This window comes from Drosophila novamexicana, unplaced genomic scaffold, assembly GCF_003285875.2.
Source record: "Drosophila novamexicana strain 15010-1031.04,08,12 unplaced genomic scaffold, DnovRS2.1 tig00000485-arrow-pilon, whole genome shotgun sequence".
Lineage (NCBI taxonomy): Eukaryota > Metazoa > Arthropoda > Insecta > Diptera > Drosophilidae > Drosophila > Drosophila novamexicana.
Window position 1 is genome coordinate 235321 of NW_020824808.1, and position 287347 is coordinate 522667.

A 287347-nucleotide genomic window follows, 5' to 3' on the forward strand; every position below is an offset into this window, starting at 1 on the left:
TACAAAATGCCACTGGCCTTGGCGCATGCTGAGAATGTTGCTGACGGGTAGCAGCAACAGCAACAGCAACAACAGCAACAGCTACAAGAGCAACAGCAACTGCTGCGGCTGCATCTTTCGAAAGCTGCCAAATCCGTTTGGCTCTCAATGTTTGTTACAGTTTTGTTTTTTCTAGTTTTTTATGTGAAAAATCACATCGGGTATTGGCCAATAGTCAGCAATGAAAATGTGTTGGCGTAATTAATTAAACAAATTATGTGCATTGCGCAGACGCATTGACGTTTTTGGTGCAGCATCGTTCAACTTGATTGCAATTTTTATTAATTTCACTTAGCGCTGCCAGCGATGTGAATGCAGCGCAGATATAAAAACAACTGGCAGCAACAATTAAGCGTGCTATACACGCCTTCGAGATACCCTGTATCCGACACCGAGCTGATGCTGGTCAGTAGGAAGCACAGCGCGACAGCCTCTCCTATCCAAGCGTGGCGAGCTGCTTTCATGGTTGTTCACTCTTCTATTTACACGTAGTGGAAAGCTATGCCGATTGGTTACTTTGCTGATACATGGTGGTGCATCGACCGACCAATTGACGAGTTTCGGAGGTTATAATCCGATCTTCTTCAGAGTATGATACTCAAATGTGTGCTTATAAGTCTCTTTAGGCGTGCATAACGGGGAAAAGTAGCCAAAAAGTAAAATGTTCTGAATCTCTGTTTACATAATAAATCTAAGCTCCAGTCTGATAATCGATTTGTATCGATTTCGTAGCAACAGACTGAGCTATCGACGATAAAATTTATCGGCGTGGAAGTCTCTTGGGGTTAATATTATATAGATGAGCGGGCGGACAGATAGATGGATGGACTCAGCATGGGCTGCAAGATCGTTCCTTCTGCCTGTTAGGCACACTTGCACCACGCCATAATACCCATTTGCCCATTACCAATGGGTACAGGGTATTTAGCAACCACATCGACTGCACTTATGGTCAATAATGATTACAATTGCGGCAGCCAGGCGCATTTTGCAATGCGACTGGCGTCCATATAAGCCAGTATGTATGGGCACACCTGGCTCCTTGTACTTTGTGCCATTTTAGGCTCCCAAATTCTTCAATTCTTGCTGCAGCTGCCCTGTTCGATGGCAACTGGCAACAGCTATGCCAGCTGATTGGTTGTCTGATTCAAAGTGCAATCAATTATTAATTATACGCCTTGTTGTTGCCATTGTTGCGGCAATTGCACTTAAGTGTCCATCAACAAACAATAGTGCAACATCTTCATTGAACAAAATACTATTTTTTTTTTGTTTTTATTTTTTTCCAGCCAGCTCATTTTTCTCTTGAAATGTTTGGAAATATTTAACAACCGCATCAAAATTAGTTTCGTTGTTGTGTTAGCCTTCGGCTTAGCTGACTTCAAATCTCAAAACTGAGACTAGACGAGGTTCGTCTCTTAAACTGAATTGATTTTTTACGTGCGTGCGGTTTGCGTTTGGCTGCGTGTGGGAAATATCTGAATTTTGTGGCCAGCCAAAGCAATTTGGTGGCATGTTATTTGATACAATCGGCCCCGGAAATGCAGACGGCCCTTTGCAATTGTGCAGGCGTGTCTTGGACTAGACTCAACTTTTTGTACACTGAACCCATTGAAAATGGCTATAAAAGGGTATGATGCTTTTGTGCGAATGTATGTAACAGGCAGAAGGAAGCATATACGAACCTTTAAAGATGTATAGGTTCTTGATAAGGGCTGTTTGATATCGGGGACTAAATGGACTAGAGAATGAAATTTCAAATATAAATTCTACTATACCCATACGGAGATCAATTTATTTGTTCTTTGTCGATGATGAGACTTGGTTTTAAGCTCGAGGAATCTAACAATATTTGCAGTCAGTATGTAGATTCTCGCATAGTTTTTTAGAATACCTCCCCTAATTCTCCATAAAATATTAAAAAAAAACATTAATTTTGAAAGATAGAGACTTGCGCTTTGGTATATATGTACATACAATGCAATGCAAAGAGGGAGGCTAGAAGGTTTACAGCAGCTGCGCCAACGTGGGCTGAGGGTATCTCCTTATCGGGCACTCCCGTCTAGAGCACACTTACTTGCTTTGCTTAACCATATGTATGATGGCCGTCTGTTATAGGTACACCGGTACAGGGACACAACCTGAAAGTCTTTAGACGCCGTGACACAAAGCCACTTGGCAAGCTGACGGCATTTGGCGTTGGTTAAAAGTCACATTGTTGACCTTTTTGGCGAACGTACATTGGAGAAAAGGTTTTTTTTCTGTTCAAGTAGTCGCTGGCAGCATCGTCTCAGACAAGCGAGCTCAGCTCATTAAAATAATATTTAACCTTTGAATGGGAGAGACAAATACTTGCTGACTACACCACTCGCACACATTCATTTGGCGCTGCTTTTGTTTCTGGCCCCGTCTGCGCAGAGCCAACGAGCCATGCGCAATTAAAAATTAACTATTTAGTTTTTTAATGCCCATAGTCGCCACCCCCTCCCGATCGGCGCCTATAACCAAAGCCAATTCAATGTTTAACGAGTTTTGACAGCTGCGCGTTTTTTTTTTATTTTTTATTTCTTTTATTTATTTGCATTAGCATGCAATTTGAATGCCCTCACCAAACAGGAAACGCTCCTATTTTCATACTATTTGTGTGGCTTGGTTAATAGAGAAATGCTTTAGCCATGCGTGTTAATCCAGAGAGAGAGAGAGAGAGAGAGAGATGTGGGGAGATCACGTATGCTGTTCATTTCTTAGGACAGCTGTGGCTCCTAGCAATATATTAAAATCGTTTTGTTCCGGACTTCTCTAAGTAAATCATATGGCTGATACAAACAAATATATAATAATAAATTAAATTAACAAATATAGTAATCGATATTTGTTGCTGGACTTGAACCAACAACCAGTCGCTTCCTAGTTCGACGCTCAGCCATTTTTCTACAGGCGCATGACGTCAAACTTTGTTTCTTCAACGTGGAGATCAAACATTTCAAAACATCGACTTTGTGCTTACTTTCGACCTAAGGTTTGGGCTTTGCTTTGATCCCCAATCAGTCAGTCAATCAATCTTCTATATATGTATATAGATATTCAGCCGCATTAACAATTATATATATTATTATTATTGTTAAGTATTATCAACCTCCTTTAAAGCACTAGATATATATTGAAAAAGACAAACCCAAAAATAAAACCCGATTCCTTGTTGTTCAGTTGATTCAAATATCACGTGATTCAAATAAAATACTTTGGAAACACGACTTCAGCACCTTGATCATAAATATTTAAAAGCCCTGCTTGAGAGTCGCATAGAAAGGCGATGTTTAAAAAAAAAGAGTTTACGTATGTTAAGTAACAGAGGAAGGCAAGAAAAGAAATTAGACACAGATAAAGGAACCCAGCGAGGAAGTGAAAAGAGAGTTTAGAGTGACAGCAGCAGAACTGATAAAAAGAGACATGTGGGAAATAGAGGCGATAAACGACTGAGAGGAGAGACAGACAGAGGAAATGGGGAGGGATGGGTTGAGCAGGAAAATTATAATAACATTAATTATAATATTAATTAAATTACCTACATACAATTGGGATATTCTCACAAGACGTTTGACAAGATGTTGGCTAAGTTAAACTCCATGAATACTCGTAAGTCTGTCAAGGTATTAAGTCTTCGACTACCCGAACATGGCTGCTCTTTGTTTTCAGTTAACTGTCTGCAAGAGTACATACAATGTTTATCATGCCAAAAAACCAAAAAAAAAAAAAACGTAAAATTGGCAAAGCTTTTGTTATTTGTTTTGACACTCATCATGAGGCGGCATCCCGCTTCTGACCTATGCGCCATGTTCACACGAAGAAGGCAATTGGCGATTGGCCCGGAGGGTCTGTGTGCGTGGCATCTTTCAGCCCTGACATCAAAAATTTCTGCACTGATATCGCACCTAAACAACAATAAGTCATCAAAAAAAAAGGTGCTATAAAGTGCAATTTGCTCTAGGGTTGGGCATCGCCAACGCTTTGATTTAGTAATCAAAATTTAGTTATACAGACAAGTAATACTTGTAGCAGCACTAGCAGCAATTTTTGGGTAAAAGCCAAAAGATACCCTAACAAATATGTGGCTACGCATATTAGTCGCTTATATCGTCTGCGCAGGCGCCTACAGTTTATGCTCGACAGAAAATTACACAACAAAGAGAACATACAAGAAAATGGCGTGAGGCAAATTGAAAGTACCAAAAAAAATAAACACTAGACCTTAAAAACACTTAAAGAATCTGTTTAATTGTTTAATTTTAAATTTGTTATCATTTGGTTGACCAGCGCCATTTCGTTGCGGTTCGTTTACTGCTGTTTTTCTTTCCGCTTGCGCTGTAGCAATTTACGCAGCATATTGAAAGAGCTGAGCACCGGCACCATGACGGGCAGAAAGAGTGGTATGTATATGGCATATTTCTGCTCATCGGGAAAGTATAGCTGCGCCAGTAAGCTGGCATCAAAGAAGCCGCGCTCCGAGGCCACAAAGGCGCGCTTGGCCAGCGCCGAAGCATCCAGTAAACGATGCTCGAGCAGGGCGGCCTTGGCGGCCAGAATGTCAACATAGGAATTGGTTATGGCGGTGGCCACCTTGTCGTCAATCACAATGTAGCTGATTTGATCTGCAAACAGGAAGTGTATTAAATATATATAAATTATGAGCCATTTAATTAGATAAAATGCCTTACCTAGCAGCTTGACGAGACTCTGCAGCGTATTGCTGGCCGTGGCAATGTGCCGTATGGCGCTGCGACGCATATAGGATTCGTATTCCCAGCGCCTGGGGGCCAGCTGTTCGATGTCTACCGTTTTAACGCCCGCCATTTGCACCTCATTGCTAATGTCCAAGAGCTTGTGCAGCTGATCCAGCATCACCTGCATATTATCATTTGTGTTCACATAAAAGGCCAGCGGCGGTTCATTATTCACATGAGCCAGACATACGCGCTCGGGCGGATTGGCTATTATAAAACCGCCCCAGGGTGGCGATATGAAGGCATCGACACCGTCACGCGTCAGCATCTCGTTCTTGCTGTTGTATATGTGCAACGGTGCGGTGCTGCAGGGCGCTATGTACACAACTAGATTGATGACAGGTTTGTCTGTAATGCTAGCGCTCAGATTTTGCGCAATGGACGTGAGCAGGTGCGGCAACGCCGACTCCTGAAGTGCATAATGACGCCCCAATTTGCTTTGGTCTCGCACCTGTTTGACTTCAGCCTCAATTGCAACACGATATTTCCACTGCGTGCGCACCGTGTAGCTGGATATGTCCGATATCTGCGCCAAGAAGGGCTCTATATATGCTGTAAATCAAATTGATTAGCGCGGAGTCAACAAATTCTGGACGTGCACTTACTCTGCGCAGCCAAGGCCACATTCCACTGAGCATGTGTTAGTCTAGGTTTGGGATTTAGCACGGATATAACAACATCATAGGCGGGCTGTGGTGCCTCTGACTTGGCGCCCAAGCGCTCATCAGTGCTGAGTATCTGGTTGATGCGATAGGTTTGCAGTATTTTTGAGTGCAGCAGCTGTGCCAGCTTATTTGAAGCTAAACAAGAACAGAAGGAAATTAATCTCTAAATGTTGCTGGCTAGTATATACCCTGTACAAAGCGACAAGCTTTACAAGGTCGCAGGTGCCTTGTTCATACATACTTCGAAATGAGTACAGACAATTACATCCCAACAAGCTACTTACTGACATCGCTACGCATTAGCGCCGATCGCTCCGTAGTAAGCAGCAATTCATCTTCCAGCCTGGGCCACTCGATGAATATAAAATCGCCCACGCTCTGCGGATGTGCCTGCAGCAGCAACTTTTCTAGAGCAGCCGGCGTATGCGCTTCGGCAGCCTTGGCAAATGGCGACAGCTGCTTGAACTTCACGTTCCAGATATCTAAATGGAAATGGTCAGTGATTGCTCAACTGTGTGTGTGTGTGGGTTGATGTGTAATGTGCTTTTACCGCTGTCGCTGAATGCGTTTTGCAGCTCCGTAATGAGCAGCTGGGCGCGACTTGGCTGCTGTGTGTAGATGGCCACTTCTACAGCTGTTTTGATGGGCTGGTCACTGAGGCGCTGAATCGCCGAGGAAGGCAAATTGACTCTGTGGAAGAGAACATGAATTTAAATAATCTTCATTTAAATATAGTCAAGGCTTGGCTAATGAAACGAACAACTCCTTTGGGCTGACTTCAGCGAACAACTCTAAAAAGACTCAAAGAGCGGATGTGTTCTCCAAAGCGAGCCTTCACTGTAGCATGCTGGGATGACTCACCTGTAAACAGTAGTTGTTTTCCACCACATGGGCACGCCAATCCCGACGATGACCACAATGAACGCAATCGTGGCGGCGATGCGGTATTTGTCTGCAAATGGAAAACATAAAAATTAAAGCATTTTAATTGAATTGTTTTATAAATTGTGCGCATATCGAAAGGTGTGCATTTAATAGATAATTGTTGCATTTTTGTGTTTCTTTATACAATCACTTTATTGGGCATTTCTCTTAGTGCTTTTCTCACTTGAATACAAACAACATTCACGCAAGTCTTTAGTAAACTTAAGCAGAAAAAACATTTGTGCATTGCCAGTCTAAACAACAAATTGTGGCTTGTACATGCGGCGGCATATTGAGAAAATTTGCTTGTAATTATTCCCTATAGCTGCAGGATATTACAAACACTGGGCCCTTGTCTAGCGGGGTGTTGCGCGAGACGTATTTGGTGAACTTGGTGGTGCCTTCGCAGCGATAGACAATATTTAAGGCATTGTCCACAGGCGTTATTGTCAGCAGCACTGAATCATCGTGGCACTCCTCGTCCTCCTCCTGCTCATCCTGCTCAATGCTATGGTCGCCATCGGCAACCGGATCTAAGCCATTCTCATGAGCAGCGCGCTGTTCTACCTCAGGTGAGAGATATGTAATGACCGCCGCGCCCTCCGCTGCATTTACATAGTAGACCAAATCGAGTGTGTTCTCATCGCTGACCAGGCCATCGCCCAGGACCGTGTAGTTGCCGTGCGACCAGCGCTGCAGTTCCACGCTGCAAGTGGGCGTTATGGCATCGACGCCATACAAGTCCAGATCGGTGAAATCACGCAATAGCTGGAACATGGCATTGCTGCGAAACAGCTGTAGCAGCTCCTGCACTGTGCCCTTCGCGCTGCTTAGATCCATCAGCTCGTAGTTGTGGGCATTGGCGGGTCCTTGTCGTCGCCATGTGAGCGAATCATCGTTCAGGAGTTGCGCGCGTGCTAATTCAAATTTTTCGCGCTTGAAGAATTCATACAAGCAAATCTCTGAGTTCTCCTCGATGCGTTTCTGTATGCTGCGACGCGTGGCGTCCTTCAAGTAGACATCGTTCAGCAGCAATCCCAATTTGGGCTTGTTATTGATATCTGGCTGCAGGTAGCTGAGGCGGGGAAAGGCGCGCGAGGAGTCCGCGGCGAAAGCTTCGTTGGTGGCGCCATGAAACCAGCCATTGATGGTGAGACGTGGATAATCGTAGGTGGTCACCTCGCCCACCTGGTGAAAGGAACGTGAGCCGACTTTAAAGAATGCAAACTGATTGTTTTTGGGTGCAATCTTGCGCTGCACCGGAAATTGTGGATAGCACTGATCATCGCTGGAAAAGATTTCCAAGCAGCCACCCTGCTCCTCGTTCCACTCCTCAACGTCCTGCCAAGGCGACATATAATAGATAAAGGCTATTTGCCTATCCTTAAGCAGATCATCGTGCACCAGCAAGTAGTCGCCACAGCTGTACATGCTGCACGAGGCGGATACGTAGTCCAGCTTTAGATTTGTTATCTCCTCCAGCCAGGGTCGCACTTGTTTGCGCAGCAACTGCAGGAAATTGGCAAGCAGCCTGCACTCGAGCATATTGGATAGATCGGTGCTCTGATAGAACTCGTACAGATCCATTTGCTTGCGTGACCAGTGCACTTTGTTGATCATTTCGTGCACCAGAGCCGGGGGGTTATTCCTCTCTAGCAGATCAGGCAGTAGGCATATTTGAAACGGTTCTCCACAGATCTGTGCACCAGTTGTCTCTTCCTTTGTGCTTGGCACTTGCTTTGCCCATGCGGACTGCAGCCATTGCGTCACATCTTTTTGTAGATAAGCTTTATTCAGAGTTAACTCCACGTCCGCGTCGCCTGCACCAGCAGCTGCTTCCACAGATTCGCCAAGCCGCGCCAATTTCTTTTGTGGACCTTCTTCGCGGTGCGTCGATTCTGTGTCCACGAGTTTGTCTGCAAGGGCAACACAATGAATGACATTGCATTAAGCATTTAAATAGAGGGGAGGCATACCTTAAATTTTAATGTATGGCCGCGCACACCTAAACACACGCACACACACGGGCGAGCGGTCTCTTTGGACTCGTTGTGCCGGCACATTTTTACATTTACACGCTGTTCTTGGCTACTTAAATGCAGATACGTATGCTTCCACTCACCTTCGGTTTTATCTTTGCGCTTGGGCTTCACAGGACTAGTTTGTTCCATGTTGCGTATATTTTAGAATTAAATTTTAACAAAATTAACCAAATGTAACATGTACATAAAGCGTCTGTAGCAAAAACATCGATGCATATTGCTACAAAAAAGAAAGAATCGATTAGCATCGATAACAAATGCATGACGCAAAAGTGAGGCAACGTACGCAAAAATGAGCTAACATCAGCTTAACAGTGCCTGTTAACGATCATTCCACTTGCCACTTTGTTTCATTTTGTTAATTGTGTAGACTGTTGTATGCAGTGCTTCTTACTTCCACGTCCAAATGATTTAATTAATCATTCTACAATAAGCAGCAGGCACAATAATGTTTGATTGAATTCATGTGCGTGTACTTTAGACATTAGCAATTATAGAGTGTAAAGTGATTAATTTCTAAAAAGCTGTATTAAATGTTAGAACATCGGTCGGTAAGTGTATATGAATGAGAAGTTGAACTATTTTTGGTGAAAATTGGGTGGCAATGCCGTGCGATGACCTTGGAAGAATAGGCCCTAAATACAACACGTTTATAAAAACAAACATACATTATATATGCATGTGTGTGTGTGTGTGTGCACCATCGGAATGTGCGCGATCTGGAACGTGCGCTGCTGCGTTTACAGTGGGCCAAACAGCTGACTGCCACCTGATGAGGCGGCGAGGAAGACCTGTTTACACTGAAAGGGTGTGGGCGGTGTGGGGAGTTGCTATGATCTCATTCTAATTCATTTTGTATTTTTGTTAATTTTCTTAAAATAGCTTTCGAAGAACTCCAATGGGCAAGGATCAGCATTTACTCGAAGCAGCTCGCAATGGGGATATAAAAATCGTTGGCAAATTATTGGAGCTGACGACCAAGCGGCATGGCCCACTGTCCAGGTGAGTGCGAATTGTTGTCAGGCACAGTGAAAACTCTCATAACGAACAGCTCACTCAACGTGAGAACTCTCAAACCCTTTTTCTAATTTTGTTCATATAAAAGGCATTTTCATTGTTCGGCTGCGATAATCAATGAAAAATAAAGAGTTTATTTTTGGAACAAATCCATGTTGAGGCAGTCCTCTATAAATACATATGTTAGACCACAGTAGACTGATTATCCACTTACTTAAATATCATGAGGCATATGTGCATATGATTGGGACCGCGAAGTACAGTATATGGAAATACGATATGTACACAATGTTCATAATTCGCAGTAAAATATAACACTCACATATGCCTAACTTTGTTTTCAATGCGAAATAGAATACACAAGCAATCGGAATAGTATATATATCTCTTCTTTCAATAATACTATTTACAGCTATAATTAAATAAATATAAATTCTACTTGCTTCATAAGAGACTGTCGCGACGTCTCATGTCCTATTATGGGAGTTTTCACTGTATTTATATAGAGAAATTCGAAATTTGATTGTTGCTCTTCCTTTAGCTTCCGTCGCAGCCCCAATATCAACTGCCAGGATGTCAACGGCTACACCTCGCTGCATCACGCCTGCCTCAATGGTCACAGCGCCATTGTGCGCCTGCTGCTGGCCCACAATGCCCAGGTGGATGTGCCCGATGTGCGCGGTTCGACGCCGCTTTTCTTGGCCTCCTGGGCTGGCCATCAGGATATTGTGAAAATGTTGCTGTTTCACAGCCCCATGCCGGCCAATCCCAACGCACAAACAATTGAGAACGAGACGCCGCTGCATTCGGGCGCCCAGCATGGACACAATGCTGTTGTGGCCATACTCCTGTCATATGGCGCCGATCCCACCATACGCAACAATAGCTTTCAGACGGCTCTGGACTTGGCTGCCCAGTTCGGACGGCTGCAGGCGGTGCAAACGCTGCTGCGCGTAGATCCCGATCTGATAGCACCTTATCGGCGTTATGTTGAGGATGACAACCTGTCCGAGCTGCTTGGCTATTCCAATCAGTATAGCGCCACGCCCACCAAGCACATCTTCACGCACACTTGCCTGCATCTGGCCAGCCGCAATGGGCACAAAAAAGTGGTTGAAACGCTGCTCGCGGCCGGCGTTGACGTCAACATACTCACCCACGCGGGCAGCGCGTTGCATGAGGCAGCGCTCTGCGGCAAGAAGTCGGTGGTGGTTACGCTACTCAAAGCTGGCATCGATGTGCATGCCACAGATGGCAATGGACGCACTGCACTAGAAATACTCGCCGACTATCCGCCACACGTCACCTACGAGATTGTGGCCGTCATCAACGGTTTGTGTTTCGATTAATTATGGTCTTGCACACTATATTCTTGAGTAACGCATAGTAGGGGATATCTGCGATCCCATCCAAGCATATATATTCTTAACAGCCATGTCCATCTGTTTGTAGGCAAAGTATTCGTGAAACTCGCCGCCCAATATTGGGCTATTTTTCGTTTTGAATATCTCGCTATACTCCCAAATTGTAAAATCAACCAGCATATAACTTCTATAGCTACTTTAATTCTACTGTATACAGTAAGAACTCTCTTGGGCAGACAGCGACCTTTGTGTAATTATTGTCCGGAATGCCCGCCTGATAAAGGGCGAATGGGTGTGGTTGAATTTATGATGGTTTGAGAGAGAATGAGGGCGGTGTCCGCTAGCAGAGAAATTGGGTTTTTGTATCTCTAATTTGTACTTTTTAGCTACGCCATCTTTTATGTCTCCAAGGGTATTCAATCTTCGGCAGCTTGAAGCTAGATTTTCTTCAAATTCTAACGAAATGCTAACGCCTACGCATTTGCTTTCAGAATTTACAAATTTGGCTGAGGCGCAGCTGTTGCGCAGAAACCAGACGCAGCTGGTCAACAATCTGGTTATGGAGAATGGAAGCGAATCTGCGCTGCCCAAGCGTCTCTATGAAAAGAACATACAGCGGCCGAATCAAGCCAAGCTAAGCGATCAATCGAAGCTGAGGAAGTAAGCCAACGCACTAACTGACTATGTGACACGCCCCCCATGTTACTGTTGTTGTTCTAATTGCGAACTCAATTAACCATCAAACGCAAGCGCCACTAATTTGTATGTGTGCTCAGATCAGATCAGCTCAACTCAGCTCCAGATCCAGAATTCATGCTCATGGCTCGGAATACATAGAACTCATACCGAACTCACGCACCCGCACTCGCACACCCACCATTCACACACCCACACACACTCAAGCACACACACGCACGCACGCACTAGCACACATCAGTTCAGAATTGGTTGGTAATTTCATTTTTTATCGAAACGCCTTCATATAACGGTTTTGGTCTTCTTTTTTTATCTCTCTTCCAACTACTTTCAACTACCACCCCACCTCAAAAAACCCCTAACTTAACCACAGTAGAAAGCAAGACCATCCACCAAATGGACTTTCGCACTCTTTAAGCTCTTTGGACAATTACACCAAACGGCCAGCAAACTATTTGGACATGAAACCCATACGGCCACAAAAGTCGGTGAACGATGTGCACAACTTGGAGCCGCGCCAGGAGCTGTGGATCAGCTATAAGCCCGTCTATCAGCAGCCATACCAAAGCGCTCTACTTCAGTCGAGCAATAGTTTTTCAAATGCTTCCATACCCTCTCGTTCCTATGAGTACATTAATCTGCTCAAGCCCAGCTCCAGCAGCGAGGAGCAGAGCCTCAACAGCACCAGCTGTAAGTTTACCCATAAACTGCGGTCATGTTTGAGTTAATCCAGTTGCTTGCCTTCACAGCTGCAGCGCCCCAACGAGCTGCGCCTCAGTATGTGGAAATGAAGCTGCAATCTCCAGTGCCCATGCCACGCACTCACATAAATGTTGACTATGAAAACCTAAAGCCCAGGATCAGCGAGCGTCTGGTGTCCAGCTCTCATATAGATAGCAATAATAATAACAACAAGATTGTTTGTCATTCGCCCACGCCCGACTGTCCGCCACCCACTGTCGTTGAGGCCGAGACGACAATTTTTAATTTCATGCAGCCGCCACGCATGGACGACTCCACAGGCACAACGAACTCATATTGCTCGGATCATGTGGAGGAATTCGTGGGTGATATGCCCTTTGCGGGACTCTTCAAAGGTTCTACTTTGAATTTGGCACAGGACGTTCTGGATGGACGCGGCTTGCGTTCGCCCAGCATGGTGAGATCCGTGAATGCGCTGAATCCACGACGCAGTCTGTCCAAGCAGCGCTTCTCCACAACTGGCGAGGATTTTAGCGCCTCACGCGTCTGGGCTGAGATTGATACTATCTTTGAGCATATCGGTAATGAAGTATCCACGGTGGAAAAGGAACAGGAGCATGAGCATGAGCAGGAACCGGATGCGAATGAGGTGGACATGGAGCAGCAGTCGGATCCGCAAAGTGAGCTACTACAGCCAAACTCTCTGGAAGATCACAGACAATCGCTACACATACGCAATCCAGCGGAGCTGCTGCTGGGTCAAACACCGAGTCCGGCTTCCCATTGGTGCCATTCGCCCTATACGCTCGTCTACGGCGAAATACGCTACTCCGTTTATGTGTGTAACTTTCTTATGTATATTATGACAGCTGCTAAAGCATCTATTCCTGCAGTACCTGGGCTCAACTGTCATAAGGGAGCTGCAGGGCACCATTTCGACGCGCAAGTCCATTCAGAAGCTTAAGATCGATGAAAAACTGAAATCAGCGTCAAGTGTGAGTGACATTAGTCTGCTGGAAAACTGCACCACTTCGACAAAGTATCTCAAGGCAGCCAATCTGCAAACGCGTCTCAAGGTGGATATTGCCGCCTCCTGCCTTGGTGTCAAGTTTATAGATCATGAGTCAAAGGTTGCGCATCTCAGTTTTCATAAGTCAGCTCTAAATGGTAATCAATAATCTCCTTTACAGACTGCCATCTGCTCGCATAATATTGAGAACATCAATTGTGTTTGCCAGGATGCGGAGGACATGCGTTACTTCGCCTATATAACCAAAGAGCAGGATCTGCATTATTGTCATGTCTTTATGGTTGACAATTTGGTTTGTTTCTTGCATATTCTGATAGAGCGAGTGTATGCTTTAATTTCTGCATTATTACAGGAGCTGGCCAACGAAATAATCCTGACTCTGGGCCAGGCTTTTGAGGTTGCCTATCAATTGGCCCTGAGCAGGCAGAGCACACCTTTAATACAGAGCGATGAGTGCTAAAACGTGTGCCACAAGCATTATGCATTATGAAATCATATTTAATCTTCACGCCATTTGTTTTGTATTTTTTTATTTGACTTGCTAGTCGTTGATGCCATCATAAAACTGTCATTATTATTTTAAATGGACACGCAGTTTAATAGTATTTTTTAAATAAATAACTGGTTTCAAAGCCAACTGCCAATTGCCGTTTTTTTTTTTTGTCGATAAGCGTGTACTCAACATGATCGATGCTCATAAAACCAAGCATCGATACTTTTACTGTTTATTGCGCGCATAATGCATGTTAATTAACATTCGCTTTACATTAGAACATTTTGAACGCAACGAAGAAAAAGACGCTTGAATTGTGTAAAATAATTTGTGGAAAAAAACTATGGAAATAAACACAGGTAAATGCATATAGCGTTTTATTGTTGTCTTATTGTGTTAGAAATAACCACATTCTGTTGCAACCAACACACAGCAACTCAAATTAATGGCGTCCTGCTACCGCAGGAATCAGCGCCTGCAGGCGCCACCAATACGCCTGTGGCGAAAAAAACACGACGCGCCGTGCAACAGAAGCGAAATGAAGAGATACTAAATAGTGACAGTGTGCTCGAGGATGATGTGTCTATGGCGGCACCGAAAACACCCACTGCTACCATCCGCCTGGCCAGTGAGACGCCGCGTCGCAGCGCGCGCAAGAGCGTGCGTCCACCTATGGACTATGGAGATATTGTGGAAAGGAGTCTGATGTGCTCGGCCAGCAAGGACAAAAAGGACACGGCCGCTGTCGAGCCGGAGAAGCAGGAAGATCAGCCGGCACAGAAATGGACGGCTGCCGAAGTGGGTCGCCATTCGCGCAAGCGCAATCGTAAATCCAAGCGCGCGGGCAACAAAAAGGCAAAAACAGAAGAGGAGAGCGGCGATAGGGAGGAGATTAAAGAAAGGGCGGAGCAGCTGGAAGTAACACTGACTGCCACTGCACAGCTTGCCAAAGCAGACTCTGACACAGAAGAAGCAGCCACAGCAGATGCAGGCGCTGCCGCAGCAGAAGCTGTCACAGTGCCGCCGCAGCCCGAGGACAATGATGAGGATGCAACACAATCCCTTGTTGGAAAAAATCATAAGTCTCTTAAGGCAACTGCAGCCGAGATTGAGCTGGCAATGTGCCCGGAGATAATTGGAAATGCTGTTGCAGCTGCAACTGCTCCTATCCAGGAGCCAGATGCTGCAGTCAAGACACACCAAGCAGTTAGAGTAAGAGCAGTAGATATGGATGAACTGGGCCTGTGCCCGCTGGACGCCGAGGAGCCCCTCACCGAGGACGATGAAATGCCCACACTAGCTGTGGACGATGATGATGGCGAGCCCGAAAGCGTCCTAAACAGAACCTTTGATGCTGACGAACAGTCAAATGTGGATGAAGATATGCCCACATTAAGTATTTTTGAAGGAAAATCGGACGATGAAGAACCAAAACAACCAGACGTACACATGAAGAGCCCCTCGTCCAGCAAAGCCTATCGCTTCCCCACACCCTTCAAATGCAAATCCAAGCCGAAATTCCAATTCACAACCAGCCCAACTGCATTCCCATTGACTGCGCAAAGCAACAACAACAACTTGGAAGTGCCTCACGCTTCACGACGCAAGCGTTCCAAATCAGCATCCGGACTGAACGAAACCAAGGCCAAGACTGTCTCCTTCTTCAGTCCCATCGAAGTGACCGTAGTCAGTGAAATCGATAAACGCTGGGATGCACTCAACAACAGCCGTAAGTACTGGAAACGGCAATTTATATATATATATATACAGCTTTTTATTCCAATTGACTAATTGATTGGGGCTCAGGCCAAACCGTAAGAGCTGGGTGGAATTTCCTACTTTAGCTACTTGTGTGATCCAAGTGCACGCTAAGGCGGGCTCTTTTTGAAAATTCCGACAGCATGTGGGGAAAAATTGCAAAAAACATTTAAAACTTTTTTCTTTACCATCCGATCGGCCTTAAATTCACTTTCTAAAATCTTTGTGCGACCTTGATTGCGATTTTAATCTAAAAAACCAAACCAATCGTAGATCAATTTAACTGTTTTAAGTGCTATTTTTGCGCCTTTATTCCACTTGGACGGGTGAATTTGTCAAAAGATGAAATCCTTAAATTCGAGCTTGGGGTCCACTTAATTAAAAGAAAGAAAGGTTGTATTCAACTTACAAACTACAATTTTGCAACCTTCGTAAAAGGTAGTTAATCATCAATCAGTCAGTCAATCAATCAATATATCGGTACAAATAGTTTAATATATCCGTATATATCTGAATTTCTATAATACCATATGATCTGTTTCAGACGTCACACAGCGTCGCAAGCGTTCAAAATCCTTGGATGAGAGTCGACATCAAGTCAGCCGAATTCCTAAGCCGAGTAAGTGCATCTTCAGCTAATTTCTATAAGATTCTATAAGCTTCTAATCTTGCTCCGCTGCCAGAACAATATCCACCTGTAAAGGCCGCAGTCACGCCCAACAAGCTGAAGGCCCGCACCAAGCTACCCAATTTCGCGGCCATACATCAGAAGCACTTCGAAAAAATGGAGAATCTGGTGGAGCATATAGAGCGCAAGGCGGTGCGCGCCAAGGTGCTGACCAACTCAGCCGTGAAGCAGCAACAGCAAACAATTGCCTCGGCGCAAAAGTCTGTAGTCAAGAAGCTGGCCCCAGCTGCAGAGCGTTCGCGTGCTTTCAAGAAAATCGATGTGCCCAGCTATACTCTAACGCCCTTGAAGCCGGAGGAGCTGAAGCGACAGAAGCAGCTGCCGACGCCGCGTAAAATTGTGGGCGTGGCACAGCCGAAGTCCGTAATACCGATACGCTCTGGCCTGGCGGGCAACAATGCAAAGCCGACATTCAATTTGTCCACTGCGGTGGCGCCCAAGTTGTTCATTCCGGCTGCAAGCGCGACGTCCGGCCAAAACTTAAAAACCGGAGAATCGAAGCTGAATAAACTGGAGTCACGTCGCCAGCGGCACATGGAGATGTTTAAGGGGCGCAACGTGGTGGAGAAGAGGTGTGAATTTGTACGCGGGGTGCGCTCTAATCGACGCTTCGAGCTGCAAATGCAACATCGTCGCCAGTTGGACGAGAACACGGGTTGATTATTGTCCAAATTTCATTTATTCATATTTTATAGTCGTTTATTAATAACTGTATTCGCTTGTATCCTGTTCAATTGAATAAAATAATCCATTTAATCAGGGCTAGGCGTAAAGCATTGACGACCAAAACCCAATGACTAAAAATATAGGTCTTGAATATTTTCAAGTGCAGTTCATAGTAATAAACTAGTTTGGAATGAATCTGTTCAAAAATTAACGTATTTACAGTCCAATTCAAACAATGTAGACAAAGAGCATGAAATTCACCACACTTATCGATAAATTTGAAAGCAGCCCAACCTTATAATCGTTTGTTAGCTGCGCAAAATCGAGCACACATGTAAACATGTTGCCAAGCGACGCGCTGTGCGTCAACGCCACATTGTTGTGCAACATTTGGTTTGTTATTGTGAAGATCGTTGTCGTAGCGTGCGGTCGGTGAATCGGAATTGCGCGCAGTTTTGTTGTTTTAGCATTACCGTTATTAAATCGCAAAATTGAGGGAGAAAAAAAAACAGCTCAACGCGCGTTATTTATTGTTCTTTTGTGTGTGTGCCAAATCGAAATTGGAGTTTTATCAAAATAATCTAATTTATTGCTGCAAAGAAGGTACGCAGCGCGAATAAACAATAATACAAACAACACAATAATAATAAACAAATGCAGCAATTTTGCCGCTTGTTTTGTTGTTCTTCCTGCCGGATATTAAAAACGCTTCTTAGCTTTAGGCGTTTGTGTGTGTGTGTGTGTGTTTGCATTGTTAATGGACTTTTTGTTGGTGTAATGCATAAATATTTGGAAAAACTCGTTTCGTGTGGGAATACAGCACACACACGAATGCATATTGCTGGCCTTTGTCGCTTTTTTTTCGCATAAAATACGCTTCCAGTCGCATCTTTCGCATGTTCCAAAAAAAAAAGACTCTTCATAGTGAAAGTGAGAGCGAGATAGGGCGATCGCACCATATGTACAGGGAGCAGCAGCAGCAGCAACATTTTGCATTGACATTTATGAGCGGCGCTAACGGCGCTTTACACATGCTTGTATATCCGCGTGTGTGTGTGGACATTCATATGCGCACGCATCATTCACAGTTTGAATGCGCGTCTTCAATTTGTGCATGTGTGTGTATGCGCGTGTGTCGCCCTTGGGCGTTTCGCCGGGCGTTTTGTGGGCTCGCGCAGGTAGCGGCAATTGGTTTACCGTTTATGCGTTTATTGTTCATTGTGGGCTCTGCTTTAACGCGCTTTTCATTGTGGAAATTTGTGCGTATTTCAGCGCATGCCCAACAGCCTATGGGAATTTGTAATGGAAATAAACGCGCAAGCACACACACACACACACACATACATACGCCTTTTCACATGTTGCATTTTTAATTGATTTGCTGACGCGCCCGCGCGTAAGTCTGAGCAGCCACAGCAGCAGCTGTTGGAAATGTGTGGAAGAATTTCCGTTAATCCATTTACTTCCAATGCTCAATTTTGAATAATTTAAATGTATGCATATTTGATTATTTTTTTCTGAATTGTGATTTTATAATTCCTTAAAAAGTAGTGCAGTAATACCTCGATAATGTAAACTTACCTTTGTATATTTAAAGGAAACATAATTTAAAATATACTTAAAATTATTTTATAGGCATTTAACAGTTTGAGCATTGTATGTGAAGGATTCCTATTTCCGGAAAGATTTAATTTTCTTTTCCAAGTAACTTGTAATATGAGACAGGGGAGGCCCGAAAATGTTAATTTTCGAAATAGAATCGGAGTTTTTAATAAATGGGGTTTTCCTAGAACCAGAAATGTTTTTTTTTTTTCAAGATATTGTTTCTCTCTTAGATCTTTTGGATATACAAATGTACAAATAGTTCATTACAGGTAGAACTTTTTTGATACTCTAAATATATCTACCTGCATATAAATTTGGACCATGTAGATGTACTTAGTACGCAATACTCTTAGGGGTTTGAGAAACATACAAATTCTGAAATATATGAAAAAAGCCTACTAAACCCTGCGCTTTCCCTTTCTTATCTTTGCAGTGTCAAAAAGTAAAACGAAAACCCGTAAAAAAAAAACAGCAAAAACAACACGTAAATCGAGTCTCGCTAATTGGTGACATAATTTTTCATTTTCAAAAGAAATATAAAAAAAAAGCCGACACATAATTGAATTTTAGCTCTGGTCAAGTCCGGAGCGCGACTTGAACTAATTTGATGTGACGAGGTTTAATTTTTGTGTTATTTTTTTGCGCGCTTTGTGCCGTTAATTGAGGCCACTTCACTAAATAATTCAAATAGCAATTTATGCCTAGCCGTGTGTCCCCTGTACTTGTCTCTCACGATGTGGACCAGAAAAGCCGCTGAATGTGAAATGTGCCGCTACGTTTGCTGGCAAATGTGCGTCTTGTTGTTGTTCATGTTGCTGGGGGCGGCACTGGGTGCCACGCCCTTTGCCAAGGAATATCGGAGCGCGGGACTGTTCAAAGGCAACACGCTTATCGATATGGAATTGGATGCAGCCACCACACTGGACATGGGCGCCGAGAAGCTATCGAGCAGCAGCGGAGTAGTTGGAGAAGCATCGAACTCCGGTGCGGATAATATCCTGGGCTTCAAGGCGGAATCTTCGGTGGTGTTGCCGGGCGTGCAGCTAAATGCAGGTGAGTTTCGCTAATCCAAAGGCAAAGCAGAAGAAAAACTAAGAAAAAGTGAATGTGGTTAATGTTAAAGTTAAGCATAATGCTTATGTTAGAGTCAATGCTCAGGGCTATGTTCATAGTAATGTTTATCTAAATAGCAAGACTAGGAAGATGCTGTTCTCATCAATGTTAATGTTAAAGTAAAGCATATCGTTAAGGTTTAGGCGAATGCTAATGGCTACTTTAATGTTGATGCAAATATTTATGTTAATGCGCATGTTATTGGTAATGTTCATGTTATGTTAAAGTAAAGCATGCCGTTAATGTTAAGGTGCATGCTAAAGGCTACTTTAATGTTAATGCAAACATTTATGTTATTGGTAATGTTCATGTTATGTAAAAGTAAAGGATAATGTTAATGCAAACATTTATGTTAACGCGCACGTTGTTATTAATGTTAATGTTAATACTTATGGTAGTATTAGTAGCTTGCGGTGTTGTTGCTTACATATTTTGCTTGACATGAGATTAATTATGATAATCGCTCAACGAGAATCGCAAAGTGTTGAAAGCAAGTTAAGCTGTTAATAACAGCGCGCCATCTTAGCTTAAAAAACCAGGCCTTAACATATTTTCTCCAATTTATTTAAATTGAGTTGACTCAACAAGATCTTAAGCAGGATCTGTTATAAAGTTACTTTATATATATCATAACATCTAAAACAATGGGTACGAAATATCAACTCTAAATGTCGCTTACTCATCAGATAATCAGCTGTCAAGGAAAAAAAGTTAACATTTAATCGTGGCACAATTCCGAAAGCCCAAAATTTACGTCCGTAAGCGTCAAAGTGCTGCACAGCTATAATTTTGTACAAAAATATTAACAGACATATAGAGGTTGAGAGTGAAAGAGAGGGAGGGAGCGAGAGAGAGGGCGTAAATTAGTGAGTGAGGCAGCAGATGACGAAAGTACTTTCATTTTCACGCTCATAAATGGGGCCTCGCGCATAAAGCCCGAAAATGTTGTCATAAAAAGCGACGTAAGTTAAGCGGCTTAAATGACATTTAAATAAACAAGAGACGTGCGGCGGGGCGGACGGTAAAGAATAGGCCAAAGACACATGTAGAAAGGTAAAAACAAAAACAAACCTAGGCACCCTTTCACTGAACAGGAGCGCTGAAGCGTTTGCTTTGTCTGCGGCCACAGGAAGTTGGCACTTTAGTTCCGAGTTCCAAAAAGACAAAAAAAAAAAACCAAATAAATCCCGAGAGAGACGACTCTGGCAGAGCCAACAGTCGGGACCAGCACACGTCTGGCTGTGATTACACTTTAATCTCGTTATAATGAGGCAACAGAATTTCAAGCAGCGGATGTGCCGAGCGTGCCGCAGTCTCGAAAGCGTTAAGCTGCGGTTGACATCCTGGATGCCCCAGCTGGGCACCAGCCCAGCCCAGGCCAGGCCAGCCCAAGCCAGCGAACCATCGCTCAAGTGGAGGCCCAGAGCTATTGAATTACCAGAAGAGAGTCCACGTTGAGGGAGAATGGAAACAAAAGACAAAGATAAAAAAAAATGAAATAAAATAAAAAAAAAAACACACGGAAAACTGAAAAAGAGCAGACAACAAATGCACTTGTTGGGGGCAATTTTTTGAAATATGATGCCACGCCAAGGCGCAGGTCATAAACAACCGAAAGACAGCCAAACAACCCGAACGAGACGGCAAAGTGTTGTAAGATAAGGTTAGATAAGCGCCGGCCCCGTATACCTGAGACACACAAATCTTGAATGGCCCAAGATCTGAGCTGGAGTTGGACTTGGAAGCGCTTCCTCGGGCATATTCGAGAGCGGCACAGCTCAAAGCGTACAAAAAACGAGCTGAAATTGATAAGAAGCCCATGAATGGAAGTGCTATTTGAAGAATAGAGTGTGGAAAATTTGTTGCAGTGTATCGGGTATATTCATAAATATTTTCACATTTATAAGAGAAGAGTTAAGTGGAGTGGCAAATATTTTTCCTTATAAATTAGAGAAACATAATTCGAATTTAGTTTGGAACAAGACAGAAAAGTCATTCAGGTTAGTTTATGTGAGTACGCCTCACTTAGAGACCAAAGGAGGAATAGAAGGGGATGAAGTTAAACAACGGTCTTTGCTTGGAGAGATCTAATAGATCCACAAGAAAATAGGTTTAAAGGAAACTTAGTCTAGATTTCCATACAGAGACATGTCTCTGTTCTAAAACTAATTTTGAAAGATCTTTGTTCAAATTCATTTGTGGGGTATTTCCATTCCTCCTTGGTCGAAATGGGGGCCAAAGATTTGGTGGGTGACGTTTAGCCCTCGAATTAATTTCCAAAGATCTATCGCAGAAGTCAAGCTTGTTTTGAAAATTCCACCCACAACAGTGGCAAATTGGCGAATAACAGTTGTATGAAAGTTTTTGTTTTTCATCCGAACGGTTTAAAACTCATTTTTAATGATCATTGAAAGAATTTGCCACAGGCAAGGCCGGGCAATGCCCGCTAGTATCAACTAATTCCTCAAATATGATCTTGGCATACCCCTGCAAAAGTACAAATAGTTGAATGGACTTAACATTACAGTAACATGAGCTGCAAATTAAACATTAGGATTAAGCTCAGTTGACAAATTATGAAAGCCAGATTTATCTTAACAAAATTACAAATAATTCTGTGGATTTGGCAATAAACATAAACCAGCAACATTAACATCACCTTTAACATTAGAAATACCATGAGCTTTAAATTTACCATTAATGTTAATATTACAAATTCAAAGAGTGTCCATTTATAATAGTAGAGTGTTAAATATTATCATAAAATAGTTTAGTCAGACTGGTTAACTTTAATTAAGTTTGGGCACAGGAGATAATCTCAGTTACCACAGGAATGTTGCTCGAGGAATTTCCGTTTTGGCATTAAAGGCTATTCGCTATAAAATCCAATCGTTGAAATAGTTTTGCAAAAAAAGAAACCAATATTCAATGCTTCTGAAGTCAGCATTTGGCCGAATGCAGAGTTAAATTTTGGTCTCTACCTGAGCCCCCATAAATGCTCTCTTTGGTAATTTTCTCGTTTTTTTTTTTGGGGCAGATCCGGCAGCAGGCAGCAGAAACCATAAAAATGTCTGCAAGGCACGCAAACTTTGGCCCTGGCGGGGACCTGTTTTTGGGATGGCATTCGCTCGGGCTGGGGTACAGTACGCAGGAGTCGCCAACAGATCTTAGCAGGAGGCTGTTGTCTGAGCTCTGAGCTGTGAGCTGTGAGCCCTGGTCTCTGGCACTTCAACTCTTCAGAGGCAGCGGCATTTACTTGTATATGCATTTAGATACGTTGAAAGATACTTGGAACTTGTATCTCAGGATGGTTGTGTGTGTGTGTGTGTGCGAATATATATATATATGTGTGTGTGTGCGTCTATGGCAAACAAAGACAGCCGACAATCGTAAAAACTAAACGACGGGAGTATTTATGACGCTCAGTCTAAACAGTTTATACGGCAGTCTCCCAGTGAGTCTTGCATATGTGTGTGCGACTGTGTGTGTGTGTGTTGTCTGTGTGTGACTGTGTGTGGATCAAGTGCTAAAGTCAGCGACGAGCGTTCTTTACGTTAGATAAGAACCAAGGCTTCCAGCACTTGCACAGGGCATGCAAATGCAAATTCAGATAAAAACAAGTGCAAGAGTATGCACGACTAGGAGATACCCTGTGTACAGCTCTTGTGCTGGCGTAGAGTACATCATAGAAAAAAAAAGATTCTTGAATAACTTTAATGCTAACTGTCCGATTGATCAGAGCTTAAAGATGACATACTTTTGTAAGCATCTACCAAGAATTATAGCTATATTTCGCATAGCTCTGTGCAATTTTGGGAGATGTGCGTAAAGGTTTCTAACTGGGGAGATATACTTTATCTGTTTATGCTTTGTGAAAATATATGAAACTTAGACATACCGATATCTATAGATTCGGAGAAAACGGCGAGATTTCTAGAAGAACAAACTTTAGCTATGTATGCTTTACGAGAAACTATCATAATATCAATATTCATCGAGGTCGTGTGGTAGACGAGAGCTTTGACAATGTTTCTTGCTGCCTGTGACATACATTTGCACAAGTTAATTATACCTTTCAACCATTCTATGCGTACAGGGTGTATGGAAATATCACATCACATAGCTACAAAAGGCCGTTCAAATAAATCAAGTCTGTCAGTTAGTGCGTCAAAGAGTCAGTCAGTCGCTCAGGTAGCGAATCGAGAACATCATTGAACTGCCAGCCTAAAGTGCGAAATATCCCACAGTGCAGCACACACACACACACACACACACTCGCACTCGTTAACGCTGGCACGCTAATTTGACGAAAGCCCATTTCATGGAGTTTTTCCACATTTCATGCCTGGCGATTCGGCACGCCATGACCACATGCAGCATGCAGCCAGCATCCATCGTGCAACATGCAGCGTGCACCTTGCTGCATGCATGTACATATAGCTAGGCATTCACGTATCTGCGTATCTTACAGGTAGTTTTTAACACTCTGCCTCGTCACAACTCATGCTGCTTGCATGATGTGTTCCTAGCATTTTGTTTACACCTTTGCGAAAAAGTCAAAAAAAGCAAAAAAGAAAGAAAACACAAAATACGGTTTTCCGTTTCTTTAGCCCATTTCCAAGAGGACTCCTTCGGCCAGTTTAATGCAGAAGTTATGCTTGCCGTGTTTATTTTAGCAGCCATTTGTTGTGGCAAGTTATTTGTTTTCAATTTTACATACGGGCTGGAAATTGGGCAAGACCATTCTTTATATACATTGAATACTATATATGTATATATATGTAAACACATTGATTTGTATACATATTTGTGCCCTTTTGCGCCCTGTTCCATTGTTTATATTTGTTGAGTTTTTATGAACTTTGCCGCTTTGTTGTTTACGGCAGAGTTCAGATCTAATGTCAGCTGTTCGCCGCCAGCCAAAAGCCAAAAGCTGCTCACAAAATTCCATAACATTCTCAAAATCAAAGCGATTTATGTGTAAAGATTAAAAGCGATCCTTCTAAACTTCAAGTTCTGGAAACTTGGTTTTGGATTAATTCTGCTCTACAATTTAATTCATATTAAAAGTTATAGAACATAAGGCTCTAACCTCCCCTAGTTAATTTTCCTAGAAACTCAAAATTGTATTTTTCATCGACTACCAATTTGAAAATAAGTTTTGTATTCAATTATCATGTAAGAAATTCCAAAAAGTTTTACTTCATTAAGTTTCGAACTTCCTTAGTTAACTCATTTTCTAAACTTTCAACTGTAAATCTAGACCGATTGAGTTTTTAGAAATGCATGTTACCCTTTTTGGCTTACAATATTCCACTTTATCTGAAATATGGTAATTGGAAATTGTAGTTATTACTGCGCACTTCATGTCTGGTTTGAGCACCACTGTGCATCATCATCCATCGTTTTATTGAATTCAAATTGAACTTTCTATCCAGCTAAGCAAATGGGCAAATTTACAGATTTTATCAAGCCAACAACGGTGCATTGAGCATTGTTTGGTTAGCTGCGGCACAAGACAAGCTACAAACTAACTACATGCCAGATATGCCACAGACAATGGCAAGTGCAACAATTTGAGGCTACAAGCGAGCCACCTACGTCGCCAGGCGCTCCCCTCGGGCTCCATCGAAGTCCGAGTTTGAGTCCGAGTTGGGGAGACGCGCTTTAATGTAAACCCCATAAACAGGTGTCTGCCAATGTATTTACATTTTGAAAAGCAAGTAACGGCTGTTTATTTTTTTTTTCTTTGCGGCTTGTTGCGGTTAACGCATGCCCCCGAATCCCCTCCTCGCGGCTGCCACAACGCCTCATGTCACCCACACACACATACAGCACAAAGCGATTCGTTAAGACAAAAAACAAACTTTCAGCTAGAAAGTGACAAATAAAAACAAAAAATAGTGAATGTTAAACAAGAAAAATACGCTAAAGATAAAAGATGTAACCACGCATTGTATGCAACTAACAAACCCCCAAAAAAGTAACAACTTAGAGTGCGCTAGTGCTGGTAGCTCGACTAGCAGATACTCTGCAACTAGATACATTCCAGTTTTCTTTTATACGTGTGCACAGACACACATACACAAGCATTACAAGCTGTGCTCTTTTCGCGAAGAACGTACTGCTTCTCTTCATAACTTGATGTTATACACAATTCATTCTTGTGTAACTCCAGTGTTTACACTGCGATTATTGTAAAATTTTTAGGACTGAAAGATAGTTTTAAAATGTGCGTATATACCAAAAATCAAGCCTATAACTCTTATATTGCTCGACGGATTGGTGGAGGTAGCCAATAAGTAATATATTTGTTATCTGAGCATACTTTAAGCTATCTCCTTAAATCTCCAAAAGATGCTTAGAAAAAACGTTGCTTAAAGTTTATATTTATTAATGTAGAAGAAATGGAATGAGTTAAGGATAATTTTATCATGGATTGTAAAAACATATATCCAAATTGAAAGTTTTGGCTATCTTTCGCATGCGCTTCTTAAAATTTAGGGAATTTAAGCTCCTCCTGAAATGTACATTTTCAGAAAACCATCATACCCTTTCAATGATAACAGGGTATAAAAATCAATTTTCGTTGTAGCCCTGTCAGCAGAATTTCTGCGTGGGCGAATGCTGAGAATATGAGAAATGTAAAATTCTCCATAAAATTTGACTATGCTGTGTGTTTCTTTTCGTAACCAAAACATAAATTAAAGAGCTGGCAATAAATTCTGAAATGCGGCGAAGTTTTGAGATACATTTGAAACTTGTTCGGGATGCGGGCGCTGCAAATGCAGATGCAGATGCAGATGTCGAAGTCGATGTAGATAAAGCTCATGTGCATCGGCTGCATAATAAATAACAAGAGGAGGAAAAAAATTAAGAGCATTATTGTTAGCTCATTATAGTTCTGACTGACGGATTGACGAACTGACAAACTGACGCACTGACTGCCGTCCCACATGCAGCGCCTAATTGAAATAGAAATCACAGCCGAGCTGCAACGGCCATAAACACACGCGCAGATGTTTCATTTCATGATTTGACTTATGTTCTTGCCGTCCCACTCGCTCACTCGTTTCCTGTCTCACTCTTGTGTTTGGGGAGCTGACATTTGAACTTGTGGCGCGCAACCGCAACATGCGGCTTAGGTAGGAGGCTTCTTCGACCATTTGTTATTCCAGCGAATAACAACAGATTTTTCTTCTCCATTTTATGCAATGACCCAGAAATTGGACTTTCTTTTTTAGCTCTTTCGGCATCTGCTTTGCTTCTTGGTAGCATAAATATACTCCTAACCATATTGGAATATTGAATCAATCATTAAATATTACAGTAGTCACTCGCAAATTAGAACGTTGTCTTGGCAATCGCAAAGCGAAACCTAAGTAGTACTATTGGAAATGGGTAAGGTAAGGGCGTGATGGTCTTGTGTATGTAACAGGGAGTAGGAAGCATCTCCTACACCTTAAGTTTGTATATTCTTGATCAGCATCAATAGCCGAGTCTGTCTGGCCATGTTCATCTGCTCGTCCGTACGTCTGCCCGTCCGTCCGTATATATGAACGCAAAAATGTCAGAAGAAATAAGAGCTAGAGACTCGAAATTTTGAACTTAGGTCCTCCAAGTGCCCGCGCAGTGCGATTTTGTTTATTAGTCGATAAAAATCAATATCGAAATTCTGTCTTTAGAGGAAATCCCATGGATCTTAAGGGCTACAGCCACCAAATTTGAACTATAGCTTCTTGAATAGTGACAACTGATCCCCTTTTACTTGTTTCTTGTTTCAAAGATTAAAAGAAGAGAAACAATGTGTAATAACATTATATATATATATAAAACGCTTAAAAGATAAAAATTAAATATATTTACAAATATTTTAAAATAGAAATTTTGAATTTAGCTTGTCTAGTGCATTTAAAGTTTTTATTTCTGAATAATTTTAAGTCCGATTTGAAGATCTAGAGTGTGAAGTCTTTTTAATCTGCGAGTTTCCCAACTGTTGTCCGGAAGATTTATCGCCAGCTGGTTTTTGCATTCCTGCGTGGATTAAGTGCAAAACAAAACTTATAAAATACAAAGAAAAATAAAAAATATAAAAACTCGTATTCTAGATTTTTAGGCAATGACAAAAGTGTTTGTAAATGTTAGAAAATTGTAATTAACAGAAAATAAAAATTTCTGAAAAAATTGCAAATACCAGATGTTGCGATTATTATATAAACAAAATTATAACTTACTGTTAGGTTTTTATCGCAGCATATTCAACAGCAACTGCATTTCGTTTAGGCCACATTCTCTCTTTCCCACCTGCCGCACAGCCGGGGGCACTCCTTGATATTTGCATGTCAGCTCTTTGGGCGCCATCACTTAGCGCCCATGCGGAAATCAAAGTCAAAGCCGCAATTACCCGACATCAAAAAAATATAGAAATAAGAAAAACACAAAAAAATCAAAATTCAAAAAAGCATTTTGTAGCAGTTGAAATGTTTATTTCGAAAATTGCTTCCGCGCTGCACAATTTGTCACGGCAACACCTTTGGGGCGCGATCAAACGGTACGAACTACACCTCCAACTCAAACGGCTGCAGCTGCTGCCGCCCTGAGCCCTCCCTGCCGACGCTCCTCGCATAAATGCGCAGCGGTGCGAAATATTAACCTGACTGTGGACCCCGATAAATGATCAAAAAGCTAAAGCCGACGACGACATAGCCAATAAACAGTCAATTATAGCACACACACTCACACACACATTCGCACACACACAGGAAAAGACAGACACAAGTGCATAAAATTAAATGCTACTTGGGCTTGCGGCGCTCCATCAGTCAATCAATCAATCATTCAGTCAATTCTACAGCTTCGAGCAGCTCAGCAGCTGAGCAGCTGAGCTAAGCAGCATTACAAATTACGCAAATGTTGCCAGCAGCAAGTTTACAACAATAACAACAAATTTGCATTTCCATTGCGTTTCCATACTATTATTATTGTTGTTGTTGTTGTTGTTGTTGCTATCTCACCTTGTTGTCTAATGCTCGGGCTGTGGCGCGAGGGTCGGCCTGTTAATTTATGGCAATTTAATGAAAATTGCCCGTTTCGCTGCGGCCTCAGCCTGCCTGCCAGGAGGTGTTCCCAGGCGCCTTTGCTGCTATTTGCTCATCAACTGTCCATATATTCTCTGTACGCAAGTGATTTAGCGGGTATATTCACTGCCTGCCATTTAAAATAGCGTGAAATGATCTTTGAAATGAAGTTCGGACGTTCGCTTTAAATCATTTTCTTAGTTTTACAAGACTTCATGCGTTTCTTTAATTCTGCTTGACTAAAACGTGATTTTGCTAAACTTTTTTATAAAAAACCTCAACATCGTTAGCATATAAATGTGAATTACAAACTTGGCTTAGGAGTTTCAGCGTCGGACTAACAAGCAGTATTTAATTATTAATTATATAATAAAAAAGAATGAAAATAAAAGGAAAATGAATTTCTTCTTTTAAAAATTAATCAAAGCTTGCGGCAATTTTCAATGTGAGCAACAAAGGGCAAATATAAACGATTCATTCGCCGCTTTAAATTTACCGCCAATTTTAAATTTGTACAATTTTGTTAAAATTTGTTGGTTTTATTCACAAAGAAAAAATCAATAAAATTGGGTTTCTTTCAACAAATAAAGTTCTCATGGCATATGTAAAGCATAGTTTTTTAATAGCTCTCCTTCACACAGCTTACAGGGTATGCAGTTAGTCACGTAAGCTTTACACATTATGCGACTCTGCTGCTCAGCATCATTAGACATCATCAGGAAACGCAGGGGAGACGTGCAGCAGACGGCTGCACATCAGACTTTTGTCCAACTCATTGGCTACCGGAATTTCAACAATAACTTTGGCAGCCGTTTTATCTATTTATGCAATATATATGTATAATATATATAAGATGGAAACATTGTTAATATGTGAACTGAGCCGCTTACAAGGCAAAAGCATCGCCGCTTTTCTTGCATTCCACAAGCGCTTGTCGCAATATTTTGATGGGCTTTATTTATTTATTTAATAGCGCAACATTATAAATTCCCCAAATATTTGACTATAAAACTTGGCCAGGCTTAACAACAAATGTTTCTTTCAATTAAATGGTAGACGCTTACAAAATGTTTCCCAATATTTTTACGATTTTTTTTTATTTTGTTAATTTAAGTGTATGTTGGCGCCTTGAATAAAAAAATCTTCAACTTTGTCGCGACATTTGGTTTTTTCTTGACTGCTTTGAGGGATTAAAATTTACATGTGGGTCCATGCGGTTAATAGGGCATCCATGCTGACATCGGCATTAAAAATTAGTTAACTTTTTAGTTGAGGGCGTGTGTGTGTGTGTGTGTGTGTGTGTGTGGATCATCAAATTGTCAAGTCATCAAGTGCTGCTATAAAATGGTTATTTTTATGGCCAGCAAATCGTTGGAAAAATGTCTATGTAATTGAATGTTGCGGAGATTTATCGAAATGTCAACGCATTTCGGTTTTCCACAAATGAAAATGTCTGTCCATGTTACAGGAAATTAATGCATTTTATTATTTACCTATTTCACTTCTTTATTAGTAGCGAAACATATTCTTTCTATCAACAGACTGGCTCCACAGCCTCTTCTTCCTATCGATTCTATAATTATCATAGACATAGCGTAGATAGAGCTGCCAATGATGGCCCTTTCCTATTACTATATATATAACATACAATGTCCCTTCGTCTATCTGTAAGAACTCGTCAATTCCACAGACTAAAGAAGCCACAACTTGTAATTTTGATTATATCTATACCAGCTCAAGTTGATTACAAATGATCGATAACTCCTGAATATTGATAAATTCTTCTACGAAAAACAAGAGCTATATACCCTTTATTTGATATGTGATACCACAAGAGAGAGCTTCCAAGGGATCTATTAATTTCATAGCAATTGGACAATAAATGCAAATTATATTTATGAATCAATTTTTCAGAGGGTAAAGCAGAGAAAACTCAATAAAAATGTTTCTAAGTGGGAGCAATTTCGAAAAATAATAAAACTATTCATGTGCAAATTTCTGCATATATTGTATTGGATTTGGAATTGGGTATCTGTTAGTCGGGCTTAAATTGTGTGTCTACCTGTTTGCAGGTATGGGATGTTGCGGCATCTGCTAGGCGGGCACACTTAAATGCTTACTTTATTTAACGACATCAAATAAACCTATTAGTCAGCTTTTTCATGCCACTTAACAGTTGAGGAAATCTTGTTCTTTTCTTAACGCGAGCTTATCAACCTGCATCGAATCGGATATTATCACCTGCGACTAGCAGATGATATCAAAATTGATTTCAAGCTGGGCAGATAGAACAGCTATGGTATATGAGTTGGCAGGGGGTTGCTTGTTATATATCGTTTATGGCTGGGGTCTAATTTATTCCACTTTTTTCACAACACAAACACGGTACCGTTATCACGTTTCTAACGGCACTCGAGAAGACCTTCATGTCTGCCCCCACCAAAACTGTCTTTGCATATGCTTAAACCTCGGAACAGGTGAACGAACCGTACAACGTCTTCGATGACTATTCGAAATGACCATTTTTTTTTATCATTTTATATCTGTTGTTGTTGGTTTTGGCCACTTGTCTTTGGACAGGCCACAATCAAATGTTATTTATGAAATATTATTTAATTTATGCACAAGCTCTTGTCTTTGTGGCCTCTGATTTTCGATCGCCGATCAATTAGCTAATGATGCGGCAAAAACAAGTGGACGCAAATTATATATACTATATATACACAATAGTATCTGCCAAAAGGCTTGAATATGGAGATGGCAACTGGCAGTCAGGCAGACAGACAGTCGCTTTCATAATTAACAACACACTTTGCGAGGCCAAACAGCCATTCGATTCCCTTTGAAATTCTATTGCGCACATTTTAATAAAGAAAGGAAAAAAAAAACTAATAGCCGCACAACTTTCACCCAAAACACACACAATTAAGACACCAAATGTTGACTTGACGTTTCCATCCCACGAGAATTTATAAGCGTGCCGTTCTGCTGATCTCTCGATCTGCCCCTACTGCCCACTGCCCCGCCTTAATCCGCTGCCACAAAAAAGAACAAAAGTGTTAAAATGAACATTTCATTTTCGACAAAATGTGTTCACATTCAACTTACAAGCTAATTAGCCACAGTCACACAAATATATACACACGCACAACATACACGAGCAGGAAAAATAATGTCTAGAACATGAAAACATAAAAAGAAAGCAAGGCAAAAGGCGCAAGGCAACGAGGGTGGCTTTTGAAGTATTCAATACGCGAATGTAGACAGGCAGACACAACATTTAATTTTAAACCTAGGTCGCTTAAAAAAAGGATTTTGTTACTCATTTAATAGTAATAAAACAATACGTTTACAAATTAAGAATGTATAAAAATTCAAAATATATAAGAATAAGAAACTTAAAAATATATAAAAATGTTAAACGTCTTTTATGTAACAAAAAGGATGGTAACATACATTAATAGGGTTGAGAGTTGGGTTTGATATCTAAAAGCAAAGACGTGCGTGTTGGTTGACTAATAAGATCGGAAACGTATCATTGTACCAATAAGGAATCAAATTTAACAAATAAATAAAAACTAATGTATCTAGATTAACTAAAAGAAAAAAGTGTGTATTTAATAATTCAAAAGCTTATACACTTAACCACACGCATACTTCTCAGGCCACCCTCTCTTTTTATAGCTGTCGCTACAGATACACATGTATCTGTGAGTTTGTTGTACCGCATGTTTTATAGATACGTAAGTATCTAAGCGTAGCATGTCGCGCGCGCGCTCTGCTTGTCGACAACGGCGTTCGTCAAAGTTCGACACGGGCGATCACCCCTTAAAGTTGTACGCTCGAGTTCTCCAATGAAATTCATGTATCATTTACTATGTGTGTGTGTGTTTGTGTGTATGTAGGTAAAGCATTGGAGCGGCCAGAGCGATCAGCGATCAGCGATCAGTCATGGCTATCCACATGGAAGCTTTCTCGTTGCGAGAGATCTCTCGAAGATCTCATGGCATTTACCATTCGCTCGTTCGTTCTTGAGTTTTGTCACAAGGTAAAGTGCGAATGAACAAGTTCCATGCAAGTCCAACATACATAAATCTTTCACTTGGCATATGCCAGATTAATAGCGGTTGATCTATATTTAGGCTTAATTGAAAAACAATTTTCGGGGTCAAAGACTTGACGCCTTTTTGTGCACTATACCCATTGAATATGGCTGAAAAATGGGTATATTGCATTTGTGCAGATATATGTAACATAGATACCTCTTCTTTAATTCATATGATCGCTAAATCCCTTCTCTTTACGAAGGCGATAAATATATATTTTCAGTTTCTGTTTTTTGAGCATATCTCGGGAACTGCAATAGATCAAGTAACTAAATTTGTTATTCATGTTTTAGTATAGTATATATACGCTTCTCTTTTAAATGAAAATAAGTATTGAATCCGGGGAATCAAACGCAATAAATTAAAGATAGATAAAATATTCGCGATGGTGTAGAAGAAATCAATCCCATACAAAATATAATTTCTTTATTTCAAATTATCGCTAACACTCTGTACTTCCGAAATCGATAAACGTCGATTGACATTTCCTGTTTTGTGAGCATATGTATGTATATTGAGGATTATAGGACCTAGATCTAACAACTTTGGTACGCAGTTTCTCATAAAATTCAGACATTCCAAGGGTATTTGCATTTTTCAATATCTTCACTTTTTGTTGACGGATAATTCGGACGGAGGCAACGCCATAAAAATCTCTATAACTTTCTTATTAATAATTATCTATAATATTCTCCGTTTTTCCTAAATCGATAAATATCGATTCCTCGTTTTGTGAGCATATGTATCTCGATGATTATAAGAGCTAGATCTACCAAATTTCTTGTGTAGTTTGCACATGTCAAAATCATTTTAATTTTTCGTTACCTTCCCTTGTTCTCTTTAGAATTGTTTTCCCGCAACACCTTTTCTAGGTCAACAAATTGACGCCTTTTTTTTTTTGTTTGGTGTGCTCTTTTTAATGAACCCGCATCCGCTATGGCTATGCATGTTTTCACTGCTCTGTACTTAAGAGCAATTACAAATTCGCCGACATTCCTGTGGCAAAACCGAACTAGGTCCACACAAAAGCCCAGCGAAAACTCATTTCGCGCACTCTCTGCGGGAAAGTGGCTTAAAGACTTGGCTAACCGCATTGACCATAACGATCATGTGTGCCCGCTGATTGATCGCTCGTGTGCCGCTCCACAAAAAAATTAAAAAAAAAAAGAAGAGTTGAATAAAAAACCACAACTGATGTTTCCCCAGCGACACTTTGTGCTTACTTCTGTTTCTGTTTTTTTTTTAAAGTGATTTTTTTTACCACTTGGTTGTTTTTTTTTTTGGTTCGGTGCGATGACATTCATTTGCTTTTGACTCTTGTGCTGGCCATGGCCACAGTGCTTGTTCGATACGTATCTTATTATATATATATTTGTATCTATATCTGTAGCTTGTGCTCTAAATATAGCGATACAGCACTTGCCACATCTCAACTGGTTGACGTTGACCATGTGCGGGCATTGTGGGCGTGCCGCAGATTCTTAACTATTCACTTAGCGCCTGTCAAAACTTGGGGTCAGCCTTAATGCAAATGTCTCACTCGAGATAAACGCACAGGTGTTGCTCATCTTGAGGGCTTATAGATAAGGTTAGCCTATAAAATGGAAAAACATCTTTAACAAATAAAAAAAATACATTTTATCAGAGGGCTTTAAATTAATTGCAATAAAATTTCAATTAAAAAGTTATTCTGTGTTAGGCTCTTTTTTATATTATCTAAGATGTTTTGAAAGACTCTAACAACATATATATGAAAAAGAATTTGTATGCATGAGCTAGGTACAGAAATTTGTACTGAACCTTCTCTTTGAATGGGTGTCCACAAAAATATTGTAAATATGATGTTTTAGGGATCGAACCCCTGTAGAGGCTAAGTATTTGAATATTATTTCATATTTGTATATATAGACTATCACTCTTATAGCTTGTTAACTTTTTAGAACTGTGCCGCAACATATTTAAGGCATTAACTAAACCGTTAGCTGGCAAAATAAAACCTGCTGCACAATTAGAGATGAGTTTTTACCAACTGTTGCTTAGGGCTGCTGGCGGCTGCCTTTGACAAGCTGCGTTGCTTAATGCGCGGGGAATCGGGGGGGGGGCTTAGTCATAAATCACATTAACCGCACTCAAAGCCATATCAAATTTCGCGGCTGTGTGTTGGGTGTTGTTGCCAGTTGGCCAAGTTAATTGATTGGTTGCTGCCGCCTGCCTCGACTTGGCCTCGGACTCAAAGTCAAAGCCGCTGTTGCAAATGCCGCACGCCCGCAAGTGCTGACATTTGTTCAGTGTCACGACTTCACAGACAGCAGACAAAACTGGCAAATGGACACAGAGAGGCAGATGAATAGACAGACGGACAAACGGACAGACAGATGGCCAGAGAGTGGGACAACAAGCGAAGCAGTTTGTTCTGTGTTAGAAGCGCACATTTCGTCAGTCTGTCAGTTAGTCAGTTTGTCAGTTAGTTTGCCAGCTAGTCAGTGGCTGCCACTCACGACAACGCCGATGCCCAGAACCCAAACCAAGTCGCAGACCAAGTCCGCGACCTAAACCCAACGTTTGGACTTAGATGCAGCGGCTTTCTATCGTGCAGCGCAATGACAGCGTCTTACAAGTTAGAACATTGCATCAAGCGGGTGCAAGCGACTGCAGAATACTCTGCACACAGTTTAAACCACGTCGAGCAGTGTTTTCTTTGGCTGGTAACTACAAAACTGTAAGCTCAATACAGGGCCTTTCAAACTGCAACAAAACGAAATATAGTTTTTGCTATTTATGGCAGCGTAGGAGAAATATTTTTGGCTCGAATTAAAGGGGAAGTCTTCAGCTTTGTAGAGGTTGTACAGTCATTTTTGAATGACTGTTAACGCAAGGCCTTGACTTCAAACTGTGACTTAGGGTGACGTAGCCTTTCGATTTGTTAAGTGTGTTTCGATGTATTTTGAACTCGATTTTTGGAGGAGGTATTCAAAAATATATTCACCTTAATCTAAAACTTTGGAAGATAAAAATGTTCGTAATGTACCCAGCGCCTGGTGGGTTCTTTTCTGACACGGTTATGTTAAAGCCAAGTGTGGAATCTCCACCGTTCATTACAAAAAACAAATATACTCGTTTTTACTTTGCGAACAGAGTATAAAAAGAGATGCTGTGCCGACGGGGTTGATGCAGGCAGGGTCGGGCTGCAGCGGCAGCATCCACCCAAAGCCTCATCGTGGTGTCATTGATCTCTGCTGCTGCAACAGGCGAGCTGCATTGTTCTGAGGGAGTTGGTGGCAACTGTTGCTGCTGTGGCAACGACTGAGGCAACTGTTGCTGCTGCTGTTGCTCCTCGGCTTTATCGGCTCGCTGATCTGCAGCTTGCGGTACTTGCTGGCAGTTCAAGAGTCAGCATCACGTTGTTTGCCGCTGTGTTCTCTGTCCTCTGTCCTCGGCATGCCCTGTGCCACAAGATGTTGCAACTGCCACACAGACGCGCTGCTGCAGTTGCAGTGACTGCAATTTGGTTTTTTTTTTCGAAATTAATTTAACATGAACTCGCAACTAATTTGGAAAGCGTCAGTTGATTTGTGCGCTGCATAAAAATTCATTAAAGAAATGTGCGCCGTAAACATTTTGCGGCGCAATGTTTTTTTTTTGTGTTTTTTTTTTGGCCAATTTCTTTATGGCTTCATATGGCTGGCAGACAGCTGCAAGTTGGCGGCGCTTTAATAGCCCCAACTTGACTCTTTTTTTCTTCTTGCCTCTGTTTTTTTGGCCAAAACAAGTTTTTGAAACTGGTTCTCACTGCTGAAGACGTTGTTGTTTTTTTTTTGTTTGCGGCCAACAAGAATTTATTTCTAACTTAAGCAAATGCGACTTTATCGGCAAAAGGCTGGCGAAAAAAAGCACATAAATAAATCGAATTGCACGACTATAAGTTATCCTGTAAGCGGTTTATATATGATGTCTCTGCGCGCCGTTGGAAAGTGAAAATGTTGTGTTTGGCCTTAAAGTTTTGTAGTGTGAAGGAATATGCTATAGAATATACACTTAATATTGCTGTAAGAGCAGGTTAGGGTATATCCGTTAGTATATATACTTAATTAATTATTTGTAATAATATTATATATAATATAATATCAAAAATAAGATTCTATTCGTATATATATTACAATTTATGGACCTGTAAGTAACCCAATTTATAAATACACTGCATTTGTCTAGTCTATAGGATATAGGATATTATAAGCAATCAATCTAATCTTGTGTTTCTTTTTAACAGCTAACCAGGATCTTAGAGAACTAAATGTTAACTTTATTTTAGTATTATAAAATTGTAGAATAATTTGGGCGTCGATAGCCAAAAACTTCACAGTCAAGTTCTTTCCATGAGAAGACTTTAGTGCCTGCTCTTTAGTCTCCTTTAAAGCCCATGGGTAGTGTTTATATGGGATGAAGCTGAAGAGATATTAACTTGTTGATAAAACGCCAGCAGCTTGGACAAGGGCATAGGCCAGCTTTTCGACCAGATTGTTGGACTTGGCTCCAACCACAATTCATGCGAAAATCTTTTGGACTTGTTTTCGGGTGCCCACTGCGGAAGTTTTTCTGAGCTGTTTCTTGGCTACGTGCCGTTGCTCCAAGAGCATTTGGTGTGACAAACGCTTCTGACAGACCATTTCCGCTGCGTGGCATGTTGCGGCCAATTTTGATTGAAGCTACTCTTCGACACACTCACACTTACATCAGCATGTACAGCTAAAAGTGCTGCAACGGGAAAAACCACTTGGAAAAAAAAACAATTGCGCGCGCGCGCAATGAAAATGCATTTTTCAACGCCTCAATCAACAACTTAATTCAATTAATTGAGAAATGTTTGTAATCGAAGAGCTTGAATAACTAAAACATATGTACTTAAACTGCATGAAAAACAACAACAGCAACTAAATACACAATAATAAGCAAATTGAATTATCCTCGCCACGCCGAAGATTTAATACCCTCGTTTGAGTGAGCTCAAGATATTTTGAAAACAAAAAAAATCAATGTCCTTGTAAAAGAACTTAGTTTTCCAGCCAGCGTTCCTATCGCAGCTATATGATATAGTAGGATCTGGTATATTCATATATATATGCTGCCGACAGAAAGATCTCTGCAAGTTTCATAATATAGCTTTAAAATCGAGGAACTGGTTCACATAGAAAGTGACAGCGCATGGCTATATTGACACGGCTGTTGATATAGATCAATATATAGATGTACTTTATGGGGCTGAAAATTTCTGCTCACGATTCATTACAGAACCATGATAACCTCTGTAAGGGCATAAAAAAAGAAATTCTTATTAAATAACAGCGGCGTGTCTTTGCCCAAAATAAATAAAGAAATGCAAACAATAAAATTGTGCATAAAAGTTGAAAAGCAGATCATTTTCTTGTTGCTCCATTGTTGTTGTTGCAGTTATTGTTGTTGCAGTTGTTGTTGTTGCAGCTATTGTTGTTGCAGTTGTTGTTGCTGCTTTTAGCAGAACTCGCAACGTGCACGTTAAATAGCTGAAAAGCCATGGAGCAGCAAACACATACACGGAGAGCAGTCAGTGCAGCGGGTGGCGGTGGCAGTTGGGGGCAGCCAAGCAGCAGCTCAGGTTGAAATTGGTGCATGAAAAAACATTTTGGCAGCAGCGTTAACAGTGCGCTAAATAAATATGCATACACATGTGTGGTACGTGTTATGACTAACATGTATTGGAATGCTGTATACCTGAACAAAATAAGAACAATTTTAAGAACAAAAAAATTGCCAAACTTTGAGCAAAAGTAGAGCAAACGAAGTTAGAAAAAAACAGTCGGAAGTCGATAAAAGCATGCAAAAATGCTTAAAATAAATGTCATTATATTTAAGGGCAAAAATGAGAAAGTTGATGAAATATGCAATTAAAAAATGAGCTTTAATTTGGAAGGATGTGCGAAGAAAAATTATAATACTAAAGGCCAAAAATTGGAAAATAATTAAAAGATGGAATAAACACGAGAAGAAGTTACTAAAATGTATTTTCTAATTTTTTAATAATAAAACTCCATATTGAAGATGTATAGGGATATTACCTCTGGAAATAAATCCATTCTTTATTTGAGTTGTGATGCTTTTGGAAGCTCGATTATCTTCCCAAAAAAACTATTTAAAACAAACTGTAGCATCAGATACTTTAACTAGCTTATTGATCTTAAGATCGCTGCAGCAATGGAATGTTACTAACGATCAGAAGAAAAAACAGGCGGGCCTAATTAACTAAACTGTCTAGTTATATATTTCACAAAATTCGATATGCTTTTAAAATTCCAAAAATGAATTAATCGCTTCACAAGATTTGGAACTTTGGGCAACTTTAAAAGCTGTCTAAAAGTCTTCCGAGAACAGTTTAGCATATGCTACTGTATTAATTAAAATTGTGCCAATAAGAGCAATAATCGGCTCATGTTCCACTAGAATTTGTTGCTTATAGAAAAACAAATGAAAAAAATAGACAAATCACGTTGAAAATTTAGATTTTTCTTTTTTTATCAAATTTATAGGCAGTTTATCCTGTAAACTGCTGCAAAAGTTGAAAACAAATTTGCATAATCAATTTTTCAGTAAACGTTGGCCGTTTGTTTTTTTTATGAGATTGTTCTGTTTTTTATTCTTGATAAATGTGATTGTCGCATTATCAAACTCGTATTAAAGGCGCTTTTAATGTGTGGCAACAGCTGCCTGCCTGGCCGCGTGGCCTAATGGAATCGACCAAGTAGGCCAACATTTTAAATATATATAACTCAATGTATCATCAGTGTCGCCTTTTGCCTTGCCGGTTCCCGTAAGCCGTTTCGGCCAGCAACTAGTTGGAGCAACATTTCAATTTGGCCAACTGATCACTGATGACGGTTGCAACTGTTGCTGCTGCTGCTGCTGCTGCCGTGTGTGGATGCTGCTGGCAGTAATTGCGTTTGTTTTTCCTTTAGCTGCTAGCTAATCGCGCGATCTTGACTTGTATCTTATAAATACCCCACAATTTATGTTTGCTTAAGACTTAACCGTTAAATGCGCGTGCCTCTTACTTAATTAAAGGCCTCGACATCGCGCCGCTTGGCAGCAATTTACACGCCCCAAACTGCAACTTGCTCAATAAATACACTAAGCGAAAAAACCCATTAAATTTTTACTTAAATCAAGCACAAACTTTTTTTTTGAAGTTAGGGATTTCTTAATCTGAGAACGAAGCTTGTAATTCTCAAACTTTTTCGATCCCAAACATTTTTAAAATAAATACTAAGTATAGTACTCTAATAAAGAAGTTAACTCAGGGAAAAATTTAAGAGTTTTGTGTTTCGTGTATTCGTGTAAGCTTACTAAATTCGAGAAACTAAATATTGCCATTGATCACATTTTACGCGTTTTTAACACATGCAGATTCTTGTAACAAATGCTGTTATACTTAATTCAAGCCGGTTTTTTTTCATATTTCTTAAATTAAATAATATATTTAGTTACCCTTTAAGTCAAGCTTGTTTCAAACATAATTTAAGACGGCCAAATGTAATCAAAATTTTAAGATAAAATTCACTTCATATACTATTTAAATAAAAAGCAGCCTATTTTTCTCGCAGTGTACAGAATTGAGAATTAGGCAGCGAAACGCCAATCGCCACACAAATTCAATTTTCTAAACAAACGCGCGCCGCCTGACATTGAACGTCGGCATTTTCTGCTCACATTTCCTCCCATAAATTTAGCCAGTTTTGTAATATATTTTTGCTCTACAGCATTATATAGTCTATAAATTAATTTGTTTAGCTTCGCTGGCTGCCAAGAATTTACAGCATGATGGAAACTTTGGAAACCTTACTCCAAATTCATCAGCCAGTCAACAATCTGCAATGATATCATACCACTTTATAAAGGGGGGGGTCTATATTATTAGTTTCTAAGTATTTTATAGCCATTATTATTGTTTTTGTTGCTAGCAATTAGCTGAGTTATTGTTTGATTTAGTTGAATGCAAAACACTGACTTTGTACATAGAATCCATTCGCATGCAAATGTAACGACTTTGGGAACTGGTTTTGTAATCGGCATTTGAATACATTCAGTTACAATTGATGTTTATGACTAACTGGCAAGTACTGGGTATATATAACTATAGTATACATTTGATTACACTGTTCTCTAGCTTATCATTGTAGTGGGCATACAGCACAGCTCATAAAAAATACCCAAATGAGCCAGAGCAACGAACTTGTAAAACATTTGAATAACTCTTCAAGTTTTGTTACCCCTTAAATAATACCTTCAAGTTTTTAATATGCCAACAGCATTTGGGGCCTAGAAATGGACATATAACAAGTGGCATATTAAGCAAATGCTGGTGTTGAGCATTTCTAATAATTTATTTTGGTATTCCAATGAAGTGAAAAGTAGCATTAAGATACATTTGCATAACACTGAAGAGCTGTTGAATCATTGGATTGATGAATCATATGCAAGGGCAGACTAGTTATGAAATAAAAACTGTTATTGAACAACTAGCTAAACTAAGGTGTTTTTGTTTATAATTCGCAACTGGTTTAAGCGAGACGCTACTTAAAGTTGTGTGAACTCGGTAGACTACAATTTTCGATCTGTTTGAAATTTGAACTGTTGTCTATATAAAATGTGCCGAATATTTCATTTTATGGCTTATTTATGAGCTGCTTTTACACAATTTATGTGTAAACAAAACAACTGCCGCCGTATCACAGAGCTCGGGCGATGACGCGAGATCTGAACCTGGGTTCAAGTTCAGACAAAATGGAATGTAATTAAAATTATTATGTCACGCAATGTCCGCTCGATTGACAATTTACTACAGCTATGTCTGCCAATAGATTGCGCCACAATATTATTTGCGTTTTCTTTCTATACTCTGCACCCATTGAGAAAGGTATATTATTTTGTGCAACAGACGGAAGAAAGATCTCTGAACTCGAAAATTACTTTTGATAAATACAATAAACTTGATATTTAGATTGAAGAAGCTGCATAAAGTATGTGTGCATGTATGTGTGTCAGTATGCCTTTATGTACAGAAGCATTTGGCTAGGCGCTGGGCACAGGGTATCTCCTGGTCGAGCACCCCTGACTAAATCAGTTATGTTGTTTTGTTAAATGAAAAATTGAAATTCATGTAATGCGTTTTTGATTGAGCATTTTGGGCACGTTTACAAATATTTCAGTACACAAATCAAGCGCCGCGTGAGCTGCCAAATGAAACAACAAATTTTTATGAATGAATAGCGCTAAATTGCCGATTGCCAATAGCCAGCAACAACAACGACATAAACAACAACAACAAAAACAACAACAATTGCACTAACAACCAGCAGCAGCAGCAACTAAAAGTAAACATCGACAACTTTTAAGCTTATCGCAATATTTGCAAATGGTTTTTGACATCGTCAGCAGCAACAGTTGCCGCTTGACCCAAAAAAAATGAAAAGTTTTTCAATTGATTTTGATCATTTTCTCAACTTGTTGAACTCAATTAATTAACGAAAGATAGCTTGTCGTGGGTGTCAGCTTTGTCCCACCAATTGGCCAATTGTTTTCGCGGCGAACTCTGTTCAATTTTTACCCTCTGGGCAACAGGGTTCATTGTCGGCCTTTGCGATTTTACTTTCAACAATTTTTTTCTAATGTTTTATTATATTTTCTGCTCTGCTCTTTACAGGTAAACCAAAAGCTATTTAGATGCTTACCTATATGTGTGTGAGTCTCCGGTTACGCTCGAAGTATTCATAAAACGCAGCTTAACATTTTTTATGAGCCAAGTGCCAAAAGCGTATTCAAATGAAGTTGGCCCGGCCAAAGCCAAAGTCAAAAACCAAAACCAAAACATGTGTCGAGACATGTCAATGCGATGGCTGAAACCAAGTGCCTAGCGGGAGGGAGACAGCTACAGGCAGCTAGAAAGAGAGAGCGAGAGAGTGTGTGTGTAGGGGGAAGAAAAGTCGAAGCTCATTTTTATGCGCAGTTTTGCAGTTTGCAATTTTCCTTAGGATTTTCGCCGGAATTGCATTACCAAATGCAGCTCACAACAAAAACAAGGCTAAAGGCAAGCACTCACGACGAAGAGATACCTTGGAAAAATTTCTACAAATATAGTTGATTTTACGTTTGGAATTTGAAGGGAAAGGGGTATGCTAAAAACCTTATTGAATTGAAAACTACGTATCAAATTGCAGCTCTTTACATTGCGGAGATAAACATATAGACAGACATACCTATCTACTATTGTAAACTCCATTTAATATGGAATATAATTAGGGAAAATTTCCACCCAAGAGTGGGGTTAGCCTGATAGGAGTGTCCGTTAGGAGAATTTTCTATGTATAATAAACAAATTAATAAGTTTGCGAATAATATGTGAGTAATGACATTCTCCAGCATTTAAAATTTGCGAGTTACGAGTTGCGGAAATAACATTTCCATAATCATAATAATTTCGATTTCGACAGTATTTAGTATTTTTCTGATATTGACGCGAACTGACAGGTCGACATGGCTAAAGCGTATTGTCTGCTATTGTTGATCTACAATAGATAATTATATACAGTAAAAAATCTCTTAAAGACACACATATTACACACTTTTTCAAGCCATTATGAATCAGGCTGCATCCACTCCTCCTTCTGTTAAGCGGAACCGACGCTATCCGCCCAAAAGAGTTTTCACTGTATACACTTTAGCGGATCGGCGACTTGCTTCTCTGCTGTTTACAGCGAATCCATAATTGTTTCACTGGAGATTTGGTTTGCAGGGTATGCTTATGGTTACCAATTGCCAGCCACTGTCTATGGCAGCTGCCTGGCTGCCTGGCTGCCTGACTTGTGTGTTGACACAGCTCCGTTTGCCTCGCGTTGCAGGTTGCCTGAACCGTCTTTCAGCTTATCAACGGCCCACGAGTGGACTGCTCGGCTGTTTGTTGCCGCCGGAAATTTCATAATTTCGATCGCTTTTCGTTACGAAAATTAAAATGTTGCATTTAAGAAATTGTATTATTATGTCTTTATTTTCATTTTTTTTTTTTTCGTAAAATGTCATTGAGTGACACTTGACACGGCGCCCACCGGCTCCCAGCAAATTATTTGGACAGCGACGATTGTCGCCGCCCCCTTCCCAAGAAACACACGCCCCAATCTCTGCGCCCCCGCCCGCGCTGGCCAGTCGTTAATTTTGTTGATTTAAGCGGATTTTTCGATTGCCGGCACGTTGCACATTTAAAGCGACGACTCGCAGCAGAATTAATGAAGGTGAAAAAACCCAACAATTTTTCAAATTGAAAATTGAAATTGTTATTTGGGTCTCTTTTTCGAGCTTGTTTACGGTGAGTGGCCACGAACTGACCAACCGACCGACCGAACGATCGCAATTATTGCCACAATTCGCGGCCATTTCCGCTCAGCTGCTAAAGAGTGTGTGGTTGTGTGTGTGTGTGTGTGTGTGTGTGTGTGTGTGTGTGTGTGTGTGTGTGTGTGTGTGTGTGTGTGTGTGTGTGTGTGTGTGTGTGTGTGTGTGTGTGTGTGTGTGTGTGTGTGTGTGTGTGTGTGTGTGTGGTGTGTGTGTGTGTGTGTGTGTGTGTGTGTGTGTGTGTGTGTGTGTGTGTGTGTGTGTGTGTGTGTGTGTGTGTGTGTGTGTGTGTGTGTGTGTGTGTGTGTGTGTGTGTGTGTGTGTGTGTGTGTGTGTGTGTGTGTGTGTGTGTGTGTGTGTGTGTGTGTGTGTGTGTGTGTGTGTGTGTGTGTGTGTGTGTGTGTGTGTGTGTGTGTGTGTGTGTGTGTGTGTGTGTGTGTGTGTGTGTGTGTGTGTGTGTGTGTGTGTGTGTGTGTGTGTGTGTGTGTGTGTGTGTGTGTGTGTGTGTGTGTGTGTGTGTGTGTGTGTGTGTGTGTGTGTGTGTGTGTGTGTGTGTGTGTGTGTGTGTGTGTGTGTGTGTGTGTGTGTGTGTGTGTGTGTGTGTGTGTGTGTGTGTGTGTGTGTGTGTGTGTGTGTGTGTGTGTGTGTGTGTGTGTGTGTGTGTGTGTGTGTGTGTGTGTGTGTGTGTGTGTGTGTGTGTGTGTGTGTGTGTGTGTGTGTGTGTGTGTGTGTGTGTGTGTGTGTGTGTGTGTGTGTGTGTGTGTGTGTGTGTGTGTGTGTGTGTGTGTGTGTGTGTGTGTGTGTGTGTGTGTGTGTGTGTGTGTGTGTGTGTGTGTGTGTGTGTGTGTGTGTGTGTGTGTGTGTGTGTGTGTGTGTGTGTGTGTGTGTGTGTGTGTGTGTGTGTGTGTGTGTGTGTGTGTGTGTGTGTGTGTGTGTGTGTGTGTGTGTGTGTGTGTGTGTGTGTGTGTGTGTGTGTGTGTGTGTGTGTGTGTGTGTGTGTGTGTGTGTGTGTGTGTGTGTGTGTGTGTGTGTGTGTGTGTGTGTGTGTGTGTGTGTGTGTGTGTGTGTGTGTGTGTGTGTGTGTGTGTGTGTGTGTGTGTGTGTGTGTGTGTGTGTGTGTGTGTGTGTGTGTGTGTGTGTGTGTGTGTGTGTGTGTGTGTGTGTGTGTGTGTGTGTGTGTGTGTGTGTGTGTGTGTGTGTGTGTGTGTGTGTGTGTGTGTGTGTGTTAGAGGGGGAATACTGGAAGGTGCAACAGAATGGAAAAGCTCTGCGCACAGTGGAACAAAACATCAAAGCCTAGCATGGGACCTGTGAAAGTTCCATATAATCCTAATAGGTTCTAAGTATTAAGTCTTAAGAAGATTTTGAGTTGCTTCAAATTTATAGTGTTAGTATTTTGAGGTCTGCTGCGCAAGCCCGCTAGCCGCACTTAAATTGTACTTCTGAATTCATTGTACTGAAACTGATCTCATGAGTTGTGTCCAGTTGCCTTTAATCAGATTTGTCAAATCTGTCGTCATTCAGGAATTGCAGCAGGACGTTGGGTAGCTCTTAAATGAAGTAAGACTTACAGTTCCATAGAAGAGAAGATAAACATGGTTAGACATTCTTCGTTGTAGTGCACCTGAGTCACAGTCTATGGCCAGTTGCATTTCATCACCGGATAATCTTATATTACTCTTATGCAGTTGCAGCAGGAAGCTCGCCAGATTTTAAGTGAAATGAGACTTACAGTTTGGTACAATAGAAGAGAAATATGTGTGGCTCTTCCTCTGTTCCTGTCCTGCATTGAATATCCGAAAATGCAGATGTTTTTGGAAATCCGTTCATCAAAAATGTAAACGAGCTAAGTCCAAGAAGAATACCTTTATGCGTATACTCCACCTAAGCAGAAGAGCTTTTTCAAAGGATTCACGCAAACCGTTGTATTAAACTCTCTTGTTTACCATCCGATCAGCCTTAAGGTTTAGTTTTTTGATCTTTGTGTAAATTCGTAAACTTAAAACATATTTAAAATTTCCGCTTTTCGAAAAATCCCATACCTGGGGTCAAAACAGGCGAAAGTTTTAAAATGGCTTCCAAACATTTTTAATTGATTTTAATATTCGTTTTTCGATTTTAATGATTAATTTTGTAATTTATACAAAATCATTTGCAACATCTTTTTAACACTCTAGTAATTAACCAAAATTCGTTGTACGTTCCGCAATGTTTGTGCCACAGTTTCGTAATTTGGGAACGAGTACTCGTAGTTGTGGTCGTAGACGTACTGGTAGTCGTACTCGTACTCAAACTCGCGCTCATACTCATACTCGTACTCGTATTCGTAATGTTTCTGAGCGGCCCGTTCACTTTTAAAGACCGCGTTGCTGTTGTTTTTGCTCTGTCGTTTTGCTACTCACCAAAACTTTGTATGGACTCGTTCTTTATAAATAATTTTGTTGTTTTGCCGGTCGAAACGCTTATTTTGCTTTTTTGGTAATTAAAAGCAGTGTCCAAAGTGCAATTGTAGTGGGTTTAATTTACATATGTTCTGCGCTTGCCTGACAAGTGTTGTTGTTATTGTTGTTGTTGTTCTTGTGCTTTGTGTGGGTGTTTCAATTTCCAGTATGGCACTGGCTTAATGGCATCATAGCGGAGCGGGCATGGCATTATGCACAGCCACGCCCAAAAAAAACAGAGCTGAGCTGACCTACTGCTGACGACTGCAACATGTGGCTAGATCTGGTAGTGCTACACTGCCACATGTGGCACATGCGTCACATTCTGACACCTTTCGCTTAGATAATTCGCTACGCATTTGCTGCATCATTAATTAATTCAGTTCCATTAGGCTAGAAAGTTTTTAATGGTGTTTTCAGTTCATGTTCATGCCCGAAACCAATTTAAAAATGGGAAAAAGGGTATAATAGTTTTGTTTAAATGTAGACAGCAGAAAGGAGCCTCTCCGAGCTCATAAAGCATATGTATGCTTAGGATGATCACGATGATGCAGCCAATAGCCAGTATCTCCTTCTATTTCAGTTATTTTTGAAGACTTAACTATCTCTAAGATTATGAGAGCTTGATACACCAAGCTAGGTATATAGGTTACCGAAGAGCAGACAAAGCTTAAGCATTCTTGAATACCTCCCCCATTAACTTCACAACTCGAAATGCAACCAATTTTTGTTATATATATTATAGGGCTAGTGCAAGAAGAAGCGCAGTGGTTTTTCGTGTGTTTATGTATTGAAAGAAGGTAGACTGTTAACGACAGCAGCTATTATATCTCTGGATGCAGAGTATCTCATAGTCAGACACTACCGACAAATGCACTCTTGTTTTTTATTTTATTTGTGAAAGTCAAAGCCGAGCTTCACTTGGCTGCAATTTGTTTAGGGTTTAGGCCTGGTTCATTTTTCAAGCTGCGTGAAAAGCACTTGTTAACATCAATACAACATTTACATTACCTTGAGCTCAAACTGCCAAAAAGAAATCAAAATAAAATATATTGAGCTGAGTTGCATGCAGCTTGAAAACTTTTTTGATGCTCAAGTGCCTGAACCCATCAGATATTTTTCTCCTACATACATCTAATGTGCGCTTGTGTGTGTGTGAATGTGTGTGTGTGTGTGTGAGGCATTCCGAAATGCACTTCATGCTGCAAGTTTTAGCTCAAGTGCCACAAGATGTCAGTTGTGGGCTCCACATAAGCAGTTGTTGCTGCGTCTGGTGGGGTCCATATCTAAGGCTGAATTGCGCTGTCTCTGGCTTTAGCCTTCTTCCGTTTGCCTTTGCCATTAGAAGCTCATGTCTGTGAACGCGTCGACAACAATCAATTGGCTTTAAACACACATTTTATTGGCGTCATCAAATTGCTGTTCCTTGGAAATCCGCAATGCAACTTTCCAAAGTGTGCGCTTAGAATCAGCTCTAAATGGTCACATGTGCTTGCCTTGTCATCGTCATCATCATCACCAGCAACAACAACATCATCATCATAATGAGCATTAAGTTGGCAGCCGTAAATAAACTGGCTGCATGGAAAACTCTTGGCTCACAGCGCTTGTCTTCTGGTTCGTTGCCCGCATTCTGCTCTACGTTTTGGTACGACAAATCCATACCTAAGCCTCTCCGGCCATGCTTCCATGTCACTCGATGTACACAGAAAAAAATATTTTATTTAAAATTACTACTACTAAACAAAATCCATTTTGATTTAAATATATTCAAATCGGGGCTGTCGCTTGCCAGGCAGAGAGGTAACTCTTAATCTGAGCTATTCCTGTCCCATTCGATTTTCATGAGAAACGAGGAGAGAGAGAGAGAGATATATATGCAACTAAATTCATTTTCAATAAAAATTTAAAGTTAAAGTAATAAGAAAATATATTGAAAGTTCATTTTTTGTTACTGTGTATGCGACTCTGTTTCCATACTTCTGCTCATATCTAAGTATGCCAAAAAAGCAAAATTAATTGTTCAAACACACCTTTCAAGGAAGCTGCGCTTGTTGCATGTGGCAAAGTCCCCTTGGATATTTGCTTCACTTTTCTATTGCACGATTTTCTGCCATATTTCTTGCAGCACGATCGACTGGGCAGCTTCCTGCACCTCTCGCCCCCCTTCATGTTGCATGCAACAGACTCCGTCTACGGCGACATTGTGACGTTGTTGTCGTCGTGCGCAACTGCAACGCTCTGTCGTATGTTGTATGTGTTTGCGCTATATTGCAGATTATTATCAATTTTCCTTTAGCCATGACAACGAATATTTCTGTTTGACATGTGTGAAAATATTTGTTTTCGGGCTGCCAGCAATGCGGGTACCAAATTAAGGCTTACATATAAGTTTGTATGTGCAAATATATCTATAGTCTATTTCTCTAGCTGGGTCCTTTGGCTATGTTGAGCTTTTGTTGTGCCGCAACTGAGAGTTGTCGAGAGAGTTACATTGCTTTTAATTAAATTAAATTTGTCAACATTTGTGAAAACGAATTTTTACATACGTTGCGGTTACTTATAATTCCCAAGCTGTTCAAACATGGACCGATGCAATGGCTTGCAGAGATCAAAGTCTTTGTTTATAGTTCTATCCTTTGTCATATTGCATGACATATCGGATTTGTATTTTTCTGTGTAATATGTTTTTACTAATAGAGCATATGAAAAAACGTGTTTTTTCTCTTCAATTTTTGAAATTAAAGTTTTAACTTGAAAGAAAGACTTACGCGTCTATCCCAGGAACTATTACAGCTTCCTTAATAGGAACGCTCGCGTATGCCATACGTAAATGTGATCCCCAAATTAATTAAAATGTAATTTTAATTGTTTTTTTTTTTTTTTTAATAAGTAAACTAAAAAACACCACATTGATCTAAACATGCCAGCTCTGTATTTTTAATATTTCCCAGCAATCGACAAATAAATTTAAAATTTATTTAGGAATTAATTATCGACCGTAACTTAGGGCAACAGCTAAGTTGTGCAAATTAGAATTAGAATTTATTTCTTACCCGTTTACATGGAAGCTGCGAGTCGAACATACACAACATTCACAGCATTCTTACGTTATTTTTTTCTCGTAACTTACAACTATGTAATAGTTCTTTGAATTCACAAGCAATATAAATATCTGTAGATTTTCTGTACATTTTTTCTGGCCATGCCACCAATTCTGGTTGCAGCGCGCTTACTGCCATTTTGTCTGTTAATGTTTCAGCAATTTTGTGTGCATATTTTCTGATCTCAGCTGTGGCAACTGCAACTGTTTGATTTGCAAATTGCAACTTGGCACATCTCAGCTGCTGCTGCTGAGGCAGCGAGTCGTCGCGTTGCATAAAGCTGTGCGTTGCAGTCAAGAGTTTTGGTGTCAACGCAGATGCAGCTGGAGGAACTGGAGAACTCTTTGACAGCGGCTGTTCGAGTGCTGCCAACTGGGCATAATTATGCACACAGGCACAGTTGCGCCAGCGTATAGGCGTAAGGGGGAGGAGTAGACGCAACTATGGAATTCGGTCAAGTACTTGCCACTCGCAACATGCAACTGGCTGTCAACTGGCTTTGCTTTGGTTTTGTTTGATTTGATTTGTGTGTGACATGTGGAAGCTGTCGGTCGGCGGCGCATTATATTGACACTTTAACAGGCGTGCAGACACCCGGCCCCCTGGCATTTGCATATGCATTAATCTGGCTGGAGGGTTGGGGGCAGGGGATTGCATTCCACGTCTTCAAGTGGCACACGCAACTTTCTACGCATTTGTTACAGTTTGTCGGCCCACACGCTTATCATTTGCCCAAAACAAAAATTTAATTATTTGCGCCTGTCAAAGCCACCAGAAAAAAAAGGCGCACGTTAACCATTTTTTAATGAGTCGAACCCAGAAAAGAAAGTCCCCGACCAATTGGAAGTTCGTGATAACACGTCTGGGCCATGTCTTGGCCATGTCTCGACTCTTGGCACCCGTCCAATGACTCGGCTCATCTGCGACCCATTCACTGGACGCGCATTTTTTAAATGAAGCTGCCGCTTGACGACAGCAGCTGCTGTTCACTATACCCTTTGAAAGTGTGTAAATTGGGTATATTGGGACTGTGCAGATGTATGTAACTGGCTGAAGTAAGCATATCCGATCCCATAAACGTTCGACATGGAATAAAGTATAACATATAACCTACAACATATAACATATGCAGAACAGGTTTATCGTTTATCATTTGAATTCCCCTCTAAATAGAAAAAGCTCATTTCCCAATGGCTTGTAAAAAAGCTCGGCTATATAGGGTATCTCCTAGTCAGTTCCGGGTAACTAGAAGAGTCTAACTTGCTTGTTGTTATTTCTGTTGGTGTAGCTATTGTTGTTGTTGTTTTGTACCTACTGTTGTTGTTATTGTTTGCTTGTCACAGCTACCGTTTGTCTAGCCTTTTGACATGCAGTTACATGCAGCTTCTTTCAATTACCTCGACGCTAAACTAGCATTTAACCAACATATGCTTTAAACCATTAAAAATGCCTTTAGCAATAAGTGCGTGACTGGAAAATTCCCTGTACTTAGCTGGAAAAGCACATATTCAATCACTTAGTGCGCTATCATTAAGTTGCATGTATCATTAAGCTGTGTGAACGGGGCGACTATCTAGCAGAGAGGTCTAAAGTTATGTAAGGTATACAGAAGTTCACGTACAACAGATTCTGCAGACATCATATCTAGCTTTTAGGGTGCACATTCATAGGCAAATGGGTTGAGGACCTATAATACTTTTCAGCCTTGTCTAATATAGGGTATGCCTTATAAATAAGTATGTTGCATTGATAATCAACTTAATTAACCAGCTAAAAGCAGAGAATGCAAGTACAATGATATTATTAATTGAATATATAGATTATATATCTATATATATATATATATATATATATATATATATATATATAGAGAAAAACCAGCTACCATCATCTGAAAGTAAAGTATGTATAAATTATTTATTACAGGGTATATTAATGGGTATATTAATGGTTATATACTTTATATACTTTTTTGCTATATTATATTTCTTAGTGCAGATTTTAGCTAGTCCCATAACAATTAGCATGCAATTTCACTTCTCGTTTCATTTCTAATTTGTTATTTGCCAAAAAAGAAAGAAAAGAAAAACTTTTCATTTTGTTCGTCGCATTGTTAACTGAAATAATTTGGCTAATTGGGCAAGCCAAGTGAGCCTCATTATCAGACCTGGACTTTCGCCGGCTGTCAACTAGCATTAGCCATGATGAAGGCCAGCTCCAACAGACAGTGCGGACATTAAACGCCTCTGAATAAATTCAAATTAATTGATAAACCACAAAACCCGTCCAACAAAATGAAATTATCGCCACGTTTTGCGGCAATCGGCGCAGTTCGGCATTTAGCCAAACAATTTGCAGGCCAAAACCAAATTGCAACCGTTTGTGGCAGGAGCGTGCTGGCCCGGGAGCAGAGGCAGAGGCAGGGGCTGTGTTTGCGCATGCGTCGCTGCATGCCACATTGCGCAAGTGCAGCCAGTGGGTAGGCCAGACAGATGGAGCCGGACCGGTCGGGTCCGGCTTGGTCTGGTATGGCTCGCAGCGCGTGTGCAAAGCTGCGCAGATTTTGTCGCATTTTCTTTGGCTTTTTATTTTTGCCAGCCAGGTATTTGTTTTCATTGCTTGCCACCCCGCCGCCGCCGCCTCTCCCCACAGATTGCACCGTCAATGACTTCATTTGATGTAACCGCCGAGGCATTTGAACTTTTGGCCTTTCTCTGTGCTGTGCCCGCACACCTACTCACTGCTTCGGCTGCATTTCGGGTCTGACATGTTTTCAAATGGTACGACATTTTGTCATGCTAATCAGTATAAAGTCAAGTCGCGTTGCCTAATTGGCTTAGACGGATTTTGTTGGCAGCAGTGGGTTAAGCATAAGCTTGAGGCCATTACGAAACTTCAGATTCCTCCAGCGTATATATGTTATATGCTTAACGGAAATTTAGCTGGAAAACTTTAAAATATGACATGACTTAGTATGATATGTGATATAGAGAAAAAGGTATATCCAACGGCAGTTGGTCTTAAACAAAATTTGCGATTTACAAATCTTTGGAATTGTTGTCTGTGAAACATCGCAAAGAAGATCTAAGTAATATTATGCTTATAATTAGTTTAGAAAAAGAGGAAAAACAGAACCCGAAACCCAGTCTATACAGAACACCTGTTAAGTCCAGGTAATAACGTGTGCATTAGGCATAAATGAGAACTAAGAAAACTGATATGACCTTGAGTGCCAAGGTCAAGTTAAAGTCAAGGGCCACACAAAAGTCAAACTAATAAATCAAAAAAGCGTGAAAATGACGCAAAATGATTTGGATAAGAGAAGTTATTTGACCTTGAGTAATAAAAGGAAAATGTTAGCATGCAGGATAAATAAGAAGTACACAAAAGTGTGGAAGCTCGAGAAACAAATCGTTTGAATAACTAACCAGAAAATTAATTACGTAATATGTTAGTTTAAGTAATAATGGGACCTACCCTCCATAGTAATAAAATAAAGTAACATAGCTTTGATATATTGTAATATGTAATGCGAATGAGAACTTTTCTGACCTTGAAGTCACACAAATGAGAGATAATATCTGTAATGCTACGCTTTAAAAAACCAAAGCATTTGCTATGGAATACAGTATTATATTTTATTTACAAACATTTGCGCAAATCGCATTAACTTTAGCTAATTGCCAATATAAATCATTCAAATGTAAGCAGTTTAGATAGATTACAATAATTTTAGGTTTTAGCTGCAATATGAACAAGGTTAATAGTCAACATTTTCTGTTATTTTTTGCCTGCTGTGCGAGATTGTAAAAATGAATTGCGCCGCTGCGCAATAAACATACAAAAATTGTGTGCTCCTCGAATGTGGCGGCAATTAAATAAATGAAGTAAACACCAAGAAATTAACTAAAAACATATTCTCTAAACAACTCCCGATTACAATTGCCATCTTGGGCTGAGTTCTTTGAGTGCTGTCATTAATGATATATGTTTTGATTATAGTTAAGATATCTCAGGCTGATTGAAAATTGCTGTAATTGCAATCAAGTCCAATGCCAAAGTCGTTGTCAATATCGCTTTTTACCTTCTTTGCATTGAATAATTTATTTATATAGACACCGATATCTTGTATTATTATGCATACGTGTGCGGCCTATCTACAAATTATGCAAATGTCAGTGGGACAACGACGACGACGATGACGAAGTCACGCGTTTGCCAAGTCAATTGCCAATTGCCAATTGTGACATTGCTTAAACAATTTCCCCCAGCTCAATTTTCAATTTATTTACTTTGGCACAGCGCAGCACCCCACCCAGCTCCTCCTCCCCCCTACCGCCCCTTTTGGTCTGCTTGGGCGGCGTGTGTGGGCCCCACTGTAACGACCACAGGGAACTGCGTGTACATGAAACAATTAAACTCAACATGCATTAATGTCAAGTTATTCGCGCTCTGTCCGGCAATTAGAGGCGAACTTGCAACAGGCAACGGACAACGGGCAACGCATGCGCATTCACTAGTAAATAAGCAAGGCAGTAAACTACAACAACAACAACAACAACAATTAGAAACAAGTAAGAGTGGTCTAGTCGAGGGTGCCCGACTGGGAGTTACCCTATACTTAGCGCCAAGCTGCCAATACAAACACTCTTGCCTCCTTCTCTACCTTCTATCACGCTGCAGGCTGCTTTACAAGGTATGGGAAATACATTCTTGATTAACTTGGGTGTTTGTCGGTCCTTCTTTATGAGACTTCTTCATCCTTCTCATACAACTTTATGAAACTGTGCACCAAAGTGCAAGTATCTACGTTTACAAATAATTTTTTATTTTTATTTAATTTTAAAGAGAATTGTGGGAGGTATCAAAAAATAAAATATTTGTAATCTATTTTATACGACACGATAACCTACAAACCAAGCTCGTTGTATCTAGGTTTAAAAATTCTCGAGTTATGCTCAAAAAACCATGTCTCAAAATCGATATTATGAAAATGGGAGCAGATATCGAAAAAAATGTGCTAAACCAGATCTGCGTGCGATATACGGGAATATATGTTAAAACATATGCCCTGTGATTGAGAGAGTGTGTGAGATGATTCCTTTTGACTGTTACACAAAGCAGTATACCCTCTCATAATCATTTTCAGTAGTTACAGGGTATAAAAACAACAACCAGCAACAGCTGACAGCTGCAGCTGTAAATTTGATTTTTATGGCCCGCAAACATGTTGCCAATTGGCAACAGCCCATTTCGCAGCCAACCAGCCAAACAAGTTGGCTCAATGAATTTCTGATATCTGTCACCACCAAATGCAACTGCAACTGCAAATGCTCGACACGATTTTAGCGGCTTTGAGGTGTTAATTTGGACGAGTAGCCGATTTTGTGCGAGCTGTTCATGTCATCCGCAGTTGCGGATGCAAGACAATTTAAATGAATATCAATTTTGGCAATACTATTATTATTGTTATCAATAATTACAATTATATTTTTAATAATTGCTAGTTTTTGTAAATTATGTAAGTTATACCACTTCAAGTTCAGTGTGTCTCTGATATGAATTTGATTAAAGTCACTAGAATTACTCTTCTTGGCATTAACCCCAAACTTTATTTTAGGATTCGCTCGGACTCCTCTTTCTTTTGGTATCTATAAATAAAGAATGCCGCTTAGACTCGCACGTCTTCAGTTTCGATAGAGACTTGCTTTTGATTTTTCCTAATACGTATCCTTAATTAATATCTGCTATTTTTTAACACAAATATTTTTATTTTTATATTTTTACATTTATCATTTAGCTATTTCTTATTCCCATTTGCAGTATCTACAAAAAATGTTGGCATATATCGTTTCCTAGGTCAAATTACCTTGCTTTTGATGTAGGTTGAATCAGCTTCACATTTTTCAAAAAGGAAATGTCTACAAGTGTATTAAATCTTGTGCGTGCCTAAGAAATAAATAGTTGTTCGTCTATTATTATTTCCAAAAAAGATTCGCTTTTTGGCAAGGTATTGCTGGTCGCCAAGGATTCAACTACGGAGGTACTCAACTCACCTTACTGGGGGGGTCTTGTTAGTCATTATATTTGTCTAGAGGATCGAGGCATGCGAGGAAACAATTCAGGCAACTAGGCAGAACAAACGAGCATAAGAAAAACCAGTTTGGATCTTCAAATAATAGTAATTAATAACTAAAGAAATATCATATGATTATTTTTATGTTTTGTTTACTTAAAATTTATTAAAATTTCATGACTATCCTTACATATAAAAATTTAAAAAAAAAATGACAGTCTGTCGATTTCGCAATAAAAAACGAAAGCGTTTCAAAATGTTTGCAAACATTTGAAAATGATGTCCAGCTGTATCTGCAGTTTGTGCTTGAGGAAAACTTGCAAAAAGCAAAACTTCATTTTGTCAGCTGCATTTTAATTACTTTTTTTTGGGTTTGCCTCCAAAAGAATCGCAGAAAAACCAACACAATAAACAAACAAAGTCAGCGAATTGATCGTATTGTTCATGTTGTTGTTGAGTCTGGCTTGTCCAGCAAGAAAATCGTGACAATAATGCCAAATCGAACGGATGTTTGAAAATCGAAAAATTTAACATGAATTTGGCCGCCGTTGGCCACATCGCAGCCAGACGCAAAATTAAGCCATTTATCAGAAAGGGAAACAAAAGCAACGAGAACTAAACTTATAAATAATGCGGCTGACTACCCAAAATAATTTATAGTACATTGTCGTTTGACGTGTTCCCTTTACCCCCCTTCCTGCTCAACTTGACTCGCAAAACTTATTGGCAATTAAAAAAAAAGTGCTGGTTCAAGTTTTAGGATGTTGCGCACACCTCAACTCCATGGCCGCCTCCCGTGATCTGTATGAATATTGCAATTTATGGAGGTCACGAACTGAAGCCAAGACAAAAGCATCGATGGGTGTGTTAAGAGACCGCAGACAATTTGCTCATGATACAATTTGTTCTCTTTTGCAAGAGGTCAAGCCCAAGCTTAACCCAAACTTCGATACGATCTTTAGAATTTATTTGGTAGCAAACAAACAGATTGATTAACGTTATTTGTATTTATTATTGTTATTTTAATTATTAATATCTTTATAAATTTGCAGCTGCCGCAAAGCTTAGCAAAGTTCAGCAAGAAAGAAAAGAAGGAATTTACGGAATTCGCTTCTCTCTCTTCAGTTTTTAAATATACATTAATATTAACATGAGTTATTAAACATTTTGAAATAAGCAAACTAATGTTCAAAACTAATGTATTAAAAGTAAAATAGAACTGGCTTATTGTTTATATATGTTTGTGAACTTCCCAAACTCGCTTCTACCTAGATATTGTTTTAATAGAATTACGCTATTTGTGCTCAAGATATCTGTTTGATGCAAACAAAAAGTTTGATTAATTTTATATGTTATAGCAAAACTTCTTCAATACGCTTTTCTTCTTACCTTCTCTCGTCGCCCTTTTTGCAAAGTTCAGATATCAAAATAAGATATAAAAAGTCTACAATATCTTTAATAAATTGCTTCTCTTTTCGCATTTCTACCTGTTTTGAACGCATTAAAATTTTGGTAGCAACTTAAAAAGTTTTTAATGACTATTTAATACGTGAGGAACTTTCATAAATCGCTTCTCCCTTATTATTTTTAGCTTCTTTAATTCTTATAATTTAAAGTGCTTCTCTTCTTCGTTTGGCATGCACTTATTCAGCTTTCTTCAGCATTGTGTACTTAACTGAAATTCTTATAGCCCTTGTCACATGTCGCTTAAATACTTATTAAAGGTCTTCACTCCGCTCGCTTCTCTCTGCTCGCCCCCTTATCATGTCCTGTGCTGAGTTCTGTGCCAGTTTCGGTTGCCGCCCATTTGAATCGCAACTTGCTTTTGGTTTATTTAGTTGCATGCGGCTTGTTGCCTGGGCTTGTTGCATGTAGCTTGTTGCGCTTGTATTGCATTGCAGTTTGCTTAGGGCGCACTTAAGTACCGTTATTTTAATAAACGCCGCCTGGGCATGCACATAGCTTGTCCCTCCGCCTCAATGCCTCCTGCCCTTTTCAGCTGTTTTTTTTTTTGGTAAAAGTTTGCATTGCTTTTCTTTCCGGACGACTTTCTTCTCAACTCAATTGAAACGCAGCTGGCGGCGACCGAGCACGTTGCGAGTTCAAAGCGTTTTGTGGTAAATTATGGAGCAGGCCGCCACTCGGTTTGGGGCATAATCACAAATTTGGCAACGCCCACGCGTTGTTAAGGTTTCGGCCTGCCCCGCGTTTAGTTAATAAACTAAGCGTTTTATTTCAACCTTTTGTATTTGTTTATTTGTGCGTCGTTCGCTTAGAACGTATCCGACCCAGACACGCAAATGTCAATGTTTAATTGACAACGCATGAGCCACGCCCTGGTTTTGAATAAGCAGCGCCAGCTGTAGACACTGGCTGGGCTTTGTCTAGCGGCGGCTTCAGCTCCACATTTGTCGCTGATTCTCGATAAGCAATTTTCAATTTCAATGCGCGACGCTCTGACATGGAACGACCTTGAGCCGTGTGGAACCAGTTCAATTATCTTCTAAATAGTTAGAGATTGGCGCGTGTCGTGTTTTGTAGCGTGTCACAAACACGACGTGTTCATTAAGTTAATTTAGCCAGAATGGGATAGCTTGGAAAATTAATTTATGAAATACAAGTTATTTTATTACGCAATTATGATAGACACTAATGAAAACACAGTTTAAAAGCATGATCTGTAGACGATTTGTTCAACTGAACTAGTTTTTCGTGCAAGTGAAAAACATTAATATATCTTAAATGTCTTAAAGTGGGCTGATAAGCTTAGCTATTTCGAACAACTATCATAATATTTGTATACCACTATAGCATCAATAAACATATTTTTTTAATATTCAGATATTCTCTTAGCCGAAAACTATATGATGGTTTAATGAATAAAATATTTATCAAGTAGCAAATTCCTCGATCACTTATTAATGTATCTTTATATAAAAAGGGTTTCATAAATATTCTGATTCTTAAAAAAATGCATTAAAAAAAAAAATGTCGAGAAATAAGTAAAAATAAAAAATATGGGATATGTAAAAAAGAAAATATATAAAAAAAGATATAAAATTAAATAACAAACATGGAAACACATACAAAAGAATATCATAAAATATATTCAATGTTCATGTAAGAACATATATAGATAATTTTCGAAAATAAATATTATTCGTGTTGGGGAAAACTTCCCTCGTGGGCCCATCTCTAATCGATACCGAATTACTCATTTTTCGACACTGGAAAACAAAAACAAAAAACCGAATCCCCACATGAAATGCTTTTGTGTAGTCGGTTTTATGTGTGTTCCATTTGACGCGTCATAAAATTAACGCTTTAAACGGCGATTTGTGATTTGAACGATAAACATTTTACAATATAATTGCCAGCTTGTTGTTGTTGTTGTTGTTGTTGTTGCATATATGTTGTCTTTGAGTGAAAGTATATCTGTGTCCAATATCTGTGCAACTGTCTGATCTTTTGACACGCCCAGCTAATACGTAATTCACAAGCTTATGAGAGCTAATTCACATGCTGAGAGACCTTCCGCAGATGATCTGAGTCATCATTAAAGCGCGTAAAAGAAAGTTTAAACATTGATTCTTTGTTGTTGTTATTATTTTGTATTTTGTTTGTTTGTTTTTTTTTTTGCAGTTTTGTTTTAGCCACCAATTTGTTGTTGTTTCGCGCATTATCGAAACTCAATAAGCAACAAATTTCTTTTAAATGTTTATTATTAGTACGACTAAGCGCTTATTTGCCTTAACATTTAGCGAAGGGCTCTAAAATAGGCGGGGCTCATTATTCAGCGTGCGGGGGCGTGGCGAATCCAGAATAAGGTGCAGTCGGCTGTTTATTAAGTCGTGATAGCATCGCATATTGATACTGTGCAAGACTTTGAGAAATGCAAATGTAACGATTTAATAGTGTAATTATTATGGAAAGTCTTTGATTAACTAACAGATACCCTGTAAATAGCTGCAATATTATTCAACACATGTGTACCATAGTATGGATATTTCGCCACGCTTTTTGCTTTTAGACATTTCCTTTTTGCAGATATATGAGAATAGTGTAGATCGTTTATGCTGAGTTTGTTGAAAATAGAATATTTTGCCATATAAGAACCTACTTTTCCAGCAATCTTTCCCATAACAGTTATATGATATAGTGGTCCGATGTTGATTCGATTTTGCATACATGTGAGGATCATAGTGGAAAGAATAAATCCCGACTTTGATCAAGATCAAGCTTTATAAAAAAAAGGTTTTCATACAAGGACCAACTTTTCGACCGGCTCAATTTAACTAAAATGCCGGACTATGCAGCTTTTCACGACGAGAGCTTTAAAACTGGGAGACAGGTTCGAATAGAAACAGACAGAAAGGCAAACGGACATGGCTATATCAACTTGGCTGTTAAGATGAATCCCTTATTTAAGTTACCATCTAAAAGAGTATAAAAAAGGATAAGTGTTCTTTGAAAATAAGAATGTTTATATTGCAATGGTATTCTTCTTTTTCCATAAGAGGCAAAATGGTTATTGTCATAACAGTACTTAGTTAGTTTTATTATTTTTACAAAAAAATGTATATAGAAATAATATTTTTTATAGTGGTTGTTCGCATGTTAGAAAGCTTCGATTTAAGAGATTCGTCTATGTTGCAAATTAAAAACTTTAATTTCCTGAAGCTTTATTTTTTTCATAAAAACTGAAAATTTACTAAGTTTAATATACTATATTTCATTATCTATAAGCTTAATCTATCAAGTTTTTTAAATTATAACTATAATTATATAATGGAATCAATAATAATGGAGTATATGTGTTTACTCCTTTTAATTCCTTTTAAATGGCTAGATAGGTTTTTATTAAATTTAAAAGGGCTGGGCCCGGCAGATGGCGCTGCAATCGGGTCAAAATTAATTCATTTATTTTTATTCAATTTTTGTTTTTATTATTATTTCTTTAAATATTTGTCTGTTAGGGTTTTAAGTTTACAGACAGAAGAATCGGTAGAGCGAGCAAGACCATATCGGACTTTGATGCTGATCCAAAATGTATATACCGAAGAATATCAAAAGTATCCCATATGTGTTATATAGATTGACACACCTTTGTCTTATGCATATTCATTGCGTACAGGGTATAATTACTCGGAACACTTAATTCAAATATTGCTGCAATGATAATTGTTTGATCTGTGATTCAATCAATTGTTAAATTGAATCTCTATTGAGCTGCGATCCCCAGTTGGAGCATTGCTTATGCATTTATTCCACTCAAGTGCACGGCAATCGACAAATTGTGCGACGAATGCGCTGATCGTGGCAAAGGAATCCTGCTGGCTCAATCGAGATATCATTTATCTATACGTATATATATCAATGTAATCGACCGATGCTGTAATTTCAATGCATTTACATGGAGCTGGAGCTGGAGCTGGAGGAGCTGCCACGCAGACGGCATTGGAAAGCAATCTTCCATTTAATAACCAATTATCGTTGATCAACTGCACGCCCAAGAATCAGCCCACTGGGACAGAGCAGGTGGCAGGGCAGGGATGGAACGGGACGGGACGGGACGGGCGAGAGTGGGGCTGCGCAATATCAATTACGAGTTACGATTCCGACTGATTATCCGCCAGCTCTTGCATGGGAATTGGCCATGGTCAAGGCAAACAGACGGCAGTCGGCAAAAGGCAATTGGCAATCGGTTTGCTGCCGCTTCAGCTTCAGCTGCTGCTGCTGTTGCTGCTCGGGGGTTGTGTCTGATTAGCGCTAAAACAAGTTAATGCCATTGATGATGCCTCTTCCCGATGCTCCGAATGGACGCCCAATGCATGGCAATGGGGGCAGACAAGGTGCGTACGTGGTGCAATGACAAAGAGCCACAGACAGACGCTCAGACAGGAACCGGCAAGGCTCTGAATAAACGCAAAGGCGACGAAGAACGACTACACAATGCTCTGTTCACAGTGCATTACTCTCATATAAGATTGTTTCGGGTGCGGTTTATGGCTTGCAGCATTGCCTCAGCTTGAGCCAGGGCTGCTAACCCAACAAAAGTTGTCATTTCGTGAAAGCTTTAAACATGCTTGAGCCCAGGCGTTGGCTTGCTTTGCCATATAATTTCCAAAATTTAAACATTTCAATTTTCTACTTAAAATATTGCAAGCTGTAGATATTGTCAAATACAAGTTGTGGGCTACATTTTTTCTCGCCCTACCAGTCCTGCCCCTAAAACATATGTTTTCACATTGTAGTGACTATAGAAACTGTGGACTATATAGTTTTTAATGAATTACCCCAGCTTTTAATGGGCGTGGCGGGAATACACTAGATTCTAGTGCATGTTTAATGTCTCCAGCTTTGATTGCACCGAAATTGGATGCATACGGGCGGACGGATATTGCACAAAACCAATATACCATCAATCCAGCTTGTGAACAAGGTATGGCAACCACTTGTGGCCCAAGATAAATGGGCCAGCTGCTGACAAGAACGGACCTGCTTGGGAGTCGCATTGCGTTGTCTCTCGTTGCAGTTGTCAAAAAAGCTTTTGATGTTCGGCGACAACACTTTGGATGCGCCTCCTCGTGGCGGCTCATGTTGAACTTTCCCATTGGACGACGCGTTGCCTTCCTAGAATATGTAGCATAGTCTGTCCGTCTGCCCGTCGTCTGTCTGTCTGTTTGTCTGGCTGACTGTCTGTCACACAGTATCCGTCTCTGTCTCTGTTTGCCCAACACTTCTTATGTTAATATCTTGTTGTATTTTTAAAACCAAAAGTCAAACAATTTTTATTGACTTTACCTTGAATTTGAAAGCATACCAAGCAAATAACCAGTGACAAAGCCCAGTTAAAGTGGAAAAACTCAAAGATATGCGTAGTTTATGCTGCACAGTCTCACACTAGACTACAAGGCTTTTAAGTCTAAGGTATAGAACGTTGGAATTTATAAAATTGAATTGAATAAATAAATTAAAACGTACTCAAAGATGTTAGGTGCAACTGAACACTTGACATCAAGTATTTTGTGTTTAATGTTAACTATAGAAAAAAGCGTAATAGTTATAAACTAAGCAACACTCAAAAAAATTGTATGCCCTGTTTTAGAAAATCGCTAAAATCTGAAAATTAGTTTTTTCCTTGTAAATTTTTTTTAAATATAACAAACTTTTGCTTAAAAACGAAAACATTTTCTAAAATCATGCTAAGTATTTTTTGAGTGTAGTTACAATATTCCATTGAAGTAGAAAAGTAAGCATAATTCAAGATTGATAGGAATTTGAGGTTTTAATAAGATTTACATGTTGTTGTCGTAATATTCCGAGAATGAGTATTTTTAATTTCAAATTTTAATCAGTTTTCCACCCATTTTCCGGCCTGGTGCTGTGATATAGTTGTGTTTATAAATATTTAGACATCATAGAGACCAAAGAATAAATATGTAATGGCTGTTGGGTGTAAACACCTGATATATAAATTGATATACTTAAGCATTTGGTCTGTCTAAGTGATATTCTACTACCAAATTCAAATTTGCACTTGATCAATTTTTTAAAGAGCTTCAACATATGCATATGCATATAACATGCAGAAGGATCTTCGTATAAGGAATATATATTCTTGCTCAGCATCAATAGTCGAGTTGATCTGGCAATATCTTTTTGTCCGGGTCCTCGATCACAAAAATAAATGAAATCTTAAAAATGTATATCGACGTTCTGTTTTGGGCACCAAATTTAGGACTCTTCACTTTAATATGGATTTCCATAATGAATGCCCCTCACTTTTGTGCCTGACTTTGGTTGACTAGTGTAATTCGTGGTCCAGTGATAATTCTGTAGGATGGGACGACTTAATTTGCGGCCATTTATGTTTGCGCAATTGTCTGTGGGAGCGATGTGACTTTACCCTATGCAAATGAGCAACAATTATGATGTTGATGATGATTGTGAACTAGCGCTAATTGAAAGACCTCCAATTGTGACCCACAGCCTAAGTAACCCAATTTCTTTATCTCTGTTTTCAGGCTGTCCGGCGACGACGAGTTCGCACTGTCTGCGCTGCAACAAGGCGGGCTGCATCAAGTGTCCACTGTACCTGGTAACGGATACCCGACAATGCGTGGAGGAATGCCCCGCGGGCTATCTGGATCAGTGGTCCGCCCACACAGAGTTCATGGGTCGTGTCTGTGTGCCCACCGGCTACTCTGGGCCGCTTATGGCGGCACTAGCGGGTCTCCTGGGCGGCTTTCTGGTCTGCCTCTCGCTGCTGGCAGTCGCCGTGATGCTGGTGCGGCGCAAGCGTCGGCGCAAGTCCGTCAAGCAGAAGCTCATCAATGAGAACACCATGGATCGGGCAGATTTCATGCGTCAGCTGAACGAGATGCGGCCCAATGCCGAGTATTTTCTGGCCATGCTGAATGACACGCGCCGACAAATACGCAAACTTTATTTGTCCGGCGAGGTGGCGGCGGCCAACTCTTATCGACCCATCGTACGGGATCTGGCCAAGCTTCTCATCCTGCTGAACAGGCCCATTGAGCTGATACCGACGCAGCCCCCGCACGATTGGCCACGTCTATATGCGTGGTCGGAGCAGGCGCTGGAGCGCTACAAGCCGCAGGTGGGCCAGCTGATTGACTTCTTTCAAGCCAGCCATGCTGGTAGGCCCGAGGTGCTCTATGCGGCGCCCGCTAAGAAACAGCCGGGTCACAGCATCTACAGACAGCAGCAGGGTGCGACGACGACGCCCAGTCATAATAAGCTGGGCGCAGATCTGCTGCCAGGTGATCGCAGTAGCAGCGCCTCGGCGCAGCAGAAGCTGCATCTGTTCGGCTCGCTAATTAGCCTGCACGAGTTCGAGGAGCCGCGCGCCTCGGATCCATTTGGCAGCAGCTTCAACACGCTGAAGAGCGGCAATCTCATTACGGATCTCAATGCCAGCTCGCTTTGGCTGGAGGATGAGTTCTACAAACTGGGCTTTCGGCCGCAGGACGAGATTACGACTGAGCTCTAGTTAGGCTGCCTTTGAGCGATGTCGGGCAAGAGGAAGAGTATTATCCTAGCACAAAGCTGGCCACGCTACACGTCACCAAGTGCAGCGCGAATCCAGCCCGGAGTTGAGCACATTCCGCCAGGCCATCAACAAACTGAGACGCACATTTAGACATCGAGTCGCTAAATGTTAACGTTTAGTTTAGTTTAGTTTAATCTAGCTTAGCTTTAGTTAGTTTATCTAGACTCTAGAGAGCGAACTAGTCACGTAAAATCACAAACACAAAAACAAAACTATGAAAATGAAAATCGAATTAATGAATTTTTCTTTTAATTTTATGGATTTTACAAAAATCGCAACATATAACCGAACAATATTCGATATAGTGTCTACCACATAGAAAGTTACATATATGGTATTTATAGCGCTAGCTTATGGAGACGGAGATTATAATGCTTAGTGAATAACAATCTATAATGAACATAATGTACAATAAAATCAAGTGCCTATGTCTATCGAAATGCATTACACTAAATCTAGGCATGAAACTAACTACTTATTGATTCGTCAGAAAAAATTGTGCTCCTTTCCATTTTATTAAATTGCGTCAAATCTTAGAATTGGATGTTTTAGTGTCCATCGAAAGTCCTGATCTGTGCGAATCGGAAGAGGTATATCAATTGAAAATGGGCTTGTAATATCCAAGTTATTCAAATTAAAAAATGATGTTAATCTTCAAATGAATAAAACTCGGGTATATAGAGCCCGATTATGAAACGAATTGTTTCCTCGGACACGTAAATGAACGTAGACGTAGAATAGATTGGCATCTAAAATTTTTGATTTCAAAACCGACCCCATTTCAAAAATTATTGTGACCCATTGCCATTTTTCTAAAATTTCGTCAAATCTTAGAAATTGTGTTTTTTAATGCTAATCGAAAGACCTGATCTGCACCAGTCGAGAGAGGTGTATCAATGGAAAATCGGGCATCGATATACCCGAGATATTCGAATTTTTAATTTTTATAAAACTTTAAATAGATATAGCTCGTGCAATGTAGCTTGGTTTCGAAAAGGTTTGTATCTTCGATAGAATGCGTTGGCATCCATAATTTTTGATTTCAGAACCGAACCGACCCGTCGAGGCTTATTGCTTAGAATCGCTGACAAATATTAACAAAAATATCGCTTGGAAAATAGATTTTTTTTTAATTTAATGGATTTTACAAAAATCGCAACATATAATCGAACAATATTCGATATAATACCTAAACATATACGATGCCTACTAAATAGATAGTTAGAGTACCTATATATATAATATATATAGCTTATGGAGACAGAGATTATAGTGCTTAGTGAATAACAATATATTATGAACATAGTGAACAATAAAATCAAGTGCCTATGACAATTTAAATGCAAAACGGTTAATCTGGCCATTAAACTAATTACTAACAGTTTAAGCCAACGTTATGGCGCCTCGTACTTCCACAGGATGTAGGGCTCTTCCTTGACACCGATATCCGGCTGTCATGTCGCATCGTTGCTGGCTTCCTTGTGCGTCGCCTGCAGATGCTCGGCCCACTTACGCTCGTTGACCAAGCGGGACAGCTCGCTGGCATCGTAGCCGATCAAGAGCTTCAGATCACAGTCAAACTTGTAGGCGAATCGTTTGCCGGACACCTTGGATATCATATCACCATCATAGTAGTAGCGCAGCGCCCGTGAGAGCTTCTCATAGTTCATGGCGGGCTTGTTTTTCTTTTCACCCCAGAGGCGTGCCACGCGATCCGGATCGCTTAGTTTAAACTCGCCCTCGGTGCCCACCCATTCAATAATGTCCGTGTGCTCACTGTCGGTGAGAATCTCGAGCAGGAATTGCCACAGCTGCACCTGGCCATTGTTGCCGGAGCCAATGCTGTTGTTGTGACTTGGACTCTGGGGCGCCGTCGAGCTCTCGGATGCTGTAAAATGAAACAGGGGTTCAGCTAAGCTATGGATTTCCTGACATAGGCTACTCACAGTCATTGTCCTTGACGCTCTGCAAGGACTTGCGCATAATGCGCTGCTCCATTCCAGGGTTCGTTGAACCGCTCGCCGGTTTGCTCTGCTTCGGTTTGCGCAGCTCCTCGGCCTGTTTGTGCACTACCGACACGAAATTACATTCCTTGAGCAGCTGCAGATGTGTCCAGAACACATTGCCCGGATCACGCGGCAGTTTGCGACTAAATTGCTCGTGCGTCATAGAACATAGTGCCTGGCCGGTGATATGCCATTCGTCTATGTTGAGGTCACGCAGCTCAAATTCTTTGACCGCCCACTCGAGCCAGTGCGCGACATGCGCTGGGGTCCATTCACTGACCGCTTCGGGTATTTTGAGACGTATTTGCTCGCGCTTGAATTTGCTATCCAGCACCCAGTTGAGCACAGGTTTGGCCGCCTCCACATCCACGTCCTTGTCTTCGTCTGTGACCACATCCACATCGTAGGCGTCGTCTGCTTTGTGCTTGCGCTTTTTGCTGGCTTTGCTTGGACTATCGCTGGTCGAGCTCTTGCCGCTGCTATTCGTGTCCTGGGCGCTGAGCTGTGCTGCCTCCTCAATGGCCAGGGTGGCTAGCGCCGCCTCCGTGGGCTTCAGCACATCCGCAATGTTGATCTTCTTGCGTATTGTTTGGATTTGTACATTGATCTGCACCAGACCCTCCCCTTTGACACATTGATCGACCAGGTTCTTGTGCGGCTCCAGCTGCAAATTATTGCCATTAGTCAGACTCCAAATGCTATATAAAACCTGTTACCTCCTGAGCATCCTGCAGACAGAATGTGTAGTAGTGCAGTTCCACGCCGATCTTTTGCTCCACAAGTTTTCTGCAAAGAAAAAAATGTCAGAAGTGGCCTAAGGCAGGAAAATGGACTAGAGATGAGCGCGTTTCAGAATACTCTAATACTATATCAAATTCAGTTGCTTTATTTTATTTTACTTGAGTGTGCTCAGCGGTTCCCGTATGTCCATGTGCACAATGATAATGTCGTCTGGCTCATTTTCTGCATCGTTCGCATCCTCGTATATGTTGGTCTCCTCAAAGATCTCGCTGGCTATCACTTCTTCTGCAATGTTTTGGAGAAAATTAGTTAGCTGACAACTGTTGCTGCACGCAGACTTTGTGGACACACTGTAGCTGTGTTGGCCTTACCACGAGCTGTTGGCGCAGGCTGCACGCCAGCTGCAGCGCGCGCCAATTCTTGACTTACCCAGGCCGCCGCCAGCGCTCAGGCGTCTGATTAGGTCTTCTGACAGTTCGTTGTTGCTGTCCATTTGAATTTGCTTATGTTTTTTGGCAGCTTAAAACAAATTGTCTGCAATTTATTTGTAAATCAACAGCAGAGTGCCCAGATAACTAAACATTAGGTATTTTTAGTACATTTTAGTAAAGGCGCTGCCAGCTTGGCGTGCTGTAGCAATCAGCTTCGCATAGCTAGCACACTTTGGCGGTTCGTTCAAATATTTTAGATTAGATACTAAAAATGTGCGCAAAGATTTTTTGAAAATAATTTCAGCACATTAATACGGAAATTATATAAGCTAAAGTAAAAAAATGTATTCCCAAGCTGCCCATAATTTGTGTGGTAAATTTATATGTTAGTAACAAAAATTTCTTTGTAAATATGTATGGCTTTTTATTTATGTTCACAATCATTGAAGAATTTGCATGCGAAAACTGCGCCAATTAGCCACACACAATGACAATCAAGAGAGCTATCAAAAAATATTGTGAAAATTTCGTTTGATCAGCTTAATTGCTGTTGATGTGCGTAGCTAATAAGGAAATTTACGATCACGTCTGACAGGCAAACAATTTGAAGTGATTCACCAGAAAACCAATCCAAGCACTAAAAACTCTTTAGAAAATAAATTCAGACTCGCCACATTCATTGATTAACTACCAAATGGCGCTCGCAACGCCCACTTTTTGTATATATATATATACAGATATGGTATAATTGATACTCCAAATACGAAGACAATTGCCAATGTTTGTTTTAAAATGCATTGAGGAAGTGCATGGACACCACGACGGTTATGCAAGTGGGTCAGCAGCTCCAACCAAAGGCTGATAAAATGCCAGAGAACCTGGTCTACAGCCGATATATGAACACACACATATATATATATATATATATATATATATATATATATATATATATACAACTCACCCACTCAATCGAGTCAGAGACAAAGGCCGACAATTGTCTTATCAGCTGATGTCTGTCTGTTGGCAGAGGCTGCCAGAGAGGGGACAGGGGCCAGAGGATTGGCGGGCTGAAGTTAAACAATTTGTCAGTACTTCAAGTGCATTGCGCACTTGTTACAACAAACGATTTTTCATGTTCCACCTCGAGTACATTCCCGCGCCCGAGTTTTGCACTGTATTTAAAGTTGGGCACAGATATTACCTCATTGTTGAGTCAGTTGAATTGGCGAATTTCTAGTTAAATTGTTGCCTGGAATGTTATCAATATAAATGTACACTGAACACAGCTTGTATGTGTTTTAATTAAATATAGTTTGATTATTGGGGAAAAAGGAAATTGTTAACAAAATCGCAAATCGCATGGTCCACTTAAGCAAGTTGGTGCGATTTAATCAGCAAAAGGTGACTTAATTTTCCCAGTGCTGACTAATATTTGTTGATAAATAGTTAGCTCAGTTTTGAGCCATCTTTTGAGTAAGGTTTACTTTGTGACTCTTCGCCATGTCCAAGTTAAGTCATTGTCAATAAAGATGCAAACTGCGCCTCATCATTTGTCATCAACTTATTAATTAGTATGCAAATTAGCTGAGCTGCACCAAGACCTCGCCTCACAATGACCTTCACAACACTGGAACAACTGATCGCTATCGAGAAAAGTATGTTTAACTGGACTAAAATGTCTAGGTCATGCTGCCCAGGCAGCCAGCTGCAGTTGTCTTTGTCTGCATTTCGCTGAGCATTAGCCAGAGGGGCTTCTGTGGCACTAGCCCAAAATATTGATATCAATTATGGCCTAAGGCACAATAACAAGTCGCCTGGGAACTGAGACAACTACACAAAAACCATAAAATTATGCGCAGTCATTGTGGCGCCGGCAAACAACAACAAAACTAAAACATGGCTTATGAGCCAAGAGCCACAGAGAATGTGGCAAAAACAACCCCTTGGAGGCGCCTCCGGATTATTGGGACGCCACAGCGCGGCGACACAGCGCATTCAACTCGACAACTGGAGCAACTAGGCCAACACAGAAAGAAACAGGCAGCAACTGTATACCTGAAGCAGCTACACTCAGCGAAAAAACGAAAAACCAAGCAATAACAATCAATCAAATTTGAATAACAAATCAAGCAAAAGTCTTGCTCGATATTTCTCGGTTTAAGAAAGAAATACTTAATTTAAGAATTTTATTTGTAGTGCCAGAGTTATTAGACTTCTTAAACACTTGAAGTAACAGTAAGCTCGAAATTTCTTGATTTGAGATCAAAATTCTTATTTTAAGAATCCTTTTTTGACTCCCAAAGTTTTTAAGCAAATGAGTAGCCCATTTGAGAGAATATTTATTTAATAACTTTTATAAACGTGTTTTTTCTTATTTTCATAACAATTTTAACAATTAATCTAGTTCATACCGAATTTATATTTCAGAAGAATTCAAGGTAAGATTTAAAGAATAAAATGGTCTAACAGAAGTTTTAAGCCCATTATTTTGATATCAATACGGTTTGGATTAAAATTAAAATAAATAAAAATATAAAATGTTTATACCGGAATTTCGAACTACTTTTCTTTTCTCTGAGTGTTTGAAATAGTATTTGCATTTTGGACATACTGCTAGAAGCCTTGCCTGGTATTTAGGTCGCCAAAGGGCTAGCAGGTTGCTGGACTTAGCGCCTTGCGCCAATTGCAAGGACACTTGAAAGTCGTGGGTGGGAAGGGGGATGTGGAGCAGGCGACGAGCTGGAGCTGCGTTTCGGCAGCGCATAACTCATATGAAGTTGTTGTGTTTCCGTTTTACTATTTAACTTTTTCCATTTTCCATTTCATAATTTCTACTAATTAATTGGTTGGGTTTCCTCATTTCCAATGGGCCCTGCTGGCCACGTCGTGCTTTCTGGGTCGCTTCATAAATTATCCAGTTTTTGTAAATCGAATTTTTCGAACTACGCCCGCAACCTTGTTGGGGCTGCTAACGAGGACTCTGCCCCATGTCCTTTTGCTTATTTTATGAGCCACTTTGGGCTGTTTAGATAAGACTTTGAAATTCATAGAGTTTGTTCGATTCGAAATATTGTCGAAATAGAAAGTATATTTAACTTATAGAACAAAATAAAAAACGTGATTCACACATTTGCTGCTGACAAATATTGGACTTTAAAAACAAGTCATCCATTCCGTAGTTTCCAAAATAATAAATTTAGCTCTCGTTGAGTTTGAGTCATGCTTTGAATGCCATCACCAACTGGACAGGAGTCATGCTTAGAGTAGCGTAAATAATTTGAATTATTCACAAAGATAGCCATACAAAACCTGGTACTCGTTTATAGCCAACCGCGGTGCCGACTTCTTAAATAGAATAAATACCCATTCACAACAGGCAATACTTAATTTTTTCTATATCAATTGTTCCCGACAAGTTAAAAAGTTGTTACAATACGTCAATTTAAACATTATATTATATATTTAATATATAGTTTTGGTGAAAGTACGTGACTTTATTTTAGTTTTTCAAATCGAGCCAATGGAAAACTGAAATTTGAACTTTTTGGGCATTTCTTGTACTTGGAACTTGGTATTGCCAAAATCGTTTGACCCAGTATTTAAATATTCGTGGACTTATTTTAAGGTCAATTCCCTGTAAAAAATTCTGCACACAGAATTTAAGAGCATTTCTTGAATACGTGAGTATTTTTTCAAATGAGCTTTGATAAATAAAATGTACAATTTATACACACTCTTTTAAGCAAATTGAGAGTCAATTTAAAAATAATTTTTGGTAAATTGAAAATATCGTGAAAAATGTGGAAAACCATGAAAAACAAAAAAATATCATTAAGGTTTAATAATTATACGTGGAATTAACTGATGTATTTATAGATATGGTTTTGTTAAAGCAAATTTCTTTTTTTATTTGATAAAACTATTGTGATTCTTAACATAATTAATTTAATTTTTAACATAATGAAACAAATGCAAGTTAAAATAAAATATTTTTAAAAATGCGGCAAAACCAGATTCGCAACAAGATATAGGTTTATTTTAATATAATATATATATAAAATAATATAATATAATATAATATAATATTTTATATTTTTTATTTATAATGAACTTGAAGATTATTTAAATTATATATACGTACCATTATATATATTATTATTAATTCAATTTATTTGCTTATTTTGTTGCTCTTGAATTATTGCATTGCATATTTGATAATTGCAAATTAATTGAACATGTGTGTTTGTGTGCGTACCTCTCTTATCAATCAGCTGCGATGCGTCGCGAATCGGCCAATGCTGCTGTTGCTGCCGGCCTCAGCTGCTGCCGGCGTCAGCTGCTGGCGCTGCTGCTGCTGCTGCTGCTGCTGCGCTGCTTCAGCGCTCTTCGCTCTCAGCGGGCAGCGTTTCGAAAAACAGTCTGTTCGCGCAACTGAAACGCGAAGGTTGTCGTCGTCGAGTGCGCGCACGTCTCTCGGTCTCACGGTTAGCCGCTGGCGAGTTCTCAGTTTCAAATAGAGAATATATTATAAAAGTTCTTCAGTTTTTTGGCCAACTAACTAACGTTTGTTTGGGGCCCGCCGACCAAGTCAAAGTACGCAAGCAGCAGCACATTTTTTACTACTATTATTATTATTATTGTTGTTGTTTTATTTGAGCTTGTTATCGCGGTGCGTGTGGGCGCGATATGCGAGTGGGCGTTTCAGATCGTTTAGTACAAAAAAAAAACGAGAATTTCAAAAACATTTTTTAGCCAAGTGAGTTTTGTCTGCAGGTTGTTGTGGTTATTGCTGTTGCTGCTGTTGTTGCTGTTCTTTCTGGCGGCAATTTGATTTTGATTCTAAATTTGATTTCTTTCATACGCTAAACAGGTAATAACAATAACAATAAAAACAGAAACTGAAAGCAAACGATAAAAACTCTGAAAACAAAAGTGTTTTAAATTAAATGCATGTAAGGCCAGGCAGCAGCAGCAAGAACAACAACTGCAACAACAACAACAACAGCAACAGCAGCAGCAGCTCCAACAACATTGAAATATGCTGTGTTTCAATCAATTTGCATTGCTTATTTTATTTAGTGTTTGTTGTAGTTGTTCTTGTTGTTGTTGTTGTTGTTATTGTTGCTGTTAATGTCTGGGCTCTAATCAAAATCCAAGCGCACGCAGCCACAGCCAGCCACAGTGAACTGTGGCTAAAGTGTAAACCGTGTTGTTGTTGCTGTTGTTTATTTCGTAAGCTGTATATTTTTCCGCCGTGTTGTTGTTTTGCTTGTAATGAAAATTAGTTTCATTTGAGGCATTTTAAAAAGCAATCGAACATTTCTGTTAAATCAAGTGGAATATTTATGTGTTTGTTCATTTCGTTACAACTAGGTGAGTTTGGCAATGCTATGGGGCATATTGAGGAGCAGCGCTTTTAAGTTGGTTTTCTGTGAGTGCTTTCCATATTGATTTTCACATGTGCGCAGTGTGCAGCAACCCGGCTAGCAGCAAATGTCCTTCGCTGGCTGCAACACGCCGGCACCGGGGGGCAGCTGCTGCTGCTGCTGCTGCAGCCACACCAAAAAAGCAAGCCCAAGGACGCAGCGAGCAGCAGTTGTTGTTGTTGTGGCTGCTGCTGCTGCTGCTGTCGCAGTGTGGCTTGAACTTTCAACCTGCCCGAACAGCTGTGGCAAGTTTAAGCTGGCAACATTTTGCGCCCTTGCATTGATTCGGCAACGCTTTACGTGCAGCTTTTGTTTTCCATTTCAATGGAAGCTCAAGTATTGTGTGTGTTTGTTGAGTGTTGTATGTGCCGGCTACCTTTTGTATAGACGTGTGGGTGTTCGCACCGGCACCCACTTGCAGCCCCAGCAGCTCGCTGCTCTCTCGCGGGACCACTTGTTAGTTGGCCGGCGCAGCGTGGGCTTTGGCCAATAGATACAGGGCGTATACGCAATTACATGCCGGCACACATGCTACATGCAACAAACGGCGCACTGTGATTACCTCAGCGGGGCAAGGCGTCTAAGTGGGTCGTCGTCGTTTGTCTTTGTCTCCACCTCTGCCACCGCCTGCTGTTCACATTATTCTAAAGCACTTTGCATTAATGCGCGCCTGAACGCCCGCAAATATGCTACAATTTATGCATGAGCCTTTTGTCAATAAATTGTAGCCAGCAAAAAGATATGTGGAGTACATAATTAACAATATGTCGTCGTAGTTGCGATACTCCAGTTGAAAAAATGTAATTAATAGGAATAAAATGATGTGGAATGTGTTTAGGATCTAAATATACAGAAATCATATAAGTTACATAAATAAATATACATAAAAGTTAAATATTCTGTAACAGATATTTTGTATTCTTACTTTTAAAAAAATACATAAAAAGTATATACACTTATCTGCCGTCAAATATCTGGAATATTGTGATTTTAGTATTTGGTAAGAACACAAAATAAATTATTAGCTATATCATAGTCAAAATATGATCTCTCTTATGATCTTGAGTAATCGTATACTTATAAGATACTCAACAACTACAAAGAAAGAGACATTAGAAAAAATTAATATTGTATGTTATGAGTATTTCAATCTCAACAATTAATGCATATTTGACTATAAATAAAATAAATATACATATAAATTAAATTGATAAATATTATATTCAAATAGTTTCATGCCTAAGCTATTCACTGAAGCGTTTCCAGGGTATCACGTAGTTTACATGATAATTAAATTGTCTTTTTTGCGCACTTTTCATTAATTAATCAAATGCCCAACCATGCGACAATCGACTATTTTTATAAATATTATGCAAGCCGCTTCCTACCCCTCCCTTCCCCCCTAAGCGAGAACCATTCAACACATAATTTAACAGTAGAGCGACTTTGTCGGGGGGGGGGCTGCTTATCAGATTTCAGGACAGGAACCAAAACATTTGCTCGATTGCAATTTGATAGAATTACACAGATAAGGGCAAACAGCGCATGCCACAAACTGTGATCGACGTAGGAGCATACCCTATTTATGCTAGCATAGAAATTCGCCAATGGGGCGTGGCATTGTATTATGCCAGCTCTTATCTGACTATTCTGATTTGGGCTCTGAGCTCATCGGCGGCTGCAATTTTAGCACAAAAAGGTAAAGGCAAAAAACGTATCGTGTTCCAGCTCATCGGGGGGTTGGGATATCAAACAATCGGGTTTCATTAGCCAACCCTCGCTGTATGTTTACCTACGAGACCTTTTGGGCAACCCCCTCCAATCCCATACGCTGCACATATCGATTCCACATTTAAGAGCAACTTTTGTTTTCGGCTTTTCTTGTAACCTCGTAGAAGGTCTTTTAATTTTGTAATGGAATGTGTAACGCTTGGCAGAAGAGGTCTCTGAGCCCATATAGTATATACATTCAACAGCCGAGTGGATATAGGCATGTATGTCTGATTATATCTATCCAAATTAGTCTCTCGGTTTTAAAGCTATCGTAATATCACTTTACTGCCATAGGAACGTTCAGTCAGAAGTTATGTTGTTCTCTTGTTCCTTTAAAAGGAAACTATCCTTTCAACATCAGAATATTATTTAATATATCAATACAAGAAAAATCAGTTGAAAAATGGTTTTTGTAAGGGCAACTTTTCTATTTTTTGGTGGATGTATCTCGACCAATCTGCACTTCTTCTCTCAGTCCTTTGTATACAAGGGTATTGATTCTTCGGTGTCTCGTGGCTAATTGTTTTCATTTTGTTTTGGGCCTTTGGAGCGTGTGCACAATTTATTTAAGTTTAATTGCGCGTTTCGGGCTCTTTATCAATTGTGTCTTTTGCTTGGTTTATCAATTGCTTTTGATTTTATTACCCTTTTTTATGACTTCACTTCTCCCTCTCTCGCTCTCCCTCTCTCAATAGATATATGTTTAGTTTTTCTACTTCCCTGCCCTTTTTAAGCATTTGCATAATTGCATTTACAATTTGGTACGGCATCGTATTTGTGCCACGCCCCCTTCAGAGCGTTTTATATTACCTGCCCCCCTACGAAGTGCCATTGATTGCAACGTTTTGTGGTTTCCCTTTTTTTGCGGTTTCACGACTTTGCCTTTTTTCATGCGGTGAAAGGGGGAGAAAGTATGTGGAATATCCTTTTACTGCCTGCCTGACTGGCATAATTGTAATTTTTCCATAAGAGAACACAAACGCGGGAAGCCATAGAAGAACAGACTGTGCCAATATTCAATATTTACTTAGGGTATTGAGCAGCTAATGTGGACTCTTGGGAAAAGTGCTTGCAAATACTAAAGATATCTTTATTAATTTTAAAATTGATTTTATTTAAGATACATGTATTTTTTTCAAATTTACAAGATATTATTGGCCGTTATTATAATTTATCTTATTTGTTATTAACGACACGAAGTCCCACACTTTCCTTTAAGATACAAACATTGTGTTTTCGATACATTTTAAGAAAAAATTTCATAAGCTAAGGCACCTACAAGCCCGGACCTTTGGAGTTCCGAAATTCCTCTGGATTTATTAATTTGATTATAGATTAAGAACTTGATTAAAGTCTTTATACTCAAATTCAAGAAATTGTTGAAAAGTTGTGTTCCAAAATGTTTTTAAAGACTCAATAAGCTACTTTGGAATCAGTTAATGCGGTCATATGATGGAATTATAACAAATCAGAAAGCGATACTATAGAATTGATTAACACCCTTACACATTTTAGATAAATTAATTTGTCGCCGAAATCTTGTCAGCGTACAGCTTAGATACATTAAGTTGAAGAAATATACATCTGTTTGAAGGTTATTTCATTTAAATGTTAAGAACTTAAACAAAGTTTACCCTTTCTACGACTACCCAGCTTTGTATTTGGAATCCCCGAGTTTGCTTAATACCCTCACGCACTTTAGGCCTATAAATTTAATTGCACAATTCGTGCAATTGTTGTTATTGCGCTCGGCCTTTATTATTATATCTATCTGTTTACAGTTGGCCGACGCCAGCAAAGAAGCAACAAAGTTGAGTCACTTGATAAGAAAATATGATAATAGGCGAGCGCTCTTTTGCATATGATATACGGTTTATGTGTGGCTACAACAGAAATAGATATAGGAATAGATATAGGAATAGGAATAGAAATAGAAATAGCGAAAAGCAAACAAATGAAATTTTTATGTGCATAGAAACTATTTCAAGTGCAATGTGAGGCAAAAGCAAACACAACACAACCCACATACACACACACAAACATTCACATACACACATATAACAGGCACATTAAAAGCTCCCCCTTAGCCACCCCTCTGCATTCATAACACTTTTGCAATATGTGGGGGGAACTGAGGCTTTTCTGTGTGTACGCTGAGGCGTTTGGTGAAATTGTTTTGAAACATTTGACATTCCGTAGTTTTCACCTCTTCATTTAATTAACTGAAAGTGGGCTGTAATCGAATAAGAGATACCCTGTATGGAGCTTAAAACTTAGCTGAAAATATTATGAGAGTTCACCTGGATTGAATGTGCATTGTTTGTTGAGGAATATAAAAAAATATTATCATTATTATCATTACCTACTTAAAATAATCTAGACTGAATTTAAAAGAAAATTTCTAACAATACTCAGGCACACTATACAGGAAATTGAGAAATACATTTTTAGAAATGTCAGTCTGGCTTGTTTGGTCTTGCTTTTTAGGAGATACGAAATATATAAAAAATTTTAAGAAGCATTATCACATACTTAAATATTATAAACTATTTTTCCAAAAACTGAATTCTAAGAAGAATCCCATTATAACACTTCATTATTAAAGAGTATTGAAGCTATAAAAAAAGGTAACAAAAATCCCCTATAAACACGTTATTATACAGAGTGTTGTAGTTATAAAGACATTACTCAGATCAGGTACAAAAGATATGTATCTCTGCTTGAGAATATATAAAGCTTCTTATAGCACACAATCATCTGATCTTTATGCTGATTAATTATTCGGGAAATTAAACTTGTGACTAACTGTGAGACAGATCAGATATAAATTTCTTGTTAGGGTATGTCAAGCTTTCAATACAAAGCAACTCTATATATTTATTTTTATTACATATTATTTTTGGGAAATGAGTATCAGATCTATATGTTATTCAGTGGTTGGCTACCTTCAAGGTTAGCCAAGTCGTAAAATTCTCTTATATAAAAAAAATACAATTTTGTTTGCCATTAAATAGAAAGCAAATATGTGCGACTGTTTGGTCTATAAATTGCTTTAATATATTATATAGAACACAATGCAATATTCTACAACGTCAGGTGATAAAAGCAAAAGCAAATCTATTAAGTGCTGTGTGTGTAGGTGTGTGTGTGTGTGTGTGTGTGCGTGTGTGTGTATAAATTGCACTGTTTATTTAAGTGAGGCGAGCAACAAATTCAATTAGCCAGCACCAGTTGGCGCATCCACAAAAATAGCATTGGAAAAAGGTGCCAAAATTCAAAAAAAAAAAATATAAAAACAAGAAAAAAACAACTTTCATTCAGATTCAAAAATCATGTGTCATGTGCTGCACATGATTGATAAGCCGCTGTCCGCTGATAAGACGAGGGCAACCCCGAAAGTTGTGCGAAGACATATTTAAATTTTCCCAATTGGGTAAAAGTCAACGATGCATTTGACAGATGACACAACATGGTGAATGTGGCAAATGCAAATGCAGGCCGCAAATGAAGATGAATGAGTGCGAGCCAAAAGTTGAATGTGCGTCATTAAATGAGTGAAATGAGTGAGCATATGAATATGAGTATGATTGTACATTTTTATGTGAATACCAACCAGCAGCTGGTGGAGGCAGCCTCAACTGTCAACGGCAGCAATGACAGCTACATTTGGCCGCTGTTAGCAACAGCAGCAACCACCTGCAGCACACGCACTCACACACACAACACACGCACTCACACACACACGGCGTAACTAATTTGACTTGACACATATAATATTTAAGTGACGCCCCCCACTCCCGCTCCCTGCCCCACTTGCACCGCTGGACACGCCTGCCTAAACCGGAGCGTAGCTGATGACGGCTCCCGCGCGCGTTCTGCTACTCTTCAGCTAAATAAACCATGAACCACCCCCAACCACCCCGCGCCCTTTCTAGCCATATCAACTTCATCAGCCGCTCGGCAGGTCAAAAGGGCAGCGGCAAATGACAAACATGCAATAGCGTTAAATTTTTATGCGTGTTTAGCAGCAAAGACAAAAAGAAGGCATGTGTTTATTTGGCACGCCGATGATTGAATACCCTTGCAGACATGTGACTTAGGGATTTAGGTCCAGATGTCTTGTAGAATGGGATAAGTCGTTCATGCAAAAACCCAATTTTCGAACTATACTTTAAATAAAGCTCCATCATATAGTTGTCTGATGCTAAAAAGATGTTGTTCCTATTACAGCCTTTCTATATTGTGATCCAAGCCGCAAGGCCTAACTTTTGCAAAGTTTACTGACGGTAGACAGGCATAGGGACATGCGGACATGGCTATATCGACTCGTCTGTTGAAACTGATCAAGAATATATAGACTTTATAGCGACTCCTTCTACTCCTTCAATGCGTTACACATTCCATTACAAAATTAGAATACCCTCTACATACCTAAAAGTATATGTATTACATATCTACAGTATATGAGAATTGCAGTTGATGGGAAGCAGGTGGTGGGTGGAGGCGTGGCGAGCCGTTGCAGTTGAAGGTGTAACCGCCAGTTGGTCACGCGATGCAAACGAAACTGAAATTATTTTTCTCTTTTACTAGAGATTATAGCGATATTTTCTGCCTATGGTGTTGGGCTGGGTGGTTGATAGCTCTGGCCATACCATATAAGGTATGCTGAATGCCTAAGTATACTACACGCTCTCAAGTCGGGGCACATATGACATCAACCTGCAGCGTTATCTCTTCCGGCAAAGCAATTTATTAGATTGTCCACTTTAAAAACTATATATATTTATGTACATGTAATTGCATGCACATAATTTTAAAGATTGTGTTTCTTATCAGCCAGATTCTTGAGATAAAAGTGATACTAATGTGGCCTAATATATATTACTCACTTAACAGAAATCTCATTATAAAAATATGTTAGTAATTGAAGCCTAAAAACGCAAGTTATATAAATAAAGAAAATTCTAGGCGGATTAAGAACAAATAATAGAGTAGTGTATTTTTATTATAAATGTAAAGTTAAATAAAATTGAAAAGCTTGCCTTTCTATATTAAATATATATAATATTATATACATGAAAACATGTCTGGAACTTTTTCGTTTCAAATGGAAAAAAATCAATTAAGCGCGGAAATTCTTTTTTAACTAAAAACTCAAGAATCAAAATCTAAAATTAAAAAAAAAGTTTGCGATAAACACAGTTTGTATGTGAAATAATAACCAATGACATAGAAAACAAAGCTTTGTCCTAAAAAAAACTTGCACATATAGAAATGAAATATGCTTCTATGTACCAAATGTAGTGGAAAAGGACTAAACAGATATTTATAATCGAGAATATTTAAATTTTTTTATGTAAATGGAGATGTCTTCCTCCAAATTTCTTAGTCTAAGTATAAGTTGATTCGAATCCCTTACCTTATTATGGGTACAAGGTATGAAAGGTATGTGGCATACATATACGACATCAAATGTTAACTAACCTTGAAATGATATCGCAGCCACCAAATTACGTCACCTGACCACGAAAATATAAACAGACAACCCACTGTTCCACTGTCCCACTGTAAAATTGTCCCAGCTATTGGCTGACAACAAACTGTCAAAAAACGGCTTTGAGCCTCGTTAATTGACTTGCCTGATTTCATAAAATTGGAACGCACGCGTCATTTGGCCAACCTTTGCGATAAAATAGCTCGCTGCGCTACATTGGTATATAAATATATATAGATTTTTGATATCAAAACAAATTTAGATGATTTAGCGCGCCTTTGATACTGCCAATGGCAAGTTGGGACGACTTGGTATAAGATCAGCCATAAAAATAGCAAAGCAGACAATCCGACAACTAAGAAATAGCAAGAGAAACGCAACAATTTCAAAGAATTCCGATTTCTTTCAAGCAGTTTAATAAATAAACCCAATTAAAAAAAAAATTTAGAAATATTTCATTAACAAATAAACTGAAAATGTGTGAAAATGTTGATATTACCTAAACGAATTCAACAAAACAAAAAGAACGCACAGTTAACCCAGGCTGAAGGTCGCATATTTTTTGGCAATTCGAGGAAAACTGCGAAAATGAGCACTTTATTTACCTAATTCGAATATTTCGCACGCAGCTGGTGTGCTATGAATAGGTGCTTAAAACAAAATGTGTTTTAATTTACGCAATTTTCAATTTGAATAACGTCTGAGGAAAGCCCAATGGTAATTTGGTCGTGAAGCTTGAATTCAGTTAGCAATTGCTTTGTCGGCTTCGGCTGCAATTTTCATCACGTCTTTAGGGCTTTATATTATTTTGCCTTACAAGGCGCCGCTGGCCGGAACTCAAATTGTTTATGTCTTTTGAGCTGTTTTATTATTTTCAAAGTATTCTAAACGTATTCGCCGGCAAAAGTGCGCTGAACTCGACGACTGAGTCACGAAATGCCAAATATATTAATTTTATTTTACTTTCATGAGCAAATATTAAGCATACGCCACGTGCAATGCCCACTTATTGTAGAACTCTTTTATGGCGAGTGTTAAAAGTTCAAATTATATATTTTTTGCTTGAATTTAAGTTTAGCTAGCTGCTATTCATACATTATTATGATTGATGTGTTTTTATTTTTTGGGCGACTACCTCAAGCACAGCGTCAGGTTCTTAAGGCTGACCCACTTTTTGTTATTTACTTTCAATAGATTTATGATTTTTGTTCTTTTTTTTTGCTTTCGGGAAAAATGAAGGCGAAAATAAAGCATGCTGTTTTATCTTGTTGCCGACTATACAATATATTATAATGCCGCTGCACAGTAGCTGTCCGCGGTGACAGCTAACGATGACGTCGTCGTCGTCGTCGACGACCAACAAGCGACATCAAAAACCAGAAAGAACAAAAAACTGGCGCTATTAATTTTGACTACGGCATATACACCTACTCCCCAAGCCCCTCTGCCCGCTCGATCGCTCGTCAGAATTCTATTGTTTTGTTTGGCCTGCTGAACTGGCACTCAATTGGGTTTTTGCGGCTGTGTGCCTAATGATCGGCGCTCAAGTTCGCATTGGCGTATACGTAATATACGTATACGTAATGACGCCCGAGTACGCTGCTGTGGCCAGTGTGAGACAGGTTGCAATTAAGTGGGCGTCGAGCGCAGTGACAAAATGATAATTACCAAGTGCAATAAAGTAAGATACATTATTAAATGTTTAAATGCTTGCTGCGAGGCTTTAGTAATAAATAAACATTTTAATTTGTAACTAAACACGAAATTCGCTTAAGCTAAAAATGTGTGTTTACGGCTTATCTGTGACTTCTTAACTTTTTGCAGAAGCTTAAGACTTCGACTAAACGACCTTAAAACCAGGCAAAGAATTTTAAGTGTGTGGCAAGAGTTCTGAGATTAAATTTGGTTGATGAGAAGGCAGCTAAATGCAAAATTATCAGTGACTCGGTTAAGGGTTTAAGGCAGTGCCGCGTGATTAGATTCAGTGCATAAACCTGGTCTTTAACAGCCTTCGACCCGAGTTTAAGTCCTCGCCATATACTTCCCAATATCTTGATGCAACATTGACAGTTTTTGAAAGTTTTGAAAGCTGTAACATTTAAATATTTTCAAAGCACTTTTTTTTTAATGGTTCAAGTCCTTGTTCGCCACAACCTACCCAATTTTATATTTAGATATTTTAACTTTTACAAAGCAAATGTATATATGTTCTAGCACTTACTTGAGGTTCCCTATCGTAACTGCATACGATCAGACAGCTTAAGTCTTTCCAGAAAAATATATTAAAAAGTTCCGCAAAAATCTCTCTTTTAGTTGTTTATTAAACTATTTTTTGGAGCTAAATATTTAGTGGTTCCGGCTTAAGATATCGGTGCACTTAGATCAAATTCCGTGTTTGAACCTTGATCTTTCATACTCACATTCAAATCTGTGCTAAGTGTATTCACACACTAAATTAAAATTTACTTCTGCTTCTGCCAAATTATTCACTTAGCCAAACTATTTGCAATTATTTCTTGTTTTGTCATTTGGTAGACAGGTTGACGTTAAAGCCCAAACCCTTGTCATGGTCAAAGCGACAATGTGACACTCTCAAGGCAGCGGGAATTAAACAGAAAGACAACGATGACAATTACATAATTACGCACTTGTGTTGGCAATTAACTCGATGCTCGTAAGAGACAATCAGACAGACAGTTAACCAGAGAGTTAGACAGCTGCATACCCCCTTTTCCTTGGCGGCAATTTGTGGTCTTGATTGATGGCACTGGGATTGAATTAGGCATAAAGCTGGCCCAAGAAGCGTAACGTCACGATTGTGAGTGTTTTAAATGTTTACGCTCATAAATAATGGAAAATATTGGAAAATATAAAAAAATGAAATATAACAATTGATCGAGCTGACGATTCTCTTAATTGTTTGCCAAACAAAAGGGCCGGGCACAGGGAGGGTAGCGATCCATAGGGGTTATTTTACAACGAAGGCCAGCCACAGATTTAACTCAATAAAGTTTCATTAAAAATGCATAATGCTGCGCTAATAGTTACAACAAACCAACCACAATAATAACAACAGAAATTAACCAAATATGATCATAAAATACAAATTAGAAGGCGTGGTCTGGTGTGCGGGTCACATGGGGTTCAACGATTATTAATCAAGTGCCGCCTTAATTATGCGACACAACTGTCCCATGTAATATCTAGTTATAGTCCAGGGGGCAATCCGAAGAGTGACGTCTGCCGGCGGCATTGCTCGGTCTGTGGCATCAATTAAATTTCGTTTCGCTTGCCGTCGATCAAATTAAGCAACTGCCCAAAAAAATTGAAAGTATTACGAGCTACGTTATAATACGCTGAATCTATAAAGAGTAGTTATGAAGGGTATAATGCTTATTTGGAAATGTATGTAACAGAAGGCAACGCAGAGTACATATGTTCTTGATCGAAATGAGGGGCTCAGTTAATCTACCCATACTCTTCTGCTCTTATGCTTCGATCTCAAAAGCAAAATGTGTTTGTAAGCATAACTCGAAAATAAGAGCTGGATACACAAAATATGATTTGTAGCTCCTTACATATTGGACACAGAACAAGAATATCTCACTTTTGCAGAACTCCCCCCAATTTTCCCAGAATTTAAAACGAAGTGCCTTACGCTTTGATATACACACACTATAGTATGCCATATATAAAAAGATCGTACTATAAACACTAAAGTTAATCAAGAATGCATTTCCCATGGATCGTATAGAAGAGGAAAATGAGAATGCTGGTAACGACAGCTCGGCGACGGCTTCAGTGTATACCCTAGTCGAGCACTCCCGATCATAACAGTCTTACTTGTTAGCATTCGACTTATGCTACGGTTTGGCTCTAAACGAATGTCAAGTATGAATCCATTGATGAGTGCCCGCTGGCTGTCAGCGCCGGCTATTTCATTTGATGGGCCTCTTTCGCAGCTCCAGACAATTGTCGCTCTCTCTGGTTCTTGTTCTTCTTCATTTTTATTACAATATCTATGTGTATGCATAAATTCGGCGCTTTTTGGTAAAGCAATTTCAAATTATTTGTTTTTTTTCTTTCTTTAACTCTGCGACTCGTTTCCGGCTTTCGTTTTTCCGGGCAGTTCCCCAAGAGTTTTGCGCGCGTGCGGTTCGGTTTCAGTTCCACTCCATCGATAAGGCCAGGCGGGCACTTAAGTATGATTTGTATTCTCAAGATATTAGCATAATTATGTGCTGTTATGGATTGCATATTTGGCATTGAACTTGCTGCTTGAAAACTAAACCGAAAACAAAACAAACAAAAACACAAACAAACGCAACGATTTCATTCGAGATTGTTTGCAGCTCAAATTAGTTTTCAATTTATGCGGTAAATATTGACAGAATGACATCAGCGGTTGTGTGCAAATAAGTTCAGCTATTTACTAATAGTTTAAAGTAGACAAACGAGAGCAACAACAATAACAGCAACTATGTGAGCTGGCGTGAAAATTCCAAGAAGTCAAGCAAGCGGCTAGCTTGAATTTGATTTCAGCTTGAATTGGTCTGATGTGCCATTAGGTTGGTCTGAATTAGGAAAGAAATTATAAAACGTTTCAGCTTATGTGAATGCTAGCTTCAGTGGTACCCGGCGTCGCCCGGCAGCGTGTTTTTCATCCTCAAATTTAAATACACAGGCTCTTCACCTTACATCGACCTTTGATAAAAAGCTAAATGTTGTTGCAAAAGTTCACACAACCACCAGTCAATTAATCAGTCAGTCAGTAAGTCAGTTACTCAATCCAGTAAGTCCATCAGTCAGTCAGTTAATCAATCAATCAATTGGTCACTCAATCAATCAGGCAGTAATTCAATCAGTTAGTCTATAAGTCAATCATTCAGTTAGTCTATCAATTAGTTACACGGTCCATCAATCAGTCAATTACTCAATCACTAAGTCAGTAAGTGAATCAGCCAGTCAGTTTGTCAATCAGTTAGTAAGTCAGTCCATCAGTCAATCAATTAAATATTAAGTCAATCAGTCGGTAGGTAAGTCAGCCAGTATGTTAGTCAGTCAGCCGGGCAGCTCGGTCAATCAGGCAATCAATCAATTAGTCAGTAAGGGAACAGTCTTATTTATACAGATAAAGCGCATTTAGCAACTTGTAGATACAATTTGAGATACGCTGACACCAGCCTGCCCCACATAGTTGTTCGCTCCATGTGGCTTTCAAGGGATTTCAGCTATGCATGCGGCATGTGGCAGCTTGTCTGACGTCGCTTCTCATTAAAAATGCAGCCGCATAATTCGCAAAGTCAGGCAAATGTCAAGGCGTCTTCTCTCTGTGCTTATCCAAAATTAGAACAGGCAATGGGCCATGGCATCTGCAGCAAGATACACACACAAACAAACAGATACGAATGAAATTTTGCAATGACAGCGCCTTGAAATCTGAGAGTTCATCTCGTCGTGCCCTGCCCTTTTGTGGTGCATGTGCATGTGTGTGTGTTTTTTTTTCTATTATTTTATTTTTTGGGCGACGGTTGGGTCAAGCCTGAGGTCAACATTTATCAACGGCCAATTTGATGTAGCATGTTTATTTATGTGCCACGTCTTCCCATTTACTTTGCAGGCAAACAGCAACATCAAGTATTAGAAAAGCCAAATCGCGCCACAGGCACATATGCAAATTCACAGGAAAAGCCGCACACACACAGACATCCAGACTAGCTGTTGGCCATAGAGGAGCTGCCGTAGATACAATTGCCAGATAAGTTCTACTCCCAGCACATTTCTGCACTCTGCACAGTGGGACGAAACTGTGTACGCCTGTTTGTTTACTGTGGCAACTGGAAACTGGAACTCGCACTCACCACTCGCCACTCGGACTCAAACGTGCCATAAAGATGCCAGGCATATAGCGCATATGCTTGCCACAGGCCAGGCCCATTTCCAAATATAAATACAAATATATCTAAGCGTAAAGTGCTGAGCCACAATATTATTATTATTATTATTTTTGGAGTGTGTGCAGCGCGTTGTGCAATCCCGCAAAATACATTCTAATAAAATAGCCAGACAGCAGAACTTGCCATAAGAAAGAATAAATAAAACATTCGAACGGGATCGAGCTGCAAGAGCCAGCCGAGGTGTCGAGTGCATCGCCCAGATACAGATACCCGACTCCTTTACTCTTCCTCCCAGCACGTGTGAGTCGACATAGACGTAGGTCGTGGCCAAGGTGTTCAAAGGCAAACGGAGCGGCAGCCGCAACGAGGTGTACACATTCGGCACCATGGAGGGCGGTTACGTAAACGAAGGTGAGTGCTCGTAAATCTCTCGATCTACCACTATATATAAATAAAGCCCACTGCAATCGATTCGGTGCTAAACTGCACATGCAATTGAATTTTAGCACTTGCCCAACTCGTACCATATTTGAAAGTCTATTATACATTAATTTATGTGCGCTTTATGGGGATTAATGAACCTCAATTTTTATAGCAAGTGCACTTTTCTATGAATCACAGTTGTAATAAAAATAATTTTTATGAGTTTGCACATTTATGGGTTCAACTATAATACTCAGCAAACGCCCAAGTTTTCTCGGTAGCTGATGTTTTTACTTTCACTAAATGTCTTAGTTATGTACAATAGCTGTACACTCAGAGAAAAATGACCTCAGTCTAGATTGCTTGCATAGAATTCATAATGTTGTACTATAACATTTCGTTCTTAAATGCTCTTAATTTAAGTATTTTCTTAATATGTTATTTTTTTCGGTTTTTATTATGTTCACTTTCTTGTTTTTTGAAAAAAGTTTGATTTGTTTTGAGTACAATATTCATCACCCTTGTTGAGCTTTTTCGTTATGAACTTTGTTCATTTAAGTACAAAACTCCTGATTTTTTTGTAATTTAGATTTCTGAATTGAAAATATGTTTTTGCAGTAAGAACTTCGAAACTTAGGAAAATGGTTTAAATACAAAATTCTTTATATTGCTTCACGTCTTTTCTATCTTGTAAGCTATAATATTATTTGAACATTTCGGTCAACAAAAATGTTCATGAGATAAGAATTTCTTGATAGTTATAAAATTATGACTATATTTTAAGTGTAAAATTCCTAATTTCGCACTGAGTTTTCTCAATTTCCTATTTTGAGTTCCTATAAATAGCTGAGCTGTGCATTTATGACGGCATTTTACACAATAGCAACACTTACTCATACCTGCTTTTGGCTTATTTATAGTCAAGCCCATACATCATTCAGACTCACAATCCAGTCGCCTTATTTCTCAATGGACTCTTGCATCATGCCTGCATATACGTTCATATAGCTTAGTATATATATTGGCATTCTAGCTGATTGTTAATTGCATATTTCTAGGCATTAGCTCACACTAGCTCGCACCTCTGTACCGCAGCACAGCTAAATTCATTCAAGAAATTATCGGAACAACAGATGTTTGCAGCTATTTTGACTTTGAAATATGTGAAAAAACTATGAAAATCGCATTTGCAGAAGATGTTGTTGTTTATTTTGCACAATGACACCGAATGCTGTTTTTATTTGAATTACAAATGCTAAATGCGAATTATTCAGGCTCAAAATTTGTCAGCGCAATGAGCCAATACATCAAGATATGCATGCATAGATTATATCTTTATATTTCTCTCTCTCTTTTATTTGTGTATTTTGGCAAACATTTCGGTTCCTAGAAATAGACAATTACGAGTCTGGTCTGTGTTTACCTGACCTGAGTCAGGCCAACATCATTATGTTGCCGGCTGAATAAATATATTTTATAATATTTATATTTATTTGTAATATTTATAAAAACACATGCGGCGCAACAACAGAGGATTCCGATGCCATAATTGGCGTGGAAAGTCCAGGTAACTAAATTGAAACATAACATTAAGTGCATATCCATTAATATGTAATATGTAGCGCCCAATTACCATGTGTGATATGTGATAAAAAGTGTTTGCGTTTGGGGCGGGTCATTAAACCAAGTGGCATCAATTTGTGGCAGACACTCAATTAACCATATGATATCGCCGCAGCTTCGATGAGAGAACGAAAAACGACTCGTTGATGTCGTCAACTGGTTTGCTATCGTTCACTTGCAAGCCGGTTATTAGATGGCCTCGCCCACTTTGACTGAGCCTCTTCTAGGGCATGAATGAACACATGCGCATGTGTATGATGATATGTATATATATGTGTATCAGATCCGTACACAGTGCAAAAAGTTGTACATTTAATGCATTCCTTATGGTGTTTAATCTAAAATATGATTCGAATGGAATCAAAGTTTACAACGCCTGCTTTTTGCCATAAACAGGGCTGCTTGGCAGGCTTACGTTTCGAATCAACTCCATGCCTTGAGGTACCTTTCATGATTCTGGTTTGCACACATCCAATTAGTCAGTCTAATGTCAATGCTATTGTTAGGCTTTGGGAATGGATTTACCTTAAACAATTTCTAATTATTGCTCAAACAAATTTGACTCGGTTTGGCTCTTCTATTATGCAATTGGTTTTGTTTAATATTATATATATATATTGCAAAATATATTGGAAAGCGACTTCAAATCGGTTGGGAAACATATTTAGTAATTTCTTCAAACTGTCTCAATTTTAATGCTCATGCTCTCTCTCGCTCTCTGTCTCACACTACTTTGTTAACTTAAGAGCTAATTTGGCGAAAAACTGACAGCGGTAAAAGTGAAATCCTTGGTTCGAACCTCAGTAGCATTTATATCAGATCAAAGCTCTTCAGACGTAGAGCTATAAAATAGATTTATAAAATGTTTCACCTGTAGTTCTTTCAGTTTAATTACTTTTATAGCAATCGACTGTTTGTTTATTCTCAGAAGAAAACCCCATAAATGTTCAATAATAGCATTTAAATCCAAAAAAAAGAGCACAATTGTTAAATTATTTCATCTAAACAAAAACACGAATTTTAATTAAAGCCACACGATTTTGTACTGTGTAAATAATATCTCGTGACGCAACTGTAAATGATTCGCGTATTTACATAAGCAGATTATTAAATGTTAATCAGTCTGCGCATTGGTTCTGGTTAGGTATTCTACGCATAGTATATAAATTGCCTTAAAATAAAATAAAAAACGAAACAGTCAGCAGTCAATGTTGTTGACAACTGTATTCCATTTAGGGCAACTGTGGCGGATGCTGAACAACCTTATGTGTATTTCAATTAATATTCATTTCAATAACTAAAACTGTCATAAATTCCACACGAGACAGTTGCATTGAGCGGCGCCGAGTTCTGAGAAGATTTTTACCAGCAAATTGTGAACGATTGATGCAATGTCAAATTTCAAGTATCCAAACGTACAGCCAGAGAGAGAGCAGGAATTCGCGAATGCAAATGCAACTTGGGGCACGTCTCCAAAATGCCAAAAAAGAATAAGAGCTCGCAGCATCGAGTTCCAAGCAACAATTTGGGGCAGCTGCTGATGTCATCCGGGCAATGTGAAAGATCTGTAAGGATCGGCGCGGTCTCTTGTGTGCATGTGTGTTGTATATGTATGTATCTTGATCACGTTTTCAGCAAAGCAAAAGAGCTGCGACCGCAGCACAATAAAGATACATTTTGCAGCGGCTGGCACCATTATGCCTGCTTTCGGTTTGGCTTTGGACATGAATTTGATTCCTGGAACTCCTAAAAAATAACCACCATAAATAACTTGGTCTGGCTCTTTTGAAAACAAATCGCATTTGCGATTTTATTTGGTTTATTTTTTTCTTTCCATTGAGTCATTTAAATGACGCAAAGCCCTTGAACTTGGCTTGGGCTAATGTCGTGGCATAAGCTTAACAAATGTTCTTCTTTGATAACTGCGCCAACCTGTTGATAACCTTGAACGCATGTGTGAAACTCACATAAAATACAAATTCCAAGTCAACAAATAATAGAAAACATTAATAGCCCAGAAAATATCAACACACAGAAAACACGAAAACACCCGCATATTCGTGTACTACATATATATTAAAAACAAATAAAATATCGAGCAACAGCTAAGTCAACTGAATTAAACAACGCATTCAAAAGGCAATTAGATAGCAGAGCGATACGCAATTTATGCGAGCACAGCGATAATTTATAGTGTCAGTCGATGTTTATGAACACCCCTAGCCGAAAAACCAAAAAATGATATATCTATAGAGCTTTTAATGCTGCGCCGCGTAGAGTCGGAAAACTTAGCTGAAACATGGACATGGTCCGCTCAATTTTACATTGACCCTGTGGCAGCGAGTGCTTTGAACTGTAAACAAAACTTAGATACAAAAACACATTAATATACTCATACATGCTACATACAATACAAGAACTACATGTATGTGTGTGCGCAGATCTATGCATATGTAAATTTTTTTGCGACACAGCGATGACGACAACAGCTACACGAGTCTGCAACAGAGGGGAGTACAACAATATTTCCTATACCCTTAATAACCCATAAAGTATATCTATTTTGAACAACAAATTTACAAATAAATGAATATAAATAAATTGAGCTTTTTTCGACTTCCATCCCATTGCATATTATCGATACCATGTTTAGACTTACTTTTTAAGCATAACTCAAAAGTGTGTACGAGTTAGAAACACCCAACTTGTTATATAGCTCTATTTATGCACATTTTAAATATACCTCACTTTTTCTATATAGATGAAACTTAGATAGTGTTTAACAGGGTATTTCCTAGTCAGGTACTTCCGAAGAGAACTAATTTTTTTTTTAGCAAAATTTATTAGCAGCATTTGTTGTTGAATTTAATAATGGCAGCTGCTCTTTGTTTAGACTTCAACTTGACCTTAGAATATATATGTCTATATATATATTTGTACTATCTAGCCTGTAGACAGCCCCATCTACTTAATTGGGCATGATAAGGTATCTGAATTAGCATAATCCACGTGACAAGAAGGCGTGAATTTTAACACCTCTGTCAAATGACTAAGCGATAAGCAAAAGTCTTGATAGGCGTACAAATATTTAAGAAAAACAACTCTCAACTAACACTCGAATCTAAAGCCGTTGGACAAGTTTTCAAGAGTTTTCAATCGTTTGACAGCTAATTGAAATGATTTTCAATGTTTTGAAGTGTCGCATTTGTGAGGTGTTCAATTACCAGACATGAAAAATGCAACTGCTCAAGTTAAAAAATTTGGAAAGAAAGCGGATCAATTGTAATAGGAAGCTTCATAACACACCATTTGTTAGGTTTTCTCAAAGAGCTTTGACAGGCTTTGACAGTCTGAATAAAAATAGCTTTTATACGCAGTGCCTGTTGAAAATGTGTAAGCAGGGTACACAATTTTGTTTGTCCAAAAGTACGTAACAGGCAGAAGGCAGCCATTTCGACCTCATAAAGTAAATACTTATTCTTGATGAGAATCAACAGTCAAGCCAATCGAGCCACGTCCGTCCCTTCTTTTGTCCGTATGTATGAACGCGTCGTATGAACCCTGTTTTAACGAAAACGATACCATTTTCCTATTTGTGACAATGTCTCGAAGCCAGAGACATCAAGTTAAGTATTGACCTCTTGTATAATATACTGCAAATTTAGAATTTTTCACTTTTTTGATACGTCCCACTGTAATCCACAATATGGAAAATAATCTTATTGTCAGAATTATAGCCTGGGTTTATTCAAGTTTGCATTTGCTAAAGTTTGTTATAGCTTTTCGTGGCTGTTGCAAAGTATCTCCTAGTCGGCACTCCCGACTGAAGCAGTCTTACTCGTTTTTTGATTGCATCATTTCTATTTATCACCTACTTGCACCATTTGCCCATATGTAACATTCACTTGTCAATTTTCATTGTAGCTCGTTTCACTATTTGAAATATTTTCCATTTTTCCATACCCATTCGCCTTTCCAGTTCAAGTTCAGCGAGATCGAAGACAACTGTCCCCTTCGCTCCGATTCTCAATCGATCGAGTGCATTAAGAAAAACACGTGATTTGCATTTAAATTGTTTGCCTAACCGCCAAATCAATTGGCCTCTGTCTTGGCCGTTTTCTCGATTTATTTGCATTGGCTCTATGCCGGCTGTGACTCGTTTATGCAAATCATGGAAATGACAAAAGATCAAACAAAATATATAAACAAATATACATATACATAACAATGACGTCAGCGTTTTAGTGTGTCTGCACATTGTGCACAAATTAAAGACAATTTGCAACGCTTGTAGTTGTAGTTTGTGGCAACTCCAATTGCCTCCAATGACACATTTTGCGCAACGCCCATCGATTTGCTAAATAAACATTGCCAATGGAGATAGACGATGAAACTATTGCTCTTACATACCACATACTATATATTTATAGATATGTATGCAATTGTTATTAGACAGCTGTTATTTGAGCGCATGCGCGACATTCTGTTGCATGCAGAGTTGCCAGTTTTACAGTTTGACGCAACGTTGCTAAGCTTCTGGAGGTAATTGTTCAACTTTATCCTTAAACAAATTACTCCTATTTTTTAAATGGGGCTACCATTCGAAAATAGTTGACCTAGCTATTCATCTATATTTGTATTAATTTTCTTTGAGTGTATTCAAACTTCTCGCCAAACATTCGTAATCGCTGCAATCTTTTAAGCTGACTGGCTGTCAAATCTTTTGCATTTTATGCGCGTAATTTTGCAGCTTTATCTGCAATAATAAAATTAAATAATTTACTTTAATGGCCAGCCATGTTAACGGGGCTAAGTGTTTTTCGCTGTAGATTGCAGACTTATATATAAAAACAGCTCCCAAGTCCGCCGTTCAGAAAAGCTGCAACTAAAAGATACCATACTAGCTGAAAGCTGAAAAATCTGAAGATCAAGCCTTGTCTAAAATGCCATTCACAATATAAATTAGTTTAGTTCTGCCAAAGTAATAGAAGTTTTAACTTTCAGTCGAAGAACTTTGCAAATTTCAATATATATATAAAAAAAATAACATTTATCTAGATTAGAAACTATGCACAAAGTGTGATCAATCATTTAAACTGGTTCAGTTTTTGACAAAGTTCTGGCACTGTGAAAATTTATGATACCCTCTTAAAAATTTGAACAGGGTACAGCAATGTTTGCCGCTTTAGAGATAAGCACTCAGCTTGGGGGCTGGTATGCAAAATTGACTAAAATTGGCAAAAAAAATAATGGTTACGCGCAAATAAAAAAATAAAAACCGCATCAAGCCGGGAGCCACATCGTGATTTAGTCGGCATGGAAAATCTATTGCCAAAGTCGGGTCAAACACAAAGGCGATGTGCCCCCATGTCTTGCAAGTCTGAATGGAAGCCAGCACGTATTCGCAGTGCTTAGATTGCACTTTAATAGATAATAAATTGAGGAGCCGCCTGAGCGCCTGAGCACCTGAGCTGCATAAAGCCATAGAACGTGTTGCACATTTGTCATAATGCGGAACAAATAGCCAACATGATGAATGTGCGGGCATAGATATATATGGACAGATATGGCAGATACCATTGACAATCCGCTGAAAACAGAGTACAGCAGTTGAGTTCAGACGCGGCCCACGCAATTTAATGCAAGACATTTTTTAATTGAAGTTAAAATTGTTTCAGTTTCGGGTATGGGCTGCTACAAATTGGCAAAAATAAAATAAAAATAAGATAAAGAAAAAGGAAAAGACACAATTAATCAATTGTCATAATGAAAACGAATCTTGAACGCGTGGGCCTTGCTGCCAATTGGACAACGTCTGGGCCCTCGGGCGGCATTTGAGCGCAGGTGTGGGGCTTGAAAAACTTTATTTAATTTACAAAAAATTAACCCGAGACACAAAACCCGAATTGCCAACAGATAAATGTTGGCCATAAATCACACGTCTCTCAATGCCAATTGTGGCATGCGTGCGGATCAAAGACCCGGCTAAATCTACAAGCCCACACACACACACACACTTCAGATAATCCATGTATATATATTTTCCAAGAGAATTACCTATATTTCCATTAGCTCAAAGCGAATGTCGCATCGTGCAAGCACTTTAAGCAAATAATTTTGACAGCACTATAAATAAAATATAATTTTTGCCTGTGTGCATATACACAAAACCTAAATACTTTTCAACAAAAACAACTACAACAACACCAACTACAAAGATTGTACAGTGCGTGACAATGTCAGTGCCAGCGAGTGAAAACGAGAGCAAAACTAATTTGGCATCAGGCCAAATAAAAACCCGATTATGCCCCGTACGTGTATGAAAAGCGTAAAAAAATGAAATGCCGTAATAACAAATAAAAGAGAGAAAAAATATAACGAAACAACTAAAAATACAACATTTAAATCTAATAAAACTGTTGAAAAAACCTGACAAAAACAATAAACAAATTAAAGCTAAGTAGTGACTATGCCATACCCTGTACATTGTGTATTACTTTTTCATAAATTGTTATGGTTTGGCTTATTCGGTTCGTTTTCCACGTTCATAAATTCCAAGCAAAACATGGTGTCTCACAGTTTTCCGGTTTTCCGGTTCCTATGAATTTTTCTATATTATTATTCAATAAAACTTTATTTTAAGTGCAACAAAATGGGTTGCAGGCTCAAATCCCGAGCGTGGTTATAGACCCTCTATATAAGATCAATGCGATAAAGTTAAACATAGATAGACTAAAATATCTTTATGCTTACAAAATCTCAAGCTAATTGTTAACTAGTCCATATATTGAGTATACCCTATAGCTAAATGCCTGTTTATTTTAAGTATAGGCTCACACACAAAATAAAACGTCCAGTTTGAGATCCTAGCCAATAATTTGAGGCTAATTTGTATGGCGGAACTGTGTTGTAGGTGTAAATATATACACATAACAATTCACGTAGTTTATTCAGCATGAAATGCACACAAAAGTGTTGGTCGATTGTGCGACAACTTAATGCCCCCGAAGGACACAAAATACGTAATTATATAGAAATTATAGCTTATGAGCTACGTTTAATTTGATTATATATTAAATGAACGACTTACTTACGGCGTGAAATTCATTTGGTGGCGTAATTTAGGGGCGGGGCTACGCTCAAGGTTAGGCAGTTGCCATTAATTGCCGGGCTTGGATATTCATTTGAGATCTATAGTAAATGGCCAATGAATATAGCTTCTTGGAATAATTTAGCTAAATAAGCCATAAATAAAATGCACAAACAAAAGGCAATAAACTGTGGAATCTACAATAAATATTTCTAACCTCAGTTTTTATGCTCGTCTCGTACTCCATAAAATGTAGCTTTAAGAAAAAAAGACAAAAAAAAAACGAATTGTAAAACATTTAACTAATTGGCAATATGCGTTTCAATGAACGTATCCATTTTCAATGGAAATTGCTTAATTACAGTTGTGAGTTTTAATGAAAAAAAATAGTGCAATTCATTTTGATTTGCAAAGTGCGACAAATTGTTAAAGCACTCGAATTACATATTACAAAACATGCGAAAACACGAGCTCATCAGAAACGGATTGCATGTCGGGCGGACAGAAAAAAAGCACAAACCACTTTGTTAACGATTTTTGCGTGAAAATTGTTAAATAAAACAGAAAAAACGGCGGGCAGCGACTAGGCAATACTCTGTTCAGAAAATGAGGCGTGGCCATATTATAAGTATTTGGATCGTTCTTCTCCTCCACAACTATGGGACACACCGACTTTCCCAGTTTGCCCATATCTAGTGGGCGTGGTCAAGAAAATGTGTAAGACTTTGTCCGATGCAAAAAGTTCCAGGCCTCAGCTTCAATAATCGCAAAAAAATAATCACATATAAAAACTCGAAAAGCCCATATACCCCTCTTCACTTTGTGAACAATGTACAAAAAGTGTTTTACTAGCCATTGTTGTTACTCTTTGCGGTTTGAGTAACGTGTCGTTGTTAATTAAAACTGAGAATTGTTTGGAAATTGTATTTTTGTTGTTTAGTGTATCTTTCGGGTCAGTCATTGCTCTAGGACGCATTGTCGGGCATTGCTCATACGCCGCGTTGTACATGCGTTGTTTTTTTTTTTGCCACAAGGTTTGTTCAACCAAGCGAAGTTCATCAGAGCTAAGGTCCACTGTTACAGGTAGCGAGCAGAGAGACAAAACTTAATTCCATTTGCTTGCCAAACTTTTTTTCATTGCTTTGTTTATTGCCCGCTTTTTATTGCTTTTTCGTTTGACATGCAAAAAAAAAAACTAAAATGTTTGTAGGCGAGTTAATTCGCTCAGCCGGCCACTTCCCCTCCAGCTCTAACAGCTAATGGAAATTGGCTCGTTTGATAACTGACGACTGCTTTGTTGTTGTGCGCGGCGGTTTCTCTGTGTGTGTGCGTGTGTGTGTGTTTGCATTTGGGCTGGCGTCATGCCGTCATTTTCAGTCAGTGAATTAGAATGAGCGCTAATTTAATTTGCAAATTAGCCGTCGCTCGACAAGTGTCAAATTTAGCCCAATAAATACGCATAGATCATGTGCTAGGTGCACAATGTGCAGATCAAAGCGCTGCGTTTCAAAATTATTTTACAGATACATAGGAATCTCTCACAATAGTATCTCATAATTACCAAAGTATCTTTTAAGCCGTGACAAATAAATTACATCTTATGGATATAAGAGTATCTTAAAAATAAAAAATTTCTTACTAACACAAAAGTATCTCATAGGTACAATAGTATCTCACTGAGACTTTAGTATACTTTGAGCAGCTATGACAAAGAACTGAAATTTCACAGATATAAAAGTATCTTTACGATAAAAAGTATCTTACAAGTACAAAAGTAACGCATTCGTACAGGGCTTACTACTTTAGAAAAACATCTCATAGGTAAAAATATCTTACAGATACATTAGTATATGTTAAGATGCATAAAAATCTGTAGCAAATAACTGGCATCTGTTCCGTTCTTCTTGCCAGTCTCTGCCTTGCCTCTATTTTATGCATTTCTTTTTTAATTTTGATAATCCCTGCAGACATTTTGCATCTCAGCAGGAGGGCAATTGACATTAGCAATGCACGTCTGTTGGCACGCCCACTTGGCTGTGCCCCAAAGGCGCAGCTTCTGCAGCAACCGTCGCTGAGGTGTCTCCGCTGATAAATCATGGCAGGCAGCCCCAAGCTGACAGCATTTAGACACTCAGTGCCGCCAAATTATCTGTATGCCGAATGCAGTCAGTCGCAGAGCCGAGCATAGCCGCACACTTCCCTACCCTACCCGCTTTACACTTCAAGGTAGCGTCAAGTGATGACAAGTCCAAACAGTTCTCAGGGCTTTGCATTGTTTGTGCTCCATGTTGTCACAATGTGTTGTTGCCCTGTTTGAATTGTTGTTTCTGACGCTGAGATACATAACATTAAATATATATGCACTTACACTAAAAAAAAGTTTGGGATAATTAAGTTAATTGTAATGAATGTTTAGCGAAGAATTTCTTAAATTTTTTTTTTACTGAAACAACATAAAATACTTAAAATAAAATCTTATTTGAAGTACAAAAAAATTTCTAAGCCCAACAAACAAGTTTGCCAAGAATGAAAACCGACTATATAGTCCAATCAAAAAACATATTTAAAGGAAATTTTATTAAAAATATTCTGAAATCAGGCCTGTCTTACGCTTAAATCAATCCAATATTATATAAAAGCTAAGCCTGCTTCAGCTCGAGTCAAGCCAATTAAGACTAACATTGACTATAATTAAGATTTTTATGATTGAGAAAACCTGTTTACATCAATAACTTAGCTTACGAAATTTTTGGCAGGCTAAGCTTTAAGTACTTGATTTTCTTCAGTGTATATATTTCGGGGTCTGCATCTGCCACGGCTACCGTTGCGCAGTGCAAATAATGCGACTGGTTTTCAAGTTTGTCTGCGCCGGAAATGTGACTTCATCTGTGACTCCTCTCATTAGCCACTCGCATAATCAGCTGCATTGTTTTCTTGCCTCACAGCTCGTTTTCTGTTTTTCTGTTCATATTATCCACAAATTATCAATAACTATAACAGAGACTTTGGCGAGTTATGCTAATCGCGCGTTTAGCTAAATCGATTATACAATAGATTTGATATTTAAGAAACAGCTCGGCTACTGCTTCACTTTCGTTTCTCTGCCCCATCAAATTATTAACAAATTCTGCTGAATTTACAACAAAAAAGAAAACAAAATAATAAGAAATAGAAGATGGAAAAACTGAAAGCGAAACCAAGAAAAACAACAAATAAAGCTGTGTCGGCGTGAATCAAAGAAAATGCCCTGGTCCCCAGGCCTGAAAATAAACAATTTTTGAGGCGTTAAAGCAAACTGAAACCCAGAAGAAACAAAAAAAATAACAAAACATGACCACAATATGAACTAGTGTAGTGTTTTTTTTCGCTTCTTCTGCTTTTATCGAGTTGAAAGTTTGTTTAGATTTCAAGTTTGATGCGACACAACAAATGAATTGTTTATTGCCGCGGCACATGCAACATTTTGTGCAGCATTATCGAGTACAAAACTATGCATAAATCGAGTGACATTTCCGCAGAACCTTCCAAGCCCCTCCCCAAGCCACCCGGGACATGCAGTGAATCAATGGAACTTTAAAGAGCCCTTCACTCGGTAATTGCAATGCAGAACGTTTCATTAGAGGCATGCAAAACAATATGGGCAATATAACAGAATACCGGGCGGCACTTGGATAGTAGTGCTTAACAGACACACAACGCTCACACACACATATACACACACACACACACCCACCACCAGAAACTCCTACACTCGCAACACGTTCTGCAAAGTTCAGTCAACTCTGCGCTTGGCTTTTATTTTCAAAATATACGAACTTAACGATTCAGCTGAACAAATTACAGGAACGAAGTTAAAACAAAAAAAAAGTTAACAACATGAAGAATCAGCAAACATTATTGTTCTTATACCCTGAACCCATTGAAATTGGGTAGATTATCGTTTTCTGTCGATATCTAGACACATTTCCAAAATATCGATAAAAATCGATTTGAAAATTTGCATTTTTTTACATAACTCGAAAATTATGAGAGCTAGACACAAAAAAAACTGGTGTGTAGATTCTCATTTAGTATACACAGATTAAGAATATTTCCGTTTTTGAATAAACTTTCTCATTCTCCCTGAAATTGAAGAAATATTGTTTTACACTTTGGTATATCCACAAATTTGTGTGCCATATTTAAGCTCTAAGAATTACATTCAGATCGAATAATTAACAACTCAGTTAAAAAATAATGCATTTAACATACGTATTGTGAGTCAAAGGTATGCAGAAGCACGGTGCACAGCTTGCGATGCGTGCTTGTGTGTGCGTATAAGTGTGTTTTTTATGTGTTTGTATGTATAGAAGAAAGTAAAATTGTCTGTCACACCTCGGCGCTGAGCTCACGGTATCTGCAAGTCGGACAACCCCGAATTTGATATAATTGTGATGCTTCTTGTTGTTGTTACTATTGTTAGATTGTTGTATTTGGCTGCGTGTTGAAATTGTGAATTTTTTTAATTACATTTTAATTAGCCAGTTTTTTTTTGTGTTTGTATTGGAAACTAAGTGTACTTACTGTACGCATTCAGTTGACCTACATTTTGGAGTAGGGGTACCGTCACTTGTCCACATTTTTGTGGAGATTCGAAGACACACAGCCTTGGCTTTCTTCTGTTGCAAATATGCCTTGTCACATCTTCAACATCTGTCAACCGCTTGTAATTAATGCAAAAAATTGTCAGATTCTTTTTTTGCATACACTGTTCAAAAAGTGAAAAAGGGTATATTTGTTTCGCTAAAAACGCTTTAAAACTTAAATTAAGGAACAATTTACGAGAGAATAAAAATTATTTCGGCATAGCATGAGAGTAATAAAAAAAAAGACTAGATATGTTTCGTAGTGTAATCAAGACTGATTTAAGCTGTTGGTACATTATGCACAGAGTATGGCACAAGCATTTGCACCCGACTGCAACGGTACTGACTTGTTATTCTTTCACTTCCTGAAGAGCTGCTCAACCAGGGCCGGAATTGGGTCAGTGAGCAATTAAATCACAGGCTGCGAATACGAAATGTAAATGCTGCAAACGGATCCCGAACATATGGCGGGCTTTAATAGGGCAACCCGCTCCAACAAAGACAGAGAGAATGAGAAAATCAGAAAAATAAGTTAATCAAGCGACGGAACTATCGGAACATGGCATCTTGGTGTGACTCATAAATCTGGCCAGAGCCGTCACCCAACGAGTGGAAGAAAGAAATTCACTTGTAAACAGAACAGCAAACAGAAATTGTTTAAATAACCCATTTGTCGACCCAATTAACACACTTCTCATTTCCAATATGGGTTATCATTAAACGAGGTGTTGAGCATGCTGAATTGGGCATGGGTACGGGAAGTGAAAGAGGCACACATGCAACAATTAACGAAAAAGCAGCATAAAAAGCAGCGATTGTCAGTCATTTCTGTGATTTCGATGGTAGCGATAAGATAAAGGCAATAATTGGGCTACAATTTCTGGTGCAGTGGAAAGCCGCAGTCAAACAGTTCACAATGACGTAAATAAAACTCTTTCTTTCCGCCCTATTCGTTAAGGTAACATACACAGCCGATAACATATTGTACTCGCTATCAGCTCACGGGGGTCTTTCACAACAAAACATTTGTTGCAGCCGAAAAGAACTGCTTTTTTTCTATGGAAAGCACATTTTATTTTTATCGACTTCCTAGTTCTGCGTTTAGTTTTGGGTCTGGAGCTCGCTTATCTTTGCGAATTTTCTAGACAGAGTTGCGCATACGACGCGTTATCTGTGCGCACATAAATGCTATTTAATTCCAGTTGGCTAAAAACAAAACAGACTTGTTAAGACCTTAGACGGTGGCCATTCACAGGAAGATATGCGATTTAGCTGGTTGCTTGTTAATCGATTTACATATATTTTACGACTATTACGTTTTTCGGAACTATTCAAGATCAAAGTCGAACATTTTGGTATACCCTGTACTCATTAAAAATGAGTCTTAAAAAAGGGTATACTTGTTTCTGGTCACATAAAAGTATACGGGCAAAGGAAGGCTTATTCAATGCCTTAAGTAAACTTAATTTAATTTGTATTTGTATCCTTTTTATTTTGTTTGATGTATCCCCCAATTAATATCGATATATATCTATCGAAACCTATGTGCTAACGGGTAAATCTCGTAAATTATAAGAGCTAGAGCCACCAAATTTGAAAATAACAACAACACATTGCGAAAAATCGCGATGATTTCAGAAAGATCTTATTACGAACATTATAGGGAATCTGCTGGTCGAACACGCCCGACTGAAGGCACTTGGTTATTTAATGGGTTGCCTTTTTTTGCTGTTATTGAACTCTAGTTCATTTGCCCATAGAAACGTCGCCATAAAACGCTCGAAAATTTAACGCATGATTGAGTTGGAACGATATGGCACCGTATACTCCCTCTTTCGCTCTCTCACTCTATCGCTGCCTACCCCCTAACTCCATCTCACTCTGCTGGTAAAACGATCTTTTGTATGTGCGCAAAATGCAAAGAGCAAAAAGCATTTCAGTTTTATGGGCCGCAGAACTTCTTAATGAATGGCGAATCGGAGTAGCTGGGAAGGCATTCGGTTACAATTTGCCTGCCCCACAGATCGATGAATCATTTTGTGGTTTCAAACTTTCCGAGAGGGAGTCTTAGTATTCGAACTATTTGAAATGCGAGCTCGGTCTTATGCTCGTTCACAAAGTAAAATGGGTATATAGGTTCGAGCTGAAGATTTGAAATTAATACTCGTTCATCAGGCAAAGTGCTTAGAATATTTGGCTATGCTCAGTGTGGGCGGGGAAAATCGAAATAACTTAAATCATAAAAAATTTTAGAGCTGGAGTCTCCAAATTTTGAATGCAGACTTCTTTAGAAGTGCCTCCCCTAAGGATTAATAGAAAGATTTGGTACCCTGTGGCCGTAGAATATGGATAAATCTTAATTAAATTGGTTGCTCCCGACTGCAACTTTCTGTCTTGTTTTTTTTTCATCATTTTGCAGCTTCAGGCATTTGAAATAAATCGAACTATTTCATAATTGGTGCATAAACGTATTACTTTTATTCTTAGTTTATAGTTGTTGAGCTGCAAAAGAAATTTATAATATTAAAAATCAAATAGCGAAATTCCTAAATACTATTTATAGCTGCCCATTGATTTGTGCGGTAAAGTCCGCACACTCGGGTGCTGCTGGCAGTGCTCTATATATAGCTGTGGGCGAGTACTTATAAACATTGTGTGAATTGTGTTGAATTATTCGCATAGATTGCGTATTTTTAGCAACATGTGAGTGGAAACATTTAAGCATTTGGCGCCGGCAATTGAACTCGTTTCGTTGTGCCTATTGTTGTTGTTGTTCTTACTGTTGTTGTAATTAAATCGATCACTTGCAACTGCAACAACAACAACAACACGAGCAAGCCCCTCGTTGCGACACGTGCCAGTGGATGGCTTCCTTTCCGCCCTCGCCCAGCTACCGAGCCCCTTTGCCCACCCGACAGCTGCGTCAATTTGATTTAATGCATTTCAATTGTTGCGACTTTTCATTGGGCATCGATTCGGCATCAGCGACACACACACGACCACACAAACACACACGCACACACATTCTTACTTCACATTTGCTTTTAATTTCACTGCATGTTTTTCATTAATTAAATGTTGATTATACGCTTAAGAGAACGCATCACACATTAAAAAAAAAACATACACCTGGCTTTTACTCATGTTGCTCAAAATTTTCGCATTTTCTCTCTCTCTCTTTCTCTCCCTTTCTCTCTCTCTCTTCGGCTCGCTCTCTGGTTTTTTCTCGCGCTTCTTTACAGCCATCATATCCTATCCCAACTTGCAAAATTCATCAATATATGCGCCAACAACAACAGCGAACGCTAGCACCGCCATAGAGGTAGCTCCTGCTCCATCATCCGCATCAGCACCACCATCAGCACCACCGAAAAGCTCATCATCCGATTCATCCACAACGCCAGCTTTGGGCGTGGCAGCTGGTCGCCCGTTTCATGGACTTGTTACGAAATTGCGTAATTTCAAGTTTGACGATTCGAAAAATATTCGAAAACGTTTACATTTCGATTTTATATCAAAGGACAGATTTTTGGGTATGTTTCAAAATTTTATAATTAATTAAGTAACGTTCTAAGTATTACCTGCCTGTGGCCAGCCGGTTTTTAATTAACCCCATTTGACATTTTGATTAACCATGCTGTGAGAATTTTTACGAGCTCGAAATTCCCGAATTAATTTCAATGTCGCCAGCTTAATGCCGAGCTCCAGACTGCGACTCGTAGGCGTTATACTTAGTTCCCCAATGAAACTGGCGCCTCACGCACAACGCCCACTCACACAGCCACACACACACGCGCACACACCAACAACATTTCCTCTCATTCACAACTTAATTCAAATGTTTTTATTGTCTTTTAATGCTACTTAAACTTCGACTTGTGCATATTAATATGCATATGCACATATACTTTATACATACATACATATATACATATATATATTTATAATGTCGGTTTCGGCTGGAGGAGGAGCGTTCAAATTGTCTGCTGTTAATGAACACGTGGGACGCAGCATGTGTTTCGTACGCTTTTAATGAAATTCTTCAATCGTTTCTCACCTAACCACCAGGAACAAAAAAAACTCAAAACTAAACAAACAATAAATAAAAACTAAAAATTGGAAGAAAATACTTTTGAAAAGCTTTCAACGTGAGTTACAATTCCTGACAACTGATTTATCCGCTGCATTTAACATGAGCTACATCAACTTGCAGCGGCGACTCGTGTTGGTTTTAATTTGGTGGCTACCACAAAATGTTGTATGTGTCTGCAACATAAATTCCATCAGACTGTGGCACGAAAGAGAGAGACAGAGATCAAAGCCGGTGGGTGTGCTGCTGCGGCTGCTGGTGGTTGCGGCCAGCAGATGTTGGGCCCCAAATAGACGAACAACGGCGATTCCCGAAACAGGTGGAAAGTTTTTGTTGGCCTTTACGTTCACATTGTTAACCCCCTTTTTGCAATTTAATTAAAACTAACATGTATACCCAAAAAGTCACTGCCACTTAAATTTGATGGTCAAGCCCCTCTCTCCCACTCTCTCACTCGCTCTCTCTCTCTCTGAACCACTCTTGCCGTCACTCTCCTTCACTCTTTGTCCAACACGTCATAAAACGCCCGGCTATTATAGCCAAAGTCCATCAACCACGCAGTTTGTTGGGATCATGCTAATCGGTAATTGAAATTGCTGAACACGTGCGTCTCTGCTGCTCGCGTTCATTGGTCATGTCCAGAGGTAGTTGTTATGGCAAACAGTGGGCCCGAAAAGTTAAGCAACAACAGAAGATCAGCAAAGAATGGCAACTAATGCGATTAGACGTCAAATAACCTCGTGATGTATTACAATTATTGAGCATAAGCTCAGGAAGTAGTCAACTTGCTTGAGAAATATCATAAAAGATCTTACGACAATCTATTCAATGGAATATCTTCAGACAGTTCATTCAGTAAAATTTAGGGAAGTGCCCTAAATAATATTTATCTCATCTTGATTTTCACTAGTTTCTCATAGATAACGTTTACACTGAGAGAAACTTACAAGAATTTCTAATGTTTTGTTCCCTATATTCGTTTTGTTCCCATTTCGTTCAGAAAAAAAAAATATTTCAAAATGGACTATTAATATTACCAAAGTATTAGGAATAAGGTATACAATATTTAATACAATAACTATTATAATTGAGATGCTCCCATTGATAGTCGAAATTTCTTAGATTGCGTACTGTAATTAGATATTAACACATCTGTTCTCAAATAAGAATTAAGGATTTTTCTTTAAGTGTATTTGATGTTCATGTCTAATGATACATTATAAAAAGCTCCACAATCATGTGAGAAATTCTTGGTTTATTTTAACCCGCTATTTGGCTATCTTATCAAAGTGTGAACTGACTTTTGTGCAGCACTGTCATTGCTATTTGCTTATGCATAGCCCACTTGCCGACTCTTTCGTCTTTCTACAAATGTTCCGGCCTTAAAAATGAGCCATACATTAATTTTCACTCATGTTTTCGCCATTTACGAATTCAGTTTTCAACATTGAGTTTAATGATCTTTGGCTACCTCAGAGACCCATTGCTAACGCCGCGGGATCGTTCCGAGGCGCATTCATGGCGCTGTCAACACCTAGCTAAATGGCCCGTTAACATTCAATTTTCTTCATTCACATATTGGCCAAATTATGCTATATATCATTTTGATGCACGCGTTCGGTTTACATGTCTTGCATTGAAAATACTGCGCCAAAGTGCATAGTTTATTTTCTTTAAACACTTCATAGTGCATCGGCATGCCAGGAATGCCATAAACGCATGCCTATGAGCACTTTCTAGTGCACATGAAAAAAAAATAAAAAAGATCACCTTCTTCGGCACGTTGAAGTTGGAATACCCTTTCAGATACCTATCTTTTTAAGACTTATATATATATATATATATATATATATATATATATATATATATATACATATACGGTATTTTGCATGCCACAAAAAGTATTTGCAGTTTAAAAACTAGTTTCCATATAAATATACAATCAGACAGATGACAGATAGACAGACGCCCGGCTATATCGTCTCGATTGTTGATATGGATCAAGAATATAATTAATGTATTTTTGAGGGAATCACAGATGCTTCGTTCTGTAGTTTACACATTTCTTATCAAATTTTGTATTCAAATAAAATGAAATATTTTAATGCGTTTTGGAAAAATAAAGGCAGTTATAAAGCAAGTTGTTTGTTTCAGACAGTACTTTTTTAATTTAAGTAAATAAAAAGATATACGTATGTGTATTAGTATGTATATATATAAGAGCACTCTCACCATCTCAGGAAAATGTGCGGTCAATATATGTATAGTTGGATTTAATTTTTTTTCTATAGTTGATCAATGTTTAAACATTTGAAATGGAATCATTTTTTTGCCCATAGCTGTATATACCTTATGATGTTACCTCCACCTGTACATTACACAATTGGTGACAAAAAAAAACACAATAGCATTTGCAAGAGTATGGAAAGAACATTAAAACGTTTTACGAAACGTGGCCCATTTATTGAGGCAATTGAAATTTGCCTTTATTTCGTATACTAACTGATATTTTTCTAACTCTCCCTCTCTTTCTGTCTCTCTCATTAACAGGTGGTCAGCTGAAGACCAAGAATGGACAGAAATACGTTTTTAATGGGCCACCATCGGGTGTTTATGTGTCCAGGACCTGCCTGGTCATTTCGGCATTCATAATGGTGGCAGCTCTAATATCCTCTGTGCTTATCACCTACTTCCTCACGTCTCAGAGCCTGCCCGCGATTGTGCCCAGCCCCAGGTGAGTAAGCGCCCAGTTAACAGCTACACAAATCTAAGCCAGTTGTGGCTTGTGGGTGTGGCATCATTATTAATTTGTTGCTGTTTTTATACTCTGTATTTATTTTTTTGTTTTGCATTCTCGTAATGCGTTTTGGCAAACGAGCTAATTGACTGTGGACAGTCGAGGCGGAAGTGACCTCATTTCAAGTCCGTCTTGAAAGCGAAAGCAATTGGCTCGTTTCCTCTGACGCATTTCAAGGTGCGGAAGGGTCAAAGAAGCTGTTTGGACACAGGGCGCGCCATTAAACAAATACAATTAAGCACTTTGCATAAAACACATTTTTTGTTTCTATTCCAACACAGTGCCCAGGCCCACTCCAAGGACTCGCAGAGTCATGAGAACGATGCAACGAGCGATTCGCACGCGAATGCAACGCCCTTGGCGAGTGCCAAGTTCGATATACCCGATTGGCTGCAGCAGAAAAAGAAACCCACAACTTCAAAGCCAGAGCTGCCCGTGGTGGTGCCGCCCGTGGGTGACATAGCCCAGCCAGAGGAGACGCTGGAAACCCAGGCAAAGTCTGTGGAACGCCCACTACAGCTGTTTGAGGGCTGGCGCCCACTGCACTACAGGTGAGCAAAGGGGATGGGAGAATAGGGGGTGTTCATTGGGGAACTACTCAATCTTGCACTTCAGCCTCAAATTGAATAATGGCTTCAATTGCGTCCACACGCGCGCTGTTCCACCTCAAATTGCTTTGCATGCCCGCATTTCAATTGGAAGCCACGCAAAGTGTGCGGTCTGATGGACAAGTTGGCATAAATTGCTTGTGGAGATTTGTTGTCTCTGCCATTTCCGGCTCACACTGCTGGCAATTAGCGTCGAGTCTTCCACGAATCTGAATCTATCTAGTCGGATTTACATAACGATAACGGATTATCATAAGATTGGAGATCGGCGCGTGTCGGAATTTTTTTTATTTAGCGAGATAGAATGTTTTTAAAGTAATTAAATGTTTAGTATATCTACATATGTGTCTGACCGTCTGATTAAATGATTGATTGACAGATACCCTATGGTAGTCTCGACAATGCTTTCAAAGTATTTAACTTATTAATGTGACTAAATTGCTTCACTGACTATATTTAAATTCTTAGTATATCTACATATGTGACTAACCGTCTGATTGATTGACTGATTGACCGATAATCTATAGTAGTCTCTACAATGCTTTCAAAATATTTAACTTATAAATATATTATTCTATGTGACTGACTTTCTTGACTCACCAGTGTGTTGTGTTAAAGTATTTAAATTCTTACCATCCATTCATATTTGATTGTCCAAACAATATTATTATTTCTCAGTAAATCTACATGTATGTGATTGGCTGACTGATGACCAATGCATATCCACACATATGAGACTGATTGATTGATTGACACACTGATGTCCAATGCACAGTCTAAATTATAGGCAGCTATGAACAGAAGGGGGAAAGTGACAACTTAAACAGGCTTCAAATAAATTGGACTCTCAGTGGGGGAAAATCGGGGTCAACATTGGGGTGTATGAAAAATATTCATCTACAATGCTGCCTATAATTGAGTGCATAGACAATCTGATGTTACTGTTCTATGTGGCTTACTGGTCTGTGCATCGAATAACCAGTGAAAGTGCGCTTGTATATGTTATAAATTAATTTCTCATTAATCATCTTAATCATTTTAAAACAATAGAACGGCTTAGTACGAATGTATGCAAGCGGCAGAAGGAGACATCTTCAACTATGTAAAGTATACATATTGGTCAGTCCCCAGAGTTGGGTTGATCTACCCAGATCGTCTCTCTCTGATCAAATGATCGATAGCTCACTCCGTTTCCAGTTTTGCCCAGCTAGAGATACCCAACTTAAGATTTAGGCTATCGTATAGTGAAATCGTAAAGATTTTGCTCTCCACTAGGTCAGCGAGGGAACCCCTTCTGGAGCGAAGTCCTTGGTATAAATAATTTCGACATTTAGATTAGATTAAAGACATATTGAGTCTAGTCAACTCTAGTTGAGTCATGCTATGGCACCCCTCCCTACTGCTGTTGTCGTGCTCAGAACAGACACGCACGAACATACACGAAAGCCAATTTCTTAGCACGAGCACGTCGTGTTGTAATGTGTTTCAAAAGCAAACACGACACAGAAGTGACTTCTGATTCAAACAACTGCCAACAACTGCCCAACAATTGTTGAACCCTTGACCCCATGTCGTGTACTCCATTGTGCATATCCTAGCACATTTATTGACGTCATACTAAAGAGTTTTCTTAGACTTTTTGTTTATGCCTGATGTACGATGCACGCCCGCAAAGTGGGTCAAGGATTGCGCCGCGTCGCTTAATGTGCCCCAGTTGACATGACCAGTTGGCACTTAGGCTAAGCACATATCCACAGCCAAGTCGGCTAATGCAGACATATAACAACTTGTTTAACAATCGAACACCGCAGGAGCTGACCAAATATGCGACTTCCAGTTAGCTAGTTGAGCCAAACTCACGCGGAACTGCTTGCCCCGTGCCCCAAAGGCGGCAAGATCTGAGGCAGAGCTGAGGCAGAGCTGTGTCAGATCTGAGGCAGATCCGAGGCAGATCATTGCGCAGCACGCACGCCAACTGTCAGCACGCCAGATGGGTTGCTCGGCTAGTTAGAAGTCAGAGCATTGGTAGATTGTAGATGCGAGATGTGAGCTGTGAGCGATGGAAGATGCTGCCTCAGTAGCTAATGCCGCATGCATTAATATAATTGACACAGAAAAAAAAATTAAAAGAAACACCAAGACGTTCGCTCAATTTGCGGCTGGCACGCAGCTGGAGCAGTTGGAGAGTTGGCCATCGATGGATGAGGCTATTGGTGCTCAGTGCGGAATCGATGTTAACTGATTTTGCAGCTGTTGATCAAAGCAAACGTCCGTCTGTCCGTGGCAAATTGCGCTGAACACGCTTCCTGGTTGCCCCCGGCGCAAACACATTGTAAACCAATCGCCGCAATTAAAAGCCACTAGGCGCAGAAGACACCACAGTGACTGCATCTGGCGACCAGTTCTTGCCAATGGCATGTTCTTCACATATGCGCCGGGGGGGAAATTGTTCTTCAATCTTATACCCTTACCCTGGCTGGGTACAGCGATACTTTAGCAGCCAAGCTGCAAGACTTAGTCAGGGTTCCAACCTTGCCTTTCAGCTCGATTGGTCCTCAAGAGAAGAAAATTATTTTGCAATCTTATACCCTAACACTAGAACAATAAAAAGTTTATTAAACAGGCAAGTTTATTCTTATCAAGGGAAATCTATCACTTAGGAGGAAATGTATCTTCAATTTAAGGGCAGCACAACTTTGTCAGGCAAGTTAACATTACTGCAAACCCAAAGTCAAATCGTCAGTGGTTCGCACCCGGATTAGAACCAATGTCCTTCTTGTAAGCTCGATTAATGTACCTTCATAGGCTCGTCGATTTCAAGGAAAAGCATTTAATCTATTCCTTTATCTATTTATTGGTTTATAGCAAGAAATTAATGAAATTCAAGCTTCGAACCAATATGCCGCATATGCTTCTTTTATAGCTGCTAAACATAAACTTAGAGGGAAAAATTGAAATTCCAGTATCGAACCGACTTGCAGCCTACTTTATCAGCTACTTTTAATAGTTGCAAGTTGCTCCAAAAATAAACTCGCCTGTAGAGCATTGGATTCTCGTTAATGCCCGATCATTCTTGGTATTTGCTATTCTAGCATTTTATGGCATGCAATTTCATTTTAGCCCCTTTCTAATGGCCGGTTCAGACGCCAGTTCTGCGACGTAGCTAGTCAATTGCCTGAACCACAGCTGCTGATCAATCACATGTGCTGCTGCGCTGATTGATTGGCACTTTTGATTGAAGCCCCTTGTCATTTTTGGCAGTGATTACAACTATTTGCACCTGCACTTAAGTGGTTGGCTAATGACTTACCCAAAACCTTTTGACATCCTGCCTTTTTACAGAATTGTCATTGAGCCAAATATCGAGTCGTCCGCCAGCAATGGCAGCGTTACCATTGAAATCGAACGAGACGCCAAGGTGACCAGCTGGGAGCCGATTGTCCTGGATGTGTACAATGTCAGCATCTCTAATGTGCGCATCATACGAGCTCCCATTGCCAACGGTAGCGAGGAAGTGGAACTGGACTTTGACAGCGACTACGGGGATAACAATGCCACGTTTGTGGTTAGACTGGCCAAGGACTTGGCGACAGAGCCCAAACTACGTCTGTGGCTGAGCCTGGACTTTGTCAGTCAGGTGACGGATACGCTGCAGGGTATCTACAAGACCAGCTACACCAATCCAGAGACCAAGCAGTTGCAGTAAGTAATATGAACTGTGTTGAATATTGCGAAAGATTCTCAATGCTTGTTCTCTTCCACTTAGATGGGTTATCAGCACCCAGTTCTCGCCGATTGATGCGCGTCGCGCCTTTCCCTGCTTCGATCGCCCTGATATGAAGGCCAACTTCACCATAAGCATCATTCGAGATGTTAAGAAGACCATGTGCTTGTCCAACATGCCCAAAGCACGCAGCAGGTGAGCAGACTTCGAAATTGTATACTTGAATCATGTAAAACAGGGGTAAAAGTACTGTAGGAGCGGGTTTACTTGCTTCAAGTAACTTATACTTATTTATTGCATAACTTTTTTAAATTACCTTTTAAACTTATTTGATCTTTTAAGAGTATCAAACAAATATTTGTTAAGCATCTCAAACGTAGAACAATATTAACTCATGTACCTCAATACCTAAATATTGCTTATTTTTAAGTTAAATCAAACTAGCAGTCTTACTAACAGCGAAATAAACAAAACTAACTTATAATAATATTATTTTAAGTGCATTTATAACCCATCCTTTTATTCCACAGCCCCCATCGGCCCGGCTTTATACGCGATGATTTCATGACCACGCCCAAAATGCCCACCTATCTGTTGGCCTTCATCGTGTCCAACATGATTGACTCGCGCTTTGCGGATCTCGATGGCAGCCTTGTGCCGCGCGTGGAGATTTGGACGCGACCCACTTTTGTGGACATGACCCACTATGCCTATAAGATGGTTCGCAAGTTCCTGCCATATTACGAGGAGTACTTTGGCATCAAGAACAAGCTGCCCAAGATCGATCTCGTTTCGGTGCCGGACTTTGGTTTTGGCGCCATGGAGAACTGGGGTCTTATTACCTTCCGTGACTCGGCGCTGCTGGTGCCAGAGGATCAGGAGCTGGCCTCCTCGTCGGAGCACATGCAGTACGTGGCACAGATCATAGCCCACGAGCTGGCCCACCAATGGTTTGGCAATCTGGTCACGCCCAAATGGTGGGATGATCTCTGGCTGAAGGAGGGCTTTGCCTGCTACATGAGCTACAAGGCGCTGAACCAGGTGCATCCCGAGTTCCAGATTATGGATACGTTTACAGTGCTGGTAAGTGGTACCCTTTCAAAGTGTTACCAGTTTCCAACTTTTAACATTTGATTCGAATTTGCAGGAATTCAAGGAGTCTATGCAACATGATGCAGCCAACACCTCCCATGCCATTTCCTTCGATGTGAAGACCACCAACGATGTGCGCCGCATCTTTGATCCCATTAGCTACTCCAAGGGCACCATATTGCTACGCATGTTGAACTCAATTGTGGGCGACGAGGCGTTCCGTGCAGCCACACAGGATCTGCTGCAGACATTTGCCTACGAGAACATGAATCGCGATGATCTCTGGGCATTCCTCACGCGTCATGGCCATGCCAAGGGCACCCTGCCGAAGAGCATGAATGTCAAGCAAATCATGGACTCCTGGATAACACAGCCCGGCTACCCGGTGGTCCATGTGGAGCGTAATGGTGCCGATTTGGTGCTGCGTCAAGAGCGTTATTTGTTGCCCGCACGAAACCCGTTGGACCACAGCCGCTGGTTCATACCGATCACCTATGAGACAGATGAGCTGCACAAGGGCGATAATATACCCACACACTGGATGACCCAGGAGCAGGAGCAGCTGGTGATCAGCGATGTGTTCACCAAGCAGGACAATAGCGACAACGTTGTCTATTTAAACCTTAACAGGCAGAGCTACTATCGCATCAACTACGACCTGACCTCCTGGCTGGCATTGAAGAAGAACTTCAGCACACTGCCACGCATCACACGCGCCCAGCTACTGGACGATGCACTGCATCTTTCGCAGGCGGAGTATCTCCCATACGATATACCGTAAGCTATAGACCTGTCACCTTCCAGCATCCCCGATTTAACTATACGCACTTGCAGCTTGACATTCTTAATGGAGCTTTTCACAGCCGTGGACGATGAGCTGCTGTGGAGCGCAGCCAAGCCGGGTCTCAACTATCTCATCTACAACCTGAAGCGAGAGCCGGCCTATGAGACCTTCAGGGTAAGTCTGAACTTCTAAACGAAGAGAAAAAACTTTGCATTAGGCTACAATCGTTTTTGCGCTTATATTGAACTCTTTTCTTTTTCCACTAGGCTTTTATGAAGTTCATAGTGCGCCCCGCCTTCGATCATTATGGACTCAATGAGCCGGACAATGAGTCCCACCTGCAACTCAAGCATCGGGCGCTGGTGGCCAATTTCGCCTGCAAATTCAACTACGATCGCTGCACACAGGTGGCCCAAATGAAGTTCCGCGAATGGATGCGCGATGCCAAAAAGAATCCGTGAGTAGACTTTTCTCCGTTAGCGAAATATATCCATAGCTAAACTCAATTTCTGGCGCAGCATCAAGCCCAATCTGAAATCGGTTATATATTGCACGGCGTTGGCGGAGGGCTCCTACCAAGAATGGTACTTTGCCTACAAACAGTACAAACGAACGAATAGCGCCTCGGAAAAGGAGGAGATACTCACATCTCTCGGCTGCACCACCAAGCCCTGGCTGCTTTCCAAGTAAGTTGTGCTTTATTCCCGAATATGAGATATTTAACGATATTATTAAATTTGATGATAAGCGCCTAGATCTTTAAATAATGCTGTACTACTCTCGCACAGATATCTAAATTTGACCATCAATTCGACGTCGGGCATCCTGAAACAGGATGGCGCCTTGGCTTTCCGAGCTGTGGCCTCCAATGCGATTGGCTATGAGATTGCATTTGATTTTCTGCAGACCAATATTAAGGAAATCGCGGATTAGTGAGTGCCCCTGCTAATTATTACACTTTGCGCTGCTTAAGCATAAACTCCATTTGTAGCTATGGCGATGGCTTCTCCACCATATCTGAGATGATCAAATCCCTGACCATCTACATGAACAAGGACTATCACAAACAGCAGCTGCAGGCATTGGCCGCCAATTGCCGCAAATTGGGCCTGAAGGCCGTCGAATTAGCCATTGGCTTGGCCATGGAGCAGGTCAATGATAACATATATTGGCGCACCCACTCCTATGACAATCTCAAAGGTTTCCTCGAGGGCATTGTCAGCGAGTTCCAGATCAACATCTTTTAAGCAACATTACTTGAACTTAGTTTTGCAGCTTTTTAACCAAAAACAGAAACAAAAGAAAATCCAACGCGACTTTATTATTCAACAGCCTCAATATAATTTAATTTATAAAAAGAAAAAAAACGAATTATTTGCGAAAAGTGATATAAACTTGTAAGTTAGCCAACTTAGTTAAGATTAAAAGCCTATTATACTTTTTGCAAGTGTATTTTGTATATTTATTTATTTTATAAGTCAGTCGTTCGTTTGCTTCATGTATTGTAATTTATTTTGAGTTTTTTTGTAACGTTCCTATTTAAAAAAAAAAAAAAACGGGCGATCACAATGGTAAAAAAAAAGAAGCTTAAGACTATAGTTTATTTGCATTATCACAACAATAGCCATCACCTCATTCCGTTTGGCAAAAGTTATAATATTTAATTTTTATTTAGCACTCTTCCTAATGCTGCTTGGGTAAAATCTTAACACTTACGTATGTTACTGTCAGATAATAAAAAAAAAAAAGAAAAAAAAAGAAAAACAGAAACAATTGAAACTATACTACTAAGCTATTTAGCACTAAGTTAACCAAAAAAAAAATAATAATATTTGAAACTTGTTTTAAACCAATTGAACTTGAGAAAAATGCCCAAGAGCACAGATCATAGTTTATTTTTGCTACTACAAGTGGTGGATGATGGATGGAATATGCTGTCTCAGTTGGTGGCTGCGAAAAAAGAGTGTCCTTAACGCAAGGTATAAAGTATTGCGAAAGTAAAACCTACATATTTAACTTATTAACGTAGAAGTTATCTATTATGTATTTTGTAATGCCTAACACTAAATGTATTCGCTTAGTGCACAACCATGTAAATAAGTTTTAAAGCATATTTAACTAAAAAATTAAATAAATAAAGAATGTAATTACTTAAATTTCAATTGTCATATTTTTCGACACTTTTATTTAAGTGTGGTACATTTTTTGAAATTCAGGCGCCAAGTATTTTTATGCGTTAATTTCCCACTTAACGAAACTAACATAACAGTTTCGTGGCTGCGTTAACATGCTCTGTTGCAGCTCTGTTAACCTGAGTTCTGTATACAATCAGCTGTTTATGGTTGACCATTGGAACTGGTTGTGAGGTTTGCATCAATTCAAAACATACGCAGCATAAAACACTATAGGTCTACGACTTTCTAATAACAATATTAAATAGGAAACCTAGGTTTTGTTGAGTTAGTGAAATCAAGAATTGCACATGTTAATAACAGTCAATCAGAACACAGCGCAATTCCGCAACCCGCTGGACAACTCTATTCCAAATATATCAAACCAGATCGAACCGCTGTAATTTAATAAGAAAAAATCCAACTTGAAAAGCAAATAATGGGTAATGATCGATCTGGGAGCTGCAGAAGAAAGATGAAAAGATGGACCCCGGCAGAAGAGATTTGTTTCCTCGATTCGTGGGGCAAAAGAGCCGAGCAACTTAAGCGAAGCAAAAAGCACTCTACTGTTTATAAAGAAATGCGAGAAGACCTCAGAAATCGAGGTTTTTACGTTGAAACAATGGACATTAAAACAAAAATAGATACCTATGTTCGTAAATTCAGGTAAGAGCAGAGAGCTTGCCTTAATTTGAATCTAAATTATTCTAAAAGCTTATGTCTATCTGTAGAGCCGAACGGGCAAAAAATGTGTTATCCAAGTGGACTCACTTCTCAAAGGTGGGTCAAATACTGGACTTAATGGATGTAAGCATGGTCAGTCGACTTCATAGTTCACATGCAGATTATAACGAACGTAAGCCGAATTTTCTGAAAAAAAATATGATGCTTACATTGAGCAACTGGTTTGTATATCCCTAAGATGCCAGTTTTAACTCCGTTTACATTGAGGAATGCGATTCAATGAAGCTTGCCGAAAATGACAAATGCTGCGCCGAAGAGTTTGTTCTAGAGCCCTATTTTCCCAATATTACGACGCTAGACAATTCCCATAATGAAGACGACTGCCAGATTAACCAAAGTAGCGTATCTTCTACGGTATTGGACGAAAAGTACTTTAAAAATCACGACTTTGAGTTTGGCCAGCTTGTGGCGAAGGAGTTGAATGGGTTGGACGAAGACCTGCGTGTTGATGCCAAAAGAAAAATTTTCAACATCTTATGCGATGTAAAAATGCTACAAATTGATCGAAACAAATAAAAATGTATAGTGTTAATATTTAAAATTAATTGGTTTACAAATTTTAACAACGTGGCAACGCCGCGAACAGCTGCTGCTAGTGTTTCTTTTCATGGTACATGAAAAATACAAATTCAAAATTAACTGTTGTGTGACGTCAGAGAGCGGCATTTATGGTCTTCAGAGCATGAAATTTGTGTTTGTGTCGTATCAGCTACAGAATGCAACGATGGCATAGGAACCTTGTTAACATTTTATGCATTGTTTTGATTTTAATGCTTGGATGGAAGCTACGACTTGCGACAAACAAAAGTTTTAAATTAAGCAAACAACTATTTTAAAACAAATTAAAGTAAGTACATGCTACAATTAGCTGATATATTGCTTAAATATTAATTATGCCTGTAGTGAGCGGCAAACGAAGGTGCTGGACGCCCTCGGAAGAGGATCGATTTTTGCGCATCTGGTACAGTAACCTGGGTGCATTGCATTGTGGAAAAAAACGATCCGAAGTTTATAGGGACTTGGAAGTCGAGTTCATTAATCAGGGAATTGACATATCGGCGGCACATATTAAGGCTAAAATGGAATCATTTAAAAGGAAATATTGTCAGTAAGTGTTGGCTGCAAGCGATGTGTCGAATTGCTATTTTAGAGCACAAATTATAACCAAAATATCAGTATTATAAGGGAAAACAAACCAAGGAAACAATGGAAAAACTTTGACAAAATGGTCGCTATAATGGAATATCAGGAAGAAATGAAGGAAACTCGATTTGAGAGGCCAGAAGTAAGCTCAGGTAAGTTTTCAAATCAAATATTAACAACGTTAAGTTATAAGCATCTATTTGGTCTCCAGATAAAACTTTCAGTTCGGTCTATGTCGACGAGGTTCCTCCAATGTTTTTTAATGAAGAAGAATACTCCCAAAATGAAGATGACGACATTAAGACAACCTCCTCATCCACTATGTCAACAGATGGACCATTTCCAAGAAGGACAGAGCAACGACACAGTAGAGCACATAATGCCAATGCTTCAGAATCGACTATTTCCAACACAACTTTAGAAAAACCTAAGCAAAGACGTAGACATTGGATTCTGCAAGAAGAACAAGTATTCCTGGATGTGTGGCAAAAGTACGTTCGAGATCTGCGAGGCGATAGAAAAAAGTCGCATGTATATAAGGACATGGAATTGGAGTTCCACGGCCAGGGAATTGAAATCAGATATTCTGATGTCAAGGCGAAAATTGAATCGTTAACTCGTAAATTCCGGTAAGATGGGCATTGACTGTGTAGATACCTTGGACCAACTAATAGTAAATTCTTGATTTTTAGCAAAGAGAGGGATAGCATGGGCGCTGATTCAGAGTGGATTCACTATGCTAAAATGGCCGAACTTTTGGGCGCTTTAGAAGCCACCCAGTTTGATCAGTACTCGGAGAACAGTGGAAGCTCTAGTTATTTTGATGACTCTTCTAATTGGTTCGCTGAGGATATGCCTATCTATCCTAAAACATGCTTGAAATATGAACGTACTTCGCTTGATTACATTGAGGGCGAGCCCCCTTCGAAGAAATGTAAAGAGTCTGAATCGCATACCAACAACACAGTAGCGCATACTGATAATGCTCAAGACGGAAGTAGGCTTAAAGAACCAGAAGACATAGAATTGGAGATGCTGCATGATGACTCAATAGAACAGCCAAACGTTGGACAACAAAGTCCAAACCAATCGACCCGCAAATCACAACTAACCGAACAATTTGGTAAGTTTGTTACCAAGGAGCTGAACATGTTAAGCGGCGATCTGCTAATAGAAGCTAAAAGAAGAATCTACAATATTATATGTATCATGCAAATGAAACAAATTAAATTGAATAACTAACGAACTGAATGTATTCAAATGTTAAATCTAATGCTGGTGTTTGCTATTTATTTAGCTAGCTCGAGGTGCGTTAAATTTTTAATTATTCATTTTAAATGTATTCGCATAGCTGAAACTCGGATAGATAAAATCGGATGTTTAAATTACATTCTTAGTCTCGTTAAGGTTAAAAATTTTAAGTTGTATATTTCAGAATCAACCTTATTTGCAGAAATTGTAGTGTAACCCCTTGCCACCTGTGTGTCAAATTAGAGTAAAATTGCCATGAGAGTCGGTAACGTTATTCACGTGAAAATAACGTTTAAAACACCCAATATTTAGCAAAACTAATATTTCACATCATATATAATTTATCCGAGTTATAGTAGTTTATTTTTTAAAAATGAATTTTATGAATATCTCAAAACTACTACTACTCTTATTTTATATTACTGCAGAAATCGTAAAATATTCCATATATTTTTTTAATTTATTTATTTGAGTTTACGTAAATTACATGTCGATAGTGATAATAAAAAAACATAATACGTCGTAATCATAATAATCATCTTCATAAGTGTTTGCTTAAGTATTAAATAATTGTTTAAGAGATTTATTCGCGTTTTTTTCTAAATATTTGCTGAGTAATTTTAATAGTATCAAATCGTTAATGACAATAAGTTGAATGAATTTAATTTTTGTATTTATTTAGTTTAATTATTCACACAAAAACAAATCAATTGATATGTGAAAATGGCGCGCAAACATTGTTCAAGTCGAAAACATTTATATTTCTTTTTTTATGTACAAATAACAAAAAATAATAATCACTTATAATAATGATAGGCAAAGAATTAAAATTAAACAAAGACAATCATGAAGAAAACACAAAAGATTTGGACCCTGGAACAGACTGGATTGGTTCACAATGCACTCGGGAACGGTTTGAGCGGGATGGTGTATATCTATGCATGTGTATTATTATATGATTGTTGGCCTTAGCCTAGACATCGATCTGGAATGGGGAGCCGGGTATATGGTCTTCGCCCCATTTAATAAGGAGCACATACTGTCCGCGATCGCGCACCAGATACTGCACATTGTAGTTGTTGTGGCCAGCGTGCTTCACATGGAACTCCTCGCAGGGTCCCTTGGGTCCGTACATGCCCACGTACAGGATGTTATTGCCTAGACACAAAATGAATGATGAAGTTAGAGAAAAGTCTGAGATTTACAATGAAAACTTGTTCTACTCACCCGCATCTGTGGCGCAGATGCTGAACTGATTCTGCTTGCCAATGTACGCCTTCTTTAAGCCCATTCCCTTGGACACCACCTTGCTGGCATCGGACTTGAAGTTGGGCAGATGGACGCCAGTATTCTTGCCACCCTTCGCGATCTTTTGGACGGTCTCCACAACAACTGTGGATGTTTCCTGGGCTCCCTCATCAGCCAGCTTGTCGCCGGTGGCATGCACCCTGAAGGGTGAGCCCACAATATGCATGTTGTTATATTTAACCGTGATGTAGTGCTCGCCCGGCAGCAGCGGTGTGTAGCGCACCTTGTAGCCCTCCTCAACTTCTGTGCAGTCCATGGCGACCTTGGATGGACCATCGATGGAAACGGCCAGTGTGCCAACGCCCGCATTGCAGGTGTTAATGATGAAATCGGCCTTGTGGCCAGTCTTGATGTCGTCCAGACCACTGCCGCTGGCATGCACGGCAGCCGGATCGGCCACATCCTTGCCTACCTTGATTCTGAACGGTGAGTCGGGTATGTGGACACCATTGAACTTGACGTGAATGGCATGGATGCCATTCTCGCGTGGATAGAAACGCACCGAATACATTTCACCGTCGATCACCTGAATGAAGCAATCATCATCGGTGCCCGAGGGTGCCACAATCTTGGCATCCAGCTCACCCTTGGCGCCGTTCTTGCGCACCATAAACTGGTAGGGCGCATCGGCCTGGATGTTGCCCTGTGGGAATTGCTGCACCTCCAGCTTGTGGGCATCGCCTGCATCGGGCGAGATGTAGACCTTGAATGGCGAGTCTGGGATGTGGCGGTCGTTAAACTTAAGACCCACGCGATACTCTCCAGGCTCGGTCACCTTATAGGAGACATCGCAGCTGCCGTCCTTGCGATCCTTGAACTCAATGTCTGCCTTGCTGGGACCCTCCACCGAAATGGCCAGCGAGCCGCCACCAGCTTCACGTGTCCACACATTGAATTCGGCTGCCTCACCGACAACGCCGCGTTCTAGACCGGAGCCGCCAGCCTTTACCAAATGGCTGCCCGAATCGCGTAGTGGACCCACCGTGAACTGGAAGGGCGAGCCGGGTATGTGCATCTCAGAGTAGCGCACCGAAACGGTGTGCACGCCCAGTTCCTTGGGCACAAAGTGCACAGAGTAGAGACCATCCTCAACCTCTTGGATCTCAGCATCCTCAGTGACATTGCTGGGCGAGGTGACGCAGGCGGCCAGATCGAAGGACGTGATGCCGGGCATCTTGAAAGTCAGCTTGCACTGGCTGCCAATTTCAGTGATGGGCACTGCGTCGCGTTCGCGCTGAATCTTCTCGCGCTTGCGGTTGCTGCCCTCGCCGGCGACCTTGACTGTGAAAGGCGAGCCCTCCACATGGTGATCAGCAAACTTAAGATTGACAATGTAGTAGCCGGGCTCAGTGGGCTTGTAGGAGATGTTTAGTGTGCCGTCATCCTTGTCGGTGCACTGAATCTCCGCCTTGCTGGGACCCTCGATGGACACAGAGAGACCACCAAAGCCAGCATTGCGCGTGTCAACGGAGAAAATGTTGTCGCTGTGCGTCTGTCCCTCCTTGAGGCCATTGCCGCTGACCTTCACCTTTTTGGCATCGCCCACCTCGCGCTCGCAGACGGTCACCTTGAAAGGCGAGTTGTTGATGTGCTTGCCCAGACGCTTCACCGACACCAGATGCTCGCCAATCTCACGTGGCGTAAACGAAATACCAATGTTGCCGGTGGGCATACGCTTGAGGAAGCACGGCTCCTCTAAGCCGCTGGGTGCCTGAATGGAGGCATTTAGAGCGCGCAGATCATCGTCGGTAATGTCGCCGGGCATGGTCACCTCCGAGCAGGAGCCAACCGATATCTGATTACGTTTGCGACCCTCGCCCGTTATCTTGGCGAAATAGGGTGAGCCCTTGATATGCTTATCGCCGAAACGCACCGAAACCTGGTACTCGCCCGGTGCAGTGGGCAGATATTGCACCGAAACGGTGCCGTCTTTGTTGTCATGATAGTTGATCTGAAATATGTTTAAATATAAAAGAACTGCAGATGGATGAAATTGTAATTGAAACCTACGTCTGCCTTGCTGGGTCCCTCAACGGCCATGGTCAGGCCGCCGGCGCTGGCGCCCTTGGTGGAGATAGTAAAGTTGGCAGGTTCGCCAGTGACGCCGTGCGTCAAGCCCGGTCCATAGGCGGTCACATAGCCGGATGTTATGGAGTCCACATGGAATCTGAACGGAGAACCTGCCAAAGCAAGGAATGGGTATGCGCAAACGACTTATTGATTGAATTTCCAACAACTTATTTAAAATTTTTACAAACCTTGTACGGGTTCGCCATTGTATTTAACAACCAGCTCGTGGGAGCCCTCCTCGCGTGGATCGTACTTCACGGAGACGGTACCATCACGGTTATCCTGAATAACAGGTTTATCTACCTTACCACTTGGCATTTTGACTTCAGCTGTAAAGAAAAATTGTTTTTGTTTTTTTTTTTTTTTTAATTAATCGCTCTTGATCTTAACACCTAACATAACCTCAAAGCCACAAAGAGGGGTGTGGCTAAAAATGTGTATTTCTGTATATGGAATATCCATAGTTTGCGTAGGTGGTACGAAAATCTCTTCGTCAATATGCTGAATCGAAATCATAATTTTAGTTTTATATGCGAGCTTGCGTGACAATTTTTATTGAATAAATCTATTTTGGTTTGCAAGAGCATAAAAATATATTTTTGAAACTTTTGCGATCTTATGATAATTAATGGCAACAAATGTTTTTGAGCATTATTTTTGCACTCGGAACTGGAAATTTGCGAAAAATGTTTTTCAAAAAAAACTTATTTTCAAATACCCAAAGTATTTTTTAAAAGGATATTGGTATTTTATTTGTATTTTTATTTCTTTTTAAGGAAGAAAATTTAACTTAGCGCACGAATTGTTTTAGATATCTTTTAATTTGAATGATATATATATTATAATTATAATATATATCACATACTATTTTGGCCACTGTGTGTATTTTTTCTGTAGGTCCTTCTTATAATCCTTGCACAAAACTTTGAAAATAATTGGAAACACTTCTCAACACAACGACTGCTCCGCACGAACTGATTGCACAGTAATCTTTTGACTTTCTTAAGAAATTTTCCTCAACGCCTACAATTAGTTTTATACTTTCCCACGCAGTCACAAAACAAAATAAAAAACGAAAACAAAATACCAGTCCCGGATGTTTTTTGAGGTCAAATATAGGACAGTCTTTTTCTAGTTTATAGCCACTTATGTACAAGAGACATCTGTAGAAAGAGATATATACTTATAAATTTATCTATCCAGAAATCAACTGCCCCTCATTTAATGTGCTTTTTTTTGCCCGACGAACTGGAAGAATTTTTAGGTGCTTGGACAAACAACGGCACGTGCCTATAATAAATATTTTAATATACGGGAATTGTATTTATAAAACATATACTCAAGAAAAGTACGGAATGATGTATGCATGCATATGTTAAGTATAAATAAAATATTCCCAAATATATTTTCTAAAATAATGTGGAAGTATATAGAGAAGACATGAGGGATCATTAATTTTAAGTAGTGGACACATAAAGCGACAAAAGGCGCAAATGTTGTTGATACTTAGTAAATAAGAGATTTTCAGTTTTCAGAAATTAGTCAAGGAATCAGCATGATATAGAGCATCCATTAAAAAAAACATTTGATTCTCGTCGACTCTCAAATTGTTAACAAAATTATGAGTGGTTTTTGCTTATATATTATAATGGCTAATAAATAAAAATCAAAGACACGTCGAAGATAAAATACCCATCTGAGCAGAATTGTGAAGCTTGTCATTGCATAGTTTGGTCAAAATAGTCACGCATTACACATTTTGGCACGACGAAGATTTCATGTGAGAATAGTGTAGCTCAAAAATGCTGAGTTTGTTGAAAATATATTGAATCTAATATTCGACCGATGTTTCATAGTGAAACTTATCAATTAACAACTTGATAAACAAAAAAAGTTTCGAACGATCGTTCCTATGTCAGCTAAAAGATAAAGTGATCCGATTAGGTTCGATATGCGTACTGCTTGCAACAGAAAGACAGACCTATACATACTGAGAGACTGGTTCGCATAGAAACAGACAGATCCGAAGAGACGACCTTACGGATATGACTATATCAACTGGGCTGTCGATGATGATCTAGAACATATATACTGTATGAGGTCGGAGATGCCTACTTCAACGCATTACACATTTCGTAACAAAATCATGATACCTTCTACAAGGGTTTTTCTTACAAGAACTTGTTTTTCGACAGACCATGACAGCTATATGATATAGAGGTCCGATTCAGCTGATCGCGATATATGCCTGCAACAAAACCACATGCTTTACTGATGATGGACTTGATTGATTAGTAACAGAAAGCAGAACATCAATAGCATGATCAAGAATGTATATGCTGTATCCAAGATTTTCCATTCTTCGGGTTACACATTTCGTGACAAAATAATAAAACCCTATAAAGCCATTTGATTTTCGGCGATTTTCAAGTTGTTTACAATCTTATGTGTGCTTTTATTTATGCATCATAAATAATAGCATATAAATAAAACAAAAAACGATGCCTTGCTTTAAATTTAAAAACATATTGTCGCTATATTCACTATTATAAATTTGTAATATAGTAAAAATAGTTTTACCAATTTATAAATATATTTTTGTTATTTCTTATTGATATTTATAGAAGTAATAATCATCTTTGTTTTGAATAAACCGGAAAAGCTAAGAAAAACAGGCGCAAATATAAATACCGAGGTTAGCAGCTTAGCCAACTCGACTGGTCAACACACATAAATCAGGCAGTTAAACGTGTCGCGTGCCTGTCCAATATTAAGCAAATTTTCAAAATAAGCAATGGGGGGCGGGTACCAAAAACAAAAAAGAAAATAAAGAAAATCAAATAGAAAATGTCTGGCATTAGTGCCAAGTGGAACGCTTTTCGAAAACAATTGAAAAATTTATTGGCTTGTCAAACAATTAAATTGGCATTTAGAAAATTTGAATGTGCCATAAACAGAAGAAAATTGAAAAACAAAAAACCCACTTAAATTTCCAATTTATTTATTTATTTATAAGAAAACCCCCCGTGTGCAGCCGCTGTTCAGCTGTTCAGTTTCATAAATGAAATGACATGTAGAATGCAAATAATCCGAAATACTTTTCAAAGAACTTTGCAAATTAACGATCAAAATGTGGCGTTATGTGCGTGCAAATGGAAAGAAAATCAAATTTGCATATATAAAGAAAAGCCTTCGCGAAAAAATGTGCATGAAATTGAACGTCTAAAAAATACTGCCAAGACAACTCTATATGGCTGCCATGTTCATCACATTAAACGAAAAAGCAAAAGAATATTATGATTATTTATGTTTGAACATTTGTTGCTGTCCGTCCCAGTGTCTCCGCCCCTCACAGCTTACAGCACCGCCCTCGGCCCAGGCCACCTGCCAGCATTGCCCATTGAAGCATGGGAAGCTGCCGCCCAGTGGCATCTTTTTTGGCATCATCTAATGGACGCTGGCAATACAAATGAAAGATTTAATGACTCTCAAGCTGTTCTAGTCAGTTCGCGACGTGATGGTATACATGTTTTCGATATATCAGCGAAAGTTTGCGCCATTTGCACATCGCAAAAAATAAATAAAAAAAAATAAACACTAGACAACAAAACTGCAGAAAATAACTTTTAGCCAAACTACACGATTATTCTTTATGTACTGAATATAAGGACATATTATTTGTTTTTTTAATTAATTTATCTATTAAACGGCGTATAAGGTCGCCATTGTCCTACGCACATATTATCATTTGGCAAAGATTAAACATGCCACAAAAACGGATGAAAAAGACTCTGAGATTGAAACCTTGATTCAAACTTCCTTTCTTTTGATGTATTGTCAATATCTGATAACTAAAACGTTTACAGTACAATTGTTGAACAGCTTTAACATTTGGTTTGGGCTTAAAATATATTTATTTTATATTTACTTTCTTCCATCCTTAAATATATTTTAAATATTTAATGACTGAAAAGTAACTGTATAATTTTTAAACATCTTAGAAAGGTGGTATGCATTGAAAATATATTTATTGATATTTTGTTTTGTATAGATATACTTCTGATCTTCCTATATATTGACCTAGTCTTTGTATAGATTTATATGAAATAAGAGCAAGCATCTTGTATATCTCCTTATCAGAATATATATTAAAATAAGTAAATGATCTAGTTATTAACTAATCATGCATACTTTTAACACTTTCACAATATTCATTCACCAGCCTGAGACTTGAATACAGATGCTAACAGTACAGTTGATTGAATATCTGGATCAATCACCAAGAACTGTTTGCATAAATAAGTATATATATATATGTATATATATATTCGCAAATCATTGGATTTCAGCACTTGTTGTCGAGTGTAAACTATAATTCATGCTGTTGAATATGCAGGCACCCTTCACAGTTGCCGCCACACAAGAGGCCAAATGAATTTTACGCTTTGTTGCAAACTCTGATAATAAATCATAGAATTTAATTTGCAACAACGAGCATAATGCCAGCCAATAGATAAATGCGTCGGTGCCATAAAAGAAGACACATTTAAAAGACTTTTGGTCATAATTCAAAATTGCATTGCTCGGCCAGAGTGGACAGTGGGTGGGCGAGCCGGAGGACACATGGAGGGAACACTCAAATACAAGCGCCGTCCACAAGCATTTTGGTGAGATTTTGGCCATTAACACAAATGAACACACATTTTTGTGGCTTTAGTCAGCGAAATTGGGTTTATTGACGACAACGTGGACGTCATTTTGCCTGGCAAATTATCAAAAAGAAAAATAAAAAAGAAAAAAGCAACCACAAGAATTTTGTTTGCGATCCGACAGACAATTCCAGAAATTTGGCACAGATTTTGATTGATCTGTTTACAGTTCAATTTAAGAGGCTGCGATTTATTTGACTGGTTTTTCAAATAAATGAAATACAGTTCTTGAATAGAAAAGCGCAAGAGCTTTGTTTTAAATATTAGTATAAACTTCTGTAACATCTGATTTTAGTTTTTTACTTTATTATAAATTTTTATCCTTTTATATTTATATTATTGTAATTCTTGTTTTTTAGGAAATGTTAATGTTTTCTAAATGAAATGTTAAAATTTGTATATATTTTTGAAATATTTTTTCCCATTTAATTTTTTAAAGTTATTTTTATATATTTTTTTCCTAACTCTTTTTGATTTCGTTTTTTTTTTTTTTTTTGTTGTTTTGTTTTATACAACTTTTTTACTTTTTTTTTAATTTACTATGTTTTCTGTTAAACTTGATTTATTATTAAAATTGATATTAATTGTATTCAATTAGTTTTTTTTATTATTTAAATTAGTTTTGGTTTGCATTATATATTGTTAAATTGATATATTATTAAAAATTGTGTAACCAGTTTTTTGTTTAAATTTATTTTTATTTAATTTTACGTCTTTTTTTATGTTTTATTTTAATTAGTTATTTACCTTGATGTGTTACAATTGAAAACGCTGATATTATATTTAATGGCATATAATCTGAACCATTTAATCCTTGATTCTGGGGTATGATTGTCTCATTGAAGTAGACGTGTGTGCGTTCCGCGTGATCGCGCTCGGAGACGGTCACTTTATAGTAATAGGGTCGAAAAAAGTACGAATGATCCGACCAGGTCGCTTCCGGCGTTGCTGGCTTTTCAGATAACCAACTGAAGTGCATTTTGTTATTGCAATTTTTATTTTATTTTTATTATATATAATAATATTTATTTATATATATATATTTGTTTTTTATGAGTTTGGAAGCACGGGCAGATTTTTGAAATAAAGACACTTAAAATTTAGAACAATTTAATTTAACAACACGCTAATTGTTGTGTACATTTTGTCTGAGCAGCCAGCAAGGATATGCGCTATCTGTCAATTGGGCCAAAGGCTGTTCAAGGCATATCCTTGCTGAGCTGGGGACAGTACAAAATATGCCAACAAATTGGTGAAGATTTGTAGAAATGAACACTCACACGCTTAAAGTCAAAACGAAAACGTGTTATATAATACGATGTAACTAGAACATATAGACGAATTAAAGCTAAAAGTCTTTTGGCTCAAGTCCTGTGTTGAAGTATCCTTTACACACACACATACACGCACACGCACACGCACGCACTATATTCCTAAATTGTTAATTGGGTTTTTTAAATTATTTTGTTAATTTTAAGTGTTTGTCATTTGTTAGCGCACGATTTTAATTGCCAGCGACGTTTTGCAGGTCCACGCGTCTCCACGTCCCGATTTCAAGTGAACATCGACAGTTCCAAATCGAAATTAAGGCCAATATATAAAAGCATGCCAGTTCCTACCAGAAAAGATGCGTCTCTACAGCAGCAGCAGCAGCAGCTGCGCCGCTGGCAGCATAGATCAACCAACACACACATTCACACACACTCTCATGGATCTACCAAAAATATGGCTGCCGATGTTGAGGCCTGCTGCTATAAAGTAGGCAGCAGCAGAGCCAATGAACGATATATAAAAATATATATATATTATATATATATAAAAATATAGAAAAATTGGAAATCTTTGCCATTTGACAAGTGTGCGCCTGCGAGTGTATGTGTGCACACATGCACATGCATATATAGAACTTGGCTGAAATGCGGCATGTCCTAGTATGTGTCTCTCTGGCGAATTTTAACAGTTGTCATTTCGAATTTCGAGCTCGAAAAGGTGCAAATATGAAATTAATTTATGCGTTTCGAACTTAAATTCAAACACAACCAGATATACAATTATATGTATGTATATATTTATGTCCACATATATAGAGACAGCAAAGGAAATAGAATTTATTACTTAATGCAGCGAAGGCGACATCAAATTTATTAATATTTGCCCATTAAAGTGGCAAAAATGTTTAAAAATAAATGCAATATGTGAATGTGCTGCTGTGTTTTTTTTTATAGCCTGAAGACGCAATTTTCCAGCGATAAAACATGATTTGAAACAAAATTTGTGGAATGCCGAAAATGCGTTAAGCATTTTGTCAAACTGTTTTCGTGGACTATACGTATGTGTTATTAATTGTGCACACAAGTGTTGCTAAATATATATATTTTTATATATATGTGAGCACTTATGTAATTGATTTGAGAATAGGTAAATATTAAATATATTTGGCATTGGCATCAAAATGCAATTGGCGAAAATCAATCAAAAGCGGCAAGCAATGAGTATTAAATTTGTCATCAAATTTTCGAAAATTTTATACAAACTTTTCAGGTTCCTTTTGAAATCGGTTGCGTTTTCTTCAGTTCCCGTACTTGTTCTGCTCTATGCAAATATTTATTTCCTTTCTGGAGCGCATATTGAGAGGTAGGCAAATAAGTATATTGAGATAGAGGCGAACTGTTTCGAACAACATAAGTTAAAATAGTTTTAAAATATTTTTCTGCTTTTGAATAATGCTGTGAGCTGTCAAATAAGCCACGAGTATTCGAATTCAATTGGAACTCAGTCTAGACATTCTAGAGGCTACTCTTGGATGCACATGAGCAGCAAAGTGGGGTGTATATAATATTGTCGTCTACTGATCAATGAAAAATCAGTGCAACAAATGCGCGACAAATAATGTCATTTGGCCAAAACGAATCATTTACAATAAACCATCTTCAAAGGAAATGGAGCGCGCCATAAAAGCCGCACGTTGCCGTGCCACAAAAGAGGCGACACTTAAGCGAACCACGAACCACATCGCAACGGTGGGCATTTTATTGATTTTTGTAGCCACAAATGAAACGTGGCGCGGTGCATGTTCTTAATGAGGAGCACAGACCCAGATTTATATTTAATTTCATTTATTTTCCTTTTTTCTGCAGTACGTCACGGCGAAAATGTAGGAAAATTGCATGGAAGCGTGAAAATGCGAGCAAATATTTGCAACAGGCGGCGGCAACGACTGCTGCAAGCGGGATTCGCATGCAAATATCGTATATTTATTTATTGATTTGCAAAAGAGCTCATCAATCATGTTGAGAACTTAATGAAATTGTAGGCAAGCGTTTTACAACTCGTATATCCCTCGGCAAACTGCATAAATGCTAATTAAAACGAGTAGAAGTGCGCTAGTCGAGACTGCTGGCCTAGAAGATACCCTAAACATAATGCCAAGCTGCGGTTTCAAAAATTGTATCCTTCCCATATATCCTATAGACCCTATACTTAAATCCTATATAGCATATTTATGTATCCTATACCTACATTTTACGTAACCCATATCCTGTATCCTATACCTATTTCCTATACATATATACTATACTATACTATATCCTATATTCACACACATGCATGCCTTCCGTTTCAGAATACTTCTGTGTTTCCTCTTCATCTTCACCTTATCCACCCCATGGAAAATTTGTTTTTGAAAGCCTTAGGTGCTTATTGTCCGATATTTCTAAATTTTATTGGTCATAAATTTGGCTTTCGAATGTCTGTAAATACCAAAGGCTAAGGATCGGAAGGTAAAATATTTCTTACAGTACAATAACCTTCATACCAAGTGCTTAAGAAATCTTGTCTTCAAATCAATTTTTGTCGACAGTTTAGAGATAGTAATCAATATGTAAGCACCATTAATATATATTTATGAATACGCACATTGGCACAAAAACATTATACGCTGTTTAAACATTTTTAATGGGCTTAAACACAAATTTAATAGCTAATTACTTTCACCCAGCGGCAGGCAGTCAATGAACCATAGGCAAAAAAAATTCATTCGGCGCACACATAAATTTACAAGATTTTTTCTTAGAGCTCGACAAAACTGAAAGCTCTGTTGATGTTGCTGTCATTGTTGCTGTTCTTGTTGTCACTGTCATTGTCTAATTAAGTTGTCCGACTGTCAACAATTAGCCAGATAAGCCGCCAAACGTATGACAGTTCATCTGTCCGCCGATCTTCAGCTGCATTTGTATGTGCCCAGACTCGGGTGCGTTGCCTCTGCCACTTGTCCATGGTGTCGCATATATATAGAGCACACATATCTGTATCGTTTTTGGTACATACATTTTGAATATTTACGACAATTTTCTATTTTTGCACAATAGAAGCCGCCCAACGGCTTGCACTAAATTGCAAATGCGAGCCGCTGCTCAAATGGCGCATAAATTTTATGTATATGTTGTAGATTAAACAAATTAAATTATTGCGTTTAAATTTAAAACGTATAATTTAAAAATCACTTGGCAGCTCTTTTTTAAATGTTAGACCTAAAGTCAAAATGCAAATTTTGGCATTTCAAAAGAATTTGCACGAAAAATATTTGCTTGTTTTTAAGGTTAATTTATGTAGCATCTCTTTAAATTCCTTGGGTGTAGCATAAATAATTTCCTTGGCTTTCTTTGTTAATAGTTGTTTATCAGAAATATTGTTATACTATATTGTAACTTAATACGCACCAGTAACGTTTCCGCCTGTTGTGGGTAGTGGCAATTTCTCAAAGGCAACACTTCGATATGTAACTTCCGATTTGCCGTTGACCAGTTCGCTCTAATTACCAAAGATCCAGTTATAAAACATGTGGGATGGAGAGAGATAAACATTATAATTAAATTTAAAGGCAAGAACTAAACTAGTCTTAATTAGAAAAAATACCTAAACTTAGTGTTTGGAATATAGACCTTTTAGAAATTGGTTTAGTTCACAAAATAAAAATCGACATTTCGACTGATTTTTAGTTCCTTTTCAATATTCGCCTTAAACCTTAAATACCTTTTATTTCTTATATTATAGTATTCTGATTTCAGAGGTGAAGTTAAATATTAAAAGATTTTGATTGGAAAACTTGTTTTACGAAAAATTAGAAATTGGAATCATCTATGGAAGGGCAGATCTTCAATTTTAAGGCAAATCTGTCAAATCTGATTATTTACATACCAATATGTAATATTTTTATAATCTTTTTAATAAAATTAAAATAAAAACAAGAATTTGCTTCATAATTTTCATGCATCATAAATACGCGCACTTTTGCCTAGCTCGCTCTTATAATAATTATTATTTATTGTTATAGTTCCATGAATGTTATTATTATTATTATTATATTCATTTATACTATAAATAGTATATAATATAGTTCTATTAATCCCATTATTAATTTATTCGTTTTTTCTATTGATACTAATTAAAATTAATTTTAAAGTTATATTAATGCCATTATTCTGATATTAGTTCTATGATGTACTGTATGTAATTTAAAGTTTTTTTTATAATTTTTTTATCTTCTCAATATTAATAATTAAATCGTCTGCTTAAATCTTTACACTTCTCCAACTATGCTCACCTGTGTTGTTGTCTGCTTAACCACTTTGGTCGTATGCTCCTCGACGTATTCACTGTGCGAGTATTGTTCGATGCTTTCGACAGCCTGAGGTCAATGAAAATAAGATTGAAAATGGCCAAATTAAGCACCAGATATATGCATATATGTATATCCAAAAATTCAATTGAAATGCATAAAACAACAGCCAGACATGCGATTGGTCGACGTGTGGAAAACCAGAACACAATCACGCTTACTACTTATGTGCTCTATATGCATATATATATATATATATAGATATTTAGATATATTTGTTAGATTCGTATACTTTGCACTTGTGTTGAAATTTGCACAAATATTTTACAACTGTGGGTACTTTGCTGGCTTCTGCTTATTATTCAAAACTGATGCATTGATTGATATGGAAAAAAAGGGGGAACAAAACTTGAAAGTGTGAAACTATACAAGAAAAAGAGCGCGTAAATGAAGCTGCAAAGGCTAAGGCATAACAATAATAAGTACAAATAATACTTATACACACACACACACACGCACCGAAAGGAAGTGGCATTGATTGACGGTTTGTACTCGTAAGTAGTTTTTCATTTAATTTTCTTTTTTTTTTTTGTAGTCATGTGCTTAGAATTTCCACAGCAAACGGCTGTTGCATAAGCACAATTATAATAAATGCAAAATATTGAGAAATCATTCCGTGTGGCCATATCCGTGGCCAAATCGACAAAAAAAAAATCAAAGATACAAATCTCAATAAAATATTTAAGCTATTAATAAGAAGTACGCGAATTCACAGCCAATCAATTGGCTGGCCAGGGGGAAGGTGCAGCGAAAGCACATGCAAAATGTTCTCTAAATTCTCTAGATGCAAGTACCATATGCGATCTATTGACAGACCCAGAAGATTTCTACACATGTCGTGACATGCATCAGAAAACGTCACGAAATGCGTTTCGATAAAAATAAAATAAATTATAAATTTTGTTGTGCCACCTTTTAGACTTCCAGTGTTGTAAAACGCGACGCTACGTGGACGATGACGACGGCGACGAGGACAAACTCTGACTAAGAAACGGTGCGCGACTAGCTAAGACGACTAGTCGTAGTAGTTGCCACTGCCAATGGCTCTGCCTCTTGCCAATCTTTAATGGTTTCCACAAACAGCAACAAATTCAGCGCACACCAACACACACGCACACACACAGTTTCTTATTTTAATTACTTGCGAATTTTAAGTTGCTGCACATGAATTTCATATGCAGACGCCGCTATATGCGGCGTATACTTGATATTTTGTGCTGGCCACGCGATTGCCTGCTGCAACAACAACAACAACAACAACAACAACTGTGAATCAGCAGCCTCTTTATATAGTTTCTTAGCGCTGTTCTTAACGCCATTTACATGTGTGTGCACATTTATATATATAATGCAAATATAAATTTATAAGTCAGCAACATTTCAAATATATATTGTTGCATATATTTTTATATATTATACAATTTGCTGTTGTCTGCGGAAAAACTAATTTCAAAATTTTTACATCAGTTCTGTTTTTTTTTGTTGCGATTTTTTTCTCTTGTTGCATTTTGTATTTAAATTTAGCATTTTTAATTTTGTTAATTATTAATATGGTGTAATTCATTTAGACTGTAAACAATGTGTTAATTTATGTTCCACATAATTACTTTTATCATCCCACACACAAGGTAGCCAAGTTTTGAGAGAAAGCAAAGACCGTTCCCTATGCTGCCTAAAAACAGACTAGCATACGTTTACAGGGTATACATCAAATAAAATATGTGTCACAAGGTCAATTTCTATGCCAAACCAAAGTTACATTTTTGTTGAAGTGTGTAAATTTACAGCCGCTTGTCCAATTATAGAAATCGTAAGGTCAAGAACAAACTCTTAAAATTTCTTAATCATAATCTTGTTCTATTATATTTTATTATTATTATTATTATAACTAAAAGAATATCACTTGAAAAGCAAAAATGAAACTTATTGATTGGCTAACTGTTTAGCCGACTGATTGGTGATCAACGCCCAGCCCACGCCTTGAGAAATAGTATGCCGATTTTCTACAGAAGTTAAAGCGGATTTTTGGAAAGCATTTCGCGAAAGTTGGGAAATTGGTGAATATCGGCTTTCAAATCAGTATACAATTGTAGAAGATACACTTTTGTCTTGAAATTTGTAACACATAAAAGGAAACCCCTCCCACCCCATTATATATTCTAGACCAATATCAACAGACTTGTTGACATAGCCTTCTCCGCCTGTTTGCTTCCATGCCAACAGTCTCTGAGTTTTAAAGCTATCATCATGAAACTTTGAATAGGAGCGTCTTTCTTTCTCGAATTAGTATTATTTATAGCTGCCGAACGATCTGTAGAAAAGTAGGTTCTTTTTATTAAAATATATTGACCAAGTTAGTTACTTTCGCTATGCTCCCTACATATATTCAAAATCTTATCAATATTGGACCAACATACCATATCATAGAATATTAGGTTCTATGATATTTTCATCAATTTCAGCATTTACGAGCTTAACTACTCTCACATATCTGCCAAAGGAAATGTCTAAAAGGGTATTAAATACTTTCTAGTTTTCAGATAAATTAGTAATCTATTTAAACAAGAAAGAACTTAAACATACATTTACATACTTCAATTGCATTAAATTTTAGTTTAATGAAACATTAATGAAATGAAAGGAAAACTATTTTCTAAAAGCGGCATTTAATCGCTTGAACAAAATCTATCCGATATCGTAAATACTTTAAGAATACTTCAGAACTGCAATTGTTTTGATAAGTTCAAAAATATATGTAATATCCCGTCAACCAAAAACATATTAAAATTTAAATTTAATCCCAATGCTATATGCTATACATAAGCATAAGTATTTATGCATATAAAAACTTTATAGCCCACCTAAAAAGTCTGTGAAATAAGGCCCAATGTGCTGAACATCACGTAAACAATGTAGGCACCCAGCCCAACAAAGGTCTCGAGTTTATGAAGGCGCTGTCAAAAAATAGATTCGACTCGACTCGAGGTGTGTGGACAGCGTGAAAATATATGAAATTGTAATTTTAACGCTCAGCTAATTGTGCGCAACTGTTAAAATTAAACACAATTAATCTTTGCTTCAATAAAATTATATACTGTCTGGGCGCAGTGCCCGCAAATGCAAGTTGTTTAATTTGAATTGTCTTGCTCTGAGAAACTTGGCTCTGTGTTGTTTTTGTTGTTGTTGCTTACAAACTAGTCGCTATTCATCTGACAGTTCATTTGTCAACTTTTCAGCGTTTATCTTTATATAGGAAACTGTTTGTCCTGACTGACGATTTGATTAAGTGACTGACTGATCGAGATAGGAGGTAGGAAGCAGTAATTTTATGCTGCTTTTACATTATTATGTGATGCAACTGCACGTTAAGACGTTGTTTTTGGGAAAATGCCACCTGCAAGGATGGGAAAAACGCGGAAAACATTTGAATTAAACGTAACATAAAGTTCGCAATTCAGTTGGCTTAATTCATTTACTCTTTTTGAATGATCTTTGTTGAAGTTCATTTTACACTTTTTTCACTAATTTCTAAAAATCCACCCCAAAAGTTATATGGTCGGCTTTATGTCTGTTTTAATTCATCTAGAAAACTATTTGTCCTGGGTGACAGATTGATTGAATGACTGACTGATCGAGATGAGGGGATAGGCCTTTTCTGTTTTATACTGCATTTACCTATGCAAGGACTTAATTTGACTGCGTTTTGCTAAATAAATTTTGTTTAACCAATTTACCCATTACGAATAATCTAGCTAAGTTTGATAATGTTTTAGCCTACTTTGAAAGCGTTAAATTTTTTATAAGTATCTGTTTGAACAATTTTAAATAGCCGTCATGACAATTTTTTTCAAAACGTATTTCACCGATTTTCAAAATCCACTCCACTTAGAGGAATTTTAAGGCAGAAATTAAAATATTTAAAATTTAGCACGCGATGCGATAATAAAATCTAGAGAAAACAAAGCTGGCCCGGGCAAAGCCGGATAGTAATAGTACTTACAATAAAACTGAAAGAAACAAATAATGAATAGTGCAAAGTTTACGTTTGGGTTAGAGAGAAAAATTTGTTGTTAAATTAGCAATTATTATAAATGAATTATTTTTTTTTCTTTTGGTAATGTGCTTAAGCAACAATTGAGCGCAACCAACTCAAGTGTGTATGGGTTTTGTTTTGGTTTTTGCTAGATATATAGAAATTATACATATATATATATATATGGTGTTATCAACTGCAAATTACAAACACACACAAACAACTTACGCGTACTAGAATTTAAACTAATTAAGCATTAAAACAATTGAATAATTTTGTGCATTAAATGCATAATGTAAAACAAAGCGCATATTGTAATTTAGCATAGCAGAGAGCATTTGGTTGGTTCATAAATAATTTTGAAAAAACGTTTAACATTCACATGCAGTTTGAAAATATTTCGAAATATGTTTGTTTCTTTTTTTTTGCATTAATTTTTCTTTTGTACACAAAACGTTGCATTTGTTCTTGGGTTTTCTTTTATTTTGTTGTCATGTTTTACAATGTTGCACTTAAATTGTATTCTTTTTGCTTTATTGCTGGGTCTTCATTGCTTGATATATGTTATATATATATACACATATATACGTACATATGGTAAATTGTTTGCGTGTTTCGAATTCGACTTTTTTTCTTTTTATATAAACAATTTGACGTTAACATTGAGGGGGGCACAAAATACAAACACCAAAATGACTGAACTTTTGACTAGACTTCATGTACGTGTAGAGTATTTTTTGAGTTGTTGCTTATGTGACTAGATAAATAAATAAATTATGATAATAATTGCTAATTTTTTTGTTTTTTTTTTCATTCAACAAATAATTCCTATTTGGGACTAGATTTGGCTGTAGATGTTTTGTTTTTGTTTATCATTCAGACTACCTTAATGGAGAAGCTGCCATTCGGTATGTCCTTGCCGCCGAACTTGACATTAATATCGTAATCCCCAGGGTCGTTCAGAGCATACAGTATGTCAAAGAAGCCATCCTTCTCGATAACATCAATGTCCACAATTTCACTGTAGGAATGGAAAATATTCAAATATTTTGTCAATACCAACCGATATATGCCGCCAGTCGTTGCTGCTCCTATACAGACCTGCCTTCCTTGTTGGTTATCTTGCAGGTAACAGCTCCATCGCCCGCTTCGCGTGCATCCACCTTCAGATGTGACTGACTACCGGATGGCTGTATCTTGGGCGCCTGCTCCACCAGTTTGCATTTCTTGGCCTCGCCGGTGGGGAATGCTTCGAGTTTGAAGGGTGAGCCCTCGATCTCCTTGTCGCCATACTTGATGCTGCACTGATAGGTGCCGCACTCGTCCGGCACAAACGATACCACATAGGTGCCGGTGGCCACCTCCTCGAGGCGTGGCTGCATTGGCTTGCCCTTTGGATTCTTGATGGCCACATTAATGTCCGCCTGGCCGGCTTGCTTCGTATCAATCTCAAATTCGGCTGGCAGTGAGGCGGGTGTTTTCTTCTTCTCATTGACGCCCTTCACGGTGACTTTTGTCGCCTCGGATTTTGGAAAAACGGTCATCACAAACGGGCTGCAAGGAGTGAGCCATTTCAACCGCTGGACGCTAAGCTAAGGTTAATGGGGGACTCACCTGCATGGCACCTCCACATCCGCGAACTTCACCTGGCAGGTCAGCACGGAACCGGCCTTGGGCGGCACATAGTGAACCGCATAAATGCAATTGCCCTTGTCCTCGACGCTAAGATTGTCAACAGGTATGCCCTCGGAGTTGGTCAGCTTGACGGCAATGCGGCCAGGACCAGCCTCGCCCACATCCACATTGAATACGGTGGGCACACTCTCGCGCACCTGGCCATGCTCAATGCCCGGCCCGTAGACCTTCACCTTGCTGGGATCGACTGTCTCCTCGACGAGCACACGGAACGGTGAGCCGGGTATATGCTTATCCGCAAAACGTATGGTAATATCATACTCGCCGGGATCAGTGGCCAGATAATCAACATCACAGCTGCCATCGCGGTTGTCCGTGCAGGTCATCTTGGCCTCGGAGGGCCCCTCAATAGCCAGCGATAGGCCACCCTTGCCGGCGCCCTTGGTCTCCACGGTGAACTTGTTTTTCTGATTGGTCAAACCCTTCTCCAAGCCGGGACCATAGGCCTTGCAGCGTGTCGGATCACATCCACTCTTCACATTGACAACAAACGGCGATCCAGGCACAGGTATATTATCATACATGAGCTCAATGGTGTGACGGCCCGCCTCGAAGGGTGTGTACATGATGCGGAAGATGTCATCGGTGGGTCCCTGGACCATTTTGCTGGGCAGCACATGACCCATTGGATCAAAGATGGCGCACGAGAGCTTGCCAGACTCAATATTGCTGCCCACCTTGCTCATATCGACCATAAAGTCCGTGTCGGCGTTCATGATGACACCTGAGTGTGGAAAGTCAAAGCTGGATTAGTATGGGATGCAAGCACGCCAGGAGCAGCAACAGAAATATGCGATGCGATTAGTGTATGCAAATGGTTTTAGTTTCATAAAAAAACACAAACAAGACAACAACAAGGACAACGACAAAAACAACGTAGGGAGGCAAAGTTTAGCCTTGGGTCAGCTGCGTGCGACTTTGGGCCTAGGATTAGAGCACAGGCGGATTAGAGTAGAGCAGCAGCAGCGGCGGCAAAAACTGGAGCTTGGTAACTGGTAACTAGAACTCGAACTCCTATTGTCATAGCCTACCATGCGGCTGTATGCCGATGCCGCTGACGCGCGTGTTCTTCAGATTCGGCAGGGGCACAATCAGCGGCTGGAATGGGGAGCCATTGATGTGACGCTCGTTAAACGTTATGTTGACACTGTAATCGCCCGCCTCGGTGGGCAGATAAGCTACATTGCAGGTGCCATCGCCATTGTCCCGACAATTGATTGCCGCCTCGCAGGGACCCTCAACAGTAACGCCCAGGCCGCCTTGGCCAGCGCCACGCGTATCGATCATAAACTCAGCCGGCTGGCCGACAATGCCACGCTCAAGGCCCGGCCCGAAGGCGTGCACCTTATTCGAATCACTGCCCGTCAAACATTGTAGGCGGAAGGGGCGTGGCGTTATTGGTGTGCCACCAAAGCAGATGCTCAGCAAATATTCACCCAGCTGGGTGGGTGTAAAGTTGACCAGAAAACCCTCCGCGGTGGGTATAATGTGCGCCTTTACACGATTACCTGACGGACTGGTTATGGTCACAGCCAAATCCGCCTTGGGCAGACCATGGGTGATAATGCGAAACTGCTGTAAACTGTTCAGGGGCGCGGCTTGTGTGAATGAATGAAATGACTTGGACTTAGACCATGATGTACTCACAGCATAAAAATAATAGAGAGCTAAGACTTATATGACAATTGTACTTACTGGGCTCGAGGCCGTCCACCTTGATCTTGGACACATCCACCGTCTGTTCAACGACCACCTTATCACCCAGTGGCACGCGTTGACCGCCATATGTCATGGTGGTGGTGTAGGCGCCCTTCATGGGCGGAATGACTTCGACCGAATATGTGCTGTCCTGGTTGTCGATAATGCGGCATGGAACATCCAGTTTGGTGTCTTCGTGCACGATCTTTACCTTGAGCTCTGCATCGCCAGCATCGCGTGCATCCACATTGAAATGGGTGGGCACATTGGGACGCACGCCCGGCTGTAGCCAGGGGCCAAAGGCTTGCACCTTAGACGCATCCACGGGCACACCCACATAGATGCGATGTGGCGAATTGGGCGTTGAGACGCCACCATAATTGACTGCAGCATAAAACAAGAGAGAGAGAGTTTACGGAGGCAATTGACGAAGTCAGCAGATTGGCTTACCCTCCACAGTGTGCGGCACGCCGGAAGTGGGCGTATATGTGACCTTTTTGGTGCCATCGGGATTATTCTTGATCTGCACAGGCAGCTTGTTGCCATAGACATCCTGTACGATAACATCCAGTGGGGCGTTGCCCGCCTTGCTGGTATCCACATCAAAGCTAGCCGGCTGATTAATGGTTACGCCATTCTTCTCTAGACCCGGACCACTGGCCTTAACCAGCTCCGGATGGAAATCGGTGCGTGGGAGTATGTGAGCTATAAACGGTGACTTGGGTATATCCTCGTTGTCGCAGAGTATGTGCACAGCATACTCTCCCACGGCAGTTGGATGATACTTGACCAATGCGGAGCCATCACCATTGTCATGGCATTCGATTTCAGCTTGCGAGGGTCCGGCTACGGTGAAGCCGAGTGCGCCCGTTTCGCCATTGGTCTCCACCACAAAGGCGGCGGGATAGCCAATGACGCCGCTGCTCAGACCAGGGCCATAGGCAACAATCGAGGATTCCTTCTTGGGACCCACCTTCACCTCGAACGGCGATTTGGGCACTTCCTGTCCGCTAAACGTAACCATGACCACATAGCGACCCTCCTTGGTGGGATAATAGTGGCACTCATAGGTATTGCCATCCACCTTGGATTGCATGACATTCTGGTTCATGCCGCCGGGTCCAATGACGCGCACCTCGGGCACACCCTCGCCGGCACCCTCGGTATGAATTTTGAAATCGGCATCGTCGCCAACACGCACGCCCGTCGCCTGCAGGCCGCGACCGGAGACACGCACCTTACGCGCATCCGACAGCGGAGCCACCTTCACGGGGAAGGGGCTATTCGGTATGGGCGTGCCCGCGTAGAAGACATTAACCGAGTGTAGACCCTGCAGTGCGGTAACATATTCGCAGCGCCAAGTATCATTCTCCAACTGGCGCACCTTGGCAGCCACCGAAGTCTTGTGATTGGCCGGATCAATTATGATCACCTCGGGCACACCGCGACCAGCATCCTTGGTGAGTATGTCAAAGAAGGTGGGCTTCTTGATGGTCACACCGCTAGGCTGGATGCCAGGACCGGTTACCTTCACCTTGGAAGCATCGCCAGCATGACCCTCGACCTTAACGGGGAACGGCGACTTGGGTATATCACGACCCGAAAACTTAACGGCCACGTTGTGCTGACCCTCCGCCTTGGGTATATACGAAACGGTGTACGTGAGATTCTTGTCATTGTTGAAGCGCACATCGGCCTTCTCCACGACACCGTTGGGTCCCTCGATGTCCACATCGACAACACCTAAAGCGGCATCATAAGATATATGTTGTGAGAAATTATGATTTTTTACTCTTAGACTTACCTTTGCCTGCGGAGAAGGTTTCGACGGTGAAGTTAGCGGGCGCACCCACCACAGGGCCAATTGGTTCAATGCCAGGACCGTAGGCGCGCACTCTGTGTTAAGGAGGATAGCACGATAAGTTTGAATTAGTTTTATTTTTAACTAAAGCTAGCAAATGCAAAAGAGTTAGCTAACAATCAAATTGCATTAGTTTATAAGAATACTTTTAACAATTAGTAAATATATTAATCATTTAATTCGCAGCCGATAAGTATGCAGCGCTTTTTGCATTCGCATCATTTACGCAGAGCAGCTAAAAGTATTCTACGATTTCAAGACAGCCACAATAAAATACAGCTTGATCGTTGGAGATCAAAATAAAAGGCAGCGTTATGCTAGCGGCGTGGCAGTTAAGCAATGAAAATATAAGAATAAATACAACATGTTTCTATCTCAAGCTAGCCGTGCTTGTGTAATTGATAGAAAATAGATGATATAATTTTTTTATTAGACATAAAGTTAAAATTTGTTCTAAAATTCTTCTTCAATGTTCAAAATTGAAATATATTGATCATAATATATATGAATACTTGCTTAACAACGTTTACTTTTCAAACTGCAACATTCTATATATCATATACATACATCAAGTTATATACCTTTTGTAGTTTTCTCAACAGAATTATATTTTTTACTAGAAAATTAAATAAGGTCAAATAATAATAACGCGAAGAGAATACTGAAATCGATAAATCTTTTCTTTTAACGAAGTCTAAGTCTTGTCAAAGTTTAATTTAAATCGAAGAAATGTGTATTAAAAAACAAGCATGAGAGGCAACCTGATTGGTTCGCTGAAGCTGCAACTTAATAACGCCCAGTTTAAATATTCAACTGAAGTCTACTAAACTGAGCTTTAATTTTGCGCAAAAAGTGGTTTAGTTAGTGCTAATAGCAATAAGCTATATAATAGTTTGGCAGCAAAATGCGCTAATGAAGCGAACAAGATTTTTCGGGTATGTACAAGAATCCCGAGATGTGTAGAACAACAACAAAACATAAGCAGCGGGCAGCCAGAAGCCAGACGACCAGCGTGTTGAAGTATCCATTAATACGCGCGCTCAAGGCTAGGCACAATGTTAAGCCACAGATAACATATGAAAGAAACCCAAGGAAAAAACAAGAAATAACAGCACTCTGCGGCACGCCGAAGATTGAATACCCTTGCAGACACATGGATTTAAGTATTTAACAAAAATATAATTTCTAAGCGTTTACACCTTATAAAACTAATTGATATTCATTATTTTTAGTAGGACCAGCAACAAGGTTTTCCTGATATGTTCGTAAAATCGTAAAGCTCGTAGTTTCTAAGCTCTTAAATTCGATCTAAAAAAACCCCGATTTTTCGTTTGATTATTCCCATTGATAGGAGCTTTATAATAAAGTGGTAAGAATATTGTAAGATCTTGGATATTTGTTAGATGTTAAGTAAAAACTTGTCAACCCCATTTTTGTTGAAAATATCTTGTAAAACACAAAAGTTGTTCATATAAGAACTTAATTTTCGATCCATATATATCAGCTATATGATATAATGTTTCGATCCAGCCAATCCCTATATATGTAGTGCACATGCAACAAATAGACGGACCTATGCAAAGTTTCATGACTCGGCTCTTCGTAACAAACTTGGAATACCCGGCGGCAAGGGCATTAGGAAACATCAAAAATTAAAAACTGGTAGAACATTTAAATCGTGTGTGGCAGGCGCAGATACAAAATGCCATAAAGTAGCCAAATGCGAGAACCGAAAACATATCAAAAACTTAAGCCAAAAAAGAAAGAAAAGGGCCGGCAAAAAGTGAGCTAAAACAAGAAGCATGCCGAACTTACCGCGGCGGAGGAATGCTGAGATTTGCAATGTTCAGACATTAAGTATATAGGTGGGCAGGTAGTAGAACACATATATATTTATATATATATATATATATATATATATATATATATACATTTTATAAGAGCGGTTTGGTAAACAATAAAAAAAAAAGAAAAGAATAAAAAACAATATCCAATAATAAAAAAATGTTTGCCCAGATACATTGTACAGAATATATATTCGAGATTTGGTGGGAAAAAAAGAGAAAGAAAGAAACAGAGAGAGAGAAAAAGACAAGATTAGAATATCAGTTGGTAAATGCCTTCAAAAACTGGGTTTAAATCAGTTGCAAGTCAGAGAAAACGCGAAAGAGAGATATAAATTGTATTAAAATTGTGAAAACTTTACAATTGGTTGGGTATTTGCTTCGTTAAGAGAACTATTAGAACAACAGAGTTGAAATATGACGTGCCTTAATTGCAGTTATATGAAGATGCACCTCCTTAAGCTTAACTAGATATTCTCACTTACCTATTGGGATTCGTCTTGGGGCGCAGTGGTGCGCCCGTCTTCAGCTTGGAGTTGGGATATTGCGACAGGTATGTCATCATGGACTGCTCATCCACATTGGGATTGACCAGTTCCTCCGGCTTGATCAGCTGACGCACATTCAACCAATCATCGGCCAGACCCATGGCCTCCGATGCATTCTGCACAGCATCCTTGGGATCCCACATCTCCCAGTCGGGGCACAAGCCTGGCGCACAGGCATCCACCAAAGCGCCCACCGCCTTGCCAGTTGTCCAGTCATTGGTGAAGTTATTAATGGGCATATCGGGTATCCGAGCGTGTATCCAGTTCAACAGCCTGTAATGAATTGGAACAGCATGAGTAATGTGTGTGTGGTGGCATTTTGTGCAGTGTGGATTAACTTACCGCTGCTTGGGCGTGGGGCCGGAGCCATTCAATTGCTTTTCATCCTCGCCATCCCACATGGGCATGGATATAGAGTAGTGCAGAATGAGCGTCCATATCAGACCCAATATCAGCTTCAGCTTGCAGTCGACAATGTCCGAAGAGTCTGCAAGTGACAAGGAATATTTATGTTTTTATATTACAAATGACATGCTAACTAGGTATAATCGTTGGGCATGTCCCTAGGCTATATTGTTTGTACCTTAAGAAATTTTTAATTTTGTTGATTTATGTAAGCCTTTATTATTTGTATCTTAAGGAATACAGCTTTTATTTTTTTTTTATTTACGTAAAACGAAAAAATGCAAACTTAATCAAAAGCATGCCGCCAACTGGAATTGAGCAAAACCAGTTCAAACCCGAAATTCTAATTTATTTTTTCTAGGAATGGAATCTTAAGCCAAGCCAGTTGCCCAAAAATCTATTTATTTCTTATCTTAAATGTGTTTGATTCAAAATAAAAAACATTTGAGGCAGACCCAACACAAAAACATAATTAGCTGGCCGTAAGCATTGCAATTATCTAATCATACTTGTTACTTAGATGTCTAGATGTAGAGACCAAGTTTAGAGATATATTTTCAGAAAAAAGGGCAAATTGAATTGTTGCATTAAATTGTTGATAAAAACATGTCTTCAGCTAAGACGGTGTTCAAGCATTAGAGCAACAAGCGAGCCGAACCTCAAGGCAAAGGAATTGACTCGAACCGAACCAACGACGATTTTGTGGCTTGGCAGCCCTGATCAAAATATAACCCAGTACAAAGTATCTTAAACTGTAAACAAAAGGCTTATTAATCACAAATAATTTATAATTAATTAAAGAATATTTATAAAAAATATTTGCTTGATAAGATCATCATCGTCATTATCTTTGTAGATAGTAAATAGACTCAAATAGATATATGTGAATGGGTTTCTATTTATACTATGGCAATCATATATATTTTTCATACTTAGTACAAACCATGTTTGGCATGTATTTATAACCTGTATTGTAAAGGTGGGTACATTTTGACAGTTTTGTGTATTACAGAGAAAATTGTGTATTTATTGCAATAGTTCCAGTTAGTGGCAGGAGCTGAACACAACTTAAATAAATTGTGTGTTAGTTGGATTGTTGTCAAACCGGCCAATAGAACGAGGACCACCGTTACGAGCACTCGAAACCGTCATAAACTTAATATGTCTATTAAATGCTTGGCGCAAATGCAGCAACTGCATCTACAGCAGCAGCAGCAGAAGACCTGGCCAGGCCCCATCTGTCAATGGCAACACCGTTGTTGCAGGAACTTGTTGCATGCAACAACAGCAACAGCAGCAGCAGCAACAGTGCCGTACAAGCTGCCAATTATGTTCAAGGCATTTGGCTAACTGTTACAACAACTGTTTGGCCACAAGCAACAACAGCTCTGTCTCGAGCGTTTGCGGCTCGCATTTTTGGCCTGGTCAAGTTCAGGGCTAATGTGCACGCGAGCAGCTCGTCGAGCCGGTTTTTCTGTTGTCTCTGACGACCTCCAGAGCTGGCGGCAACAGCCAAAGATTTGCCGGCACCACAAAACAAAATCTCTTTTGTTATGTTAAAACAAATTTGAAAATGCTCAAACTGTTATTTTTGTGGGTTTATTGAACCAAGTTCGGGCTGCTTTATATGGCCATTTGATAAGCAGCATAGAAATAGCCACAAAGTGAAAGGTTCTATACGCACTGATAGCTTATCAATGCCAGACCTGGGCCAGGCCGGGGCTGGGACTGGTCAGCACCTGAACTAATTAGCTGCACAGTAACCAAGCCCAACTGGATGGATCTCTCTCTCTCCTTTTCTGTCTCTCGCTCTCTCTCTTTCTTGCTCTTTCTTCTCTTATTGACACTGACATTGCGGGCTTGTTGTTCGCAAATGCATTTGATCATAGTGAAAGTTGAGCGAAACTTTAACCTGGTCGCTGATTGTAACCAAATATAGCAGGTACTTACATGTACTTATGCATACACACATACATCCATATTCCTGACCAAGTTTTGTTCTGAGTGACGACAGTTAAGTACACTGACGTACATCAATACACAGAGGGAAAACACAACAAAAAATTCTTAAAATTTTCATATAAAATGAAGCTCAAATTTTTGGAATTAACTACATTTCGTACCTTATTTAAAATAAGCTCTAAAAAAAACTCTACAAAATCTTGTATCAAGTAAAAAGAAAAATGTATTTAAGAAAAAATTAAACTTATATCAAGGTCAATATGGGCTTGAATCAAGATCAACATAAACTTATTTTAAGCTCAAAATGGGATTGTTTTAAGAACAGATGCGGCTTTGTTTAAAATTATATTGGTTTTATTTCAAGCCCACTTTGAGAATCAGCTTGTCCAAAACTAATATTATTTTGTTCTTAGTTTAAGAGTTGTTAAAATATGATTCAATCCTGGTTCGTTGTTATAATGAGCTCAATCGAGCTAAAAAGCCTAACAAAAAAATGTATTCAAGTTTTTTTTTTTTTTGCTTGAAATAAGAATTTCATATTTCAGTATTATCGTTACGAAGTTCTTGATTTTTTATTTCGGTGTATTTGCATGCGTGGGCAGTTTATTTGCAAATGCAATGCACTACTTTATATACCCTGTAACAGCCAAAAATTCACCATACAATGGTATAAATTAATGAAGGTAGAAGGTATTGGCATGAAATGCTATAAAATTGATCAGCTTCAATAAAATTCAAGTCCCTATATATTCAAGTTAACTATATATCTATTAACTTTCTATATGTTTACAACATGCATATCAGGGCTTTATATATATTTAAAATATCACAGTTAGCTTTAATTTTAGAAAGTTCCGTTATCCGAAAACTAAAGAACCACCAAGCCTAGGTTCATTATTACTGGGCCGTAGGGCATTACCTAAACAAAAAAGCATAAAAAATCAATAATTTAGAGAGAATTCAATCTGATGTATATCCAAAGCTGACTGCAGGGTATTTACTTGCCTTTAATAAGCAAAACAGAACGCTGCTATTTGTTTTTTTTTTTTTCTGGACTGACTTTTGGACGCTTTCTAGTAGAACGCTTTTGCCGCTGCTTTGGCTGCTCAACGAGCCATTTAACCATTTGCTGATACAGCTCCTCCATAAACAAATATACAATGACATATATGTATGTATCTATAGACATATATATGGAGGCATGTGTATGCAGTGGCTTTTCTTGTTATGGCAACACACTCAGCCTTGCCCCGGCATTGGCGAAATTTGCAATTTGGCATTGTTTACTTTAGAGTTCCACTTGTGGAGATTGGCGAGTGGAAGAAGAAGAAGAAGTAGCAGCAAAAACCGGCTGGTTTTGCCTGCCAAAAGCCATCAAATTGTCAGCCTGTGGCCATTTAAACGCACATCTCGATGGCCATTTAAAATGTTTAACGCCTAAATGCCAGGCATGACAAATGTATTAACTGCCAGTTGAATGTTCAGTCCATTGACATATTTTTTTTCCTCCATAGAGTTGTCACCCCACTCCCCAGCCAAAAGAAAGCAGCAATTAAAACGGCGCATGGTGAAAAATAGCGAGAGAGAGAAAAAAAACCAACAACTGAGATGATTTGGCTAATTAGGCAGGCACGCCAACTCTATATCCAGAGAATGTCTAACTGTGCTTATTCTTAACAATCCACTAGAACTGCTTGTCAACGCTGCGTTTTGTTTGTTCTGTAAACTATGCAGAAATATGCTAATACATGCCATGGAGTTGCCATAACTGCGATAAATATCTTCAGTTAATGCATATTAACCAGCAGTTGCTGCCCCTTCGCAGCCAGACATCACACTCAAGAGCCCATACATATGCATAAGTGTGAAGATATTTTTTTGTAGCTAATCGTGAGACGGAAGAACCAACTGCAACTTCTTGGCCCCGCCATCAGCTTGCAGTTCGGGGCAACTGAAGTGCGCTGTCTCTAGCTAGTTGCAACCTCTTGTAAATCTACATAAGTGCCTGATGTTATCGTCAAATATTTGGCAGCTTAAAAACACACCCTCACATGCCCCGCGTGCTTGGCTGCAGTCAGGCAGCTTATTATGATTGTACACTAAAAAAAAATCTATTTGATTGCGTGAATTAAAGTACAAGTAATCGAAACTGCATTATACAAAAATAATTTGATTACCAGTGTTATAAAACTAGAAAAAAAATCTATTTGATTGCGTGAATTAAAGTACAAGTAATCGAAACTGCATTATACAAGAATAATTTGATTACCAGTGTTATAAAAACAATTTTCTGCAGTCTTAACTGCAATCTGAAAGTGGTTTTACATGAACAACAGACTGATATGCTGCCCATGCTTTTTCAATGATTGAGGCTAGCAATCCGCAAGATGTTTTTAATGCCAGAGTTCTTAGCAAAGCCTGTTGATGATAGAACCGCGAGGTTCTTGAAATAACTATACTATACTATATAGACCATTAATATTTATATATAAAATATATATTTACCTCGAGCCGAAAACCTATTAAGCATTGAAATATTTATACTAAGAATGTCTACTTAAACAAAGCATGCAATAAAGTAAATACAAAAAAATATTATTATTAGTTATTTAATGATAATAAAAAATATGTATATATATAGATTTATATTAATTTTTAAATATATATATTTTTTATGATTTAATTATTTAATGTTAATATTATTTTATGTTAATTTTAAATATAAATAAAAATACCAAAAATATATTTTGATATTTTAATATATTTTTGTATTGTTATTTACATTAACACAACAATTTTCATAATTTGTAGTTGTGCATATCAAAAATATTTAGAAAATCCTTTTTTTGCATAATAATAAGATTTTTACGATAGAGCTCTTGAAAAGGTTTCTGCAATCAGTATATAAATAATTTTATATTTAACATAAAGCTTATTATAACATAATCCAATATACATTAATTATATATTATTATGATATAATTGTGTATTTGCAAATGCATGCTCATAAATTATGGAACATTTTCTGTAAATTGCAAATCTTTTATTCATAGCATATTTATTTATTTATTGCAGAAAACGCAATATCTTGATTTTTTTGAATGTTGTAGAAATTCTTTGTTAATAGTTTTCACAGAAATATATTTCAAGCTGTGTAGTCCGCCACGATGACATGGCATAATTTAGTGGCCGCATCAGGCGACGCAGCCCCAAGAATTATGATGTTAAGCGCAACTGCAGAAAACTACTTAATTTACAGATAAACAACAGGCAGAGGCTAAATTGCCAAGTCGGAGCCGGAGATGGAGTCGGCGTTGCAGAGTCTGGAGTCTGCAACTAAATCTTCGACTGCATCCGTGGCTAACCGGCTGGGTCACAGTCGTCAGACACGTTCTGGCGGGGCACGCGCATACCAGAGCTCTGGCAGACACGGAAATTGTGGCAGGCGATTTGATCGCTGTGATTTTTCCGACATTTTTTTTTCCAACGGCGACCAGCAGAAGTGGGCCTGGGAAAACCAGTTTTCCACACGACCCAGCCTAATCATGCAGACGCGCGCACCCGACGCTAATTAAATTAGAGGCAGGGCGGCCGCCGACGCCAAGCAGCTAAAACGGTGCCAACTTTGCCACGGAATCGGTGGCATTGCTTAGAAAGTTGAGCCTGCAACAAAATCCGACGCAACTTTAAGCCGCTCAGCTCAATTTGGGCAGCTTGGCGTGGGCTGAGAGACTGCCACACGAAGCATTCACCTTGTGGCATAGATTTGCTTGTTACAAACGTGGAATGTCTTGCTACACTGAGAGAAAAAACGCTGCTTATAACTTAACCAGGAACGGATTCAAACTTAAAGTGTTTGTTCTTATACTACAGAATATCATGTTCTTAGCTAGAGTTAAAAAAAAGGATGAATCAAAGCTGCGTCAAACCAGAAAAAGAATTGTTGACGATACAATGCACGGTAAAAACTAAATGCCTGACTTCAGGTTCGGTTCGTAAACTGGTTTTTCATGTCATTTTATTTCAAACCCAGATTTGTAATATATTTTTATTAATTTAATTTCTTATATATCATTTCCCGGTTTACTAAAAAATGGGAACTAAAAAAAGTTCTTAAAATATGAATTTCATTCTCAGTTTAAGAAACTTCAACCTTGGCCGTTTTGCGACAACACCTTTTACCTAATTTGAGTTAACAATGCTTGATTCAGTTATTTTTCTCGAACTGTAGCATTGTGTGTGTGTGTGTTTGTGTGTCTAATATTTCATTGTCGTCGCCGTCGCGCACTTGTTTTGGGGTTAATTGAACCGGGTTCAGTCGGCTGGGGCTCGAGTTGCTAATTTGAATAAATGACTAAATTGCGAGAAAGATCTCTCAAGGCGCTTAGTCAATGCTAGTTGCATATTATAATCAACCCTAATCTTATCACAATTGTATTTTGATCAAGATGATGATACGGCCAAGTGCCTGAGATACGCATCATTTCTATTTTCAGTCGCCATGCAACAGCTGTAAGCTGTTCGCAATTGATGGCGTCATACAAACAACTGCCACATCACATTATAAAATGCTCGAGTGTCAAATGATTAATACGTGCTGACTGCATACAACATCAATGAAACATTCCCAGTCTCGGCGTGTCATTGGTCATTTCAGCAAAAATTCAACGGAAACTCACTGATAATGTGGGCTGCATATTCAACTATTCGAGCCAACTTGACTCTGATTCATCTACGTGAGTTTGGCTTAAGCAAAAACTTTGCAAAAAATATGTATATTTATATAAATAAAAAAAGAGGAAAGAAACCCAACCAAAACAACGGAAACAACATGAATTATCGTGTTTTTATGAACAGGAAGAAGCTAGAAGCTTCCACACAGCAAAACAAATGCTTGAAATTTGTATGCTCTAAGCTTAAAATTTGATTTATAAAAAAACATATTTATTTAAGGCATATGCGGGAACGAAAAATGTTTGTAATGTTAGCAAAAACCTACAAGATAACTAGAACAAATGCTTTCCTACGACGACTAGCCGATTGTCAGACGTATTACAGAGCTATCCAGTAATCTATAATACTCCATAGCTTCTATAAAACAAGGTTCCATTATCAGAAAAACAAGGTCAGTTGTAAACAGTTTATTTTCGAATAATTTTCAACTCATTTTCTACATTCCACTCTGAGTTCCCAAACGCCATTCACTATATTCCGAAAATTCACAACTTTGCGTGAAAGTTTGCTTGTTTTCGCAAGAAGCTTAGACTATAAACTTAGAGCTCTAGACCAGAAACTAATATATGTAGTACATACATAATAGCAGAGCAATAAAAACTGAACTATCCTACATCAGTAGTTTTCATAAATTGTGCTCCAAAATGACCATTAGGGTGTATTACTTATTTTCAAAAAAAAAAAAATACTCTTTTGCAAGCATAAACTTTTTTTAAAGCACAAACATGATAAAAGAAAAAATATTTGCTATCGCTGGTCTTAAGCCTTTCAAATTCCACGAAAAAACTAACCGCACATTAGAAGTAACCGCTTTCAAATGAAAAACAGTTTGAATGTTTATTAACAAATATATCAATGACAGAAAACGCACGATAAGAAACTAAGATAAATCGCCAAGATTCGAGCATGATTAAAAAAAAAAAGCACATACAATTTTAAAGTAAACAAGTTTTGGGGTACTACGTTCACAAAAAGTGAGAACTAAAAGAAATTTGTTGGCTTGTTATTATTTCCGTTAATAAAATGTGCCCGAAAGCCTAACAAATATTTGAAAAGATTATTAACAAGCAATCAGGGGAATAGAAAAAAGAATTGGGTCAAATGGAACATGAAGCCTCAATTATGATTGCATATAAAAATTACGATTTGGTAAATGAAAATTGCCGACTCTTCGACTCTCGACTGGGTGCATGCATCTATTGTATGTGGGTTAGCATCTGAATATGGCGTCAACAATCAATTGGCTGTGACAAATTGAACTAGACATCTGCTTCATAATATACACGTACGTACATACATAGCGAGTTCTTAAGCTCTTTTGAAGTGAAAAATTGAAAACAAAACCAAACACATATTTTTTGAAAGATTCGGAACAGGGCAAGCGGCTGCTACCGACTGTGCCATACGCTTTTCATTGCTAAAGCCTGACCTTCAGAAATATACATTTTTTGAGTTTATAATAGCATTAGTTGGAGTAATCGAAATGTTTTTGGTACGATTTTTAATAGAATTCAATGATCTACAAAATCGATTACCTTAGCTTCAAGACTGTAAGATGTAGATCCATGTGGGTAACCAACAAATTTCTAAATACCTTGAAACCTTGCAAAAACTTGGAACTGAAGGGTTCCCCATGCTCTCCACTTGCATGCATAATCTTATCAAGATCGGACCACTATATCATACAGCTGACACATATCCCAAGCTTGGGATTTATTATTTCCACTATGTTCCTCATATATAAGCAAGTTCTTATCTATATCGGATGACTTTATCATATAGCTGCTATGGAAATGTCTACAAGGGTATTTTCGGCGATATGTCCTTAAATTCTCGTTTTAAGTTTTTCTAACAGAATGTATAAATTGTAAAGTTTTCGTTTTGGATGGAGAGTCACCTGAAATACCCTCAGCAGATTTGAACCAATCCTTGAGACTGATGCGGTTAAGAATGTGGCCTACTTTTCTTTAAAATGAAGTCCTAATACTATGCGGTTTCCAATTTCGATTTAATTGAGTAGAATTAGTGCAATTTTGTAAAAAGCCAGCCGAAATGAAAAAATTACGGACTTTTTATGTCCGTAATGCACTTATTAGCCTCATTGCACCCCACTAATACACCCTGCTTCACTTTTCGAAAAGAGCATAGAATGCGCAAACTTCTCACAATTTGCCAAAATAAAAAACTTCAGCAAAAAGCTGGAGATGATGTCATTGAGTAAACTGAGCGACTTTTATATGTATCCACACGCGTATTAGGCTTGCTTCTCTTTACTTAGTATCTTTTTTTTTTTTGTTTGTTTTATAATGTTATTTTTGCATTTTTTTTATATTTTATTGCGCGCGACTGTTTTTATCATTTTATTTTGTTGTGCTCTTTTTTTAGGTAGATTTTAGCGCAAACATTTGGAGATACGAGTGAGCCGAATAATTCCACAATTTGTGGCTGGGGCTTGGTTTATAAAACTACACAAGACTCTGCGCTAATTCAATTGACAGCCACAAAAGAGCTGCTCAGAAAATAAATAAAAAATAACAGAGAAATGAATTGTGACAGTGAAGGAATTTGGAAACCAGTTTACTGAACGACAAACAGCTCCACAGTTTCTCAGTTCCCAAGCCCAAGGCTAATTTCTTTACCATTTTAATTTATGTTTTTTTAGCTGCGAGCAGGAAGAGGGTGCGTCTTGAGTCAACATTGTGCAGTTCGTTAAATTAATTAACTGTAAATACATGCATATAACATTATAAATTGTATATAGGGCAAATAAACAAATAATTTTGTTGAAGTTGTCTTTCTACTTTAAGGGAAAGGCTTCGCACTTCAAACATTGTGCTCAGTGAGTGTATTTAGAATATTTAATAAATATTACATGACAAATCACATCACTAACTGAATGCTAGCTTATTATTCCATCAATGAATCATTTACGTGGCTTAATGACGCATAGTTTAAAATTCGGACTATTTACTTAAATGATTCATAATTTTCATGAAATTTTTGCAAATTGGCAATATGTATTTTGGCAAATCTTAATCATTGCAAAAGATATGCCCACCTTATCAATGGTCAATACGATATAGCAGGAACAAATGAAAAAGCGAAAGTTCCAATTTCTGATTAGCCATAAATATTGGGAGAGTGAAAAATACTTGAAAATATTTGCAAGGCGCTCTCACAACGCACTTCACATTGTTAATCGATTTTTTTTTAAATTTCGTTCAACTCGTTAAACTTGAATTGCTTCTAGCCATTTGTGTTGATAAAAGCCGCCCTAAACGAGTGTGTTCTAGTTGCGGTTGCTCGACTGTCAGATACCCTACAAACAAACTATTGGTTTTAGATAAGCGCCAATGAACTTGAATTGTGTTGCATATACAAAAGCTTATACTCTATTTTTGACTCTTATTGTCGGATGGAAATGGGCATCTTAACTTCTGCCTTCTTCCCTTGCAAATAACCCCCACTTATTAGCTCATTTTAATGGGTATAGGGCTTAAAAAGTCAGTTAAAAACACATAAATGCTTAACACTATTTACGTAGCTGTCAATTATTGACAAACTGGTTTTTATGTACTCATAAATACATGCATGCACACATATATGTGCACAGACAGACTGATATGTAGGTGGCAGCAACTGAAAGATCTGCCTTATCAGCGACCTGGTAATGGAATTACAACTGAAGCAGCCCGCGGTTGAGATTGGAAATTGAAAAGACAACAAGCTGGCGGCTTATCAATTGCGTCACGAGTAGCCCATAAAAAATAAACTGTAATTACAAGTCACATTTAAATAGTACAACAGTGTATATATGAGACTATCTGATTAACCGACTGACTGACTGACTGACTGACTGACCGACTGCGTTGAACCTAGGTCTGAGACTGAGTCATGCAACGTAAGGTATTCATATCACATGTTCATGGTTTTAATCAATGCAAATTAGCACAATATTATATGTATAAATATTAAATACTTTTCAGTTGCCTTTAACTCTGCGGCTCGTGATCGGATCTAAGATATAGCTTAGTTGATCTTGGAAAATAGATACCTATCAGACATACACATACACACACACTCACTGGGAAGCCTGACTAATGAAATTAACCTTCAAAACTGTCCACGCTTCGTTGAAGTTCTTTTGTGGCAAACTGGCCATCAGAATTGAAACATTGTGAGTATATACATGACTGTGAGTACATTAACTGACATCATGCCTAACGTACGAGTACTTTTGAGTACTATTCGCATGTGTGTGCAGTTACTGCAAACTTGTCGTACATATCTTAAATTATGCATTAAAATAACAAATGAAAGTAAAAATCACATTGAAGCTGGCGCTATGAATAAACTGCTGGGCCGCTAACAATATATGACATCATTTGTTTTGTAGTCGAGTCGCGAGGCAATACCGAACAACAAAAGATTTAAACTGAGAAATTATAAAACAAACGTGCTCCAGTCGAGAAGAGACAACTGTGAAATACCCCGTACTTAACTCCACAACAATGCGAACTTTAACTTAACTCTAAATTATTAATAAATCCATTCCAGAACAACTTCAGAGTTTCTTGTCCGATCTTTATATAATTTTTAGAGCTTAAAGATTAAATATAAATAAGGGCATATACCAAAGATGAATGGCTAAACTCTTAAAATATATATTCTCTCTATATATTCTCTCTACAATATGCTCCAGAAGCCAGAACAGCCTTGAGAATGGGTAAATTTGTCCAGTTAGATCCAATCTGAAGTATCTAGTTTTTGAAAACTCTGAGACAGACGAGATCAACTTTATTAATAGAAAATGGAATGCTTGTCACAATATACCCTTTATTTTATCCACTTTCAATGGGTATAACAAATAAGCATTTGTTAGGAATGCATTGCAGGGAGTCGTTAGCTAACTGGAGACTTATTTCTTTTTGCTACTGAGGCAATTTTATTTGTTCAAGTCTTTCGCTATCTCTTTGGGCTCTATGGTGTGCATTCAAGTCTCCGCTGATAATGGAATAAAATAATCGCCTATTATGCAATTTGCATGAAAATATTTTCAACTTTCCCAGCTGCTAAGGTTAAACACAAATTGACGTTGACTCATGGCCGCAGTAAAACGTGACTTTGTCTCATATGCGAACACAATATCCGCTAGGAACCCAACCCATTTATCGGCCATGCTAAGCCCAAATTCGCAGTAACCCAAAAATAATGACTTAAAAATTAAGACAAAATATGAAAAGGCACCAATAGATAAATCAAAATTGAGAGATACTCACCAATATTAACGATTTTGATGCCCTCATCCTGTAGGAATTTCAGGGCCACCGACACGTTCTCCAGTTTCTGGCTACGGAATGTTGGACGTTTATTGTATTTGGGCAAACGCTTCTGCGACAGCACCTCGATGAGGGCAATCAGCCGCAGGCCATCGGACAGATCCGTTTCCAGATTGTTTATGGAACGATCGATCGTCTTCAGATGCTCGTTGGCCCAGCGTGTGAAGGTATTCTGTTGGATTTTCTTCCATTGCGCATCCTCGGCTAGATCACGTTCGGCCTCCATATCTTCGTCGAAGTTCTCCTCGTACTGTTCCGACTGCGGCTGTTGGTAATAGTCGTTCGGCTGTGAGTTGTGGGATTGGGCAGAGAGCAACAAGTTAGCCAGGATATGGAAATGGACATGTGTATGACAGTGCTATGTGGGTGGATGACGCTTTTTAACTTCAAAAACCACTTAACGCAAAATGTAAAAAAACCTTCAGCTATGTTCAAAGTGCCGCATTTCAAATACCCTTTCAAACCAAATACCTTTACACTAAAAGAAAACTTTATCGTCAACAAACTGCTCGAATTGGAGCTTCATGGTAGTTCGAAGTGGATCGATTAAATGATTCGAAGGAGCATAGTTAACTATTGATTCACGTTAGAATATCTTAAAAAAGCTAGAAGATAAACAATATTGAAAGCAGATGTTTTCGTAAAAAAATATATAAAAATTTGGTCTTGAGAACCATACGAGTGTTTTAGTCCGATCTGGCCGACTTTCACATATGGACCATAAAGAAAACTAGTTACTAACGACCCTGGCTGTGAGTAGCATATTGGATGACATATTGAAAATACCCTTTGCAAGGGCATACAAAACGAGCTGCATGGAACTGTCAACGCTGGAGTGTGGCAGATCGTATTCGATACGATCTCTAGGTGTGGCAATGGACATAACGACGCCGACTTGTTCCAGTTTAAAGCTCTCACACTCACAAGCACACACACACACACAGATGGAGACCACACAGTCCCACACTCAATATAAGTTGAGTGGACATTGGTTCAACTTTCCACACAAACGCTTCTTCAGGCCAGTGGCCCATGAGATTAAGAAAGCTCACAGCGAAGCTTGTATACCCTAACATCGGGTTTATGTGGTTGCTGTGACAGGTTATGCCAACTGGAAAAGCCATTAAATATATGGGAACAAATATTAACCCAAATAGCGTAAAGGTTACGAAGAATGCACATAAAGAAGAACAGAAGTTAAATGCAAAGATAAAACGCGCAAAGAAACACACAAAACTTTGACTGCCTGCGTATGTGTGTCGCTGTGTGTGTGTGTGTGTGCGTGTGTTTTGGTCTGTCTCTTGCCGGCAAGTCCAACCAAAATAGAGTAGGTAGCCAGCCGTCTGTCTGGCGAAAAAAGGGCTAGAAAAAGAATTGGGGCGACGGCGGCGAGCGGCCAATTCGCCGCGATCACTGCGCAGCGTGTGAAGTTCATTAACATTTTCATTAATTGCGAAATGTTGCAATTAAAAAAACTGTAAGCGCCCACAAAAAAAATAACTTGCGGAATTTTTCAAAGCAAAGCTGAAGTTAAGGGCGAGACGCTTAAGGAAACACACACCTGCACGGCTTGATAGAGCTCGAAGTCGTTGTTGTTGTTGTTGTTACTGTAGCTGCTCGTTGGCTGCTGGGCGTAAAAACTTAAATTGCTAAAATTGTTGTTGTTGTTGCAATTGTTGTAAACACACGCGGCGACTGCGGCAACGTTGTTCTGCAAATTTGGCGGGTTCTTTCTGTAGTTGTTGTTGTTGTGATTTAAATATATTGTCGCCTGCGTCTGCGCTTGGCCGTTGACGTTTGTATAATTCGCGTTTTGAACTAATTCAGCAACAGGGGAAACCGCACCGATCTGTTGTTGGCTTCGATTGTTGTGGATTGTCGCTGTGTTTCTTTGCCGCTCGTCGCCGACAGTGTCGTTACTGTTGAGCGTACCACCGTTAACTAACACCAACTGCTGATCGCTGTACATTTTGACGGCCGGTTTGTTGTTCGAGTTGTTGTTGCTGTTAAAATTGTTGTTGCTGCTACGCTGCCACTGATCGGAGCGCGGCGCTATCCTATCACGCTTTTTGTTTCTTCTTTTTTTTGTTTATCGGTCTCTCTCTGTCGCGCGTGCACGCTCTCGCTCTCTTTGTCTCTCGCTTGCTCTGTCTGGCACACTCTCTGGCGGCGCGCTTAAAAATTCCAATGCTTTGCGCTCTTGCACACACTCTCAGCAGCGCGCTACACTCTGCACAAAAAGTTAATGCTCGTAAACAAATTAATGGGTGCAAGAAATTTTAAATATATTTATTATAGTTTTGCATAAACATACAACAAAATAAGTATGAAATATTGTATTGTGGTTTTTGAGAACTTTTATAAGGCATTTAGCTATTTCTTAAGTAAAATTTGCATTTTGATATTTTATTTGTCGTTGTAAGCTGTTTTAGCCAACTATACTTTATGCAAGTACAGGAGTAACTAAGCCATATTTATATAAAAAGCATATCTTTTGCATTTATTTCCTTCGATCTGTTTTGATTACTTTCAAGATTTCCTAAATGCAACAGGCAGTTGGCTTCGAAATAAGATTTTACTTGCGACCCCTTTATCAGAAACTCTTGACTACAGCCCTGATCTACATTGTGATGACCGGTTTGTTGTTGTTGTTGCCTTGTCTTTTTTTGTTTTGTTTACCGGTCTTTGTCTGTCTCTAACTCGTTCTCTCTCTCACGCTCTGTGTGTGCGTTGTGCGCTCTGGCGTCACACTCAAAAATTCTTGGCGCTGTGCCCCTCTCTCTCTCACGCTCTATCTCTCTTCCTTTATGCTGCGCTTTACTCCCCGCACAAAATGTTAACTCACATGCTGTAAATACTTATGTTAAACATTTCAATCTCTTGAACGTGTTTTAGTAACAAAATTATATATTTTATGTTTGTGGAGCGAAAAAATTAATCAATTGTATGCTTTTTAATTCACGTGTTTTTCAGTTGTGTTGCCGAATGTTTAGAAACTTCGCCGTAAAGTATGCACCTTATTTAAAAGCAAGTTTAAGGTGGGAACTTTGGCTCAGGCTAAGCAAGAGGTGTCGATGCATATATATTACTATATATTCATTATTTATTTTATATTTTTAAGCTTCTTTAGAAATAATTACTCATACGTATTGCTGTAAAAGCTTCATTGGGTGCGCGTTTTTCTCTTTTTGCAGCCTCTGTATAAGAAATACATTCCATATTCCAATTAATGAATCATGCCACACTCAACTTCAGATATTGCACGCAAACACACACCCAATATGAGAAGAATTGAGTGTAGTCAAATATTTGCAATATTCGCGAATCGCTTTTGGCAAACGCAGCGGCAGTGGCAGGGGGGAGGGGGGAGGGTGGCAGACACAAATGTACACTGACATTTGAATGAGCGCAACAAATGATGCCAAAACGACCTTCTCGATATGGTTAGGTATTGTTAATTTTAGCCTAAATTAGTCAAAAAACAAAAGGATTTGTTCAGCAAGGCGAAGATTGAATACCCTATTTTAAATAAGGCTTACGAATATGTGAGTTGAAGTAAGTAATTGCTGAGTTTGATTAAGCTATATTAAATTACAGAAATGTTTGTTTCAAATAAGACTCATTCTTGATTTCGAAATATATGATGTTGTGGCAGTGCGATATTTATAAGATTTAGTTTATGGTAGAGCTCGTAAAGGCCATATATGGTCAAAAGAATTTCAAAACAAAAAAGTTTTTCAACAAGAAGCTTTTCAAGCTATAAAGTGGTTGGATTGCAGCTTTTACGATCTATGCTGGAACAGAAAGACAGACTTTCTCAAATACTCATGACTATAGCCTTAAGACTGAGGAACTTGTTTGCAGAGGAACATATAGCTAGACATGGCGAACATGGTTGTATCGACCTGGCTTTGATACTGATTAAGATTTTGTGTGCATTCAAGGGATTCATAGATGTTCCCACTTCTTGGCAAATGTATAACACCCTCTATCTGGGTATAAAAATCGTAGCCAATTTTGAATGCTGATCGATTGAACAGCTGATCTGCTTAATGGGACTGTTGAAATCCTTCGTGGCATGCCACAAGGGAACTGTCTGCCCATTTAAAGCAGCCGCCGCAACTGACCTCAACGCGGGCTAACAACTTGGCCCAATATGGAAATAAAACGCGTCGCACCAAAAACGTTGCCAAGTCGCAAAACAAAACGTGAGGCGCCACTTGCCTCGTTTGCCTTGGGGCATGAATCAGCCAGCGCAGCCAACGAAATGCTAAATAAATTTTCACTTCCATTTTAATTAATTTTAATTTATATGCAACTAAAACACACACACACACACGCACACAGCAATAGCCAGGAAAATTGTTGTAAATTCTCTAAAAATAAATTGACAAATATTTCTTGGTTTTATGAAAAGGTAATGCAAACCACATGTCCTCCATTTTGCCGTCATTTAAACAACTTGATCAACACTGGCCAAATGCATTGCAATGGAAAAATAGTGTGCGAAATTGTGCATATATGTGGTGAGGGTGCCAGGTGAGGCAGGTGATATAGTTGGACTCAATTTTGGTGCCAAAAAAATAAATAAACTCACTTTGCGTGCTGCCATTTTGACGATTTGTGCCTGTCGAATGTTTGCTAATACTCTTTTCTTCGAATATATATATATATATATATATATATAATACTGGTCGCTAATCACCCAATTAAATTACACAATGCCTCAGTCTGCGGCAAGAGCACGTTTTTTTCTTTTTACACACACTCAAGTCTTGCAGTTTTTCAATTTGAAATATTTAATTTTCGAAAATTTTGAACAAAATATTTTTGATATTTTACGAGCTGCGCGCGTTGCTGCTGTTCTGTTCCGTTTGATTTGTTCGGACGTTATGTCCACTTGAGAACTTGACTTTGGGACTTGGGGAACTACTCGTTGTCGTTGTTGTTGTTGTTGTCGTTGTTGTAATCTTAAATGTTCTGCTCGTCGCAATTTCTCAGCTCGACTGAGTTCTGTTCGCCTCCTTGCTCAATGTTTTTATGCAGCCAAACGCGCGCAGCTCTTCTTTTTTGTTCAATTTCTTTATTATTTTTCAGAATTCTACAGCAGTGGCCATATGCATAGCAACAGTCAAAGGCGGCTTATGGTAGAATATTGTTTGGTGAGTCTTAAACAGTCGCTTTCAAACTGTAAATTTGGTGTGGGTGAAACTGGGTGTGGATCTGTAGTCTGCTGTTGCTGAATCTACCCATAATTGTGTTAATATGTTATACAAAATTGCAAGGTAAAATTTATGAAAATTGTTCATACCGACGGCCCTATCATAAGTTTCAAATTATGAGTCTAAAGGAAAGTCATTTTATGAAATGGTGAAGCGCAGCCAACTTCACATTATTAATGCTCTTCATATAATCCAAATGCACATGTACAATGCGTTTAAAAATAGAAAAATGTATATAATCAATAAGTAATCACTAAATTCTATTATAAGTCACATATTCATGTGAAGCATGTGTCAAGAATTAATTGATATGCGCATATATTCAGCTTTAAATACATATTATCGGCAGAATATTCCCACAGTTTTTCTGTTTGAAATACATTTATGCTACAATATTAAACAGTATGCGCTTCTATTCAACTAACGATCGCTGTGCTGATCATCAATACATAATTTCCTCAATATTTATTTTGCTGCATGTTTTTTGTTGTGTGTTTTGCTGTTTGCATTCGTACGTTGGCGACGTTGCGGTTGACGCTCACTTCGACGTCGGCGTCGACGTCGACTGCACTCTTGACTCTGTTCGCAGCGATTTGGCAGCGGCAGCTTTTGGCGATTTTTCTCCGACCCGCTCTTCCAATCCCTCTGATGATTTTTGCGCGCAGCTGATTCTGTTGTTCTTTTATAAATAGAACATATATTCTTTTTTTTTTGTTATTGCTGTTGCTGTTGTTGTTGTTGTTTTAAGGCATGCTTGATTTGTTGCCAATTGCAGGCGTATTGTCATTTGCAATGCAGCCCCTTACCAGGCGTGCCCCTCCCCCAGGCCATGACTGACTCATCAACAGCATAATTTGCACTTGAAATTCACATAGAAATATATTGTATTTACACCCTAGACTGCTTGGACATGGGGTATAGTAGCATTTTAAAGCAGCATCAAAGCAGAGTAGATCTGGCCTAATGTATAAACGCATGCATCTCAAAAACTTCAAAAACTAGGTACTTAAAATGTAATATGTATTAATGTTCTGCTACACTAAGCGTAAAACGAGATTTTTATTCTCCGACATCTTCCATTTCAAGCATAGATAAAAATTTTAATAACTGGAAGCACAAAACTTGGTATGTAGAATCTCGTATATATACACCGGTAAAGAATATTCACACCAAAAATTGAATTAACTAATTCTTCTGCTTTAGTATTAAGACCCTTTTGTTTGCCATGTTTAAGCATTGTAACTTTCATATAGATCGGACTTTGAGCACCAAAGTCAATTAATAAAATATATTTTAGTTATATTTAATATAACGCATCAATATTAAATAATATAAGAAGAATTTTATGTTTTAATCAACCAAGAAAAATAAAGAATGCATGAATATATAGAAAGAAAGCAGAATTTTTCGAAACCCAGCTCGGCACTTTGCGCAGGGTATCTCCTAGTCGAGCTCTATACAAAATAGTTGGGCAGCCTTCATAAAAATATGAAATACATTTTTTGCATGTTTCTGCGGCATGTTTTGTCTTAACACATGACTAATTCTTTGGCCAAATCGCAGACATAAACTCTTTGATTTTATTTCGTTGGGGGTTCAACAACTTTGCAAATCTGCGCAAATTTATTTTATTTATACTAAATCGCAGATAAAAAAGACCGCGCTTCTAGTGAAAAAAAAATATATATAAATATCAAAAGTCAACCAAAGCAAAAAAAAAAAGACCAAAGCTAGAAAAATTACGCACAGTTTTAAAATACAAATTTAAATTAAAAAAAAACTGCATTTTGAAAATAATTAAAAAGAAAAAACGATCATAAATTAGGCTAAAACAATTTCTAAGTTTCCTAATCATCATAGTATTAGGCATTCTTGTTGCCCTAAAGTTTGCTGATTTGGTCGCTTTAAAAAAAAAAATGTATTTTATATTAGTAACAATTTTCTAGACAACATTTTTGTGGCCTGCCAGCAGGTGTTTATCATTTGATGTTGCGCATACGCCGCGTTGGCGTCCAATAAATATTCACGTGCAAGCAATTGGCTTCAAGTGCCCCCTGCTCTGGCACGCTCTCTATCCCCTACCACTCACTCTCTCTCTCTTTCTTCCTCTTGCTACGTTTTCGACATATCCAAAAATAAAGCCTATTTTATAGCCAAACACAATTGCGAAACGTTCGCAATATTTCAAATACTCAGAGTACAAAAAGAATGCGAACAGCTTTTTTTCCTTTAATATAATTTTTTTGTTTGCTTTGAAGTACATAAATTTCCTAACAATGTGGCACTCAGGTGTGTCGAGGCGTGCAACAGTTGCTAAATAAAGTACTCTCAACTACTCGTAAGCCCAAAATTTCTGGGGCCCCGACTAAAAGGGACTCCAGCGAGAAGTCGGAAGGCGACTGTCAAGAAAATAGATCACAAAATATGGCAAAAATTCTCAAAAACGTTGTGTGCAAACTCTTGGCTATATTTTCATTAGCTTGCACACCAATATTGTTCACGCATATACATTATATATATAGGGATTATTCATCGCATCTGTTATAGCTGGATACTATAGATGTTTGCCTTCAGTAGTGCACATACTCTGACATTTTTCTCGATCTCGTTGCGTTATGCACTAATTGAATAATTATGTGGCGCTATATGTACAGCACACGCGCCTACATTCACATAGATATATATCTATATATATTTTTGTATCTATTTAACGTTTTGTTTTGGCACTCAAATCGGTATATTGCGTATACGCCGCGTATTCCCTACGACACGCACACTTCGAAGTCAATGCAGCAACTGAATTTTGGTTTTTCGAAAATGCCCAGCTATTACCATACCATAGCTGAGAATTGAGAGCAACAAGAATTATTCGTTCGAAAATTGTATACACATATATATTCATCTCCATATATTATTCTTTTCAGTATTTCCATGCGGCTGTCGCCCGCAACAAATATGTTTTTGAGTTAAAATTCTTGACAGCCAGCCCCGAGACATTTCAGTCTTTCGAACATGACTAAGAGTTGGGGCCTTTAGGTCTACCTGCCTTTAATTAGAGCATTCTGCGACACGTGTGGTCAGACCAAAAGAAAAGAGACAGCCAAATTTGACACTGACATACACGTAAATCAAAATGCCAACAACATTTGTCCGCTGACTCACAGCGCTCTTCTGCCGCTTTATCAATTGCTTTGGGCATTGGCCAAGCGAAAAGCAAGCCGAGTCACATTCGGGATCGCTAAGGATCTTCGAATAATAATAATTCTCACTGCGCAGCATATTTATTAAACTATAGTTTTTTGTGTAGCCCTTCACTGAGATTCTCATAAAATCAAGTGAGGCTTACAGGCTGTCATGCTTTGATTATAAGTTTTATATTAACAAATTGTGTTGGCATTCTAAAATACTTCATCCCAGGTCATATTCCGCTTATGCTCAGGTTATCTGTTAGTAAAATGCTTTAAAGGTTTACTTTAAAATCTTTATAAATATTCTCAATTTTCATACTTTTTACAATTAGATATAAATTGTATTTTAATAAATCCACCTATTAAATTTAAACAGTGAGACTATGGCGTCTACTATAAACTAATATGTTCACAAGATTTGCCTTTGAAGTGTGCCCTGTGGATAGTCCCGCACCGTATTGCGATGCATCTGCACATCCTGCACACCTCCCTTGACCTCGATGACGGCAACCGCATCGAAGGGCATGCGATGGACATACTGGGCATAGTGTTGGCCATTTATCGCTATCAGATAACAGTCGCTTGTCACAAGCACTTGAACGGCAAATCTTTCGCCTCGGCGCACGGGTATTGGGCTGGAAATCTCTTCTCGGTTCCACGATTTACGTGCTCTGCTATTACGTATTAGATGATTTTTTTTAAATTGGAACTTGATGTGCAGCGGAACATCCCTTGTTTCATTCGCATATAGGAAGCTAATCTCGAGTCTGTGAATGTGCAGATTTTTTAGTATAAAGACAATATTTAACTCTGTGGGCTTGTTTCACTTACTCCTGGCTTTTGGCATCGATCCTGCCGCTGAAGAGAAAACTATCTGCCTCGCACAGTGGTCCCACTTCAGCCACATCATCGGCAAAGTAAATCATGGGCTGTATATCATACTGTACGTGTGGTGGAGGCTTAAGTGGAATAAAGATTCAATTGGAACTACGATAAATTTAGCTGAAAATGGGCTAAGTAGGGGGTTGTGCCTCTAAAACTGTAGCCAGTTGTCTTTAAACGGTAACGTTATAACCGTGGCTCACGGAAATGAAGGTTGACTTGATTTGTGATAATCTATAAGGGAGTCAGCGATCAACTTTCTAGCTTTGTAATTAAAACAGAAGACAGGTGGGAAATAACCTGCAGGAAGTGGCTTTAAAATTGTAACCACCGGCTTTTAAACTGTAACTTTAGGTAAAGTGAATTTTTGCGATTTGTCGGGTCGCTAGATAACGTGGAAGGGAATTCGTCAGAAATCTACTCAGTTCTGTAATTACAGTTGAAAAATGGGTGAAAAAAAGGCGTTGCAACTGAACTACTATACTATACTACTGCAAATTAAACCAGTGACTTTTAAACTGTGACTTACGAACCGTGATAAATGGAAGTGTACATTAATGTGACTTGTGATAAGAATGAAGGAAGTTCGTCAGCATTCTTCTTAATAGTACGGTAATTACAGCTGAAAATAGGTGGAAAATAACCTTCCTGAAGTGACTTTAAAATTGTAACCAACAACCTTCTAACTGTAACTTTAGATAATGTGAATTGAAGCTGTTGTTTCTTCAATAATAACATGATTTCAAATATATTTCTTACCGCCAATTCAAGAAAACGATGTGGATAGCCTCGAACCTCGGAACGGTGTATGAGCACATCCTCCACGTCGCCTTCGACGTCAAGGAAACGAACTGTGTCGTAAGGATGACGATGAATGAAATGATCCACGTGATGGCCATTAAACGATATCAAGTAACAGTTCTGAGTGACGAGCACTTGAACAGCGAACCTTTCGCCCTGCCGCAAAGGAAAAGGTATCACGGAGTGGATTTCCTCACGGCCCCATGTGCCACGTATTCTGGTGTTCCGCACCACATATTGTTTGCCGAATCGTGGATTGATATGCAGAGCCACATCACGAGTCTGATTGTCATATACGAAGTTTATGGCGAATCTGTTTATGAGCCCCTTGTTAAAATTAAGTCGATAAATAACGAATGTAAGTTTACCCTTGTGCCTCCGGTAAAATTTGACCAGTAAACAAATAACTAACACCCTCGTAAAGCTTTCCGATTTCCGTGACATAATTTGCTATATTGATAAAAGAGATATATCAAAAGATTTGGCTTTAATATTTTCATTTGTCGAGCTTACCCTCTGGGATGGCAAACGTATCAACAGTTACTATGGCAGATTCACCAACCATAGGAGCACTGGGTCTAATGCTCGGATAAAACTGGGGAGGCTCTAATTCACTGCCAGGATGAACCTCAGCGGGAACAGATTCAATGCCAGGATAAACCTCAGCGGGTACAGATTCAATACCAGGATAAACCTCGGCGGGAACAGATTCAATGCCAGGATAAACCTCAGCAGGCACAGTTTCAAGGACGGGAGACTCCACTACCGGGATAACGGGTTCAGGATCAATCACAGGTGTCACGGGTACAACGATAGGAATGCTAATAAACATAAACAAATACATTTATTATATTCTGTAACAATAACTTATAAAATCAATGTTCTCAAAAAGCTTTAAAAATGAATGAATTTGAGCTCGAAACGTCATCCTCCAAATCTTTGACCCCCTCTTCCACCAAGGAAGTGGAAAAGTGTGAAAAACCTCTCAAATGAATTTTAACAAAGATCTTTGAAAATGGGCTTGATGCCGATCGGATGGTAAACAGAAAAGTTTCATTCAATCGTTTTTCGCGATTTTTCCACACTTGCGGGTGGAATGTCCATAAACCTCGTGTTATCATGGATCAACGTCAAATAATCTAACTTAGACAGTTAAAAGTAGACTTCAAAATTAAAATAATTTTGGTTACAAAATTGCATACTCTTAGGATTTCATATAAGAAAATCGAATAATTGGCTTACTTTTACAGTCCATAGATATTAATATTAAAGTTAACACTCACTTATTGGGATCCGATTTGGGCCGCAATGGGGCGCCGTCCTTCAGCTTGCAATTTGGATATTGGGCCAAGTATGTCATAACGGATTGCTCATCTACATTGGGATCAACTAGCTCCTCCGGCTTGATCAGCTGGCGGACATCCAGCCAATCGTCAGCCAGTTGCATTGCCTCAGTGGCATTCTGCACGGAATTATCGGGATCCCAGAGCTCCCAGTCGGGGCACAGGCCAGGGGCGCAGGCATCCACCAAAGCGCCCACCGGCTTGCCCGTGGTCCAGTCTTTGGTGAAATTATTGATAGACATGCCGGGTATCTTGATTTGTATCCAAGCCAGCAGGCTGCAGCAGCAAAGGAAAGGCATTTAGCTATCAAGCGGCAGTATTTCAGAAAGTCCTTAACCTACCGTTGCTTGGGCGTTTGACCCGTTTCCGTCGATGGTTTCTCCTCATCGCCCTCCCATACGGGCATCGATATCGAGTAGTGTAGAATGAGCGTCCATATGAGGCCCAATATTAGCTTCAGCTTGCCGTCGACTATATCCGAAGAGTCTGTGAATGGAAATTGGATTGTTGTGGAACTGGAACCGGACTGAAGTCTAGTCATGGATAAGTTACCGATGTTAACAATTTTAATGCCCTCATCCTGCAGAAATTGCAGGGCAATCGATACGTTCTCCAATTTCTGGCTACGGAATGTGGTGCGTTTATTGTGCGGAGGCAGTTGCTTCTGCGACAGCACCTCGATGAGGCCAATCAGGCGCACGCCATCGGATAGATCCGTTTCCAAATTATCTATGGAACTACCGATGCTCTTCAGATGCTCATTGGTCCAGCGTGTGAAGGTGTTTTGTTGGATTTGCTTCCATTGGGCGTGCTCGTCAAGATTATGTTCGGCCTGCATATCTGATTGGAGTGCTGTTCTTGATGTGAATAAAAGGTCTTTCGCTGGAGTTTGTCAGCCAGGATTTTTGAATAATGTAATTATTACTTCACTGGAATTTCGGAACTTTACTAAACTAATGTTTTCGCCGTGGCAATTTCTGATCAACTGAGTTGCTTGCGCCTTTTAGCCCAAAGTCTTAATGACACACCCAGTATACCCTATATCTAGTGAATGGATTTAGCAGGGTTAATTATACTTTTAATAGCGTGTGCTACAGTTGGAAGTAGGCGTCAGAATCTACTCTTGAACTTTACCGAATCTATCCATAAGAATGCATAGATCTGCTCGTGTCTTTCTATAACAAAACATATCGAAAAACAAAAATCAAAACAATAATACTTTATATTATAATTATATTCTTTCGTTCCAAAGGTTTTAACAGGGTATTTGGTAGTCAACCACTGTCGTCTAGAGTATTCGTTGTCTGCATTTATCAGCAAAAAGTTAAGTTCTAAAAAATGTTGATAAGAGGCGTGACTAAATCCAACATTGCGAACAAACAAATATTTTGCAAACAAAATTTGTCATATTTTTATGTCAGCTTATCAGTATTGGAACTTTTTATTTTTGCTTCACAGAAATATATAATTGGCATTTGATAAGCGGGAAAAACTTAACTGAATCATTAACTGACGGCATAATTTTAAATAATTTTGAGAGCTTCACAAAATATCTGTCTATATAAAATAAGTTATTTATGTTTTAAACTATGCGGAAAAAATCTAATCAATTTGTGAAGAGTTCTTAACTAGGAGATACGCGACGGACAGTTCTAAAGTAATAGACATTTCTTTGCTAAATTCAATATTCAATTCAAATTCGAAAGCAGGCAACGCCTCAGCGTTCATTTTGATTCTAGCCTTCAACTTGAGCTGTCTGCCAGTTAGATAAGAAATGGAACTAGCAGAACAACAGATCCTTAAGTTTAGTTGCAAAACGGTTGACTGTTTCGATAAAAGGGCCGAGGCGCAGATCCTTCATAATTGAAAAGTTCCGAATCAGCGGAAGATTTCCAATAAGAGATATCATCACAAGATTTAGGTTTTGTTGCAATCTAGCTAGGTTGCTTTGATTAATTAAATTTAAAATGCCCCGGTGTTTGTCTTCAGTTTGTGGGCTGTGATTTGTCGGTGAGCGGTGGGTGGGGGATGGAGTAAGTAGGCGAAATGTCGCTTTGCAAGCCTCCGGCTTTTTAAAAATAAGTTTTCGCGTGCAACCTAAAGGTCGTTTAATTTGGCTGTAATTCCGCGCAACTATCAATAAGTAGCAGGAAACACAGAGGATTTGCACTAGAGTCTTGCACGGTTCCGCGAACAAAAACTTGCGCCTCTCTCCGTTTCGTTTGTTTTAGCAGGAAGATGTAGAGAGATGTACAAAAAAAGGATTACTCTTCTGGATAAAGCGAGATATGGTCATGAGGAGTTATCAATGAGTGGGATTAAAATCGATCTTTGTGAGACAGGATCTGAGCTCCAGATGTTATGTCTCAGAGTCCATTTAATCGACTGGGAGCGATGTGCAGACTCTACAGGCTCGACTCGCCTGCTGATTAAGCCTATTTATTCTTTATGGGATCGAAAAGCCTATCTTCTGCTAGGCATCTACTACATGCATTTGCAACAAGCCATTCCATCCGTATCAAATCAAATACAGGAATTAAATATATCACACACATAAGTTTACTGACAATAACTTAAACTAATAGTAACTGAGCATGGTCTTAGTTAGACGTTTAATTAATTATCTGCTGTTGCACACCCGCACATTTGCCATTGCCGCTCATAACCCGCCGCATCCACTCTCTGTAGTAACGCGCATCCATAAATACGTCGGGTACACCCTGTGCACAGGGCACCATAAAGTTGAGTATGCCAATTAGTTGGCCATTGTGGACCAGCGGACCGCCAGTGTCGCCATGGCAGGCGCCTATGTTTTGCGCTCGAAAAGCGCACACATGACACACCCCCAGCTGAAGATCCTCGTAGGCAGCGAGTCGCGTCTCGCATTCCTGCCGCGTGATGTGCTGCTGTTGCACCATTTGCAGCAGCGTGGGCGTGGCACCGGCCGCCGACTGTGTCCCCCAGCCAGTGAAGAGCAGCTCCGCGGTGCCCACAGGCCAGGATGCATGCGCCAACGCCACGGGCTGCGTGAGTGCATCATAGCGAATGCTCTCGTTCAGCTGGAGCAAGGCAATATCATTATGGTATTTTGGCTGGTCGTAGTTGCAGTGCACATAGATAGCCGAGGGATAGTGGAGAGCACCTGGTTGAGTATAGCGTATGGTGCCCACAGCCACGCGTAGGCGATCCGCTGGCCAACCGCTCACACAGTGCCCCGCAGTGAGGGTCCAGCTTGCTGATAGGATGGCCCCACCGCACAGATGGCTGCCCGCCAGAGTTTGCAGTGAGATCTGATAGGGTGCATCGCCCTCACCTGCATTCTGACCACCCACAATGGAGTGGGCGGGGCGTGGCAGCAGCAGGAGCAATAGGAGCAGCGGGTATATCAGCGGCAACAAGCACCGTCCGTGTCGTGTCATATTTGATATCCAAGTGCAGACTGAGCTCTCAGCATTGGCAACAATTGGTTATGTTCCTCCTAACGATAAGGTATATCGACTTTGGAGCCAATCTGATCATAAGTGATTTTTTACGATCAGTTTGATAAATGGTCAAGCAATAATCGATAAAATTTGGAGCTAAATGTCAAAACAATCACAAAACATGATAATAATAGATCGCATGATAAAAACTTGTTGCACACGAACTGGACCCTGGTCTAGATGTAGACCACTTACTAAGTGGGATTTGGAGTGAATACTAATAGATTGATTTCGATTGATCTATTCATCCGTCTTTACCAACGCCTATATCCTGTGACTATAATAAGCATTATTTGTTATTGCATTGAGTGCGGTTGTATTCATTTATTTGTTTGTCTTGGCTAAAGTCAAATGTTGACAGTGCTATTCAAAAAGTTGATAGTTAATAACTACTAATTTCTATACCTATAATAATAAAACTAACTAGTCTAATTTTAACTGCTAGATTGATAAAAATGTTGTCTATATATCTCTATATATATCACATGCATATTTGTATATGGGCATATGAAACAAAAATTAACATTTATTTATGCACTGCCGAACATTATATACCCTTGCATAAATGCACGTTATATTTATCTAAATTCAGGAATAATATTCGGGCGTTTGATCCTTAGATCCTTTAGTTGGACTAATGTAGAAAGGTTTCTGCTCTTATGTTAGCAGCGTAATAAAGCTCACGGTTGATGGTTTTGGTTGAGATATCTTTAGAAAAACCATAATTATAAATTTCAAAAATCAATTCTCAATTCTCAATATACCTAAACAAGCACTATGATATAGTGGGCCGATATGAACAAAGTACACTTTAGTGCTTAAAGTTATCTTTACTTAAAATTCGCAACTACCGGATATGTTACCGGTACGATAACATCAATATTTCGGAGCTGGGCCCTTGTCACGTATTATATATTATATAGTTATAGTTTGTCATGAAATGTGAGAATTGTGAGAGACATCTCCGACCCCATAAAGTATATTTATTCTTGAGTTGAATAGCCATGTCCGTCTGTCCATTGGTTTCTAGTTTCTCAGCTTTAAAGCTAACGTCTAGAAACTTTGCATTGGTGGATCTTTCTGATGCAATAAATACATATGTCGAATCGAACCGGTCTAAAAGTAGTTTTTTGTATGGACAACTTTTTTGTTTGCCAGTATACTCCTCATATATAGGCGAAATCCTATCAAGATCGCATATTTACATTCTATTGCTCTATGGGAAGAACTGGTTCAAAATTGAATTTGTAGTGGGCAAAATACTCTGTTTTTGTAATATTCTCATAAAACTTCGCATTTACGAGCTTTGTTATTTTCACATATGTATCTGCAAAACCATTAGGCAAACGTCTATAAGGGTATTGAATCTTCGGCGTGCGCATGATATCCGTACTTTCTCGAGAAAAACTATGATTCGCCTTGGGCTTCGCTTCGGCTGTTTCTTGAGCAATTGTTAATACTGGATTTGAACAGGTTTGGTCAAAAACCTTTGCCAGGCGTACAAATAATATAATAGTCATAATAAATCTAGTTTCCTATTCACATCAAACCAAGCGGCCTGCTGATAAGGCAAGCGAATGGGTTTATAAGGACTGCCCCGGGCTAGGTAAAAACCCAAATACCTAATGTCACTTAAAGGTAATACGAATACCAAATAACCCGGCTATCGCTAGACTGGGCTATGGCTCTATTGCAATCATAAACTGTCCAATGCGTTCATAAAATCTGCCTGATAAAAGTCGGTTAAAAGACCTCCGATAAAACTCCTAGCAAATAATACAGTGCTTAGTTTGCGTTAGTTTCTTGGACGGAAAAGATGAAGTTGCTCCACTTTTGCCTAATAATTTTACTGCTGCAGCAGCTAACTGTGGCCAAGCGTTTACTGGACTTGGATGCTGCCAACGCTGGCCAGCTCTCCGGCAAGGGTCGCATTGTGGGCGGTCAGACGGCAGAGATTGGATTTGCCAAGTATCAGGTGTCGCTGCAGGTCGCCCTCGGCTATCACAACTGTGGCGGTGCCATACTGAATGAGCAGTGGGTCATCACGGCGGGTCACTGTGTGGTCGATTTTCCAATCGAGTTTATTGTGGTGGTCATGGGCACCAACCGCTATGCGGAACCCGGCGCCATCCACTATACTGCGGAGAAGTATGTGCACTGCATGTACGATAAGCCCTATATGCATAATGACATAGCCCTGCTGAAGCTCAGCGAAAACATAACCTTCAATGAGTTCACGCAGCCCATAGAGCTGCCCGTGGGTCCGGTGCGTGAGGGCGCGGAGATTGTGCTCACCGGCTGGGGCGCTGAGGTCGCCAATGGCCAAGCAAATGAGAATCTGCAAAAGCTGAGCTTGGGCTTTGTCAAACTGGATGAATGCCTGGATATATTCAATCAGACCAGCAACATGGGCGTGGGACACATTTGCACATTCAGCAAGGAAGGTGAGGGTGCCTGTCATGGCGATTCGGGTGGACCGCTGGTGAGCGATGGTCATCTAGTTGGTCTAGTAAATTGGGGCCGACCCTGTGCCAAGGGATTTCCGGATGTGCAGGCCAATGTGTACTACTATCTGGACTGGATCAGGAACGTCATCAGCGGCAATGCCAAGTGCAGCACCTGAACAGCTCATGAAATAAAGATTTAAATAAACTTGTATTTTATATGGAAATTGTGTTTCCTTTTTTATTTCAATCACACGCCATAGTTGCTGGCATAGCAGTGACACGCCTTGCAGGAGGATTCCGACTGGGTGCGCCTGATCCAATCGCGATGATAATGCACCGAGGCATAGCTGTCCGGATAGCCAAGGGCACAGGGATGGCCCCAATTGACTAGGCCATACAGTATGCCATCCCAGGCCAGCGGACCACCCGAGTCGCCATGGCAAGCGCCCTGACCCTGGTCCGTTAATGTGCATATGTGGCAGGGCCCATTGTTCGGATCGCCGCCCATAATCTCTTGGCAGCTGTCGTGGTCCACATACGTCAGTGTCGCCTGTTGCAGCACATCGGGCGTATCGCCCCACAAGACCGTCGAGCCCCAGCCGGTCAGCAGCAGCTGCGAACCGTTCGCGGGCAGTCCATCAGGCAGGTTTGCCGGCTTTGTGTATTCGTTCCACACGATCGAATCGTTGAGACGCATCAGAGCAATATCATTGTGATACTCGGGAAAATTATAATTGCAGTGCACCCAATATTCCTCGACAAAGTATTTGGCATCTGGTTGCTGCCAGAGCACGGTGCCCGTCGCGACGCGCAAATAGGTCGGATTATAGCCATAGACACAATGGGCTGCGGTCAGCACATGGCGCTCATCAATGATCGCTCCTCCGCACATATGATCCCCGTACATGCCCTGCAGCGAGATTTGATAGGGTGCTTGACCCAGCTGAGCATCGCTGCCGGCCACCACGCGCCCCTCAATGTCCTTGGCCGAGCGGGCCCACTGCTCCAGCCGCTCGGCCGACATCTTGCCCAGCCTCTTGCCACTGGCCGGTTCGCTCCGGCTGAGCAGGCACAGGGCCAGGCACAGGATTGCCGCAACACTTGCACAACATTTAAACATTCTGACGGCTCAATCTGTGAACGCGTATTAAACGCGCCTCCAGATTGTGATTTTCCTTTTATACTCGCAAAAATCAAGACATATCGCCCCAGTTTTATCATAAATCGGATTGGATGTTGTCCACATGTTGATATCTGGCCCATAAAATGATATAGACGCGTTCTGATTACGATTTTGTGGAAGGTAATTAATATCGCAGTCGGACACTGTGTTGATGACTCGTCAACTAAAAGAACTCTACGAAAAGGAACAGCTGCAAGAAACGCAGATACCCAGTGAAACCCCGGGATAAAGCTATAACTATTTGCCGTTTTGGTAAATTTAAGAAAACTGCAGATGCATTCTGCAAATAGTATCGAAAAATCTTTTTAGCATACTTTTGGGCTTGTCGGCGTTAAGTGTTATTAAGATTTGGTTCGGTGCTAAAATATATCTTTGCTGAAACCAAGGATAGGGCGGAGGACGGAAATCTCACAGGAATTTCAATTCAAAGCTTGGGACAGGGCGCTTATTTAATTCGGAATCTATACACTAGCCTGGAATTTAAAACCGACTCATAGTTGTTCAGTTTTGTCAGCATTAGTTTAGCCATTGTATTCTTTACAGTCATTTTCAATGAAGAATCTGTCCAAGTCAGTCAAATGTGCAACGGGGATAAGAGTACGAATCTCCAGTTAGTCTGAAAAAAAATCCTTCGAATGTGATGGTACGAAATTATTATTTTAGAAAAATTTGCAACCACGTCAAATTTTGTAAACTTTGGATATCTCCAGAATTAATGTACACGTGCAAGGCCCCTATATATTTTCCCAGAAATTAATATCGTCATTTGTTTAGTTAGGGCCCGCCAGAGCATACACTTGTATAATTATTATATTATATTATATTTATATATTATATTATATTATATTATTATATTATATTATTGTTTTAACATTTTCCATTCAAATTTTACATTTATATTTATTTTTTCAATCATTCATCTTCATTGAATATAAGTAAATTAAATAAATAAATTAAATATTGTCGCACGATCGGAACCAGCGACTTTCCGCTTGTTAGTCCGACGCTAAGACACCTTATCCATGTAGGTCCCTGTCTTATATGGCCGCGTTTCAATATAATAATTTAATATACACAAACTTTGTCCCTCTTATTACCCAACTTGCAGATGGATTTTTTGACCTAATAGGAAGCTTTTGCAAAAATTTCAAACTTCTAGTCCTAGCATACAAACGGATATAAATATATGTATATTTTTTACTTTTTTTAAATTATCTAAAATCTTTTACTATAACTAAATGAATTAAAAAACAATTAATATTAAGAACACAGATTGTCTATTTATGTTGTAACCCGGAAGTACATTAATGATCAAATCAAAAAACAAAGTCAACATAAACCATGTTCATACCCTGTAATACGTCGAGCGCAATAACTTTTATTAACCTCTGAATAATACTCAATTAAAGCACCAAATTTTCCGATAAAAACAAAACCATAAAAGAATTGAATGTCCATTAGCTGACAGGACTTTAAACTGTCCGAGCTTCAATTGTAACAATGATCGTGCAATTAATTATATAGATCCACATAAATAAATAAATAAATCAATTTACGCGCTGCTTGCAACCGGCGATGGTGCGTCGTATCCAGTCCGCATAGTAGATGGTATTCGCATGCATATCCGGCTTGCCAACGGCACAGGGTGCACCCCAATTGACCACGCCCACCAGCTTGCCCAGCCACATGAGCGGGCCACCCGAGTCGCCGTTGCAGGCGCCCTCGCCCTCCCGCGTGTAGGTGCAAAGGTGTCCAATGTCGACGCCATCGGTGTAATCCCAGGCGGCCCTACACTCGGCACGATCGATGATCGTCAGATTGATCGTCCGCAACAGCTGCTCGGCCGGCCAGTTGAGCTCGGGTGCACCCCAGCCGGTCAGGATGACCGTGGCACCAGCTGGTGGCTGTTGTGCACTCAGTGCGACAGCTTGGGTGCGCTCGTTCCACACAATCGACTCGTTCAGATGGAGCAGACCAATGTCATTGGCATAGACGGCCGGTATATCGTACATGCTGTGCACAATGGCCTCGTCCACATAGAGCATCTGTCCCGGAGCAAGTCTATCATTTGTGCCCACTACAATGCGCAGCTCCTGAATGGCAAAATCGAGGGCACAATGGCCGGCGGTCAGGATCCAGCGCTCATCGATGATGACTCCACCGCAGATATTTGTTTGCCAACTCGTTTGTATCGAGACCTGATAAGGTGCCGCACCCTCCGCCGCCTCCTGGCCGCCAACAATTCGATTGCTGTGCGTCTGATATTTATGATGGATACGCTTGGCCCGCGTGACGTCAATGGAACTGCCCAGCAATAGACACAGGCACCAGAGCCACGACCAGATCAATGCAGACATGAGGAGGTGAGTACGTGTGAGAACTGCAATTAATGACCAGTAATGAAAAATGGAATGTCCCCAGTCGAAGCTTTTATATGCATGCGCTACACTCGGAGAAAAACGGTGTTCGCAATACGAACATGACTAGACTAGACAGCAAATTTTTTTGGGTTTGTGTTTTTCCAAGCATAACTCTACGATATTAATAGCTGAATGCAAACAACTAGATTTTCGTTTAGTATAAGATTATTTCACTTTTTGGATATCTTCCGATATCCCCATCAAATTTTGAAGGTAGAACCGTCCTCTTTGGTATATACACTCATTTGAAGAGTTTTACAAAGATCGGACAATATACACCGAAGTTAATTAAGAATGCATTACGCATTCATAGTGTTGGACTGAGGGGAGAATAAAGTGCGGTGCGAGTCTTAACTTATTATTTTTATCTGATTTCAAAGATTCTGATTTGATTTCATTAACATGAATGAATTATAAATCGTTTTGTTATTTATGAATGTTTTATTGAATTTTTTGTATTTTGGTTTTTTTAATAAAATTGCGCCGTTCTTCTTTAGGTTCAGCTGTTCTTTTCCGACAAAAAATTATTCATCAGAAGATTTGGAATACGAGGCTTTTTACGAGAACGTAAATCTTAATAATAACTCCACCTGATTGATAATAAATAAGAAATATAAGTTACAAAATAATATAAACATAAATAAAGAACTTTGTACTCAGCTTAAGAAATGTTGACCAGATCGTAGTTGGATAACTCTTATACTTAAGTTAACTTTTCTTCAACTTTTTCTGCGAGTGTACTAAACCTTTTATCGCACCTGGAAAGATTTGGACAGCGGCTATCGCGCGCTGTTTTTAACGAAGCAAATGGTCAAATCTTTATGAATGTAAATAAAGCCCATATCAGTTGCATATCTTTACGATGTGCAGGATAAAACCCACACGGTAAATGCGCTCGATTGGAGGGACTATAAACCGGCCAACTATATAGGGGCTGGCTGTGGCAGACTTTTAAGCACATCATGCCCGCCTCCACCAGGCGTTATGAGTGGCCAAAACTTATCGTGCCGCCATAGTTAAAGGCCATAAGCACAGCCGATAAGACATGTCCGATGTGTAATTCCGGAGCAAATCGTGAATGAATTTCAGTTTCAATTCAAGACTTACAACAATGGCATCAGTTTCCAGATCAGCGTTGCAGCTCTGCCTCTGCCAGCTGATGCTGCCCCTGCTGCTGCTTCAGCTTCTGCAACCCCTCGCCATTGATGCCCTGCGCTTGCGCGGGGAACAGCTGCTGCCGGGTGAAGCAGCCGAGCGCCTGCATCCGAATCCGAGGCTAGCACAGGGCCGCATTGCGGGTGGCCAGCTGGCGGAGCAGGGCGATTGGCCCTGGATTGTTAACATACAGAATCAATTTGGGTATCCCTTTTGCAGTGGCGTCATCATCGATGATCTGTGGATCTTGACCGCCGCCAGCTGTGTGTCCGGTTTGCGTCCACGCAATTTAGTGGCCGTAGCCGGCACCTTGGCCACCTGGAATACCACCGCACCGGGCTACTATGTGGATCAGGTTCATGTGCATTGCAACTTTGATAAGCCGCTGTATCACAACGATATTGCGTTGCTGCATTTGAGCGGCGCCATTGAGTACAATGACGTTACGGCCAAGATAGAGCTCGCGGAGCTGGATGAACTAGAGCAGGGCGAGCCGCTGAGCTTTGCGGGCTGGGGCACAGATGAACCAAGTGGCAGCAGTTCCCAGTATTTGCAGCAATCACAGGGCACTTATCTACCCGTCGACGAGTGCCGCACCGTGCTGGACAACACTGACGATGTGGACCTGGGTCATGTCTGCGTCCAAATGGACGCGGGAAAGGGCGCCTGCCATGGCGACGCCGGCGGACCACTTATCAATTCCCGGCAACAGCTGGTGGGCATCGGCAACTGGGGTGTGCCATGCGCCCGTGGCTATCCGGATGTCTACAGTCGTGTGGCCTTCTACAACGATTGGATACGCACCATCACGACAGGCTGTGGCCTAGCCTAGAACATAAACATGTGACCATATTTGGGCCGCATTATCAGCTCTTGATTTCTTGTCTTGCCGCAATAAAAAGTTATGCGATTTTTATGTACCCAGCAATTTTTTCTTTGGTTTTATTCTGATTGATATTAGCCCCAAACTTTATGGCGGGTCATTAATATCCAATTCGCTGTTTAGCTGCTTGCCATGGACGTTTCCTTCAGATCAGTCCACTTTTAACTTAGCTGCCAACATGTCTTACCAAATCGGAGCGTTACTCTTCCTGCCGTTGCTGCTGCTGTCGTTGTCCTCCTCGCAGGCCTCACACCAGCGTCGCGTCTTTCAGTCGGTGCCCGCGTCCAAGTTTAATTCCAATTCGCGTATTGTTGGTGGTGGCTTGGCTGCCTTGGGCTCAGCACCCTACCAGGTGTCCATACAGAATTCGCTGGGGTACATATCAAATTCATTATTTAGTTTCTCGATAATATAAAATATACTGGAGTTCGCGGTTTTAGTGATTCAATTTTTCCAAATTACGGGCTCGAATCCCAACGTAGTGTATGCATCTATATGGAGGAGAGTTTTTTTTTAAATAATATTATTAACTAAAATAAATACAATAAATATATTTAAAAAAAATATAAACAAATTAAGTAAAATATTATTAATAAGAATACAAATACGAATAATATTAATAACAATAATAATATTAAATGTAAATATAAAAATAATTATAACAAAAATTATAAAATTATTTTGTGTATAAACTATATAAAGCCATATAATATAATATTATAATATTATCTATACATTTTTAAGAGTCCTCCTTTAATATATTTCAAAATTATTAAAAGTTCAAAGAAAGTGTGAAAAAAACGGAATATTAAAAAAAATAGTTCGGAAAACGAAGGAAAAATGAATAATTTTAATAAAATTTAAAACCTAAATTTAAAACATAAACATTTTTGTAACAAGATTGCAAAACAAGATTGAAAAAAAATGACAAATTTACATAAAAATGGAAAACACAAGAAAATCAAAAATGTGTAACAAAGACACAAAAAAAATAAAAGTGTAGATACATAAAATAAATCAAGCATATATGTATATTTATATATATATCAATATATGATGTTGTATATCAATTGTTCAATGCTCAAATTTAAAACGGATACAGTAATTTAAAAAGTTCTGGTTCAACTTAACCTTACCTAACCTAGCCTAACCTCACTTTAACCAACCTAACCTTACTTTATCTACTTCTCTTCAACTTCTTACAGCAATCACATGTGTGGGGGCGCCATTATACACGATCAGTACATCCTGACCGCCGCCAGCTGCCTGGCGGGCATGCGCAAAAGCAATGTCAAGGTGGTCATGAGCACCAATGACTGGGCGGGTCCAGCCTGGGAGTACTACGTGGAGGAAATAATTCTGCACTGTAAGTTCGATCAGCCGCTGTATCATAATGATATTGCACTGATCAAAATGCAAACCCTGGTGGCCTACGATGAGGTCACGCAGAACATAACAATCGCCGCGCTCGACGATCTGGTGGCGGGGGACAAGCTCAAGATGACAGGCTGGGGCAGCACATCGGAGAGCGGTGAATATGAATTTGATCTAAGGGAGCTGGAGGTGACCTATGTGCCAACGGCCAACTGTAATTCAACCTATGGCCACACCAGCGATCTGGACATTGGACATCTGTGCGCAGTGGGGCGGGTGGGAGCCGGCGCCTGTCATGGCGATCATGGCGGGCCGCTGGTCGACAGTCAAGGTCGCCTGGTGGGCATTGGCAACTGGGGCGTGCCCTGTGGTCGAGGCTTTCCAGATGTATTTGCGCGCGTCAGCTTCTACTACGACTGGATACAGTCCACAATCAATGGCTGCGGCATAACCAAATAGTCGCTCTGGCCTCTAATCTTTGCCAGACGTCTGGACGATGGTAATCAGCATGAACTACAAGGTATACTTTGTACCCACGAATATTTATGCATTGCCAAAATACAAACCCTTCAATAATATACGTTTAAAAATCGACTTGTCATTTTGTTGAATACACTGTGACAAATGTTGACTTACAACTTTTCGAACTATTTAGGTGTTTTAACAGTTTTTTGAATTCATGCTTGTAAAACACCTTAAACTAAAAAAAAATATATATGTATGTATATATAATTAAATGGAGTGCTAATTGATATTAAAGTAAACAAATAATTAATGAAAGCATTTAATTAACAACTAGACTGCGCTGAAAAAATGTATCCCGCTGGACGCGAACCGTGGACTTCTCGCTTGCCCGCTGAACGTATTTCAGCGAGGGAAAGGGAAACAAAGAGAAAGTGAGCGAGTTAGAGTGTGACTGAGAGAGAGATAGAGAGTGAGAGAATTGTATTGAGGACAAGAGCATCATTTTAGTTTAATTTAAACCTACTACTACTAATTTTAGCTAAATTTTAGTTGACATTTGGTGTTAATTTCTGAAATTCAATTTAAATCCGAAATCAAACGAAAAATGAGTAAGTATATTTAAACTTAAGCTATTTCGAATTCGATCTCCCAATTTATTTTTAACTAAGTGCACAAATCTCAACCCAAAAACTTTGTCTTACAAAAGCACAACATAAGCCCCATCCGACCCATACTTTTTTTATTGCTTACTGAATAATAATGAAAAAAGTTTCCACACCGAACAGGAACTTGGACCGTGCATCGACCTACTTAGCCTTGATTTCAATTTTTTCTTACAGTGCACGACTGATTTGCTAATGAGTTCTCTATCTTTCTGGAATTATTCCAAACTGAAATTATTATTATTTATGGCTTTTGTTGTCTAATATTTAATTGGCAGTTCCGCTGGGAGCTAGCCACAGATTACGACATTATCGTGTGTCTGGCAGATCGCGATCAAAGTGCGGCCACGGGGCGTATGAGTAATTTGTTGTCATAGCTAACGTTTGATTGTTGTCATTCGTTTGGTCGTTGACGAGTGGCGGTACTTCTTCGGCTTAACGCGAATTCTGGCTTATCAGTGTATTGGCTATGGTAATGTCACTATCGGAACTTCCCCAGAATCGCGTTCAGTTCTTATCTCAACGATTCGCGTATTCAAAGAAAGCTGCGAACAGATAAGGCGTAACAGGTAGCCGACTATAAAAGGAAAACATGACCACAAAATGTCCACAATTCGAAATCGAAAGTCGAAAAGCAAACAATATATAAAATGAAGCTGCTGATTTTACTTAACGTCGCGCTCTTGATCGTTGCCCAGTGCGAGGCACGCGAACTGGGATCAGGTCGAAAGTTGAGCCGCCAGCTGGATTTGGATGTGGTGCGTCCCGAGTCACGTATTGTGGGTGGCACCGATGCACCCGAGGGCTGGGCGCCCTATCAGGTATCCATAATGAGCACATTTGGCGAACATGTCTGTGGAGGCAGCATCATAGCCGAGCAATGGATTCTGACAGCTGCCCATTGCCTGGAGTGGCCCATACAGTACCTTAAGATTGTCACCGGCACCAATGATTATACAAAACCGGGTGCAGAGTATCTGGTGGATGCGACCAAGAAGCACTGCCAGCATGATCAACCTATCTATCACAATGATATTGCGCTTATACACACGGCCACGCCCATTGTCTATAATGAGCGCACACAGCCCATCAAATTGGCGAGCGTGGACAGTTTGAAAGCAGGCGATAAAGTCACACTATCCGGCTGGGGCAGCACCAAAGCCTGGGGCCGATATGTTACCCAGCTGCAAAAGATTGATCTGGCCTATGTGGAGCGCTCGAACTGCAAGTCGAAGGTGCGCAATGCCACCTGGGTGGGCGACGGACACATCTGCAGCTTCACCAAGGAGGGCGAAGGCTCCTGCCATGGCGATTCAGGCGGCCCGCTGATCGATGCGAATCAAACGCTTGTCGGCGTTGTCAATTGGGGTGAGGCCTGCGCCCTGGGCTATCCAGATGTCTATGCCTCGGTGCTATATTATCGCAACTGGATCAGCGAGATGATGACTGAGCAGGGCAAGGCCTGTTAGGAGCTGGTAGGCACAAAGCGCAGAAGGAACAAAAGTAAGGCGAATAAAAGCCAAACCGAACAAAAATTATGTATACAAACATATATACTTAGACAGCTTTAAAGACTTTAGACCTTAAGTCCAAATATTGTACATTTTATCATAAGCACATTTATCACAAAAGAATAAAATATTTATGAACAAATTATCAACCTATAAAGTTAACTGTCGTTTATTTATCACTTTATTAACTTGTTTTGGACAACGATCAGTCCAAGATCCTTTTTGCCGAAGTACCCCTTACCCAAACTGAACTCTTAGTCATAAAAATTATATCGAAGCGCATGGCTAATTGTCAAATGACTCAAATAATTGTCTATTATTAGCTAAGTCGGCTACCAAAAGCGAGCAGCCGTTGGGTAATTATCGGCTGATAAGCATACTAAGTATCATACTTATTATCTAACACACAACTGGGAGCTAGCTACTAATAAACAACAATAAAACAAAACTGAATTAGTTCTAATCAATTCCTATAACTTATTATTATAAACAACAAATAATTATAGTTTCGCTAAGTTTAAAAACATTTTACCTAACCTATAAATAATCATGGTCTTTGGCTAAGGTATTACAACTTTCAAACTTTAGACATGCAATCGAAATTTTAAATGAATAAATTTTAAAATTTATTGAAATTTTACTACTATTACGAAGTTTATAAAGTTATTGCGGATGGGTTATGGTCAAGAACTCCCAACCAAACTATAAATGCCACAATGTTTATGAAATTTGGCTAAGGTATTACAAGCTTCAAAGCCCAACGTAGCCAAACCCGCAAAAATGAAGATTGAAATTTATTTAAATATTATTTAATTATGTAGCTATTTTTATTAACATTAAAACGAGGTTTTGCTTATATTTTAGAACTCTGATGCTAACCTTAAAATACCACCCTTCTCATGAAATTTATCTAAAATATTAAAAACTTTCAAATCAAACCCTAGCTGAACTTAAAATAAAAAGAGTTTAATTTTAAATTTAAATAATAATTTTGAACTATTTATAATAAAGGATTTCGTTGAAAACAATGTAGATTTTATTTTTACATTTAATCCTGCCTAAAAACATTTTAAATGTGGAGTCTCACTTCGAACCAAGACGTTGGTTCAAACCGTAAGCCGAAACACTCACAATTTTCCTTCGGTTTTTAGATATGATTACAAAAATTAGAGCTAAAAACAATCGAACCCGGAACCCTTGCAGTAAAAATGTGACTCGGTCTTGGAAAACAAAACCAACTAACGAGGTTGGCTCTTTAAACCACAATCTATAGATTATATATAATCCTATTTCAAGAAACATTCAAGGGTAAGCAATCTAAGTTAGGCTATCTATCATGGACTGCTTGTGTATTCCATTTAAACGCGTGTTCCCAGCGTGAACACCCACCTTATCTACAGAGACCTTATTTATATGTATATACAGACAACCCCTGGCAAATCTAGAGCTTACGTGACGCGCATACCAAGCGGGCACTCCAAGAAGCCATAAAAGTAACACTTCGTGGCATGCCATATCCAGTCCACATACAATATGCTATTGCTGCTGTTGCTGTCCATGTCGCTCCTTGTCGCTCGCGCCGTGCAGCAGGAGGAGCTGCTTTATCCACCCCAATACACCGGCCAGCGCATTGTGGGCGGCGAGGATGCACCCGAGGGCATGGCGCCCTATCAAATATCGTTGCAGGGCGCCAACAGTGGCCAACATTCCTGTGGCGGCGCCATCATTGATGAGCACTGGATACTGACCGCGGCGCACTGCATACATGGCAAGGCGCCCAATGCATTCCGTGTGCTCACCGGCACACAGGATCTGCAGCAGAATGTGTCCAAATACTATTATCCGGACAGAATCATCGAGCACTGTGCCTATGAGCCGCGCAAATACCGGAATGATATTGCGCTCCTGCACCTGAACGAATCGATTGCCTTCGACAATGCCACCCAGCCCGTAGAGCTGAGCCATGAGCCGCTGGTGCCGGGTGACTGGCTGCTGCTAACCGGCTGGGGCACGTTGTCGCTGGGCGGCGAGGCGCCCGCCAAGCTGCAACGTCTGGAGGTGGAATATGTGCCCTTCGAGCAATGCCGCGAGGCGCACGGCAATAGCAGCCACGTGGATATTGGCCATGTCTGCACCTATAATGACAAGGGGCGTGGCGCATGCCACGGCGACTCCGGCGGCCCCCTGGTGCACAATGGCAAACTAGTGGCGCTCGTCAATTGGGGCATGCCCTGTGCCAAAGGCAAGCCCGATGCCAGTGCCAGCATTGCCTACTATCATGACTTCATACGCACCCATCTCAGTCTGCACGAGGCCGAGGCAGCTGCTGCAGGGGAGGAGCAGCCAGTTTGGAGAAGTAAATCCCATTGCAATTGATCAAGGAGTACGGGCGCAAGTTGTTGACAGTCACTTCATATGAGGCTAACTTACAGAATCTCAGTTGAACATCATTTTAAAGCCCTATGCTAGGGTATAAAAAGCTACTTAGTCTACACTATCCAATTAAAAACTTGAAATCAAAAATGTTGGTTTTTCCAAACGTGTTTTACCAATCACCTGAATTTGTGAGAGAATTGACTTTAGCGCTTTTCAACCCTGCCGCTTCGCTAGAGTGAAATCGGGTTAGCTGCCCTCAATATTAGAGCAAAGCTTTCTAAGCAGCTTAAATCCACATTAAAAAGTACGAATACTCAAGTCGAGTATGCTCGACTACAAGATACCCTGGTGAGATGATTTTCTTCGCCCAACGTATCGAGCCAACAAGGCGGGAGCCTTGCTCCAGGACGACCAGTAAAGTATAGCTGGCCAACTACCTGCAACAAGACGTTTAAGCTCAGTGAAGTTCAATACGATGGGAAAGGTTCTGAAGACTCCCATTTGCAGTCAACGGGACGCTGTAATGCAGACCTTGCTATAAAACCAAGAGAAGGAAAATCATTTTTAATGGAATTTGCAACACTCAGGAGCAAAGCCAGCTTGTCCCACCTAGTTGGCACAGTCACCACAAGCGCTAGTTCCAAACTTGAAAAACCCCTCGAAAAAATCAGCACCAATTATCACAACTTTATATGAAATTGTCGCAATGAAAGCACGAAGCAAAAATGCATTCGTCTTGGATGTCGATTTAGTACACCTTGAATAATTCGCTAGATGCGCCTATTTTCTGTTTGGAGTTTAGTTAATCTGCGACATGCAAAAGTGCCGGAATAAATATCGAAGCTGCTCAATAATTTGGCCACTCTTATTGTTGAGCCTGCCATTTTCATGCTTGGCTAAATGTCTACGTGGTCGTGCAGATGAAAGCAATGAATATGTGATAGCCGAGCCGGGTACGGCGCCCTATCAGGTGTCCATAAATCACACTGAGCAGGGACATTTGTGCAGCGGTGCCATCTTTGCCCTACATTGGGTACTTAGCTCCGCGCAATGCGTGCACGAGCTCGATTGGACAAAAGCCCGGATAGTTGCGGGCATTCAGGATCTGTTGGATGCGCGCCAAGGAGACATCCATCACATCGACTATGTGGTCATTCATGCCCTTTTCGATCCCATAACGCGAGTGAACGACATAAGTTTGATACGCAGCAGATCGAAGTTCGAGTACACGGCCCATGTCCGGCCCATCACACTTGATTGGCAGACGCCGCCAAAAGATGCCATATTGCGGCTTACCGGCTGGCAGTGGCTAAATATACCAGACGAAAATAAGACCCAATTACGTTCCGTTAAATTGAAAGCAATGTCATATAGAGAATGTCACAAAAGATTTGTAATTACGCCCAAAAAACATATAGACGTTGGATATCTGTGCGCGCTAATTAACAATATGAGTGGCAATCGCCTTAATGAAACTGGCAGTCCATTGGTCTATAATGATAAGCTGGTTGGCATATCCAGCATAAGTGCCATCTGCCTTTACCGCTGCAACATTTGCGATCCATTTGTCGCATCCAAAATATCGTACTTCTACGATTTCATAATCGGTAAAACCCGTGGCTGTTCTAATTGTCCTCAAATTGCGGGATATACTGCTGCATACTTTCAAACGTATTTTTAAAATTGCCGGAATGTAATGCTATTGGGTGTAAAACCGGTTTGGAATCGAACCGGTTCATTTTTAAAATTGCAATATATATCTCTTAAATAAAGTCGTATCTTCAAAAAAACGAGAGATTAGGAATATCTTCGGCTAGCCGAAGATCTAATAACTTTGTATTCCGTTTCCGTACTGTAATAGTAAAACTCGCAAATGGTGAGTTTAGTGAAAATACGGTCAGTCGGACATGCTTATATCAACTCTATTAGGTTGATTAGGTTTTCGATTTTCAATTAGACCTATCTATCCAATATGGGACTTCATTTATTCGAGCTATTTGTATTATATTTACAATTGGAATTTATCGATTAGATAAAATGTCTAATACCTAGCCACATAGTCCTGGAGGCCGACTATCCAGAAAAATCATCTTCACAAAGATATTTCAAAATTTCTGAAAGCGATTGAATAGTAAACAAAAATGTCAATTATTGAGTTAATCAGTCAGGACAAACAGACCAAAACTGGATAGACTATTCAAGATGAAAGATAAAATAATCAATAGATATTTAATGGATTTATGCCAAATCACTCTAAAAGGCGAAACATAGGTGAAAAACGCTGAAACATAAGATAGCCAAAGTAAAAAGAAATACAACTGCATAATTTGAATACAATTGTGAACCTTTAATACAAACTGGTTTCAAATAGGCTTACACATCTATAAATTCACTTATTTACAACTATTTAGACAACAGATAAATGCGAGTTCAACTGGGGGAATGTGACTAACTAACTAAGATTCGCTCCGGTTGAGCAATGAAGATACTTTAGAACTGATTGGAGGGCAGATATTGATTGTTAATTGGGGCATTGACGTTGAGGTTGCCATTGCCCTCGATGGCCTGTTGCTGTTGCTGCTGCTCCTCTTCCTCCTCCTCGGGTGCGTCCAGAGAGCCCACGACCGAGGTAATTGGCGCCAGACCCTCGTCGGTAATGGTGGAGCTGCCGCCCAGCGCATCGTATTGGGTCTGAATCTGGCGCTGGGCATTGAGCGCCTCCTCGGGCGTGCGGTATTTAATGAAGAACACCTCCGGCTTGTTAATATGCTGTGGCGCCTCGGCAATGGCATCCTGCAGATCAGCGGCCGTTGTCTTCTTGGCCAGCACGTACACCACCGTCTTCTCCTGTTTCAGGGTCTTGGCCAGATTGAGCGCAGCGGCGCGGTTCGTCTGAGCGGGCGTCTTCACAAACAGCACATTGTAGTGATTGCGCGGCTGCTGGTTCAGCTGCTGCAGCTCATCCTGAATCTCATCGTCCGACTCCTCGGGCGCCGTGTGTATGAAGAAGTTTTTGGTGACAATGGGCTTCTTGGGTATGCGAACACGTGGACGCGACCGACGCGTCTGGGTCAGTGGAGCTGTCTGGAAGTTGACTGGGAAATTGGCAGGCATGGGAAATGCGGCAGCAATGGGCCGCTGCTGCTGCGGCTGGTACTGGCCAGCGGGCGGCAGATAGGGCAATGGCACGGCCAGCGGTGGCAGCACTGGATGGGATGACTGTGATTGCTGCTGCTGTTGCTGCTGCTGCAACTGCTGGTTCAGCAAATGGGCCACAACAGTCGGCTGCTGCTGCTGCTGTTGCTGCTGTCTGTAGTTGTAGCCCTGCTGCGTGAGGCTGATGTCGGCACGGGCCAAAGCCAAAGCGGCCACGAGAATCGTCTAAAAAATAAAGAGAGCGTATATATCCCATTTAGGTCCCTATAATATCCGTTAAATTTAATCCACAAAACGCACCACAAATATCTTCATGCTGTTGCTTAGGCTGGAACTTAGTTAGTTGCGACTCGCTGCGTCTCTCGCTCGCTCTGTGGGTCAAGTGGTTGTGATGATGGGTCAAGCGCTGACAACCTCTTTTATACGAGCCACGAAGCGCGTTAGTCTAATGCGTGGTCGCCAGCAAGTTTTTCTTTCAATCGGAAACAAATAATGAAACAGCAGCCACACCAGCTGCCCAACCACAATACAAATAATAATAATAAAAAAAATATATGGTTGCAACAGTCAGCATTGCATATGCATAAAGGCAGAGCGGGATGGACCGATGCAGTGTGAACGGGAGGCAACTAATGTGGGGCGCTGAAACACTTTTGTTTTGGGGTGGCAAGTGGCAGTGGGCTTTTTTGTTACACCTCAAAACAGTCTTTTGTTTGGGGCCAACAAATCAACTTGACAATGGCCAAAGCAAAGCTGTTTGTCTGCTTTGCCCTTTAACTTAGCCCAGATTAACATTCGTTTATGTTAATGCAATAATGCTACATATACAAATTTTCAATCAAAACTAATATTATCTGCGTAAACTTTAAAAACTTTTCGGATAAGTTCCAACAGCAACTGTCTTATTGCCGGAATTGCATGCTAATGATACTTTATTAAAGATATATGCGTTTCAGATTTTTAGATTTTTTCAAGCACACTAAAATAGGAAAAGTCTTGTTAAAAGAAAAATTACATTTTTAGGCCTAAATTTTAACCTAAATTAAACAATTTAAAAAATAGAATAATAATGATAAATCAATTTTTATATAAATATAATAAAATATTAAAGACAATTATTTACTTGTAATTTAAAAATTAAAGAACTTTCAGCTTTACTACCAAAACAAAAGCCTTCACACAAAAAGACTTTTTTTAAAAAAAGTTTCGGTCGAAAAGTTATGCGAATATTTGATTATAATTATTGTTTTAGTTTTTAGGAAATCTGAGTGTGCCAAATGTAATATATTTAAAAAAAAAAAAAGAAATATTAGTAAAGTGAGAAAAAAAAACGTTTATCTTTAAATAAGTGCTTAGTTTATTATATTCAAGAACGTATATCTTTCCTGAAACTTACAAATCAACATATCATTCGCACAAGAGGTTTGTAATTCCCCTATTTAATCTTTTTATATTTTATTTATTTATTAATAATTAACCGATGTACTTAATACATAAGAATATCAAAATTAAAAACTAAAGCTCTAATAAGAATACAAATAAGTATTTCTTATATCATAATCGACGGGATGGAGGTTTTTTATATGCCAGCAATCTCGCCCCTAAAGCTAAATTTGTCGGAGACATTATTCGAGTCGGCAGCTATGGAGAATGGTATTATTAGTGAAAAAAAAATGTCTAGCATAAAAATTAAATAATCATCTGTAACTAAATTATTTTAGAATGAAAAATAAGTTAGAAAAGAATGTGCATAACTTAGAAAAGATGGAGAAAAAAAGGTATGAAAGAAGTAAAAATATGTAAAAAAGCTATACAATGTCAAATTGATAGGAATAGGGATATATATCATTAAAATTTTTTCATGATCCCCTCAACAATACTCATATTTTATGTATTTTCAATCCTAAACGCACCAAGTATTTTGAATTTTATATTGCTGTAAAGAGTTCAAAAGAAAATTTAGTTCAACTGAGAAAAAAGAACTATATATGAAATTAAGCACACATTTTTTTTTCAATTTTAGCCTTATGCAAACTTGTATTTGCTTCTTAGTATAGCAAAATTATTTTTGTAATATTGTCTTTATTTTTTTATATTTCTAACAGAAAACTGTGTCGAAAATTAAATAAACTAAAAAACTAGCCCCATTATCACACACTCAATCAGGCAAATTCTTGCAAACTTTTATTAATTAAATTTAATTATGTCAAAAAAAAAAAAAAAACAAATAAAATTGCTAATCAACATATGAAAAGAAAAAGTGTTAAATATATAATAAAAAAAAACTTCGCAATTCTTTGGGCTCTCTAAAAATTTTGCACTCAAATTGAATGTCTCAGCCGATTGTTATGCAAATATCGATTGTCAGAGACGAGGTTACAATCGATTACAATCGCTTTGGCTATGCTGCATTGTGTGACTGTACTTTATTGACAACCAACTGAACTATAAAATGCAAATTCGAATGCAAATGGATTTGGAAATGGAAATGGGAATAAACTGGAGACAGGCAGTTGCCCGATTTTGCGGGCTGTCAAGAGTGCGCCAAGGTCTAGATATTTATTGTGTGCGTTCAGTGTAAATATTATGCATTATACATTTATACAAATATACTTACATATATTTATTTTGTTCACTCTAAATGCGCCAAATTGATACAAATGCCCGTAAATATATGTGTAGATATATAAAATCAAAACGCAGCCATTAGTTAGTTAAGATGCGACACAAAAGTGAAGGTAAATCACTTTGTAATTTGAAAGCTCTGCTTTTCATGCGATTTGATTATCGAATTTAGTTTAGGGCTAAACTCTGACAACGGAAATGAGTTGTCATAACAAACACATCAAAATTTTAAATAGCAGCTAGACTGGCATTAACTAAGTCAGTTGGCTTGACTGTTAACATTAAGATGCCATGCAGTTAGGGTAAATGTTATGCGCCCACAAATTAAAATGTAATCCAATTATAAAAGAGAATACTTAAATATCCCACGCTGCACTCTTAACAAATGTTTCCACAGTACTAAACCAAGCATTAAATGGGTCAGCTTATGCAAGAATCAAATGCAGTTCAAATTTATGGAGAGCACACACATTATCTGGGGGCGAACAACCTTCAACCTTCACGGATCTCGAACTATGTCTAAACGGAGCTATCAAAACAGGTTTCACACTTTCTCACGCCGTTTGCCATGAGGCATGACCCAAAGCAAAGTGGGGAAAGCCGTAGGGAATTTCGTACACTCCATTTATAATAAATATGCAAAAATATATGTTTGTGTATAAATATCTTTTATTAAAAAACGATCTCTGATCAACTTCCGCTCGTAATGTGAAACCGAAGGGTTAGCATTCATTTAATGTAAAACACACACATTTCGCAAATCCTAAATCAAAAGTTCAGCTTATCTAAACTAAATGTAGTCTAAAATAAAATGTTGATAAAAAAAAAGTGAACGTAGATGCGGCATAAATTTGAATTTTCGTAACAAACAGTTTTTTCTTTTTTTGTTATATTTTAATTTATTAATTTATTGTTTAGCTAACGTTTCACACTGTTCAAATTTTGACATTGGCCTTTATCTGCTGTGGTAATACGCGTATGTGGATAATACGCATACGCATAGCAATTTGTCCAACTAGAGTCCCGGGTTAGACATTTGATTAGGTGCTTGAATGACTAATGCACATTTGATTATTGGCCTAAAAATGTTGGCCGATTAATTATAGTGTTTACTTTGCATTGACAAATTACACAAAATGCCTAAGACCCCAACCAAAACGATGTCTTCAAAAGTATACCAGAAACATTAAAGCCCGAACGAGTCAAATTTGGGCTTGTCTTAAGAGGAGGCATCGAAAAATTAATGAATGAATTCGAATTGATTTCATAGATGCCGGATTAGCCAAAAACATACCAAATATATGCATACTTAAGCATCTTTCGATTAATTCATAAGCATTTAAAATCATTCAAGTTAATCAGAGTTAGGCCCAGCTAAAAATAAGCCGTGCCCAATTAAAAGCAAAAAACGTCAAATACGTTTGCTTTCTTTTCGCTTGTTATTTATGGTTTTAAGTTTTTATTTCTTTAACAAAACAATGTTTTAAATTAATTAGTTGAACAACTTACTTTATTCTTAATCGTCGCAGTAAGCAATACATAAACAAATTGTTACCCACCATTAAAAATAATTCAGTTTCAATAAAACTAGAAAAGTAAATAAGTCAATATTTATAATCGTCATATTTTTAAAATCTATAAAAATATCTGAAAGTTGGCTTAAATATTATTCATATTTTTTTAAAAAGGTTTATTTGTGATGAAATAAAATAATAATAAAATAAATAATAATAAAAATTTACAGTTTAGGCTGCGCGTTTACAAAGTGAAAGAAGACTATTTTTTTTATTTTATTTTTTTAAACATTTTATCATATTATTAGATAATAGATAAAACTTACATTGCCAACATGTTTATTGTGGAGGACTTTTTATTAGACATTTTCTTAAGATTGCATTTAATACCAGCTTAAATACTTACAAAAGATTTAAAATAAAGCTTTAAGACGAAGGCTCTACATGTTAAAAAATAAAGGCTTAAATTAGTACTTTATATTTTTCCAAAGCAGAGATAAACAAAATTGCGATATTTAATATGAAAAAATATAGATGTCGAATAAATAAGGTAAAGGTAAAGCCATAATCATAGAGTTCAGTTTGACGCCATTTCAATAGTTTTAAATGTTTAAATGTATATATGAACATATACATAACCGATATTTTGCGTTCCCTAACAGCAACAAGAATTTAAAAATATCTTCAAAAAATAAATAAAAATGTTGCATACTTGTAGGCCGTTCGTTTTATGTGGCGCCATCTATAGTTCAAGTAATTGCTTGACCAACGCGTGGCCTGTTCCAATCAGCTGTGAGTTAATCTTGTACAGAGTATAGCTCAGATCATTAGTTTTTTATTTTTTATTTATTTAAATTCATAATAAATTAGAATCATACCAAAACGGATTTATAGGCAAAGCTTAAAGAGAGAACTGTATTATAACGTGCACTTGATAAATGCAACAAACCTATTCTAAAGCCAATGAACATATAAAATCAAATTTCATCAGGCAATTCGCAAACCTAAGGAACAATAAATAAAACCTCGCCAAATAGTGAACCATAATCAAAAAGGAATCAACATTATAAACAAATCAAGCTGCATTGCTGGTATATATACCTTATAAAGTACATATAGAATTTTAATAACTGTCCATTAATGTTATCATCGGGTTTGGTTGGTCACTTGACGTTCAGTCTAATGCTTATCAGTGATTTTCTGTATTATATTTAGTCACACACTAACCAAAGCAGGTGATATTTTTTCGAACGTAATTATGGCTAGCTGTACTAAATCCATAAAATTGACCAACCCGTGCGACGTTCAAAGAATCAGAATGACCAATAATTATAAATGTGGCAAAGATAGTATATGTATATGCCGAATCGCGTGGCTCACCGGCTATATTTAGATATATTATTGGGTATTTATATTGCGACTAATATAACCAAAAACCACCATTTTAAGCTCTGTAAGGTCCGCATATTTGAACTTTAAACGAGCGGCACTCTTTCAAGTTGCGTATACGCAGCGTTGACCAAAGAAAAAATGAAGTGCTTATAAAACTGTTCTTTTATTAAATAGATTAACGTAGTTTAAATTGCTAGTGTTCAAGGCACATGCTTTGAGTGTCACATAAATTGACTAGTTGCATTTCATGTTGTGTTTTTATTTGAATTTCAAACAGAGCTTCGAACCCTGTCATCAAATAATGAGTATAAATTGTCTGGTATGTCATTGCTCTCTGGTTAAAATCTTTGGTGTAGCTCTATGGCTGCAGCTGCTGTTGCTGCTGCTGCATGGCCAAATTACAGCTGAAATTTGTGCACAGCCAGGCCCAGCAGCAGGGTCAGACCCATGCCCAGCGTGGACAGCTGACCAGCAGAACCGCGCTCCTGCTGGACCACAAGGACCACAGCTCGATTATTCTCGCTTTGCAGTTCGCGATAATTGTTGTGCAGCTGCTTGTCCTTTTCGTACTCAATCTCCTTGAACTGATTCACCTGGTCGAGTGTGACCGGAAATGTGTTCGTTAGCACTATCCAAGTTACGGCCTCTGCACAGGTGGGCGTGGTCAGTGAGCCAGCGTACGTGAAATAGGTATCCACGCTGGGCACCAAATCGTCCACGGCCAAACTGTCCTCGATATTTGCAGGAATATTAATGCGCTCATAGCTCTTCACGCTGTCCAAGCTCTTGATGATGCTGTCAATGGCCTCATTGGGCGTGTTGGAGACGTGATAGAGCACGCCCAGCACCGTAATGCCATCCTTAAAGTTGGCTGCCATGCTCATGTTCGGGTAGATCTTGTTCCTATGCACAATGTGCACCTCGAGGGGATAGCGTATGTCATTGATAGTGTGCTCCGACCACCAGTGCATATGTATTTGCTCCACAACATAGTCGCTGACCAGGCCGCCACCGCTGAGCGTTAGATCATGCGCAAAGCCGGAGAGTTGAACTGAAGAGAAAGGATTGGGTTACATTTATTTATATATGAATTATATAGAGTACAGTGCCAACTCACTTGAGTGCCCGTTGTTGACCATTTGCAGCGAGCCCTGTTCCTCATCGTAGTTATCAAATTTAAGTGCACTGAATTCACCTTTCAGTGCGCCCTTGACATGCAGGTTGATGGGACTCTGCTTCTTGCCATTATCACAAAGGCCGCCCCACTTGGGAAATGCTTAAAATACGAAGTAGAAACATGTTTAAATATGGAGTATGGATAAGCCGACCGCATAATTATGTTGAATTGTTGAAACATTTATTTACATTTATTTATTTATTTATTAATGGTCGACAAAACGAGTGTCTTCCTCATTATTCAATAGAATATACAATAGAATTTTATGCTAAAAGCCTAGTTAAAGGATACAATTTTCTAAATAGCATCACCGACCGATGGAGGTGTTTTATTTGCCAGTCCGGCCAGCTGTGCCCCTTTTCACAGCTAATTTTGTCAGTGACGCTATTAGAGCCTACATCTAAGCAGAAGGTTGTAAGTAGGAAAAAAGTGTTTTCAAGTAGCATTAAAATAATCTTAATTTGCTATATTAATAAAGAAAATACAATAAATAGGAAAAATGAAAGTAAGAAGAATTGTTAATAAAGTAAAGCAATGTAAGTTAGATAAAGAGTGTTAAGTAGATAGGACAGAGAGAAAAGTAATGGGAAATCACCGACCCGGTGGGGGAAAAATTTTTCAGCCTGTCCGGCAAGCTATGCCCCTGCTCATAGCTGGGAATGGTCAGCGACTTCCCGAAGGTATCCTGAAAGCAACGATTTTATTAGGGGTAGAGACAGTTCGGTAGAGAAAACGTGATGCAAACTATTATAATTTTTACATAGCACGCGAAAAGGATTGTGCATAGCGTAGTCTGTTGTGCACGTAGATAGTAAAAAGGGGCGATAATTTCTGGTTGGTCTAGCCGGAACAGAGAATTGAAGACGCCCTAGCAGAAAAGGAGAATCTATGTCGCCAATAATCAACTTATGTAGAAGGACAACACCGAGAATTGTCCTACGGTTGGTTAACGACGGAAGGTTGAGAAGAAGCAGTCTGCTGGAGTAGGATGGCAACCGAAGATTAGGGTCCCAATTTAAACCTCGTAAGGCAAAAAGCAGAAATTGCTTCTGAACAGATTCAATACGATCCTGGCTGTTGTTATACTGTGGAGACCAAATGCAAGAGCAGTATTCAAGGATAGGGCGAACAAGAGAGATGTACAGAAGTTTTGTTATAAAAGGATCGTTAAACTCTTTAGACCATCGTTTAATGAATCCAAGTACACCTTTTGCCTCATTAACGATGGTATCTATGTGAAGATTGAAACAGAGCTTAGAATCAAAAATTACGCCTAGATCCTTAACTGTTAGTATACGTTGCAAAGGGATATTGTCGATTGTATAACTGACAAGATAAGGTGTAGTACGATTAAAAGTCATAAACATACACTTTGAACAGTTTAGATGCAATTGATTGGCCGAACACCATAGTTGCATAGCGTTCAAATCGTCTTGTAGACGAGAATGATGTAGGGGATTAGTGTATGATAGAAAAAGTTTGACATCGTCCGCATACATGAGTACACGGGCATGTGATATGACAGAGGGGAGATCATTTATAAAAAGGGTAAAGAGTAAAGGTCCAAGATGACTACCTTGAGGAACACCAGAAGTAACGTGAACCCGTTTAGAGGTAGTCAGCCTCAGCATTACTCTTTGGGTCCTACCTTTTAAATAAGAATTAATCCAAAGCAGAAGAGACAGGGGGAAACCTATTCGGTCAAGTTTAAAAAGTAAAATGTCATGGTGCACAGAGTCAAACGCCTTACTGAAGTCAGTGTAAATGACATCAGTTTGCATTTTCGAAAGGAAAGCATCGTTTACCAAGGAAGTAAACTCAAGCAGATTGGTCGTAGTTGACCGATTCTTTACGAATCCGTGTTGAACAGGGGAAACAACTGATTTGCAGAAATGCTGCAAATTCGAAGTGATTATTTTTTCAAATAATTTAGGAATAGCGGACAGTTTTGCAATGCCCCTGTAATTTTGTATATCAGACTTCCCACCTTTCTTGTGAAGAGGAATGATATAAGATTCTTTCCAAAGAGATGGAAAGACAGAAGTTTCAAGGGATAGATTAAAAAGCTTTAGCAATGGATAAAGAAGGGAAGAACTACACTCCTTGAGAAGACAACTAGGAATATTGTCCGGCCCAGGAGAGTAAGAAGACTTTAAAGAGTTTATAGCTAATAGGAGAGAGGAGTGTGAAATAATTAGAGGAGGTATATAACTTGCGGAAGAAATAGTATAAGGGTAAGCATTAGTATTAGGACAGACTGAAGAGTAAGTTGATTGGAAAAAATTAGCAAACAGGTTAGCAGAATCAGTGTCATTGCTAGCTTTATCCAAGCCAAGAAAAAAAGAAGATGGCAAACTTGAAGATTTACGCTTCAAGTTTACAAAATTATAAAACTGTCTCGGATTTCGGGAAAATTGTCTTTTACAACGTATTAGATAATTCTCATAGCATTGAGAATTAAGAAGAAAGAAGTTCGACTTGGCTATGGAATATTTAGCCAAGTCTGTACACGAACCAGACTTTTTAAACTTTTTAAAATATTTGGATTTTACATTTTTTAGATGTGATAATCTGGTAGTAAACCAGGGTGGTTTTGAAAAAGTAGTCGAAGGAATTGACTTAGGAATACACACATCTAAGAGGGAGATTAGGGTGATGTAAAAAAAATTAATAGCTGTATTCATATCAACTGAGTCATATAAGAAAGACCAATCGGTTGAATAAATAAGCTGATTCAGCAAAGAATAATTTCCTTTGCGAAAGCAATAGCGGGGCTTATTGGCTGATGAGCACGAAATGAGAGGATTACAATTTAGCATTGCAATCTCTAAAGTTGGATGATAGACATCCTCAGGAAGAGATAAAGGAGGGGACCTAGACACATTAGAAATAAGGTAGTCGTTAACAAATACAAGGTCAAGTGTTCTAGTCAAATGATTAGAAATTGAATTGATTTGAAACAACGAAAGATCAAGCATGCAGTCTATAAAATCGTGCTGTGCTGAGGGCACTAGATAATTTTTGGCAGTAAATAATGACCAAGAGATGTTGGGCAAATTAAAATCACCCAACACCATAAATAGGTCACTATCACGCACGTGTGAAGAAACTTCTTTAATACAAGTAATATGTTTCATATAAACTTGAATATCAGAAGAAGGTGGGACATAAGAGCATGTTACATAGACATTCCGTGTAGGAAAAGACACCTTAACTGAGACAATCTCAGCGTCAGTAGGCGTACTAAAACAGAAAAGTTCAGACTGGAGAGTGGCTTTAACGGCAATTAACACCCCACCACCTCGAGTCGGCCGATCATTTCGATACAAACTAAAGTTATTTGATAAAATCTCAAAATCAGATATGGTTGAGTTCAACCATGTTTCTGAAAATGCTATTATATCCGAATTGAAGGAAGTGCCGGCCATGAATAAATTTTTAAGTTTTGAAATAAGACCTCTAACATTCTGATAATGAATAAAGATTTGGTCAGAAGATGAAGCTAGTTTTTTGGGGCAGAAATGGTACCCTGTATTGAAGGGACTGGAAGGGTGACAGGCTGGTTACGCTTTTTAGGCTTGAACTCGTGAACAATCATGTGTGGAGGCCAAAATTTGGGATCACAAATGATTGGGAACATATCATGTGAAACATTTATTTTGAATGATGATATTTCACGAGGGGTGGAGAAATTAAATTTAGTTATTGACACGCTAGCAGAAGATTTGCTAGCAATATAGGCTGCCAATGACTCAGAAGTGGTGTCCGACGAAAGTCGAGACACAAAGACTTGCCTACGAGGGGCAACTACCGTTAAAGTAGGCGCTGGTGGGGCTGTAGGTAATACAGGGGTTGGGGGAGCTAGCGAGGCACAATGATTGTTTTTAACAATCTGGGCAAGATTGCGTGCAGGTCTACCTTTGCGGCCAGGAGCTGATGGGGCTGAGGCAGTTTGATTAATTGGGACGGGATCAGGTACGGGCTCTACTGGGACTAGTACAGGGGTTGAAACAGGGGTAATTGGACAGTCACTTGGAGAAGGCGATAAAGACAACATTGGAGATACCTCCAAGTTGCTAGGAAGGGACAAGAAAGTAGTAGGTGTCTGAACAGACGTAGAGGGCAATTGCAAAAGTTGAGGCTCCAACCGGCGATTGGTTGGGGACTCAAATTTATATTTGCCAAGCAGCTCGAAACTCGAGTCAAAATTACTCGAGAGCTGCTTAGCCACATTATTTAATTTTAAGAATTGACTTCTCACAGAATTATACATTCTAGAGAAATCAATTTGCTTGTCGATGCATTCTGGGCACGACCAACGCAAGCCACCACAGCCCTTCTTGGCAATAGCAGCGATCTTGTCGCAATCACGCCCAGTGAGACCTGCACATTTAGCATGCATCATATTCTCACACAGCCAGCAATTAACAAATTGCGGCAGTGCAGAATCATCAGCCTGCTTGAACGTGCACGGTTTCTTACAGCACAACATAATTATTTAATGCGTATGCAAATTGCGAGAGCACAGAGCAAAACGAAAACGGTGCACAAGATAGAGCAAGTAAATACACAAACAAATTGTTTGGAGCAAAAAGCAATAGAAAAAGTTTGCGAGAGCGCGATGCACAAGCAGAAAGTATGCAGCGAACACACGCACAAACAAGTGTATGCACAGGGGAGCACCAAAGCAAAAGAATCAAAACAGGCAATAACAACAACACGGAGCTGATGCCGCGTTTTATAAAATGTAATAATTAACAGACTTACGCTGCACAACAGATAACACTTTGCACAGTTTATTAAAGCTTCTTAAATAAAGCACCGAAAAATGCAAAATTTTGAAATAAAAAGCAGGATAAAAGCGCAAAAATATATAAAAATCTTGGAGCACAAGTAAAACACGTCAATCACTCTCAACTGAGAACTCTCTCTTGATAATGTCATGAAATGACTAACGCATTGAAAGAGAGATCTACGACCACATTAAGTATTTTATATATATATAGTCATGCCATTTAATACACTCGAGGGGTAAGCGACAGAAGGCAGCCTCTTCGATCCCATGAAGTATGTACACAACCTTGATCAGATGGACGAGCTGAGTCAATCCAACCATGTCCGTCTATTCGTCAGTCCGTATGATCTCGGAAACTACAAAGGCTAGAGACTTGCAATTCGGAATATATATTCTACTATATATACTATAAGTTTATCATTTCCTTTCAATATCTTCTCTTATTCTCGCATCCAACTTAGTTTATAGGTTCTCGTGTAGTATACATGTATAGTATAGTACATAATAATATTCTCCTATACCATAGTTTTATGATGCTAATAAACATCGACAAACAGCACAACTCGAGGATTATAATAGCTAAATACATCAAACTTTGGTATGTACGCTCTTCTATAGTATACACTGATTAAAACATGCATATATATTCTCCCATACCATAAGGAGAAAGAATTTATCATTTATTATTATCGATATCTTCTATTATTTTCATTTGGTGTACAGATTCTCATATAGCATAGGTTGAGAATATTTATTTTTTGTTAACTGCGCCTATTCCTACCAAAATTCTATAAAGTGGACAAAATCTTGTTAGCATCGATCAACTAAACAATAATTTACCAGATTTAACTATATAATATAGGCCTTAGGGTATTTAAGCTGCGGCTATACAGTCAAATGTTTCCGTTTCTTGCTTTAAGTTCGTCTACTTTGTCGAGTCAAATTTGATGTGCACGGCAATTTGGCACAATTTAAATAAACGGCATTTGTAGAGCTATCAAAACTTGGATGCGTTATGGGCACTGGAATGGGAACACTTGACAATGATCAGTTGACCCACTCTAGCCTATAACTAGCGTTGATTAACTAATTTGGACTTTAACAAGAGTGCAGAGATGAAAATGAATTATGTTTTGATTGGCTCCACTTACCCTCATCCTGATTATTGTCCAGATCCGGGTAGCCCCATTCACTGGCAGCGCTCAGCGCTAAAAGGCAGCAGGCTGCAAGCAAATAAATGAAGCAAGAAATCTCTTAAATATCAAGAATACGCAGTGTTCGCATTAAGTATACGCAGCAAGTTTAATGCACCCATTACGTTAGCATTGTGTTTATATTTATGGGTACACTTCAACTTGACCGACATAAAAATTGGTGTTGAACGCGTTTTCCGGCCATGAAAATGGCACAAAATGTGCAATCGACGAAATGCCATGTGCCATAAAAGACACGAACAACAACAACAAAAAAAAAAGACAAACACACAAAGAAGGGCCGTTGGGGCGTACGGGGCTGATGTCTATAAAGACTACATAATGTCGTATTCGGCGTCTGTTTTGGCAACGTCAACAGCCGCAGCACCTTGCACTTGACTCGGCTAAAAATAGGCCACAAATTTATGATCTCGCAGAGTAACAGCTGTAGAGCAACATAATATATGCAGAGCTTGACAGTGGTATATGATTTTAATCACATTTCACATGCTTGCATAACATAAAAAACATGTAACATTATTCTAATTGTTTTATTTTAAATTACATTGCAAGTCCAATGAATATTGTTGGTGGAGGTTCGACTTTGGACGTTAGTAGTCCAATGTTTGGGCTCTACGATTTTTTTCTTTAAATTTTTAATAGAACCATTTATTTTTTAATAATTAAATTAATTTTGTTAAAGTATTTATGTTTACGTTATTCAACAGCTTTCGTAAGCGCAATGTCAATGTCTCCGACCACATAATGTATATATATTCTTGAACGGCAACAATAGCCGAGTCGATCTAACCATAACCATCCGTCTGTCCATCTGTCTGTCCGTCTGTCATTATGTATGAACGCGTCGATGCCAGTGCCTATTAGAGCTAGAGACTTAAACGTAGGTCCTCCTAGAGGCCGCGAAGTACGATTTTTCTTTCCGATAAACGATAACCTTCGCCGTTTGCTAGCAATCGAAATTCGAAATGTTGCTGTCAGAATAGCATATTAAGTTCAAGCACCTTTCATTTTATAGCTATCTTCCCATATTACCCTAGCTACCAGCTATAATTGGAATGATTATATCAATTTAAGCCACAATTAAAATGCTATTGTCTTTTTGAGAAAACGAATATTCTATAGCACCATAACATCTACCGCTGAAGCTGTAAGGCCTTAATTTTTGTACTCTTCTTTTATAGCCTTACTTTAAACTTTTTTTAAAAAAGCCCTTTGACAGCCACAATTTCAAGTCACTATTATTAGTTATTAATTTGCTTATTATAATAAATAAATACTAGAAATAACGAACAAATTTGCTGCCTATAAACAAATGTTTAACAAATAGTATGAAAAATTTAATTGCATTTTTATTGCTTGCAGCACGTAAAAATCCTGTTTTATTTTTAACTTTAATTCGATTTTTTGTTAAAAGCATTTTGACATCTAACTATCAAAATATCAACCAAATACATGTGTGCGAAAATCTCTTTTAATGTTTTCTTTTAAGTCCAATTTTTTTTTATTTAAATATATTTGATCTAACGAGCCATTTGCAGTGACCCATTAGCATAACTCTCCGCGTGTTTATATTGTCATTAATGGGTTAATAAAAAGCTCGTAAAAACGGCAAATGAAGTGCCACAAATTGCAAATAGCTGACAGAAAGCAAAGAAAAGAAAAGCTGCTAATTTACTGTTTGCCAAATCTTTCAAAAATTTATGCTGCCATTTGACATTAACAAAAAATAATATATATATATAATATATATCGTTTTCCAAATGACGACAGCAGCTGTGAAAAATGTTTCTGGATTTATGTCTTTTGACTAATGTGCGCTATTTTCTTTTTACAAACAAAAAGAAAATACTGCGCGCGGAACGTGCCCAACAGCTGATTCCAAGCATTTCAATTGGAAATTCAATACATTGTACGCATGCTTGTTCATATTTTGTGCACATGTTCAATGTGATTTGCATGTTTCCATTGTGGAAAAAACTAATTATATCTTTTAAGACAAACGATTCCATTAAACAGACAAGCATATAAATACAAAATGTTTTCTTTAGGGGCACTTGGCTAGAAAAAGGGAAACAATCAATTTGATAAGCACTGCTTTCTAATTTGTTCTTAACATATTTTTTATATTTATGGCATTTTAAACTGCTTTTGGGGCTCAAAGTTCAGTTAAAGATTTATGTTGTCTAGAGGATTCTATATAGATTCTACGAATGTTGTTCCGAATGTCAGATTAGTCTACATTTTATTATCACCTTGATAAGACTTGGGTTCTTTGATTTATAACATTTGAGATTAACACAAGCACCTACGAATTTAAAAATGTTTCTTTGGCTTAAGAGCCCATCGAGATGGCCAACTGGAAGTATCTTAGAGGAAGACCTACCTGGAAACTATGCCAGTTGGATCTATCCGAAGGTAGTTATATCTTTCTATATCATTCGCCATTTAGAGTATGGACTCTTCAAACAAGACATCTTTAACAATGGTTTTTCAAGTTAAGGCATTCCTCAGGAGTTGGATTCTTTAACCAACAACAATGTCGTGTATTAAGGTTTTTATATCCAGTAGATACTTTCGAAAAGCTGATTTTTTCGAAGATTATTCAGCAATTTGTGAATAGCCCTCATTCCTTTCCTTTGTCCTACTCTAATCATTTCCGCTGCTGATAATGTTAGACACCTGCCCGCAATTACAATTATTTAAAGATAACAAACTGAAGAGCCTCAAAGCATAAATATAGATTAAGTTTATGACTCAATTAATAGACAAATTGTGGACTTTACCAAAAAGCAGCTACCTAACCATTTCCATATCGCACAATTCGACAACAATTTTCAAGTGTGCTTTGAGTAGAAAGTATTGAAATATTAATTGCTACAAAAATTATCTAAATTATCGACTACACACGTGTACTTTTAAATGATATACGATAGTTGTTTGTATTTAGATGGCAAATAGAAACTGATATACTTAATGACAGCAGCAGCATGCAACATGGGGGCAAATTCTAATTGGAATTCGCATGCAACGAAAAACAATTAAAAAACTTCGCGAGCTGTTGAAAAGGGGCTGCAAGTCGTTTTGAGGGAGCGCGGCGGAACTATAACAATTACCCGGAGTGTTGAACAAAACTGCCAACAAAACGATAATTGCATTTCGGATGCCAAAACAATGTGAAAAATTGCACAAAACATATAAGAGGGAGGGAGAGGGAGAGAGAGGCAGAGACACATGCGAAAAATGCAACTGATTTTATAGACTTCCGATACCCTGTAGCCTTTGAAACAGGGGAAAGGGAAAGGAGAGGCAAACATGCGAAATGTTCAAGAGTTTTGATACCCTATAAATGGGTAATTGAATTGCGGAAAGAGGAAACGAGAGGGAGACTTAATAAAAATTCAACTGATTTTGCATATTTTTTGCGCGCGTTGCTCAATAGAAATTTGCGAAAAAGGGTATATTGGTCTTAAGCAAATGTATGTAACAGGCAGAACAAGTCATGTTCGATCACATAAAGTATTATTTATATACCGGATCGAACTAGCCATGTCAGTGCCTCCGCTGGTCTGTCTGCTCGTCCCTCTGAGTCTCTGCGTGAATGCTTGACTAGATATACCGATAATATCCATACCAACATCCTGATTCTTGAGCATATCTCGTATATTTTTTAAGTAAGAGATACCAAAATTGGCATCTAATCATTTCGCTTTTGGGCAAGCCTAACCAGTCCCAAAAGTTTTTGTTCATAGTGTGTAGCTTAGGAAGCCGCAGTAGAAAAAGGATGTTCGAATGGGTACGGAGTATCTCTCGGTTGGGCACTCTCTACTCGAGCACTTGTACTTGTTTTAGTTGAACGTTTTAAGTGTTTCGCTCTTGGCACAAAAATGCTAAGCTCTGGCTACCAGCTGCTTTGTCTCAGTTGTCAGTGAGAGATGCACATGTCAAAGCCAGCAACAGCGACAGCAACTATAACAACAACTTTGACAACAACAATAACAATCGCTTTGCTGGACCTGGCGGAACGGAAATATGCGGCATGTTCAATTTCTCAGTTTCGCATCGGTTTCTCATGAACGTTGTCAAGTGGCATTTTGGCTCTGTTGTTTAGTTGTTTATGGCAGCCGCGTTATTTTTTGGCCATGTCAGCTGAAAATAATTGGAAGACTTTTGCATTCATTGCGATAACTTTTTGGAGGCCTTTTTTTCGCCAACTCACTGCGCCGCCAGCCAGACACCCCCTAAAAGAAATGTGGGGCAATTCTTCTTTGGTGATTTTCCATATTGTAATTTATTTACATTTTATATTATCCACTATAATCAAAGTCGTTTCGCTGATAAACGATTTCGGGAGTGCGCTCTGTTTTATGTGATTATCACTCAACGCGCCTGATAACGCCAATATATACAGCTATTATCGCACAGTGTGGCTCACGAGAATAGGGACAGTTTGATCAATATAGTGATAAACATTCATGAAAATTAAATAGACAAAATTTGCTTTTTTCATTAAAAAACATGACATTAGAGATGTAGGATAGGCAACAACTGTTTGGACACTGGAATTTGGTCTGGACTGATTAAAAACCGATAATTATTATATTTTTTTTTAATTTAAAACTTGCAATTAAAGATGTAGATAGGCGTCACGTAGATGGTCAACGGAACTGGTCTAGACTCTAGACTGATCAAAAGAAGACTTATCTTGTGACTATCATCACATTATTATTGTTAGCCTTTGGCTAAAACTACATCCACGCACTAGCCTTGGATTCGAACCAGCGACTGCACTGTAAAGTTGCCAACTCATATCGTGAGCGCTTTGTGTTAAAGCTGATATATAAGGTGGTGAGAACGAATGTTACATTTTTCATGCCCTTGTAGTGAAATTTTGTCATGAAATGTGTAATGCATGAAAGAAGGTATCTCCGGCCGTATCGAGCCATCATTACATTTAGCTACCATAGGAACGATCAGTCGAAAATTAAGTTCTTGCTTGTAAAACTTGTATGTTTCTCAAGATATCTTTTCCAAATAAGTTTCACTACTCTCAAATATCTGCAAAACCGTATGGAAATGTCTACAAAGCCATAAAATCTTTGGCATGCTGAAGATATGCTTAATTTCTCCTTAATTTAATATAACTTCTTCTCCTTTTGCAGAAAATTTTTTACAAAATTAAAAAAAATAACAAAATGTATTTTTAACTTTCTTAATAGAGCATAATTAACAACAAATATGTTTTGCACATAAATCAATTTAGGCATTTGTATACTTCAGACGCTATTCAATTGCCTAGGCACTGTGGCCAAATGACGAAGACGTCGAAAATTTCAGTGAACGAAGCTGATTGTACAAATTGATGCGAACATTGCTTTATTTTGGCTTTTATGAATGACTTGGTTAGACTTTAGTGCCAGGTTTTATAGCTGTGATTGTGGATGATCGATGGCACTTTCAAAACTTTCCATCAGCCCGATGGAGCTGGGTAGCTCTGTCCCATATCAAAGAATTAAAATGCAATTAAATGTTATAAACAAACAAAGCTGATAAGCACAAATCAGCGCAGAACATAAGTGGTACATTCTTTGCAACTGATTGCGGATTATCTTACTTATATTTGAGCATATGTAAAACGGAAGCCCTTGCTGATAGTTCAACTCGCTGTGCTCTGTGCTCTGTGCTCATTGTGGGTGCGGGGGTCAGGTCATGTGATATATTTCACACGGTTTGTTGACTTTGCCATGAAAGAAAACAATAATAAATGCATTTTCAGCACGCGAAACACGCTCTAATCGTAATCTGATAATTTGCAACCACGCTTCGGGGGATTTTGAAGTAAAGCTGTCAAACTTGAGTTATCTGAGGAAGCCTCTTGAAAAACTCATTATATTGAAGAACAAACAAAGAAAAACAGCCTGGTTCACTCACAATTATCTAAGCAAAATAATCAATTGACGCAGAGCTCCAAAACTGGCGCCGCGGTTGTGTAATCATTTCAAAGCATATGACACGGGTACATATAATTGGCCCATATATCTTTTGCCAAAATCTCAGCTAATCTTTAATACAAAAAGCCCAGAAGTCCCACCCCAACGCGTGTTATCGTGACGTGCCTTGTTATTAATTTTGATTGTAGCAAATCGAATCTCTCAGACGAGCGCGACTATAAAAGTTTATACTTATAATTCCAAAATAATTATTTAATATGTGCTTATGCCCAGGTCGCGCTTATCAAAGTGCTTTTGTAGTGCATATCAGCGATTAGTGAAATTTCATCGAAGCCAAACAAAATTGTTTTATAACTCACTTCGCTTTAAGGGGCTAAGCGAGGGAAGTGCTCGACAATTGATCGAGTACGGATAGTAAACTGTTCAAGAACTTATCGAGAGCTGCTCGAGAACTAATCGAAGCTGAGGGCTGATCGATAACTTATTGAGAACATATCGACAACCGATCGATAACTATGCGATAACTGTGCATAAACTGATCGCGGGCTGTTTGAAAACTAGTCGAAGCTGGGAGGCAATCGATAACTTATTGAACACTTATCGATAACTTGTCGATATTTGTTCACGAACTTATCGAGAGCTATATAGGCCGAGAGCTGAGCGAAAATGTATTGAGAACTTACCAAGAATTGATTGAGAAATATTCAATAGCTGCTTGAAAACCGAACGAGAACTAATCAATAGCTCACCAAGAGCTGATCGATATAAGATCGAAAACAGCTCGAGAAATAATCGAATACTGCTCCCAACCGAATCGGTAACTGATCAAAAAATAATCATCAACTAGTTGAGCACTATTTGAGATCTAATCAATAACTAATGAAGATTGGAGAGTGAACTGACTCCGATCATGAACTATTCAAGAGCGTTTTAAGAACTGATCAAGAACTTTTAGGAAAATGAAAGAAAAAAAACATGAACTAATCGCGAACTACGGAAAACTGGTCAAGAACAATTCAAGAACTTATCGAGAATAGGCCGAGAACCGCTTAAGATCTGATCAAGAAGTGAATGTAAGCTGTGCGGCATCCCCCTGTTGACGTTAACATTTTTACGAGCATTGAGTTCAACACATATTTAACTACAGTGACCTTATCAACAAATGGTCAGTCGTAGGGCGCGGCTATTTGCCAGATTTAACTGGCGCCGTTGAGTCAAGGCTTCGTATTATCGGGCCTTGCTAATGGGGGCTCAAAAGTTAGCCAGTTGATGATAAATTTCTTTCATATTGCCAAATAGATAATTGTTTACCTATCTTAACTCTACGTGACGCATGATATCGGAGTGTGCTTTGAAGTACTTCAGAAGTTGAGTGAGTCGACAGTTTTATCTGATTTTCGACAGACTTCGGTTATGTGTTATGTTTTTTAATTAGCCATGGAACTAAAGAAAACAAAAATGCCCAGATTTTCTAGAGGCTCCTATGGCATAAGTAACTGATCTACTCTGAAATTAGGCCAAAAAAATTATTTTCTTCATAACATTTATATATTTAATACAGAAACTGCTGTGTAATTTATTACCTCAATGAACTTTCACAGCAAAATGATCGTTGTTGAGCATTTCCTTCACACTCTTAACAATTGTAAAGATCGTTAGAATTAAAAGTATTGTAAATGTTTTTGGTTGAATGTGAATTATCAGCGTGGGATCTATCAAAGTGTTTCCCGTCGAAAGTTTGGGCTACGGGCGAGGGGATTATAAACAGGCTATACAAAAACCAAAACGTGACTATTCGCATTTTTGATAATGGAAAACTTTGTGTAACAAATCCCAAGAATGTCTCTGTGTAAACACATAAACACAAGTAATTACACTCGTTTCTTTCAACGTGCCAGCAATGTGTCTTTCAATTTTGGCAATCGCTACAATAGACTTTCAGGTAGGCTTAAAGCTAGTGAGTCAGAGCTTTAGTTTTAACACGAAAAACACGAATTTGCTTAGATTTAATTTTAAAAATTTACCTATTGCGGCAAGAAAATGCATCTCTTAACTTTTGCAAACGATTATTTATTATTTAATATTAACTCGTATAATTTGAGCACACTCAATTCTGGCACTTTATTTTTGTTTCTTTGAAGACCGACTGGTAAGGACTCGGAACCCTTGCAAGCTCAATGACAACTCCATAAAACTGAAATGGAATCGTCGTCTTTTATAACCAAACCGAGGCGAACCGATACGAAGAACAGAACCCGCAGCCCACAGCACAGAATGATTACTGAATGCCGTACGAGCATCGCACGAATAAGTGCGCACACACACACACTCACACACGCACACACTCACACACACAGTCATACTCAAATGCACGCGGAGAGACGGTAAGAATTGAATTGAATTTATGGCATTGGCACACAGGTTGGTTTTTTTTCGGGGTTTTATGCTCTTGCTCTCTCTCTCACTTTCCTTTACCCTCTCTGTCTTACAAGCCAAATGACAACAAAATGGAGCTGATTAAACGAATGCAACAACTACAGCAGCAGCAGCAGCAGCAACAACAACAACCGCTACAAGCGAGCCGAAGCTAGCCGAACGAATTGCAATGTAGCCGAACGCTAAACGCTTGCGTCGACGTCGCTGCTCGCGCCGCTGCTTAGAAGCTGGCGCAGCAGGCGGTTAATTGATAAGCAAGCGAGAAATGCCAAATCAGCGATAAATAGCCGTAGTAAAAGGTAGTAGAAACTGGCAGCTGTAAAAGAGCAAGCGAGAGAGCGAAATAAGCGCAGCTGCACATATGACGCGTGCCCATGCAGCGCAGCGACAGCGACGCCGGAAGTGACGTTGCGGCGCTTGTGAATCGAATATTTGATTAAATTTTGTGAGAGCCTTAAATAAATCTAAATTAATATTATTAATGCACCATGGCAGAGGGGAAAAAAGTTCAAAGGCGATTTATTAATTAAAATTTTGTGATTAATTAATAAGGGGTCAAGCGGCAGACGTCTTCATACAGCTTTATGCTGTATCACAATTGCGGCAAGCTCACGTTAATTGGGGAGACAAATATCGAGACGCAGCGAGCGTGTGTGTGTGTGTGTGTGTGTGTGTGTGTGTGTGTGTGTGTGAGAATGTGGTCAGTCATGCTGTCGACGTCGCGTCGTTAAAGTGCAGTTAATGCATACAAAAGTCAATGTCAAAATGCTGCCGATTTGTTTTCGGTGCTGTCGACAGGCTAATGAGCAGCAGCGTGCATGTATCTGTGTGCGCTTGACTGTGTGTGTGTGTGTGTGTGTGTGTGTAGAGTAGCTGCCTGCACATGTGCATGAGTGTAAATCAAAATGCATTTCCGCTACAAATTGCCGGCCACGCTGGCCCGCAATTTGCGACTATCAAAATGTGAATCTTGATACTCTGTAGCAACAACAACCGACAGACATACACACACACATGTACATATGTATATCCATGTAATTATTTAAAAAATAACGGTTTTACAGATGCTGTAGCTGAGTGAAAGTTAAATTTTGCTTTCAGTTTGTGTTTTACCAGCAAAACTATTATTTTAAAATATTTTTAAACATAAATTAAACTTTAATTAAATATTTTTTTGGATAATTTTTGTATATTTAAATCATATTTTTATAGCAAATTTATAGTTAAGCCCTATTAACTACGCCTTTATTTAAAACAAAGAGTATTAATAATAAATACTTTCGAAAAATATATAAAAATATATGTACATATGCAACCGAATGTCCATTTGTGGTTGTAAAAATCGACCTATATTGATTTTATGCATTATTTGCATGCTTGTAAATTATAGTTTTTAATTATCGAAAAGCGTATAGCCATTGCGAGCCGGAATTTTCTCTTTCCAAATAAAACGCAACACCTCCCATTTATCAGCTACTTAACATCAAGGTACATTTATTAAATGTGTGTGCATTTTAAAAACAATAACAACAAGTTAAACAAACGGAAAAACAAACGCTCATTGATGGAAAAGGCAGCTGATCGGCACGTCACGCGACTTTTCCCGAGCTGAGCATAAAATCATGCGACACACAACTGACCCCAATAACAATTACAATTGCATTAGGCGGCAAAGGTCTGCAAAAAAGTAAAAAAAAAACATGGCAAACAGGCGTCCATAAAAGTGTGACTCGGTCGCCATTTGATAAGTTAAGCAAATTGAAATCAAATCAAATTCAATTAAGTAGCGAGCCACATGTGATTTGTACTAATTGTTTCGCTTGAATGAGCAAACAACTCAATTGAATTGTAGGCATTTATTTTTCCAAACAATGGTCGTCAAATTTGAATGCCCCTGACAATTGAAATTTGAAATTCACATTGCTTTTGCGCCAAAATGCAGCTCTGAGTAGTTAGCAGCCCTTGTAGATATCGAAATTGTAATAAGCAAATCAAACAGTTGGCAACGCCCAGTTGCTTGTCAGTTTACAGCGTTGCCCCACCGTGCGCTTAATGTCACATATGTTTTTCGAGTGTGTTTTGAAGCAAACATCGGGTTATTTTACAAAAAGTATTTATCCAAATAATATTACTGAATTTTTTGTGTTTCAAGCATTTAAAGAGCCAAGCGAACACAGCTAAATTTGTAAAAGATTGTTACGAACGCGAGACAATTGCATCGAGTTGGCAGCATTGCCGAATGCTGAGCTGCGAAGCAGTGTCCAAAAGCAAAGCGAAGAGAACGTAGCGCAGCCGAAAAAAATTTTGGAAGCAGTAAAGCAGCGCACTGCACGCGATATATTTTTTATTTTCAAAAGGTTGAAGCTTATATTAAACAATTCAGCGGATCAACGTGCCGGGCAGCCGTAAGTGCATTAACTTTTCAAACATTCAACGTAATTATACAGCCGCGTAGTTCGCCTCAAGAATTTTTTTGCAAGAAGCGAAAAAATTTTTGCACAGCGGCAAAGGCGGCAGCAGCCGCGACTGCGGCGAATTTGTGCAGCAAAAGGGAGCTGAAAATGATGAAAATTTCTACAAAAAGCGCACGCATTGTGGAATAGTTGAGAATCCGAATTTCGTTAAACAATTGTATTCGAAAAAACTTGACGGAAGTTATAAGAAATTATGACTAAAATTTGATACATTTGTATGTATGTATGAAAAATCGGCATGTGCTGGGGTAATAGTGTGTGTGCATGAAATTCTTATTGGAAAAGCGTGCTCAGCATTTCGGCGGCTGCTGACAGTTGTATATATATATGTATACGTTTGTGTGTGTGTGTGTGCGTGTGAGAGCTGAGAAGTGATGTGAAGACACAAAAGAAAGACGACGGCGCCGCGGCGCTGGCTATAAAATGAAGAAGAAGAAGCAACAGCAGCGCTGCCCCGGCAAAAGCGCGTTGACGTTTCTCGCTGCATTTGTTGTTGTTGCTCTTGGTATTTTGCTACCGTTCTCAACCAGAAAGGAATTTCCTATGCTGGGCCCAAAATAACTTCAAAACTTTTGATTGCCATCGCGCGGCTGTTGCCGCTGCCCGTTCGCCATTCGCTGCCATCCTCATTGGTCAGCACGGCTACGCCGTTAATTTGCTTGTCAATATAGAAAATTCATAAATTCGCCTTAAACTGTATCTCTTTATTATTGTTATTTCTCTTGTTTATTTTTACAGGAACTGCGAGAGTTGAGCGTACGCGTATGTGTGTGTGGGTGCAGCAGCAAGCATAACCACCACAAAAGCAACAACAACATCAAAGCAAAAAGACTGATAACAAAGCAAAAGCAGGGAATAACAAAGATTTGAAGCAGCAGCGCGTAACTTTGTCGTTGTGTAGGTGTTGCCTTGTTAATTAATGTTCTCTTAATCTAATTTCAGTTCTCTCTCTTATTAAAGGCTAACACACAAATTACGTCGGCTTTACTGCGACGATTGGTGGGGGGCGTCTAACTCACAGCGACTTCTGTAGTATCAATTAAAACAACAACAACTAGCAGCACAAGAGAATTACACCGTGGACACCGGCGAACACAGGGCTAACAAAATGGACGAACTTATGGTCGAAGTGCGACTCGATAACGGTGCCTACTATAAGGTAAGGGAGACAGAGAGAGAGGGAGATTTGTCCTAAGCTGAAGTCGCCAGTATCGCTGCCGCTGCCGCTGCCGGCGTCGATGAGTACGCGGCGCTGCAACTTGTGGCGACGGCAGCGACGGTCTCAGTTTCTAATTTCGTAAATTTTAGCTTTATTTCTATAAATAACTGCATCATTTTGTTGAGTGGAGTCTCGCATCGAAATACGCACACACTAAACACGCACGCACACACTGACACACACACATGCATAGAAATCAACACGCATTCATATAGGGCGCAGTTGGTCGCTGCCCGTATGGGGGTGTGCGTAAGTGTATGTGTGTGTGCGTGCGTGTGCGTGTGTATTGCCGCCTGCGCGAGCGACGCTGCATATTGGCGTATGTGTTGTGTACGTGAGGCAGGCTCCGCAGAGTTGCCTTCAGCTCTGTTGACGTTGGCGGCGAGAATTTTGCTGCTTTGTGATTTCCCTTTCTAAAGCTTATCAGATTTGCATACATAATACGTTTTGATGCCTTTGATAGCAAAGTGGAATTTATTTTGATAGCAAATAGTATTTCATTTTTAAAATGAAAATTCAAGTTTATTATAGACATATGCACCTTGGGTATTGGCATGTGGCTAATAGAAAATAGTATTCATATAACGGGAAATCCAAGTTCATTAAATTCCAGGAATGTGCAGTTTATAGAACGCGCTTAGTTGGGGATATTGTTGTAAGAGCGCATAATAAAGAGAAGAAGAATCAGTCAAGTGAAGTGAAATTAAAGTGAATTGTTTTTGAATAGTTTTTGGTAAAGCATAATTTAAGCTGATAAATTCCATCTATTCCTGCCACAAGATAATAATCGGCTAGTGGAAAATGATAGTATTTTCTTTCCTTTTAAAGACTTGCAGAACTATGATATTTGGTCCGAAAATTCTTGTAAAAGAAAAGTATTTCCAAAAGTTAAGTGAAGGGATTTCTTGAACATCTTGTGATTTCTAGAATGCCACAAAATATAGGATTGGTTTATACGACATTTGAGCAAGTATGAGTTCTGCAAGTTTTCTAGATGAATCAGCGTCTGGTGTATAATATTTAAATAAACAATTTAGTTACGCTTGCGATAAGCTTGCGTTGCCTGCATTTTCTTATCAGCCAAGACTTCTTGGCCCGCGTGAACAACCGAACACCAAACACTAAAACGTGCCAGTGTTTGGTGTTAGGTTGTCTGGCCATTCGCTAAGCGACATAAATAGTATTATAATTTATAATATATGTGTATCTATATCTTTGGGAAATGTATCATAAAGCAACAGCAGCAACTATATAATTGACACACATTTTTCTTTCACTCTGTCTTTTCTCGTGCTGCCGCTGTCGCTGTCGCTGCCTACGTCAACGCAACAACAACAACAACAATAACAACGACGACGGTATCAACAACAACAGGGCCAGGTGACAGCTGTCGGCGATGATGGCATCTTTGTGGATGTGGACGGGTAAGTTGCGACAAGCATTTGGACAAAACCACCAAACGGAAGCCTGTTCATATTTGACGTCTCTTTACCCTGATCCCAGTCAATATTGTAGAAGGAAGCAAACCTCGACCCTAGAAAGTATATATACCTACCAGAACGAAGAGTTCAGTTGATGTCTGTCTGTGTGATCGCATCGATCTCGTTGCCTAACATCGATTATTATCGATTAATTCAGATTCAAGTCGTGATATTTTTAAAGTAGATTCCTGCTTGAACATAATATTTGTAATTGCAGCTTGCATCTACTGGGGTCAGGGTATCTCCAAGTCGTGCACTCTCGACTAGATAGCTCTTGTTATTATTATTATATTTATTATTGTTTATTTTTGTGCCTATTTTACAATCAATTTGCGACAATGTTGCTGCGAGCTGCACGTTCTTTCTTGGCAGCGCCGCCCATTTATGCGGCACGCTCGCCCCACGGCCCATAAGTTGGAGACGCCACCGTTTGTCCGATTTTAATTTGGCGCAATTTGTTAAATGCTGCTACTTGCTACTGCGACTGCAGCAGCAGCAGCAACAGCAGCAGCTCCTTCTGTCAGACGACAAACTGCTGACTGGGCAAGTGTCAGCTTTTCAAAGGCAAAACCTCTGCGTGTGTGCATGTGTGTGTGTGTATGTGTGTGTGTGTCTATGTGCACGCGTCGTGCTGTCAGGCGTCAGCCGCAAATGCCACTAAGCAGCAGTAGCAGCAGCCGTCGCTGTCGACGTCGCAGCTCGCTATTTTTAATCACGGAAAGAAACCATTTTTCTTGTCATTTCTTTTGCTTTGCTTCTAATTTGCTTGCATCCTTGCAATGGGTATTATAATTCTAACACTAAATATGTAACGCAAAGAAACAGAGATTAGTCGAAGCTACAAATTATATATATATATATGCCATAGGAAGGAATGTTCCAAAATAAAGTGTTATCTATTATTATCAAGTTCTTGCACATTTGAGTCAACCGTATTATCATATAGCTCCCATAAAAAAAGTTCTTCGAGATATCTTCTATAAACTCCTCGAAAAGCTTCATTGTATACCTTAACATGCATTTAAAATCTCATCAGCTTCAGCTACTTCTATAACTCTGATCTTTCGATCATTCCAAAAATGATTTTCCTGTTGTTTTAAAAGTAACAAATCGTTTTGCAAATATTCAACTAGGGTATTTTATAGTCGACTAGCCAAGAAATAAAATATATTCCCTATTATTTTCTTCATTTCGTTTGTTGCATTTTGGTGACATTTTTGGAGCAAATCTTGTACTTTCGATTTACAAATGTTTGGTTAGTATTTAATTTGATTTTTATATATGTGCATTTCGAATGTTTTATTTTTCGCTGAGCCTGAGCAGCATCAACGGCAGCTGAGTCTAAATTTAGTTACCACCCTTTTTGCAGTGCTGCTAATTCAGCTATATTCTAGCCAAATTATGTTATTTGTAGAGCACGAAACAGCTAATTCAGCTATTTTTGGCTATTGTTAAACGAATTCAGCTATTGTTTAAAGCGTCCATCGGCAACAGTGTCCCCCGTTTGTAAGTGCATACATGTTGGTGTGTGTGTAAGTGTGTATGTGTCGGTTGTGTCATTTCCGATCTATGTCTTGAGTGTTAAATCGTGGGCACCCCCGCAATTTGTGTGTGTTGAGCACGCTTGGTGCGCTGCCAGAGCAGCTGCAGACGACGCCGACTGCGCTGTCGCCGCTGTCAGCGTTGACGTCGGCGCACGCTTGTCTGCAGCCATGTTCACAATCAAATATTTTGGCTGCCGCGCGCGGCATTTAAATGAACATTTTGTGTCTGGCCCCTCATTATATGCTAAACTAAGTAAATGTTCCGCTGCCTCTTCTTCTTCTTCTTCTTCATCTCTCATTGTTAGTATTGTTTTTTCTATTTGGCCAATTTTTGTAGTGTGCTCGAGGTGCTGAAATACGCGTTCGTCAATGTACGCCTGCCGCCCGATGAGGCCGTCGTTGCGGCGCCCAACTTTGAGGAGGGCATGGAGGTGGAGGTGTTTACGCGCACAAACGAGCGCGAAACCTGTGGCTGGTGGGTGGCTGTCATCAAAATGTTAAAGGCTGATATCTGTGCGGTCGCATATATTGGCTTCGAGACGCCCTATACCGAAATCTGTGAACTGGGCAGACTGCGCGCCAAAAATCCAAATCCGCCAATTACGCCTAAATCGTTCTATCAGTTCACGCTGCCCGTGCCCGAGGAGCTGCGCGAGGAGTGAGTCCATCTTGGCATGTCTAAATTTGTCTTTATTTCATTTCTATATATATCTATTTTGTAGAGCTCAAAAGGATGGCATACACAAGGAGTTTCAGCGCACCATCGATGCGGGCGTTTGCAACTATAATCGCGAAATTGATGCCCTTATTGTCATCTCCAAATGGGAACACACTCAGAAGCGCGCCAGCATGCTCAAGGATATGCATTTTCGTAATCTCTCACAAAAGGTAAATGCATCACAATAATTCAAATTATATACAAGAGAATCACAAAATCACATTCTATTTAACAGGTTATGTTGTTGAAAAGGACTGAAGAAGCTGCGCGTCAGCTCGAGACGACCAAGCTGATGAGTCGTGGGTGAGTTCACGGTTTATACATCAACGTGAGGTGTGGAGTTAAGCCGTGCTTGCTTGGAAAATATAACATGCTTGTGACATCATAGAGTATATGTTGATCAGTTGTAACAAGCCAAAGCATGAAAGCCATAAGTTTCGTTTTTTATGAAAAGTCATGCTAAACTATACCTACGATAGATCATTGTGGCTTTCAACATACCATTGTTCTTTGATATAATACGCTCCGAGATATAAGCCAAATATCTCTTTAGATCTTATATGAACCCTTCTTCTTGCTTTACACACATATACCCCTTAGAGATATTTTTAAAGTTGCCTTGTCTGTGCTTTTAGCACAAATTTCACATATTTACATAATTCCATGTTGTTGATGTGTTATAGGAAATTCGCTTTCCCGGGTAGAACACGAGAGTTTTTAGGCCCAACTTCTTTTTAACTTTAACTCAAAATAAATCTAAACGCGATTGATTCAAATCCAACCTCAAGGACGAAGAAACGGTAGAAAAACTTAAGTTTGCAATTAAACGTAATTCCGGCAGACTCATAATACCTGTTAGTTTTGCTAGTGTTTGGTATTTAAGATTGAAGTTTGTATCTTAAACTCAATTGATTTACCATTTGCTTCTTGCAGCAACTTTATCGAAGAATTTCGTGTGCGCGAAGATCTCATGGGCCTGGCAATTGGCTCGCATGGCTCTAATATACAGGCGGCACGCACGCTGGTCGGCGTAACGAATATTGAGCTGGAGGAAAAATCATGCACATTCAAGATTAGCGGCGAGACAGAGGAGTCGGTGCAGCGGGCACGCGCCATGCTGGAATATGCCGAAGAGTTCTTTCAGGTGCCCAGAGAGCTCGTTGGCAAGGTGATTGGCAAGAACGGGCGCATCATACAGGAGATTGTCGATAAAAGCGGAGTGTTTCGAATCAAGGTGAGTGCTGTGAGTATTGTACACCGTGCCTGGCATGGCCTAATCTCGCCCATCCCAAACCACACACGCACACGCACACACAGATCGCTGGCGATGACGAACAGGATCAGAATATACCACGTGAGCCGGCGCATGTACCCTTTGTGTTCATTGGCACCATGGAGAGCATTGCGAATGCCAAAGTGCTGCTGGAATATCATCTGTCACATCTGAAGGTGAGTGTATGGAGACACGGGATTTAAACATACTGATCGATTCTCATTTGATTGAAAGGAAGTGGAACAGCTGCGCCAGGAGAAGCTGGAAATCGATCAACAGTTGCGCGCCATACAGGAGTCCTCGATGGGCTCCACACAGAGCTTCGCCGTTTCGCGGCGCTCTGAGCGCGGCTACAGCAGCGATATTGAGTCTGTGCGCTCAATACGTGGTGGCGGCGGCGGGCAGCGTGGTCGCGGACGCGGGCGTGGCGGCGGTGGCAACAACATGAATCAGCGCTATCACAACAATCGACGCGAGGACGATGATTACAATTCCCGCGGCGATCACCAGCGCGAACAGCGCTACAATGATCGCGGCAGTGGTGGTGGCCCATCAAATGCTGGCAACAGCGGCGGTGGTGGTGGTGGTGGCGGCGGCGGTGGCAACAATTATCGCGGCGGCGGCAATGACCGACGCGGCATCAATCGCCGGCCGCCACGCAACGAGCAGAACGGCAGGGACTATCAGTACCACAACCACACCGAGGAGATGCGAGAGACGCGCGAAGTGAGCAGCGTGGAGCGTGGTGAGTTGACCAAGAAGCAATCAATGGATTAGGAGAGAGCGAGTGAGCGAGCGAGCAGTCGGCTTGAAGATCGTTCGGGTGGGGGGGCAAGACAACGTTTTGTATTCAAGCACCACGGCAACCACTTGGCGACTGTCTGTGTTTGTGTGTGTGCATTTTTATATATATGTATATATATATATATATATATTTATTTATTTATCAATTTTATTTTTGGCCACGAAATGAATTTGATTTTTTGCATAGAATCCAATTTGAACAATTTAATGTAATCATGTAATCGAAACTTTTGCCGTTTATAAATTTAATTTTTGATTGGGGTGTCCCCCCTCCCGCTTAATTATGCCATCGCTTGTTTTCAATCCTCGTCGTCTTTGTTGTATATATATATGTATGTATTTCTCTTCTTCCCGGCACAGCGGACAGCAACTCATCGTACGAGGGCAGCTCCAGAAGACGCAGAAGGCAAAAGAACAACAATGCGCCCGGCAACAGTGAGTATGGTGAGACACATTCCAATTAAATGTTCGTCTAGCTCAACATTTTGGCACCACTTTTCAGCAAATGGCGCGCTCGGCAATAACAACAACAAATCACAGCAGCAGCAGCAGCAACAACAGCAGCCGCCGCCGCCCCCATCGACGTCGTCGACGGCCCAACAGCAACAGGTGCCGGTACAAGCGAACAAAGCGCCGCTGAATGCACAGGAGAACAACAAACAGAGCAGCGGCAATGCGAACGCCTCGGCTGGCGGTGCGAACAAGTCGAAGGATGCGCCGAGAAACAGCGAGAAGCAACAGCAGCAGGCGCTGACACAACAGCAGCAGCTGCCGCAGCAGCAACCGCAGCCACCGCAGCTGGCACAACAGCAACAACAACAACCACAGGCTGGTCAGCAGCAGTCAAAGCCCAGGCGCAACAATAAAAATCGAAACAACCATGCGGATCAGGTGGCCACAACGGATGCCATCAAGAAGGAGGGACTGGTCAATGGCACGTCCTAAGTAGCAACAGCAGCAGCAGCAGCAACATTACGGCAACAGCAACAACAAGAACAACCACAGCAACAACAACAAACAAGCACACAAATTGCAAATCGTTCGTTTAACAACATGTTGTATATGCGCATCAGGCAGAAGAAACACACACACACACTCACACCTTTACATACACAACATCTAAGCAGGCAGTTAAATAAATTTTAAAGTTAATGTCAACAAATTGCCGCCACACAACATAACCCACACACACAACCAACACGCCAACATACAACATAACAAAGAAACAGCAATAACAACAACAAACAAAACAACGTGTAGAGTAGGCATAAATAACAAAAACTATTTCGAGTAACTAAAAAACAAGCATATTTAATTATACATGCATTATGTAATAATTAATACAAAACACACAAACACACACATATATATATATACTAACACGCCACACACACACACACACAGACAGCTCGAATTATACACAAAAAACGAAGTATATAAAGCAAACATGCCTAGGCTTATAATTTTAATTAAAATTAAATAAAAACAATCAAAAAACAAACAAAAAAAAAGCTAATGAATTATGTGTATAAACCAAAACTAAAATGCAATTATTAGAAGAAGAAAAAAGAAAAACAAGAACAAATTGGATTATGTTAACTTAAACTTTAATGCAGGCAATTAGCATAGTTTTTCAAATGCAAAAATCGAGAGAAAACAAAAACAAAATAAAATATATAAAATAACTTGCCGAAAATGTGCTTCAAAAGCGCGTTTCTTCTGCAACTTGAAAAGTTTCTAGTTACATAAAAAATTATAGTGAAAGAAAATCAATGTAATTGCTCTTTTTTTTTTTTTGTTTTGTTTTAAATACTATATATACGCCGCATATAACATATAATTTCCTTTGTAAATTAGCATTAAAACATTTAGTTGTCACATTTTGTGTATAATTCGTGCTTGAAACAAACTAAATTGCAACAGTTATTATTATTATTATTATTTCATCTACTTTCTTATACATTTTGTATTATTATTGTTTGGTTACGTCAAACTCAAAAACAAAAAAAAAAAAACGCAACAAATTGTTAAAGATAATTGCAATGCGTGTTAAAAAGAAAATATCGAATTTTTTAATTTGTTGCTTTTTGTTTTATGTCGCTTGAAGTTTATTAACATGGAAACACCTTCTCTCTCTCTTAATTGTATAACGTTGTATTTATTACTATTATTTAACGCACACTACACACACACACACACACACACACACACTCATTACACACACACACACGTACACGCTCGCTGACACATCTACGCAAGAATGGGTTAAACAATAATATAATTCATTACATTTTGTTGATAAAATCATATTATATTACATTTTGCCTATACCTACCATGCGTATAAACTAATTTATTAGTAATCTATTAAATACTCTTAAATTATTTAAAGCAGCGATAAATATTAACAACAATCAACTGGAAATAAAACACCAACAACAACAACAACCACAATTATTGAACACACATTATAGAGCCCTTAACATAATTTAAAACTAGTTAAAGCAAAAAACGAATGCAAATCATAAAAGCAAACAAAAAAAATCAACTTATATTTAAAATGTAAAACAAAAGAAAACATAATGAAAACAACAACCACATATATAAGAACAACAACCATAAGAAACAAAATATAATAGAATACAAAAACAGATCTTCTCATGTATTGGAAGAGCAATGTCAATAATATATAAGAAACAAAAAATCTTTTAACATACGTATAAAACAAAAAAAAAAAAAGAAACGATAACGATAAATAATAGTAATGTTGTGTAATTCAAATAAAAAACAAGAAATTAAAAAAAAATGAAAAAGAAAATAAAAAAAAAGGATAAAATGTCCGATCTAAAAATTATTATTTATATGAAGATGAACTTATATAGATATATAGCAAGTAAATTTTATTAATTTAAAATTTATATATATAAAACGAAACAAAAACTTAAGAACTCAAATGCGCATTTTTTTACCTCAGGTGCCATATGATATTAAGCTTTATTTAATATAGAGAGCTCTTCTCTTCTGTTAAAATCAACCTTGAAAAAACTAAATTCTAAATTTTGAACAATTTTTGAAAAGTAATCCATTTCGCATTCACGTGTTTTTTTTTTATTCCAATCTTTTAATCTAATTAAAACACTAAAATTGCAGTTCGTATATTTATCGTACATATTTTGTATTTAAAAACTTGCCTTAACATTAATTTAAATAGGTTTTTAATGTAGTTCAGACCAGATATTAAGGGTTTAAATATGCTCTTCGCGTGGTTTTCTTTGCTGTCATAGCTTGTCGCGGCGGCAGTGAAGATAGTGGCTGTGATTTGTCAATTGGCCACACAACCAGCTAACCACACTGCCAAAGCGCATAGCCAATCGGATTAAAGGTTCTTTTTTTGTTTGTTTGTTTTGGTGTACAACAAAAACGTATTTTAAATAAAAATCATGAACGGGCTCGACAAACACTTTGAAACGGGCGCCAATCGAAAGTCGCCCTGCTGCGGCGAGAGCTTTTCTATGCGGCGAAAACACTTGGCGCCATCTTGCGTCTCTTTGGCAGCAACATCGGCTCATCCACTTATGCTGCGTTTTATGCTACGTTGCGTGGCCACCGAAAGCTTTTTCGTGGCTCCAAACGCAGCGCTGTAAAATATGCAATAAACCATTGAGATGTACATTTGTGTGCGGGTGGGTGGGGGAAACTGTGGGTTAAGAGCGGATGTGGCTTTTCGCTTTTAATGTTGGCCTTGACAAGTGGTGGTATGTGTGCATGTGTTTGTATGTTTGTGTGAGTAGGGTTGGGGGAAATTGAGCTTCAAACAAATTACCTATTGCATGCGACGTCTGAAGGTCGCCATTTAGTTTGGTTTAAGTAATCTATCAACATTGCGCAACTATTTGCGTTCAGTTTAAAGAAGGCGGCGCCTTTTCCTTTTAGTAACTGGAGTTAAGAGCTAAGCGACCCAGTTCAAGGTCATCGCAGTTGAAGCGAAGTAACTGCACAGAGCTTTAGCAGATGTCAATAATGTAGAGAGAGTCTTTTGTATATTTGGGCATCGATCTATATAAATGAGATATATCTTGTATCTTTCAGATGTATCTATTGTTAGTATGGCCCTATATTCTTAATGTTGTAAATGCATGTTTGTATTTTTGGGCGCATATCTCTAAGTTTCAGATGTATTTGTAGATATCTTTAAAGATATATATAATCTATGGGCCTATATCTAAGTGTTGTATACGTATGTATATGTATGTTAGGGGTAATAAGTCTGTGCTTGCGATGCATTTTGATATACCTATAAGGTCTATATCTATATATATGTTTGCATGTTTAGAGATATATGTATCGATATGTTTCAGATGCATTTGTAGTATCTGTAAAGATATAAATCATATATTTTGAGTTGTCTCTATTGTACTTTTGGACCTTTAAATAAATGTTTCAAACTTCAGATATCTATAAGATATTTTTTATTATGTATCTTTTGTATAGTTGGGCCTGTATATTTAAGATTCATTTGCATATATAAAAAATGTATCTATATTATATTTGAGCCTATATCTAATTGTTGTATGTATATGTATGTATCTCTATGATTCAGTTGGGAACATATCCAAAAATCGATATCTATAATTTTTAGAGTTAGCTTTATGTATGTTCTATGTGTATCTTTTGTTTAGATATATATCTATGTAAATGTTTTATGTTTGGGGAATATGTCTAAAAATGTTTTCCATGCATCTTTTGATAGTTCAGTATTTGGGCACATATGTATGTATGTATGTATCTGTAAGATTGTTTAGTTATAGCGTAGATAGAAATAAAACCACATATTTAAAATATATTTTATATTTTATAATAGTACATTTTTATTAGCATATAATTGTATTATTTGAAAATTTGTTTGCTTAAACTAGTTTTGACTTAAGATTAAATTATAAGTAACTCAATAGTTTGAAAATATTCAATGTTATAGAAAATCACACTAGTTATTCACAAAAATTGCATATTTTTATATAGATATTCATTATGTTCGCATATTCAGCATTTATTTGTTTGCATTCGGGAAGATTGTACGTTCTGGAATGTCGTACCAGATAGTGCATTTACAAGCTTTCAGAATGTTTCAGTGGAAATGCACTCCTGACACGCAGCCCAAAACTGTCTCAAGGATATGCTCTATATATATGTTCTTTATTATATTTATATATTTTTTGTTTGTTTGTTTGTTTGAACTGAAAGAACTCAAATTACATTTGGCGGCAACAACAACGAACAACGAGTAGGAGGCGGCGGCGTGTCAGTGTGGGCGTGGCAGACGCGGGCGGCATCAGCGACCAGTAGAGCCAGTTGCTCGTTACAAATTCGAATTGTTATTGTTATTGTTGATGTTTATTCATGTCATGTTAAAACAAAAAATTAGAGAGCGCGCGCGAGAGAGAGAAACAAAAGCAACAAAAACCAAATAACATTTGTACATGCAGCAAAGAGTGAAAGAGGCGGAAGGGGGGGGGGGGGGGGGGGGACATTACAAATGTTTAAAAGTGGAAGATTTCAAATTGAACAAATGCGATTAGCGAACATATTTTGTGTGCTTTCGAGGGGCGATTGTGGTGTGTGTCATAGTGTGTGTGCACAAGTCACTTTGTATGCGATCTATCACGAGCAGCAGGGGTAGCACAAGTAAGAACTTTTTAGCTTTCCAATAAAGCCAGTTAAATGGCAGTAACAGGATACAGGATTTAGAGTCTGGCCAAAACAGTTTTTAACTAGCTGTTTTTCTAGCTATATGATATAGTGAGATATAGCTCAGCTATAGAGCATACAACTAATATGTTGCGATTTAGTTTAAATAAGACAAAGTTTTTCATGCAAAAACTAGATTATCAACCGATTGTTCCTACGTCAGCTATATGATATAGAAGTACGGTGTTAATCAGCTTTTGGTTCATTATACGACTAGTATATAGAAGCTCCTGAGATCGGCCGAACTTTCTTTTGAAAAACCAAAGAGTTTTGCTTACGAACACGCAATTTTGGCACTATTCGGCTTATAGAGCTATCATAGATCATATAATAGTGCGTTATATTATTATATTTGATTTAAGAACAATTTTGATGATCAATTGTTCCTTTGTTGCATTTAAAGCTACTTTGTTTAGGATATTTTGAAAAACAACAAAACCATTTTTCGAAAAAAAACTTAATTTCGACTGATCGATCAGCTATATGATATATATATATACATGCTTATAAGGTGTGCCACATATAAAGCTCAAAGCTTGGCACATGTTTTCCACACAAAATAAATGCGCTCTGCAAACAAAAAAGAGCGTGCAAAATTCAAAAGGGGCAACGCGGACTTCGTCTGAAATCAAATACAAACAAAAAGATTTGGAATTGGAATTGGATTTTAGCGACGCGTCGTCGTGGCAGGCGGCGATAAGATAAGCGCCCGCCGCAAAAGTTATTAAATAGTATATATACATTTGTTCGTGCTGGTTCCAAAGTCGATTTCTGGCCAATTTTCATGTGCGTAAGTTAGAAAATGATGTTGAAATTGTAAAAGAATTGCTAATTGTTATTTGATTTGATTTGATTTCTGATGTGAGCCAAATGGCCGCAACAATTTGTGGAGCGTACGAATTGGTGCGTGGTTGCACACCTTGGGTGCAGCTGCCATTGTCGATGTCGAAACGCAATTGGCCTTCAAATTGGGGCTTGCTTCGCTGACTGGGCGCGCGCGCTAAGGTGCGGCTAACACAAAGTACAGTGAAAGCTCAGTGGAGCGAACACGAACTGCGAGACAACAGCTGTTTGTGCTGCTCAGAAATTGGGTTCGCTTGGAACAGGTGCATCAGAATTGCATAAATAACATGCGGAGGCAACATTTTTATACGCTGAACCCATTGAAAGTAGCTAAAAAGGGTATAATGTACTCGTGCAAATGTATGTAACAGGCAGAAGAAAGCACCTCCGACCCCATAAAGTATATATATTCTCGATCAGCATCAATAGCCGATTCGATTTAGCCATGTCCGTCCGTATGTCTGTATGTATGCACGAGTCGATCTCAGTGCCTATAAGAGCCAGACTTGAACGTAGGTTTATGTTATCTATAATTTACGATAATCTATGAATTGCAGCGTTTGCAACAATCGATAAGAATCGATATCGATATCTTTCAGTTTATAGCTATCGCATAGAAGTGGGTACAGAGCATCCCCTAGCCGAAAACTGCGAAAAACTCTTACAAATACCCTTTTTGTGTTTATATAATAAATAAAGGAAAGCTGTCTAATTGGCATTTGTTGGCAGCTGGGAAAAGAGTAAACCAAATAAGGCATTTGATAAATTTGCCAGCTAAAGCAGAAATGACTTCCAGTTAGATGTTCGTTAGTGGAGCTTTCACTGTACGCGGGCAGAACAGCTAATGATTTGCGCAACAATCTAAACAATAAAACACTTAAATATTGCCATTGCAACTGAAAAGAAACGAGTCACGCATATGCCAAAACTTAGCTGCGTATACGCCGCATGCGCCGCACAGTTAACAAACTGTTTGCGCCAACAAATTTCGTTCAGTGTAAGAAAATATTCAAAGAAACACAACTGAATTTAAATCGCGTGCGCGCTCTAAATTCTAGAAAAAGAGCTACAAAAAAAAGGAGGTGAAAACAAACTACAGTAATAACTAATAAATAAATGCACAAGTGCGAGGGCAACAGCAACTAGTACAGTAAAACACATTAACAACGCGGCCAATTAAATAAATTAAGGCTTATTTGTGTCAGAGTGTGTGTTCATGTGTGCGTGTGTGTGTTCGTGTGTGTGGGCTTAGCTGTATTGACGCACGCTTAAAAAGCGTTAAAAAAAATAAACATGAGTAAGAAAAAATATGTTGAAATTATAAATTTATGATGTGTGTTAAATGGGTTATAGACGCTCGCTCGAACAAGTTGCCACGACTGCGCAATGCTCTGTCAAGGCAAACACCAAAAGATTCTTAATGCTGACTCTGAAACTGTAAACGCCAGCCAGTTGCCTTCAAACTGTTTAAATTTCTTTAAATTGTACATGCTTAAAAAATTACGAAATAGGAAAAAATTCTGGACCTAAGTACAAACTACATTTACCAGAAATTTTTCTAGATAGTTCTTATACAATCTTTTGGGCTACAAATATATTTTAATATTTGTGTTTTCTACCTAGAAACATTGGGAAATAAACAACATTGACAGCGAGCCAACAAACTTTGTTAGCTTTTATAGTTTTTTGCTTGAAATTTGAAGACATTTTAAGCTCTTGTACTTGTTATGTCTAGCGTTTTTCGCTGAGTGTATGTGTAGAGAGACGTATATAACCAGAATATTTGATGAACAGGGTATGAAAATCTTGAAAAGAGACCGTGTCCCAACCCTCACCTCTAACAAACCATGCTACAGAGCCCTGCCCCCCTCTCAGGGCACTTAGTAACTTGGTTGTAATTTCATTAGGTAAATGCTGAGCGCTTTTCATTAACAGTTCTCAGTGTGTACTGTATGTGTGTGTAGTGTGTGTGTGTGTAGTTGTTGACCAACACGCTGCTTAGCTTTTATCTGGGTCATAAACGCCGACACAGAAAACCTGCCCTGCCAATGTGTCGTAAAAAGTTCGAGCCGAAGCGTTGCCAGCTTTTAAAGTTTTTTCTGTACAATATACACATGTATAAATATATATATATATATGTATTTTTTGTTGTTCAGCGGAAGTTGGCCAAAAGAGTTGCAAGTACCTAAAAGCCAAAAGGCAGCTCCATAAAGCTGCTTAAATTAATTTACTGTTTGACAACGAAAAGTTGGTGGCCAAATGGCAGCCAATTAGCACGTCGCATAATCAGACATGTGTGCCAGTACAGTAAACGCTCGTTAGAGCGAACCACATTTGGGGGTTACGCACTAACAAATGACTAAAACCGCTTATCGAGTGTTTACTCAAAGTATGAAAAGCAAGTAAAGCTTAGATTCGTTGTGTCTGACAGCGTAGCAAAAGTAGCGCATAAATATTTTCGGTGCACGCCAGCGAGTAGCTTCTGTACGGCCGCTAAGACGTGTGTAAACATAGCTGACTAGACACACTCTAGATTTCTAGATTTCTGATGTATAACTGCGATTCGATTGTGAAATGCGCGCCTGGCTGGTTTCTTATGTTTTTTTCTATAACCAAGAATTCTAATTGGGTTTTTTTTCACAATATTTTCTTTGCTTCTTTCTCTTTAAAGAAGTGGAAAAATTATCTGTCGAGCGCCCTGCGGCACATATTTTAGCGATTTCTCTGTCGTTTTTTGTTGGGCATTTCGGCTAATTTTAAATACCACGCGAATTTATTGTTGTATTCGAGAAAGCAACAAACAACAACTGAGTCATGCGGCAAATGCGTGATAGGCTCGCAGATTTGTGCGGCCAGGCGAGAAAAAAGCCAAACGTATATGAGATTGTGATATACGTGAACGTATATATGGGAACGGAGCAAGAAATATGGCAAGAGAGCGATCAAAACGAGGAGGCAGAGAAAGCGTGAAGATTAACAAGAGTTCAAACGTTTTTTTTTTAATTGAAATGAATATGACTACAAATCTACATCTATATCAATATCTATATCTATGTTAGGCAGCACTTCACAATAAAATTAAAAAAGGAAAGTTAAACTTGTCGTTAGAATGTCTTACAAATGCAATTTCTGTTACGCGCAGCCAGTAAAACGTTTAAGGAAATGCAAACACGAAAAGGCTACTGAGAGATTAGACTTGGGATAGTCAAAATATCAAAAGCTCTGGAGTTTGTTACCAAGATAAGGAGCGAGCCAGTAAAACGTTTAAGGAAATGCCAGCACGTGAAATCAGGCAAACATAAAATATCTACTCAGAAATTAGGCTCGTAAAGCTTAGAAAAAATCTATAAAAGAGGCATACGAAATCAATTAAAATACGAACTGGTCTAGAGTGTGTAACTAAGGGAACGTGGAGCCAGTACAACATTTAAGGAAATCAAAAACAAAACAAATTATAAAATGCCAAAAACATTTACTTAAAAGCGAATAAGTAAGACTAAACAAGACCGTACAAGCAATGTATGTTTTGGTAGAGTAAGCGCATGAGTAGCTGCTAAAACGTTTAAGAAAATAAAACAAAGAAGAATCGAAAAACTAAATGATCTAGAGAGAGAGAAAGAGAGAAGCAGCGAAAGAGATATGTCTACAGAAATATAATATCCAATGATATTATAAACAAAGTTTAAAGAATGCAAGTTAATAAAACCAATAAGGAAATTGATTAAAATACTCCAAAAACAATAAAGATATTTATAATAAGTTCGAAGCAAAGCAGTTGAAGTACAGCTTTTAGCTCGACATTCATTCGCATTGAGACACAAAGAGTGTAGCTTCAGCTGAGCAATTGAAAATTACAGCTTGGCAGTTGTTAGGAAACCAACGAGGAATACACACATACAACACACACTCTGACACAGTATAAAGCCGTTTGTTTGATGTCTAATTCGTTTGTTGTGCACACACAAAGACAACTGTCTTTTTAGACTGGCCCAAAACGAAGCGAAGCGAGCGCAGAGCAAGGGAACAATTTGAACTAGTTAAAGTTGCCGCAGTTGGCCAAGTTGGCAAGGCACAGAGAAGTAGACTATATATACATATATATATACGATATATAATGCTTTATAGATACCGATTCTTAGCAGGTCGGTTGGGTAACATTGCAGCTGACCCAAATTGCTGGGCCTCGATTTATAGTGTTTCGTGTTTTGTGTGTGATGTAATAAAGTGAAAAGCGAAATGACACAAAAGTGCGCATTGATTTTGCAAGTGCAGTTCGTAAAGAGGGTGTGTGTGTGTGTGTGTGTGTGTGTGTGCGGGTGTGTGTTGGTCTATAAATTGATACACTTTTGCAGCGTTTCATTCTCGTTCTCGTTCTCATTGTCAATTTGCATTTTGGAGCTATTTTTAGCGACGCGTTGACTTCATTTTGGGCCAACATTTCGTTCGTAGTTTGTCTTTTATATATGTGCATAACACAGTGAAGGCTCACTAGAGCGAACGTACTAGGAAAATGGTGGAAAAAACATTCAGATTACAGACTTTGCATCTATCGTTGACAAAGGCAAGCTATGCTCAAGGCCTCAAGGCTGTTCGTTAGTGCGAGCTTTTACTGTATGTATTGCAACCCTTTTTTTCACAGTTGTTATTTGCCAATGTGCAATGCAAAGTGCATTTTGGCGACGAGCCAAAGAGAATCTTTATTTTTGGCTACTTGGCTAAGCTCACAGCGTGCGCAGCCTTGCGGCACGAACTGCAGCAGCAGCAGCAGCAGCAGATACTAGATAGACATATGTGTATATGCAAGTATATAGATGCAAAGATACATCTGTATATATGGACAGCGATACGCTATGCATCTGTTAGATACTCAGCCCAAGTTATGCAGTTGGCAAGGCGCTAAAATCAATAGTTGAGCAAAATCCTGGCAAAATGTTTGCTAACAAATTGCCAAAGCAACTTTTTTTCTCTGTTCTAGGCACAGCTGTTTGCGAGTGGGCCGTGGGTCTTGTGGTCCTACTGAAAACTGGGTCATAACACTGACCTAATTTGTGTGTTGCTCGTTCTTCTTCTTCTTTTTTGTTTCTGGGCGGATAACTGCACTTGGAAGTGAACTGAAAGCTGTAGCAATTGGCCTGAAAACTGGGTATGGGGCGACCTTGTCAGCCGCTCTGAAGGTCGGCCCCGGCCAGCAGAGCATGAAATATACACAAAATGCCACGGCAATCTATACTATATAATATATATACTATATAGAGTTGATGTAGATGTGGCAGAGCAGCTATAAATGCTTTGCCTATATATTGAATTCAAAGCATTTCGCGCTGCTTATCTGGTAACACGTGATTCATGCACAGCACAAAATAATAATAAAAGGCTGCTGTTAGTCCAGACGCCTGACTTATCAGCGCAGTTAGTTGATTTGCTAAAACAAAAAGAGTACAAATAAAAATACAAGAAAAGTCAGCTGAAAGTTAGCCGAAATGCGAAATTCCCTAAGAGATGTGACATATGCAACATTTCTAATGCGATTGCTTCGATAAAATAGATATAGTAGTAGATAAAGTAGTAGATGTGGCAGTAGATAAAGTAGCAGATATAGTAGTAGATATAGAAGTAGATGTGGCAGTAGATATAGTAGTAGATATAGTAGTAGATAAAGTAGTAGATGTGGCAGTAGATACAGCAGTTCGAAATTGAAACGATGTTACGGATATACAAGATGTTTAGTAGAGCTCGTAAGTGCTGCGGATTTGGTTGAGTTGAGAGTTAGTTTGAGAAAAACAAAGTTTTTAGCTCGTAAACTCTGTTTTATCACACGATCTCTCCTATAAGAACTATATTTCGAACAAAAAGAGGCATCTATGGCAAGTTTTCATATAGTTTATGGCTCAATGATATTTGCATCTCTTCTAATACACTCGGCCCAGCTGTTTAAGTAGCTGGAAAATGTGCGTCAAGCGCAAAGTATCTTTTTACAAAGTATATTTTATAGACAAATGACTGAATGAGAAGCGGCAACGCGTCGCAGACAGCTTGATGATGTCATTTGAGGTACTTTTTTTGTTTTTTTGTTTTTTTTTTCTTGCAGATACGTAACGCTCGTCTCCAGACAAACAGAGAGAACAGGCAGACAGCGAGACAGGGCGACAGGGAGAAAGGCATATAGATAGCTAGATGTTTAGGTTGTTGACGCGTCTGCTGATACGAGAGACCAGTTGTTCGGCTTGTGCGAGGTACAAATTCCAAAAGCAAATTAATTGGGCAAATAAACACAAAACAATTTGTAAGCCAAATACAGTGGCAGCTCGCTAAAAGGTTCATACAAAATGCCAATTGGTTGTGTTTAAAGAAAAGGAGTTGGAATTGTTAAGACTTTTTGTAGCTTTCATTTGTTTTACAAACTTTTCAACCTTAACATTTAGCTAGAAGATTAATAACAAATATTAAATGCAATTTAAAATAGTGACTACTGTACTAAGAAAATGAGTCATAGGAGCAGCTACTAAAATTGAAATGTTTGCGATTTAACACTATTTCACTTCTATATAGAATTGCTAAGAGAAAGCATAAATTGAAATTTTGCCTTAAATTATTAATATTTTGATAAATTCCTGGCAAATTTTTAGTGCTTTATCAACGTTTTTTTATAAAATATGCGGTAAATTTTTCAATACTTGGAATTTGATTTGAACTTGTGTATTTTGCACTTGCGGCCATCACGACTAATTTATTTGATTTGGTTTTTACAAAAAAGTTCATGATTAATTGCTTTTGCAATTTTAAAACTAAAATAAAAAAAAAGCTGGCCGGTTTTAAACCGGTTTTTAAGAGCTTTTGCAACTGCAAAAATATAAGATATATACAAAAATTCGCACTGTTGTGCGCTAATTGGGCGAATAATCGGTTTGTATTACAGTAAAACATGATATAGTCAGTTGATACCCTGGGTTTTTTTTTGTTGGCTTGTGTGTGGCCCTCACAAAATTGTGAATCATTTTCAGCGAGGAAATTTTACAAAAAAAACGTTTAAAAAAGCAATTAATTAAAGCTTGAGTTTTAGACGGAAAGGCCCAAAGCTAAGCAAACTAACTGAAACGCTTGTTGGAATTGTTTTTTCTACTTTTCGTTTTGCTATTTTTCTGTGTCAAATGCATTTTTCAGTCATCTTTTCACACACTCACGAAATCGACCTCATAACGAGCCTTGCAACGCCCACACAAACACACACACACACATAAACAGCTGTTTGTGTGTGTGTGTGCTCGACCATATGCCGTTTGTTATTTTTACACACGAGAAATATTGCAAAATTCTTTAAATGCAGCAAGAAAAACAAAACAGGTAATAGTGCGTGTGTGTGTGTGTGTGTGTGTGTGTGTACACATATAGATAGCTATATAAGCCAATAAAATGTGCTGGCATGTATACGTGTATGTGTGTGTTTGTGTAATACAAGTTGCATGTGTGCAAGGTCAAGTGGTTACGTTATGCAGTGAATGTGTGTGTGTATATATATGTGTGTGTGTGCAGCGAAAAAATCTGTGAAATTGCGCATACGCTGTGTGTGTGGTTGTGTCTGTGTGTGTGTGTGCGCGCGCTTCTTGTTTAATTGCCAGCGCATGAAATTCGCTTGTAGTTTGCCGCTTATTAAAGCGGCGCTTTAATTAAGATTTTTGCTGCTACAAATGCAATTTCAAAAACGGAAAGGATAAGGTAAAGCTTTATGCATTATATAACGAAAATAAAAAACAAAAGAAACGAGAAGAAGTGGCGAAAAGTGGGTTGCAATTACAAACAGACTGCAGACTGCAGGCTAGTCTAAAATTAAACTGAACGAAAGAGTTTAACAGAAAGAGAGAGAGAGAGAGTGTGTGTGTGAGTGAAGGCTGGTAGTGAGATGGGGAGGGGGAGGGGGGATCAGAGAGTGAGTGTTTGCGAGCGTGGGAGCGTGAATTGTCGTGGATGAGCCGCTGATTGTTTTCAACCCACACGCACATACAGTCAAGGAGCTTTAAGCTTGACTCTAACGGCATGCCAAGTAATTGATGTGCATTGCAACTGTTTCACATGGCATTCGCTTTGTTTTATTTTATTATTGCATAATAATGTTGCTGCAAATGCAGGCGAAATGCAAATTCGAATTCAGAATCAAAATCAAAATGAAAATGAAAATGAATTTGTGGGCAGATGTGCTGCACAGCGTTACGTGTGCATATCAAAAAGTTTATGCAATATATACACACTCACACACACATACAAACACACTAAAACAGACTCGCACACATGGTAAGTTAAACAGCTGTTTTGGTTATAACAGAAAACAATACGTTGCAACGACCGCTGCTCGCCTAATCCAAATTCCACAAAATCCACAAAGTCCGATTATGCCAACTGCCCAACAGCAGCAGAGCCGCTCCTCGCAGCCGCCTCGTGATGTTGTTAACTCGATGTGGAAATTAAAACTGACGACTGACGACTGGCGACGTTGGCCGTTGCAGCTGAAAGCAGACGGCAGCTGGCAGCCAACGGGCAGCGCCGCAAGCGCTGTCGACGTCAACTGCAGCTGCGACTGCGACTGCGACAGCGAATGCAATGGTAATTGCTGTTGTTGTCGTTGTTGTTTTTCTTATTATGTTTGTCGTTGTTTGTGTTGTTCTTGTTGTAGTAAAAGAAAACTGTTACAATTTTAGGCCAATTTCTTTGGGAACGGAACGCAACGCGACGCGGCGCGACGCGAACCGACTGCGACGACAAAATTTCGATGGCCACGCGGCGTGAATGAAATTTGCAGCAAATGTACAAATACACGTGTGCCCATGTATGCGTGTGTGTGTGTGTGCGGCGAGTGGAGTGAGTTGGCGCGCTGTCAGCCCCAAAGACGCGCAAAGGTGAAATATACTAAACGCTGGGCCGTGCGCTGCACTGTGGCATTTATTTCTGTACGAGCCTCGGCTCTCTCGTTGCAGCGGCAACTGCAGCAAGGAGGTGCCACACAACACACACACACACACACACACACAGAAATAAGTAGACTGAGACTCAGGCTCGCTAGCTTTTCATTTCGTTCGGCGTAAATTAAACTGTAAACTGCGCTGCTCTAATGCTGAAGCGCAACTGTCAGCTGCTCAACGCTCGTGCACAAAAGCTAACTGAGCAGAGTTAAAGAGAGAGTGAGAGAGAGAGACGAAGAGAGAGCGTAAAGCTGCCAAGTGGCAAAGCTTTTGGCTTGTCGCCCACACGCAAACGCACACACACATATAAACAGCAGGAAGCAGCGCTACTGAAGCTTTCGCTTTGCAGTTCTGCCGCCTGCAGTGGAATTTGTTGTTGCTATAACTAAGTTTTCGGTTTTTTTTTTTTTTTTTTTTTTTTTTTTTTTTTTTTTTTTTTTTATTAAAAACTTGTAGTTTTTGCTGTTGTCGGTCGCATGACGCAAATGTAGTCCGGGGGCTGCGCTCATGCCACACAAAACTACAATGTATAACAAGCTGTCTCTCACGTTTGAGTTGACGCCGCCGTTGCCGTTGCTGTCGCTGTTGCCGTCGCCGTCGCCGTCGCCGTCCACTGGCTTTACGCCCTCTACATAGATATGTAGCGCTGTCTCGCTTGCACATGACTGCGCCGCATCACTCGCACACAAATTTCTCATGTCAGTTGCATTTTGCATTGGGCGTTAATGTTCAAGGTGATTTACCTCTCTGTGTGTGCGAGTGTGAAGGCGGCTTACCATGTGTCACACTTTTGTTAGAGTCACCCTGTTTTTGTGTGTGTGTGTGCACATTCCGCAATTATGCGAAATTATCGATCAAATTTTGTTCTAAGGTCAACTTAAATTGAAAATTAAGTATTATATGTGTGCATATGTATATATATATAGATAGATATATATGTATATGTATATACAGTAGTGTGTATTGCGAGACCTGTCGCTATCGCTGTTAATCTTGTCGTGCATGACTAAAACCATTCCGTGTCATTATTTAGAGTTGCGTTTAACTACACACACATGGAGAGGAGAGTGTAATATATATACATATATATATATAGTATATATCATGTGAGATTTTGTGGCATGTTTGCAAAGTTAATGGAATATAATAGTGTTGGCTAGGAAACGCAAAGAGGAACTGTTAACTTATACAAGTCTTATCTAATGCTATCTATATGTCTTATCCCCAGCCTTCAATAATCTTTTTGATTGGTTTTGACACATAAAATATACGTATTATCAGAGTTTGAGGTTTGCCACTTCAAGATTTACAATTGCGTATTGTTTTATACAAAAAATAAATAAAATAAAATTAATTGTTTCCAGAGTTACCCGAGCTTTAAATATAATAAATTAACAGGAATTTATAAAAAAAAAAACCATGTGGGAAAAGAGTTTAAGCACACACATTCATGCAGATCCAAAAAAAACAGACATTTACATTTATATATAAAGAAAAGAATATTATATATTATATCATCATCCAATCTCAAAGTTCTTTTCTTACAACATCTAAGAAAAATATAAAATACATTTATTTTAAACCGCTTTGAATAGTCTTCATATAGTCTGTTCTTGTGACATGAGATATCGTCAGATATACAATCTACCTATAGGAAATTACCAATAGATCGTAACATTTATTTTAGGTCTAGGTCCAAAATAAATAAGGAAAAATAATCTTTCAAAAACGAACTTCATATTAGAGCATTGAGTATTGAATAGATCTATTTATAACTGATTGATATTAGAAAGACATTTCTTCACTTCATTTCTTCATTTCTTCACTTAAAAGCAATTGTTAACTACAAGTTCTAGTTTAGTTTGTATCTAAGAACAGAAAAAATACCCATACAAAAGCTGTCAAAGCACGCGCTGGCAGTGCAAAGTTTAAGAATGCGTCACAAAGAGGAATTGAGAACTAAAATTTGTTTCAAAGAGAGCCAGAGCAAGAGACCTGCAAGTGTTACACGGGACTTGAAGGGGAAATTGAAAAGTGTATAAATATCAAAACTGGTTTCAGTTCGAAGTATTCGCTGATTGGAAATATATATATATTATAGATATATATAAAAAAATATACTTCTACATTTCTCCAAATTGTGTGCGTGAGAATTGCGTAACTATGCAAGCATTTCGTTACTTTTATAGCTTTTTGTTGCTTTTAACTATAAAGCATTGCAATTTGTCAAGTCGCAGCCGATTTCATCATAAATATAGAAGAAGAAAAAACTGTACATGAGGTCATTTTATGGCTTGAACTTTGACAAACGGTGTATTAACTATTTATTATATAAGCTATATTTATGACGAATCAGAATCAGAATCAGGTGAGTCTCTCTCCATACAATTTATTACATAAGCGTCAGGCAAATGATATAAATTCTATATATATATATAGATATATATGTATAGAAATAAGGGTCAGCATGTGTTGTGGGCCAAGGCAGAGAAAAATCAATTTCACTTTCCTTGACCTCTTGGCAACAACAGCAACAAGAGACAGCCCAAAGTCAGTCAACAAAGGATAATTGAGGGTCATTTGAAATGCAAAACTGACAAAATGCAGCTAAATGTCGAAATAATGTCAACGCTTTTTGCCAGCCTTTGGTGCACCAGCTACAAATTAGAAAATACCTCCAACACACACACACCCCACACACACACCTCTTCCCTTCCCCTGCCCCGCCCTCCTTTGCCAGCTGTCAATGAGCCAAAAAGCCGAAAAAGCGAAACGAAAATAGAAAATTTGTGTGCACGCGATTTTCTTCAAACCAATCCGAATTGCAGCATAAAAATCGCATTTAATTGTTTTAGCCAACTTAAAAAATAAACAAGTAGAAACTGCTTTAGCAGCAAGCACGCACAGCCAGATACCCTGTAGCCGACCCTGAGCTGCATTTCATTAATTATCATCGAGAGAATTACATTTTTTTTACTTGTGTAGTTCGATCGATATCTAAATAAAAATAGCTGATGTTCAAAAGGAAAGTGTGCCCAAAAGATCCAAACTAAAAATCGATATTTATCGATTTATAGATAGCATTGAATTCTGTGTACAACAAGAACGTTTTCTTAAATTTCCTTTAGAGGTATTCAAAAATAAAGATATTTTAAATGTGCAGTTATCGAGTTATGCCAAGCTAAAAATCGATATTTATCGATTTGTAGTTCGTTGGAAAGCTACATTTAAGGGCATTACGATAGCTTTTCACTATTCGCGCATGCAAAGTTGTCTAAGATTTCCTTGAGAGATGTTCAAAAGGAAAAATACTTCTGAAGTTTGTTATTAGCGGATTACGCTCAAAAAGTACAAGATAAAAATCGATATTTATCGAAAGCATTTAATTCAAAAGATGGATTGATATTCAAAAGGAAACATCTTTATGAAGTGTATGGTAATCGAAGCCAAGCTTAAAAGCGATATTTATCGATTTCGAGAAATGTGGAAAGTTATACGAGAATATATAATCAAAGTCGATAATCGATATTATACAAAATTTATATGTTAAATGGCTTCTCTGAGATCGTGGACGCGAACGTTGATGCTGATAAGGATTAACTGTGCCTCGTTTGACATATTGCAGCACTAGACGATCCAACCCCATTTCCCATTTCCATTTTCAATGGGTAGACAGCGCAGCAGAGTTTCCCTCACTTGAATACTACGGACTGTTTGCTGCCCTGCTGACTGGCATAATTAAATTTTTCATCAAAATTTTTCAGAGCGTTTCTCAGGTAAGCTCGGCGCATTCAAGCGCAGTTCGTTTGCCACACTTGCCCCTTGATAATGGCGCCCCCCCTCCCCCCTCGCCCCACCCGTCCAGCAACAAGTCTGAATGAGTGCGTGGAAAATTGGTTTGGATGTGTTGATTGTTACTTTGAAAAATTGTAAATTGAAACAGAACCAAAATCGAAATAGAAAATTATAATGTTCAATGGAAGAGAGAGAGAGAGATGTGTAATAACAATTAAATGCTGAATATAATTATATGCAATTTTTGTTGAAATTTGTGAATTTTTGTTCACTGATTTTCTATGCTGTTGCTTACTTAAAATTATTTGCACAAATCTTGCTCAATGATTCAATTTGGGCAACAGTTGATTTTCTCTTATTTTACTTTTTTACTTTTTTTTTCGAGGGTAAATAAATGATAATTTGTTAAACAAAGCTTATGGCTAAGAAATATTTAGTATGGTCAAATGAAACTTTAAACAAAATTAATTAAAAGACAAAAAAAAAAAGAAGAAAATCTGACTTAAAATGAAAACAAGTTAACAGTTTGCACTTGCAAAGAAAACCCAAGTATTAATAATTTGAACACTACTCACCCTGTGGCTGCCTGAAGTTGTTGCAGTATTCGATGTTGTTGTTGTTGCAGTTGCTGTTGTTGTTGTTGTTGTTGCTGCTGTTGCATTGGCTGCCAACGGCCACTGGATACCACCAGCTGTGTTCACTTGCTTGCACAATTCAAAGCGAGCACAGGGTGTATCCCAGCGGCAATTGCGCTGAAAAAGCTTTTCAGCGAAAGCTTAGCATGGGCACAAACCCAGCAGGCAGCTACTGCAGCTACTCTTGCTCGCTTCTGCTGCTGCATTTGCCGTTGTTTCTCTTGTACTTCTTGTTGTTTTTGTGAACACACTTTTTCACTCGTTTCGCATGCAATTTTTCACTAGGTTTTTGGAGAAATTTGTATTTTACAATGCATTTTATACTCGCTACTTCAAAAGCTCAGAGAAATATGTTTTAGCATGTGTATCATTTGTTGTAAATAAATTTAATAATTTAACGTAATTTTTCATACCAATACATATTCAGATTTCCTTCACCTTGTTTAATGTTTGTTTTATATATGTGCAATATTATTATTCAAGCTTTTTAATGTTACTTTTTTTTATATTATATATCTATACTATTTATGGATTTGCATTAAATATAATTTGCAAATCTATTTTGAATCTCTCAGCTCTACAATTTGTCAGCTGCCCTTGAGCTAAGCCACATCGTTTGACGCATATTTATGATATGTCCAATTCTTAACGTAAAAACTTAGCTAAAAGACAGCATCCTGGGACGGAAGGACATTTTGAATGTAAGCGGACACAAGCGTACAAATTTCAGCGGACAGAAATAGACGGAAATTGGACATGTGTATAAACAAAATGGCGGCGAGAAATGTTGAAACAATCCCAACTAGCAAGGATTTCAGAAAGTTGTTTTTGTTTATTTTTCTATTCGTCGATCTAACCTAACCTCACTAACATTTGAATAGCGGACATCTGCGAGAGCTTTTACTGTAAATTTGCTTGAATCGTCAAAATATTTCCAAATCATTTATTGAGTTTGCTTTTGGTCGAAAGTTCTTTTCCATATCTATTTTTAATGCTCTACAATTTGCCAGCTGCCCTTAGACAAAGTCGCATCGATTAATGCCTTTATATGGCATACACATGCATCTAGCTAACTGTAAACATATATATTTTTGTATATGTAAATAACTCAACGCTGCTTACGCATCTTGTTCTGTGAGCGTGTGTGTGTGTGTGTGTGTGTGTGTGAAAAGGTCAAAGGCGTAATAAACACAAGACAACAAATATGTTGCATATGCCAAGGCGCAATGTAATAATTGTTTATCTGTGTGTGTGTGTGCGTGTGTGGTTTGTGTGCACTACATATATTCCTTAAAATTGAATGTCCATATGCTGGCCGAGAATGAAAATAACAATTTGCATCACATGACACAGTACAGAAACTTTCACACACACACAAACACACACACACACTTGTATTTTTAGCAACTAATCAATTTTCCACACCTGATTATGTTTTGTTATTGTTTCCTTTTTTCGAGCAACGCGCACTTTTATGTCAACTTTACACATCCATACATATATATATGTAATGTGTTTTCTTTCTATTACAAGTATGGCAACGCTGCTCTGTTAGGAGCTGCCTGACATCGCCGGGAGTGCGCTCTACACTGAAAAACTTTGCGCCTGGCTGGCAGCTAGGAGGCTAGCGTGTAGAAGAAGCAGCAGCAGCAGCATCCTGTCGGCTGCAGCTGTGTTCGCACAGGTGCGCGTCATCGTATCCCAGTAAATATGCAACAGCATTATTTACACACACACACATGTGCATACACACACAGACACATTGGTGTACGCAGCGAAAGAGAAAGTGACGGGCAGCTGGCTTTGGGCATACAACAAAAGCAAACAGTTGGCAGACGTCGGCAGCGACGCAACTGCGCTGCCTTAAGTCACCCACGCAAAAGCTATGCAAAAAGCTTTCGCCTGCTCTTGCATTGTTGTTTGTTTTTATTTCCCTTTTCATATTGGCTTATTTACCTCTCTCACAACACATGCACAACACAAACATACATGCATACAAACATACATACCTGCTGCTAGCAAGCAGTCCCAAAGCTTAGCCTAGCAGCTCGCTCTTGCTGCTTACGCCCTCGCTGCTCTCTCTCGGTCTCTCCCTCTCTGTCTCTCTCTCTGTTGAATTCGTATACACTCTGCGCTCCACACTTTGGTTGCCGGCATCGCTGTGCTGCTGGCGTCAATGTCGCGTCAAGTAAATGGAACACAGCCTTCGGACAAGCGCAACAATAAAAACATTTTCAAGTTCAAGTTGGCCGCTCGCTCAGTGCGCATGGTGCGCATGTCAAGCGCCATTTTTGTTTGCTCGCTCGCTCTCACAGGCACACACACGCACACACACACTCACATGCCAGTTGCAGCAGTGGCAGTAGGGCTGATGAGGGGGGCTGATAACGTCTCTGGTGCACTTTCATTGTTATTGTTGCTGCCGCTGTCGCTGCTCCTGCTGCTGCTGCTGCTTTTTGCTGTCGTCATGCGAAAGCTGAGCACATTTTGTGGCTCTTCCTCTTCGTTTGCTCGCATGATTTATTTTGGTTTATTTCCTTTTTTGTCTTTGTGTTTACTTTTATTTCGCAGGCCCTTATTGTGCTCTATTGTGTGTAGGCGTGTGTTTGTGCTGTCATTGCTGCTACTGTTGTTGTTGTTGTTCTCTTGTTGTTGTTGTTGTGGCTGGCTCAATCGCCTGTCGCTAATTAAATTTCAAAGCTGACGCTGTCCCACTAAAAATAAATAGAGATTGTTTGAAATTCCAGAGGCAAATATTAACTTAACCAAAAAAATAATCGACAACTTATATGCGTGTGAGTGTGTGCGAAATCGGCTTTGAATTGCATACTCTTCTTCTATGCAAAGCTTTCTCACACACTTTGCTTTACTGTACAAATTTGTTATCGATTTATCGATAGCATACGCCAAGTTCCACACTGAACTATTTTCAAATGTATATGTATTAGATTACAAGTTCATGCAACATTCGATTATTCGATAATCAAGAAATGCATATTTTACACCTGGCAACCATATTGATGGAACTCATGTGAGAATATACACACATACACATATAAATATACATACATAAACTTTTTAGTATATAGTATATAGTATATGTGAATGTGTTGGAGTACACAAACTGAAGGTCACTCGCAGAGAGCACTTTTTTCAGATGATTATCTTAAAATATATTTCGTGTAAAATATGCTTTGTTTTATCAATCTTGTCGGAATATATCTTCTCTATGTATAAAACTGTTTGTCCTATCTTATTGACTGACTGAAACTGACTGACTGACTGACTGACTGATTGACGGAATGAACCGGAAGAACCACGAAGCTGAAATGTTCACTGTAGTTACCTTATTTGATCAGGTGCACGGTAAGACGGGGTATCAGGAAATTCGACGCATATGTGTGGAAAATCGCGAAAAACGTTTGTATGAAACGTATTTACAAAGATATTTGTGGGAATTTATTTGGCAAATGCGGATCAAAGGCTTAATTAACGAAAGTTTATTGTAAAGCTTCAAGATTCTCACCGCAAGACCAACAAGGGGGCGGAAACCGTTAAGTCCCACACTTAGTTCTTTAAACATTTGTTATTTTTTATTAGAAGTGGAGATTTAGATGGGTAGATTTCAGTTTTCTACGGGCGGGTACTTGAAGAAAGGTAATAAGCGACGGTTCTTAAAAAAAAACACGTTTTAAATATTAACAGTGAAAGCTCTTCTAAGTGGACAGCTATATTTTCTTAAAATGCACATACATAGATTTCAGAAGAGCCTCAAATCTAAGAGCAATGTATTTTTTACTTTGGATATTCGTTTGTTTCAGGATCCGGCATGTTCGGAGGAAAAAGCTGCTTTTGGAGCTTTCACTTAATACAAGAAGCTTTTTTGTTAAAATCCCAAGTAACATTCTATAGCATAATATTATAGATTAAATGTGAAATCCTTCGCTTTAAGCTCTTTTTTCTATTTAATGTATATCATTTTCTTCGATCAACGCTAGTAAAAGCTAACATTAAGCTTTTAACAGATAAGATCTGTATATCTCTTGCTCACTTTACTGGTTAAGTTAAATTCACGAGTAGTTTTCTGAATTGCAAATGTTATTTTCTGGAGCTTTTTACAATGGCTTATCCAAGGTCTACAAAATTGCAGTGCAACGAACTCGGAAACTATGCGAAATGCAAGTAATATGCAGTTAAAATGTTTGGAATTTATTTAGCCCATTAAATACAGTACTAAAATGATATGAAGCACTTTTTTTGGCAAATTGCCTGGAAGCAATTTTTGTGCAGTTTTGCTATTGTAAGGTGTAAGGCTACAGGGAGGGGAGGGGGGGGGGGGGGGGGGGGGGGGTCAGGTGTGAAATCGATTTTGAGTTTCGAATATGCCTTTTTTTTTTGCTGTAAGCTAAAAAAATTCATTAAGCCGACACGGCGCCAGGCGTTTAATTAAATGAAGAGCTTGCAGTGCTTCCTTTCTTCTTGTTGTTGTTGTTTCTGTCAGTGCAGCTGACGCAAGGGACGAAGCGGGGTCGGGGCGAGTGCAATTGCAGACGTGCAAGCCCGTCAAAATCATTTCAATTAAAGCTCCGAGAGAGCGCAAAGAGAAGAGTGCGCGACAGATACGATAATGAAATGAAAGCGGCATAAGGCAAAACAAAAGAAATGCGAATAAGTGTTGAAAAGTCAAAAGCAAAGCCGACGGCGAATTTAAACCTAATAACTATTATTTGCCATTCAACGCAGAGAGCGGTAGAAAGAGAGCGAGTGAGAGAGAAAGAGAAAGAGAGAAAGAGAGGGCGAGCGCAGAGTGCACAACTGTAGTTGGTAATGTGTGCGTATTTTGTATTATTTGTAATCCGTTTCGTTAAATTTTGTGTTTGATGCGCGTTGCTTTTTGGTTGTGCTTTTCGTTGGCTTCCTCTTCCTCTTTGTTTGACGCTGCTCTCGTTTTGTCTCTTTATCGTGCCCTCTCGCTTTGACCTGCTGTCTCGTTTCTCGCTTGCGCAGCGAAACGTGCCAAACTGGTTTATCACACATTCACACACACAAGCGCACGCTGTGGCAACTATTGCCTATTCGCTCGCACCCGCTGGCCGCATGTACAACTAGTATCTTAACCTTGAACTTGAAACACATACCCGCCGCCGCCACCGCCACCTCGACATACTGAATGACAATAACAACAACAGCAATAATGACGACGACGCTAACGCTGCCGACGCTGACGCTGACGCCAGCAGCGTCCCCATCTCGGTACAAGCATTTTGGCTTTTTATTTTTGCTGCGTTCCTCTTTTCACTCGTGCCATGTGTTTGCGCTTTACGCTGATGCCTGTGTATAGATGTAGATATGTATGTGTTCGTGTGTGTGTGTTTGTATTTAGCGTGTTTTCAGCTTTCTTCATAATATTGTATAAAGTGTTCGCACTTGAATTTGTCGATTAGTTTTCTTTTTTATTAATAAATTTAATTCTAACGTTGTTAGCAATTCACAATGCGAACTCTTTCTGTAAATTTGCCAAGCACAGTTGCCACTTTTGCAGCAAGAGTATCAAAATTAGAAATGTCCCAAAATTTGTTTGTTCTTCCACCTTGAATACAATCGCTTTTATCGATAACAAGCGATATTTCCCTGGTATGACAATGTCACAGATCTTTTTTGTTCTTCCACTTTAAATATACAATCGCTGTTATCGATAATAAGAGACAGTTCCCCTTGACGGAAATATCCCAAATGCTTTGAGTACAATTGCTTTTATGGATGACTAACGATAGTTTCCCTACAAAAAAATAGGCATAATGCTTTTTGGTCTTGCATTTTGCATATAATCGATGTTATCGATAACAGCGATAGTTATATTTTATAGATAGTTTTTACGGTGTGTACTTATTGATATGTCTTTTATGTGAAAATCCGTTCTGATGACGCCACTTTTTGCAATTATCGCAATAAGCGCAAAGATGACGTCCCCCAGACCCCCTCACAAGCTAGCTCCCCTCCTGTTGCTCGGAATTCGCATGCCGAATATTACGTAAAAGTTTTTCAAATCTCACAGCTTGCGCAAACAAAAACACAACACGCAAGCAAACTTGACTCAAAGTTTAGATATAAATACTCACACACACACACACTGAGAATGCCGCACTTATTACTGTGTACTTGTTGGGTTTTGCGGTCACCCAGCTAAAGGTAGGGCGGGCAGGCGGGGCAAATGTCTCAATTCTTGATTGCGAACCTACGAGATACAAATACATACATAAGTGTGTGTAGATATGTATGTACATCTATCTGTATGCAAGTGCATATGCAGATGTATCTGTAGATGAGTGGGCAGCCAGCGAATGCATTGCACTCCATTATATTGTTCATATCTGGAATATATACATACATATACTACATATACATGTGTGCATATATCGTATTTAGTGCGGTTTACTATTTCCCAGTATTGTTTAACACTAGTCATTTCATATTTATATAATAAGCGCGATTGTTAAGAGACAACAGCTCCAAAAACAGTTGGCCAATTAAAAGGCGTTTAAACTTTGACTAAAGTCACGTGATGGGTTATTATAGAATTAAAAATATTTGAAAAAAAACAAGTTCGAAACTGTGCGTGAGGCATTACGTATTGCTCAATACAGTGAAAACTCTCTAGAGCGAACATCTGGTATTGTCGGTCTTTTTGTAAGTGAATAGGAATACGAAGAAAAACCCTCCAAAAAATTAATTAAAATTTTTCGTACAGTTCTTTGTTTATAGTCAATAATAAAATGTAATATTAAGGAATTGATAATTTATTAACTTTTAAAGATTTCTTCGTGTCAATATTAAGCACGATGAAAGAGATGTAAGACACACAGATCGCAGCACTTGTTTTTTGCTTTTTGTTTGTAATTCTCAACTGGTTAAGGATTCGATGAGGGGATTAGGCGTTTGCAATCCCTGAGTTGATAGTAATAAAACTGCAGATCATAGAGCTGGGTTCTTGAAATACTTTTCTTATGAATATAACTAGTTTCCTATTGGTCTTTAGTTGAATAAAATATAACCAACATTGACCTTGAGCCTACCAGATTAATATTAGCATTTATACGATCACGAAAACTAACTCTCAGAAGGAGCACAAATAAACTAAGAAATACCGAATCAGATTATCTAGGAAAATAAGTGTTCTCCTTTTATGCGTTTATCATTCCAGTTTTTGTATAATTAGAATTTCTACCCAACGGAGAATAGTTGAATAATTCGTTAATTCGAGTCTATTTTGGAATTTAAAGTTGTGCTCGAGTGTATTATTAATCTTCTTAATTTTAATATTGCATAATTAAGGAGTCTATTTAAAAAGACGTTTTATACTCTATAAACTGTATGATAGCCTAATTCCACAATCAATATTTCTTACATTTTGTGCGAATGTGAAGTATTCGCCTTTCTCCACTGTCCACATTTCTTACACATTTCTGAAAATGTCACAGTTTTCAATATGTGTAAAATGCGATCTGTACGTTTCCCATAAGAAAACACATTTCACACATTTTTGAAAAATGTGTAATTTCGCCCAGAACAGGTCGTGTTTTTTGCAATGATTTATCGAATTTTGTATTACAGTCTTCAACATTTAAAGATGGCCAAATCCCGCAAAGAGTCCATTAAATGGAGCCCTTAGTTCGAGGTCGTATTATATGACTTTTGGAACGAAAACTTTGCGGCGCTTAAATCAAATCAAACTGATCAGCAGTTTATATAAAGAAGCGGTACTTTTGCCATTCATATTTTACAAATGGAATCGCAGAATGTGAAGTTCGCAAATGTAAGCAATCTTGAGCATAGTGAAATCGGGCTATTATTCTCTAGTTGTAACTACTTTAGTTATTGCTCTGAAATAAGAGTTTACCAGAAATTAGTTGTGACGTTTTAAATTCATCTAAACTTGAGACTAAATTTCTTCAATTCGACAATTTCATTAAATATTGTTGCTTGTTTTTCTTTCTTCGCTTTTGTATAAGTTCAAATAAATTTTTCATTTTCTTCCAACTGTAAGAAATGTAGCTTTCAGTTTTGGTGAAAACACACTTTGTATCTATATTTTTTCACTTTTGTATATAGATTGTTATTATGTGATTTTTTTATTTAACTATAAGATATAAATCAATTAAATTCTTAACTTTTTCAAATTTTCACTGTATAAATTAAAGGGAAGACGTCAAAAGTGTTGGAAAGCTTCAACGGAATGACATTTTACGGGCGCAGTGTTGCACAATGCCTCACAAAAATGTTCAAAATGGCGCATTTTTTTAAACTACAGTAATAGAAAATGTCCCTCACTATTTCAAGAGTTTTGCAACACTGATAATGTGTTTGAATTTCTTATTTATTTATTAATTTTACAAAAACACTTTTTTTCGTTTTTATATAAATTGTTTAAGGCGGCGTTATTGATAATTTAATTATTATTAAATAAATTAAAAGCTTCTATCACAAATACATAAATAACTGTTGATATAACACTTGGAAATTTTACTCAGCATTTGTCGTGCCTTTTTTTCGCAGAGTTGAACGTTTCTTTTTATAAACTTTATTTAGCCATGGTGGCCATTTGGCTATTAAATGCGAAATTCTAATGAAGAACTGCAAGCTGGCAAGACAAACACACACACACACGCACACATTTAAGCTACGCGTAACTTCTAAAGAAATTCATTTTATTGTTTTTCTTGCGCTTTGTTCTATCATTTTTTGCTTTACGCTTATTGTACATACATGCACATACATATACACATTTTCAGTTTTTTGTTCTCTTGTATTTAGTTGTTGCTAATTTTGTTTTTAGTTTTCGCTACTTTTTTGTCTTTTTGTTTATGTTATAAATATATTTTTATAATTCAGCAAATGCGGCGCCGGCGGCAAAAAGAAACTGTTATTGAAGGAATGCCGGGGCGCACGTATGCATATGTGTAAGTATGTGTGTGTGTGTGTGTGTGTGTGCGTGGCGTTCTATGAAATGTTAGTAAGCTTTTCTATTAACAATTGCTGCCTCTCTTGCTGCAACAGTTATCGCAACGAAAACAAAAACAAAAATATGAATAGAAATAGAAATAAAACGTAACTACGACGCAATACCGTTTACTCACACTCTTTTTGCCATGTTCTTCGCATCTCTTAACGCAGATTTGCTTTATTTTTGTTCATTTTTGGGCTTTTGTCGTTTACAGCTTAAACGGGGGTTGCTTGCGGCATTTGGCGTGGCAAGGACCAAAACAACGACGTAATATATATATGTATATCAGCACATGCATATACATATGTATATTTATATCCCGAATTTTAACTGCCGTTTATTTCCGCATTCCGTATACAAACTGCGCAACGGACACGCGTACACCCGAAAAGGAACTGCGCTGCGATCAGTTAAAGGTGCCGCTGCTCAATGTCGTCGCCGTTTGGACTCAGGCCGCATGGAAAGCCCGATGGGTGCGTGCGTGTGTGTGTGTGTGCTGTGTGTTTGTCGTTGCTGCTGCGACGTCGGCGGCGGCAGCGCTTCTATCTTCTATTATTCGCTCTCGCAGCACGCTCACTCACACTCTCATCTAAGTTTCGTTAAGTTTTCGACGTTTCTTCCTGTTCCTGTTGTTCTTCCACACTTCCACACCACCATAGTTGCCCTACTGCCCCACACACCGATGTTGCCTTTGTTACCATCACACAACACGTCGTGGCCTTCAGCCGCATTTCTATCTATCTCTCTCTCTCTCTCTCTCTCGCGCGCGCTTTTACTCTTTCGCTCAGTCTCTATGTTCTGCTGTTCTCTGCTGTTGTCATTCTTTCATTCATATATTTTACTTGTCCCTTGCGCAATGTTGCCAGTTGGCGTTTGGCGTTCTTTGCTTATTATGTATGTATGTGTGTGTGTGTGTTTTTGTACTTTTTATCCGTATGCGTGTGCGCGTTGCTGCATTTGTGTTGGTGTTCACGCTTTGACTGTGCTTTTTGCGCTCCGCTTCGTAAAATGTTTTTGCTTTTTATTTGGCTGTCTATGGTTTATCTACATATGCCTCTGTGTGTGTGTGTGTGTATATGTATGTGAGCTTTACTTTTGCTTTTTGTGGCTGCTTCTTAGTTTCTGTTGTTCTTTCGCTGCATGTTGTTTGCTGGCCTTTCTGCGTGAGGATTACACACAAGAGAGAAACTTACAACAGGATCTTTAAGTATTTTAATACATATGTACATATGCATGTATTAATGTGTCGTTATTCGTCAAAACTGGCTCCACAGTCTCTATACGTACAGCATACATACATACATGCATAAAGCTTTGATGTAACTGGCGTTTATTTGTTTCAATTGTGTTTCATTCCTGATAAAGGTACGCACACACACACACACACACACACATGCATACTTGATGGATGTCGCAAGAAGCAGCGAGTGCAGCGAATTCAAAAAAAAACTTACAGTCGTGCGCGTGCCGTGCTTTTTTTGTCACGAGAAAAATCACGATATAAATTTGAGAATTTTCAATATAAATAATTAAATTGTAATTATATTTTATTAAATTTCTTCTTAAGAGAGTTCCAGAATAAAGAGAAGAAAAAGACGCAATTAAGAAGATATTTTGGATTTTATGAAAATCTACTTTTTAGCAACTATTTCATTTAAAACTAAAAAAAACTTGATGAAATCATACAAACTTCAACAAAGAATTTTTTTTGTTACCCGCAATAATAATAATTCGCAAATTAAAATCAACTTAGGAATTAGAATTTATTGTTGTGATTGTGTTATTATATTATTATTTTTTTTTTATATTGCATAAGAATGTTTTTATTTATATATTATATACATATATATAATCAAAAAATCACAAGGAAACTCGGAATTAATCGATATCGATATATAATCGAGTTCCTTTAAAAAGGCACATACTCCATGTAGTATGTATTGCGATTCTTATAATACCTATAAAAACTCTTCTATTAGATGTACTACAATGGATCTTGAGATGATTTAGCGGTGTTTGTTGCGCTCTAAACCACAAATACTTAACTTTTAAACAGTTACTAGAATATGTTGATCCTTACCTGTTATAATACGACAGCCTTATGGCGCAAAGCGGTTCTTCCTCCTTTTGAGGAATTTTTGACACGAGTTTTCACCTGTATTCGGATGATGCAATGTTTTTTGTACTTTCTTTCGTTTCATTTTCACTGACATTTTTTCGCATGCATCATTTACAATTTTTGCATACAAAAGCAGAACGGAATCACATGTTTGACACGTAATACCCGCAGGTGAGATACAGATGGATAAATACCTATATATACATATATATATATATACAAATTTTCTTTCACCATATTCTTTTTTTGTTTTCAGATTTTGTTTACTTTCATTAATTTTGCTCTGCTTTTCCGTAAAAATGTGAAATTGCACTTACTGACAATAGAAAATATACGAAATATATGTACATACATAGTTAAAGTACAATTGGAATATATTGTTGTTATTTTCCAGTTTTGCGCACTTCTCAAATGAATTTTAGTTGTTTTTTTTTTTTTGTGTTTGCACAATTAATTTGTTATTGTTGTGTTTTTTTTTTAACTTTTATTGTGACTTTTTGGGTTTGTCAAAGTGAATTGAATGTGATCGTTGATTTCATTTGCGTGTCTAATTATAATTACTATACATTAAAATTCAGCTTATTTTTTGTTTGTTTTTGATTATTATATTCAACTCCTGTCGCCAGTGTGCACTGATTTCTGTTTTGGACTGTTGGGAATGGTACGTTGTTCGCTGCTCGCCTGTCGCGCTTTCAATGCCAAGCACAGCAGAAAGTGCCAGAGACACAGGCCTTCGACGTTGTCGTCGCTGTCGCTGTCGCTGTCGTCGACGTCGTCGTCGTTGTCGTCGTCGTTGCTTGTCGCCGTCGTCGTTGAGCCGAACGGCTTTGAGGCGAATTTAGAGTCTAAATTTTAGCGTATACCAACTGCAGCTGTGGGGGAGCGCTCGCCTGCATGTGTATTTTCAGAGTGCATGCGTGTGAGTGTGTGCTTGTGTGTGTATGTGTGTCGCTGAGTCAGCCTGAGCGCAGCCAGTGCCAAACACGAACCAGGCGAGCAGCCAAGCGACCCAAAGCTCAGCTCAGTGCGGTTCAAGTTCAAGGATGTTATGCAATAAAGCGCATACAAGAGCAGGGCAGCTGAAGAGTAAGAGGTACATATACATGTACATATGTATATGTACATATATACACCACACAGCACATGCACATATCGTATGTACATACATACATGTGTCGAGTGAATGCATATAAAGGAAGCTGCTGCTCGCTCGCACCAATTCCAAATTCGCTGCTGATCTCACACACACAGGCACACATACTCGCTGCTGCTGTTAGCTTGTGCAGTCTACCCTGACCGCGCCTTAGTTACTGTTACATACATACATACGTATGTATGTACATACATATGTGCATAAGTACATATATATAAGTTCTTGTATATATGTATGTTCAAATTGTGTGCTCTGGGCCTGGGCTAACAGGGCTGCAATTGTATGTTTGTATGTATGTGTATAATTAGCGCATTTACTGACTAACTGCAGCAGCAATAACAGCAACAATAGGCGCACCCACACATACATACACACACCCATATAAAGATGTGTATGTGTATACATATACATATATTTGCTTACAGATAAATGTGCGTGTGTTGCAATTCGCGAGCGTCTTTGCCCTTTTGGCACCCCCCCCCCCCTCCCACCTTACATCCCTTTGAATCGCTTAATTGAATTTGTTTGGGCTTGTTAGTGTGCGTGTGTGTGCTTATGTACAGCTGTATACATATATATATGTACATATGTACGTACGTACGTGTGTGGGTATTTAAGTGCGCCACGCTCTTTGGCTTGTTTGTTTAATTGTTTAATTTAATTAAATGCTACAACTGCAACGTTTGCATCGGGAAACTGAGTATCTGTATCTATACAGAACTGTGTATCTGTATCTGTAGCTGTGTCTATATGTGTACCTGTTTGTGCAACAGATGATATTGCAAGCCTTCGCTTTTATAGGTTAGTCAATCTGCCGCTGCTGCTGCGCTGCTTTCTTATGTCATGCGCTGCGCAGTCTTATTAGGGCTACCTAAATACACACTCACTTGCACAAGTATATGTCCATTTATAGCTAACGCTGAAACTACAGCCGCAGATATCCACTTGAATACCCCAGTTGAACTCTATGTTCATATATCTATACAACTTTGGATTTAAATATCAAAAATAACAACTCCAATAAATGTTAAACAATAACTTTATAAACGCGTGTGTAAATGATCTAAAAGTAATCAAAAAATATTGCTTCCGTTTTCCACCCATTTTCCACAGTTGAAGGCGGTATTTACATTGAATAAATCAACATTTGCCTGATATATTCCCTTCTTTGTACTTGACGCTGACAAAATAAATTAAAACGAATTAAATATAATGTCATTTTAGCGACTTTTAAGCTAAAACTTATTTAATACTATTTTAAATATGCGAAAATTTAGGGCATGCATGTTTCCCATCTCAAACATGCTTATTCCCAACTGGAATTTTACTATTCAAAAATATTTACTAACTTTATTATTGATGCTTATAATTTTTCTAGTCTTGCGATTTCAGCTGGGTATGCAAATACGTAAATTACGTATACGTATGTACTCTATACAGCTATCTAAACTTGTAACCAAAACGTCTTGTTTTAAACGTATAGAGTACCAAAACAAGCAGATGAGAAATGTTTGCTTTGAGTCACTGTGACCATCGCCACAGACAATAAGTAAAGTTGAGTAGAGAATAAAATGAAATCCCCTGCTAAACTTGTGAATCTCTGAGACCAACTGTTTGTTTATCATAAAGTCAAGTTCTGTAGTCGTGTAAAATAAAGTATACGCCTAATCTGGTAATCTGTAAATTTCCTGTTAAACAGAGCTATGCAAGAGAAAAAATATGAGCCAAAAATATTTGTTTACTATACAAAATTGCCATAAATAATATTTTTATTTTGTATACAAAGCAAGCAACACAATTTGTTGAGGTGGGAAATGACTGCTGAAAGCGGGAAACTTGGCTCAGCGCGATGTGTGCACATACATACATGCACACCTACATGTGTATATATGGAGAGCAATGCATATATTGAAAGTCCATATTGAATATTTTCATATCTATTATAAATTCTGTGTATACGTTGAGAAAAGTGGAAAACAACCGAGCGCAATTTGCGAACGTGATGAAATAGTGACTCGGGCGACGCAGTAGTATCGGTACGCAGCGAGAGAGGGAGATGGGTAGGACTGGCTGTATACGTTTCGCAAGCAGTGTAGACTGCTGGCTGTTGCAGCAAATTCGCCCTTTTGCCGTCGCAGCAGCGCATGTCAAGAGTAGGTGACCTTGACAGTGAACTTGAAACAAATGCTACAAGGATTGTGCTGCTTTCTGTATTTATGTATGTATGTTTGATTGTGGAACAATGAAATGAAACGGCGAAACGGCGTCGTAGGCGCTGCTAAACGAACTTAACGAAAATGGAAACTCAGCGGGAGCGCTCTCACCAAAGAGAGCGCAAAAAAACAAACAAACAACAACATGCATTTGAAAGCTTTGACGCTGCAGCTGCAGCTGTGTAGCATGGGGGCGGCCAACTGCGCGCTAGTATTTGTGCATGTATTTGTACCTTATATGACTATAAAATACCACATTCACCACTCTCTCTCTCTCTCTCTCTCTCTCTCTCTCTCTCTCTCTGTCTATCTCTCGCGCGCGTTCTCTCTCATACTATGGCATGCTCTCTGGATGAATCATCGCTGCCGCGGCGAGAGCGACTTGTTGTCTGCAGTCGACATTTGAAATATGTGCCAGAAATTTCGCTTTCATGTTTCACTTTCGCATGTGGTAAAGAGGGATGGGGGCGATTTTTATGCAATGCTGCCAAGCTAACAGTAAACATACATACTTACGTGCATATATGTATGTATGTGTTCGTTATGTTCGTGTGTGTACGTGCCGCTCTGGATAATAAAATATGTAATATTCATTTCGATTTCATTCGACACTTACAGCTTGCAGTTGCAATTGGAATTGGTCGAGTTTATTTCGTACTCTCAACTTTGGCATTTCACATGTGTGTGTGCGTGTGCCTGTGCGTGTGTATGTGTTGTATGCATGCCGCAAAAGTAACAGCCCTTCGCAGCTCCACCCCCAACCACACTCTCAATGGCTGCATTTGCCTTCCACTTGCGTCAATGCCAACGTCAGCACTCGCAAAGGGCGCTGCAAGTTCAGTAACTTGGTTTAGATGCAGCAAAGCCGTTGTACCTTAGGCTAACGGTCTGTTGAGGAAAGCTTGCTGCGATTACAGTGGTTGCCAATTGAATGTAAACAGCTGAATATTATGAGAGAACTTAATGAACGACAATCTAAAAACACAAGTCACAATTGAAAAGAACCGCGGCGAATCTATACTACATAATATCTATTTATAGATTCACTTAAAGCGTTTTATAACGAATCAATAATCAAACATTTGCTCACACAAACAACTGTAAATAGTAAATAAAAACAGTTCGATGCTTTCCACTGAAACTTGAAATATTCGCCCTAAAAACACCTGACTCTTACGTACACGCCCACAAGAGCGACTAAAGCGAAATGTGAAACCAGCGAATGTAGTAAAGATGCAAACGTAAGCAAATTGCGATAAGAATTGGACCCAAGCGAATGGTCAACAATTTGTGTATGCAATGAGAAATAAAGTTAATAAAGCTGGGAAATTGTTTTCACTAGGCCGCCCAGATCTCCGGGCAATGCAATTGGAAAGTTTTTGAGCTTTCAAATTGCCGAAAAAAAAAACAAATATATGTACATATATAAGAAAAAAAACAAAATGCAAATGAAGAGCGCACTGCTAGACACTGCGCAGCAGAGTGCAAGAGAGAACGTTCCTATGTATGTGTATGTACATATGCAAGTACATATCTGTGTGTGTGTGCGATAACCTTGAGACTACTTTGAATTTTTAGCTGGGCAGAGCAGCGTGCATAACAGAGAGAGAGAGAGCGATAGCTAGAGAGCGGGAAATGCAGGCGAGCAGGCTGCAGTTCGCTTTCTGCTTGCTGTTGTGCATGTGTGCGTGTGTGTGTGTGTGTGTGTGAGTGTATGTGTGTATATACTTTAAGCTTTTCGCTTTGGCAAAAATTTCTTGTGATGCCCCTTGTGTCGCACTCTATCGTCTTCGCGCTCGCTCATACGCTGCCCCTCTCTCACACAACAGATTTTTTTTGTGCAAATGCAACTCACGTTCAAGGCCAGTATCAAAATGCATTAGTATAAGAGCGCACACAAACACAAACGGTCTCTCTGTATTTGTTTGTGTGTATTGGTGAGCTGCTGTCGTCAGTTGTCAACTGTATTTGCTTTGCTCTAAGAACGTCCAGATGCAAATAGATGGGAAAACTAATTCTTACATACATTCATACATCTGTATGTATGTATATGCATGCTATGCACATATACGCGTACATTTGTATACACATATGTACATACATTTATATACTATATACACGATGCACTTATAATCAATAATTTGCAGCTTCTTGGCCCTACTTACATATGTATGTTCTCTACAAATTGTTTTCTGCGCTGGAGGTACTTTTTTTATATTTTTATATATTTTGTTTTATGTTCTTGCTTCGTGTTTGCCAAGCCAAAGATGGTCTTTGATACAGTGTACTCTGTCTACCATTGAGTTTCTCTCTTTCTCTCTATTACTCAATGTCTCTCTACAGTGGGCACTCGGAATACGAACCTTTAAAAATGAGTCGAAAAGTCATTTTTTTTTTTAAGTATACATATTTTATTAATAATTCAGTTCGTTATTTGACTTGATCTTCCATTTTTGAGGAAATTCCAACTTCTGTAAGTTCTCATTTCCGAGGAACTACTGTAACCGAAATTAGTTCACATCAACAAATGCAGTCGTATCTAATCATTTTAACATATCCTCTAATCTAATCGCCCTGCATAAATATGAAGGAAACGAGCTTTCCTTGCACTCTGATCGGGTTCAATTGGAAAACATTTTCCCTGTCTTCAATGCAGTTGCTCTCAAACTGTCGACTGCGAGAGGAATGCAATCAGGCTTGAAAATTACAGTAGTTGTTAAATACATGTGTATGTATGTGTGGGTGTGTCCGTGTGGGGGAAATTAACTACTTATTATTATAGTAAAATTGTCATTATTGTTGTTATATTCGTTTTTTTTTATTTGTTTTTACTATGCAATTTTCTATTATGGCGGCGAAGGCGTAATCGACGAACGAAAAAAAACAACAGAAACTATGAAAAAAAAATCTACGCAGGGAAGTTGGCAAATAAATAATTGAAGGGGGTGGGGGGGAAGGGAGGGGGTCCGGTTGAGATGAGCACCTTAAGAAAATGGCGGGCGAATTGAGAATTTCTTGGAAATTTCGTATCTTCATGCCAGAGTTGCCTTTTCTAGTTCAATAAATGATTTCAGTTCAGCTGCTCATTTTTTATGGCTCGAACTGGTTCCTCACGTGCGTTCCATTTGCGTGAAGTAGTTTATTTAAGCTCCATTATGAACCACTGAACGATGATGGAACGTAAATAACGTGGAACTGACTGATTGGCATAAGTGAGCGTGTATTTGGAACTCAACTAAACTAAACTTTAATGCAACTCAAATGAACAACTAAATAGTAGTGTTGGATATCAGAAGAACAACTGAATGATGTTGGAACTCGCATGAAATACTGAAGAAAATCAAATTTTCAGAAGAAAAAAACGAAAAACTAGTTATCAAGTAAAAAACGTACTTGTGCGTCGGCCGGGAATCGAACCCGGGTCAACTGCTTGGAAGGCAACTATGCTAACCATTACACCACCGACGCTGCGGTAGAATGCGATTGAATATAAGTGATTGAACGATGTTGAAACTTATGAACTGATTGAATGATGATGTGGCTCATAAACCTCTAAAATATGCTAATATCCAAATTGGCGAATGAGTCATAATACTCAACAACTACTGCGTAGTATTGGGATTGAACGATTTGGGACTCAAATGAACGTGTCACAGGTTGTGAATGCCCCTTTTGACCCGGCTCAGCTACGCCTCTGCCTCGCATTTGTATACACTTAAAAGCATATAGATGTTTGATAGAATGCGATTACACACTAACACACACACACACACACACACACACACACACACACACACACACACACACACACACACACACACACACACACACACACACACACACACACACACACACACACACACACACACACACACACACACACACACACACACACACACACACACACACACACACACACACACACACACACACACACACACACACACACACACACACACACACACACACACACACACACACACACACACACACACACACACACACACACACACACACACACACACACACACACACACACACACACACACACACACACACAGTAGCAGCTTCTCTATAATGTGCCCCCGCACAAAATATAAAAACCAAAGTAACAAAAAATTGCGTTGCATTTAAAGTGAAATGTTTTTTAGCATAAGTAAAAACAATTTAATTGACAGAAAAGTTGTATAGTTGCCTGTAATTAATTCAAATGTATAAATAAACGCATTTGCCAACTGTGTGCGTGAATCCGCAAGGGCCATATGGAAGTGTGGAAAATGCAATGGAAGCAAATAGAACGAAAAGGAAAATATGACGCTGAAAAATCTCTTGCATTTCGCCATTTGGAGGACAAGGTCAACGGCGTGCAAAGAGCAGAGTCCAGAGCCCCGTTCAGCAGGGAGCCGCCCGATTGCACACGGCTCACAACTTCGCTCTCCCATAGCCAGCGCACTTCCGCTCCCCCTGGCCCTCTCACTCTCTCTCTCTCTAGCACTCTCTTCCTCTCGCTCTTTCCCTCCTCTGGCCTGTCGCTTTCGCCCACGCTTTGGCATTTCACATCCTTGGGCCGCGTGGGCGTCGCCAGCTGTTGAACTGCATGTGCTGCTGCTCCTGCGGCTGCCATACCTCCCACTCCTCTTCCGGCCCTTGGTTGGCTCCTTCAATTAGTTGGCGGTAACAGCTGCATGCCACATGCGCCACGGCGCAGTCCATTCACGTTACAGGGCGGTCAAATAGCTTTCCCAGGCTCCATGTCAACTGCAACTTGATAGCCACTCGACACTAATTGCATCCTGGTCAGCACATTTATCTACATCTGTTAAGCTGGCCATATATCTATGGATACATAACTATTTATCAATCGATGTATACGTTTATCCATAGATACATATCTATCTAGCGATGGATATGTACATATAATTTCTTTAGATACATTTCTATCTAGTTATGTACAGGAATAGACTCTTATGTCTAACTATATATATATATATATATATATATAAATATGTATGTTTAACTCTATAGATACATATTTGTTTAAAATACATAGCTATGTATGTATTTATCTATCTCTCTACGTAAACGTACATCTATAGATAATTATACATCTATAGATAAAATGTATCAATCTTTCTACACGTTATCTGTAGATAAATATCTATCCATGCATAAATTTCTATCTATCGTTAATCCATAGATAACCATATGTCTACCTATCTACATTTATTTGCATATATCTATAGATACAAATTTATCTTTCTATGCATCTATGCATAAATATCTATTTATCTACATATGCATACATTTCTATCTATCGATGAATACGCATAGATACATATCTATCTGTCTTTCTATGTACCTGTATATCTATAGATAAATATCTATACATATGTATAGATCTCTTATAAATTTAGGTATATGAATGCCCTTTTGATATATATATATCTTTCTATTTGCACATATATATAGATACTTGATAATCTTTTTACTTACTTTTATATCTTTTATACATATGTATCTATTTACCTATTAATCTGTACAGAAATTATCTATAGATAGGTGCTTATCTATATATAGTTATTTAGCTTTATCTTTTTAAAGTAAATACTCATGAGCTGGGTTTTTCAGGGTTTCTCAGTATTCAGCATTTATTAATCTGGAGCCTCCCCAAACCCAAGTAATTGATTTATCTTTCCACTGTATCGCACTGTTCGTTTCTTTCTCTCACACCCTCACACCCCGCAAAATTGGTAAAAATTCGGTCACAACAGTTGTGTGTGTGAGTATATAAATACTTACACACACATATATACCAGCTACATGCTAGGCGAACAGTTTGTATGCATGTGTGCACATATATGCACAGGTTCTTAAGCGCGTACTTGCCTGTTGCATGTGCTTGCAGTCTACTGTCAATAGATGGCGCTAAGTAATAAGTAGAAGATGCTTGAGCAAAAGCTTAGCCAATGCATGAACCATACAAGCGTGCTAAAGCTTTCATGTTGACAGCTCGCAGTGCGTACGCCCGCACGCATTGAGTGTAAATAAAAACTACTCAATTGGAAACTACTCAGGATAAGATATTTAACGGTAAAGGAAGCCTGAAGGTTGAGACCAAGTATTTAATAATAAAGTATGTAACGGCAATAAAAGCTCAATGAGCCGCACGCAATGCGTAGCTCAAATTCACAGCATGATTGAAAAATTGCCAGCGGAAATAATTCAGAAGGAAAGGTCACTTCCCTGGGCGTATTTGATGTACTGTCAGGGCCAACAGGACAACTAGATAAATTGGCAAATTGATAAAGAAACGTGAGTCCGCTGCAAGTGGCAAGCGGCAAGCGGCAAGTGGCATGTGGCAGCTGCTGCTGCTACAATTGTGACAGGGAAAACTGACCACATGTCAATGCAAACTAACTTCAAAGCGTCGAAATGATGGCCAGCCGTTACACTGAGAGAAACTGGACTAAAACGCTTGAATACATTTCATTCGGAATTCGGGTTGCTGCTAAAAATTGTTTAGATATTGCCTTTCCTCCAAAAAATATGTTCAATATGAAAGTTTTCTGGTGAACTTTGCGAAAACATATCAAAAAAAATCCTGACAAAGATCTTTGAAAATGCGTTTGTTATTTTCCAAATACAATAATTTTTAGTACAATACTTTTTGAATTAAGAAATTTTATTTGACAATGTCAAGAATAGTTTTCGAATAGTTTTAAGCCAGTTTCTGCTGCAATTTTGACAAGGCTTAAATACAAGATTCTGGCTGAAAAAAGAGCTCCAAAACAAAAACGTACTTGAAAAAGCGTAAGGTATTCACAATAGACGCACAACATCTACGCTTAAATTGAGTACAGCACGTTTTAGGGCCTGAAGAAAAGTTCTTGAAATGAGAATTTGATTCTCAGTTGAAGAATTCTTAAGCCTGGCTGCACTTAGAGAACATTTTGCACTCGCTTTTTGCATTTTAAAAACATTTCGTACTTGAAATAAGCGTAAAATATTCACAATAGACAAACCACATGTCTTAAATTGAGCTTTTAAGAATTTTGAGTCTAAAGAAAAGTTCTGGGATTAAGAATTTGATTCTCAGCTTAAGATATCTTAAACGGAACTGCATAACCTTTTGCTCACAATTTGTACTCGATTCCCAGTTTTCATTTTCGCTGAGTGTAGGGTGGGGTCAATGGGGCGTGACAGCAGGTTAACGACTGGCAATTGCGATAATAATTTCGCATTCGCATAACGACAAATGTGCAAAATGCTGCTCGATGCGTTGTAATTGAAAATTCATGAGCGAATAGTTGGCTGCGGCTTGTCAATATTCAAATGACAATTAGATGCATTGTCCGGCTGTGCGTGTGTGTGTGTGTGTTGTGGGGCCACGCCCATTCAATAAAACAGTTGTGGCCTCCCACAAATAATGGCACAGAATGTGTGCAGCATTTAATTGCCAAAACAGAGACGTCGTTGACCCACGGCAAAGGTAAGGCTAATATTCAAATCGGAATTTCAATTTTGTGCATTTAACACACTGCGCAAAATTGGTTGCAATAAATCAAATAAATTTAAAGAATTTCTAGGCAAGGTAGCAATAAATCAAATATTATTTAAAAATAAATGTAAAGAATTTCTAGGCAAGGCTTTTACTGATTGCGAGCATCTATTATGCTGGATGAGTTTTAACTTTACGACGTGCGGAAAACGGGTGGAATAGCCATGTCTAAAATTTAGAGAAAACAAAGCCGAGTTATTTCTGATTGCTGATTCAAAATCATTTTCAAAGCTTTTTGAGAACATTTATTTTATACGCGCCACGGGCAAGGCTGGGCTATACCCCCTAGTATATACATATATTTGTATATATCTGTGTAAATTATTTTCAATTTTATTTAACATTTAAAAATAATTCTTCTCAGTGCACATTCGTTGCTGTCTTTGTTCGAATAAACTGATGCACAACTATTCATTAATAAATATTTGATATTTTTCATAATTGGAAAATATTTTTTTTCAGTGTACATTTACCCATATATGAGTTAAATAAAAGAAAGTTAAAATATTATTATATTAGGGTTTAAATATTTGTTCAGTGCATTAGCGAATAAATTTGATTTAGCTCAGTCACAACATTTACCAATAAAAAGATTATGCAATTTCTTTCTGTGTAAGGCATGAAACTCCTCATAATATTGCTGATATTATAATATTGTAAATAAATATTTTAAAACAAAAATGTTTTCATATAGAGAAAGTACATAACAACATAAAGTAAACAATGTTGAAGTATTATTTGTAATTGTAATGCAATTTCTTTCAGTGTACAATGCATTTGTTTATATGGCAATTAAAGTGTGAAATATGCATGAGATTTTCCATCTAATTACGAGCACTAAATGCAAATTGTGGGTATAAAAACTTCAAACAGTCTACACAAATGTTATCTAGATAGATAGATGGATGGAGAGACAGATAGTTGGTCGGATGGGGAGATAAAAACCTATGAAGCGCATAGTCGCAGTTAGTTAGGGGCATATTCCATGGCCATGTCGCAGCGGATGAGAAGGTTCTGCTTTCAGCTGCGTCTCAAGTCGACGCAATTGTTCATTTTGGCCGGTTCGGTGGTGTTGTCGCTGCTCGTGTCGCTGCTCTGCATTGGCTTCACCATACGCTACGAGGTGGAGCACGAGGTGGCCAATGTGGGCGACGTGGACTACTGGAAGGATGCGGTGTCCGCCGAGCAGAAGCTCTGGTACGACAAGGGCATTGAGGAGCTCAAGTGGGCGCTGCGTGTGCACTCCAAGCGCAGCCAGCCCCAAGATGTGTGGCTGCTAATGATCCACGGCATTGATGCGCCCGCCCTGGCGGCGGCACGTTTCAACGGCTCACAGCATTCGGGCTACATCTGGGATCGATTCCCGCATGCGGCACGGCTGAAGAACAGCTGCAGCTACAGTTCGCCCTGCGATGCGTCGGCTGTTTTCCGTGCCCTCTGGACGGGTGTGCCGCTGGCAGCTGCTCAGCGTGTGCGGAGCAACTGCAGCGCGGCGCCCGGCCAGCTGCACAGCGTGCTGCGCCAGGCCCAGCTGGCGGGCCTACGGACCGGCTTTGTGACCAATCAACGTCTGACGGGCGCCATGGGCGCCGCACTGTACGCGGAGGTGGAGCAAAGCAGCTGGGAATGCGATGGCCTGATGCCGGTGGGTGCCATTGAGTCCGGCTGCCAGGATGTGGCCCAGCAGCTCATCTCGGGTGCAACGGGGCAGGCGTTAAATGTGCTGCTAGGCGGCGGCCGGCAGCTGTTCAATGCCAAAGTGCCCACATATGCGTGGGATCCGACGGATGAGCTGCTGTGCCGCGCCAGAGCTGGACGCAATTTGTTGCGCGATTGGCGCAATCAAAAACTGAAAAGCAAGCCCATGCCACGCTTCGAGCTGGTGCAGCATGAGCAGGAGCTCAGCTCCATCAATGGCAGCAGCCTGGACTATCTGCTGGGCGTGCTTGCCAATGGGGATTTGAGCGCCAACTCCCGGGCGCCCACGCTGCAATTGATGCTAAATCGAACGCTGCAGGTACTCAGGCGTCCGGGTGTGGGCCATCTGTTAATTGTGGAGCACTATGTGCAGCCGCACATGGTTGCCCGGCAGCAGCTGCAGCTGCTCAATGCGACGCTGGCCCGTTTGATGGGCCAAAAGGATCTGCTGACAATGGTGCTGCTCACAAATGGCAATTATCTCAGCTCCAGTCGGGATGTCAGCGGGGAAACGCAGCTGGTCAGCACTTTGGAGGAGTCTCTTCAAGGGCCCGAGCTGCAGTTGCAGCGCAGGCTGCAGCAGTTGCCATCTGAGAGTCTGCTCTTTGCACAGGGTGAGTCAGGCTGCGAACCGCTTGACTTAAGTCGATGATCCTTTTATTTTGTTTTGCAGGACCCAAGTCCTTGCTCTTCTATGGTGTGCACGACGAAACCTATCTGGCTCAGGCTCTGTCCTATGCCCTGGGCATTGACGTTTTTGGCAGGCAGCTCTAGGCAGCAGCTAAGACAAACCTCACAACAATTTGTGGTTCGCTGGTTCAGTTCACGGTTCGAACAAATTCCTTGTTCTCGAGGTTCCCGGCCTGAACCTTGTCATATCTGTTAACTCAGGTTTTGTTTGAATACCTTTATTAAAAATGAAATTTCTTTTCTAGACATCATTTTATTCTTTGAGCAATTGTTTGTAGGAGAAGAAGCAGTATGCAGATGGAGGCATTTCCGATCCCAAACCTTTATCAGGACAATGAGCTGAGTCGATCTGGGCATATAAGCCCCTCAGTCCGTCGGTCTGTCCGATTGTCCATTTTTCATCCGATATGTTCTCCCACTTTAGAAATATACGTACATAAATATAGATTTGGCGCTTTGGTTTCTTCAGCACAACTGGAAAGGCATAAAAGCTAGACATGCTGTCTAGGGTCTTGTATAGTGTATCTACAGATTAAATATATTTTTTCATTTTTAATGCCTTCCCATAAGTAAATACCTAAAATTTTTACATTAGAGCTTTGCACTTTGGTATATAGTATATCTTTTCTTTGTAAGCTCTGTATTAAAGCGCTGAAAATTTGATGAGGATCGGACGCTATGCACCGGAGTTAATCAAGAATGCATTGCCTATGCAGAGGACTTATGGGAAGAAGAAGAAGAACAGGCTGTGACATAACCGGATCACTAACTATGCTGCTTCTTTTTAAGTCAAATCTTATTTAGATTGCATTACTATATTATAAAGCCCTATGGAAAGAATCGGTCGAAGAAGGATTTTATGCATAGTAAAATAGTTCTCACATATCAAGGGTATTAAATCTGCGGCGTGCCGTAGATATGCCGACTTTCATTCATAATCTATTTCCGATGAGTTTCTCGTTTCTTTTGTTGTTTCAACCCAATTAAAGTCTTTTTTTTTTTTGTAATATTTATAATGATGATAATGTAAACATTAACTATTAAACTTTATTGAATGCTATAAATCGAATTGTATTTAAGCAACAACATGGTCACTCGCCTCCGCTGGCGCCGCAGCTGCCGTTGACATCGGCAGCATCCAATTGAAATTGGGCGCTGTGGCAACTATCGGTGGCAGCTCCAGTTGCCGGTTAACTGTTGCTGCTGCTGCTGCCGTTGCCATTGCTGTTGACGTGGACGTCGATGTGGACGCAATGCGCGGCACAGGACGCAGCACATGGGTGCTGGGTCATTTGACCGGCAGCGGGGGCAGCATATTGTGGGCGACATTCGACAACTGCCTCAGATGATTCGCATGGACGTACTGAAAGGCCGAGGAGCGCTCCAGCTGCTGGCTGAGATACAGTTCGCCGAGCGAGTAGAAGCGCCGCTGGTCGAATGACTGAAAGGGGAAGCCGCCAAAGCGCTGGCTACCGCTTGCATAACCCTTGGACGTGGCCGTTGGATACAGGGCGCAATGCGGAGGGCGTGGCAGCACATAAGGTGCAGCCGCAGCGGCGGGCTGTGCGGGCAAATGTTGCTGCTGCTGCTGCTGCTGATGCTGATGCAGTTGCTGCTGCTGCTGCTGATGCTGATGCGCATTAAAGAGCTCCATATTCTTGAGATTATCCATCATTTGATGCGAGGCCTGATGCTTCTTCAGATAGGCGTAGCTGTAAAGGGCGTGGCATGTATAATCAATTCAAACGAAGCCCGTTGCCGCTTACCGTCGAAAGGATTTTCCGCATTGCTGGCAGGGATAAATGCCATCGCTGGCTTCCTCGCCAGCCGTCGCCTTGTGGCCAGTCTCAGCTGTGCCAACACTGCCGCTGGCGCCGCTGCTGCCGGTGGCAGATTCGCTGGCGCCACCGCTTGACCGCTTTTTGCCGGGCTGCATCTCCGACTTGGGCTTGTGCCAGCGACGATGCGAAGCCAAGTTTGCCGGACAATTGAAGACCTGCGAATTAGGGCTTTAATTAGCTGAAGTTAAAGCAAATAAGTGCCAATGACACCAGCTGAAAATAACACCTAAGCTTTGGATTAAGCTTAACATAGTAATACTGCTCAGATTAAGATTAAGATTAAGTATTGTGTAGTTGTGCAAATAAGATAGCACTAAATTAGCCTACATACACAAGCTCTAATATTTATTTGATAGGAAAAAAATAATATCTTCCAGATACAATGAACTTTACTCCAACATGTTTTCCAACACCAGTTTTAGCAGCTTTGCAAAACAGTGCTGCGTAGTTTAGAAATTTTAGCTATTGTGCAATTAAATTTCCGTAAAAAGGTAGGAACTCATATCAGAATTTCTAATAAAATGGGGTTTGATCTGAAATCAAATTGACTCTAATTTAATTTCTAGACTTGTGCGTGTACATAATTACATATGTAATTTAACCGAGCTATGATCATTTACAGTTGTATAGAAATGTAATGCTGGTTTTATAGGAATTATTTAGAAATAGTACTATTGAAATAACTTGGGTAAATAATTGTGTTCAATATTACAGAAGGCTCAAAGCTTTAAAATATGAAGCTGAAAGCTCATTTAACCTTACAATTTTTCAGATGTAGCTTTTAGAGCTTTAATCAATTAACAAGTATGTTTAATTTTTAAGCCTTAAGCGCGTCTGAAGCTTTTTAGAAACTTTGTTATGCTCCTCATATCTTATTGCAATTATTAAAAGTCTTCTACTGCTATAGTATTTAATAAAAATCATTTTAAACGGACAGCTTATTCAACAGCTTGAAATATAGTTATATATTTCAGATGTAGCACAGGATCAAATCAAGCGTCTTATGTAGTATGAAAGGAACTTAAGAGTATGTAGGAATTTTCTTTATGCCCATAGCTTCTTAAAATAAAACTATGCTAAATTCCCAATATGTAATATTCCATTCAAATTAAACACAGTCTATGCTTAAAAAAAAAGAAAATGAATAAAGCTTTTAGAGCTGCACGTCAGCTTTATTTAGTGTACACGATAAATCTGACTTAAAGCTGAAAGTTCAGAAATCAGCTTGAAGAGATAAAGAAATCTTACTTAAAGCTCAAAGGGTTCTTCGCAGCTTTTAGAGCTTTAAATCAAGTTTCAAAGCTTCATATATGCTCAACACTTTCTAACTGATAAACTTGCTTAAACATATATTTTGCAAGATTAATACAAAGCTTGGTATTATAGAGTAGGATAGCAAATCGGACCTTTTCACACTCGGAGCACTTGTACTCGATGTGCACGATGCGTGGACAACGATGCTGGGCGAGCATGAAGGCATCATCGTAGACGGTGCGACAAAGCTGACACATATAGTCGCCAATCTTATTTTCGATGCTGGCCAAGATGGCTTTGGCCTCTTCGGTGATTTCGACCACATTGAAAGCCGGATCAATGTCACCTTTGCGCACAACGAGCTCCTCATCATCGCGCAGCTTGCGTATTATGGTGCCGGAGACGGGACTAATTGTCTCCTCATCGATGGCTGCGTGTTTGCGCAACTTGGTGCGTCTACGCTCTGGCTTGTGTTTGCGCAACAGCGTGGTTTGAGCTGGTGCTGACACTTGAGTGGGATTTGGGGGCTCCGCATTGCCGCCGCTTCCGACGCCGCCGCCACCACTCAAGTCCGTATAAACTTTTTCCGGCTGCTCCTCGACGGCGGCTGCTGCAGCCTCTGCTTCCAGTTCGAGGCATTCCTTGGACGACGAGCCAAAGTCACGTTCAAAGAGCTTGGCCAGACCACTGACAGCTTGATGGTGCAGCTCCTCATCCTCATAGATCAGCTCATGGCGCTTCAGCGCCTTGGCCTCCAGCTGCTGTGCGGGGCTTTGTTGTGTTGCCAGTTCCACAACATCGTCATCATCATCATCGTTGCCCAGTATGTCTACGAATACCTCTTCCTCCTCCTCTTCGTCCTCCTCCTCATCCTTCTTCTGCTGCGCCTGCCGCTGCTCCTGTGGCACATCAACGTCGTGGACTTGTATAGGCTCATCCTCCTCGTCGCCGTCGCCCTCAGTGTCCGTCGCGTACTCATTGTAGTCATGGGAACTGACAACTGTTTCATCCTCGTCCTCGGTCAATACAATTGTCTCATCCTCCGCGCTGGCTGCTGCTGTTGCGGCTGTTGCTGCTGTCCTGGACACGCTCGATTGACTTGCCGGAATGTGCGCAAAGTTACTTTTTCCGTGAAAATTACTTTTGTCACAGCTCGCCGCTCCCTCAAAGCCGCGCAAGCCGTAGCAGCTGCCACCCAATTCCTGCTGCTGCTGGAAATAGCCGGTGGCCGTTGCTGGTGGCTGCTGCATCACCAGCGCAGCATGCGGCCGCCACAGGTAATTCTCCTCGGACATTAATCTCTGCCGCTTGCGCGGCGGCGAGGGCGTCGATGGCGGCGTAATTGGCACCATATTTGGCGCCGCGCGCAGCGATAGATCCAATGGGGAGAGCACCGAGATTGCCAAACGATGTTGGCTAAATTGCGCAAATGTCTCGTTGATTGCCGGCAATGGGCGGCAATCGGCGTAATGTGCTTGTGGGTGTGGCAGGACGGAAGCAGCCTGGCTCAGTTGGTTCATGTTCAGCATGTTTTACGGTACAGTTCGCAGCACCTTTTGCGTTCGATTTATTTATTTCCTGATTAAGCTGGCGAGTTACTTTAATGTTCAACAGATTCTTTTGGTTATCCAAATATTTTCTTTTATATTTTTATAGTTTTACTGTAAAATAATTTGAAATCAATCTAAGAAACGCTTCTCAAATGCATAAAAAAGTTAAAATTATTTTATTCAAATGCTCTTCAATCGAAAAAAGTAATTTTCAATCACTTTTTCGCCCTTTTTAAATGTTTGTTTAGAAGTTCATAAAATTTCTGGCTTGAAATTAACACTAACTAAAAAACTCTTTGAACCACTGAACAGGAAGGATGCTGGTTCGAATCACAGGCTGGTCGTATAAGGACGCTGTGAACCACTAAAGAAGAAGGATGCTGGTTCGAATCACAGGCTAGTCGTATAAGGACGCTGTGAACCACTAAAGAAGAAGGATGCTGGGTCGAATCCCAAGTCGCAAATAATATAAAATTTGTTGAGAACTGAATACGCCTTTGCGTTTGTCTTTAAAAATATATATCTCTTGAGTGTTGAAAGGGTTATAATGTTTTATAAGTGTTGCCATCTATCAGGTTTCTTTTTAAATGGAATAGGTTTTAGCCTGTGACTTGAAGCCTTAGAGAGTAGGTCACACAGATGGCATATCTAATGGCAACTGCGTAAACAAGTACCTAACTTCATATAATACTGATATTGTATGTAGGAAAATACCTTTTACACAATATTTAATATATATTCTTATAACATTTATTAAAATTGTTTGTTTTGTATAATGCTCTGTATAGGTGATTTTAAGCAGAGCAACAACTTTTGTATTATATTAAATATTCGTTTTTTTTTTTTATTAAGGATAAATTTGGCTATGTTTTTTTTAATTTTTTTTTTTTTCAGAAACAAGCACAGTTAAGTTTTCTATTTTAAATATTGATTTGATTTTTTTCAAATTATTTGTTGCTTTTAAGCACTGATTTTAGTATTAGTAATGATTATTTTTTTTAATAATTATGTGTTTAAATTTTCTTTTTAATTGTTTCCACCCACGATAAAGTTTATTTTTCATTTATTTTTCTCTTTTAATTAATATGTAAATTAAATGCCTTAAAGCAAAACACTGCACATATGCACTTTATAGTATATGGAAATGCTGACTTGAGAAACGCACACGGATTGACATTTACCGTTGCACGCAACCTGCTCGTCGCACCCGTCGAACTGAACTGAAATATTGGTTGCGCAGCGAGGACGTGTGAGGCCTTTGGGTCACCTGTCGCAATGCCAGTTGCGAGCAAAATTGGGTTTGAATGCGAAGCCAATGAAAGCCAGCACAAGCCAGGCCAAGCGAACACCCAGCTACCACCACCAAACACCCAACCACCCACTCGGCAGGCTGCGACATGGGCATCTGGCTGAATTGAGGCGGTCTCGCTCGCACACAGCTGTGGAATGCCCAATAGCTGGCATTGGATTCGCTCGCTATGCATATCAGGACAGTCCACCCCCGGCCCGTGCAGCTACTCTTCACATGTGGATGGGCGCATGCGCTGCCACGCCTACAAGCCTAGAGAGCAAAGCGGCTTGCTTTGGTTTGTTTTTCTTGCACTTTGGACGCCAGAGGGCGCTGCAAGCGCTGGGCATCTGTTGCGCCGCAACGCTGATTGGACAAAGCGCTAGCATGGCACGCCCCCTGACGGCCAACGGATTTGTCGCACAGCATGAACGGAATTTTATTGAATTGCAAATGAAGAATTTCAATGCAATGCATTGGAGTTTCAAACATCCGAGAGGAAGTGGGGGGTGTGTGGTGGAATGGGTCGTCGAGAGAGGGGAGGGGGAGGGTGGGGGGTGTAGTCCCAACCGGAAGCAGCCTTTTGTTGCGCGTTGTTATTGTTGCTGCTGCCGCACACATTTTCCTTCTTTTGCTCGTCAGGCTTGTGTAGACATTTTATGAATCAAAGGATTATTTTTGTACTGTCCTTTTATTCATTCGTTTTCCGTTTACTTTTTAATGGCACTTCCTGCGCATGTGGGCAATGCAATTTCAAAATGGCGCCCGCCCAGTTGTCCTTTAAAGATGTGAGCTTTAATTCGAGTTGTGCCTTAAAATAATTCTGTCAAATATTCTAGAAACCTAATTAATTAAGCTTCTCGCGCTGCCGGCCAGCTTCAATGTCGCTGCAGTCGCTGCCAAAGTCGTCGTCGACTGCGCAGCTCGTAGATAAGGACGTCTAACAAACAGGAATGTAATTATGAACTTTTTGTGCAGCTCATAATCAAATTAAGAGGTCGCGCCCCATGGAAAAAAGAGAATTTATGCAAATAAGTTGACTTAAGTTGTGCAGTGCACGACTAGCAGATGCCCTGTAAGTGATATATGAATGTCTCTCAGAGCCATTAGCTAAATTTAACAAATTGTTCATAATAAAACAAGTTGTCCATAAAAGGCCTGAAGAGCTCGCACTTTAGCTGCTCAGCTATAAAAGGTGTTCAGAAACAAGGGTATATTTATTTTAATACAACGATTATTTACGCTCTCAAAAGCTTGCAGAGTTTGCAGCCAAGCTGGAAAACGCGTTCGATAAAAAAGAGGACCTGAAACAGTTGTCAGTAAATAAAAAAGTTAACTACAAATAAAGTATACTTGATAATATAGTTAAAGCTATATGTCAAATTTGGCGACTAAAATCCTAAAATCCTAAGAGATTTGCTTAAGAACAGGATTTCGATATGAATTTTTTATAAATTGTTTTGGAAACGGGGCAAGCATTCGATTATCGAGAACAAGCTCGCGCTCTTATAGATTCTGAGATCGACGCGTTCATACATACAGACAGATGGACAGACAAACAGACAGACATGGCCATATCGACTTAGCTTTTGATGCTGATCAAGAATATATATACTTTATGGGGCCGGACTTACATTTGCATTGTATATATCGTGAGCAAATTAAAATACCCTCGGATAGCACTAATATATTAAAATTCCTTATTTTTTTGAGTTTTTTATCGAGGATCGTGTGCAAATTTACAAAATATTCTCTAGGCTCTAAGATCAAAGAGATCGTAATAACGGGCGAATAGGGAGTAACTTTTCAGTGTGAAAAACATATAGATATCAACTTTATATGAAACGAAATGTCGTTCTTGTCCTTAAGTACTTTTTTGCAATAATACATATTTGTTGAACAGGATATACAGAAGATATAATACCCTTGCACAGCCTACCTTTTCATAGTACTCATAATGCTTTGCCCGTATCAGAGAAGCACAGGGAAATTAGTAAATGCCAAGTATGGTTAAAATATCCTGAAAAAAACAAAGTGTATACAAGAACCTAATTTTTGACCGATCGTTACTAGATATATGATATAGTGGTTCGATTCCGACAAATGCACTGCGTGCAACAGAAAGAGGGACTTATGGAAAGTTTCATGACGAACGCTTTAAAACGGAGGGACTAGTTCGCATAGAAACAGACAGAAGGACAGCAGGACATGGCTATATCGACTCGGCTGTTGATACTGATCAAGAATATATATACTTTATAGGGTCGGAGGTGTCTCCTTCTATGCGTTACACATTTCGAGACTTAATTATAATACCCTCTGCAAGGGTATAAAAAAAGTAGACCATTAAGTTTTTAGCTCTTTCAAACATTTTTTCACCTTGCATAATTTTTTTCCCTGCTTTTCCGTGACAGGTTAACGAGAAGGTACGCTTTGTGGTTTCCTTTGGCAACGGCTAATTGTCAGTTTGTCAAGACAGCAATATCTCATTAAAATAGCTGTGGCCCTTGTAAGACGTTTTAGCCTCTTGATGGCGCTACGTCTTGATCCTTGCCAGCCTGCCGTTGACACTTCGGGATGCTGCACTGTAATTATGCCTTGGTGGCAACATTTTTCACTCATTTGCATGCCAGCAACCAGGTTGAATTATTAGGGCTAATTGCACAGGTTGCCGTCGCTTCTGCACATGGCTCAAGTGTCAAATTACACGCTCGGCTATCAAAACCACAACTAGCCCCGGCCCCGGCCCCGGCTCCGGCTCCGGCTCCGGCCCCGGGCCCGGGCCCGGATTGCCAAAGCAAACGCAACACGTTGTGTGCCACCCTTAGCCAATGGGGTGGTTGCTTGACTTGCGGTTTTTATTTATTTATTTTTTTTTTTTTTTAGCTACGTATCTATTTACACAGAGGGTGGGTAATGGGCTCTTAATTAGGCTCATATGATGTTTGCAAAAACCCATTTACGATATGTTTATTTGCGGCAGATCATTGATTCAAAGATTAGCTAAGCATGCGTGCTGGCAAATCCAATGAAGCAAGTGCCGAGCATATTACTGTGATACCATCGTGATGTTTGCCTCATTGCGTATTTGATTATTAGAGCTGATTCGTTTTTCAATAAACCGAATATGCGAAATAAACTGCCTTTATTATATATGATATGCATCTAGTTCTGAAATCATATAAAAAGATCTTAAAAAAGTAGGATTACTGAGAAATTTTTTTTTTAGAAATAGAAAGAAGCAGGTGTACCAAATTTCATCAAGACAGCTTCAACGAGGGGCCAGCTTAAATAGATGAGTTAGTCAATCAGATGAGGGTAGACTAATCTAATCGTTATTTTAAATATCACTTTGTCAGTAGCTTCTCTCCTTAACAAAATTATATATTCTTTAACCAATCCCCATATTATTAGCTGTTTAAAGATGTATGCTTTAGCGATTGTATTCTTTGCTGTTGCTATTTTAAAATGTTTTTGTTTTTTTATGTGAGATTAACCATTGTTATGGCTCTCGAGTAGAGGCGTTGATAGTTAATTTGGTCGGTGGGGTATCCCCTAGTCGGTAATCCCGACGACAGCCTCTTACTACATTCTTACATTCTTCTTTGTGGTGAGGCACATCCTCTGATGCCTCACTTTATATAGGGACTGTCGGAGGTTCTGCTTATGACCTGGTAATCCACATCCATGAATACAGCTTTAGATGCAAACGTTGGTAATTTTTATTAGTTCCACTAATAATACTGAGGCGACTTAAGTATTATATTATCTAAGCTAATCTAAAGAAAAGATATTTTTATGCACTGCATATTAGTATATTTTAAAATTCTTAAAGCTTCTCTTCCACTTGGCTTACGGCTTGTCCAAGTTGTCGTCGTATGCTCTGCCGGACATTGGAAACTTCCTGTGGGGCATGCGGAGAACAAAACGATATTGCCAGACCCGTCGAATCGCTGGCATTTTGCCAGTTGGCAACGTTTGATGACCTTTAATGGTTGAGGAGCCGCATGTCCGCCGCACTCTATTGTCGGTGGGGGATAGAATGTTTTTTAGTTTTTTCCTTTTATGCTTTAATTTTCAGGGGCTAGTTTTAATTAGAGTCGCATGGAAGTATGCCTGCGGCGTTTCGTATCGTCGACTATAATTCTTATGCAAATGCGTTTAATTACAAAACTGTGAAACTGAATTACGCAACATTGCGTTATTTTAGTGAATTACTCTCAAGTCCTCGAGCTTTCTCGCCAAGTTCGTGTGTTTAATTGCTTAACTCAACGCCTTTTTAATTACGAAAGTTTCTTGGGGGCCAAGGAGCCAACAAAGCAACTCAAAATTGCCAACTGACGCCAGCCATGCAGTTAGTCTAAGCATGGGCCCACATTTTCCATTTTCCATTTGAATTTTTATTCATATTCCTGCTCAAATTGAATTTGCAGCCGACTTTGTAGCCAGTAAAATCGATTTTGATTGATTCAATTTGATTGCGTGTGATAGCATGTCACAGATACACACATGAGTGCTCCAGACCGTGGAGCTCTATCGCAGGCAATGTTGCAGTGAAACCAGGTGTATAGAATTCGCCCTTAACACAGCTCTATTTATTCATACATATATATATATATATATATTTTACAATTTTTGTAATTAAATTAATGTCAACACACTCTAAACGCCTTGTCAGCAGCATTGTCTGCGAGCAGTCTCTTCTTGTTATTCAGTTGAACCAGAAACATTGAGCTACTCCTGCTCCTAGGCATCATTGTAGTGTAATGTACTGATATTTATAATGTTTGTCAATAAGCTAGAACAATCTGATGACGTCACCAAAATCATAAAATAAGCTTAAGATCCCACAAAAAATCATCTTATCGCGACTGCTTGGCAAGTGTGAAGTATTTGCGCAGTCCATCAAATACATATGATGAAAAGTAGCGACTCTCTATTTTCCATCTAATAGGTATAATCCCTGAGTACTAAGCTATTCCAAAGTTTAGGCCAAGGAAAATTGAAAAAAAAAAATGCGCCCTCGTCGAGTCTAATAGAAAAATGTTTATGGATAAAAAGGCGACAAATTGAATTTGCAAAGGTCAGACATAAGTGTGACACTTGATAGCAGGCATTCGCACTTCACGAAGGACACGAAATCCTTAAAGGAGAACTTGCAGGAATGCGCCTCTGACTGGATTTTCCATTTTTGAATTTCCATTTACTTTCGAAACTCACATTTTCTTTTCGTTTTTTATTCTTTTGGCAAATTGAATTTGCGAAATGATTTGATTGTGCGTGGAAGAGCCTTCGGATCAGGGTGTGGCCGAGGCGGCGTTCCAACCCCTTTTCTGTTCGAAAAAGGCCAAGGTAAACCGCATTAGGGATTTTAATTAACTGGCAAAAATGGTTAGACATGTCCATTAAAATATCATATTACACAAACTACAAACGTTTTTTACAGCACGCCAAATTGGTTGGCAAGGTTTTAATGGCTTATACCATGGGCTCAATGCGATATGTTATGAAGTCTTATTAACTTTCTCATCAATTTCAAAGCATTAATTTCTTGATTGGAAATCATATCTATTGGAAAGACAACTAATATTTAAAACTCAATTTAATAAACAACGGATAAGGGATATTTAAATCTCAATTTGAAAAACATTTCATTCGAATTCATGCATTTTCTTTTTGGAAGTATCTTAAGATAACTTGAACACTATTTCACATATTACTAGCAATAAATGATGTATAGATTATATACAAATCTTATAATAGTGAGTTTATATGGACGAACTTTATAAAGCATTTGATGTTGGAAGAAGAGGGTTCAGGGTATCGCCCAGTCGGGATCTTACTTGTTCCAATTCATTTCGTTCAATTGATTGATTGATTCGTTTTGGGTACTAAACGATAAGGGCTTCTGAGCATTTCAGAGGCAGTTGCTAGCAAATAAATTCGTTTTCTATTTCGTATATATTTCTTCGTTTACATATGATACATATATGAGCGATCGGAACCCTACTTCAATATATCCCATTTTATTCTTCCAAGGAGTTTTCAAGCTGTTCCTTAAAATAAACGATAGAATTAGTTGATACGGAAAGAAAGCGAGGCGAGTCTATTTACCGGCTGCGTGCACCCAAATGTGTACCAATGCTCGTCATTGCCAAGCTTATCGCCATCCTCCAGTGAACTGGGCAGCGTGCGATTCAGTGTCTCCGGCAGCAGCAAACAAAGACAGGCTCCCAGAAATGCTATTATTGCCAGAATGATTTCCGGCAGCAGCAAGAAGACTTCACGCATGTTCAAAAAGTAATATGTGAATATGTCGAGCACATAGCTTATGGCATAGATAGAACCCACTGTCTGGCTCCGCACACATGTTGGAATCAGCTCCAAGGTGTACTGTATATTTGAGTAGAAGGCAAGGTCAGAAAAAATGTTCCCAATTACGAAAATCGACAACAGTAATGGGGTTGCTGTGGGCGAGAATACAGAAAGAAGGCATAGTTTTCATTGTGGGCAGGTGTTGCAGGCGAAACTAAATAAAAGAAGTAAGGGGTTCTAGTCGGGAGCTCCCGACTAGGGAATACCCTGAACCCTTTTATTCGAACACCAAATGCAGCTCGCGCTTCGCGCTTTTCTACAAAAATAAATTTAAACAAGTGATAGGTTCTAGTCGGGTGCTCCCGACTAGGGGATACAGGGGATATATTATATTTTAGAAGCTATATGTCAAGTTTAGTGACTCCAGCTCTTATTATTTACCAAAATTGCCCAAAAAAATAGGATATCGATATCGATTTTTATTGATTGCTTGGAAACGGAGTAAGTTATCGATTATCGGAAACAAACTTGATCTGCGCGGGAACAAGGAGCACCTACATCTAAAATTTCAAATTTTCAAAAAATTTCAAAAATTTCTCTAGCTCTTATAGGTTCTGAGATCCTTGCGTTCATACATACGGACGGACGGACGGACGGACGGACAGACCGACGGACATGGCTAGATCGACTCGGCTATTGATGCTGATCAAGAATATATGTACTTTATGGGGCGGAGATGCGTCCTTCTGCCTGTTACATACATTTGGCTTTCGCACCACTACAATATACCATTAAACTTATTTTTAATGGGTTCAGGGTATAAAAATAGACAAGACTTACAGTGACTAGCAGCGGGAGAGAGGAGGACGCACGATAGCAAGAGGAAAAGGACAATAAGGAGCCGTATTGTCAAAGCCAACGCCTTGCGTCCTATGCGATCTTGCAGGATAATTATTGCCAAGCAAGCAGGCAGAATAGAAGTTATAAGAAGTGAGCTCCTAACAAATGGCGAAATCTTAAGGTGACGAATATGATACATGACAAGTTTGTTGAAGAGTAAAATGATCATGCTATGTAGATGGGCGAATGAGAAAACAGATTGGTGCATATTGGCAAGTTCATTCGATCTACTCACACTTCAAGCAACATTATTAAAAAGGTGCGGCGTAGGCGTGGCGTCCTGAGGAGGTGCAGCAGATTTGGGGTGTTCTTCGTATTTTGCTGGCTTAATTTGCAGTCATCAATGAATTCTTTAAAGAGGTTGTCATCAATTTGACGGCCATTTATCTTGGCCACACGCCTTAGGGCGGCTATAGCCTGGCCATATTTCTTCCTTGAGATCAGCCATTGTACGCTCTCCGGTACAAAATAAAAGAAAATCGGCATCACAAATATTGGAAGCGAGTCGAGAAGCATGAAACGACGCCAATTACCTACGAGGACCACTATCCAAATGGTGCTTATTATGCCCAAATAAGAAATGAAATCGACACAAATGTTCAGGCAAACGGTGCGCAAAGAAGGACGCATATATTCCACAACTGCGAAATGATTGTCGATTAAATTAAACTTTCTCTAATGCTGTGATTGTGATTTGCTCACTTAGAATGCGAATTAACGCAAAGTTGCTGTTTAGGACGAAGCCGCATATAAATCGAAATATACAAAAAAGGTCCACATTCATGTCAAAGATTGTCAAAAAGTTGCCGAATATGGCAATGACATTGGTCAAAACAACAATGGGCACCCGACCCAGTATATCTGCCAAATAGCCCATAAATAGACTGCCTATCAAGCGGCCCGCCAGGAAATAGGAGTTTCCCTTCCTAAGTTTCCACGCTTCATCACATATCCAGTTCATTTCACTGACGAAACTCTGAAAGCCCATGTGAACCTCATAGTTGTATTTATTGCAGGTACCAGAGTTGGTTGAATTATTGTACAGTGGTTTGCAGCTAGATTCATTTGGCGGTGGTGCCCCCGGGTCCAGCCCATCAGCACACCTGGGTGTTATTGACAGACGTTAAGTATACGCCATGTTAATAATATTCCTATGAATACTACTGAGCTAAGCAATATTTAAATATACTTGATTCAAACATACGCACAATAAAGCTATTAGTTCGAACATAACTGAAACAATTGATTTTGATGTGAACTAGAATATATCGAGCTAATTGTTTGATTGGGCCGAATTTTCGGTCGAGTTGACCGACACATACTACTACTACTATCTACTGCATCTCAAACAGATCGAGCCAGTAAAATTTTAGTCGGTTATCGAAATAGGTTTTGGTTTACTCAATGCAGGGCTCTATTACATACCAATACTTTGGTACGAAATTAATTAACGGGTTCGAAAGAATATGCATGGATGATAGTAGATTGATCAGAGAACAGAGTAATAGCATGATTCCCTGCTGCCGACTGAAATAACCGAATTTTTCCAATACTTCGTCCACTTCCAACATTGTTTTGTTTACATATATGTCATTTACGTCATATTCAATTCACCATACACCTCTGTCCAGAATAGAGAGTTCCCAAAACTCGCTTCTCGTTAGCTTTTATGGAAAAGAAATTTAATAATTTTGGTTTGACAAATTTAACAGAGAACTGTCAGTGCGTCGTAATGCTTGTAAAATAATATAAAAGAACATAAATTGGGGTTCGTGTTCTTCTGACTACAACCTGTCGTGGATGGGGTAAGGGTGTTTCTCACTCTTATGCTACATATATACTAAAGGTGTTGGCTTTACACTGTTCTGTACCCACACATCTCCGACCAGGACAAAGAATTCAATAAGTCTTAATAGGTGGTTATCATGAATGATATTATATGTTACTATGTCAGGCAATTTCAAAACGCATTAAAAATGATCATCAAAGTCGCTCTCTAGGTTAGTTTTAGTCTACAAACAATGTATTTATATGGTCAATTATAGTTAGATTTGCTTAACAAACAGATTACCAATTAAAATAATCTTAGCAGCTTGCATGCTTCCCAAGAATTCACTCCATACATAATTTCAAAAGTTTCCTGATTTAATAATAAAAATCTATGTTGAGACATGACATGTCGTGAATAAATGGAGAGGTTTTTGCGTCTTCTCAGAATTACATCCCGGATGCGATGGCGCAGTGCGTAGTCACTACACCACTACATCAAGACCAAGACGGGGTTTCTCAAGCGGAATGTGCATAGCATCTGCCCCTTGCCCCTGGAGTCAACAATAGATGGTGCTTTGGAAGGAGCTTCCAAGGCGGAGAGATGTTCGATCTACAAGTTAATATATGGTATTTAGTAACGATCTCAGCGCTATTTAGTATATTGCTTTCATCCTTGAATTGTTAATTGAATTGAATAACTGTCGATATTTTCGATCGATGCATTGTGCATTGAACTGTAATCAGTTTGTCTCTCGAGTAAAAGAGCTGATGGGGATTTTTGCTGGGAAGGGAATTTTCCGAATGATTATCAATATAGCGCTCGTAAAGTGACCTGATCGGAGATAGGTGCATACAGAACAGGGTAGAACCATCACCTCTAGTATTATGTAGTATGAGCCTGTAGTATGAGAGTGAGAAGAGCCCCATCCGCAAGCTTTAGTCAGAAGAACATGACTTCCAAAATCCTGTTAAACGCAAGTGATTGGTAATACATTTGATATTTTTCTATCTAATTTTACTAGCATTACGCAAACACTGTCATTTGTCTTTAAAATCTAAATTGATATATTTGTTTTTTTCATGAAATTGGAAGATGCGATGCAAATGCTACAAGTGCAGGGGTACATTGAGGGCACTGGCTAAATAAAAAACAAGTTCCGGGAACTCTCTATTCTGGACGAGGTGTATGGTGAATTAAATGCACCACGTGCTTGGAATATATGTAAATAACACAATGTTGGAAGTAGACAAAATGTTGGAAAAATGCGGTGATTTTAGTCGGCAGCAGCTAATCTTGCTGTTACTCTGTCCTTTGATCAATCTGCTATCAGCCATGCATTTCCGATCATACTCGATCCTTAATACTGTGCCAAAGTATTGGTATGTAATAGAGCCCTGCATCGAGACCATCGAAACACGTTTCGGATATCCGACTCATACTTTGTCGGCTCGATCTGTTGGAGTTGCAAAAAAAAATTTGTGTCGGTCAATTCGACTGATAATAAAACAAAATCAAACAAATACCTTAAGCTGTTATAGATCACATTAAACTCCATTTTATCGGTTGTGTTCGAGCTGATAGTTTTGTTGTGCGTATGTTGCCAATTGAGTATCCGAGCCTGATTCACATGAATTTACCGACGCAGGGCTCTAGTATTTATAAGAATATTAATAATATGGCATATGCTTAACGTCTGTCCATAACACCCAGGTGTGCTGATGGGCTGGACTCGGGGGCACCACCGCCAAGTGAATCCAACTGCAAACCACTGTACAATAATTCAACACACTCAAGCTCCTGCAAAAAGTACAACTATGAGCATTATATGGGTTATCAGAGTTTCGTCAGTGAAATGAACTGGATATGTGATCAAGAGGATAAACTTAGTAAGGGAGACTCAGTGTACTTTGCGGGTTGCTTGATTGGTTGTCTAGTTATGGGCTATTTGGCTGATAGACTGGGTCGGGTGCCCATTCTTGTTTTGGCCAAGGTTATCACCATATTCGGCAACTTTTTGACAATCTTTGGGATGAGTCTGGCACTTTATTGTATATTTCGATTTATTACCGGCTTCGTAATTAACAGCAACTTTTTTATTGTTCGCATTCTAAGTGAGTACAACAATTACTGCATTAGAAATCGTATATTTTAATCGACAATCGTTTCGCAGTTGTGGAATATATGCGTCCTTCTTTGCGCACCGTTTGCCTGAACATCTGCTTCGGTTTCTTTTTATTTTTGGGCATGGTAAGCACACCTTGGATAGCAATCCTCTTGGGTACTTGGCGTCGTTTCATGCTTCTCGAAATGGTGTCAATAATTATGGTGCCGATTTTCTTTTATTTTGTACCGGAGAGCGTACAATGGCTGATCTCAAGGAAGAAATATGGCCAGGCTATAGCCGCCCTAAGGCGTGTGGCCAAGATAAATGGCCGCCAAATTGATGACAACGTCTTTAAAGAATTCATTGATGACTGCAAATTAAGCCAGCAAAATGCGAAGAACAACCCAAATCTGCTTGACCTCTTCAGGACGCCGCACCTACGCCGCACCTATTTAATATTGTTGTTTGAATTGTGAGTAGAAATCTGATCGAATGAACTTGCTAATGTGTATCAATCTGCTGTTTCTACGCCCTCATTCGCTCATCAACATAGCATGGTACTTCCCTACTACTGTAAACTCATCGTTTATTATGTGCGTGGCTTTAAGATTTCGCCATTTGTAATGTCCTCATTGCGCACAGCTCCTATTCTGCCTGCTTGCTTGGTAGTAATTATCCTGCAAGATCGCATAGGACGCAAGGCGTTGGCTTTGACAATACGGCTCCTTATTGTCCTTTTCCTCTTGCTATCGGGCGTCTTCCTTTCACACGCTGCTAATCGCTGTAAGTCTTATTTATTTAACTATATATACTTGTGTTGTTTGTGCTGAAGAACAGGTTCCAATAGTTGAATAAAGTATTTAAATTTTTATTATTTTTCGTTTTTCACCGATTTGAAAATTAATTAGGTATATATTACAATTTTTCTTTATTAACTGCACAAGCTTCGAGCATTTATAAAGTTGCAAACAGTTTTTTATATTAATAATACAAAATCATCCATATCTCTGGGTAACATTTACTTCGAACATTTGTATGTTGTATGGTTAGTCACAGTACATAGCTTAATCGGTATGTAAGTGAAAACTAATATTTAAAGCTGGACTGGAATAAAGAAGATATTTGTGTTTTATGAAAAAGTATAAAATTATAATACCTGCTTCTACTTCTAGACAATGAGTAAAAAATATATGTTAGCAACTTAAAAACAAACAATTTTGTTCTAAAATCTTTTGCGTAGTTTCGCTTAGAATACTTGCCCACAATTCTAACTATGTCTACTTTCTGTCCCCACAGTACTATTCACTTTTTTCGTAATTGGGAGCTTTCTTTGCAACCTTGCCTTCCAGTCAAATATGCAGTATGCCATGGAGCTGATTCCAACATGTGTGCGTGGCCAGGCATTGGGTGCTATCCATGATGTAGACCTTATGTACATAATATGCGTAAAATACATATTGAACACGTCTGCAGACTTCTTGTCATTGCCAGAAATCATTCTGGGCGTGCTCACATTGCTAGGTGCCTGCTTGTTCTTGCTGCTGCCGGAGACAATGAATCGCACTCTGCCCTGTTCACTGGAGGATGGCGAGAAGCTTGGCAATGACGAGCATTGGTACACATTTGGGTGCATGGAGAAGCGCACGCAGCCGGTAAATAGACTCGCTCCGGCACGTGGCAAGTTTCTTTCCGTATCAACTAATTCTTTCGTTTGTTTTTAGGAAGCGCTTGATGGCTTGGCTCAATAAAATTGAAAAAAGTAGGGTATACGAAATGGAAGTGAAATGAATACATTTGCTAGCAACTGGTACTCAAATCGTTGGTTCAATTCAACAAAGGGAAATGTGAAATTGGTGAAGTCTTAATTCGTAATTGTGCAGCTTTGTTTCAATCAACGAGCAACATCAAAGCTCAAATCTAAACGAGCACTGTTATAAGTTTGATTATACATAAAATAAATGATGTATTTTATTGTTGATCCGAATACGCGCGCTATTTTTGATAAGCGATTAGATAGAGATGGAAGTTCTGCTTCAAGGCTATCGATGGCTCGAGGATCTATATCGATGAGCTTAAATCTAGCATTTCTACATTTAATGGTAATATTGTGGTATCGATATACTTGTATTTATGTTTATTATTAAGTAAAAGCCTAATTCCTAATGAGATTATGTCCGAATCAAAGGAAGTGCTAGCCATAAAAGGATTTTTAAGTTTTGGAAATGAGACCTCTGACATTCTGATAATAAATAGAGACTTGGTCAGATGACGAAGTTAGTTTTTTGTTACAGAAACATTCCCCTGTATAAGGGCATAAGCTAGTAAGTACTTCTAGACATAAGGTAAAATAGGAAAACAATTAAAACAAGTAAGAGGTTCTAGTCGGGAGCTCCCGATTAGGGGATACCCTGAACCCTCTTCTTCCAACATCAAATGCATATATATATTCCATTTTATAAGCTATATGGTGACTCTAGTTCTTATTATTTACCAAAATTGCTAAAAAAACAGGATATCGATATCGATTTTTATCGATTGCTTGGAAACTAAGTAAGTTATCGATTATCGGAAACAAACTCGATTTGCGCGGGAGCTAGCAGAATCTACATCTAAAATTTCAAGTCTCTAGCTCTTATAGGTTCTGAGATCCTTGCGTTCATACATAGGGACGGACGGACGGACGGACAGACAAACGGACATGGCTAGATCGGCTCAGCTATTTATGCTGATCAAAATATATATTCTTTATGGGGTCGGAGTTGTTTCTTCTGCCTGTTACATATAGTAAAAAAAATACAAATACAATATACCCTTCCATTTTTAATGGGTTCGGGGTATAGAAGCCAAACTTCGTGAAAATCGGATGAGATTTGGCCGAGATATGGGGGTGGTAATTTTTGACCCATGTTTACATACGAATCTTGGGGTAAGATTTGGACACGAATTTCGACCAAAAAATCGGTGTCGAGATTTGAATGCCAGATTAATCTAGAGGGAAAACCATGAAGAAAAATGCAAACTTCGTGAAAATCGGATGAGATTTGACCGAGATATGGGGGTGGTAATTTTTGACCCATGTTTACATACGAATCTTGGGGTAAGATTTGGACACGAATTTCGACCAAAAAATCGGTGTCGAGATTTGAATGCCAGATTAATCTAGAGGGAAAACCATGAAGAAAAATGCAAACTTCGTGAAAATTGGATGAGATTTGACCGAGTTATGGGGGTGGTAATTTTTGACCCATGTATATATACGAATCGTGGGGTAAGATTTGGACATGAATTTCGACCAAAAAATCGATGTTCAGATTTGAATGTCAGATTAATCTAGAGGGAAAACCATGAAGAAAAATGCAAACTTCGTGAAAATCGGATGAGATTTGACCGAGTTATGGGGGTGGTCATTTTTGACCATGTCTATATAAGAATCTTGGGGTAAAACTTGGACATGAATTTCGACCAAAATCGGTGTCGAGATTTGAATGCCACATTAATCTAGAGGGAAAACCATGAATAAAAAGCCAAACTTCGTGAAAATCGGATGAGATTTGACGGAGTTATGGGGGTGGTCATTTTTGACCATGTCTATATACGAATCTTGGGGTAAGATTTGGACATGAATTTCGACCAAAAAATCGATGTCGAGATTTTAATGCCAGATTAATCTAGAGGGAAAACCATGAAGAAAAAGCCAAGCTTCGTGAAAATCTGAAGAGATTTGGCCGAGATATGGGGGTGGTAATTTTTGACCCATGTCTATATAAGAATCTTGGGGTAAAATTTGGACATGAATTTCGACCAAAAAATCGGTGTCGAGATTTGAATGCCACATTAATCTAGAGGGAAAACCATGAAGAAAAATGCAAACTTCGTGAAAATCGGATGAGATTTGACCGAGATATGGGGGTGGTAATTTTTGACCCATGTCTATATAAGAATCTTGGGGTAAAACTTGGACATGAATTTCGACCAAAAAATCGGTGTCGAGATTTGAATGCCACATTAATCTAGAGGGAAAACCATGAAGAAACAGACAAACTTCGTGAAAATCGGATGAGATTTGACCGAGTTATGGGGGTGGTAATTTTTGACCCATGTCAATATACGAATCTTGGGGTAAGATTTGGACATGAATTTCGACCAAAAAATCGGTGTCGAGATTTGAATGCCACATTAACCTAGAGGGAAAACCATGAAGAAAAAGCCAAACTTCGTGAAAATCGGATGAGATTTGACCGAGATATGGGGGTGGTAATTTTTGACCCATGTCTATATAAGAATCTTGGGGTAAAATTTGGACATGAATTTCGACCAAAAAATCGGTGTCGAGATTTGAATGCCACATTAATCTAGAGGGAAAACCATGAAGAAAAATGCAAACTTCGTGAAAATCGGATGAGATTTGACCGAGATATGGGGGTGGTAATTTTTGACCCATGGCTACATACGAATCTTGGGGTAAGATTTGGACATGAATTTCGACCAAAAAATCGGTGTCGAGATTTGAATGCCACATTAATCTAGAGGGAAAACCATGAAGAAAAAGCCAAACTTCGTGAAAATCGGATGAGATTTGACCGAGATATGGGGGTGGTAATTTTTGACCCATGTCTATATAAGAATCTTGGGGTAAAATTTGGACATGAATTTCGACCAAAAAATCGGTGTCGAGATTTGAATGCCACATTAATCTAGAGGGAAAACCATGAAGAAAAATGCAAACTTCGTGAAAATCGGATGAGATTTGACCGAGATATGGGGGTGGTAATTTTTGACCCATGTCTACATACGAATCTTGGGGTAAGATTTGGACATGAATTTCGACCAAAAAATCATTGTGGAGATTTGAATGCCACATTAATCTAGAGGGAAAACCATGAAGAAAAAGCCAAACTTCGTGAAAATCGGATGAGATTTGACCGAGGTTTGGGGGTGGTCATTTTTGACCATGTCTATATACGAATCTTGGGGTAAGATTTGGACATGAATTTCGACCAAAAAATCGGTGTCGAGATTTTAATGCCAGATTAATCTAGAGGAAAAACCATGAAGAAAAAGCCAAGCTTCGTGAAAATCTGAAGAGATTTGGCCGAGATATGGGGGTGGTAATTTTTGACCCATGTCTATATAAGAATCTTGGGGTTAAATTTGGACATGAATTTCGACCAAAAAATCGGTGTCGAGATTTGAATGCCACATTAATCTAGAGGGAAAACCATGAAGAAACAGCCAAACTTCGTGAAAATCGGATGAGATTTGACCGAGATATGGGGGTGGTAATTTTTGACCCATGTCTATATAAGAATCTTGGGGTAAAACTTGACATGAATTTCGACCAAAATCGGTGTCGAGATTTGAATGCCACATTAATCTAGAGGGAAAACCATGAAGAAAAAGCCAAACTTCGTGAAAATCGGATGAGATTTGACCGAGGTTTGGGGGTGGTCATTTTTGACCATGTCTATATACGAATCTTGGGGTAAGATTTGGACATGAATTTCGACCAAAAAATCGATGTCGAGATTTTAATGCCAGATTAACCTAGAGGGAAAACCATGAAGAAAAAGCCAAACTTCGTGAAAATCGGATGAGATTTGACCGAGATATGGGGGTGGTAATTTTTGACCCATGTCTATATAAGAATCTTGGGGTAAAATTTGGACATGAATTTCGACCAAAAAATCGGTGTCGAGATTTGAATGCCACATTAATCTAGAGGGAAAACCATGAAGAAAAATGCAAACTTCGTGAAAATCGGATGAGATTTGACCGAGATATGGGGGTGGTAATTTTTGACCCATGGCTACATACGAATCTTGGGGTAAGATTTGGACATGAATTTCGACCAAAAAATCGGTGTCGAGATTTGAATGCCACATTAATCTAGAGGGAAAACCATGAAGAAAAAGCCAAACTTCGTGAAAATCGGATGAGATTTGACCGAGATATGGGGGTGGTAATTTTTGACCCATGTCTATATAAGAATCACCGGTAAAATTTGGACATGAATTTCGACCAAAAAATCATTGTGGAGATTTGAATGCCACATTAATCTAGAGGGAAAACCATGAA

General features: G+C 39.2%; 26 protein-coding genes and 1 non-coding gene across 44 annotated transcripts; 15 read left to right on the forward strand and 12 right to left on the reverse strand.

The window, feature by feature from the left end:
- Positions 1–4288: 4288 nt before the first annotated feature.
- Positions 4289–8671, reverse strand: LOC115761765 (prolyl 3-hydroxylase sudestada1-like). Of its 2 annotated transcripts, XM_030703678.1 has the most exons (7): positions 8532–8661; positions 6347–6437; positions 6036–6175; positions 5770–5967; positions 5426–5620; positions 4755–5372; positions 4289–4688 (listed from the first exon to the last, which is right to left on the reverse strand). In XM_030703678.1, the coding sequence occupies exons 1-7, from the start codon at positions 8578–8580 to the stop codon at positions 4375–4377; spliced, it is 1605 nt and encodes a 534-aa protein (XP_030559538.1). In that variant the 5' UTR covers positions 8581–8661; the 3' UTR covers positions 4289–4374. The 2 variants fall into 2 exon arrangements, with proteins under 2 accessions (XP_030559538.1, XP_030559537.1); XM_030703677.1 differs by lacking the exons at positions 4289–4688; positions 4755–5372; positions 5426–5620; ... (1 more) ...; positions 6036–6175; positions 6347–6437 and adding an exon at positions 6528–8325 and having other exon boundaries at positions 8532–8671.
- A 161-nt stretch (positions 8672–8832) lies between these two features.
- Positions 8833–13878, forward strand: LOC115761763 (ankyrin repeat and sterile alpha motif domain-containing protein 1B). 6 transcript variants are annotated; one of them, XM_030703671.1, is made up of 9 exons: positions 8845–9002; positions 9334–9453; positions 10010–10800; positions 11324–11492; positions 11905–12218; positions 12278–13068; positions 13124–13360; positions 13421–13552; positions 13613–13878. In XM_030703671.1, exons 2-9 carry the CDS (start codon positions 9350–9352, stop codon positions 13718–13720), a joined length of 2646 nt encoding a protein of 881 aa, XP_030559531.1. In that variant the 5' UTR covers positions 8845–9002; positions 9334–9349; the 3' UTR covers positions 13721–13878. The 6 variants fall into 6 exon arrangements, 5 of the variants coding, with proteins under 5 accessions (XP_030559531.1, XP_030559530.1, XP_030559532.1 ...); XM_030703670.1 differs by having other exon boundaries at positions 11902–12218; positions 13613–13877; XM_030703672.1 differs by having other exon boundaries at positions 11947–12218; positions 13613–13877.
- A 50-nt stretch (positions 13879–13928) lies between these two features.
- LOC115761764 lies at positions 13929–16971 on the forward strand. Its single transcript, XM_030703676.1, has 4 exons — positions 13929–14112; positions 14187–15482; positions 16056–16130; positions 16195–16971. The coding sequence occupies exons 1-4, from the start codon at positions 14097–14099 to the stop codon at positions 16857–16859; spliced, it is 2052 nt and encodes a 683-aa protein (XP_030559536.1). The 5' UTR covers positions 13929–14096; the 3' UTR covers positions 16860–16971.
- A 320-nt stretch (positions 16972–17291) lies between these two features.
- LOC115761585 lies at positions 17292–65449 on the forward strand. The gene is made up of 3 exons (XM_030703375.1): positions 17292–17468; positions 18904–19523; positions 63821–65449. Exons 2-3 carry the CDS (start codon positions 19205–19207, stop codon positions 64807–64809), a joined length of 1308 nt encoding a protein of 435 aa, XP_030559235.1. The 5' UTR covers positions 17292–17468; positions 18904–19204; the 3' UTR covers positions 64810–65449.
- A 599-nt stretch (positions 65450–66048) lies between these two features.
- Positions 66049–68161, reverse strand: LOC115761316 (DNA-binding protein Ets97D). Its single transcript, XM_030703047.1, has 5 exons — positions 68046–68161; positions 67775–67901; positions 67592–67661; positions 66816–67539; positions 66049–66757 (listed from the first exon to the last, which is right to left on the reverse strand). Exons 1-5 carry the CDS (start codon positions 68107–68109, stop codon positions 66324–66326), a joined length of 1419 nt encoding a protein of 472 aa, XP_030558907.1. The 5' UTR covers positions 68110–68161; the 3' UTR covers positions 66049–66323.
- A 4327-nt stretch (positions 68162–72488) lies between these two features.
- On the forward strand, positions 72489–115324 carry LOC115761252 (aminopeptidase N). Of its 3 annotated transcripts, none has more exons than XM_030702962.1 (14): positions 72489–72640; positions 86361–87048; positions 103641–103931; positions 107039–107222; positions 107567–107836; positions 111236–111595; positions 111660–111812; positions 112148–112700; positions 112765–113486; positions 113544–113667; positions 113760–113950; positions 114012–114179; positions 114282–114425; positions 114485–115324. In XM_030702962.1, exons 2-14 carry the CDS (start codon positions 87024–87026, stop codon positions 114738–114740), a joined length of 3441 nt encoding a protein of 1146 aa, XP_030558822.1. In that variant the 5' UTR covers positions 72489–72640; positions 86361–87023; the 3' UTR covers positions 114741–115324. The 3 variants fall into 3 exon arrangements, with proteins under 3 accessions (XP_030558822.1, XP_030558823.1, XP_030558824.1); XM_030702963.1 differs by lacking the exon at positions 103641–103931 and adding an exon at positions 88592–88627 and having other exon boundaries at positions 114485–114740; XM_030702964.1 differs by lacking the exon at positions 103641–103931 and having other exon boundaries at positions 114485–114740.
- Positions 115325–115854: 530 nt separating this feature from the next.
- Positions 115855–116937, forward strand: LOC115761528. The gene is made up of 3 exons (XM_030703299.1): positions 115855–116330; positions 116396–116520; positions 116587–116937. Exons 1-3 carry the CDS (start codon positions 116104–116106, stop codon positions 116922–116924), a joined length of 690 nt encoding a protein of 229 aa, XP_030559159.1. The 5' UTR covers positions 115855–116103; the 3' UTR covers positions 116925–116937.
- Positions 116938–117182: 245 nt separating this feature from the next.
- Positions 117183–118793, forward strand: LOC115761455. The gene is made up of 5 exons (XM_030703221.1): positions 117183–117255; positions 117312–117516; positions 117585–117703; positions 117763–118180; positions 118244–118793. Coding segments are annotated over exons 1-5 (1293 nt in total). The 5' UTR covers positions 117183–117254.
- A 456-nt stretch (positions 118794–119249) lies between these two features.
- On the reverse strand, positions 119250–158679 carry LOC115761744 (filamin-A). 5 transcript variants are annotated; one of them, XM_030703637.1, is made up of 18 exons: positions 158247–158679; positions 156626–156971; positions 144588–144732; positions 144183–144518; positions 143669–143683; positions 141797–141888; positions 140443–141735; positions 139990–140376; positions 139326–139892; positions 138214–139018; positions 137701–138153; positions 137485–137620; positions 132492–132575; positions 131608–131698; positions 122369–122509; positions 122121–122290; positions 120030–122061; positions 119250–119960 (listed from the first exon to the last, which is right to left on the reverse strand). In XM_030703637.1, exons 1-18 carry the CDS (start codon positions 158652–158654, stop codon positions 119776–119778), a joined length of 7686 nt encoding a protein of 2561 aa, XP_030559497.1. In that variant the 5' UTR covers positions 158655–158679; the 3' UTR covers positions 119250–119775. The 5 variants fall into 5 exon arrangements, with proteins under 5 accessions (XP_030559497.1, XP_030559498.1, XP_030559499.1 ...); XM_030703638.1 differs by lacking the exon at positions 143669–143683 and having other exon boundaries at positions 158247–158678; XM_030703639.1 differs by lacking the exon at positions 139326–139892 and having other exon boundaries at positions 119252–119960; positions 158247–158668.
- A 6735-nt stretch (positions 158680–165414) lies between these two features.
- Positions 165415–169078, reverse strand: LOC115761414. The gene is made up of 8 exons (XM_030703171.1): positions 168674–169078; positions 168463–168607; positions 168062–168397; positions 167292–167599; positions 167147–167228; positions 166737–167091; positions 165927–166054; positions 165415–165862 (listed from the first exon to the last, which is right to left on the reverse strand). The coding sequence occupies exons 1-8, from the start codon at positions 168957–168959 to the stop codon at positions 165505–165507; spliced, it is 1998 nt and encodes a 665-aa protein (XP_030559031.1). The 5' UTR covers positions 168960–169078; the 3' UTR covers positions 165415–165504.
- A 1655-nt stretch (positions 169079–170733) lies between these two features.
- On the reverse strand, positions 170734–171893 carry LOC115761456 (chymotrypsin-2). The gene is made up of 3 exons (XM_030703222.1): positions 171862–171893; positions 171667–171774; positions 170734–171457 (listed from the first exon to the last, which is right to left on the reverse strand). Exons 1-3 carry the CDS (start codon positions 171891–171893, stop codon positions 170734–170736), a joined length of 864 nt encoding a protein of 287 aa, XP_030559082.1.
- Positions 171894–173419: 1526 nt separating this feature from the next.
- LOC115761457 (chymotrypsin-2) lies at positions 173420–174241 on the forward strand. Its single transcript, XM_030703224.1, has one exon. The coding sequence runs from the start codon at positions 173420–173422 to the stop codon at positions 174224–174226; it is 807 nt and encodes a 268-aa protein (XP_030559084.1). The 3' UTR covers positions 174227–174241.
- On the reverse strand, positions 174232–175170 carry LOC115761399 (chymotrypsin-2). Its single transcript, XM_030703157.1, has one exon. The coding sequence runs from the start codon at positions 175168–175170 to the stop codon at positions 174298–174300; it is 873 nt and encodes a 290-aa protein (XP_030559017.1). The 3' UTR covers positions 174232–174297.
- A 1557-nt stretch (positions 175171–176727) lies between these two features.
- LOC115761547 (chymotrypsin-1) lies at positions 176728–177590 on the reverse strand. The gene has a single exon (XM_030703329.1). The coding sequence runs from the start codon at positions 177588–177590 to the stop codon at positions 176781–176783; it is 810 nt and encodes a 269-aa protein (XP_030559189.1). The 3' UTR covers positions 176728–176780.
- Positions 177591–178705: 1115 nt separating this feature from the next.
- On the forward strand, positions 178706–179736 carry LOC115761403 (chymotrypsin-2). Its single transcript, XM_030703161.1, has one exon. The coding sequence runs from the start codon at positions 178732–178734 to the stop codon at positions 179638–179640; it is 909 nt and encodes a 302-aa protein (XP_030559021.1). The 5' UTR covers positions 178706–178731; the 3' UTR covers positions 179641–179736.
- Positions 179737–179816: 80 nt separating this feature from the next.
- Positions 179817–181744, forward strand: LOC115761404 (chymotrypsin-2). The gene is made up of 2 exons (XM_030703162.1): positions 179817–180066; positions 180897–181744. Exons 1-2 carry the CDS (start codon positions 179870–179872, stop codon positions 181522–181524), a joined length of 825 nt encoding a protein of 274 aa, XP_030559022.1. The 5' UTR covers positions 179817–179869; the 3' UTR covers positions 181525–181744.
- Positions 181745–182842: 1098 nt separating this feature from the next.
- LOC115761542 (chymotrypsin-1) lies at positions 182843–183783 on the forward strand. Its single transcript, XM_030703325.1, has one exon. It carries the CDS (start codon positions 182843–182845, stop codon positions 183659–183661), a length of 819 nt encoding a protein of 272 aa, XP_030559185.1. The 3' UTR covers positions 183662–183783.
- Positions 183784–184560: 777 nt separating this feature from the next.
- On the forward strand, positions 184561–186863 carry LOC115761552 (chymotrypsin-1). Its single transcript, XM_030703335.1, has one exon. The coding sequence runs from the start codon at positions 185237–185239 to the stop codon at positions 186077–186079; it is 843 nt and encodes a 280-aa protein (XP_030559195.1). The 5' UTR covers positions 184561–185236; the 3' UTR covers positions 186080–186863.
- A 30-nt stretch (positions 186864–186893) lies between these two features.
- LOC115761458 (chymotrypsin-1-like) lies at positions 186894–187760 on the forward strand. The gene has a single exon (XM_030703225.1). It carries the CDS (start codon positions 186894–186896, stop codon positions 187758–187760), a length of 867 nt encoding a protein of 288 aa, XP_030559085.1.
- A 200-nt stretch (positions 187761–187960) lies between these two features.
- On the reverse strand, positions 187961–190243 carry LOC115761551 (transcription factor SPT20 homolog). The gene is made up of 2 exons (XM_030703333.1): positions 189536–190243; positions 187961–189460 (listed from the first exon to the last, which is right to left on the reverse strand). Exons 1-2 carry the CDS (start codon positions 189548–189550, stop codon positions 188570–188572), a joined length of 906 nt encoding a protein of 301 aa, XP_030559193.1. The 5' UTR covers positions 189551–190243; the 3' UTR covers positions 187961–188569.
- Positions 190244–194925: 4682 nt separating this feature from the next.
- On the reverse strand, positions 194926–210153 carry LOC115761730 (carbonic anhydrase 2). The gene is made up of 4 exons (XM_030703614.1): positions 209925–210153; positions 201890–201961; positions 195884–196042; positions 194926–195817 (listed from the first exon to the last, which is right to left on the reverse strand). Exons 1-4 carry the CDS (start codon positions 209944–209946, stop codon positions 195165–195167), a joined length of 906 nt encoding a protein of 301 aa, XP_030559474.1. The 5' UTR covers positions 209947–210153; the 3' UTR covers positions 194926–195164.
- A 2251-nt stretch (positions 210154–212404) lies between these two features.
- Positions 212405–221641, forward strand: LOC115761533 (synaptic functional regulator FMR1). Of its 2 annotated transcripts, none has more exons than XM_030703305.1 (12): positions 212405–212741; positions 213549–213707; positions 213771–213969; positions 215404–215453; positions 217392–217712; positions 217777–217942; positions 218008–218075; positions 218706–219015; positions 219090–219221; positions 219280–219790; positions 220210–220284; positions 220352–221641. In XM_030703305.1, exons 3-12 carry the CDS (start codon positions 213919–213921, stop codon positions 220792–220794), a joined length of 2127 nt encoding a protein of 708 aa, XP_030559165.1. In that variant the 5' UTR covers positions 212405–212741; positions 213549–213707; positions 213771–213918; the 3' UTR covers positions 220795–221641. The 2 variants fall into 2 exon arrangements, with proteins under 2 accessions (XP_030559165.1, XP_030559166.1); XM_030703306.1 differs by having other exon boundaries at positions 212406–212741; positions 218706–219006; positions 220352–221640.
- Positions 221642–257699: 36058 nt separating this feature from the next.
- On the reverse strand, positions 257700–257771 carry Trnag-ucc. Its single transcript has one exon. It is a non-coding gene; the product is annotated as a tRNA-Gly (tRNA).
- Positions 257772–262805: 5034 nt separating this feature from the next.
- Positions 262806–265233, forward strand: LOC115761320 (alkaline phosphatase). Its single transcript, XM_030703052.1, has 2 exons — positions 262806–264173; positions 264233–265233. The coding sequence occupies exons 1-2, from the start codon at positions 262847–262849 to the stop codon at positions 264331–264333; spliced, it is 1428 nt and encodes a 475-aa protein (XP_030558912.1). The 5' UTR covers positions 262806–262846; the 3' UTR covers positions 264334–265233.
- A 91-nt stretch (positions 265234–265324) lies between these two features.
- Positions 265325–268873, reverse strand: LOC115761459. Its single transcript, XM_030703226.1, is given in 5 exon segments — positions 265325–265961; positions 266016–266100; positions 266161–266245; positions 267497–268207; positions 268259–268873. Coding segments are annotated over 5 exon segments (2133 nt in total).
- Positions 268874–275839: 6966 nt separating this feature from the next.
- Positions 275840–279109, reverse strand: LOC115761346 (solute carrier family 22 member 3-like). 5 transcript variants are annotated; one of them, XM_030703088.1, is made up of 6 exons: positions 278823–279109; positions 278100–278500; positions 277633–278038; positions 277338–277567; positions 276297–276649; positions 275840–276232 (listed from the first exon to the last, which is right to left on the reverse strand). In XM_030703088.1, exons 1-6 carry the CDS (start codon positions 278966–278968, stop codon positions 276209–276211), a joined length of 1560 nt encoding a protein of 519 aa, XP_030558948.1. In that variant the 5' UTR covers positions 278969–279109; the 3' UTR covers positions 275840–276208. The 5 variants fall into 5 exon arrangements, with proteins under 5 accessions (XP_030558948.1, XP_030558947.1, XP_030558949.1 ...); XM_030703087.1 differs by having other exon boundaries at positions 275841–276238; XM_030703089.1 differs by lacking the exon at positions 275840–276232 and having other exon boundaries at positions 276344–276463; positions 276534–276649.
- A 1100-nt stretch (positions 279110–280209) lies between these two features.
- LOC115761738 (organic cation transporter-like protein) lies at positions 280210–283232 on the forward strand. Its single transcript, XM_030703624.1, has 6 exons — positions 280210–280547; positions 280879–281279; positions 281339–281744; positions 281826–282055; positions 282569–282924; positions 282994–283232. The coding sequence occupies exons 1-6, from the start codon at positions 280366–280368 to the stop codon at positions 283018–283020; spliced, it is 1602 nt and encodes a 533-aa protein (XP_030559484.1). The 5' UTR covers positions 280210–280365; the 3' UTR covers positions 283021–283232.
- Positions 283233–287347: the final 4115 nt, after the last annotated feature.

What these genes read in the sequence shown, in the direction of transcription:
- LOC115761252 (XM_030702962.1), top strand. Translation starts at nt 87,024, where the DNA reads ATGGAGGGCGGTTACGTAAACGAAG. An exon ending in TGGCGCCCACTGCACTACAG is followed by an intron (nt 107,837 to 111,235) that starts GTGAGCAAAGGG and finishes GCCTTTTTACAG; the next exon opens with AATTGTCATTGAGCCAAATA. An exon ending in CGCGATGCCAAAAAGAATCC is followed by an intron (nt 113,951 to 114,011) that starts GTGAGTAGACTT and finishes TTTCTGGCGCAG; the next exon opens with CATCAAGCCCAATCTGAAAT.
- LOC115761744 (XM_030703637.1), bottom strand. Translation starts at nt 158,654, where the DNA reads ATGTACAGCGATCAGCAGTTGGTGTTAGTTAACGGTGGTACGCTCAAC. An exon ending in ATAACCAACAAGGAAGGCAG is followed by an intron (nt 137,621 to 137,700) that starts GTCTGTATAGGA and finishes CCATTCCTACAG; the next exon opens with TGAAATTGTGGACATTGATG. An exon ending in CATCTGCGCCACAGATGCGG is followed by an intron (nt 119,961 to 120,029) that starts GTGAGTAGAACA and finishes TTTTGTGTCTAG; the next exon opens with GCAATAACATCCTGTACGTG.
- LOC115761585 (XM_030703375.1), top strand. Translation starts at nt 19,205, where the DNA reads ATGTGGACCAGAAAAGCCGCTGAATGTGAAATGTGCCGCTACGTTTGC. An exon ending in GGGCGTGCAGCTAAATGCAG is followed by an intron (nt 19,524 to 63,820) that starts GTGAGTTTCGCT and finishes CTCTGTTTTCAG; the next exon opens with GCTGTCCGGCGACGACGAGT.
- LOC115761456 (XM_030703222.1), bottom strand. Translation starts at nt 171,893, where the DNA reads ATGCTTATTATAGTCACAGGATATAGGCGTTG. An exon ending in GTCACAGGATATAGGCGTTG is followed by an intron (nt 171,775 to 171,861) that starts GTAAAGACGGAT and finishes CATCTAGACCAG; the next exon opens with GGTCCAGTTCGTGTGCAACA. An exon ending in CGATTATTGCTTGACCATTT is followed by an intron (nt 171,458 to 171,666) that starts ATCAAACTGATC and finishes CCCCGCCCACTC; the next exon opens with CATTGTGGGTGGTCAGAATG.
- LOC115761414 (XM_030703171.1), bottom strand. Translation starts at nt 168,959, where the DNA reads ATGCAGGCCGAACATAATCTTGACGAGCACGCCCAATGGAAGCAAATC. An exon ending in TACGTTTGCCATCCCAGAGG is followed by an intron (nt 167,229 to 167,291) that starts GTAAGCTCGACA and finishes TTATCAATATAG; the next exon opens with CAAATTATGTCACGGAAATC. An exon ending in ATTTTACCGGAGGCACAAGG is followed by an intron (nt 167,092 to 167,146) that starts GTAAACTTACAT and finishes GCTCATAAACAG; the next exon opens with ATTCGCCATAAACTTCGTAT.
- LOC115761765 (XM_030703677.1), bottom strand. Translation starts at nt 8,580, where the DNA reads ATGGAACAAACTAGTCCTGTGAAGCCCAAGCGCAAAGATAAAACCGAA. An exon ending in GCGCAAAGATAAAACCGAAG is followed by an intron (nt 8,326 to 8,531) that starts GTGAGTGGAAGC and finishes TTGCCCTTGCAG; the next exon opens with ACAAACTCGTGGACACAGAA.
- LOC115761403 (XM_030703161.1), top strand. Translation starts at nt 178,732, where the DNA reads ATGAATTTCAGTTTCAATTCAAGACTTACAACAATGGCATCAGTTTCC.
- LOC115761542 (XM_030703325.1), top strand. Translation starts at nt 182,843, where the DNA reads ATGAAGCTGCTGATTTTACTTAACGTCGCGCTCTTGATCGTTGCCCAG.
- LOC115761763 (XM_030703670.1), top strand. Translation starts at nt 9,350, where the DNA reads ATGGGCAAGGATCAGCATTTACTCGAAGCAGCTCGCAATGGGGATATA. An exon ending in GATTGTGGCCGTCATCAACG is followed by an intron (nt 10,801 to 11,323) that starts GTTTGTGTTTCG and finishes ATTTGCTTTCAG; the next exon opens with AATTTACAAATTTGGCTGAG. An exon ending in AAATACGCTACTCCGTTTAT is followed by an intron (nt 13,069 to 13,123) that starts GTGTGTAACTTT and finishes CTATTCCTGCAG; the next exon opens with TACCTGGGCTCAACTGTCAT.
- LOC115761320 (XM_030703052.1), top strand. Translation starts at nt 262,847, where the DNA reads ATGGCCATGTCGCAGCGGATGAGAAGGTTCTGCTTTCAGCTGCGTCTC. An exon ending in GAGTCTGCTCTTTGCACAGG is followed by an intron (nt 264,174 to 264,232) that starts GTGAGTCAGGCT and finishes TTTGTTTTGCAG; the next exon opens with GACCCAAGTCCTTGCTCTTC.
- LOC115761457 (XM_030703224.1), top strand. Translation starts at nt 173,420, where the DNA reads ATGAAGTTGCTCCACTTTTGCCTAATAATTTTACTGCTGCAGCAGCTA.
- LOC115761730 (XM_030703614.1), bottom strand. Translation starts at nt 209,946, where the DNA reads ATGCATTTTCTTGCCGCAATAG. An exon ending in GCATTTTCTTGCCGCAATAG is followed by an intron (nt 201,962 to 209,924) that starts GTAAATTTTTAA and finishes ATTTGCTTGCAG; the next exon opens with CCTGCTGCCTTTTAGCGCTG. An exon ending in GGACAATAATCAGGATGAGG is followed by an intron (nt 196,043 to 201,889) that starts GTAAGTGGAGCC and finishes TCGTATTTTAAG; the next exon opens with CATTTCCCAAGTGGGGCGGC.
- LOC115761533 (XM_030703305.1), top strand. Translation starts at nt 213,919, where the DNA reads ATGGACGAACTTATGGTCGAAGTGCGACTCGATAACGGTGCCTACTAT. An exon ending in TTCGTAATCTCTCACAAAAG is followed by an intron (nt 217,943 to 218,007) that starts GTAAATGCATCA and finishes TCTATTTAACAG; the next exon opens with GTTATGTTGTTGAAAAGGAC. An exon ending in CAACAATGCGCCCGGCAACA is followed by an intron (nt 220,285 to 220,351) that starts GTGAGTATGGTG and finishes ACCACTTTTCAG; the next exon opens with CAAATGGCGCGCTCGGCAAT.
- LOC115761455 (XM_030703221.1), top strand. An exon ending in TTTAAAAGGAAATATTGTCA is followed by an intron (nt 117,517 to 117,584) that starts GTAAGTGTTGGC and finishes CCAAAATATCAG; the next exon opens with TATTATAAGGGAAAACAAAC. An exon ending in TCGTTAACTCGTAAATTCCG is followed by an intron (nt 118,181 to 118,243) that starts GTAAGATGGGCA and finishes CTTGATTTTTAG; the next exon opens with CAAAGAGAGGGATAGCATGG.
- LOC115761316 (XM_030703047.1), bottom strand. Translation starts at nt 68,109, where the DNA reads ATGGACAGCAACAACGAACTGTCAGAAGACCTAATCAGACGCCTGAGC. An exon ending in GAGCGCTGGCGGCGGCCTGG is followed by an intron (nt 67,902 to 68,045) that starts GTAAGTCAAGAA and finishes AAAACATTGCAG; the next exon opens with AAGAAGTGATAGCCAGCGAG. An exon ending in GAACCGCTGAGCACACTCAA is followed by an intron (nt 67,662 to 67,774) that starts GTAAAATAAAAT and finishes TTTTCTTTGCAG; the next exon opens with AAAACTTGTGGAGCAAAAGA.
- LOC115761404 (XM_030703162.1), top strand. Translation starts at nt 179,870, where the DNA reads ATGTCTTACCAAATCGGAGCGTTACTCTTCCTGCCGTTGCTGCTGCTG. An exon ending in TCCATACAGAATTCGCTGGG is followed by an intron (nt 180,067 to 180,896) that starts GTACATATCAAA and finishes AACTTCTTACAG; the next exon opens with CAATCACATGTGTGGGGGCG.
- LOC115761399 (XM_030703157.1), bottom strand. Translation starts at nt 175,170, where the DNA reads ATGTTTAAATGTTGTGCAAGTGTTGCGGCAATCCTGTGCCTGGCCCTG.
- LOC115761458 (XM_030703225.1), top strand. Translation starts at nt 186,894, where the DNA reads ATGCAAAAGTGCCGGAATAAATATCGAAGCTGCTCAATAATTTGGCCA.
- LOC115761547 (XM_030703329.1), bottom strand. Translation starts at nt 177,590, where the DNA reads ATGTCTGCATTGATCTGGTCGTGGCTCTGGTGCCTGTGTCTATTGCTG.
- LOC115761528 (XM_030703299.1), top strand. Translation starts at nt 116,104, where the DNA reads ATGGGTAATGATCGATCTGGGAGCTGCAGAAGAAAGATGAAAAGATGG. An exon ending in ACCTATGTTCGTAAATTCAG is followed by an intron (nt 116,331 to 116,395) that starts GTAAGAGCAGAG and finishes GTCTATCTGTAG; the next exon opens with AGCCGAACGGGCAAAAAATG. An exon ending in ACATGCAGATTATAACGAAC is followed by an intron (nt 116,521 to 116,586) that starts GTAAGCCGAATT and finishes TATATCCCTAAG; the next exon opens with ATGCCAGTTTTAACTCCGTT.
- LOC115761552 (XM_030703335.1), top strand. Translation starts at nt 185,237, where the DNA reads ATGCTATTGCTGCTGTTGCTGTCCATGTCGCTCCTTGTCGCTCGCGCC.
- LOC115761738 (XM_030703624.1), top strand. Translation starts at nt 280,366, where the DNA reads ATGCACCACGTGCTTGGAATATATGTAAATAACACAATGTTGGAAGTA. An exon ending in TTTTATTGTTCGCATTCTAA is followed by an intron (nt 281,280 to 281,338) that starts GTGAGTACAACA and finishes ATCGTTTCGCAG; the next exon opens with TTGTGGAATATATGCGTCCT. An exon ending in TTAATATTGTTGTTTGAATT is followed by an intron (nt 281,745 to 281,825) that starts GTGAGTAGAAAT and finishes TCATCAACATAG; the next exon opens with CATGGTACTTCCCTACTACT.
- LOC115761764 (XM_030703676.1), top strand. An exon ending in GGATGCACTCAACAACAGCC is followed by an intron (nt 15,483 to 16,055) that starts GTAAGTACTGGA and finishes GATCTGTTTCAG; the next exon opens with ACGTCACACAGCGTCGCAAG. An exon ending in CAGCCGAATTCCTAAGCCGA is followed by an intron (nt 16,131 to 16,194) that starts GTAAGTGCATCT and finishes CTCCGCTGCCAG; the next exon opens with AACAATATCCACCTGTAAAG.
- LOC115761346 (XM_030703087.1), bottom strand. Translation starts at nt 278,968, where the DNA reads ATGTTGGAAGTGGACGAAGTATTGGAAAAATTCGGTTATTTCAGTCGG. An exon ending in TTAATAATGTTGCTTGAAGT is followed by an intron (nt 277,568 to 277,632) that starts GTGAGTAGATCG and finishes CCATCTACATAG; the next exon opens with CATGATCATTTTACTCTTCA. An exon ending in CTCTCCCGCTGCTAGTCACT is followed by an intron (nt 276,650 to 277,337) that starts GTAAGTCTTGTC and finishes TCTCGCCCACAG; the next exon opens with CAACCCCATTACTGTTGTCG.